At 40.8% G+C, this 288,358-nt stretch overlaps 14 protein-coding genes and 1 non-coding gene across 21 annotated transcripts; 10 read left to right on the top strand and 5 right to left on the bottom strand.

Annotated features, from left to right (window-relative positions):
* Positions 1-58,459: 58,459 nt before the first annotated feature.
* Positions 58,460-66,041, top strand: znf710b (zinc finger protein 710b). Its single transcript, XM_070903571.1, has 5 exons — positions 58,460-58,504; positions 60,183-61,754; positions 64,514-64,705; positions 65,093-65,264; positions 65,812-66,041. The coding sequence occupies exons 1-5, from the start codon at positions 58,460-58,462 to the stop codon at positions 65,991-65,993; spliced, it is 2,163 nt and encodes a 720-aa protein (XP_070759672.1). The 3' UTR covers positions 65,994-66,041.
* A 4,631-nt stretch (positions 66,042-70,672) lies between these two features.
* On the bottom strand, positions 70,673-75,511 carry LOC139286539 (isocitrate dehydrogenase [NADP], mitochondrial-like). Of its 2 annotated transcripts, XM_070907376.1 has the most exons (13): positions 75,409-75,498; positions 75,196-75,210; positions 74,532-74,541; positions 74,338-74,429; positions 74,036-74,201; positions 73,749-73,909; positions 73,502-73,645; positions 73,209-73,345; positions 72,832-72,983; positions 72,579-72,691; positions 71,468-71,565; positions 71,280-71,372; positions 70,673-71,141 (listed from the first exon to the last, which is right to left on the bottom strand). In XM_070907376.1, the coding sequence occupies exons 1-13, from the start codon at positions 75,496-75,498 to the stop codon at positions 71,057-71,059; spliced, it is 1,356 nt and encodes a 451-aa protein (XP_070763477.1). In that variant the 3' UTR covers positions 70,673-71,056. The 2 variants fall into 2 exon arrangements, with proteins under 2 accessions (XP_070763477.1, XP_070763469.1); XM_070907368.1 differs by lacking the exons at positions 74,532-74,541; positions 75,196-75,210 and having other exon boundaries at positions 75,378-75,511.
* Positions 75,512-76,370: 859 nt separating this feature from the next.
* On the bottom strand, positions 76,371-78,728 carry tmed3 (transmembrane p24 trafficking protein 3). Its single transcript, XM_070907403.1, has 3 exons — positions 78,571-78,728; positions 78,051-78,296; positions 76,371-77,348 (listed from the first exon to the last, which is right to left on the bottom strand). The coding sequence occupies exons 1-3, from the start codon at positions 78,712-78,714 to the stop codon at positions 77,115-77,117; spliced, it is 624 nt and encodes a 207-aa protein (XP_070763504.1). The 5' UTR covers positions 78,715-78,728; the 3' UTR covers positions 76,371-77,114.
* Positions 78,729-79,756: 1,028 nt separating this feature from the next.
* LOC139286552 (retinol dehydrogenase 13) lies at positions 79,757-82,649 on the top strand. The gene is made up of 7 exons (XM_070907389.1): positions 79,757-79,860; positions 80,410-80,550; positions 80,733-80,924; positions 81,222-81,383; positions 81,608-81,724; positions 81,962-82,166; positions 82,400-82,649. The coding sequence occupies exons 1-7, from the start codon at positions 79,785-79,787 to the stop codon at positions 82,494-82,496; spliced, it is 990 nt and encodes a 329-aa protein (XP_070763490.1). The 5' UTR covers positions 79,757-79,784; the 3' UTR covers positions 82,497-82,649.
* Positions 82,650-104,859: 22,210 nt separating this feature from the next.
* On the top strand, positions 104,860-131,456 carry LOC139285523 (ras-specific guanine nucleotide-releasing factor 1-like). Of its 2 annotated transcripts, none has more exons than XM_070906206.1 (27): positions 104,860-105,135; positions 110,756-110,862; positions 112,746-112,893; positions 113,719-113,811; positions 115,088-115,341; positions 115,468-115,547; positions 115,928-116,121; positions 117,347-117,456; positions 117,972-118,090; positions 118,852-119,012; positions 119,661-119,724; positions 120,290-120,432; positions 120,795-120,877; positions 121,731-121,979; positions 124,570-124,940; positions 125,417-125,533; positions 127,415-127,585; positions 128,015-128,121; positions 128,238-128,350; positions 128,792-128,852; positions 129,004-129,110; positions 129,198-129,282; positions 129,385-129,582; positions 130,132-130,211; positions 130,316-130,433; positions 130,608-130,676; positions 131,364-131,456. In XM_070906206.1, exons 1-27 carry the CDS (start codon positions 104,860-104,862, stop codon positions 131,454-131,456), a joined length of 3,771 nt encoding a protein of 1,256 aa, XP_070762307.1. The 2 variants fall into 2 exon arrangements, with proteins under 2 accessions (XP_070762307.1, XP_070762230.1); XM_070906129.1 differs by having other exon boundaries at positions 119,661-119,731; positions 120,267-120,432.
* Positions 131,457-133,421: 1,965 nt separating this feature from the next.
* On the top strand, positions 133,422-138,344 carry LOC139285674 (pro-cathepsin H-like). Its single transcript, XM_070906328.1, has 12 exons — positions 133,422-133,497; positions 134,244-134,275; positions 134,409-134,514; positions 134,601-134,671; positions 134,774-134,878; positions 135,649-135,735; positions 135,988-136,043; positions 136,191-136,272; positions 136,358-136,426; positions 136,695-136,801; positions 137,903-138,031; positions 138,119-138,344. Exons 1-12 carry the CDS (start codon positions 133,422-133,424, stop codon positions 138,192-138,194), a joined length of 996 nt encoding a protein of 331 aa, XP_070762429.1. The 3' UTR covers positions 138,195-138,344.
* A 1,556-nt stretch (positions 138,345-139,900) lies between these two features.
* wdr76 (WD repeat domain 76) lies at positions 139,901-144,696 on the top strand. The gene is made up of 15 exons (XM_070909625.1): positions 139,901-140,021; positions 140,254-140,373; positions 140,469-140,561; positions 140,673-140,765; positions 141,321-141,379; positions 141,585-141,702; positions 141,834-141,935; positions 142,225-142,265; positions 142,421-142,574; positions 142,865-143,023; positions 143,568-143,683; positions 143,818-143,916; positions 144,029-144,181; positions 144,269-144,322; positions 144,441-144,696. The coding sequence occupies exons 1-15, from the start codon at positions 139,971-139,973 to the stop codon at positions 144,694-144,696; spliced, it is 1,668 nt and encodes a 555-aa protein (XP_070765726.1). The 5' UTR covers positions 139,901-139,970.
* Positions 144,697-149,489: 4,793 nt separating this feature from the next.
* Positions 149,490-208,704, bottom strand: LOC139283542 (FERM domain-containing protein 5-like). The gene is made up of 14 exons (XM_070903545.1): positions 208,603-208,704; positions 165,794-165,898; positions 164,409-164,451; positions 164,156-164,234; positions 160,975-161,072; positions 158,699-158,822; positions 156,006-156,093; positions 155,696-155,784; positions 154,120-154,183; positions 153,673-153,764; positions 153,511-153,585; positions 153,277-153,345; positions 153,050-153,156; positions 149,490-150,079 (listed from the first exon to the last, which is right to left on the bottom strand). The coding sequence occupies exons 1-14, from the start codon at positions 208,702-208,704 to the stop codon at positions 149,490-149,492; spliced, it is 1,725 nt and encodes a 574-aa protein (XP_070759646.1).
* Positions 208,705-210,145: 1,441 nt separating this feature from the next.
* On the bottom strand, positions 210,146-210,217 carry trnah-gug (transfer RNA histidin (anticodon GUG)). The gene has a single exon. It is a non-coding gene; the product is annotated as a tRNA-His (tRNA).
* A 386-nt stretch (positions 210,218-210,603) lies between these two features.
* cry5 (cryptochrome circadian regulator 5) lies at positions 210,604-214,493 on the top strand. Its single transcript, XM_070905983.1, has 11 exons — positions 210,604-210,640; positions 211,027-211,245; positions 211,399-211,593; positions 211,688-211,806; positions 211,972-212,126; positions 212,375-212,521; positions 212,792-212,956; positions 213,124-213,264; positions 213,419-213,570; positions 213,662-213,882; positions 213,965-214,493. Exons 2-11 carry the CDS (start codon positions 211,031-211,033, stop codon positions 214,024-214,026), a joined length of 1,572 nt encoding a protein of 523 aa, XP_070762084.1. The 5' UTR covers positions 210,604-210,640; positions 211,027-211,030; the 3' UTR covers positions 214,027-214,493.
* Positions 214,494-219,443: 4,950 nt separating this feature from the next.
* Positions 219,444-231,201, top strand: alpk3b (alpha-kinase 3b). Its single transcript, XM_070908799.1, has 13 exons — positions 219,444-219,586; positions 221,535-221,656; positions 222,016-222,133; positions 222,521-223,790; positions 225,543-227,622; positions 228,484-228,631; positions 228,757-228,884; positions 228,966-229,001; positions 229,097-229,371; positions 229,593-229,681; positions 229,787-230,004; positions 230,357-230,405; positions 230,526-231,201. Exons 1-13 carry the CDS (start codon positions 219,459-219,461, stop codon positions 230,839-230,841), a joined length of 4,977 nt encoding a protein of 1,658 aa, XP_070764900.1. The 5' UTR covers positions 219,444-219,458; the 3' UTR covers positions 230,842-231,201.
* A 6,309-nt stretch (positions 231,202-237,510) lies between these two features.
* sec11a (SEC11 homolog A, signal peptidase complex subunit) lies at positions 237,511-241,851 on the top strand. Of its 3 annotated transcripts, XM_070901828.1 has the most exons (6): positions 237,511-237,654; positions 238,327-238,436; positions 239,748-239,897; positions 240,144-240,263; positions 241,235-241,292; positions 241,405-241,851. In XM_070901828.1, the coding sequence occupies exons 1-6, from the start codon at positions 237,604-237,606 to the stop codon at positions 241,453-241,455; spliced, it is 540 nt and encodes a 179-aa protein (XP_070757929.1). In that variant the 5' UTR covers positions 237,511-237,603; the 3' UTR covers positions 241,456-241,851. The 3 variants fall into 3 exon arrangements, with proteins under 3 accessions (XP_070757929.1, XP_070757934.1, XP_070757930.1); XM_070901833.1 differs by lacking the exon at positions 239,748-239,897; XM_070901829.1 differs by lacking the exon at positions 240,144-240,263.
* Positions 241,852-243,834: 1,983 nt separating this feature from the next.
* nmbb (neuromedin Bb) lies at positions 243,835-244,665 on the top strand. Its single transcript, XM_070910658.1, has 3 exons — positions 243,835-244,092; positions 244,331-244,518; positions 244,612-244,665. The coding sequence occupies exons 1-3, from the start codon at positions 243,927-243,929 to the stop codon at positions 244,663-244,665; spliced, it is 408 nt and encodes a 135-aa protein (XP_070766759.1). The 5' UTR covers positions 243,835-243,926.
* A 4,973-nt stretch (positions 244,666-249,638) lies between these two features.
* tspan3b (tetraspanin 3b) lies at positions 249,639-253,599 on the top strand. Of its 3 annotated transcripts, XM_070907866.1 has the most exons (7): positions 249,639-249,701; positions 250,624-250,815; positions 251,026-251,100; positions 251,564-251,665; positions 251,865-252,017; positions 252,185-252,268; positions 253,507-253,599. In XM_070907866.1, the coding sequence occupies exons 1-7, from the start codon at positions 249,639-249,641 to the stop codon at positions 253,597-253,599; spliced, it is 762 nt and encodes a 253-aa protein (XP_070763967.1). The 3 variants fall into 3 exon arrangements, with proteins under 3 accessions (XP_070763967.1, XP_070763983.1, XP_070763975.1); XM_070907882.1 differs by lacking the exon at positions 250,624-250,815; XM_070907874.1 differs by lacking the exon at positions 251,026-251,100.
* A 933-nt stretch (positions 253,600-254,532) lies between these two features.
* Positions 254,533-261,700, bottom strand: pstpip1b (proline-serine-threonine phosphatase interacting protein 1b). The gene is made up of 15 exons (XM_070904522.1): positions 261,606-261,700; positions 260,924-261,024; positions 260,277-260,351; positions 259,582-259,616; positions 259,366-259,472; positions 259,035-259,097; positions 258,805-258,897; positions 258,309-258,354; positions 258,069-258,148; positions 257,514-257,612; positions 256,646-256,742; positions 256,339-256,429; positions 255,986-256,068; positions 255,448-255,563; positions 254,533-255,211 (listed from the first exon to the last, which is right to left on the bottom strand). The coding sequence occupies exons 1-15, from the start codon at positions 261,636-261,638 to the stop codon at positions 255,080-255,082; spliced, it is 1,251 nt and encodes a 416-aa protein (XP_070760623.1). The 5' UTR covers positions 261,639-261,700; the 3' UTR covers positions 254,533-255,079.
* Between the last annotated feature and the right edge of the window lie 26,658 nt (positions 261,701-288,358).

Genomic DNA, 288,358 nt, shown 5'->3' with positions numbered 1-288,358 from the left:
GAGCTCGACATGAGGTTAGATTAGGCCGCCGTCCAATCCATTAACAGTATCATGAGTACATCTAAGTCCAAAGTGAAATAGAAGTATAGAAGCATTTGCATTTAATTGCCCAGCTGCAATCAAATTTGAAACTTCAGTGTCTTAGTTTTTGCCAGGTTTAAGGGTGACTTTGGGAGACCGCAACTGAAAATATATCAGCAACTGCTCCCAACAAATATATCTAAAAACAGGTTTAATTGTTTTTGTAGGGTCAAATATCTGTCCTTGTCTTGCATTAATATTAAACTGTATTTTTTTCCCCATGTCTGACCCTAAAAACAACATGGCCCCTTGGGTGCAGATTACTATTCAGGAAGATTTATGGAGCCATTATGTTGGGCAGAAAAGACCCCAGTAGGTGACTGACAAGGCAGGGGCTCCTCGCTGTGTCTGCCATTATAACTCTCACTTACAGCTGTCTGCTTAGCTGAGTGGGCAGTGCATGATTGGTTCAAATTCGACCAAGGGATGGTAGGGGGAAGGTAAAATCAATGATTGGCTTTTCAATGAGGTTTGTTAATTGCTAAGAAAGAGCTATGAAGCCATGATCTTTTATTTAAATGATCATTTAAATAACATTAGCTTGTTGAGCTCCCTGTCCATTTAGTCGTTCCAAAGTAAGAGCTCTTGTACTGATCTTGTATGGATTCAAAGTACATAATATATTAAACGCAGTGTTGGCCACAAAAATGTAATTAAAGGTAATTACATTACTTTACTAATTACTCAACAGCATAAATAGTTACTTGCTATATTACTCTTGTTAGGCAGCCCAGCTCTAAAACCTCCATAACAATGACACATATTCTATTTCCATGTTAAATACAGACTGAGAGACATTGTGGTTCAATACTCAGTCAACAGCTAGCTTAGCCCTGGTGGCTAAACAGCAAAGGATGTAATGTAAAAAGGCAGGTAGGTCCACCATGCTGCACTACACATATTACTGCATTTTCTTGCTTGATCTACTAGCAAACCCTTTTCACAACTAATCTTATAGACAATTTTGTCCATCTGATAAATAACTTTAGAACAAAAAACAGGTACTCTTACTTTGTTAACTAACTTTAAACTTTTTGAACCCTAAACCTTTTAAGTGGATTCCTCAGGGGTGGAAGGTAAAGTCCAGCACTATGTACAGTACTTAGTGTGAACATGGGGTACCACATTTCCTCTCACCCAGCCCACATGGGAGTGGGACGGGGGGGGGGACTAAAAGAGGAGGGTTTCAGCTGAGCAGACTGCTCCCAGCACCCAGAAAGCAGGCTCCTAAATAAATCACGACTGAGTTAAAAATAAACTTTAAAATCTTGAATACGTCCACACTGGTGCTAAAATCCATTGCTTTCTTAGGAATGTACAGCAGCTTGTGGGTAATAGGTCTATCAGAGACAAATCCCCGGGATATCCTCTCACAGAGGCCTTAGAGTAGTTTTTAATATGGACAAGCTCGTCATAACTCATAACAAACTGAACACAACACAGGCCTTACAAAAACATCTTTCCATCCAGATATTTTCTTTTTCCTTCTTAAAAAGGAAATTCCTATTGAGCAGGAAATGAAATGCTGATTAAATGTAAATATTTTAAAGAGAGATTTTAAAAAAAATGTCAACAGAAGTAATCAATAGGACGTCAACTATCAAAGTTGGACAAAAGCAGCATGCTCTCTGCTTTCACTTTTTATCCTAAGTTACAGTTTGGGGAAGAAAAAACAAACACACACACACACATATTATACCAACCACAGAGAGAAAAATGTTCTTATATCGTCTCTCCAATATCATTTCTACCCTGCAGGTAACATGATTTTCTGTTGGCTCAGAAACCAGCCGAGGCCTCTTGTGTCAGTACGCAACAGAAGAGACTTTAACCTGGGATAAAATAAAAACCTTTAAGCACGCTCCAACTTTTAGGTCTGTAATATGGAACAGCTGCACTCTGAAGATTTGGGATCCTGATGCCTGGAGGCAAACTTCCCCTGAAAGAGACAAATTTGTACAAATGCCACAAGAAAACAGATCTGACTGCTAATCAAGAGCCATTCATTTAACGTATCCCTCTCCATTTCCTCTATGCAAATATGGTTCTCTTAATGACAGCAAGCAGCTGATAATGTAAGTTGCAACACGGTACATCAATCTGGCACTTTTCCAATCCTTTACAAATGCTTTGAAAAGATGAAAATAGATGCAGAGTATAGAAATATTTACTACAAACTACTACATCCACTGTTTTCTGTCTTACTTTGTTCATATGTTTTACAGTCCTGTTTCTTCTCTCTTAGCTGGATATTTCAAAAAGACTTAACAGTTTCAGACTCACTGTGCATTTTGATGCAGATAAACTCCTGAATGTTTTCTAGCTGTAGTATGGTATCCAAAAAGGTTGAAATATTAAGAAAGAAAGAAAGAAAACAAAAACACCCATCCTGACTTTATCTGACAGTAACATGAATGCCTTGGAGAATTGAAACCAACAGCCTTTACTGAATTATTGATACGTGTGTCATCCCAGAGTGATAATATGAAGATACTGACTTTTCCTGCATGTATTATTAATTATTCATAGAATCATCTTTCTATTGTGGACTGGCTGTAATGCATCCTGCTGTGGTGTGTCCCTGGTGCATTCAAATACACATGATGCCTTTCAAACAACAAAATAATAGGAAAATACTGGATAACAAATTAGGATTTTACTCAAGAGACTTCAGATTTACTAGGAAACTAAAGGCAACTCTGGTCATAGCCCAGCCACTTCCCATGACCTCAAAATGACTCACTCACTGGTGGTTCAAACTGCCATTGGGCGAAAATAAACAAAGTTTTCTTTTAGTATAGATAGATAGTTAAGTAACAGACACAAAGTATACTTACTAAACTAGAAAGCACTCACATGCAGTCTATCCCTGAAATGTTCAGGAACATTTCCTGAATGGGGTCATGTGTGAATGGGAGCAGGGATCGATATTCAGAGAAATCTGCACGGCCTATTTCCAACCTCAAGATCTAGTAACATTTCGGGGAAAATGTCCATCCGGCTGCATTGTGAATGAAAGCAGTAGCATCGCAGGGACAAGCATGTAAAGGGTTACGTCTGTCTGACTAAAGACGCTTTCACATGGAGTGAGCGAACCAATCACAAGACTCCGCTGATGATGCATTTGAATCTGCAACTTGTTTACAGTTGCCTTGCCAATGCTTTGTTGGTGATTTGTTGACTATTATATAGATTAGAAGAACATTGGCACCAGACAAAAACAGCTCCTCGCCTGCCATGTTCTTGAAAATAGTAAGAGGCGTCTTTTGGCGCATACACGTACATCCAGCTTTGCCCCGTCTTCCTCTTCTTCTGTTGAGTTTTATAGCAGTTGGCATCCATAAGTGTTGTATTACCGACATTTACCGAGGCTATATATACAAATGTGCTATTTTAGTAACATAAAATGTGTAGAATTTCTTAACCTGCTTCTGGATCGAGATCTGCATCAAAACACAATCTGTCTACTGTTGAACTAAAGATACACTTTAATTTTAAAATCATATCACTCAGCACGTACACTGTAAGCAGACAATGCTAATATTACGATTTAGGAGTTGAAATGGTTCACTGGAACGTAACTTTCACCGTAACACTGTAGATTTAACATGATTTATTTAGTTTGACTGAGTCAATGTCGAGACAGATGCGAGGTCTAGGCTAATTGGAAATACAAAAAGTGCTGAACTTTGTTGAATTCACAGAGAACCTGAGTGAAAGCTCTAGTACTTGCAGCATAACATGAAAGTAAGATGAAAACACAAAAACAGTAGTTATGTTTTACTGGTTTGAGAGAATAATGAGTTAATCAAGGTACGTTTAGATACCAGTCTTAATGTGAGTAAAATAACCTGGTTTAGTGCTGTCATGACAATCTGCTCATAATCAGGTTATAATCAGGTACTAGGCTGGTCATTGAATATGCTATAATTGACTTTGCATGACCCAAAGCTACCAGACAGACCTGCGTTAACTGTTTGATTACAGTATGTGCACTGCTTCCATGATCCCACCATGTCCGTGTCTCTGAGTGAAAGGTATTCATTAAAATGCAGTGATGAACTCTTTACATCCCTCTGTGTTATCTTTAGGTTAGCAACGGGACTTGTCTTTCGGTGACATCCATCCCAACATGCTAAATACACACACAGCATAGAAATGAAGAGTGACGAGCGCGCTGCAACGCCACTTTGAGTGTGATCCTAACCTCGAATAGGCTCTGAGGAATATTCAAACTCCCTTTTACATTTGTGCACATACTGCTCTGCTTTGCCACGCAGGAAGGAGCAATTATCATTTCAAACGAGTGAGTGAAGCAGAACTGGCAGAGGAGATAAGTGCTTAAAGGAGAGTCGGGGTCACCTTATTCCCTCTGATACAGAGTTGCCCTTTCCTCAAATTATTCAAGCCTGACGGGGAACAGTGGGAGATCAGTTCTTGAAAAACTTGCAAAGCGTCAATAATGAGCTGTGCGCGTCAGTCAGAATGCAGTGTGATAGGAGGCATCATTTCCCAGAGTGCCACTTGATCACAGACCTGTTACAGAAACTATGGAAACCTTTGCACAAGCCACTTATAAAGGAAATCACTTTACTTCATTTAAAGATGATGGCTATTAGACTACAAACTTACTGGAAAACAGATTACACTAATCTCCTTTTGTTTATTATGTGCTTCTGGGTTGGAAAGCGCCCCACACTTAATAACCTGATGACCCATTTAGACTAATGAAGGGCGCTGACCAATCAGGAAATCCTCATCATTAGAACATAACAAAAAAAATGACTTTGAATTTCAGATTTCCACTTGCTCGAGGCTCTACAGCTTGACAGACTGCAATTTAATGATTGTCCAAAGACGTCAGCAGTAAGAGGGGAAAAAAGACAAAAAAAAGGCATTTCATTTATTTCCCCTGCCACTCTGGTCTCCTTGTGACTTTCTGGCTGAGATGTATAGGGAACACTGTCGCTATCAAAGCTGCAAATGGCCACAACACAGGACAACATCTCATCCATCCGCCGGGTTGATGATGATGATGTCAGTCAAGTCTGTGAACAAACTCTGTGGCGTGACAAAGGAGAGTGGAAGATTTACAGTCATGTAATCACACAATAGAGGCCTTTGTGAGGTCTGGACCACGCTGCGTTTAGCATCACAGTTCGTCTGCTAATTACGCCATCAAATCCAAAGACTTGGCTATCCATAGTAGGCTATTCATCTCATGACTTAAACATCGAGCTGGGGGGGCACGATTAATCCCTGCAGTTAAACCGGTGTGAGGACTCATTTCTTTACTCGATTTGACAAGCAGGGCAATAGGATTTAAAAGCGTATCAGATGACGATATTCTGTTTCTGGCCCCTGCTTCACCTTGTCAGACCCACACCGCAATCACTCCAGCATGTTCAGGTACAAACGGCGACAGATCGTTAACGACGGGCCTCGACCACAAAACTGTTCACATTACTCATCCCAAGTGGAAACACAACACAGTTTGTCTGGTTCGCCGCCTCAAGGCTGTTGGTTGTTTACGCTCGGCAAACATGTCGACTTCAAAAAAAAAAAAGGAACAGCTGAAGCACTTCTGCTTTGTTTACTGTCAGGAGCCCCGTCTTTGTCTTTGCGAGCAGTCACCACCAATAAAGGAAGTAATAAGTCAACAGTGTGGTCCCCCTGGACAACAAACCCCCCGACAATAGCTGATACATGAGACAGATAAGGAATGGTATCACCATGAAATAATTAGAAAGACTGACTGATGGTTAGGCTAATTGATTTCCAATGAAAATGCAATACAGGACCAAATCAGCCTATTATTATTATTATTATTATTATTATTATAGGTAAGGGACTGTACAAAATTGGGCGGGGAGGGGGCTGAATATTGTGTTTCACCCAGTGGTATTTATTTTACATCTATTTCATATTATTATTGAAAATTATTGAAAGCTGTAACATCTATAACTATGTACGATGTATAAGAACCTCCGCTGCTCTCTTTCCTGAGCCCACTTCCCCACCTAATCATTTTCGTACAGTCCCTAATATAAATTAGTTTTCTCTACTGAAGCATGCTTGAATCAACACATGCTTGTGCTTTATAAACACATCACATAAAATGACTTGATACCCAATAAGTGGGAAATCAAAGTGGAATCTGGACACATGGATGTAAGCACTACAGTATGTACTGATGTGGTTTGTTATGGATGTTTAAAAAGAAATAAAACTGCAGTATTTCCTTCAGTAAAGGGCTTGCTCATTTCTTCTAAGCAATACAGGACACTTTCTCTGTAGCTGTGAGTGCCTGGTAACTTTCCCCTCCTGCCACATGTAAGAATACAAGTTCATTGTTTTCATAGCAAAATAATATAGTTCTTTTTTGTAATTTCCCATGTAAATACTGAATCTCCAGATGATCTTGAGGTAAAATAAAAAACACAATGACTGTATCCGTATCACTCCAACTGAAATATTAGATATGATTATCAGCGGATTCACAGGGAAAAACATTCCAGGCTCACAGAAAGTCTGTTTCCCATTACAAAGTCACAGTTTATCTTTTTCTCTACATTTCTTTCAAAACAAGAGAAGGAACATGGGGAAGACATTAATTTCTCTCTGGAGAGAAACACGTTACATAATATATTTCCATTCAAAGACAGCCACCTCAGTTAAGGCCTCATCCGAGGCGATGCAGAGGGCACTTCTGACAAACACAAACACTTGTCAGACGGACACAGTGAAGTAACATAAGCCTGCCTTTGTAATAAACTCGAATGGCTCAACATGTCCCAACCAGCCTGGTTTTTCAGGATGCTCACAGTTAAACGTGGATCTGTCACTGCTCAGCTTTATTAGTGTGAACACCCTTTTCTACAACAACTGTAGAATTACAATAGGATTAGTATGAAATATTACAGCAAGAAACTTAGTTTATAATTGATATTCTGCTCCTCTCAAACTCAGATGTACTTTAAAGAGATCACACTGTAGAATATTGCATTAACCTTTCATGAGATAGAGCAGAAATGCTGCGAAGATACATGGATCTCCAGTGTAAGCAGACAACACATTTAATGAATGAAAGTATACTCTTTCTATATACACTACATTTGCTAAACAGCATCAAGCAAATATACAGTACGTCTGGTGTAGTTCTGTGGTTGTATGGACCTGCCGCTACAGACTCAGGTCATGTGGGAACAGTGATGACTGGGCACGACAGCAGTCTGACGTGAATGGGTCAAATGCAGGTGGAACACGTTTTTACTATCAAAACCAGATTTTCTTGAAAGTAATGCCAGAGTGGGCACACAGCAAGCAATACGAGAAGGCAGAAAAGTCAAATTAGGGAAATGAATTTCAGGTTCACCTGTATGGCCCCCAGAGGGACATCAGCTGCATTCAGAGCCCTTTGGACCAACATCTAAACCCCTGCAGGGCCTGGCCAGCCCTTCTACAGGACCTGCAGGTCACACTGAATATGAATGGCCTTGCAACTGGCAGACAAAGCTGTGTGCACACACAGCAGACAGCCAGCAAACGGGGCTGCAGCCAGGCTTTAGTGAATGCAAATGTAAACCATTAAACCTTATCGCCCATGTGTAAAGGCGAAGTGTGACTTTTCGCAGTTTAGGTTGCAATAACGCTACAAGAATTTATGCAGATTCCTCAAACGTTGTGCTCCTCCCCTGCAAAATGTTCTAGCTGCAGTCAAACCTCAGAGAAAGCAAAACCAGCATGGGATTTTAAACACATTGCTCTTTTTTATTTGGAATGGACAACAAAACCCTTTTTGAACTCATCTGCACTAACTAACTCAACTCAGCTGATGAAAAGGCTGGCTTCATGCCTGCTCCATCCTGGGCGCAATCTGGCTTCAGCCCAGTGAAATGACTGTTTTCCCACATCTCAGCACTGTATGGGAGGCTGCTGCACAGGGACCCTGAACACGCAAGTTCCCATCAGTTTGTACCGAGCACTTCCAGTCCCTCTGGACGCTGTGTGGGATATCACTAACTTTTTGGGGGTTACAGGCAGCAGAGTGTCTCCTCTCCCCGGTTTCCACTTCCCTTCCAACTCTTTACCACAACCTCTCCACATGCTGACCATTCCTCTGAAGTTGTTACAGTGGGTGGAGTGTTGGGTGGAGTCTGCATGTTTGTTTTGAGTGTTTGAATGTGTGGGTGGGGGTCTGTGTGTGCACATGTGTGTGTTTTTCAGAGAAAGACAGGGAGGATGGAGGGGGGTGAAGCACACAGATGCTTTTGCAAGTGCTTCCAGAGAAAATGTTTCTGGAGCTTTGTTTACAGTAAGAGAGCCAGGGACTATCAGTGTTATTAGTGTTACTGATACAGTAAAACACGCTGGTAAGAGGGGCAGGAGAACAGCAGAGGCCCAAAGGGGAAAGACTCTGCCCCACCGCTCATTTACAGTCCGGTTCCAACAAAGCACATGAGCACCATCTAAACACTGAACAAGGCTTCGGCTCCCACGCGCATCATAACCTCCGGATTTGCTCCATCAGTTCAGGATAAAGTTCACATTTTTACAAGCACTGTGGTTTGGGCTTCCCTTGTTGACATACAGAGAAAAATAAAAGGACGCGTTATCCGGGGTCAAACTATGTTTGTTTCATAGACATGCAGAGTGATATGGGAGGTATGTCAACACATACTACAAAATGTCAGCAGAGATAAGAGGAGGCGGTTGTTTGGAAGAGAATAACACAAAAAGGCAAGTGTAAAGTGTAAAGGCAATCTGCTTTGCCAATGTGTCTTTAAGTCTGGAGAAAATAAAGCAGAGCCGATGCAACAGAGCTGTTTCTTGTTTGTTGTTTCTTTGGGCTAAATGTGAATAGCAGTCTATACCCACATGGGCAGATAGAAAACAGAGGGCTGGGTCCACCGGGCTGTCCCACCCACCTACATATACTTATTTTACAACAAAGCTGCTGATCATTGCTAAATTAGTTTGAATCCAAACGCTTAAATGAGGATTTTGCTCAGGAGTAAGCACATCCCTGATGGAGATGACATGAAAGCGGCTCTGAGGTGAAACTACATGCAGGAATACATTCAAAGTATCATCACGCAGAACACCACCAATCGAAGCAATTTCTCTGAAAACCTTCATTTACGCTTTTTTAAGATCCCATTCTGCAATAAACTGCAGAATCGGCTGAATACTTAAAATGTACAATTATTCCAGACTTAAGAGCACCACAAAGTACCCCCCCCCCCCCCCGAAAACATAAATGTGCTAGATTTAGACGACTTTCCGCCTCCATGCGTCTCATCTGTCCCCGCTGTGAAGGTGTTGAACCTGAAAACCAAAGAACACCGAGCAAACGGAGACCTTACCATCCACGAGCTGCAGTGCAACAAAAAACAAACAAAGAAAAACTCGGCCACAGCTCAGGTCCTCGCAGTCGTTGGAAATACTGTCGAAAAATGGACAGAAACACCGTTTCGATCCGCAAAATGCGCTGAATCTTCCATTAGTGTGTCCCAGAAGTGAGGTCCATCCTCCGTCTGAAGACGAGCCTCCTCATCTACACACTGAGGGCTGCTCGCTCTGCAGCTTGTAAACTTTGGCTCCTCCCACAGCACACGCTGCCTGCTGCAGCCGCGGCCTGCATGCACGCAGCCCCCAGCACGCACCAAGAAGACATCACCTAGTGTTTAGCTGTCCCCTCTCTGTCCTAAAGTAGCCTGCACGTGTTTGTGGGCTATGCAAAAGCAGGTCGATATACATGAATATATTTTTCAATGACAGAAACATGTAAATAAACGCGTACACATAACTCCTGTTGGAAATGCCTGAATTATTAGTTTCAAAGAGCTTCAAGTGTTTATGCAAAGATTGTGAAGGCCCTTTTTTTTTGGACATTTTTCAGACTTGTGGGAACTTGGAATTAGTAGTATGTGGACATTCAAATTCTGTTTTGGTTTGTTTGTTTTAGTTCTTTGTTTGTTTGTGGCAGCACAATTGTTTTACACTATATAAAAGGGTGTGTAAACAGCCCAAATTGCTGTGGGGCACAGGGGGTTATATGTCCCCACTCCCCTCACATTAAAGCCTAAAACAAGTCTGCACAGATAAAAGTTATCAACATATTTTGAAGTATATATCAAATACCTTTTGCCATGTACGGCCTAAGAGAAGAGAAGAGACTCAAATCTTACTGCATCTTCGCTCAGATTCTGACAGCAACAAATTTCTCCGCTGAGAGAAAGTTTTCCTGCTGTGTTGTGTTGGGTATCAGAGTTCCTCTTTCTCTCTCTTCTCAGGGTTACCCTGCAGCCGTCAAACAATGAGTGACAACTGAGAGCGTCCACCACAAAGAGAATTACAGGGGATTATATACAAAGGCAAAGACCTGAACACAACCAGACTCAGCCATTCATGTAATCTCTTTTTTTGCTCCTAGAAAAGAGTAAAAAGAGCTGTGGACTCTTCTCATCTAGTTTTCCTGTAAAAGCTCAAGACAACAGACAGCAAGGCTGCACCTTCTGCTCTGCTCAGGACGTCTAATCAGAATTATCATGATCTTTTCGCGACGAGGAGGGACACAAATCGAGTTCTCATGCATAACACAAAAAACACTCTTTCCACCCGCAGGGGAGGAGATAACATTAATAATTAGTCTGCAGCTCCTTGCTCTCAGTGTGTGCCAAAGGCTCGGACTATGATGCTTTCCTACACAGTGACAATGTGAGAATTTGTCAGATATTTTGACTGTTAACACCAAGAAATGGGACGACAGTAACCAAGCCAGGCGCAGAAGGCTCGAGGCTGCATCCTGATAGCCTCGGTCTGACAGAAGCCTGACACTTCTGGAAATGTTGTCACTCTCTAGCTGGATTTGCGTGACTGCGCAACAGATAAAGCAAAGGCCAACAGCCCCCCGCACTGGAAAATTATGTGGCAGGTGGGGGTTAAATTTATGGCAAGTTCTCTCAATTTCTGTCCCTGTCGTTCTTTCTCTTTGACTATTTGCAGGTGTCTCTCCATTTTGTGTGCTCTGATAGACAGACGCCAAATCAAAGTTGCTTTCCTTTATCTGCCGGGGCCCTCAGTAATCCCTCACATTCAATCAAGGATTACTTCTGAGAAGATTAAAATCATCCAAGTTATGCAAAAGTCAGGCTTGTAACAACAGGGGGGTGGATGGACCACTCAGTGGTACGAATTCCTCTAAAAATGGGTAGAATTTCCTTCGTTACTTTTCTATTTGCTCTGCAGTGATATATGTGATGCAGTGATCATAATAAATGGATGCATTAAAGTATGAGTCACCCAAAAGTGTGATTGAGTTCTCCAAAAACAAATAGATTAACAAATTAGGAGTGCAAATTAGCCTCTAGCTCACACTGAGAAAAGGAGGAAAACGGAAAGTGCCAAGCAGTCCTCAGACGTTGGCACTCCCAAAGTGAAGATGCAACAACAAGATGCTGAGCAGCTCTGCAACTTTGGGTGAATCACTTTGATAAGAATTAAGTGGCCTCCTGGTAAAGAGCACACCGGGGTTTATTTGGAGCTATTTACACTTTGAAGAAATTATTCCAGACTTAGAAAATTCATCAATCAGGGCAGTTCTTAAGACCCTGAAGGTTGCATTTCACAAACACTCAGTAGTTGACTACATCACCCTTAATCTGCCGCTGCACTCACATAGAATCCCTTTGTTGTGGCACGCGAACGCACCGGGGAGCATACAGAAGCCATTCATATTAAGGTCACGGCCACCCGTGGAGCTTTTATTGGGGTTAAGTATATGACAGACTCTTTTCATAATACACAACACCAGATTTGGAGACTAAATGTTTTGTGAATTTACCCACCCAACACGCTCTTAAGTAGCAGCAGCTCATGAGATCAAATAACTTGGCTCAAATGCACTCTAAGTTTAGATGTTTGTCACCTTTTATTGTGTGTATGGCTAGTGGCACCTACAGAGGCAACAAGAATAAGAACTTGCAAAAGTAAAAATAGATTAAGAGGTTTTAAGAGGTGGCTCTGAGGATGGAAATGCAAAGTGCAATCATCTGATCAAAATTTCAGTTTGCCCAGTACTTTGGTTTATGACCAAATACCTGCAAAACTAATGACATTCCCATCACCCTCAGCTGTACGTTTTGTTTTGACGTCAGCACAGAGCTGGACACAGTGTAGAGTAGAGTCTTGGTCTCGTTCATTAATTATTTTTATTTTTATTTATTATTAATTTTATGCCTTTATACATAAAATGAAAAGCAGGCTATTGTACAAACATGTTACAAATATATTTTAAATTGTATGTAATGTGAGTAGTATCTGTTAGAGGGGATGAAGACAAGAGTTGTTGACATGCCAGTAAGGTGAAACTCTTGACTCCTTCAGTACAAGGTGTGCTCCCCCTGACCAGTGAGCTTCAGCCCTGCAGGCCCAGATGAAGTCAGCGCAACCCGGTGCAGGTGCCTCCTGCAGAGCTAACAGCACTATGACTCATCTCCGTGTCCTCACCTTGTCCCGCTCCGACAGACAGTCCCTGAAATGTCCCCACATCTCACTCACCCTCTCTCCCTCTACACAGGAGACCTCCTCACACTCACACTGATGATTCATGACTATTCAACTGATGCAGCACTCCAGTCTGAAAGTGTCCCATTTTCTTCCTCTATAAATGATCCTGAGTCGAGTTGTTTTGACAAGTTGGTCATACATCATGGATAGGAATGACTTGCTTGTTTTGATACCTTTAAATCAAAATGCTGGTGCTGTTGGCCAAGACCACATGTTTTCCACACATTTGGGTTACCGATGTAAACAAATGTTTCTTGGACCCGACAAGAATCGGAATAAATATGTTTGTTAGTAACTTTTATGTACATGTGAAACAATCATCATATGTATTTTCTGCATGGTTGCTGGACTCTCAAGGTAAAATTGTTGCTGTAAGTCGTCTACATAACTAAGTGGTCAAAATGCACTCCATAATCAAAATAGTTCACATTAAATGTAATAGTGTTTGCTAGATTCTTGTCAAATGGTGAGCCACCATAACTCGAGCAATGAATGACTTTGGACCCAGATACAGTTTTAAGAGTCAGCCCATTCAAATGACAAAGAATCACATTTTCTCACTTAACCCTGGTAGTGTCTAGTCATGCAGATAGTTGGGGGTGAAGGACACCAACAAAAGATGACATTTCATCAAGAAGACTCTACAGCCATGTTAGCAGCTCTGTGAGGCTGTTAGCTAAATGCTAAAGCAGGCATACTAACATGCTCACACTGACATGTTGATGTTAAGCAGGTGTAATGTTGTTCACCATAGCACAAAACACAAACTCTGTGTCCCACATCCATACTACATACTGATTCTAAGCAGGTTTTTAGTATGTACTGTGCTCATCACATTGATACTGAAAGAAGACAACATGCTGACTAAATACAGCCGAGTGTGCTGTTGATGCACACTGTTCTCCCACATTGCAATTCACAAGGGAATTGGAGGAGCAGCTTGCAGCTGAGAAAATTAAAATAAATTGTGGGTGGTGGTGAAACATCTCCAAAAAAATCTTGGAAAACAGAAACATAAGTATCAAATCTTAGGAAAGGCATTTTAATGTCTATTTGTGAAGTTTAAGTTGCAGTGACATTATTTGCAGTTTGACATCCAACGTCACACATACGCAATCATTTCCTCTTCTAAAATGTATGTTGTTATACAAACTACTAAAACAGTATACTATGATGATTAGTATGTAGCACGCACTGTATGAAATGAGTATGTCGTTTGGATTTAGGACACAGTTAAAGCACAGCTGAGGCTGAAGGAAATTTCATTCATTTTTCAGGAATTTGATCATAAACCAAAGTTTTGGACATATTGAAATTGGGTCAAAATTTCAATATGATGGAGGTGCTAGAGGAAAAAATCTAAAGATCACCAAAAAAATTAGGATTCATGCGCTGGGCACCACAAATGTCTGTACAAAATGTCATAACTATCCATCCAATAGTTGCTGAAATATTTCAGCCTGGACCAAAGTGCTGGTCTGGCTGACCAACAGACCGACATTATGATCCCTACAGCATAGCTCAAAAACCACAACAGAAACAATGACCCGGTTACTCTGGACAATCCACAGGTCTAAAGTTACATTGGAACTACTTTTTACCAAAGTAATAGTCCCTATAAAAAATGTCAACACAGATGCATCTGAGAAACTTTTCAATGCTGTGAGCACCACGAACAAAATTCCATTCATCTTCGTATTGTGGTCAAGACAGAAATCTCAGGGCCAAATATTCCAAATCCGAGCACATAAAACCAAAAGTATCTGCATGGCTGGATACCACCAGAGGTAAGTGAGAGTGTAAGAAAGCAAGGAATGCACTCATGTCCATGTAGGTTGTTGATGTCAGCCAGTGTGACCGAACAGCATCAGTGAGAGAGAGAAGAAATCACTCTGTCACCGCAGATGGCAGCTCATGCCCATATCAAAGACAAGAGAGGTGGCTTCCCCTGTTTTTATCACTTCCATCCCTCCCTGCGGCCTCACAGCCATCTCTCTCTCTCTCTCTGATGCACACACATGTCAGAAGTAGGCCTGTGTTTACAGTGACAGGGAAGATAATTAAACAGGAGATGCAAATCATGTCATCAACTTTAATTGGCTCTTACTTTCACTCCTGACATGTTCAATCATCGCAGAGTGAGTTTTTAAGGCTTTTCGGTTCCCCCCACATAATTAAAGCTTAAAGGTTTACCAGCTAACTTGTCAATACAGCTCATCATATAAAATGTTTACAGTTGAAGACTGGATGATTGAAACTACTAATGTAAAATTATTTTACCTTTGAGGTTCTGCAGTGTGTTATTTTTCATGTTGTGACCAATTTCTTTGATTTTTCTTGAGGGTTGCCTGCTTGGTGAAACTTCACAAAAGAAAAACTTGAAATAATCTGAAAGATTGAGGCGGGAAAGTAGGATGCAAGCGGCCTATCTTTTGGATTAGATTAATAGTGTTTCTGCTCCACGGGCCAGTAAGCAGTGCCCTTACAGAACAAATACGCACAAACAAAGAAAGACAAATAGAAAACCAGATAAAGAGAGTCTGACATGTGGCAAAGATTGTGAAATGGACTCTTGATGCCACGAGAACATGCGGGAGCTAGCTGAACTGTTTGGATGCCTCTTTATCTTCCATATTGAGTAAGAACCAATATCTGCTATCTGACAGCTTCTGTGCACACACCGGGGGAAGGGCTGACATGTGGCGTTAATATGAATTCAATAGGATGTTATGAGATTAATGCACGTAAATGTGCTCTGGTTTTCCCCTGAGAGCTTGAGGGAAGTGACGGCCAGTGCAGTTTAAATGAAGACGTCTCTCTCTGTGTGTTTGCTCAACACATGGATTTTCTTTGTCTGGCTCTTTCTTCGTGGTTCTGAAGCGTGGAGGCTGTGGATGCCGCAGTAGGAGGGCATAGGTGAAGGTCCTGCACAGCTGCACAGCGGGAGGGGGGGAGGGCTGTGGAAGAAAGCCTCCAGGCACTGGGAATGAATTAATGAGTTTCTGATTTTTATAATGAATTTTTCAGCTGCAACTTTGTAAATCTTGACGTAAAATATAGCACAGCGTGAAAGGGGAATATCATTAAATGTAAGAAATTGCTTTTGTGGTTCTTAGGTCCAATGGCAGGTTTATCTATTAAATGTTTTTGTGATCCTTTCTTGAAATGAAAGGGCGGAAAATCTAAACTTGGAGCTGCTGCACTGTCAGTGAAGCTCTGTAGGTTTCTGCAAAGTTATGAAAAACAGCTGAAAACAGAATGAAATTTCCATCAGCTGCTTGGACACCAATACATTTTTAACACATTTTTAAGCAAGTATTTAGGCGTTTTAGTGGTGATAATAGCTCGGAGAGACAAACTAGATTCTTCAACTGTTTGGATTATCTATATTTTTCTTTTCTCTCCACCTTCTGTTCTGTGTTTAGTCTCTGTTAAACCACTGTGCAGCATCAAGTATCCCTATGCTCTATGCTGTGTCCATTTACAGGCACTCAGCTCTTCACTTTGGAAGTTACAATTCAGACCAAATACATTTAGATGTTGGAAGTTAGTGGAAGTTTTTTCATGGAAAAGCCTTTTCCTGATAAGGTAGTGTATCCATGACATTTGGTGAACAGTTTGGGTGAAAGAGTACTTCAGTGTTTTCAGAATTTAAAAAGCAGAACAGCTGTCCTGAGTCTGGTTGGTTTTTCCATAAGCAAGACCCACGTCGTCACATGTTTTATTCTTAGGAATACTTGTGGTGTCTGTTTATAGCCAACGGGGAAAAAAACAACACACATCAAACACTCACAATCTTTGATAAAAAAAAAGAAAAGAAAAACCAGCTAAGTGCCCACAGTCGGTGCAATACAACAATGAGGGTGAATGGTTTGTGATTCCTTTTCTGTGCTGTATTCAGGGACCAAATTGGTTACGCAGTCGGTAGAGCCGATGAAATATTGATTGAATTGACTTTTTTACTTTCCTTTCACTATTCTACCTTGAGTGAGTTCAAATATTCATATTTCCTCCAGTTGATTGGTTTGGCGTCAGCACACCCAGCGAGGGGAAGATACAAAATTAACAGGTTCAGTCAGCGTGAAGATTTAGCACATCTCATATACCAACAGCACGAGTTCTGCATCCTCAACTTCACTTCACTGGAAGCTCCAAAGTCAAAGTTTGTGACAAAACAGATGAGAGAGGAGAATCCTCACAATCAGAGGACGATCTGATAACAGAGGAACCGCTTCAGGGAGAATATTAACATTTAGATTTTCTGCCAGGTTCACAAAGTGCAGTGTGTGGGTGCAATATTAGCTCCTGGTCTTACTTTGAAAGGTCTTTGGGGCAGCGGGGAGACACAACATCTGTTGTTGGTTGTGACGGGATTCAAACAGCAAGAAATCAATAAACTATCTCAGTATGACCACACACTAACCTTTTAAGGACCCAAATAATGCTTTAACAGCCAATGGGAACTGACTATGCACTGCACTTCCTCATTGCCTGTTGGTTTATTAGTTTGTTGTTGGACCACCATCCTAATTACTTTCCATTCATGCCTACAGAGAGTATGTCAGAGTTAAAGCGCCTCGAGGAAGAGCTGTTTCATGTGCTAATCATCGATTAAATAGTCCGCCAACATATTTGCACACACTGTTCCATTAGGGACAACGCAGCATTTGAACAAGGCCAGCTGACTTCCAAAATATCTTTGTGGGCTGCTTCCTTTCTATGTGGTTGTAGCTGCAATCATTGATAATAATGAGCGAGTTGAAGAGCATAGCAAAGCTAATTTGTTTGTTGGTTAATTGAAGAACGGCATACAGATTATTTAGCGTGGAAAATATATTGTTTGGTTTGGTGCCAGTGAGCTGGTGGCGTTTGATGGATTACACTTCCTTCCAGATTCACTAGATATGTATTTGAATTATGGATCCCACCAAATGCACTAACCATCTAAACAGGACGGGGGATGCTTAAAAAAATGAAACCAATTTCAGGCATTTATATTGAAATGGAAAAAGCTGTGAATCATGTCTGGCTTTTTGTAAGCTCCATGTGATGGGAAAAAAAAACATCTGGATGAATTAGTTATGAGAGTGTCCACATGTGGAGTAGACCAACCATTATAAAATATTAACATTTCAACACACTGGACGTAAAAGGTGAGGTTGCAGTGCGTTGCTACACAAAATGCAGTTTGGTCAACCTTGGCCCAGAAAGAAAAAATGCACCAGTGACTTCATTCCTCAGTTCCAGTATTATGTGTCACTTTGCAGTCAAAATAATGGAATCACTTTTCCTATTAGACTTAATGTCATTGAGCCTTACAGTGAAAGAGCAGATAATGGGGGAAGGAAGAGACAGAGAGAGCATTGCAAGTGTCCAAATGTCACAGGCGCACAAGTTCACACCACATGCACACACCCTGTTTTGTCAGTGACACAACAGGAACAATCTATATGCACATAATGAGACTGTCAGGGCTTTATTGTGGCCATACATCCTCCCTGTCCAGCGAGAAGGAGTCAGAGCAAACTAAACCATCACAGGAACTTAATGTAGTAGCAGCTTTGCTTTACATTCATGTGATTCAGCTTCCAACATTTTTTCTTTCCTTCCCTGCGTTATCCCAAAGCAAGGTGACAGACATTCTCAAAGAGGAAACCAGCTAACACACAACACCCTGGAGCACATTTAGGCTTCCTAATTCAGACTGCACATACACACATATGCATACAAACAGATTTCTCATCAAACACACACACACACACACGTGCACCTCACCTCAGCTTCCAGCACCTTACTAGGACACAGACACACACTGAGCCAAGACCCTGACTGAGTGTAATCTATTGCCATGGCACCCAGCGCCTAGATGACCGGTATCTGTAGTAACTGAGCAACCTCACACCACTTCATTACTCCAAAGCACAAACTCAGCTGCGACCTCTCCTCCCAGGCTGCAGTGGCAGCAATGCCACCCGGTGTTTGTCCGCCACACTCTGCAGGAAAAAAAACAACGTCCTTTTCATCCTTTTGTCTCACTGTGAACCACTATCGCCTGCTGTCATAAGAGAAAAGGAAGGACTCACCGCGCTTTCCCCCCGTCGGCGGAAGATAGGAGCCAGGTGGAGCGAGCAGAGGCTGCAGTGGCGGAGGAATCCCCCTGGTAGTGTATGTGTAAGAGTGTGCGAGAGGGAGGGTGGAAGTGTGTGTGCATGTGTGTGTGAGTGTGTGTGCATGCAAGTGTGTGTGAGTGTGGTGTGTGCAGGGAGTCAGAGCTGATCCAGCAGATGCAGGCGGGAGCCACCAATAGAATGAGGAGAAGGAGAGAGAGGAGTGTGTGAGAGACGGAGGGAGGGAGAGACGGCAGAGGAGGGGTCTGATAGCATTACATCATGGACAAGGGAACGGTAGGTTTGCAGCGGGTGGGCTACGGGTGGGGGAAGGTGTGTGTGTGTGTGTGTGTGTGTGTGTGTGTGTGTGTCCTTGTGTTTGTGTTTGTGTTTGTGTCTGCATCACCATCACTGTATATTCTCCCTCTGCAGCGGACCACATGATTAAAGATTGTGTCCATGCTGCATACAGAGCAGTGTCGTCATGGTGCCTGCACCTGTCTGTGTGTGTGTGTGTGTGTGTGTGTGTGTGTGTACATATGGGCAGAACATAAACAACAGCTATAATCAAGAAGGCATAATAATCACACCACATTTCATAGAACATGTACCCTAAACCTCCTGTTAACTATAAATAAGTATTCTCACAGCTTCCATGTGCAGATACACTCCAGATGCTGATTTTCTTTCCCATTTTTCTATTATATGGATGTCATACAGGCTAACAGTTTGCTGCAGATGGACCAACAAAAAAAAAAATCTCAATCCCACCCCTTTTCCATCACAGGAAACACACTCAGAGCTACTGGCTAATGGCTCCCTTGTCAGTTTAAAAAAGCACTGATGGACACCCTGTTAGGAAGTCGCTGACATTTCAGGTGAGTGATTCCAAACACTTTCTGCTGCCTTTGACATAGTACATCTCTAAAGGAAAAGGAGAAAACACACACACAAACACACATACTTTTTTTTAATCCTACAGCAGCAGCAATCACATGTCTTTGTGCAGTCTGCCATCCCTAAAAAGGAACAGAGAGGGAGAAGGAAGGAGAGAAAGAGGGAGTGAGAAGGAAGGGCGTTAGTGGGAAAACAATGACAGCTCAGGGTCATACCTTGCACCTCTGCTCCATCTGTACCAATCTGGCACCAGACAGGCAGAAAACGAGATAGGAGGGATGCAGGTGGCAGAAACACGTAGATAGAGAAGCCTTTCCCCCCAGCTCTCTTCATTAATTTCCATAACTTATGTCTATGTTTAGCCCCGAAGGCTTTGTGTGGCTTGCATGTTTTTATGTTGCACTCTCATTCAGGATGCAACTATATCCACCTCATGTCTCTTCTCACGTCTTGCTCGTCCACACGAAACAGGTGGGGCCGGAAGCTTGGGGATGTAGTGACTACTCGCAGGGCTGGTTGGTGCACTGCTGTAGCTGGCGAGCCAACTGTTAACTTGTTAGTTTCATTTTGTTTACCACCACGCACCATTTCCCTCAATTTAAAGTTGTTGAGGAGGTAAAATAAAGCTCTCCAAGCTAACAAACTTGCTAACAGTTCGCTGGTTAGCTCAGCTCGTTGGCCAACGGGACAATAAGGTCACACAGTTTATTCAAATGATGTATCATCTCCTGTAACTGCCTGTAAACCATTTATCTTTTGTGGACATAACATAACACAGCTAATAAGCTACAACAGCTTAATCTATTTTGAACTCTTCCGCTCTCTCTCTCTCACCTCAAAGGTCAGCACTGTCAAGATGGCGTGCTATTGGTCAACAGTGCAAATTTGCATATCAAAATTTGCAGAGATTAATCTAGCCTCCTGGAGCAGATCATCCTCCATTGGAATAAATTGATTTCACCACAACATTTCAGTGTGTGCAGGCCTTTCGAGATTCCTGACCAAAGATGAGCTCATTATGTGTGATAGTACAGGAGTGTCAGCAGGGCTTTGTTTGAAAGATAACAAGCGCAGTGATTCAGCAGTGACATGGGTTAATGCAACACTAACGCAGGTATTATACCTTAAAGTACAGGGGGAAATCTCAGTGGGGAAACAAACAAAAAAGCCTCTACTGAGTCGGAATGATTGATGATTGTTCTCTATTTACGATGTTTCTGGCACGTTTGCTGATATACCAGCTTTTAGAAGTGCTGCCATTCAAGCTTCTACTGCCAATATAATTTCATGAGATATTGGATATTTTCACACACACACACACACATTCACTTAATGATTCTCGCTGCTGTTTCAAGTTAAGGCAGATTTTGGCCACAATCAGTGACTGGCTAAAGAAAGGCCTCCTTTTATGTTTTTGTCCTCTCATCTCCCACATAGGAATTGCTGACTGGGAATGCTCCATCCATCTTGTGTGAGTTGGGCTGTCAAAGATCAGAAAAGTGCCTCATTTTAACTCATTTCAAGGCATTTGTTGGGTAATGCGATTGGAATGTTACTAAAAAATCTTCAGAGACAATGCTGCTGATTTTTCAATTCAGCTCAACTAAACTTCCTCACTTCTTCTTTTGCAACCTGTTCTAAATAGGTTTGACCTTTTATTTGTCACAAGCCATTAGAGATCCTCTTGACTCACTAAATGAAATGTGACAAAGGCTAATGGACCTGCGCCCACATGTGAGTGGATGTGAATCATTTAGGCAACATGTTGCTCTTAACGTGTATACTTCCTAGACTGGTGCCTGCTTATTGTAGGAGCCACTGTGAAAGACTGAAAGTGACATTAATATATTATACATTTGTTAAACCATCCATTCAATCCAGATAAGATTAGGGGTACAATGATGCAATGCAGTGTGAAATCTGTATTTATCAGAGTTATGGTGTCAGAATATTTGATCAAAAATGCAGGATTCATGACTATTTTATGATTGGTCTCCAAAAGTATGAAGCATTTCAGGTTCCAACCATTTAAATGTAATAAGATAAAACAGCACCCTGAAGCTGTTTACATTAATGGTCATAGCTTGCCCATTCTGGTCAGCTTGTTATGTGTATGTTCCAGCGAAGCTGTATCTTCCGAGTCTAACAAAAACAAAACCATGCCCTGTTGGGAAGGGGCCACATCTAAAGTCAACATGGTGGCAGGGTTCCCAGGCTCTGGAAATGAAGCACTAATTGAAACCGTTGACATGAGAATGGCAGGACAAACTGCCATGGATGGTCTATCAGCGTGGCATGTGCGCATACACATGCTTAACTTGTGATTGAATTAGCATTTATAGAAACAAATGTATGCTGAGGTAATTCTGTTAAACAATAGAACAGTTTATGTGAGAGGAGTTCATATCCTGCAGTTATGAGATTACTGTATGTGCACATAATTACTGCGCTGATGGGCCTTTTTCATAGCAGACATTGTCATATTAGGAAAAGCACAGGTGTTACTAACAACATTAACGATGGCTCTGCTCTATTCAAGAGTCCCACTAAGTCACGACAGTGTGACAGTGAGCCGGCATGCACAACACCAGGAACCTGAAACTGAAGCAGCTTAATGGAATTCAACCATCATTCATTTTATTATTTACACCTGTGCTTTTCCTACTGTGACATGTCACAAAAAAATGCCTACCCAATATATATTTGGCACAATGTAAGCTTGTGGATGGACACCGTAATATTATTACATACATTTGTATAATAAAATGTCTTTCCCGCACACAGTCGCCCTTCTCCAATAGGCTCATGGACATTTGGGTCCAGGAACAGATTATCTGCTCTGCCGGAGGTTCTGTGGTCTACAGCTGTGGACGTGTCTCTCAGTCAAGGTGAGTACCCATTACTTACTGAGAGTCTTACCTCAAACCAGGAAACAATGCTGCGTGGTTGGACATGAGGAAACACTTAACAATAAGGCACAGTTGGATCAATAAGAACAGTTGGGAAAAGCATTTCAACACCTTGTGAGGTGGGATATGGGGGAGAGTAAAGGGGAAGACATGCAACATCAGTACCTAGCTGGAACTGAACCAGGGATGTTGCAACTACATGGTACACATCTCATATCACTAGGCCGCAAGGACGACAGACATGCTCCAGTCTTAAACTGCCTGTACAGAACCTGCTGTTCACAAAATGTAACTACATTTTCAAAAATGGTTTGAAAGTACGATTTATGGTAGAAATCGCAATGCTCTTTGTCAGATAATGGTTGCTGGTGTCAGATCTACAGTTTGTAGTCAATGACATTAGATAACTTAACCACAAATTTCCAATACATCTTTATTTGTATCCCAAATTTCATGTAAATGTTTCTATATTTATTTCCTGGAAAAAGGCAGAACAACACTTCATCCTTACCGGGAACATACAGACACAACAGACTATCAGATAAATGTATCAGTTGGTTTTAGATAAATAAGATGATCGGTCAGGTCGTGGGAAAGAACCCATGTTAAGATTTGTATTTTAGTGTAAGCCTCAGTGTAACTTCATATAGGATATATTTTACTTTGATACGAATAACTGCTATAATTTTAAGTGTGTCCATTTTTAGTGCACTGGAGACCATGTATCTAATAAAGCAGACATGAGAAATACATCAAAGTACCCTTTTACCCTGGTCTGGATACCGTAAAATGCTCTGTGTCCGCCCGTGAGGTACATTCCCTGATATTGGGCTCTTCAATTTCAGACACTGCCTAACCAGCACTATTTATGGTTTAATTTAGTTTGGTTTTAAAAAAAAAAAGTCTCTTTTTTCCCCTCAAAAGGGAGTGTGGAGTATCTTAATGCACAAAGGTGTCCCCTGGTGTCTCCAGTTATCCCTATCAGCCCAGACCCCCTCTTCTTTCACCACCATGCCTGCACTGTTCCCTGTTGCCTTGGCAACCCTACGGCCAGGCCTCTCTCTCTCTCTCTCTCTCTCTGGATACACAGGGACTTCTGTTCTTGCCCCCAAGCAGCTGAAGGAGGACTCACTAAGGTTGTGCAGAGAAAAAGGTACATGCTTGTCCTTGTCTTCTCTCCCCAATGAGACACTTGCATGAACGCAAACAGGAAAATAGCCCCACTCAAACTGAATGAAGCCTTGACGTGGTGCTGAAAAACGGCACTGCATACATATTCTGAAAAACGGACCGTAAAGGTCAAATGCTGTTAAGGCCCAACACCCCTGAGTTTTAGGTCAAAAAGGTGCAATCCCCTGCAAGTGAAAGGGATTACAATACAATGACGTGCTGTGTCATTTTGAGAATAGATTAGTGTCCCTTAAGATGAAGAGTGAGCACAGACCTTGTGTCTCTGTTGCTTTCATCCACTCACTCTCATCCATTCAACTAAAGTTCATTGTACAGAGCAAAAAGGTCCAGCTCTAAATAGCTCAACATTTTGGGAAATAAGCTTATTTGCTTATTTTTCAGATGAGAAGATTGATATCGCTGTCATGTCTGTGCTTTAAATTATGCAGTTAGAGCCAAGAGGAAATAAGCCTAGCTTAGCATAAAGACTGGAAGCAGAAGGACAGATGGCAAAGCAAAGAAACTAGTTGAGATGCTGCACAGAGGTGCTGGGTGGATGGATAAGCTGTTGGTCATCAAATAGTTCCAACACAATTAAATTTGTGCTCGGTTAAACAAGCCGGAATAACTGTGTTAATAAGGAACCTTTAAAGGTGCTTCTTGGCATATTTTTTAACATTGGACAGCGCCATGCTAGCTGTTTCCCCCTGCTCCCAGTCTTTATGCTAGGCTAGGCTAATCACCTTCAGGCTACAGCTTCTTACTTCACACACAATTATGAGAGTGGTATCAATCTTCTCATCCGTTTCTCTGTAAGGAAGTATAGAAGTATAAAATCAAAATAATTCAGAGCTATTTTGTCTGACTAAATGAGACTCCATTAAGTTATAATCAATGCTCATTGTGGTGACACCACTGAACTGCTACATTATCAGCCTCCTTGTGTGAGCAGACAAACACTTAGTGATGTAATTTCCACCCACCCTCACTTTCACTTTAATTTTGACCTTTTTACTAATTTTGGTTCATGTTCAGTTACAGTCAGCTTTGACACAGGCGTCCTGTGCCTTGCTGCTCAGTCTCTAACAGACACAATGACTTTAATAACATCAGTCTGATGTCAATTGCTCTGCTCTGTGAGGGTAAGCCATCAAACAGATTTTCTAACAGAGCTGGGCTGTAGATTCTAGGAAATGCCAAAACTGTCCAGCTGGCAAAATTATTTCCTCCTTCAAAAGTGACATCAGAAAATGCCAACACAGATTGCTTTGTCTGACACAGTGTTACAGAAAGAAGAAGAAACAACACAGGTTTTGGAGCACTATAATACCAAAACACTTAATCTAGTCCAAAAGAGATATAAGGTTGACAAGTGGAGGACGGTCTCACGTCCCATTTCAACATAACATCAACACTATACAATGCAATATGTAGAGACCGAGGGGCCCTTTCCCATGCTCTGTTTCGATGATTTAATGAAGTGTCAAGAGAATGGTTATCACTTTGTCTCCTCAGCTGTAACTCATCAGCTTTAATTGCCTGGTTTTTGTCTTGAAGAAACTTTTACTTGATGGTGTGTGTGTGTGTGTATGTTTTGTCTCCCCTTTGGCGGAACAAATTGTTCTGTTCTTAACAAGATCTTCCAGTTTAATAGACTCTCTGGTCAAGGGCCTCTCAGGGCTTAGGGGAACAAAGAATGGGAGAGGCAGGTGCAGCCTGAAGTCCATCCTGTGCACTACCTTTTCAGGAACAATACACAAACACTGAAGGGTTGTTACTGGTATTAAACCTGTTCTTGAGTTGAGTTGGAGTATACAAATAGTTTGCAGAGTCGAAAGAGATTCTTCTTTTAGTGATTGAGTGTGTGCAAGAGAGTGAAAGAGATAGGATAGGAAACAGGATGTTTCTCTGCCTTAAACCATCGCTTAACCCTGTTTCATGAACATCTGAGGATAAGAAAAGGGACAAATATGGAGTTTTCTTGGAGAGATCCCTGACTGTGACTGCCCGGGGTGACAGACAGATAGATCTTCTGGAACAGCTTGTTTTGTTGACACTGGCACTGAGAGACACAAATCACTCGAGTAAACTAATGAGATAATTACTCAATCATAAATTCAAACAATGACTGAAGTAAAAGCTTTATGAGAACGAGATAATCTGTCCCCTCCTGACCTCTTTCATCTGCTTCCATCAGTTTGACAGATCTTTCACAACGACTGAGAACTCCCAAGCTTCGCTGAATGATAGTTCTATAAGCGAAATGTAACCCAAACCTTATATGGGATTCTGAGATCTGATCCTTGCATAATATTATCTAGTTGACTGCCTTTAGCCCAGAGACGCACTGATTGCTCCCTTTTATGGGTAGCACAATAGAAAATGTAATGTTATAGATTAAATTTAAAGATATTTCAGTTAGCTTTTAAGCACCCCTCATTCTAAAGCTCCTGAAAACTTGGTTTTAAATATTCAGTTTTTCTCCATAACATTAGGGTAAGGGTTAGGGTTAAGAACAATCAAATGTTTTGAAAAAAACATCCTTAGGAATAATTTATCAGCTAATTTACTTCATCAGGACTGTGTGGGTGTGGTTTGATCAGAGTTTAAACCCAAGCAAATAACCCCCAAACTGTCATCACATTTTGATTAATAAAGAAATGTTGATCTGTGCAGGAAAGTATGTGACATCACATTTTTCCAACTGAGCCTGACCCACTTCAAGCCAGTGAGAAGAGCACAAAAATGAAAATACAGAAATCTCTTATGTGAAAAAAATCAAAATTGTTCAAAGTTTGGCTGCAAATTGTGTGTTCATGTAGGTCCCCATTGCAAACAATACGCCTATTGGGAAAATATGTTTTCAGGGCCTATTTTTCTTATTGATAACAAATCTCATGAAAAGATAAAAATCAAAAATTACCAACAAATACAGTCTGTGTATCCAAAGCCTGAAGTCTTATTCCTGTTCCACAGACCTCCACTGTTGTCCGAAAACTGTTAACAACACATCAGTGAGACAAACTTTTGCACTGTGCAACATGTTCCTTCATTACCATGAAGTCAATCCCACATTCACCGTCCTGCTCCCAGAAATACTTACTGAAGCATCAAAAGTGTATTGAGCCGCTGCTAAAAATAGCCCCCAACAAATATATATTTTTGGAAATTATTTACCCTTTTATAAACATGACAGTATATATATCCATGACCCATTTTTAACATTATACTATGTTCAGTAGGAACCAATGGGTTTGGGGCTAAGAGCCACAGACAGCTGGGGAAGACGGAAAGTATTGGGACATGGTTGGTTTTGGTTTTTCCATGAGACATATTGAAAATAAGAAAAGTGTAGAATGACGCCAGCTTTATCCTTTATCCTAACTCACTTGGCGATGTATAAATCATAAGTGAAAGAAACTGATGAGAGAGTCAGACAGCAAACCAGCCAGTCGGTCACCTTGGCGGTCAGTCAGCAAAAGAGCCAAGTAATTGTACAGTTAGTCAATCATTCATTCTGTGTGTCTGCCAGTCAGTCACACAATCACAGTTTGATTGCAAAGCAGCCATCCAGCCAATTAATCAGCTCGGCAACCAGTCACCCACAAGACTGATGACATAGTGGGAACATAAGGGAAATGGGAAAAAGCTGACGAAAGGTTTTCCTTCAATGGGGACAAATATTGTCATAGATGTGAAGCACTTTACACAGTTCAGCAGCATTGCAGACAGGAAGAAATAGGCTGGCTGTAAATGACTGAGTGACTGAATGAGTGAATTAATGAATTAATGTGAAAATTAGTTCCTGTATGAATTAAGTTGCATGTTTGGTAACATTTGCTGGACAACCTGAAGTCGTACCCTATTGATACATGTTTTAAAGAGCTCCCCTTCTTACGACCACTAATGAGAGAGATCATATACAGTATATCTTCCAGCCAATTGGAAATGCACCATGAAAACTGCATTGTTCCCCCTCTGTGATTGGCTGTATATAATCTGTCAGGGTCATGTGCAAATGTCAGCTTGGCCACATTGAGCCTAGTTAAATGTTAAGGGCATTAAACTCCCTGAAACCAAGAAGACCTGTCAAGCAGTGGCAGACGTCCATTCACAGAACCGTAGGGGAAGGCCCAGCCAGTGATTGTCTTATTGTGACTAATGTGACGTTAAGGGAAGCCTAAGGCGGACTCCCCTGATGCGTCTCAATAGTGTTTTGTAAAAGGGCCAGTCCAGGAATGAATACACACACATACCCTGCCTCTGTCCCACTAAACAGGAGGCACACACACCAACAAGGGGGAGAGAGAGGAAACTGTGAGAGGTGACAGTGGGACTATTAGTGCTGTGGATTGGTTCCCCATGATGTCAGCCATCTGACAATTCTCATGTTGATGAGGTCAACTTCCTTCTGTCGGCTAAATGGGAACAGATTCTGGCCGCTCTTGGCTGCACATTTCTTTTCAAACAATCTTTTGACTTTATACCAAGGGTGGAGAGTAGTTTTACCCTGATATTGTGAGGTTAGTTTTGTGGCAGCTGTATATGTTGACATTTGGTGGAATGTTTTTCAAGCCTTAATACAATCACAACAATCCATATTCAATATAACAACATCAAAAGACAATTTCCAACCAGCAATTACTTTTTTCTGTTCAAAGAGATAACTTGGGCTGTATATGGCTAAAAAACGTGTATTACTTAACTAGTTTGTTAATGCTGGCAAGATGACTTCCTCAGCTATGATTTCAAATATCACCAATAATACATTTTTGACAACAGAACTGCGGTTTGATGCCGTAAATTAAATCCTCTGTCAACATCCATCAGGGTAAATTATTTTGGTTTGGCTCTTTGTCCCTTCTTCTGTCCGAACATGTGCGTGCATGAGCAGGGAATGTAATAAGAGTTATACTTGGAAGAGGAGGATGGATGCTTTAATAAGTACAGATACAGATACATTATTTTGAATTAGCTAAAAAAACTCACTGTAAAATTGTCAGAAATCGATATTAGGTGGGGCCGGAAGCTTGGCGATGATGCTTGGTAGTGACTACTCGCAGGTGAACTTGATGAACTGCGTCAGCTGGCGAGTTAACCATTAACTTGTTAGCGGAGCGGCTGGCTCGCGCTAATCAGTCACAATAGCTCCCTCAGCATCTCTCTATTTTCTCTCTACTGTTCTGTCATTTTCTTCGCCATTGCTCATCGTTTCAACTGTCAGTCAGTAGTGGAGAAATAAGTAATTTTGAATTATTGTTTGAATTACTTATTCATCCACCGTCCCTCCTCCATTTCCATTAAACATACAGAAGACTATGGGGATAGGATGAAGGAGGAACAATAATTTGGACAAACAGTACAATGACATGTGTAGTGGGAATGTGAAGCAGTGTTTTATTTATTTTTTTTATTTGGCTCCAGAGACTGAGCACAGCAGTCAGAGCACATTTCCTCCCAGCTGGACTAGAGGATTGTGTCAGTTTTCTAGGAAGCGATTGATTCAGGACCGGCCATGTAGAACAGTAATTCAATTCAGATGCATTGTTGATGTTTGTTTGTCTAGTTCCAGTAAAGCAATTCTGATTCGATTGTTGGTTTCGTGTTATTGTCAAGGAAACTTGATTCCGTCATAATTGTCTTGCCTTTCCAGTCTTTGAACCTTGAATTTCTCCAAACAGAGAAGGAGGCCATGTTGAAAAAGTTGGAATAAGCAACCAGGATACTGGTGTCCTCTTTCACATCAACTGTTGTGGAGGCGTGAGTCATCTAACATTGTTATTGTGCATAGCCATTGTGTAACAGCCAGGCATGTGTTTTGCGATTTTGGAACATCTGTTTGTTTACAGTAACAAGATAAATCACTATGTTTGGAGCTCTGTTTTTTAACAAATTGTTTTACTGCACTTTTATGAGTATACTCTTCTTTGTAACAATTTGGCATGTGTTTCGCCATTGTATTGTATATAATGAATACTGCTGTAGAGATTCAGACAAAGGGTATCCCATAGTAAATAAATGTAGTAAAATAAAGTGAAACATTAAAGTTCCCACAACTTAATCTGTTTGTCTCCAAATTTGGCAATCCTGGATCTTTGTGAAAAGAATACTCTCCGAATTTAGCATTACACTCCTATAACTTTGTTTGACTCAAAGTATCAAAATTGATGCAGCAGCACCAGAGATATCATCTTTTTTTTACTCAACCCATTCTTGTTCCTTGTCAAAACCCGGCACCTACGTTACCCATGCCAATGCAACGGTAACAAGGAAGAGTCAGTTTGTTGTGCTAGTGGTGGCTAATGTAGCCAATTTATTTACCTCTCTGCAACCAAAAGTGCTGCCCAAGACCTGTAAACAGACAACAACCAAAACATGTTACAAGCAGCTGCTTTGTGAAACAATCATTGAGCTCTGTGCATTGTATTAAGTAGAAATACAACATACTTGCCATCAATAGCCTTCACTTCTTTGAAAGACTTTGATATCCCTCCAAAAGCTCTGCAGACGTCCTTTCAAACACAGGCCAGTCTGTCAGTTCAAAGCCAGGATTTTGGTTTAAAACTTTCTGAAAGCATAATCTCTGCCCTAAACCAAAAACCAAGGCCAAACAAACAGAAAGTATACCGTGGCTAAGCCAGTGCTGACAGTGTATGACCTGTTCATCATATTTGCATGAATATGTTACTGTAGGCACTGTGGAGCGGAGCGTTAGCATAAAGCTTTGAGGTCCGTTGCCGAAGAGGATGAACATATTTATTCAGCCTTTCCTCACCTTTGCCTTCAAGAAAACGCTGATCCATGTGTAGGGAAAGGCAGTTTCGCTGGTTTGTGAAGCAGCATAATTGTGCCCGTCGAGGCGCCTGCCGCTCCCACACCATCAATAGACAATACAAGGCAAGAACAGATGCAGCTTCTGCAATACAATGGGCTCTGACAACATGGAATTACAGCCTCTGCAGCTGAAAAGTGGCTTTTTATTCCTGTGCTCCCGGGAATGGCAATAAAGGATGGGACATATATTGAATAATAGCATTGATTCTCATACAAAGAGGCAAGTGGCAAAAAGGAGGCAAAGCTAGCATCTGGACTGATCTGTCACTCCTGAATCTCCTCCCAATCTATAAAGAAGAAACAAACAAGCAGAGGAAGAAACTCAGCGGGGAAAGAAATACTGGATGTGAGGTGATTCATGTGGAGACAGAGTCATGTGATACATCAGCCTTTGGACTCTCCAAAAACCACATAGCCTCTGAGGAGCTTATATTATGGTGTGCAGAACTGTGTGTTCATGCATGTGGGCCTGTGCTGAGCTCACTGAACAGCTGTGAGGCAGGCTGCAGGTGAAAGATGAGTCAAGTCCTGTGGGGAGACATCAATCATTGATGGACTGACACATCTGAGAAGAAAGACAGAGGGAGACAGAAGGAGAGCCAGGAGAGAGCAGACAACAAACACACTCTTACACTGTTGAGTTCTGACCTTGTTGAGAAGTAGGAGAGTCATCGCTGTCCAGCCCAGCCCATCCCAGCTCATCTGAATGATGTCAGACAAGAGGGGGAAGAAGGGATATGATGCAATGTATGACGGGGTCTCTGACAGTAATTTATCAGAAACATGCGTCATATCCTGTTATTCTGCCAATCAATTTCTACTTATTACCAAAACTTAGATTTTTGTAGGTCCCTGGGTACCTTATGGAGTTTCAAATTAAGATTTCTGCTTTTTCAGTAATACTTAACAGTAATTTATTCTTCTTCCGTTTGTTTTTCAGTCTACTTCTGCATATTTTAAGCTACAGAAATGATTCAAATGTTAAAATTTGCTCTTTAAGGACATTTATGCCTCTATTCAACTTTTTCTACTGTTTATACTTTTTAAAATGTCTTTTTTCAACAATTAATTACAATAGAAGTGAAAACCATTGGCAATATTACAGTGTAGCTTCCAGCTTTTCTAGCAATGTATTTCAGCTCTTAGCTTCTTTAGGTAATGCAGTTCAGCTTCCACTTCTGGCAATTCATTTCACATTTCTGTCATTTTCAGCAATACTTTTAGGCTGACTAATACTTCTGCATACTTTCAGCTACAGAAACTATTCAAATGTAAAAATATTATTCTCTAGAAGGACATTTATGTTTCTATTCAACTTTTCAACTCCCAATTCCACCAGTTTTACATTTCAGCTTCCAGGTTTATGAGCAGTGTAGTCCAATACATTTGAGCTTTCAGATTTTTCAAGCAAATTCATTTCAGATTTCTGCAATTTCAGCAATAATTTGGGACAAGCATTTTCATTGTTTTACTGGGTAATCTTGCTGCTACATTGAAAGTCCCATTCAGTTTGCCCAAAAAGGGCATTTTTTAATTGAAAAAAAAAATATTACAGTTTAAAATGTGGGCGTCACTCTCTAGACACAGTAAACCATTAAAATCACATTTCAGCCAAAGGGGTATTTAAAGCATCTTAGACCTCACAAATTGAGGAAACTGAACATCACAGTGAAGTGGGAGACTCGAAGTGTCTTATTGCACCTTTGAAAGAGGAGAAGAATAATGGCCGTCACTGCCCACAATAAAGTCAAGGAGATGAGACCAACAAGACCACCGGGACATTTAGCTTTTCTTTAATGAATACAATTGGTCTTTCATCGTTGAAGTGAGTCACTGAGGATGTGCTGAAGCATCATCCCAGGCTCATCTTTTGACCTGCTAGATACTGGATAACCTTTGACTGGTGGGACTTAATTGATATATAAAAGCATGTGTGAAACTCTCACACAGGAATGTGTCTCAGTGGCATATGAGTCAGTGGCCAGGGTCGTGCTTTAATGACTTATAATGGATGTGCATTTTGCTGATGTGAACTGGCAAGGTTAAAGTCTTTCCTTTTGTATCCACTTTTAAATGCCATCTCTATGAAACCTTTATTTCACATCTACTGAAAAGCTAAAAATAGATTATTTTGCAGTCCGTTTAGAAATGCACCGACAGGTTGTACAAATTCCTTCAGACATTTGAGATCTCCCGAGTATGAAGTACAGACTGTATTCAGTTAGTCCAAAGCCCATCTCATATTAATAGCCATGTGGTAAATGTGGCCTCTGTGGCTCTTCACTTGCCTGCTGCAAGTTCTTACTCGCTTTTCTCTTCCTGCAACTCATGAAACAATAAAGAACTGGAAACAGACCAGCTCTAAACAATTGTTTATTTCACCTAAATGTAAAAAGGAAACTTTATTAAAGGTTCACCAAATTCCAATATATATATATATATATATATATATTCCAACTTACCCCTAATGCAGAGAGTTTTGGTTTTAGCAGCTAATATTTCTAGTTATCCACTGCATAGAGCTGCAACCCCAGCACAATGGGGATATAATAACTTTATTTGTGGTGGTCAAAGCATTGAAAAACTGCAATTGAAAAACAACTGAAATTGATTGCCACAAACACACTGTGCCACATCACAACATTATAATGTGAAAAAATCTAATCAAATTTGCCTTTTTATTTTATTATTTATTTTATTATTTATTATTCTTTTATTTCTGGAAATTGAAAGCTATTGTGAACAAAAGGCCACTGATAATTTATTTAATCCATCTGTTTCACAAAGACTGTAGAATTCTCCCTTTCCCTTTCAAAAGCAGTGTTTCTTTAATTCATTGAACAAGAGTATAACATTTCAAGCCCAGGTTGGCTCTTCATCAGGTAAACATGCCTCTATACCTGATGAAGAGCCAACCAGATTGTTTTGACTCAGCACCTGGACAAAAAAAAGATGTGTGTGTGTTTTACACACTGATTGCTGGACTGTTTATTTAATCAAACCAGAACAAACCAGGAGTCACAAGTAACATATGTATTTATAATGTGTCTCTTTATGCTGGAAATAGTCTGTAATTACAGATCATCTGTCAGTGGGGGCCATCTGTTTCCATTAGTTTGGTATCAAATGTACCTTTAGAATAAATGTGTTTAATATATGTGCTTTAAAAGGGTTGCTTTCCCCACTACAAGAGAATCAGTGGAAAAAAAGAGATGAATTGAAAAAAAACTTCCAATACCTTGAATGATATAAAGTATAACATGAACCATGAACTTCAACTAACCCTGAGTTCAGGCCACCTGTCGTAAAGAAACCCCCAGGTTAACATCTCATCTCAGTTTTAAATTTCAACAATCTTCATCTCTTCTGTTTTTGTACCAAAGACTCATCCTTCATGTCAAGCACTGTAAAACCCACATGAATTCAGAAAAAAGAAAGTTTTCAATAACTCAGATGGATACAGGTGGGTGGATTTCCCCCAGTCAGAGTGTCTGCATCAAACAGAGGCAGCACCTGTGCTAGCTGCTCACCTGAGGCTACAAAATACTCGCTTTTTCAAGGAACGAGGGAGAGACCCCTCACAGGTGCAGAGCTTACATCCTCCCATCCACCAAATCACAAGGTTTGTATCAAAGCTTTGTACTGGAGCCACATAGACACCAACAACCTTACTGAAATGTCTTTCCTCCCCGAGGATCAAGATTGCTTGCTCGCACATAAGCTGCTCTCTGCTACCAGGGAGGTGTGTGCATCCTCCAAGTGTTCAGCTGGACAAGGATCAATAAACATGAGAAATTGTTTGGTTTCTGCATTCAGAAAACTTTACTGTAATCCCAGTGGCTGTTTTCTCACTAGAGTCCTTAAAGGGGAAGTCCACCAATTTTACACATGAAAGTCTGTTTACAGGTCTTGGGCAGCACTACTGTATGTGTGGAAAAAGTTGGCGTAGGGTGTTGCATGGACTTTGATAAATTGCCTCAAGTGATGTCACTTGAGTCAGCGTTAGTTGGGTCTGAAGATTACAAGTCTGAAAATGAAACAAATCTGGGTTGTGGAGTTAGAAAGACGTGAGCTCACCAGACCTCCGTAACCCCCTCCTCCTCATCTCTGCTCGAATACAGCGCCTCAAGGCTACATTAGCCAGTACTAGCTTAACACACCTGAATCACTGACTGAAATGTTGGCGGTCGTGTTGCATTGTGGGTAATGTAGGCGCTAGGCTTTGACAGGGAACAAGAATATGTGGAATAAAAACAATGATATCTTTATAAACATCAGAATCGAGGAAAGCTCCTTAGTAGAAAGGTTCTGAGCCTAAAGACTCCTACATGGACGAGCAGAGAGTAAAACGCTCTCTGTTCTCTGTGACGGCACAAACAGTAACAGTTGGCTGTGTAGAGCAGCCTGCAGCCTCACTGTACTGAACCTGGGGACTTTTCTCTGTTCCTGCAGATTTTTTATTTATTGCCAATGGTTTCATTTTGGTTGGCTATGATCAACCACACTCACTTTATTCTGCTACTTGTGCCTTCATTCCCACATCTATGTGATACAACCCAGCACTGGGCAATATAGTGAATATTCACAATATATATGGAATAATTAAGAGGGCATTTATTATATTGTACTGGACCGAAGCTCGACATTGTAAACCGGTGATCAATTGAATTGTTACACCTGCATTCATTGTTTCATGATTTCAGTACGGGCAAGCACATGTTGCATCCTCTGTTTTATTCCATTGATAGAAATCTTTAGATATGAACATTTTCTAAGGTAATATGAGTACTTTAGTACTTATCTTCAGTTATGTTTTGTTTTTTATGAAAATGGCAAGCGTTAGAGAGAGGATAAAGAACATTCAATTTATCGTTCTGTTGTTCAGTGGGTTGCAGTAGCATTAGTTAATGTGTTTGTGTGTCTGAGGGAAAAGTTTGGGAGGACACAGGAAAACAACACCAACTTCATAAATGTGCTGATTGACAGCTTGATTAGGTGATTTCAAGTATTGGTCATTTACAACAATCTTTGACACACAACCAACCTGATTAATACTGTTCTGCCTTGTCCTGTACCTCAGTAGAAAATACACCGGTTGTTATGACTATTAAAATTAAAACTTTATTCAAAATTCTTAACAATGTTGGATAAAAGAAAGTGCAATTCTCATGCCATTTAGTAGAGCAGCCTTCCGTATTTTGGTGCCGCTATCTGATATTAGTAAGACAGGTACAAACTAGTCTACATATGAAATATGAAATACATAATAAAAGGTTTGAAAATATCTACGTTATCATTGTAGATGTCATGCTATGACAGATGTTGCAGTATTGAACTGAGAAGGAATGCCGTTTCGTACTTGTTTAAAACAAGTGGAAATGGCCTGTAAGCTCTGAAGGGAAGAACGTGGAATAAGAACAATGAAGGGTTCGGTGGTCTGGTTTCTATGATGATTGAGAGGGCAGTTTTCAAGGAAACTTGATGGGTCAGTGCCATTTCCAACACCATGTAATGAGGATATCCTTTACAGACATGAACACATTTCCAACATGTAAAAAGGAAAACGCTACATTGGCTAAGATAGCACACTGTTGGTCTGTCAAGAAGCAGATTACATCAACACACGCAATGTGAAATAATAATTACAGCTTAAAGTTATAATCCTTTTTTTTCATTTTCATGAAATCAGACTTCATGTTTGATACTATCATATTTTCTGCAATAGTCATTCCATACATTTACATTCAGTAATTACCTCCCTATACAGTTTTATTGTTAGTGGCAGACATGATTTAAGTTGCCTCCCTGTTTACTTTTTTACCGCCTTTGCACCGTCTCCGAGCTGTATTAAATTACTGCTAATACAAATGAAACATCCTACTGCCACTACAACTGTGAAAAGCAACAGGAAATGCAATGTATTTGCCACTGAGGTTAGCAGAAACCATGATCATTCATCAAAGTATTAAAATGCACTTACTGTTATCACAGTAACCACAGGTGTCGCCAAATCAACCAGGACTGAAATCCTAAGGATTATAACTTTGATTACGTTATTAATTAGTTATATTTATCAATTATTAGGTCTAAACTGAGATAACCTGTACGAAAAGGGATTATCACACTGAGAACTCACAGAAATAGTCTTGAGGATAGTGGGACCAATTAGTGATTGTTGCAGGTTCAATTTGTTCTATGTTCACAGAACAACGTGCTCCAGCAGCTAGAAGGTAGCTGGTGTCACATCAGCAGTGCTCTTTAACAAAACACTCAACCCTCAAAGGGGGATGCATAGCGGGAGACTTATAATGTTTTGTTACAAAAATGTGTCATGAAAGTGTGTGCACAAAGCCAAGCTTTTATGAAAATGGATGTTAAAGGACATGTATTGGAATATCAGCTGGTCTGCGTCGTGTGTGAGTTTGTGGTATTTCTGGTATTTCTGTACACTGTCCACTTCAAAACTCCAAACAGGTGGGCAATTTGTCTGGATTAAGAAGTTCAAATCAGGGGGAATGTGCCTGCCATATTGATTACTGCTTGTTGAAAACAAATCAATTTAAAGGGCTGGTATTTAAATCCTTTAAGCTTCTACCTTTTTCAGTGGACTCAAAAGCTCAGACATACAGTATTTTGCAATACATGAGGACCATTTAATTTATCTCATCTGGTGAATGTTGTAACCACATTTCCAGGTTGGCTGAAGAATCATAAATCAAGTACTTCATGCACTCAAGTAATCAAATCAAGTAGAGTATTCAAAAAAAGTGTTCAGATATATTTTTCCTCAAGTGTTATTCATCTTGAGTGGGAGTGCAGTCTGCAGCCATCAGAGAGGTCTCACTGTTTACTGCAAAGATGGTTGCATTGTTAAACCACTTCTCTGACTGTCTTTAGTTGTTCTTTATTCAAATGGTACGGATGTAGCAACCATGAGAGGAAAAGTGCAAGAAATACAGGAGAGCTGTATGATAGCAGACCTCCATGATGGCACCCGGTCTGCATGTGTTGGGGTTATTACCCAGTTGTCGATGAAGACGTCTCTTCCCCCTTTCTTGTCTGTCTGCGGACAGTCTGTCTGAACACTCTCATACATTCAACGCTGCACACTCCTGAACAAACCTAACTGGAGCTGTACATCCTGAAATAGGCACAAGTACTTGGTGCAGTGGGTGACCCTGTGTTAATTATTGGTCTCTCATCAGGGGGTGAGAACGACCTCGGCTATATTAAACCCAACATTGGAGTGGGATTCTTGAGACACTCTGACCCCACTGTGGCATTCACACTGCTGTCATAGTTCACATGCTTTTCCTACAGTCCTGTGGAATGTGTGTGCAACACCTTCTAGTCAATGCTGTACTGTATTTTAGCATTACATTACATTGAAAAGAAGCATACATACAGAAGAAATAAGCACACATAAAGATATTAATATACATAAACTGATACGTTTCTGCTATTTGTAGCATTTGTGGCACAAATCTGAGCCTACACTCACAGCTGTCCAGAAAACAGAGAGAATGCTCTCGGTTTTAAATTCCTCATGACAACACAGGATATTTCTTTGAAAGGCGGTCTTACGCAACCGCTTGTGCCTCTTCCAGGGATTTGGTTTGAATTTGAACATGTGAACTTCAGTTGCCCCAACACGCCCTGCATGTTCATCTCTGAAAAGCACTGAAAGCTTGGAGCGAGCTGTCAGAGGACGAATGAGGTAATACTGTTACACCCCAATAAAAACACGCTGTCAAGTGAATGGGAAAACAGAGTACTACACTGCCTTGAATGAATAGCAAACACATGGAAGCCCAAAGTTAAAATCCACTGGTGTAACAAATTGAGCTCGCTGGGCTCTTTCATTTTTAAGCCCTCTCAAATGTGTGTAATTAAATATGACGTGACATGAAGTGTTTGAAGAGGTTTTGTCGTCAAGTTGAGCTGGATCAAGTTTACTCATAAGAGTTGATACAAATTCACTTTTAAGCCTAAGTAATGGACAGGAATTACTAGATTTCTATTTCAATCATTATAGAACAAACAAAGTAAGAGTCTCGCTTGCAGCATGGCTCTAGACTCTGCAGACTCATGCAGCATGCAAGATTGTACTGTACTGAGCTAAATGCTAATGTTGGCATGCTAACATGCTCAAAATAACAATGCCAACAATTATCACAAAACCCAAAGTACAGCTGAAGCTGGGATTAGAATCACCAAAATTATTACAATTCATCCTGAGGGGGACATGTCAGTGCCTGAGAGATGAGCAACCTACAGGTGGCACTAGAAGAAACGTCAGTAGGATAAATCCTCTGGAGAACATGCATGTCTGTACAAAATGCCACAGCAATCCATCCAGTAGATGTTGAGATATTTCAGTCTGGACCGACCGACCAACAGATGGACATTTCCATTCCTTGAGCCGTGCTGCTAGCATGGCTGAAAACCAAAAGCATAAAGTCAGATAAATATTACTGAGCCTGGCCCCAAGCCTAGATGTAAATCAAAACTCTGAACTGTTATGTAATGAAGAGACAATGAAGCGGCCTGCTCTATTATCAGTAACTTCAAGTGGGTTTCTGTGCTCAAAATTGTAGTTTATAGCATTTTACAATCATGAAAATAAACTTCCTTTTATTATATTTCAGGTATGCTGCACAAACCTGCCTGTTATTCTCTGTCACAGACTCCGTCTTGCTTTCACAGCCAGTAACTTGTAATGCAATTGGCTTGCAGATGACATCATCATTGGCTCTTTTATGTGTAGTTTTAGAAAATTATACTTGATCACAAAACAGGTCTCAGCTACGTAGCTGAGACCATAACAAGTAGCACATGTCAAATTCTCTCTCTGGTGTATTTTCCCTTTAAGAGAATATCTGTTTCAGATTAATCATTGTGCAACGTGTTTCTCATCCTGAGAGACAAATGCCGTCTTAAACACACCACACTATTCTTGCATCAGTCTGGAGATACTGTACTTACAGGATGGACACCAGCTTCTAATCCTACAATTTACTGATACATGCACTTTGAATAAAAGGAAAATGGATTTATTGGCAAATACGTCTGACAAGAATCTGCTTTAGTATCTTATTTTCTTGTGTTTGTGTTTGTGAGAGAGAGAGAGAGAGAGAGAGAGAGAGAGCACAGTAAACAGTGGACGGTCCAAAGTGATGAAGCAGATGGTAATCACAGTCTAGACAGGCAGGGCAGAGAGGAGGTAGGCGAGGAGGAGATGGGCCTTGCTGTTAAATCAACCACCCACAGGAACAACATTTTTAAGCCGTTTTCAAAGACTCCACTGCGCAGATTTCTGCAATGCGAAAAGCAGGCAGTCAAATTATCATGGTAGCGCATCATGATGAACCAACAGTACTAGGCTTGAATATTAATAAGCTGGCATTTGGGGGGGGGGTATGTGTTAATGTAAGTCAAAGTGTTTGCTGCATATTACCTCACATATTATGTGAACAGCACTTTTTCTGCTGATGCATGAAAGAAAGACAGAGGCATATGCTTTGACAAAGCCTGTGAGAAAGCCTCAAATGGCCAGAAGTATGACTTATAACCCAGTGAGCTTCCCAAAACACCCCCACATTGTCTGCTGTGTGCTCCCGTGCTGTTCTCTACCTGTGGGGAAACAAGCAGATTTTCCCTCTGACAATGCGTGCAGTGGTCTTACCCTTGAATCTTCTATGTAGCAATCAATAAAAACTCACTTTGCTGACACAGTTTTAATCCAAGTTTTTAGATCACCAGCAAACATTTAAATTCACAGCACAGTTGTATTGACAGGCCTCTGAATACTGAAGGGCACAGCATCTTTATGTAAAAGAGCATATTCTGTCAATAACACTGGATAATCACAGGCTGCTGGGGGCTGCATGGCCTCCTGCGTAGACTGATAGCACAGTACAACAGCACTGAAGGGCACAGTTATGACACATTATTCTTTTCCTTCACAATTGTACAACACAAACCCTCAATCATTTTCTGATTACCAGCGACAAATTAACCGAATCAATAGAGCATCCTTTCCTTTCATGTTGTGAAAATGAGTGCTTCTAAAGGAGGAGAGCTATACCACTGAACGTGTATTGATTTCAGTAGAGGTCTAATGCTGTTACAGCCGACCTGCCTTGATCTTCTTTGACAGTTTATAGGAGGAACACCGATGTAGTTATTCCCACATTAACAGCAATGAATTAATCAAGGAATCTTAATCACATAACACATTAATCATTTGGACACTGAGAGGACGTTTAATGCGCGGTCGCACAAGTTTAGTGGAGTGCTTGTGCCCTCTAGTGTCAGGATTGTACTTTTTCCCTTATAGGATATTAATGGTTGCAGCACAGTTTCAAAACGTTTACTCTTAATTCATACTTCATGAATCTATTTAATCAAAAACACATCAGCGGCTCTCTTGAGGATACAGAAGACAGCTTTTAATGGAATAAATCAAATAATTGTGATTTGATTGAGGGGGCACAGAGCATTTTTGTATATCAAGACGCTAGTTTTTTCCCACCTCATGCACTTCCCCATCTATTGCAGTATCTTTAAATGACTTATTCTAAACACAAAAAAAACATATTGACACAGAAAAACACAGAAAAAAACTCTAGTTTTTCTGTGGAGATCTGGTATTCAGTGTTTAATCTTGTTATACTAAATCCAGTATGCTACTTACACAAATGTGATGTGGAAACTCGAAGCCTCTGGTTCACAGAGTCCATGAGAACGGACTTTTCAGTTGCATCCAGCAGAAAAATATTCACATATTCATATATTCTGGATTTTTCAATGAGGGAGAAGGAGTAGATGTGCTTTTAAGAATCTGTAAGTAGTTTATCAAACTTTTTTTTGTTGACTAACCATTATTATACAAATGATTATTATCCAAAGAAAAGTATTTTTATGTGTCTTAAAACATGTCTGGAGGGGATCTTAATGGAGCTTGGCCATCAAGCCACACTCAGCCCTGTTGTGAGGGTGCAGACATAGTGCCACCTGGTGGACTTTGGGATGACATACACATTTTGTGTTTTACAGTAAAAAATGACACCCAGGTTTTTTTTTGTTTTGCTCAATATTAAAATCAAAATGATACAATAATATAATTTCCATATGGGTTATCCCAAAACAAGGCATTTTTAAATGAGCAAACCACCACCTTGTGGCTCAGGTTTATTAGTCGGTATCATAGGTTGCAAAGCTTGTTTAACAAAGAAACAGTATTAATTGATGAAGACTACATAAGGAGGGTGTTTAATGGCTGGTGGTGAATTCCACTAAGTCAGCCACATTCCGCCTTTACTTGTGGCGTTGAGGAGGAGCTCAGTTGTTTATTCATTCACGTCAGCCCCTCTCGCCTTCCCTTCCCTCCTTCCTGCTACACACAACGGGGACCCACCGTTGTAACTGTTTTTCCCATATTAAAATTAACCACAATCACGTCGCCACCATAAACCGATTTTGGAATCAGGTGAGTTGTTGATTTCTCTGTTTCTCTTCCTTTGACGGTAATAGAGGAAATGTAACGTGCTGCTGGGAGCGTTGACTTGTCCGGCCCGGCGAGGCGGAGGAGTGTTTCAACCGTAACTTATTAAATTCCTCCTGACCAGGCTAGAAAATGTACGCGCGTTATGTATGGCGATTTTACTGCCCGTGCGCTTCGGACGGGGTGTCTTTCGGCGCGGTTTTTTACGCTGTGCTGCAAACAAATGCTCGATGTAGGTCAGTAACTACAGTCAAAATGTCGTCTTTTCTTTTTTTACTTCCACATTCTCTCATGCCACAAACAGATGGCGTCGAGAGGGGGGGATGGAGAGAATGGGGAAAGAGACGCAGAAAGGAGTAGGGGCTACGCCAGGCCACATTAGCCCGGGTCTGCCCCATCACTAATCTATACCCTGCACATAAACCCACCTCTTCGTGCCAGGACGCGGGAGGCCAAGATGTCTTGCGTAGGCCTGCCTTGAACAAAGTTTTTGCTGTTAAGTTGTCGGGCCTTTTCTTTTAAAGATACAGCGCAAGTTGTCTGGGGGAAATAATGGTTTATTTTGAGCAGGCAAAAGTGTCCACAAGCCCAATGTGAAGGTAACGCTCGCCCCGGTCAGCTCTGGTGTATAGAGCTTGCAGTCGAGACCACATTTTGGTCCCAACCCCAGTGCAGAGGGGTTTCTTTGGACACCGCAAAGCACCGGGAAGATGCACTGCAGCAGATAACCTGTAGCCCCGGCTGCTCGCTCCTGTGCGGGAGACAGGCCACCACCAGTTGGCTGACTCTTCACTGACAGTCAGAGATCATTGATAGGCCACAGGTATCCTCCACTGCACTAATGAGGGCAGTGCATCTCACACTGGCTGTCAAGGGATGTGAAGGTCCTGTGTGGCTGTCTGGGTTTGCACATATACTCATATTGTGGAGTGCTTCGGTAACGTGTCATGGATGCAAATGCAAAGCCAGAATGAGTAATAACACTGCTGAACCCTTGCATACCTGCCGTGCAGTGTCTGATCATGTAATGTGGATGGTGCACTGCATGCAGCAAGGCAGCTGCATTCTGTGCATACCAGTTGGCAGCCCGGGGCCTATAGATGTGCTGCGATGCAGTTCGGTGTCAGTGCACTTCAGTGGCTGGCAGTAATTAAAAAGACATCCTCCCCTTGTGGTCTATGGGTCATCTGATTGATGGTCATTTAGATGGAAATGTTCAAATGACTCAGCATCGTTCGTCAAGGTATCACTGCCATGTGGATCTTAATTCACGCTGCAGATCTTGCTGTTTGCATTTTTGAAAGTGACCCATTTCTGCTGTCAACTTGAGCAGACCTGCGTCCTGAAATGACACTTAACTGACTTAATCATCTCGGTGCTCAAGGGAGCGCAGGGCGTCAACCATCTCTGTCCAACTCTAGTGTTACTGCAGCCTTTTGCCTTTTGTCAGGAGCCTGTTTCATTTCAGCTCTTAGATTGAGCACCTCCAGTCATTTTTGGCCTTCCTTTCTTGCCTTATGAGTGTTGGTCAAGTGATGCTGGCTGGGTATTTTGTCACTGTAGAGTCCACCTCCACCTCTCTTTTTCTTTTGGCTCCTGTTGTGGTTTTTTGTCAAGCAGCTCTGGTGGATGACCAGTCATGGCCACATGGTTGACTGGAGTGCACTGCCTCCCTGAATGCAGTTTTGAGCCACTGTTTGATGATAACATCTCCAGTCTGTTTTAGCTTGAGGGCATCTCGCCAAATATTAATTTGCTTTGCAAACTTGCTGTCTCGCAGCTGGCTGTTATATTAGTTGTCTTCTGTGTTAACCTTGTGTTAATGGTTTGTCGTATCTGCTCTGCCTTGTGATTTTCATGTATTGTGCTCAGTAGTGAATAATGCAGGCATTGTGTTTTGGTATATGGAGCAGACTACTTTGTTTAGTGTTGAAAGATTGCTTGATGATGATAGAATAGTATTTGACATTATGTATGATGATCCTATCACTTGATTTAATAATAGCGTGCTGAAAATTTGTCTAGATCAACAAAAAGCACTGGGAAGTTCTCAACAATTCAGGCTCATACTTTGTCTGCAGAATTTATGCCTCCTAGTTTAAATGTACAGTTTTTTTTCTTGGCTAGGTTGACTTGTACGGTGATGAATGAATTTCCCCATGTTTGGATCGATAATGTGTTATTACATTGCTGCTGCTGCTACTACACAATCTGTATGCTACTCTGGGATCATAAGCCATTTGTCCATGAATCATCAGCGGCAGGGTGAATGAGGTCCAGCAGGGCCTAACAGGCAGCACATCAGGACATCCACAATATTACTAAAAAAAAAACGGAACCAATCATCTTGCCAGACTCTGAAAATTAGACTCATCTCTTGCAGATGAAGCTAAATGAAAATTAGGCCCTCTCTTTTTTTCTTCTTTATCAGGATGTGGGAATATAGCTGTGGTAAAAGGTTTAGAATAGCTGATGATGGTGTCAGCACATTGCAGCGCTCGGCTGTGCTGCAGGCAGGATTTTAAAAAAAGAGGCTGATGTTTCTCGAAGCACAAAGGCCTAATGTGTAGGGCCTGTTGGTTACAGCCAGCTGAACGACCTCCAGAGTGTAATGCTAGTTGGTTTGTATGCGCTGTGTGAATGTAATGTGTAGGCCTATTTGAACGCCACAATACTCAGGCCTTTCGGGGAAAAAAGGGCCTGCAACATTGAATTGTTCATAAATATCACCAAAATGTAGCTTTGTGTTGTTAAGTGGGCTAGCAGCTCACTCTATATGGCTTCATTAATAATAAATGCTGCCACTTGCTATTTTCCCATTTCATAACAGCTGAGTTGTTTGGTTGAAGCATTGGCATGTTTGAATGTTTTGTTAGTAACACAACTGTTAGCATATTACCTGACTGTTGGACTATGTGAGTAAATATGATTGTGATTCAAAGCAAAAATAGTCTTGCCAGCTGTTATTATGAATTGTAGGAACCTCTGTAGACAGTTTGTTCGTTAGTGAGAAATAGATAGAAAGATAAATGTTGTTTTTTTAGAGACGGTGGACAAAATATGATCTAGAGTTAACCTGGACTCATCTGTGTCACTTTTTGCTGCTGCTTTAACACCTTGCATTTTACCTAATATCTGTCGCTAAAGTCAAGGATCGTTTTATTTATTTATTTATTTATTTATTTATTTTTACATACTAGTGGTTTGGCTTTCAGGGTTGGTCCGTCTGTCCTATATCATGTCTCAACAACTATTGCATGGATAGCCATGACATTTGACATCCATGGTCCTCAGAGGATGCTGACTTTGATGATCCTGTGAATATTCCTCTAGTACCACCATAATGTTGACATTTTTACTTTTTAGTGAAATATACTGAAGGCTGTCAGACAGATTGCCATGAAATGTGGTACAGACATTTATGGTGCCCAGAGGATGGATCCTAATGACTTTGGTGATCCCCTGACTTTTCCTGTAGTGCCACCAGAAGGTCAAAGTTTTCACTTAGGCCTATTCTTTGAAATATCTCAACATCTACTGGATGGATTGACACAAACAGACATTCATTGTCCCTAGACGGTGAATCCTACTGACTTTTCCTCAAGAGCCATCATAACGTTGACAGTTATGGTTTGAGTCATATATATTTTTTTGAAGTATTGGATGGATTGCCATGACTTTTGGTACACATTTTCATTTCCCCCTCAGGGTGAATTATAATAACTTTGGTGATCCATAACGTTTCATCTAGCACCATCATCAGGTCAAATTTTGTCCAGTACTTTTTATGACCAAATACCTGTAGAAACTAATGACATCTCCATCAGCTTCGACTTTACTTTGTGTTTTGTGCTAACTAGCAAATGTTAGCATTCTAACATTCTAATGATAAGCATAGTTTATTATACCTGCTCAACATCAGCAAAGCACGCTGGGCTTAAGTGCAGCCTCACAGAGCTGCTAGCATGGCTGTAGACGTCCTGTTTTTCATGTCGTTGAAAATTAAGTTGTTTTCAGTTTCTGTTTGAATCCAGAGAACTGGCAAAATGATTGGTGCTGATAAATACGTGAAGAATTGAGCATAAAATGTTTTATAAACCTTAAGTCTGCTGTGTACGCAGAGGGAGTTTTTAATAGACAACACCAGTATGCAATGCTTATTAGGTGCCAGTCATGCCGGTCAGTGTTGGTCTGGCTGCTGGTCTGGCTAAACGCTGTCCTTGCCAGCTTTGGCTGTGTGAAGTTGTTACTAGTTGTCTGGTGAGTCAGTTTGTCAGTCCTCCCGAATCCTGCCAAATTCTCTGTGTGAAAAAGATTAGCTGTTGAACTTATTTTGCTGCAGTTTAACAGAAAGTGCTATCGTACAATCTGTTCATTATTTTATAGCTGAAATTATTTGTAGTTCAGAATTGGAATATTCTGTTCTCATGCATAATGACGACTGTTTGCTGCTTTTTTCTCTTTCAATCTGATTACATCCTGATTATTAGCTCCTGTGTTGAGTAGTGATCAGACCATAATCCATCTGGGTTGACAATAATGGTATTGTGTGTAGTGACGTAACAGTTCAGTCACATAGGTAACCACATTTAGTGTTAGTCTTCAGCCTTAAGGTCTCTGCAAGCTACCACTCTCCAGCATAGTGCAGAGCAGTGGCCTAGTTCATGCCCTCTTGAATGTAATTTTAGCTGTGTGTGTTTGTGTGCATGCATTGTGTGTAAGCGTACATGGACGCCTCTCTGTTTTGTCTCCTTCTCTTATCGTCTCTGTTTCCCGTTCTCTCATTCCCTCTCTGTCCTTTCACACTGTTCCTGTGTCTCTCTCGGTCAGTGATGAGGCTTTAGTCGTGACGCTGTGCAGTACTCTGGACACTGATGCCGGGGTAGTTACCTCAGTAGTTTTCCAGTTAGTGATGTATGCTTAGCTGTGCTACACCTCTGTGGATGGACGGTGTTATTCTCGAGGGAGTCGGAGACAGTACAGCCATTTTACAGTGTTGGTTTGATTGACACCTTGTGTTGTTCAGCCATTACTGCTGATATTGGGTTTTTACTGAGACTGTGATCGGGTGAAAAGCAGTTGCAATGGTTACAATGTAAAAGAAGAAATTCTAAGGGATCTATAAGATCAGATAAGATTGTTATATTAAAAACAATCCATCAGCCGACATCAAATCGTGAAATAAAAATAAGAAATAAACAAACCTATTCCCCCCCATAATGTCCTCACAACTTGCCTCAATGCATACAGACCTTGGACAGTGCTGCCGGGTTCGCTCAGTCACACTGACTGTGTGGAAGAAGCTGAGAACCAGCTGTACATGTGATGAAGGACCTCACAGCGCAACAATGCAATGCAAATGCATTCACATTAAACAGAGACATTTAATCCAAAAGATGCTGCAAGGTGTAGAATGGCCTTGAATCTAGGCTGATGGTAGATTAAATCTCACTATTATAGGTTAACATTCTCTGGGAGAGGGGCAAAATGTCCAGCTTAAGCTGCCAGTGTGCTTCACCGGAACCGCTTGTCGGATGGCGGAACAGCTCCGGAAACTAGTTGGAATTAGGGAGGCTGTGTCTGTAACTTTCTGAAACCGTCAATCCGACATTCAAACCCACTTTATGCCGCGATTGCCCCTCTATGCAGTGGTGAGAACAGAGCCAGGGTTTGAACTTTTCTCTTTTTTCATTCATTACACAATTCTATCACTTTTCGTGTGAACGACCAAGTGCAACACGATGAACGTCTTCCAGGAGAGACCCCGTATTTAAATGATATTGTGTCTCCCCCCTCTATATGACAGTCGGCTTTTCACCATGCCTTCCAGTGGCCGTTCGGACAACAACTTTGTACAAACCACTTCTTTTCTAGTATAACCCGACCCTCAGATTGAATGGCTTCATTTGGCAAATGAGCTTTTAAATCAACTTTAAAAGTGTGTAATGAGAATATTGTTAGCAGCTTTACTTCAGTGCGTCCAGTTTCGGGAGGATTGGGACAGTACAAACTGGATTAGCATCGTCTCAAAAGACTTGGCAAATGGACTGTAATGCATTTAATGCTTTGCATGCAGTGGTGAAACTGTTAGCTGTGTCACTTCAGATCGAATGGTTCTTTAAGATCTTTAAGCTTATTTCCTGAATTCTTCAATGCTGCATTAAGGGATTATTTGGCCTCATGTAAATAAGTAATGCTGATGTATCTAATATTTCTCATATATTTACACTCATGAACATATCTATGTCCTTTCTGTTATATTTTCTATTACAGACCCAATAGGTGCTTGTCTACTGTGTATTATGAGACCCCGTGACAGCAGTCTGTTCTGCCAGGTATCGCTGGTTGTACCTGAGAGCCTTAAACAGATAAGCTTGAACACATTAATATATTCCACAGTCTATAGGAGAAAAAGACGTCATGAGTACATGACGGCCCCATTCCATTTCCGTATCCAAGAACCCGCTGTAAGGTTAAGGAGACAAAATTGTGAGCACGGAAACCAAACTTCTGCCAGTAGGTTTAAATCCTTCTGAAGCGGCCTTGAGCAAGACACTAAATTTCAATCTCGTCACTGGGGGCGCTGTTGAGGAGCTGGTGAAGAACAAGTGAAAAGAGAATTTCCCAGGGATCAATATAGTACCAGAACACGAATCCTGTTGTTTAAATGTGCTTTTATAAAGTGCATTATTTTCCTTTTTATTGTCCCATTTTTTTGTATTTTCACGTGTCTAGAGGAGTCAGGCATCACCTGTTCACCATAGCACATGAGCATTAAACTAGATCTGTAAGAGGGAAATTGGTTGGGGAAAGAACAGACCAATGAAGGAGTGGTAGGGATGATACTGGAAGCGAACAGATAAGAAGGAAGTGATGAAAAGGGGGGAAAGGGAGAGAGAAAAAAGGGGAGGGGGATGTATCCATGGAAACGTGAGGAAAGAGTGATGGGAGAGAGGAGGAGAAAGGAGTGATGTAGTTTTGAAACTGTTAGTTGCAAAGCACTGGAACAAAATGGTAGGCCCTCAGCAGCATTTAACAGAGCAGCACAGCCAACGTTTATTGAGACTTTAAATTGTGTCTTTTCTCATAATTTCACTCAAAGTGATTCTGTTTGATAGCTTCATGTCTTGATATTTTATTATGAGATTGTAAGTGAATTTGTAACATGGTCGAAATAAAATGAAATCTGGGACAGATACTGTTTGGATTGATGACCTCGTAAACATTAAACAAAACCAGGCTCGTCTCACTGGTCATTCACATCTGCATGAAAAAAACGGAGAAACTGAACAGTGGGACAGTGTGTGTGTGAATGTGTAGATGTTACCAGGACGAGCTAACACACCACGTGTTTGGCAATTTGGGCCTTGATTCCCAAAGGACAGCTCTTCATAAATATATTATACTGTATACTTGCCTCAAGCGTTGCAAATAGGCTACCTTAAATCTGCCATTTACACCTGCTGCAAGCTTTGATGGCACATTCATAGGTGGCAGTTTAATGTGGTTTTCAGATCAAAACTTAAATTCAAGGGATATAAACCTATCAGCATTTTCCTTTTTCCTTTATTGGGCCCCATAACAAAATAATTAAATGTATGAAAGAATGGCACAAGTAAGCAAGCACTTTCTACTCTGCTCTGCAGCCGGATACTTGACTTCATATTTTTCTTAAATCCAGGGGAATTTCAAGAAAGCAGTGAGAGATGTATGGGTCACTGAACTACAGGTCAATACAGTTCGACCCATGATCAGTGGTGTTGGACCTCGGTGTGCACCGCTTCGATTCTACCGTTTTAAAATGGCTATTTCTGTGCCGGAGCTACTGTTGATGTTTGCTGCATGTGTGTATTTAAGTGGAGGGCTTCCTCCCTCCACAGTTCTGATTAGTGTGAGATCCAGCATGCTGTTGTTTTTATTGTCTGTGGGGTCAAATATTTTATAGTACCGTGTTTGACTTTCAAACAGTTAGTTAGTTAGTTAGTTGTTGTTTTAGGGCTTGAGGATCAAATGATAAACAGAAATGTACATCGAATGTCTTCGGACCAGTAGTCATTATTATCAAAGGAGTGCTGGGAGACGGGGAGCAACATTTGGGAGAGATATTAAAGGAAAAAAACAACATGAAGTGCCACCACGAGCTTTCAGAACAGCTTTAGTGCTACTGCTGGAGGGATGAACAGCATCCTTCCAAAAAGATATTTCCTCTCTTGGTGTTTTGGTGATGGTGGTGGAGAGTGCTCCTGAACACGTCGGACCAAAATCTCCCTCCCACCCTCTCAATTGGGTTGAAATCTGGTGACTGTGAAGGTTATGGCCTATGATTCACAACATTTTCATACTCATCAAGCCATTCAGTGACCCGTCGTGCCCTGTATGGAAGCGTTTGCATTTGTTATAGGCCTCCACTAATTTATACTGGTTTTTCCTTTAATTTGTCCCTTGTCTGTATAAACTTGGTGTTATAGTATCAGGGTTCAATTATTTATGAATTCTCATTTCAACCCAGTATAAAGTGTAGAACTTTGAATTGTCTCATGCCTCTTGACTATTAATGATATTGAGCACTAGAGTCCAATATTTAAAAGTATTTACTATTACTAATCATAGTGCATGAATATACTGTAGCTACATCTCTGTAGCAACTGCCCTTATTAACCTGCAATATTCTGACTGTAAACAATGCCACACCTGCTTAAGCAGAGTTTGCTTTACTAATATTTTACAAGTTGTTTTTTTCTGTGTGTATGTGAAAAGTGAACTGGTATGACCTTTCACATGTAACCACAAGGGCAAAAGGACAAGTTCAAACTATGTTCCTTTTAATTGGACAAAACATGAGATTACACCATAAAGTGCATCGTGGCTATTTTACTTTTGTTGGTCGATGCTTATGGAGAGCTGACACAAAATAGCCTGAAACTGGAGAAAAATTGGAAAAGTAGTAAACCTTATTCCACTGTGGCAAACTGAAAAACCAAAATAAATCTAAACTAAAGTGCACATAAAATGATTGCAGTTGTGTTTTAAAAGACAAGCACTCACATCCATCTTTGTATTAAATGGCATATGTGTAAGTTTGAGAAACGTTGAGTTCAGGTGTAACAAGGGTCTGTGCAAAGTTAATGGAAGCTGTACCAGAGCAAATCTGCCCGGACTGTCCAGACGTCGGTCCAGTTTATGGCCACACTCAACCCATGTAACATCTCTGAAGCCTGACCATAGCTGCCAACACCTGGACCACTGCATAGGAATAAGGAGAAGCGAATTTGCAGAGCCACTTGGAGCACTGCCCATTTCCACACTTGGTGCAGACCTGAACCATCACTGTAGAAACACACCAGTTAGGGGTTTTCCATGAACCCGGGTTGTTCCACTTTAGCTGCGTCATGCCAAGACCGGCTGTGATGGGGGTTGCCTCGCTGCCCCCACCCAACAGTGCCATGTCGTCACAGCTAATGGATTGGCTTAAGAATGTGATGTCATATATAAGCGACGAGAGAAAGCGTCACAACATCAGCCTTGGCACTTCGGCTTTCTTTTGTTGTTTGGATGCTTTAAAAAATAAAATCCACGATCAACTGGTCTAACGATGAGGTGCAGGCTGAACACTGTTATTGACACCAACGCCAAGGAGAAATGTGTCTCTCTGATTATGTCAGTGGCTTGTAAACCCCCACACACACACACACACGGTCAAGGTGAGCAAGGTAGCCAACGGCTTTTACCACTATCACATTGGAATGGAAAAACCAGTTGAGTTGTGCCCCCCAAGTTTTCTCCATTATCAACATAATCCAGTGATAGTTGTCTCTACATCCATGAATACATTGCAAACAGGAACTGCTAATAGCTAATTTGGCATACTTAAAATGATGCCAGTTTGCCAAAATGTAAACAAATATAGCTGACGTACTTAATGGAATCCATAGCAGCAGGGAAGAGATAAGGGGGGGTGTCAGACTTTTAAAACGTCTGCAATACCAATATATCTGTGATGAGATAAAACCGCCCATATACCCGTTGCACTTTACTATTGAGCGTCTTAGCAGCGGAGAAGAATAAAAGAAGAGGGCCTTTTGGCGAGGCCCAGCTCTCCATCTGTGAACACATCACAGTATACCTGAATGGAGCTGTTCTCACCCTACAGTGAATAACATGGGTGATTACAACTGATGCTGGTATATTAAAATGTTCCTGGTCCTGTGTGTCAGAGAGAGAGAGGACTTGTGAAAACCAACAATACCATTCTTCTTTTTCTTCTCCTCCTTTTGCTGCAGCCATGTTTGTGAAACCACAAAATAGAGCGAGATTTTGTGCTCTCTCTTTCTGCCTCGCTCGCTCCCTATTTTTTTTCTACCTCTTTCTGTTTTTCTCTCTCCAGCTCTCTTCCCCTCCCCCTCTCTCTCTGTTCCTCTTTCCTCCTCTCTCCCTCTTTCATTCTCTCTCTCCTTTTTTTCCTCTCTTGCTCTCGATTTCCATCACGCTTTACCCCTCCCTCTCCTCTCTCTCTTTGCCTCTCTCTCTCTTTCTTTCTCTCTTCCTCTCTCACGTTGCACACTGCCCCTCCCTCTCTCTCTGTCTCGCTCTCACGTTGCTCCCTGCCCCATCTCTCTCTCTCTCTCCCTTTTTTTGTATCTTTTTTCTGTCTCTCTCTTTCTCTTGCTCTCCCTCTACATCCTCCCCTCCCCCACTGCTGCCTCTCATTTTCTCTCTCTCTCCTTTCCTCTCTCACTCCACCATTTCACTCACTCACTCCCTCCCTCACTCGCTCACTCACTCCCCCTCCCGTCCTTGTTCTCTTTATCTCCTCCCCTCCCTCCCCCTTCAATCCCTCTTTCATTCCGTGCAATCATCTGTTCTCTCTCTCTCTCTCACTCTCTCTGCTTCCTCTATTACGCCCCCATTTTGTCCTCTGCCGTTTCCCTCTCTCCCTCTTTCCTCCATGTTCTCTCTATCCTGTTGTTTACCACACTCCCCCATGACATTTATTGTACAAACTTTATTAAAAAAAAACCCAGAAAAACCAAACACTTTAGGGAGAGAAACAGTTATAATTCTACAATAAAAGCTGTATTTTGACTAAAAGTTTCTCTCCCCATCATTACATATTTGTTTCTTATTTAACCTGTCCATCTATGGTGCTATTTACAGCCCTCTGTTATTCACATTAACCCCAAATATAACGACCTACCTCCTGTAACTATCTGCACCCAAAGCTAGCCGTTTACGCCAACATGGTGGTTGCTTCTGTTTGTCTATTCAACAAGTGGCTACCTTGCTGGGCTACAAAACAGCCACATGACAGACATCATCCTCACAGTAATGTAAACAAGATAAACCAGGTGACTGCCTCAACTCTCACGTTCACAGACGAGATGGCCTCATAAACTGAGATGCTCCGTCTGCACAGCTGGAAGCCGCAACCATTGATCATTTACTGCAAGTAAAATGCTGCAAGGGCTGGGTATGATCTGAATTCTTCTCTTATACTATGTAAGTGGAGCTATTTAGGGCGCCCCTTGTTTCAGAAGTGAAAGTCCCATTCATGTTTCCCAAAGACAATGTTACGTGTTATCTGGTTCTTACGTCGAAGGTACAAGCCTGTGTACATAAAAACACGAGGCTCCTACTACTAAGGTGAATTTCGGCAAGAATCATCCAATCACAGAGCTTAAAATTCTGTCATGTGCAGCGCTAACGGCAGGCGGAGGCTAACATTATACCTTTGGGAAAACTGATTTTATGATATAACATTTAGATAAGTTCAGTTTTTATTCCTGTCACTTTTGGGTGACAGTGAAGTGTTTTTAAAATCACTTCCACTGTAATTTGTTCCTCTGACTGGCTTCTTCTACATAGCAACGATGGCTGAGGCTCATGGGTATTGTAGTATTTTGATCTGTCTGACATGCCAAAATGACGCATGACATATGAATTTTCAGGTTGATAAAAGTTAATATAATTGAAACTGGTGACCATAACATAAATCTAGGGGCTCATTATACTATCTGGGTTTATACCAACGGCCCCTCCCACTTCACAACAGAATTTCATCACAATACCAAAATGATAATATTGAGTATTCATACCCAGCCCTAGTTGCTCCCCTTGCTGTTTGAGTGCTGCTGTTTACAAATTAGGGCTGCAACTAACAATTGTTTTCATTATCGATTGTTTGATTATTTTTGGGTTAATAATTTAGTCTTTAAAATGTAGGAAATAATAAAAAATGCCAGTCACACTTTTCTTTGAGCCCATGGTAGTGTCTTCTTGTATCTTGTTTTGTCCATCCAACAATTTAAAAGCCTAGAAATATGAAATGAGATAAAGCAGGGAAAAGCAGCAAATCCTCGCATTTGAGAAGCCGGAACCAGTGAATGCTTGCCATTTTTGCGCGATAAATAAACAATTGATTATCAAAATTGTTGGCTATTCATTTTCTGTTGATTGACTAATTGATTAATCAACTAAAGTTACTATAACTATAAAACACAGTTGACGTATGACTTTAAATCAGAAGTTATGAGACACAGCTACAGTTCAGGAATGTGAAGCTATCATGGCTGCCTTCAAAGTAGTTCTGTCCAAACTGTCTTTCAGTGGCTCTGTGATGGACACCGTAGGTCAAAGGCAGCCAGCTCTGTCCGGACCACGTCAGGCTTTCACCTCTGTGTCTTTTGTCCGGACATGTCCAGAACGAGATGAGACAGACAGCAGTTTACACCTGGCATCAGAATGTGTCTCGAGCAGCCACATTTGGTCAGGTTTCACTTCCTGCTCCCATTTGATTTTATCAGTAGGAAACTGTGAGTGCTGCTGAACAGAAGAAAAAAAATGCACGTATTGCTCTTGACCATACAGCTAGAAAAGAGGTTTGCAGTGGCTGGTGGGTGCCTTGCATCAGACTTTGTAACTGTGTTTTATTTGGAATGCGCAAATCTAAATGTGTTTGGGAAATTTGTTGTGCTGTACGCATGTACTGCAAAGTAATTGGATCCAAGGTGGTCCTTTATTTCTTTTGGGGATAAATCTTTTCAAAAGCTGTCTCCCCCTGATCAGATCACACATTTTAAATGTCATGAGATGTTGAGTTTGGGAACAGGACCCGAGAGAGCAGGAGTTCTTCTTGGGAAATGCAAGTCACACCCCTTGGCATGTTGTATAGCTGCATCGGAGAATGGTCAGTTTAGTTTCCTTTTAATGGAAAAATGTGTCTCTGTGATCACGGGCAACCATCAGTTTAAAGAAAATAAGAAGCCCTTTGCAACAGTAAAGCAAAAGTTAAAATTATTTCAGGCTATTTTGATTAAGAGTCTAAAGGTGAACTCTGGAAAGAAAGCAATTAAAAGAGCAGTATGAACGGAGTTTAATATCCAGGATTTCCTCACTAATGCTGTTGCTTTATCACGTTATGGGATGTGCATGTCTTAACCCAGACTATATATTCAGTGGATTCATCTTGTGTTGTTTTGTGCCTGACTGGGTTGTGATTGACAGGAGGTGGAGCGTTAACTATTTGTGGAAAGTTTTTCATTTTGTGGGTGAAACATGGAAATCAGTGAGGCTGAAAGTAAAGGCAAGACACCCCCACTCATCACGTCTCAGCTGTTGCCTTATTCCTGAATGTGCACTTCCATATGAAACAGTGAGAGATACCTCATTTAAAATGTATAGTTTTATAAATGTTATTAACCTGCAGCTTTGTAAGACAGGACTATCAGCCGGAAAAATAGGAGAAACTGTTATTTTGGTATAATTAATAAGAGATAATTATTAAAATATGCATAGATCTGGGGTCGAATAAAAATACTGATTTTATTAGACAGGCTTGGAATCAAATCCATGAATTACCCACCAACACTAGCACTGCAAAACAGCCACCTATTAGTTGCAAAGAAAAGTTTCCCCAAAATATTTATGATACAGAGGCATTGTGGTAAAAATCCTTTTACCAGTGCAGTCCACCCAAACAAATGGGAAAAGAAACAAAAACACTGGTGATGCTAGATCGTTTCTAAATTATTAATTTTCTCAAGTAATTGATTAAACATTCAGTTTGTAAAATGTCAAAAAATTACGAAAAATGTCTAGTAGTTTTCCAAAGTGATGTCTTGTTTTGTCCAAAACCCAAATATATTCAGTTCGCTGTAATAGAAGATTAAAAACCACATAAAATATTCACATTTGAGAAGCAGGAACTCCTGAAGTTTTGGCATTTTTGCTTCTGACAAAGAGGTAAATGATTAACTGATTATCAAAACTGTTGTAGATTAATCAGCAAATGGGTCTAATCAAGCAAACCTAATTCCTAGTTTTTTATTCACTGAATCAAACCTATAGCTTTTGCATCTTTTACTATTCAAGCAGTAATCATATATATGACATTCTCAGGATTTACTTTTTATACTAATTATGAATTAATGATTTCTACAATAGATGTTTCTCTCATCTGGTTTCCTCACCACCTCTTTCAGATTTTTTTGATAAGATCCTTTAGTTTCTCAAAGCAATCAGTTGTGTCTGTTCATTTGTTCACAAGAGGCGGTTCAACAAATGCAACACTCCTCCACCTAGAGTCAAAGTGTTTCACTGTGTTCATCTTTCATGGGAGCCATGTAAAACTACTCCAGCTTGAAAAGCAGCAATGCTAAAAAAAAAAGACGACTTGCCCGTAGTAAACACAGTGCTGTTTTTCACATTGCCATTAAAAATGGAGGTGAATGGAGATAGTCACTATATGGAAATTAATGTTGTAGAGAAAACACACCTTCACTGTACACGGCATACACTCTTTAATGCACATTAGCCTCTACAATTACCATCAACTGTTCATTCATTTGGCAGCTTCACATCGTCTGAGGAAATTCCAGCAAAACAAATTAGTTGCAAAATGAATAGAAGACATCTTGAATGTAAGTTTTGTGTGTGTTAAGTACTTTCATTAATCTCTTAGGAGGAAGTGTCAGTCATTTGATTCCCATTTTACCCCCGTAGTTTGCTGCTTGGTAATTTGCAGCTTTTGTATTGTCTCAGTTTCATCATTGGCAGGACGTGCATGACCTTTGTGGACTCTCAGGCCACCGTTTGGCACCGTCTCGCAGCTCCACGGCTATCTCATCTCTCCACGCATCCCTAATTTTTGCTGGCGGTACGCTGGTCACGAGACGATGTGGAAGGGAGATGAAAGTTCTTCACACTCGAACCTTGATATATCCTGAGGTGTCAATCAGCGGCCCAATTTGTGTGTGTGTGTGTGTGTGTGTGTGTGTGTGTGTGTGTGTGTGTGTGTGTGTGTGTGTGTGTGTGTGTGTGAGATTGAGGTAAGGAAGAGAGGGAGACACTGGCCTGTTTGATGCATCACTAAGAGTAGCACCTTTTTATTCTCTCCCTTAACTGTCATTTTATCTGTTTCTTCCCTCCATCCATCTTCCATTTCTTCTTCTTCTTTTACCGCATTCTGCTCCACTCTTCCCATCCCCCCTCTGTCTCTTCTCTCTCTCTCTCTCTCTCTCTCTCTCTCTCTCTCTCTCTCTCTCTCTCTCTCTCTCTCTCTCTCTCTCTCTCTTTCTTTCTGTCTCTCCCCTCCCCTCCACCCCTCCCCTCTCTTTTCCCTCAGTATTCTTTCCTTCCACCCCCCCCCTCCTCCTCCTCCTCTCTTTCTCCATCTTCTCTCTCTCTCTTCCATTCGCTCATCTCCTTGTCAGTCACCTTCCATCTCTCTCTCTCTCTCTCACACACATACTTGCATCCAAGTCTGTGCACGAAACAATCTTCCAACACTTTTCCGTACTCATAAACCTTACTTGATAAATGAGAGAGTGAAAGATACAAAGGCTCAGAGAGAGAGAGTGAGAGAGAGAACTCAGCAATAGATGGAGCTACAGGAATAAACAGATAAAGGAAGAGAGGCAGACAGGGATAGGCAGAAACAAAGACAAAGAATGACAGACGGAGATGGAAGAAAGGAGGGCGAGTGAGGCGGGAGGCAGCCTGGTGGATCCATAATTTCAGACTGATATGATGTTGATTTTATTTTTCTTGTTGGTGTGTGTGTGTGTCTTGTGACTTTGAGGTGACTTAGCCCATTTATCAGCAAACTATCAAGGACTCTTGTGCGTCAGTGATATATGAGCTTTTTTTTGTTTTGTTTTTAAACCTGCTGGCCACATGCTCGTTTTTCCAGAGGAATATTTGTTTGTTTGTTTGCGTCTGGTCTGTGTTTGTGCTGGTGTGACCAGAGTCACTACCGAAACTGTGCTGAAGAAGAACAAGAAGAAGAAGAGGAGTGGAGGCGGGCAGTGTTAGCCCCGCCTCCCCTCATCCCTCACGTATAAATAGGAGGCGAACAGAGCCTTTTCCTCACTCCACACTTGCACTGAAGAATGAGATCCTTAAAGCACCTGAAACCTCACAGCAGGAGGAGCGTGGTGAGTTTATTGGCTCTCACTCGTAGCATGTTAAGTGGCAGTTTGCTGAGGTGGTGGTGGGCAACATGGGCTGATCACATTCACAGCTGAGAGACAGGTCTGCCGTCAGAGATGCTTTGATTCTTTGTCGGTTTTCTTTGTTTTTAAAGTTGCTGTTTGTGGATTTCTCATTTCTCACAAATTAAGAATCGTCATCTGGCATTAACTCGTCATGGCCTTCTCTGCTCGCCCTCTTTTGAGCTTTTCCCCAACTCTTCTTCATTCCTCTTTTTTTCTCTCGCTCGCCTGTTTCACTTCACAATTTTTATCTTTCATTCTGTCTGGCTTTCATTTTGTCATTTTCTTTCTCCTTCTGTCTCCTGGTTGCTCACTGCCTCTCCCTCCCTCCCTCTGTCTCTACATATCTTTCTTTCTCTTTCTTCCTCTTGCTCTCTTTTGACTGCTGCCTCACACTCACCCTCTCACTCTTTCACTCAGCTCTCCCCTCCCTCCCCTCTCCAGTGTCTCTCTCTCTCTCTCTCTCTCTCTCTCTCAGCCTTCCTCCTTCCCTCCTGCCTCCCCTTCTCCTTATCTCTCCTTCACTCTCCCTCTACCTTTCATTTTCTCTTTTTTCTTTTTTTCCTCTCCCCCCTCCCCTCCGCTAGACTTGCCTGCTCTAAGCTCTCTCTCTCCTGCTTCTCTCCCTCCCTCTCTCTGTCTCTGCTTTTTCCTCTTTTCCCCCCTCTGTTCTCACTCTGCTCTCCTCTGTTTTTGTCTCCTCTCCTGCTTTTCCATTCTTTCTTTTTTTTCATTTCTTAATCTTCAGTTTTTTCTTCCTATGTTTTCCCTCTTGCACTTGAATGTGTGTGTTTGTGTGTAGATCAGTAGGCCATCTAATCCCCCACAACACACACACACACACACAAGCCATACATGGTTAGCACGCTGGATAAGGATGGTGTCTTTCATAGTTCCTGTGTCTCAGTCACTACATCTAAAGGTTTGCCTTTGGGCAGTCTTGATTCAGGTTGACTTCTTGTACTAGAACCATGGATTTGGGATGAGGCTAGTCTCTGTAGGAGGAAATATTCTCTGTTTATTGTGTATCATTCATAGTGATGCCAGAAAGGACTCTTTAAAATCAAAATCTCTGTTTCTCTCTGTCTCTTTCTCCTTCTGTCTATCTCAACAACTGTGACTGGATGATGAGTCTCGACACCTTTTGTCCTTATTGGATCACTTTTGATGAAGGACACATCCCCTTTGGGGGACAGTATGCTGTAGTTTGACTGTTGCCAAATCATTGCCATTACTTTTCTACCTTTGTAGCAGTTTAGATTGTAGACCATTTGGTTGCTGCCTAAGTGTCCTGTGTTGACGAATGTGGGCTGTTTTCAAGTTACCAAGAGCAAGCGATGTTGCATTCTCAATTGTTTCTTTTTAGCTTCTCCTGGTCAATTTCGTTCATAGGTTAGATTTGAGAAATTGGCTGAAACAACAAAGCCGACCTAAATAGGGACCTTTACGTACATTTACGATAATAACAGTGAAGAAATCCATTTATTTGTCCCCACAATACCATGTAGTCGAATGAGTCATAACAAACTCAATCTCTATGGTCAGATATATATTTGATAATTGCTTCCTTGCAGTGCTGATGTCTTGCCTCTCTGTGCATGTGTGTCTCTTTCTGTTCCAGGAGGAGGCGAGCCGGCGCCTGGGTAGATGTGAGCCCAAGGTAATGGCCAGGCTGGTGGACATAGGCACACAGACAGATCCAGTAGTTGTGCTGTCCTTGGCCCAGGCTGCCGTGCTAGGTCTCATCTCCCAGAATGAAGTGTTCGGAGCTACTATTGCACCTAACGGCTTCTACACCGGCGAACCCAAAGAGTCCCCCGCACCACCAGTAGACGGAGTCGACTACGAGTACGCAGACCAGCTTATCGGAGCCAACGGAGATTACCTAGGAGACAACTTGGGAGAAGACGGTCAGATGCAACCCAGCTGCAGTCAGAGGAGGTGGCAGCAGGGGCCCCCTCAACATCCGGACGGGAAAATGGTTGGCCCTGATCGTCACAGCCTTCAAGGCGGTGACGTGTCCTCGTCCCATGTGAAAGGGGAAGTGGTGAACTCTGGAATGTCCTCCTGTGTCCACATGCTTAACAATATGGCTTCCAGAGGTGGTTTAGTCCAAGTGGATCCAGCCACCCTCAGAGGCACCAACAAGAACTGTACAGAGTGTGAGCGGGAATCCAACCAGCAGCAACCCAACACACACGTTCACCCTCCTCCCCCCCAGGTGGGCCACAGAGGAGGGGAACCGGGCCACAGAGGACTGCAGGCCCAGCGCCCTATGGGGGGCCACGGTCGAGGCGGCAGAGAGGATGAAGAAGAGGTAGAACATCCGGGGAACAACATGATGAAGCCTACACAACAGGAGGAAGCCATCAGCAGCTACTTCCAGACCAGTGAAGTGGGCAGCTATGATTCGGCGGAAATGGCCATGGGGGGGGGTGAGTACGAAGATGGCAGCCAGAACATGATGTGGGCAGATGGGAGTGGAGGAGGGCAGCATCAGCAGCCTCCTCATCCCCAGCCTCCTCGTCGGCATGGCGGCCGCAGAGTAGACCGGCTGGATATCAACATCCAGATTGATGAATCCTACTGCGTAGATGTGGGAGATGGTCTGAAGCGCTGGAAGTGCCGCATGTGTGATAAATCGTACACCTCCAAGTACAACCTGGTCACACACATCCTAGGCCACAATGGCATCAAACCACACGCCTGTCCACATTGTGGGAAGCTCTTCAAGCAGCCCAGTCATCTTCAAACCCACCTGCTCACCCATCAGGGTACGCGACCCCACAAGTGCACCGTCTGCAAGAAGGGTTTCACCCAGACCAGCCACCTGAAGCGGCACATGCTCCAACACACTGACGTCAAGCCCTACAGCTGCCGCTTCTGCCGCCGAGGCTTCGCCTATCCCAGCGAGCTGCGAGCGCACGAGGTGAAGCACGAGCGTGGGCGTTGCCACGTCTGCTCACAATGTGGCATGGAGTTCCCCACCTACGCCCACCTTAAACGCCACCAGACCAGCCACCAGGGCCCTCACACCTTCCAGTGCACCGAGTGCAACAAGTCGTTTGCCTACCGTAGCCAGCTCCAGAACCACCTCCTGAAGCACCAGAGCCCGAGGCCTTATACCTGCTCCCAGTGCGGCCTGGAGTTTGTGCAGCTCCACCACCTACGTCAGCACTCGCTCACTCATAAGGTACTTGACACCGCCACCGGACACTTCCACTCCCACCTTGACTTTCTGACGACACACTGTAAATATTACCTGTATAGATCGTTAGACTGTTAAGGGTTTTTTCTTTTGTCATATAAAATAAGATGATAGTGGCGAGTGAAAGCAAAAAAAGATCACCAAAGAGAGGCTTTTCTGTCACACTGAGATCTGGGTGAAGTAGACAGGTAAGAGCACTTACCCTGGCAGGCATCCATACTCTACCATATTGTTCTTCCTTGGCATTTCTGAGGTCAGAATAGAAGGGAGTAGAAACTGCTAAATGTCCCATTCTAATATCCTCAGTCAGATGAAATAATAAGAGGCTACTTCATCAACAACATACTTAGGACAGGCTTTGCTACAAGATATCTTTCATCCATATAGGGCTTTTATCAGTGTAGTGCTAACAAGTCTGTGTCGGCATACAGTTAATCACTCATTCACTATTCAACAGAGCAAGCTCCAGGATGTGTGTCCTGGGGACATCATCAAGAGAATTGAGTTTCTAGCTTTGAAAGAGGGTTGTTCATGTTAACAAATCAGGCCTGATCTGACGCCAGATAATTATCCTGTAAGCTGTAAAAAAAAAAATCTTTACTTAAAAATATGTTTTAATCACCCGTTTCTTTTGCATAAGATGCAGTTTGCCCTGCACAGATGTTGTGACCCCGTGACTGGGAAAAGCTTCTCCACTTAATTTGCACTGTGCAAGTTTCATCTGCTTTTAGAGAAATGGAACCTAAAAAGCAGTCAAACAGCAAAGCAAAGAGAAGAAGAATAGATATGTCTGTTCAGTGCTGCCTTTTCACAAAGATTTGATTCTGTACATCCACAATGCTGCGCAATGTCTTCATGTGCTCCTCAATATAGTCCTTGTCTGAATTAAATGTCTGTAATTGCTCAGTGCCCCCTGCCTGTTCTGCACACATGCATGCAATTAGTCACACACAGGTGAGGAAGGGAGAGATGAGGATGCTGAGATAACACAATTCATTTAATATAACCACAGGACTATCTTTTCCTCGACTCCTTGATTATTAGTTGTCATTCTAAAATGCGCAACATATGACATCTAGACATTTCTCTGAAACCGCAGTCTTCATTTCACCTTTTGAATGAGGCAATTTCTAAAAAGTGCCTCATTCAAAAGGTGAAATGAAGGCTTTTACTTCATACAAATGGTTAGGGCAATGGCTGGATCAGATACTTTTGTCTAGTTTCTAATAGAAATGACACACAGAGACAAATGAAAATGTTGACTTCCTAAGGATTTACCTAAATTTGATTACTTTCAGGGGAACAAAAATCCTAAGCCACGCTCATCATTGAAATGAGCCAGCAGTCAGTATTCTCAGTGGAGAGAATGTTCTCTTTTGTGGCTTGTATTTCAGCCTGCTGTCTGCTCACTGCTCCCCCTGGTGGAGTACAGCAGCACAACCCATTTGTTGTGCAGACAGTGGGTGGACTGACAGTCTGCCAGATATGTCTGCTTATACAAACACTGTCTCTGGGCACACTAGTGACCTGTAGTACATATTTGTTCTCCTCAATAACCCAGAATCCAGTTGTTCAGACCCACTTTTTTGTCTGCTGATATTGACTGCAGAGTGTAGTGTATGGGGCTGCAGCACATGCATTTAGACAAGCCTCAAGGCCTGATGCTGTGAATTGTCTGCTCTTGTGACCTGCTTCTCAATGTTTATACATTTCCTGTCGCATGCGGTTGAGAATATTATGGGAACAGAATAATAATTTTTGCTGTACTATAGTAATCGTTTTGATACACCTACAGTGGCTTTGATATCAAACTAATGAGCAAAGTCTCACAGGGAGGATGTGAATATCATTAGTTTAAAATGTTCAACAAAACTGCCACTGACATCCCAGACAAACGATTGCTTTGCCATCATAGCACATTGATTCATTCGAACCTGCTCTTTGGCCTGCATGTTTGACAGGAAAGTTTTTCTTATACCTGTTGTTTTGTGGATGAAATAAGATATTAAGTTACAGCCACACAACAAAGTTTGATAATTTGCCCCTCTGCCCAGACAAAATTGAGACAATTGTGCCCCCCCACAACAACCCCAGGAAGTAAAACGTTGCCTTGGATTCAGTGAGTTACGCGGTGGGCTGCAACTGTTTTATAGCCTATGTTTGTTTACATTTTGGCAAATTGACACCATTAAAAGTTTGCTGAATTAGCTATTAGCAGTTACTGTTTGCAATGTATTCATGGATGTACAGAAAACTATCACTTCAATACTTTGCAAATGAAAAAAAATGGTTATGTCTAAGCTGATTTATGGACGTTTAATCGTGATGGACATTGGAGATAATAAACATTCTCATAAAGTTTAAGTCACACTGAATCAGAAAATATGTGTATCATGTCTGTGTGTTCAGATTCGACTGAGTGATTTTTGATACTAATTGCAGCAATTGGGTTTTGAAGTGTCTTAATTGCCTCTATGAGCTGTTGTTCAGGCTGTTTCAGTTGTTGACGAGCAGGACAAACTACAATAACTAACTTAACGTTTTTTAGAATCTTGCACAATATTTTGCCTCAGTCTCTCCCTAAGGTCCCCTCTTCAACTCTCTTGCCCCTCCCCCTCACAGTTTGAAAACCTGTGAATTTAGCAATAAGTCCACTTCTGTCTCACTTTTAGTAAACCGTGTGACAAGCCAAAAAAATGTTGTATTTGAATGATTAACCCTTTCCTTCTGTTTGGTCTCCGCAGGGGATGAAAGGCCACAAGTGTGACGTGTGTTCCCGGGAGTTCACCCTGTCGGCCAACCTGAAGAGGCATATGCTCATCCACAACAGTGTCAGACCCTTCCAGTGTCACGTCTGCTTCAAGAGCTTCATCCAGAAACAGACCCTCAAGACCCACATGATCGTCCACCTGCCTGTGAAGCCCTTCAAATGCAAGGTGAGTATTTGAACTTGATGAACTAAAAAAAAAAAAGAAAAAAGAAAAAGATAATATTCTGGGTCATAGTAGCAAGTGTAAGATTTTCTAATTAATTTTGGTGTGAAATGAGATATGATGGCACATTTTAAGATCAGTTCAATTTAATGTAACAGGATTATGTGAAGAGGATAAATGAGAAAATATGTTACTAGGAAGCAGTTCATAAGGGTTATATGCTTTGATATCTGTGGTTTTGCTCCAATTAAATTCACATTCTTAGAGGGTTGAGGCAACTGTCATCAAGCAGGTTCTCGTCATTAACTTCCATCTACAAGTAGCTACTTTGACGTATATCTTTTAAATGTTTATGTCTGTGTTCATCAATGTCAGTCTTTTTTTTTCCAGGTATGTGGCAAGTCTTTCAACAGAATGTACAACCTGCTGGGCCACATGCATCTCCATGCTGGCAGTAAGCCTTTCAAGTGTCCTTACTGCACCAGTAAGTTCAACCTGAAGGGAAACCTCAGCAGGCACATGAAGGTCAAGCACGGAATGGACGTCTCACCTGAAGGACAAGGTGAGGCCCATTGCAGACATTGTCACATAATTTCTGTAACTATTACTATATATTAGATATGAGTAATTAACATTGTTTGTAATACATGTTTAATTGTATTGAGTATTGCTGGAATGTCTTAAAGGCCCTGAAAACCTAATGGTGCCAGGCCACTGTCAATCAAATCTGACCAAATCTTACCCCCACACTTCTGCTGAAGCAGATTAGCTGAGTTTGTGAGTGTTAAACTCTTAATAAAAGCTACCTAAGGACATTTTTTTCCAACTTAAACTATGATTGATTTTTTGAATTTTTTGAAAATAAAACAAAACCATATATAAAAGAGGTTTTGTAGCACAATCATATGAAAAAGTAATACATTAAGTGCTATTAACTCAAGGCAAGAGCTCATATCTGTTAACATTAAAGCAATTTAAACAAAGTGAAACACTGTGCAACCTTTCTGGGTAATGTTGGCCCAGGAGTTTCTTCTGCATGGTGACACTCAGTGTAAGGAAGAAGGCAGCTTTGGAAATTAACTTTGTATTGCTTTTTTTGTATTTTTCAGAAGTCCTTCCAGAAATGGACAGCCAGGGGGAGTATGAAGGACAGAACTTCAGCTTTACATCACCAGACAATATGGACAATGGTGGCTCCCAAAACCTCACTAAACTCACTACAGCAAACATGGAGGACATGGAGGAGTATTACAATTTCGGGAAGGATACAAGCAGCTACGCTACACCTTGAGTAGTGATGGACCAGAGAACATGTTTTGGGTTTTCTTTTTTTTGAAGGCAGAAGGAAATTACAGAGTTGTTGTCAAGGCTTTGGGAGACTCTGGGGAAAGGGTTTTCATTTAGTTTTTGGCCTCCTTCCAGAAGAGCCAGAACTGACGGACTCTGATGGGAGGCCAGGAAGGAGACGCACTTCAAAGGAGACGTTTCAGCTCTGTTGCTGACAACAGAGACGCTGAAACTGTTTGTTGATGCTGGTCTGGAGCTCCTTTTTTTGGGATTACTGCGCTTACTGACTCAAAGACTCTCACTGGCGGACAGTCAAATCTGTATGTTGTGTGTATGTATCAGTTATTTGAAAAAAAAAAAAAGAACGAAAAAAGTTGCAGTTGCAGAGCCATCAGTTACATTTGATGTGATAGAAATTTGTTTACCATTTTGCCATTTTTTTGTCATTCACAACAACCAATGTGTATGCCCTTATATTTTTGACTGAAAGTGCCAGCTAGATACATTTGCAACTAAGCTTCCACCGTGTTAGCTATTTACTCACTGTATATCGAACTTTTGATACATAGTCACAACATATTCATAGATTTGAATGCTCTTACTAAACAGCTCCTAATTGTAGTAACCTGTTTCTACCCAGCCCTCAGTTAAAACAGGCCGCTCTTTCAATGCGTGTGTGCTTTTTTGCACAGGACACTGAAGCCTTTTTCTCGACAGGGCACTTAATACCAAAGTTGCTCCTGTCCCATGTCGGCTGATACCAGAAAACAATGGTACTGACGTGTCACAGCCCAGGCTCAGTGAGACTAGACAAAGAGGGAGACCACACAAGATTTAAAGTAATTTAAACAATATTTTAATTGAAACTAAGACAAAGGCAAAAGTAATAAATTAATCTGTAGTCTGCAAGTCAGTGGTGGATGCAATGCTGAATATATGTGTGGTGTTGTAAAGGCAAAACCAAGGGGTAAACCAAACCAAATGGCTAGATGATGATGGTAAGAGAGAGACAGAACGAGGAGCCAGCCTAAATAACCTAGAACCACGCTGGATGGCTCCGCCCATCTCTACCTGCAGACAACCTGAAAGGGAAAAACGCAAAACAACAGGAGGAGCACTGACTGAGTCAGAGGCCGTCACACATGTAAAGCCCTCTCACTGTACAAATGATTCTTCAACATGCAGTGTGTTTACCCACCGTTTCCGTTTCACATGGTTAGGTTTACATTAATAATCTATCCCGTGTAGTGAATATTCTGCTCCAGTTTTTGAATTACTGAGTAAACAATACAAAGCACTTTTTCATTGAGACCTGTCATTTTTCTGTGAAGGCTGTCTTCAGTAAGAGTGAACTCATTTGCCTCGAGGAGAACAGCTGGGGGGAAATAAGATCGTAGAATCTTCCAAACCCCCAAAACGGCAATATTATTAAACACAAACAGATATGCTTTCTCTGTAGGTTTTTTTGTAAACTGCAGTATTCCTTGATATGGATATTTCACAGTTGTCAGTTCAAATGCAAATTGAAGAATGAGCAGTTTACGGAGAATCAGCAGTTTGGGTTTTTTGTTGTTTGTTGTTTCAGCACTCCTAAATCCAGGGCTCTTTTCACTTCACTTTCAACTCAATTAATTCAGAAAAATATTCCCCCTCTCAACAGAAAAAAAAACACCCTGTAAATGGATATCAAGTCCATTCTGTAGATTTAAAAGAAGAAAAGATATTATTCGGAGGTCCTGGTTACATTTTGAATGGTTGATTTGAAAGTGGACTGACGCTAGTCCTGCTATTCATAATTCTGTTTTGGGGAAGACAGTCAGCTCCCCCTGTCCTGCCATGCAGGTCAGCCTTGATATGCACACTAAACCAGAGGAATTGTCTACTAGTTCTTTTTTGAAATGAGGAATATCAAACTGAGACCTCATGGAAATTGACCATGAATTATTTAATAAAGGCTCTCTAGTTTAAATGATGGAGACTGGTGTTTTAATCTGTCACTGTTTGGGGGGGTGGGGTAATCCTCAGAGTCTGGTATTTTTAGCCATGCTAGCGGCTCTAGGGATGGCAATGTCAGTCTGTCAGTTGGTCAGAATGAATTGTAATAACTTCCTCAACTTTTCAGCCATCTTTTGGTCAAAGTTGCAATGTGTCCAGCACTTTGGTTTATGACCAAATACTTCCAGATCTACATTACAGACATGCCCATCTGCCTCAGCTGTACTGTGTGTTCAGTGATATTAGTTATTGGCTATTAGCAAATGTTAGTATGCTAAGATGCTAAACTAAGATGGTGACCATGCTGAACATACCTCGTTGTGAGCATGTTAGCATGATTAGCACTTAGCTCAAATCCCCACAGAGCTGCTAGCATGGCTGTGGCGATGGCTGTGTTTGTGTTTGATGGTCGGCCCACCACTCCGGACCAAAATCTCAGCAACTGTCAGCTGGATTGCCATAAAATTTGGTATGCACTCATGTTCCCCTCAGGATGAAACTTTGGTGATCCCCTGACTTTTCATCTAGAGCCATCACTAGGACAAAATGTCTTTTTTTTTGTACTTTGGTTTATGACTGAAGACTTGTACATGGAGTACCTGCAGCTGGAACCACAGCTCCCTTTCGTTTTATTATTAGCGCTGTTTCGACCAGCTTTGGGTCTTCCTCAGGCAAGAACGCACAGGAAGAGGTTTAGGGATAGATACTGTATGGCAAAATGTTTGTATCCAGCACCTATCCCACTTAGCAGGAAAACATGCTAAACTAAGATGGTGAACATGGTAAACATTATGCTTAACATCTGCAACAGTAAAGGAAGCAACTTCCTTTATTGTTAATTGGTAATGCCATCTCTTCAACATGTTTGTGGTAATAATTTCATGCAGTCAGTTGTAAGTGTCTTGTCTAAGAACTCACTGCCTGTTGTGGGAACTGAATCATAACTTTTGGGATATGTCTGTGGTCTTTTCTGAAGTCTGCTCCTGTACAGACCCTCCCACTGTGAAATGTGCACTCATGGATTGGTCCTACTCTGTTTCACGGATGCTTTGCATTGTGCACGGATTATGCTTCCGTAGAAAATCATTTCCCAGGATGTGATTGATCAATTTGCTCAGAGATATGGCTCTTTCATGGCTGCCGATCATATTAAGTGGGAGGTTCTTTAGCACTTAACAGTTGCATGGGAATGTTCCTCCAGGATGGAATTAAAAAAAAAGAGAGAGACGGGGGGGGGGGGGGGGGGGGGGGGTAATCTAAATGCTAATTTCTGGTAATTTTGTGATAGAGGCACCTTGTTAATTTTCTTTGACTTTTTAGTGACTGGGAGAGAGAGACTAGCATATTCGCCGGTGAGTGGTTCAGTTATAAAGTTAACCTCTGTCAGGACTTTTGAGTACTAACTGCTTTAGATTGAGAATGAACAGCAAGAATAATACAATATCAAACTAACCACTGTATGTCTGCATACTCAGGTCACCTTCAGTTAGATCATCAGCCAGGCATGATGTTGTTCACATGTACTGCCTAATGGCATGTTTTTGCTTCAATCTACTTTCGTTACTTATTGGTTGTTATACAGGATAACACAATGGAAACCAGGTAATCTAGATGAACTAAAATATTAGTAGAAGATCAATTCAGGTAACCTGTGATTGGCAATTTACCTGACGCAATCTGAATTGTCCTGCTGCAGCAAGCCTCCGTTATTCGACAGTACAAGCAGCAATAATGACCTGAGAGTGAGAGCAGTGTAAAGCTAAAACCAGGGCATCTCTTAGAGTGGTGGTACACTGAAGGATATGCTTTCATACACAATACAGTGCAAAGCTGACTGACAGTGACCATGTCGACATCTGCTGGTGATATACTGTAGTTGTTAGCACAGCTAAGAGCTTGGGACTTGACGAGCTTTGCCAAAACTCCCATCAGGTCTGGCCCTCTGCTGGTGCAAACACGACCCACTGTCATGCACTGGAGGGTGCATATGACAGCTATTAAATGAGCACACAGCACTGCATGAACGCCATCACCGGACAGAGGCTCATATGTGCAAGTGCATGAAATTAAAATGTGTAAGGAAACTGCATGCAGATGGCATTTATCATTAATGATTCTGAATTCATCTGGATTTGGCATTTGGCTGAAGCCTCTGTGAGGTGACCTCTACAGCGCCCTCTGGAGGAGTCATGGATATAACAGGAGAGGTTATGTCACTGAGGTTGAAGTTGACTACGACTTCTCATTCCTTCCTGATGTCTAATTGAATCATTCTTGAAGCTCCTCTAAAAAGGCTCAGTGTACCCACTGCTACACTGATCAGATCAATATTTCCAAGTGCTATTCAGACATCTCAAACACTTGGTAAATACATTCTTCTTGCCAGATTTTGATAAACTGAAACAAAAATGCTTCTCTGTCCCTTTACTTTTAATTAAAACACCTCCATCTGCCTAACTAATGAAATTGGTGAGTATCATTATAGCACAGATGTGTTTTAAAGGTAATCTAACAACCCCTATAATTATTCTGTACAGCCTGTGCTGATAAGTCTGTTTTCTGCCCCAATGTTCAGGATAACAGCACTGAGTAAAAGGACAAAATGACAACCCAGCAGGAAAAGGAAACTCCATACACTTTTTGTTATTGAGTTATAAGCAATCACTATTTATTTTAATATTCATGCTGATAGTGCAAATCATGGCATTATTGCCCTTGTTTGTACATACTGTATTCTGAAGATACTTTCTGATTGAATGTGAAAGACTGAAACTTCTTTGAAATGGCCATTATAAGTTAATGTTAGCATTAATATTAACTGTTACAGTGTAATCACTTAATTGTGCAATACAATAGCAGACAGTTGGCAACAGGAAAGGCAGAAGAACACGAGTACAGAAATGTGTAAGTGAGCTATACAAATACAAAAAAAGGCACAGAAATTAGCAAACTTGGTTCCTTCAAAGTTGGATACAAAGGTTCATACAAACGGAGGGTAAAAACGAGCTAAAAGTCTATAGTACAGACAGGGTTCGTCTCTCTACGTTGGCAAGTGTGTCTTCTGATTGTTCTTCATTTGCCCAGAGATTTGTCAAGGTTGGTCTTGATAGCATCCAGGAAGTCTGATGTGTTGACGTAATGTTCATTCAGCTTGCAGCTGCAAGATCACAGTGCAGGGGTTACATTTGTAATATATGGTCAAATCTATCCATCAGAAAAAGCTTCCTAAAATCAGACCACAGACGTACAACACACAGACTGAGCATGACTGAGGGATCTGAACGTGTAAACTCACTTGGCCAAGCCGTGAATGCAGCCTGCGAGGTCCTTGGTCATCACACCATTTTCCACCGTTTCCACACAGACCTTTTCTAACGTCTGGGAGAACCTGGAGAGCGACAACGCAGAGTGACAATTTAATATGAGATAAAATTACATAAACATACTGTATGTCACATGACACTAAATAATCAGATAGCATACTTTATCAAATCAGGATTTCCGTCCAGTTTGCCTCTGTGCTCCAATCCTCTGGTCCAAGCAAAGATGCTAGCAATGGGGTTGGTGCTGGTTGGGCGTCCCTACAAATCAAAGCACACAGTGAAGGTCAGTTACTGAAACTTCAACATGTTTTGTGGTTGCTTTGCATTCAGGTCTATTGATGCTACTGTGGATGGAGACATGAGCATCAAGGCCTCTTCTACCATGAGATTTAACGGATACGTTTCCTGAGTGACTTGCAGCATTTATATAAGATTTACTATTACTGACATGGATCACTGAAAAAGAAGTTCTGATTTCAAACTCCATTGTAGCTCTGCTGAAAATATCCCAAAATGCCATAATGCTGGATACATTTAGCCAGTTAAAAATGCTAAACTCACATTCAAAACATTTAACAGGTTCTACATTGAAACGCCAGTAAAATGCAATTCAGTATTAGTAGTAGTATCTGAAATTCAATAATAGTCATATTGACAAACTTTTTGCACAATTTTATTTACAAACAACAAACAAAATGTAAAACTAAACACACTCCGACATGTTAATTTTTACACTAATCCCTTTTTCTACTCTTAAACCCACTTTCATGCTCTTTTCCAAATTGTGCATTAGGCACAATGCAATTACTCACACTTGCAATGACTCACAATATTTTTTTAAGCCTTGGTTTAGTATTTCAGTGTTTCCACGTTTGCACTGGCTTCATACACTTACTTACTGTTTGTAAAATAAGTGGAGAATCTCTGAATTTTTGGAAATAGCTTGAAAAAGCTGATTTCAGTGAGATTTCTCACTCCACATAGTATTTGGCACATGTGTGTTGACAGCTCCTAACCCTTAACCATCACAACTTCCACTAAAACCCTTTGTAAAACAAAATCTAACCTCAAACCTAACACGAAGTCCCAGCTATGACTGAGTCCACTGAAAATTTGGATCCCGCCAAAATGTCCATCATTTCCTCACACTCAAGGTCAAAAAAATCAAATTAGTTTCAACAAAGGTAGAAGTGCAGGAACACAAACACACAGTATTCTTAGCTCCCCCAACAATAAAAACACTCGCAGCAGTGTGACCTAGGCGCTCTTACCCTCTGGTGTTCACGATAGTGCCTGGTGACGGTGCCGTGGGCTGCCTCGGCCTCAATAGTCTTGCCATCAGGACATACTAGTACTGATGTCATGAGACCTAGAGAACCAAAACCTGGACACAACACGCAAACAAACCTGAATTCACTAGGCAATCCCATCACAAAAATAAGCTCACGCACAAACCATGAGATATAGCTCAGATGTAAATAATGAGACAACTGCCTAACCATCATAAAATTTAACTGCACTTACCCTGAGCCAGAATGTCTGACTGCACATCTCCATCGTAGTTCTTGCAGGCCCACACAAATCCTCCAGAAGACTTCAGGACCTGAGCCACCATGTCATCAATGAGGCGGTGCTCATACCAGATTTTCAGCTTGTCAAACTCTGGCTTGTACTTCCTGAAAAATACAAAATAAGGAAAGGTTTGTGTCTCTTTAACAGTGGCTGTTAAATTCAGTGGCCTAACCACTGAGCAATAAAAATGACAGAGATAGTACACTGCTTGTTCATCTGGTTTTACCACATAAAACTGCGATGAGTCTGCCAACAAGTTTATTCCATGAGCAGTGTAATAAAACAATCAAGTGCATCAAGTCTGAATCCTCATCTGTTCAGTGTCTTACTCCTCAAATATGTCCTGAAAGATGTCTTTGAAGCGCCCGTCGTAGGCCTTGAGGATGGTGTTCTTGGTGCTCATGTACAGAGGCCACTTCTTCTGGATGGCATACTGGAAGCAGCTGTGAGCAAACCCACTGATGGACTGTTCAAAGGAAATATAATAATAAGGTCCAGACTTTAAACATAAATCAAATTACATCACAGAACATTACATCCACAAAACTATTACATAATAAAAGCAAACATTATTTTGTATCTCATTTCATGTAAATAAATATATAAACAAACTAATTCTTACGTCATCAGTGTTGTACATTCCCATCCCGCAGCCCCCGGCTTGAAAGTCATACACCTCCCACTCCTTCTGCTGGCTCCCATCAGCTGGGGAGAACACCATCTTGAACTTGCCAGGCTGGTTGACAACGAAGTCTGTGGCCCTGTACTGTGAGATCAAACATCAAACCTGGTATGTGAGATTGTGCTTCTTTCAGTTTGGACTTTGGATCTTTGGAGAGAGAGAAAAACACACAATTTGCATTTGTTACCTGATCGCCAAAAGCATGTCTGCCGATTGTCATGGCTTGTGTCCAGCCAGGAACAAGACGAGGGATGTTTTTACAAAGGATTGGCTCGCGGAAAACTGTGCCACCCAAGATGTTCCTGATGGTTCCGTTAGGACTCTTCCACATCTTCTTTAGCTTAAACTCTGAAAATAAATAAGTAATGCTAAACATTTTAAAAGGCTAGACTCGGTCCAATTTGCTGTATAATTTCAACTCAAAGTTAGAAGAGCATAGATAGGATATAATTAATCACAATGAGTCAAACTTACCTTCAACTCGGGCCTCATCGGGGGTGATGGTGGCACACTTGACGGCCACATTATATTTCATAGTTGCCAGAGCAGAGTCAATGGTGACCTGGTCATCTGTCTGGTCACGATAGGGCAGACCCAGGTCGAAGTACTTCAGCTCAACATCAACATTGTTCAGGATGAGCTGCACATGTACGAGATGTTTGATGTGTTATTTGTATCGAGGACAACACTGCACAGCAAACACACACACATGCAGTGTTGCTGATGAGTATAAACTATCTACAGTTTCTTTAGACTACTACCATTGTTCCATTTACCTTCTCTTTGATGAACTCCCATATGATGCGAGTCATCTCATCTCCGTCCATCTCCACCACCGGCTGGTCCACCTTGATGCGCTTTGTGGCATCTGAAAAATGTACAGTTATATTAGCTATCACGCAGTTGATTACAGTTGCAGAGGGGTGATGATACTGAAAAGGTTACGGAGAAAAAAAAACAAATTTTTCACACAGTTGACGCTGCCACTCTGCAGTTCATCTACTTCATTATTCATTTAGTTGAATAAAAAGCTCATCAACAAGTCAAGAATATCTCTAAAATGAATGTACTGAGATCACCTGTGACACCTGTCTGATCCACCAGGGAACTAACTGATGGCACACAAATGAAAGGCAGGCGTGTTGCCTTTCATTTTATATCCCTTTCACTACGGAGTTACGCTGAGTTTGTTCTTACTGAGACAGTGAAAGTCTGCCAGACATTGTGACCTTGGGATTATATGACGGCTCTGATAACAGTTATTACGTGTTGAGCCGTTTTTGTACCTGACAGCACGTGGACTCACCTGCCAGGACAGGCTGGCACCAGCAGTTATATATATATATATATATATATATATATATATGTTATTCGTATCTACTGTGGGCTAAATTCATCACTCTCCTGTGAGATTAATAAAACAAATCATTCATTTTTCATGTGATTCATGTTTCTTACACCCTCAGGCTTTTCTATTATGTTGTTTTAACTTTGTCTTCTGCCTTGAGTTTTTTTATTTAAGTGTTAATGAAAACTGTTTTGGAGTAATGAGTGGACTGTCTTTACTATTCTCAGGCTCTTGTATGTATGATTCAGTGATGGCCAGTCGCCAATCAGCCACATCGACTTCCTACCGGTTTCACTGCCCACTAACGTTACTCTTTAGAAGCCACTCATTAATACAACTCTCTCTCTCTGTCTATGCTGTATGTTACACAGCCACATGACCACATTAATGTTGTGAAACTCGCTGAAAAGGCGCACTGCAGCACATTTTGAGTCATTTTGTTGTGGTTTCAGTCGACGGCTGACTTACAGTTCCTCTGTTGCAGTCTGTGGTGGCAGACGGCGGCCGGTGAGAGCGCTGCGGGATTTTGCGACAGCGCAGCAGCTGCACTTCTCGACACAGTCGTCAGAGCCTTTAGGTAACCCGCCATGTTCACTAGGGGCTGTAGTCACAGACACTGGCGGTACGTACCCTCTTTTCTTATGAATGAACGACGAGCCGGTAGAGCCCGGTTAACGTGTTATTACGCCGGTCCTAAGCGCCAATGAAAACCACCCACGTCAGCCAGGACCGAGCACTCTGATTGGCTGTATGCTCGTTGAGTTTAGTGGAGGTTCAAGTTCACTTCCTCTTTCCTATCCCTCACACAGCAGTCTGTCCCGGTGGCAGTCTAGTTTTATTTTCCACACTGTTATATATGAGGAACATGAATGTATTTGAAGTGTAAAGACATTCATATATAGAGACAAAAAAACTTCTCACGTATTATAGCGCTCAAACTTTAACCTGACTTTTTATCCTATTGAGAAACCTGATGAAGACCCACTAGGGTTAAAATATTGTCTGTTATGATACAAGTGTGGTAGCTTTTATCCTGTGTGAATACTTTCTGCTTTTTTCTGAAGCTGTTTACCTACACTTGGCCTAAATATGGGATTATATTTGCACACAACATGCAACCTGTATCTTTTCTGTTCTTGAAATGGTAAAAGATGCCTGTGTCTGCCAGACATAGCTTTTATCATCTCCTGTAATGTGTGGCTCAACAATGAGAGAGTTGATGTCTGCCATGGGTGCACAATTATCTAAGTTTCTTTTTTGAATTGGTGTCATAGTGCCAAAAAATACCAGAAAATGCTCAAAATGAAAATCATAATCTGGCAATGTTAAGAAATTGGATTTGTATCTTTCCACCTAATTTTACTGAGAATCTGTTGTCAGTTGCTGTTACAGATAATAAACAGACAGATAAACAAAAAGGACTTAACCAGAGGACTAGAAAACGTAATAATGTCCATTAAACGTATCTCTTTATGAAATAACAAACTTGTAATCACACCCAAATGTAAAACATAATCTGGAAAACTGAGAATATAATGAATCAGTAACGACAGGATGGCACGTAACAGACAAATTTAAACAGTAAACCTTCAACTTGGTGGGAAATCACATCAACAAAAAAAAAAGATTTCTTAAGGCACTTTGTATGAGACACACAAGGACATGAGGGAGACAGAGCTCTTACAACTCATAACAACATTTTTTGCACATAAATTAAGGTAATAACAAACATAATACACACACTATAAAAACAAATAAGACTAACATTCAGAAACGACACGTCTTTGGTTTCTATCAGTGTGCCACTATATACCTGCTGGATACCCAGATGAAAACTCATGACGGTCCTATAAGGTAAGACAATCCGGTTCATTAACAGAAAGATCAAACTAAACCTGCTTTATATTCTACTCCTATAAAAACATAATAAATAATCTGTGCAAGGTTGAAAGGTGTCAATCTCATTTTACGAGTGGGGTTTCTTTTCAGTACAGCTTGTTAAGAAGAAAACACATGAAAAAAGGCATTCACAAGTCTATCTGACACTGGGTAAGCAGGAAAAATAAGACCACTTCCCGAACTATCCCTCCAACAAAGGGTTGGCTGAAAACACTACAAGATGCGTACTGCTCTCCAGATGCACTTATGTGTTCACATTGATGAGGTTCCACCTGTCTTTCTGAGGGAACATCAAGACCATGGGTACTAAGTGGTGGCTGCCACAGAGCCTTTCTTCTCAGCGAAGAAGCTCCTGAGCAACACAACCTGACCAATGCCGATGACGAATAGCAGGACGGTTTCACCGATGGACCAGAAAGTCACACGCTCGAGGAGATGCTCTGCTTTTGTGCGGTCATGCGCCTCTCTCAGCCTGTACCACGTCTGCGAGTCAGCCACCACCTTCAGGATCTCGTGAATGGAGACGCAAGACGACTCCAACTGAAAGTAGAAAGATCAACACAAATGAATCAAGAGCAGAGCAACGGCCTGGGGCCAAACATACAGCAGAAGGTGGGTCAAATATATACAAATGTTGAATTATTAACACATCTGATATTGTGTGGTAAGGAGGGCACCTTAAGAAGACTTCAGACCATGATTTACACAATATTTCACAGGAACATGGTGAGACTTAAGTCAGAACAACTCTGGCTCCACCTGGTGGCTAACAATAAGGTCACAGCAACAGTTTTGCTGTACTTCACTCACCTCAGCAGCTCATTAGTTAGCCTAAATTACTAAACTCAACACTATTAGCAAATAATGTTTTTGACTCTTTAATCTGGTTCTTGAATGTGAAATATGTACTGTGGTTTTTCTTTTTGTCTCTTTGTATGTTTTCTGCTTGCCTGTCCACCAGGATGTATTTACAAATGTTTAAAAAATGAGAAATTAGACAAAACTGAATGTTCAGCAAGACAGCAGCATAAATACTAAATCCCTATCCCTTACATAAAGGACTTCTGAACACTTTTAACAAGCACATTTGATCTTTTTTTAACAGGGCCTGCCTCAATTCACTTATATCCACTCACACATTGGAGCAGCCAAGTGACAGCGACAGTCTGGCCCTTTAAAAGGCTTTCCACTCCAGCCGACATATTTTAAGACATAGTTGAAAAGCCAGTTCCTGAGACTTACCTGAGTCAGTGCAGTAGTACTTGTCATGCTCTGCAGGAGAGGTTCCTCATCTCCATGGCGGAAATCCAGGTACACTGTTTTGTGTGTAAAAGTGGAGAACTCGTTGCTAAAGCAGACCTTGTAGACGCCCTTCATGGCTGTGGTGTGAGAGAAGCTGTCATACTGCTTCTTCTTCTCATTATACAAGACATTGTCTTGAGGATCTGTGACAAAGCAGTCTACGTCATAGTTGCCTCCTGAAATGACCTAAAAGAAGAGAAAACACATGTCAAAGACTCATGTGGATGGTAGGACATATGCATGCAAGATATATGTAACATTGTAACATATGAACAGTGCCATGTTGAACTGACTCAAACTGGCTGTGCACTAAAGACAGATGCATGAACTATGTATGTTCTTCCTTTTCAAAAACAAGAGGCAGAAACCCTTTGCTTGTTGCTAGATAAAGAATAACTTTGGCAGAATCTTTTAAAAACACACACAGAGTGAAGGGGACGAAGCTTTCAGGGTAACTTACTTGAAAGTCTATGTCAAACTTCACGTCTTTCTCTAGTTCCTCGTAGAAACACTGCTTATCGTTGTCCGGGAGCTCAAATGTGAGCTCAGTCCCAAACACCACAAAGACATGCAGCAGCAAACAGCTCAGTCCCAGGCACAGCATGGTGAAAGCACAAGAAGGAGCTGCTGGAAGCTGCACAGACAGTGGAGCCCTGATGATATCTGTGTTCTAGCTCTGACGTGGCGCGAGCACGAAGTACTTCCGGGGCAGCTTTGTTTATTTTTTGGTAAAAAATTAGCCCACGGTTATGAAACGTAAATTGTTGTCAAACAAGACCAAGTATAACCTCTAAATGTAAGGAAACTGTTTTTTTAAACAAGTTAAAGTCACGAAGCGACAACTTACTGCGACACATCTGCACCGCGATCCGCCATGAAGCCATGGTTTCAAAATAAGTGCATAATATTTATATAAGCAAGAAATGTATTTATTTATCGCAACAACAAAAACACTTTTCAGTACAAAAAATTTAAACATTAAAAAAAAAACATAACACACATGTAAGTCTATTTAAGAGTTATGTGTTTTGCAATGGTGGTATTCAGTATTCAGATCATTTAAAGTAGCAATACGCTTACCACATAACCACACAAATCCTGATATCTATGTAAGTAAAAGTACAGAAGTTTACGAAAGTAAAACAATTCAATTTGATTTATATAGTGCCAAATCACAACAAAAATTATCTCATGGCACTTTACATATAGAGCAGGTCTAGACTGTACTCTTCACAATACTATGCAGTATGGCCCCAGTCTCTGTTTTGTTATTATATTAGGCTATTTGACTTGTTATTGATGCATAAATATTAATGTTGCAGATGGTCCAGGTGGAGCTCAAGAAGACATGACACGACACCAAATTTAATTGCCATTGTAGACAGAAACCAAACACAAGCAGAGCATACATTAGTTGCTATGACAACACAGGATACATACTAAAAACAGGAGTCTTATTCTGAAAATCCCAGTCGGTGAACACCACTTCCCCGTTTCAGAGAATGCTGTAAATACGGAATAACTTCTTTCAGGTTTTGGCAGTAGTCGGCGTTTTTTCAGAGGGATAACGTAGAGTTATTACGTTACGGACAGATTTTTAATTTCTATTGTGTTATAATCTTTCAGTTCAAGCTTGTAGTTGTTTAAGTCGGTTAATAATTAACGGCCTACAAGATGCAGAACTACGCAGACGTGATGAGGGACTTTGTAGAGAAGCATGCCATCGGTCTCACAGTTGCTGTTGTTGCAGGTAAAACATTTATTATCATAAGGATATTGTGTAAGCTATGTTTTGTACCTTTCCGACATTGCCTTAAATGTCAATGCAAGGGAAGTTAACTCTTAGCCTACTGCTGGGAGTGCAGTAATGGCACATAGGTACTTTCTTACTCGTCATTCCGGCAGAAAACAGTTAATTATCATATTGTTCATCCTGACAGAGGCATGCATTGTGGCTGCTGTTCAGTTTGTGGGTATCTAGAAATGTCAGTGGAAAAAGCTTCTTGAATCAGCATAATGCAGTGTTCCACCAATACAAATATAAAGAGAATTTTAGTACTTAAATTGTTCACAATTTTAAATAAGCCTAATCTCTTTAGAGCTCAAGCCATATCCTAAATAGGGTTCAATTCCATATCTTATTCTCCTGTAAGGGAATTAGTTTCCCCGTCACATTAACAAGGACCAAGTAATCACACAACAGCATAAAAAACAAATAGGGAAAATAAAATCAATAACCACAACTAGGCACATTAGACTACATTTGATAGTGTAGTGTTAACATTTTCTTCTCTGGCAGGGACAGGCGTACTGGCCTTGCGTAGATGGCTGGCTGGGGGAGTGTGTCGGAGCAAGGTCATGCTGGATGGGAAAACAGTCCTGATCACAGGAGCCAACACTGGCATTGGGAAGGAGACGGCCCTGGATATGGCCCAGCGAGGTGAGACCCTCATACCTGTTTATACCCTTTCTATTAAGTGTTGTTCCTTTCGTTTTTGTGTAGCAGTTTGTTATCAACTATAGAGTGGCTTTGGATTTACCTAAATTGAGTGCTACCGTGACACTACTTCCACTATTTCTGCATACATCTGGGTGACATTGACGTTCCTTCTCTTTGTCAAGGGGCCAGAGTGATCCTAGCCTGCAGAGACATGACCAGAGCCCGCATTGCAGCTGACGAGATCCGGCAGAAGAGTGGAAACGGCAACGTGGTGGTGAAGAAACTGGACCTCGCCTCGCTGCAGTCTGTCAGGGACCTGGCCAAAGACGTCCAGGAGACTGAGGAACGTTTGGACATCCTCATCAACAATGCAGGTATTTTGCAGTGGTTCCCCTTCACTCGGTCAGCAGCAGTGAGATGTGTTTGTCATTGCAGGGACATAATTTCTAGGGCAGACTTCATGACATACAGGCACATTGAGAACTTGGTCATCCTTTATGTTTCATATGGGCAGCCGATGTGTGGCTGAAATTTAACCGGTTGTATTTATTATCTTCTCCCAACTTTTATAGGCCAAAAAATGTTCTCAATTTGGGGTCAACTGATGGTTGAACCAAGAAGTTATTTCCTAGTTAGTTTTATTCCAAATAAGTGTTTTTGTTGATTACTAGGTATCATGATGTGTCCTAAGTGGAAGACCAATGATGGCTTTGAAATGCAGTTTGGTGTCAACCACCTGGGACACTTTCTCCTCACCAACTTACTCCTTGACCTGCTGAGGAAGTCAGCTCCAAGTCGCATCATCATTGTCTCCAGCCTGGCACACGAGAAAGGTGAAGGGAATCTTTAGAAGTACCTTCCATCGACACACCTCTGATTGTCAAACGGTGGCTTTTTACGCTCCTTTTCAGTTTCTGATCAGATATTTCAGAGTTAAAATTGTATCTCTGGTGTTCACTTAAAGTGATATTTCACTTTGGCTGCGTTTTATGACATGATGAAAAAACTTACATGATTGTTGCTGGATTTCAAAAATGTAATTCTTTTTTTCTCACAGGTCGTATACACTTTGACGACATCAACCTTGATAAAGATTATCAACGTGAGAAGAGCTACCGTCAAAGCAAGCTGGCCAATGTGCTTTTCTGCAGAGAACTGGCTACAAGACTGGAAGGTAGTGTCCAATGCACACTACATCCCCTTAATACTTGATACTGCATCAAAAATGTGTTTATTATTAATCAGATACATGGAATAATCACCTCACATTGTCCCAGTTTCTGAATTTCTTAAATGAACAACCTCTAATGTAGTACAAATGTCTTGTCTTTTACTGTCTCCCTGTGTGAATAGTTTTCTGATGTTTCATGCATTGTAGCTAACATTTGATTTGATCGATCCCTCTCATTAGGCACCAGTGTGACAGTGTACAGTCTTCACCCTGGGGTCATCCGCACTGAGTTAGGTCGCCACTTGTTCCCTACTTTGTCCCTGTGGAAGAGGATTATAGCCATGCCATTTTTAATGCTGATCAAAAGTCCCTGGGAAGGAGCCCAGACCACCATCTACTGCGCCGTGGACGAGAGCCTGGCAGACGTCAGCGGCCTCTACTACAGGTAAGCACATCTGAGCAGATGAACTTCATTGTCAAAAGTTGCAGTTGTTTGGAATTCAGTCCACTTTGCTTGGTTTTTACTCTGTCCATTGTACAATGTGGCTTAGTAAATGGTTTATCATACAAGTTTCTGCGGACCCATTAGCAATTGTACTACATCCGATTATATCATGACCACACTGTATTGGACTTTTGGTGATCTTTTTCCCCCATTTTGTCTCTTCCATCATACAGTGACTGTGCCCCCAAAACGGCGGCTCCGCAGGCCCTCGATGATACTGTGGCCAAGAAGCTGTGGGACCTCAGTTCTTCCATGGTTGGTCTGGCTTAAACACAATAGCCTGCCCTGCTTTTTTCACCCATTCCTCCTGTTGGAGTCGATGTACTTGTTCAACCTGGGTGAATAAGGCAATTCGTTTTATTATTTACCATATAAAGGATGATTTTACCTATTCAGATCTTTTAGACCTAAAAGATTTGTGAATTTGCACTGTTTAAAAATGGTTGCTTCATCTTTATACTATGCATATCCTGCATTATATTTTGTGCTTTATTGTATATCTATGGTATGCTGCTATATCCTTAGCAAAATAAGGTAACAAGGTTGATTGTTTGCATTTTAATAAGTAATTGCTCTCACACATTTACCTTTGGTTTTTGGTTTGGAATACTAAAATGTTTAAGTGCTAAACAGGCTCTAATTTTTTCATCATATGATCCGTGCTGCAAATTCCAAGAGATGTTTAAGACTTCAAACAGCCGCTTTTTATTCATGGCATCCAACAACAATTGCTAGCATACAGTAAAATAATTGTATATTTTGTGTAAGCAGTTCTGTATCAACCTCATTGCAGAAACACAGCCATGTAAAGCAATACTACATGTCAGTAATAAATACAAGGGAAGGAGGGTGAGAGCCTTTTTGTATGCAGGTTGAAGAGGTAGACTGTGTTGAAGTAGCACTGAAGTTTTGCTCAAAGGCTGGGAGGTGACCTTATGTGCCGGCAGGCAGTGGGGAGAGGATTGTTGCACTTGAGAGGAGAGAGGATCCTCCACCGGGTGTAGAGAGGGAGTGGACGCCTAGGGGGCAGAGAAGCAGCCAGTTGATCCAGAAGACTCATCAGCTTACTGAGGGCCCTCCTGTGTGTGTGTGTGTGTGTGTGTGTGTGTGTGTGTGTGTGTGTGTGTGTGTGTGTGTGTGTGTGTGTTTCTTTACATAGAGGAGGCTGTTTGTTGCATCATGACAAGGTCATTTTGGTGTTTTGTTGCTTTCATTCTGAAAGGTGAGAAATGCACTGTGTGCCTTCTGTTAACTGAACTTACTCAAACTGAACAGTTCAGAAGTGTACAATGGGGACAATGTAATACTTTTGGCAATAAATGTCTTATTGAAAGGGATTTTTTTCTGTCTCTTATTAAATTAAAGGTGCAATAACTAAAACTCTTAGGTATGTATTTACGGAAGATTGATGGCTGTAAATGAGAAATCCACAATAATTGAAACGTACTTGCAGAAACAAATGGAGAATCCAGGCTTTTGTGATCAGGATAATGGCACATTTTAAGAGGGTGAATACGGCCCCATCTTGTGTTTGAGAAAAGTTTATGCATCTTAAGTTATAGGGAAAACTAAGGATTCCAGCCCGAGCTCCTTATTGGAAACAATGTTATTTAAAAGAGTTTTCCCCAAGATCTTTTAAATGAATCCAGATTAAAATATAAAACAAACAAAAGGGATTTAGTTGAATTAGCTCAGGCATTTGAAAGAATAAAGCATCCCTCAGCTGTTACACATACCACTTTTTAAAATGAAGTCATGAGGTTTTCCCTATGAATCAACAGCTGTGCGTGGATGTTATTTTATCTTTTGTATCAGGATTTTCATATCACTTTGTAAGAATCTTCATGCTCCTGTTTTCCAGCTTTTTCAGTCGCCATTATCTCTCAGTTTGATGCTGATCCTTCGTTTTATATCAACACACTTATTCCTGTACATTACGTTAAGTATAAGATATGTTCTTATGTTTGAAACTCTCCACTCAGTGAGTTGTAATTAGAAGTATAAATGCCAAGGTGTTTTTGGGTGTGAGAATCATGTCAGTATTTTGGCATGCATCATATTGATTACTCACCAAATTTTTATATTCCACTTCACCAGTTGCATCATCCTCAGTGTAATTAAAGTTTCAATGGATTATGTCAGTCATGTTGTATCATGCCAGGAAGTTCACCGAGACCCCTCTGGTTTCTAAATTTGACGTCAGGGAAACCAATTCTTTGAACGCTAAAGTGTTTTATGCAGCTTACTGCTAAGCGCTGCCCATTTTTATGGATCATACTGGTGTCCCAAACCAGATTGTGGTCTTGCCTATGCACAGCTCGTTTTAGAGAAGTACATCATCTTGCCTGAAGTCTCACCTGACAAAGAGAGCTATGTTGTTTTGTTTTTTGTCATATTTCTGGGAAATGTGACTTAAAACCAGGTGTGCTCAGAGCTGCCTGAAGGTAATCTATGTTTCAGTTAATATTCCACTGTCTCTCATTTTACACGACAGAAGTGCAAAGACAAACCTTTCAACTTTTCAGTCCTTGGATGTAAAGCATGACGTATCCAGCACTAAATCATCAAAAAAAAAAGACTTAGGATAATTTAATTATAGACAAATCACAAGATAGATTATAATGCATACTTGCATAAACCCTTCACTTACCTCTTAGCCACTTACAAAGTTCAAACGTATGACTTAAAGCTCTTATTTTCTTAAAAACTCGTAAATCTTCAAAAAGCAATAAATTAAAGTCATCTTGTCATCCAACTAAGCAAACAACAAAAGCACAAAACCTAATAACAGTCTTCAACATGATCACCAATTATGAATTGAATGACTTAATTACCGCAAAGGCTCTCTGAGTCAGATGTCTCCAGTACATGTAGGTAATGTCATGCACATGCCCTTATCAGTTCTCCGTCCAACGGATACAGAATCTATAGCTGGGCTGGAAAAGTGATAAGGAGATGTGAGCGACCACAGTACAGTAACAGCTGTTAAATCTCTATCACACTGTGATGAAGGAGCTATTGTTAAGAGTCCTGAGAGGTTTGAAAAGTCCCCAACCGTGGACTGCCTGAAGCAGCCATCCCTTCCCTCGATGTCCTGGCCCTGAAAAGAGGAGTTCTCGAGGTCGGAGCAGATGAGATGTGTTGTTTCACCTCCATCCCTCAGCCACAGAAGAGATAAACCTGTCATGGAAATAAAAAGTCCCTCTCTGTCTTTTTCTACCATCTCTGCTAGCTGAAAGCCGCTCAGGTCGTCACACAGCGAGGAACTAGTTAAGCTTCAACCGGTCAAAGTGGGTCCCTGCAGCAGTAGCCCTTCACCGTTTGACTGCTGACAAACATTTGAGACACACCCCATTGATGAGTTTTATTTCACTGCAGCCCCGCCTGGCTCGGAGGGATTTCTCGGCTGCCATTGGTTCACGCTCAGAACTCGCCATACCTGCCCCCTGGCTCTTGTGGACTGGAGCCAAATAGTTCTTCCACTTGTCAATCACGGGGAGATCAGCCAGTGGGATGAGAGAGGCCAGGCTTGGCGGGTGTGTTCCCCACAGGTGTGGCTGAGAAGCACATTCCAATATGTACATACCTGTCAGCTCCTCTGGTATTCAGCTGCTCCTAGAAAGACCTCTGTTGACCACTCGCTCTCCCCTTTCCTCCTCCTGGGGCCCACGCAGAGGGAGCAGGAAATAGCTCCTGTTTCAGTCGCACAAATAAGCAATTTTCTGCCCATGCTGCGTGTATATCTTCAATTCTTATTTAAAGTATGCCTCTTCCTTTAAAGTTATGATGTCCCATTTAGGAGCAAAACATTGGGATTACAGAGAAAGCATGTATGTCACCAATGATACAGTCAACGCGTAGGACAGAAAAGACTTCCTTTGTGCCTCCAAGGCTGTTTGGAGTGTAAACACATCACTATAAGCAACTATGCGAGCACAATATAGTGAATAATGGCAGCACTGTGTTTTTACATATTGCAGAGGATTCCAGGAGACACAGACTACCATAGTTGTATCTCATTATAAACCCTGATATGTGGAGTCAGTTGGCGTACAGGTGCAGGCAGTGGCATGTGCTTTTACCCCCCCAGCAACGAACATCAGATCATCTGCGCCTGTTTTCTCCCTGTGGAGATCATAAAGCCTTAACGAGAATGTGTGTAAAGTGGAGGATTGTGTTGTCTGGCCCTCTGGTATGCAGGCTTTTCTTTTTCTCTTTTTGAGCCATTTTCCATATGTCTGTCTCTCTCTCTCTCGCTCTCTCTCTCTCTCTAGTCTTCTTTGTGGCTCTTCATCTTGCAGTGGATCCCTCTGTCTGTCTCTCCCTCTCTCTCTCTCTCTCAATTTGTCTCCCTCCGAGTACAGAAGCGAACACTGTGTGCCTCGGGCAGGTGCGGGAATGCAGGTTTGCAGCATTCACCGGCCTAAAGCAGAGCAGAGCAGCCAATGCCGTGATTACCTTTGGACGAGTCTGTGCATGTGTTGAGCTGAATCAGAGCAGCCACAGTGACTAAGCTCCTCTGTGTCGCCAGTCACTCACACATAGTATAGCTCAGAAACAGGCCTGTAACCCAGTTTGTGTCCTCACACAGACAATATGAATCAATAAAGTGTTTTGAAATATGGAAATAGAAGCATCAAACTATTAAAAATGCTGCTACGACATCGAGAATAAAGATAATAATCATGTCACAATATTTACTTCTGATAATTGTCATGCAGTCCAAGTGATGCAGGAGTTTGAAATACTCTAATATATACTGACATGTCCCATGCTGGCTTTCATCATTCTCTGTGACACTATGAACCAGGGGATGGTTGTGTGGTTGGTACACTGAATTTGTTTTCAGTGTGGCGTAAGGAAAAGTTGATTAAATAGGAAAAAGAAAAGAGATAACCAACAGCAGAGGTTCAGCATAGTGAAATAAAGTAATATAGCAAAGTAAGTATAAATACAATTGATGTTACACATTTAAAGCTTACAATATACATTTTCAGTTGAGACTGTATCAGTAACGTGTTCAGTCAACTCCACTGTAATGTTTAAGGTCCTTGTTCAGGGTGCTGTTGTGTTGGATTACATTTTTTTTCATTACACTCTATATTTCTTTTAACCCTAATCTGGGGCCTCTTTAACAGGCCAAAATATGTACTCATCATGGTTATATGTCATGACTTTTTCCAAGTTTTCAAAAAGCTAAAATTATTGAAAATTGCTCATAAACACGATTTTGAAATGATGACATTTCAGCAGTTCGCTATAGAAAATAATAGATTAGGTTTGTTTTGGTTCTCAGACACCCCTTCTGTAAAACATTAAATACAATGGATTTCCATGTGCTCTGTGGTTGGTGCTGGCAGATCTTCTTTGACAGCACTACCTTCCCAAATCTCAAATGAGTCTATTAGGATTTCTGTTATTAGAGTTTTATAACAGCTTGTTCTTACTGGAACATAACTATGTAGGATAACATACTGTGCATTTCTTTGTCTGTGAATGACTGTTTGTGTCAAGCAAAAGGAACATATATGTGTTCGTGCACAGCCCGTATAACTAAATACTATACTATAATAACTAAAACTTTTTTTGATGTACTAAGGATGCTATGTAATATTTGTGTTTTGCCTCCTTTATCCAGGTTGTGGCAAAGAGAAGAGTTACCAGTTTAACACTATTTTTACAAATTGTGTTTTGAAAAGGTCAGAAGAAGAGAAAAGATATATTTGAGGGGGGGGAAATGTTGATTTTTCACTCATTATTATTATTATTGTTGTTTTTTGTTTTTTTCACGTAAACAGCAGTGGAGTCAACGATGAAGAAGAGTCTGCATAAAGTCAGTGTACTGACTTCAGTATTAGTTACCAGTGCGACACAACAGGTGTGGACACGATTACACTGTGTAATCATCACTTTTGTAATACTTTTCTTCTCACAGACCTACTGTACATGAATAAAACAACCCTATGATATGGTACGATATGGTAGTTTGACACCCCAACCTCCTCTCTCATGATTCTGCTTGTGTTTGTGGGAAGAGGCCGAGGGGGCGGAACTGGATCAGGATCAGGGGTGTCTGCAAGAATTCCAGGGCCCGGGCTGGGAGGAGGATTTTCAGATGGTTGTGAGGGGTTTTCGGGCCCTGAGGCTGCATTCTGTCACCCGGGATAAGGACATTGTCGAGCGAGCACATAGACAACAGGGGAGGTGCTGAGTCAGCTGTCCGCCTGGCTTAGCGCATGGTGCGCTGCTCCGGACTCCTCACCGCACGGTTCCCATCAGATCCTCAAGTCACAACTCCCATGTTTCCATTCAGAGAGTCAAATTCAAATAGTCTGACTGCTTTATTGAAACACTGACAAGGCCCAATCCTTCATCAGACTCATTTAAAAGTAATCCAAACTGTAAGATGGGAGATATTTTAACCTTCATACAGAGACCGTTGCATGATGGCAACTAAAGACAGATTCTGGTAGTTTGATGACATGTATTTTGAAATAAAAACGTATATTGACAAACTTCCTTTACACTCATTTTGTACACATAGTTTAAATTATATATGATTCATGCTAATGATTAGACTTTTAGGTTTTTAATACATTTTACTTCTAAATGCTGTTCAAAGTAACACAAATTAGGCTTTCAAATAGTTGTGTTGGTTTAAAATGAGTGACGCTCCATGAAGGTATGGTGTGATTAAGAAAGGTAACTGCTTTGTGTTGGAACATAGTGTGAGGAGCTTAATCCTCTCATATTTCAAGATTGGGTTGTTAGTTCATGACTCTGTTTTTGGTGCCCAAAGCAGAAACAAATGACATTTTGATTAAATCATGAGTTAAATCTTTACTTTTTACTTACAGTATTCTTCCATTTGTTACCATGCGGCTTTAATGGGCAGCCCTCTTCCGCATGGTTTGACATACTGCTCTTGATATTTTGTGATGTCTTAGCATACCATCGGGAGAGGAAGGGCTGTAGCCGTCTCTGCTGGCATTGTTGTCGATTATTTAGTTGAGTTCCTCCCGTCAGTGTGAAAGTCTGGTGCTAACCAAACAGGCGTCGGCCTCTCTTTATCCAGTTCCGGAGTTTGTGGAAACACCAGACACCAGGGCCACTCATGTGGACCAGAGGAGATCTGCTAAAACATCTTCTGTCCCTCACTGGGATTAGAGCGGACACATTCCTGGCCCCTCTGCTCTGCGGCTCCCACCACACTGCTCACATCCAAAGTTTATGCACAACCTTCTCAAAATGATAAAGACAAAATCACTCGCTAATCTGTGCAAACCTCTTACGTAACAAGTCAAACACGCATTCTTCATCTAAATGAAACGTTGTGAAACACAGACTACATATTTTACCTGTTACACACTAATAATACGTTCAGATTAAAACACGTTCCTGTAATAAACCATATCACTGTGCTTAAAAGCAAACTTCTTTATGCTTTGAAACACAAGCATGACAATCACAAAAAGTCGACACTCAGATTTCAGAAGTTTTATTTCATGACTGCACAGTACACCAAACTGATGGTGTAAATGAGAGAACACACCAATCAAAAGCAGGTCCTCAGCTTCACGGCTCTGGCTACATGAGGCCATAAAATGCCATCCACACATCACACGCGATGTCAGCCCTGGCCAGGCAGTGGGGGAAGTACCCCCCGGCCTGTCGAATCCTCCCCTGGATAGACTCCAGTGGAATGTCCCCACATGCTTCCTACAGCATTGCAGACGGTTTTCCCACTCATAAGGCGTGGTACACCTTCAACCACCAGGACCACTTATTGATCCTGAATTACTAGTTGCTTTGTAATTGTTGCTGTTTAGTGTTTAGACCTGGAGAAGGGAGTGTTAATTGAGTTCATATGTGATGGCTAATTGTCCTGAATGGTCGTGCTCGTTGTGCAGCCTGCAACATGTATGAAACAGGGAATCAGAGGTCATATGTTTGGGAAATGACCATTCTTATGGTAGCTGAAATGCCTCTACGCCTCTCGTTTGGTTGCTGTATTTTCACCTCGTCACATTTTCTTTCTTGACTTTATAGACCTTTTCAAGGCAGACATTTTGACTTGTCATAGCAGGAAGTGCACAGGCGTAGCTAATAACGATGTTAATGATGATTTAATTCCAATTGAGCATCAATGACAGCCTTTTTTACCCTTGCCTGTGAGAAAATGTAGGTACATGCTTCTGGGGTGATAATTACCCAAAGTTAATTTTGGCCTCCCTGACTCAATGGCAACCTTCAAGGATCTGCGTCACAAATGGTGGAGTTTCTACGTCACAGTTATATCATGACAGGATGCTTGTAGCTACTACTGTATGTGAAGCAATTCATCAACCAAGTTTCCTTCAACAAATCCTAGACTTTAACACACCAGTGCAGTTATTTAAGGTGACAGCAAACATGAGGTGCAACCACAAAGCCTGACAAAATATACAAAAACAAAATAACGTGCACACTCTCATATATGGAATAAGAATAATTTATCAATGACAATGGCTGTTCTAAGAATGCACCCAAATATCCCAACGCTCAACAGTGGCCTCTATTGTGAGACTTTTCCAACAAACTAAGAAGAATATCTGACTGTACTTGATATTACAGTAGTAAACTTTGTCTCAAGAGCCAGATGTGTGCGTGCGTTTTTTAATTTCTACTTATTTTTGATATGTTAGATCTGGATGTTTTTGTTAACTTGGAAATTGCTGTTGTCCTGATAAAGCCTCATGTCAGGATGAAGCAGATGTACACTTCTCTCAAAATCTCATATCATTGAGTTTATTTTTGGGCCACCCTTGAAATCTGGCTTCCCCTTATCTTAAACTTTGATTATCTGCCACAGTATTGTGTTGTGATTGGTCAGTCTATTTATCTTTTAAATAAAAAGTATAAGTCAAAGTAGATATAAGTAGTGGAGATAGAAATGGTAAATAAATGTTATTCCAACGTGTGTGTGTGTGTGTGTGTGTGTGTGTGTGTGTGTCTGGACATGCCACTGTTACAATGCCTTCTAGTGGCCTAAAGTGCAAACTGACACAGCATAATAAATGGTTTTAAATGAACAAAAAGGTCACTGTTCACCATTCACCAAATCACTATTGATAATCATTGTTGGCAAAAAATGCCCACCCACACCACCAAAAATGTGTCATAGTCTCTAAGGCAATCATACCCAGGACATTATTTTGGCAGCATCTAATGGCCAGTAATGGCCGCTAAAGTGTTTAAGCCTTGAAAGATTCTCCAAGTCCCCCTTTGTGCCTGTTACTGAGAGCTGGCTTTTACACTGCAAGTAATTTGGCTGATGGGTTGTTCTGCTCTGACAGATTGAGAGCGGCGCAAGTGGCTGTGAAGGCTTTGACAGAGGACATTTTGGGACTTTAGAGACACCTGGAACACATTCAGTGCAAACCCTGCTGTAAAGCCTGCATCTTATCCATGTGCAGTACAGTAAGGTAAAAAAAATCTTTTGCCAATGTGGATCACTAATTGTGAAATATTGAAAGGCAGTTGATGAACGAGACACATTGGGACTTCTGTCTTATTTCTCTTTCTCTGCTGCATCTTCATATTCATTCCTGAGCCTGATGAGACCCAACTGGACCTGATGAAAGTTGGACGGGTTGAGTTAAATTTCTCACCTCAGATGAATCAGGCGTGAGTTGAAAGAGCTGATATTTCGCTAGTAAACACTGCTTCCAAACAGCCACAGATTAAAGTACACAAACACATACTGTATACTCGTATATGATCCTTGAGTTTCTCATCATTTTCCAGACCATCCTCAGTCCATTTTGATGGGGCCAAACAGCACTCAGTTGCCATGGACACATCATCATGTGGGGTTTGAGATAATGTGTCCTTGACAACAAACTACAATTATCTGTTTGTCTGTGTGTGCTTACCTGTGCACTGAAAAAAATAACTCTGATTCTATAATAATTAAATAAACCTTGGTAGCAAGATAGCTGGGTAATTCCTGGGTAACAGCATTATGTTACTGTGGGAGAAACAACACATAACAAGCTCCAGTTTATGGAGAAAGTAATCTGTAACTGACAGACTTTGAAAGCGAGCTTGTCAACCTGGCTGGGACCTGAACAGATGAGAAGCAACACGGTGGAGCTTCCAGAGCTGCTGCTGTTGTTGTGCTGTGCTGCACCCCTGCTGTTCACTGAAGGGTGAAATGTGATCATGGAGGGCTGCCAGCACACATCAGGAGCTGGCAGTTGAAATGGCAAGCCCAGCAAGCTGAGATCTAACGCGTCTCTGCTGTCGCTGTCAGCCTCTGAACACTAGAGGGCAAGCGCTGCACTTACTCTGATACAGTCAGTGTCTTGGTGACAGAATGGACACAGTCTGCCCTATGATACAGTGAAAGCACTCACATGATAGATAAAACATTTAGAAAATTGGAATTTAGAAATCAACTGGTAATTTTCAGTTGTCAAAGCCCAGCTTTTTAGTGATTAGGCGTTCTGGCAGGACAAAAGCCTCCAAAGTCTACAAGAGTCAACAAGAAGGGACAGACTGGTTGCCCAGCAGGAGAGACACTCATCATGTTGTGTGTGTGAATCTGGCCCATTGTCTTTGTTCAATATATCCCCCATCTCCTCCTAAAAACCCTAAAAGTGCATTTTATATAATGCAATAAAAGGATCAGGGATTCATCCACTGTTATTTAAAAATAGATTTGCATAATGACTGACACAGTCCCGTGGAGCAACACAGAGGTGGGAGTGGGTGAACTCTGAAACCTGACTCGAGTCACAGCCATATATCTTGGAATTAACTGTAGGTTTTAAGAGATGTATTTAGACTTGGATAACTTAGCAAACACCAAACATGTACAAAAGGGAAATCTCTCTCAACACTCAGATGGAGTGATTATTGAAGAACATAGAGAAGAAAAACATTTTCTGTAAAATGACTGCATATTCTGGCTGTTATATGACCATATGGCCTCCAGAGTCAGTGACTTACAATGACATGGTTTCCCATTACTGTGAAATTTAAAATGCCTAAATGAAAGTAAATCAAACAAGGAAAAAACAGTGGAATACAATACACATTTGTATTTCCTTTTTAACATTTTCAGCATTTACTGTGCCATAATTAGATGAAAAACATGTTAAAAGGACGAATTATTTAGCTTTTTTAAATAATTAAACATCAAATTCTTTTTTTGAGCCAATTCAGAGAAAAGAATTGTGTGATTCCATAAGCTTTGGGTTTTTGAGTATGTGTAATATGGCTGGCTAACCAGCAGCCATCAGTCACCCTGCGGTGAAAGTGTATAACTTTAATTCCACCTGGATTGTGTTGATTTGCAACATGTTTGCCCGTGTGTGTCATATATTCTCCATAGATGTCACAGCAGGTCATTCTAACTATAAGAGAGGGGATTTTCTGACACCTGGTGGACAGATGGCATCTTTGCAGTTTCTGTAATCACTTATCCTGTGTGTGTTTGTTTGTCTGCAGTTAAACACTGTGCCCGTGATCCACTCCCCAGATCCCACATCCTGCTGGATATCTGTAAGTAAGCTATTCAGTCTACACAGTAGGCAGGACTGAATCAGTCACTGTTTGTATGTCCACACAGACTCCTGTTCTCTCTTTATTTGTGAAAGAATGGAGATATTTTTTATGACTCTCATGACAAGAAGCTGCTCAACGCCTTTATGCTTCGCATGTGGGCGCAAAGGCTAAACATTGTTGCAGGGTACAAAGGGTTAAAGGTCAGACAATAAGACGATAAAACATGATGAAAACTAGATGATGCATCTCGAGGTATGGTGGCTCTGAGAGCTTAACACTTTGCAGTTTAAGAAGACACATGCAAATAGCCAAAACACAAGCAAATTAAGAAATCACAACCAAATACAGAAACACATATTATTGTGTTATACACATATTTTTTAGATATCTGTCTCTGAGATTTCTGACTCCACCCTAAGACATGGGTGTTACCAGAAAAGTCAACCCAGAAACAACACACCCATTGCTCTTGATAATCCAAGCACTTTCTGTAAACAGTTTTCAATGGAAGAAGAAATAGTCCCTATGAAAATTGTTGACAGTGTGTCCCGTGGTTAATCCAGGAAGTAACAGGGATGCTGTATGGGGATTTATTGTTTTCAAGCAGCAGCACCTATATTTTTCCCACAGTCCTTGAATCTCGTGTTTTCTGCTTCATCCTCTCTCAGCACCTTGTGTCACTTCTTCTCTTTGTGTGAATGGCGTCCTTGAGTTCTGCCTCTTGTGTGTGTGTGAAGTCCGTCCTCTCTCCAGGTCTCCATGGCACAGAGGAGGAGGAAGCTCTTGCTCAACATCTTCTCTCTGATCCACAGTCTTTACTTCAAACCTGTTGACTAATTCATCATTTACTTAATAACATACATTGTTTACTTAATGTACTTAAAATTGTAATTCTACTACTGCGACTTCTGTCCACTCTACACACAGGACATCTACTGCATGTCCATCCGTCCTGGAAGATATATACCTTTGTATCATATATGTATATAAGTAACTGTGCATATTGTTTTTATTCTATTCTAATTTTGTATATTTGTATGTGTGCCCTGTGTGTGTAGTGTGAAGGGGGCTACAACATTAATTTGATTGTGCAGACCTGTGTTGTAGAATGACTAATAAATGTGCCTTGAACATGTAAGCTTGAAGAGGGATCTCTCCTCCATTGCACTTCCTGTTTCCTGTCCGGTTTCTTCATTTTTTCCTTGTTTACGGGATTTTGGGAAGGTTTTTTTCCTTATCTGAGTTGAGGGACTAAGGATAGAGGGTGTTCTATCTAAAGCAGACTCTAAAGCTGGAAAACAAATGTGATGTGTTATAAATAAAAGTAACTTGATTTGACGTGCTGTCACTTTTGTCTTTTTTTGTAAAACTTGGTAGTTTCATATATTTACTGAGGTCTGACATGCTGTTTGTGTTGTGCAAATGTGCAAAGTGTAGCCAGGTTGACTAACGCCAAATGCTTGAACCTTCAGGGTCTATTGGAAAAACATATGATGATACAGGAGGATGAACGAACAACCAGTTACACTGCTGCACTGTCTTCAAACATGATGTTCCTCTTTCTCTCTCTTGGTTCACCTCGCTCACTGATGACACTATAATCACTGCTGCTGATAACTAATGGCATTACTGCTATGATTCAGCTCAGGCTGCTTATGCACTATTTCTCTGGTCACTGTCAATACTGATACAGAAAAACTACAAAAACAAAAAACAACAAACCAAAAGGCAACAGACTCTGCCAGTATTTTATAATCATTTTAAAAACATACACACAACTATTAGTTATAAGTAGACCCTTCCTCCCAGATTCAGCATTGTTTTGTTCCCCTGCAACACCAATGATGTACATTACATTAATAGTAAGTACTCCTATTATTCAAAAACCTTTACATTGTATTTTCTCAAAGTATTAAAATATCATACATAACTAATTGTTACCCTGTAACAATATTCCTGTACCACAGCCCTCTCTGCTCAGCTGATGGTGGGGCATCAGCTGATTTGTGAATTGTGAATTTGTCTCCTCAGATTGTGACAGTCTCTCTCTCTCTTGCTCTAAGAGTGACTATGTGACTACTATATCTTAAATATAGGTGACACCTACATAACACTGCACATGATAAACAATATCAAAAATCATTAATATTAATATGATCTGTGCAGTTAACTCCATCCAACTGTGTGCTTGACAGGTGCAACCTGAACCTTGTAAACAGGGACCTCTAGTGGCAGTAAAATTATTTCCACAAGACACATCAGACAACTTCAGGACAAACCACAGCTGCATATTAAACTGCAGCTTCAGGACACAGCACTACGTTTATACGGCTGTGTGACTTGTTCCAGACAACACAGGTTATAACTCGTCTTAGGCTCTAAACTGCCAAGTTGATGACAGAGCAACAGTCTCCTCACGTTTTGAGTTATTTTCCAGACCAAGTTGTGCCACCACTGGCCGGTACAAAGTACTTCATGCTCTCCACCGGCCTGTTCCAACTGCTTGCTGATCTGCTGGGACTAGACGCTGATCTGTGATATGTACAGGTTATCCTTCTTTTCTGAAAAAATATGTGAAATGTCTGCAACTAACTGTCTTGATTTGTGTTGTAACTAGTTTGACGTGGATGCATCTCGGCCAAGACAATACGTCATGTCAAAAGGAGTTCAAAGGTTATTCTCTGCCAGTAAATGCTGAATTATGTTCTTCCTCAGCATGATGAAGAAAAGGGATTATTATACATGCAGTGCTCTATATAGCATCCCCCTGAAGGAGGAGAGTGATATGAAAGATTCATTTCAGAGTGCTCCCAGATAATAATCTAATTATAGATCCAAATTAGTTACCTCATGCATTGTTAAAAAATACTGTAACTACTACTCTTAAGACAATTATTTATTATATAGGGGGAACAGGAGATGACCATGTTTTCTTATAGCAATGTTTTTATTCAGGGATCACCATTTGCATAAAAAGGAATACAATGTCTGTCTGGGGTGGTCTTATAGATTATATTTTCTATCAAGGTGGCAAATAAAGTTTATGACAAAAAGTAAGTTTAACACTCGTGGTGCTTAATATCTCTTAGGTCTCTTCAAGAAACAAACACAGAGCTGATGGTGTTCAACCCAAGACTGTGACACAGCAAGAAGGAGGGATTTGAACAAAACTGAACAGGTCGGACTATCTATTCCTCCAGTTATGTCGACCCTCAGTTTATCAGCGTGTTCATGCACTGTTGTGCACTGCAGGCGGTGAGCGCCAGTTCTGCTGCAGTTTTGAAACTAAGCGAGGCATACTCTGAGAGGTTTATTAGTCCCTCTCTCTCTCGCTCTCTCTCTCTCTCCTCGGGGCATGGCAAAGGCAACTGTGGAGAGACACTGCCACAAATAGACTCCCTAAATATGGAGGGCTTCAGTCAAGAGAAAATGCATGATCGAATTTTGGGCCTCTCCACCAAACAGCTTCTATAAAAGGAACAAGACAGGAGAGAGGGGCTGAATGGTTGATGACACTTTCTGCTGGAATATGTGTGTTTTGAGTGTTTGGAGCTGTGTGTTATTGCGGGTATGTGCCCACTTGCACCTGTGTTTGTATCTACAGTAAATGTGCAATCATCTGTGCTTGTGAGGCTACAGCTTTTTTGTCTTTGTAAGTTTGCTCCAGTGATGTTTTTTTTGTTTGCCCACATGTTTAGCTTTGATGCTCTGCTGCATTAGTGTTAGATCTGACAACAAATAACTCACTGGCTTTAAAGGTAATATAAAATACAAGCAGCACTCACTTTTTGACACACTTATGTTGAAGAGCATTTGCAAAACAATAATGTTAGTGATTTAATAAATTGTTTGTCGAACCGATAGGAGCAGCTCAGCTTTTCAGTGATTGGAAAGTAAGAAACTTGATCTGAAGGAATCTGATGCAGATCTCAGATAAATGTTGTGTGATAATAATCATAATTTCTCAGACAGATCCAGAATTTACAAGCTGTGAGATGTGTGAACCCATGTCAGCGTCTACCATCAGGGGCCCCAGCGTGCCAGTGGGCCCTTGCATGTTCAAAGACAAAATAAATATTAAATGGGAAAACCACTTTACTAATTTATCTGGTTACAAACTGGAAACCAGCAACATCAGCCAATTTTCATTTAATACAATGTAAAGAGCTGTGATTGGTTTATTGATCAGCAGACCTATGCAGAGCAGATGTCAGATGGGGTTATTTTATATTGATCCGAGGTCAGTAAGTTGCTTTCTAACATCAGTGTTACCTGCATAGATTTTTTTAGGTTGTGGAAAACATCTTGATGGGAAATGGAAAATGAACAATTTCGTCAGTAATTGGTGAGAATGAGCCAAATCAGGTCAACTGGGAAAACATCACTTTGAATGTAGCTTTATTTTCCACTGGAGTACTACCAGACTCTATAGCCACAAGCCGTCAACACATCACTGATATATAATAAATATAAGTTGATATGAAGATGTTAGAAAAACAGTTGCCCATTAACACATTCAGCTGATACGGAGCAACTTCAGCATTCATCTGGAGTCGTGTTTCTGTCCACCTGATGAATGGAAGTCCAATATTCACTTTTGTTTTAGCTCTGTTTTTGGTCTCCACCAACTCCTGAGGGAAATATTTGGCTCTTTAGCTGCTAAATGCTCCTCAGTGTTCACCAGCTAGTCGCTAACTTTATCTGTATCTATAAGTTGGTTTTTAGAACAGCTGCCTGCTGCAGCTGTGACCCAAAACCAAAACAATAAGCTGAAAGACGCTATAAAGCTCTGTAGAACTGAAGAGACTCCTTTCATATACAAATAGTCATGGGATGTATTGTTGATATAAGATTACTAGCTGCTTTAAAGCTCCCCATTTAGCCACAGTCTCACACCAGTATACATACATTTCAGTAGGTGTTTTGAGCATGTGAGTGTTACAAATGTCAAGCAGTCGGAAGGAGTTTCACCATACATAACCCCTGGAGCAGAACAGGTTCAACGAGTCACTGACATTTCCACTGCACTGAAATGGGTGAAGACCCTCTTCCTGTAGGATTCTTGCATGCTGTAGTGCTGCAATGCGCCATGATGCCCTGCAGTTGACCCCGTGCTCTGACTTTGTGTTTCACACACTGTGGGCACTGAGCATGTATGTGGAACAAGCTCAAATTCCAGTCAAGTCTTGTAAACTGGTGCATTCATGACACTGCAAACCAGACTTCACATCAAGAAGCAGACTCTTTAAAAATCTACCACTCAGTCACATATTTCATCTGATCCAAAATATGACCAGCTGAAGATGCTTCCACGCTGACTATATTATAATAATGAACACATGCCTTCATGAGTCAGCCTCCTTCATCCCACAGCCAGGACTGTGTGTGTGTGTGATGGTGGACGGTGTCTGCAAGTGCAAATGCATGAATGTGTGCATGTTCGTGAGCATGTGTGTCCGTGCAGCCACGTGTCCCAGCAGATGTTGCCTAAAGCCTCCGCAGTGTCTCCAGTGATGTGCTGTCCGCTGACCTTCAGTAATATTTGAAGATGCGACGGCTGGCTTGTCAAGGACAGCGAACTTCTCCGGCTGATTATGATGCTTTTGCCTTTCATTAATATGCCTCACCTCCAGATCTGCTATATGGCATTTGCATGGCATTAGCATATATCTTTTGACCAGCCGCTTGATGCCGCAGTGTGTGGAGCTTGTGGGAATGACACCTGTTAGACAGAGAGGCAGATGCTACTCTGGCAGGTCACACAGTGGAGGTTTGGATGAAGAAGGTGGTTAAGGGTGGGAGACAGGGGGAGACAGTTCTTGGGGCATATGTTAACATGTTTTAAGGCTGGTGGCAGTTGAAGATACTCCTTAAAAAAGCAAAATCTATTTGTTACCACTGGTGTGTGTACAACATTTCATGTAAAACTAAAGCAAATAAAACCTACAAGTGAATGATTCCAAATAACCACAAAACTACAGAATGCCACAAGGTTTTAGCTAGTTGTAGCTTGCAGGTGTGCTGGTAGTGTTTCTTCCAACAGGCTGCTGAACTACACAGCATTTTCAGTGATTTCCCTGCAGGTGAGGAAGCACGTTTTTTCTGCAAATTTCAAATGAGGCCTGGCTGATAAAATAAGACATCAGCACCAGAACACTCTGACACACTCTCAAAGATAACATAAATCTTTGTCCCATTGTTTTGAGGCCCTCTCTCAGTACTGTCATACAGCATGACGTCTGGAATAATGACTCATTATATAAACAGAGGGACAACAAAGAAAGGGCATCGAGGGCTTAGCAAACTTTCTTATTCTGTCCAAGAATTTTAATATCTAACAAAAATCAATTTGTTAGATTAATTGCTGAACCTCAAACTACACAGGATCGGATAAATCAGATAGATCAGTGTATCTAAAAACTGACATATTTCCTGGTCAGTAATGTTGCGTTTCAGGGTCTGAGTCATCATTTAACCACTTTACTCCTCCTGTTTGGTTTGTGTTTGTTGGGACAGCGTAGGTATTATGTGGGTTGAGATCTGTGGTTGTGTTCAGGCTTTTGGTCAGTTCTGATGCTGCTTTTGCCTGACGACGCTGCAGCCAGGTGGTGACCCTGCATGCAGTACCTGGCACACAGCGGAGAGTGCGGAGCTGCAGCCAAATCCCTGAGTCTGAGAGCTGCCCACACCGGCCAATCTGCCACCGGAGAGACTGAGCCGTGGACACTGATACAAATACTCAGGCAGGAACATAAAAAGCTGATTTTCAATGTATCATAAGGAGGGACCACAGCTAAAAGAGTCAACGTTGTATCATACTTTATTATCTGAGTATAGAAACAAATTATACAGTAACACAGTATACTATCAAAGCAGTTTGTTATTGTTACATTTTCTATTAGAATTTCCCTGTTGTGCCATCACTTACTGTTCAGGGTGGCTTTAAAGACACATGATCTCATCACATTTAAAAATCTAAGTTTGACAACGTTCTTTTCAATTGTTTTCTTAAGCCTATTTATTTAATCCAATAACAACCCCTCTTATTAGGCTACTGCCTACCCACTGACCTAGTGTGCTAGAAGGTGTCATTTTCCTTTGTGGTATTTTGTGTGAAAGGATTTGAATTGTGATGTTTTGGGAAGAAACTTTGTTGCGCACGGTGGAGACTTCAGTCAGACAAAGAGAGATAACTAAGAAGGCCTACTACCTTCCATTTGATGAATCCCATCTTTGTCTTTCATTCTTTCATTCAGTAATTTAACATAACTGAAACCGAACAGAAGTGACTTTTTTTCAAGATGTCACACCAGAGTAGAAATATGTATGAAATTTGCTGGTCTAAACATGCACACACTGTAAATTGCCATTTCATTGACAAATGTTAATAGAGTGTCAAGGCTGCTCTGCTAATCCAACAAGTCTTTGCATTACTTCAATGTCCCCTGAAGACTGTCGCCGTCCCTAATGGGATGTGACTTCAGACAGTCACTGTGGTTGAATTGATGCAGGCATGAGAGGATTCATGGCCTTCAGTCTCCAAACTGGCTCTCAAGTGTGGTTTTAGACATATTAGGAAACATTGACAAAATCTATGGCTGGTCAGTTTACATTCAAAAAAGTGACCTGAATAAACATCTAAAGAGCCATATTCAGGGCAATTTCTGAAAAACTGCAACCCTGGAATCTTGATAATAATCAGCCATCACAGATGATGAATGAAAGATTTCAATATTTCTGATACCAGTATTCTAATTAATTCCAGAAACTAAAGCTGTAGTATGTGAACATCATCACAATCAACTTTGCAGCTGAAATAGCCCATACACAAAAGAAATCTAATATGAAACAGATGTACAGAATCAGTAAAAACCTGTGAGGTACTATCCAACCAACAGATACAAAGCATAGCGACTAGCTGGTGAGGAAAGTTTAGCATCATGCAGCTCATATCCAGACTCTGAGGTTGGCAGAGACCAAAACAGAGTACATTTTGGACTTATATTTGTCAGGTGGCCAAAAACACTACTCCAAATGAATCATAATTTTGCGCTGCGGTTGCTGATAGTGTATTGCAACTGTTTTCCAACACGGCATAACAACTTTATAAGGCGATAATATGTCAGAGCTGTGAGATTGTCAGCTTGTAATGGAGTTTTTCTGCACCCATGTGGCCAAGAAATAAATCAGTTTAGTAGTAATTTAACACCAGCATGATGGTCAGAAGTGTGCTTTGTTGCACCTGTAACCACACCCAATAGTGATGTCACAGGGTCCTGGAGTATACATGTAGGTCACTGCAGCACGGTGAGAAGTTAAACCACTGGAGGTCAGCAAAAGCAAGATTTTCAAGGGGTGTTAAGTAAGTCAGTAACATTCAATTTGATTATCTCAGCCTTCCATTAACCCCCTTTCATCCCAGCTTTGTTGATGAATGGGTTTATGGACAGCAACGTTAGCTACGCAGCAACCCAGAAAGAACGCCTCAAAATCCTGTTGCACAATATGTCTAAAAATCACCTCCAGCTGTGGGCTCCGCCCTCTAAAAGCGGCTTTCTGATTGGCCACGGTTTCATGGGTTTGAATCCCCTTCATGACCTTTGTCAAATGTCATCACTGCTCTGTCTCTCCGATCCTCTGCGTCACTTTCTATTTTATGCCATCTATAATAGGAAGCCATAAAAATAATCTTTACTATCAGTGCCAGTCAGAGTGGAGAATCCACCTCATTACCACCCCTGTCTGAGGGGCTGATTATGGGATGGAAGGAGCTCGGCAACAGAGCTGAGCCCGGGGCGTCCTGGTGGCTCAGGCTGCTAATGGCTGCATGGGCTTGAACTGCAGCTCATTCCACACTGTTGCATCTCTCTCCCTTCACTTCCCTGCCACTCTTCACTGTACCTGTCACCAAAAAAGAAATGAAATACTTATAAAGGTGAATTGTCCTCTCTCCTTTTCAATAAAAAAAGACCAAAAAGCCGGTTGAATCTAGCGAACAAGAGCAGTCCTATCTCACTCAATTATGCCCTGTTACCTCCCTGGATCCTTTTAATGATCCCACACAGACAAAGCACTGTGATCCCACTGTGAAACACCCTGTGATGAAATAGACCATTGTGTGTGTCCTAGCCCCAATATGCTAATCCAGGATTAATTATGGGCCAACCCTAATGAGTATCTCTCTCGCCCTCTTAGATATGTAAATGTTGGCAAACAGTCAGATGCTTTTGCAGTTTTAAGAGGGGTCATTATGGATGCATTTCAACAATATCCAGCCTGTCATTGTCTGGAGCTGACGTAGGGCCAGTTAAATAATACATATAAAGTTATTAAAACTAAGGATTACTGAAAGTCAAACACATTATCCCAAAGCTAGAGGAAGTAAAACTTCTCAGCAGTGGTGGAACAAGAAGTAAAAGCACCAATACAACAATGTAAACATACTCCATTATGAGTAAATGTTCTGCATTCAAAATGTATTTGAGTAAAAGTGCGTAAGTATAAGCAGCAAAATGTACTTAAGGTATCAAAAGTAATAACTATAACTGATATATATTACATTTTTAGATTAGTAGTAATGATGCATCAATGCGTGAGCCGTATTTTAGTGTTGCAGCTGGTCGAGGTGGAGCTAGTTTTAACTACTTTCACACAGTTAGAAATTTTGATCCAGAGGTTCCCAATTTTGGGGCAGGGGCCCCTCAAAAAGGGTCACAAGTTAAATCTAGGGGGTCATGAGATGTTTAATGGGGAAGGGAAGAAGAAGAAGAAGAAGAAAAATATTCAGCTACACAACTTTGTATTCATATTTTAGACCTTAATCTAATTTTAAGATTTTTTTTTTTTTTTTATCTCTTTTGAACCTCAAACAGTTCAACTAGATGCTGCTTTTCGTAAGGGCTCACAAGTCAAAAGGTTTGGGAACCACTTTCATCTTTTCAAAATACATTGAATTTTATAAGATTATCATATCATTTTTATTTAAACTATTGATCTGAAAATAACTACAGCTTACTCATCAGTTGGAGTAAAAACAGTAGGCAGGCAGGTACTCACTTACAACTCAGGCACCTTCAGTTTCACACATGTAATTCTTAGTAGTCGTATTATTTTTATCGCGCTCTGTCTGTGTATGGCTTTCTTCTGCTTGTATGGTATGATGTCATGTATGCCGTCACTGGTACTAGTTGTCTGTCATGTGTGGTCTATGTATGTGATATATAATGTATTATGCATGTTGTTGTTTTTGTTGCCCACACAGCAAATCAATTCCCTTTGGGATAATCAAAGGATGGACACATTAATAGGAACACCTGTACAATATAATGAAGAGGTAGAAAACAGGTAAAGAACTATTTTAAATGAATGAAAAAACTTAATAAGAAAATAAGCTAGGACATTCAAAACCTATTACAAGAGGCCATATACATGATGGACGTTGCTTCAATTGATTCCTAATCCCTGAATCAGTTTCAAATGTTTAAAATTGTGAGAAAGAAAACACTCCCTTCATAAGGGGAGTTGTGGTGGTGTTTGAGTGTGTGTGTGTGTGTGTGTGTGTGTTGTGGAGGGGGGTCTTTCTCCTCATGAAGAAGCTGCGTCTCTCTTCCTCTGTTGTTCTTCAGAGTTTCTGTCCAAGGTGCTGAAATCTGCTGCTCCGGGGACAGGTCACGTGACTGCGCTACCTCCCTCATTGAGAGCAGGATGCTGTGTGAGCGCGCGCGCGTTTGTGTGCGCGTGTGTAGGCTATGCACGGGGACACCTCAGTCCTCATCATGAGCGGTTCGGGCTCACGAGGAAGGCTTTTCTGAGACGGAGTCTGTGTTGCTGTAGTATGCTCGCGGCGTGGAATTTGTGCAGTTGAATGCGTAACTTTGACTCTTTACGTGCATCCTCTTCTTCTTCTTCTTCTTCTTCTTCTTCTTCTTCTTTCGCCCTTACAGACATTAGTGTGGCAACTGTGGATGGGCACACTGGAGTGGGCTGCTGCCCACCAAGTCTGACTGTGTTTCGGAGGTGCTGAGGAGAAGAACATGTAAGAATCCGCAGGCATCGCCGCAGATCCTTCGGATTCACAGCCAAAATGCAGAAAGGGATGAGGCTCAATGATGGCCATATCACCTATCTGGCTCTTTTGGCGAAGAAGGACGGGACGAGGCGAGGCTGCCTGAGTAAGAAAAGCTCAGACAACACAAAATGGCATTCAAAGTGGTTCGCTTTGTTGCAGAATATGCTGTTTTATTTCGAAAACGACTCCAGCTCACGCCCCTCCGGATTGTACCTGTTGGAGGGATGTGTTTGTGACAGGGCGCCGTCACCGAAACCATCTCTCTCAGCGAAGGAATGCTTAGAGAAGCAGGTAAGATATCGATCACACGGGGGGCTCCCATAAGTCTGACTGCCTGACAGTGTCATGGTAATCCGTCTCACCGAGCGGACGCACTCATTAATGCTGCTGCTGCTGCTGCTGCTGCTTGTTGTGTCCCTCCTGACGGCAGAAACTTGCTTTTACCTATTTGGCTCTCGCTTAAAGCGACATTAATGAGAGGAGGTATATTGTACACGCAGCAAAAATCCCGTACAAACGACACAGTTGCTGTTTTTATCCAAATTTATCACGGAATCAATGTCCCAGAGATGTTCACTTGACGTTGAGTGTTACGTAATGGCGTCATTCTAACTGATTGATTGTCTCGATTCTGCACTAAAATAGCCTCGCAGCCTGCCTCAAAGGTAACTCATCAAGTGCACCAAATACAAAGACACAGCGGTGTGAAGTGAACAAGATAAACGCAATTCTCTGTGCAAACTTTGCAAACACAGGAACTACTTTACTTCCCTCCACTTCTTTCCTTGTTATCGTCATAATATTTGTTGCAGCACCTTTATTCTTACATGAAAGACTGTATTTCTGGACGCCTCAAACGTTGAGGGATTGCAGCTCATATGCAGGGAGTAAACTTAAACAGCATCCAAACTTTGCAGGTTGCCATCTTGCGGAGGAGAGCTGCCCCCTTCCCTGTCGTTTTGACGTATTGATTTAATTCCTTGTCTTGATATTAATAGCATCCTACCTTGGCAACTGCGTCTCCCCGGTTCATAGCGGCTTGGTTCATTTGATAGCTCTCTCATTATCGCGTGGTTGTTAACGACAGCCATGAATGAAAAGCAAACGATGTCCCAGGCATGCTTTTGTTTCTCAGTACATCCCCCCATTTTAAATCCTCTGGCATTTAGTGCCACGGATTAACATGTGTGAGGGCTACACAATTTCCACTGTTTATGGGGGTTTTTTTTATGCCAGTGTGGCACAGTCAGAAATAATCTCTTGGTTGCCTCCAGCTAAACAGTTTGGAGGGGTTATGAAAGGCTGCTGCTGGAAGAAATAAACCTTGTGGCATAAAAGCATTTAAGAGCCAGAGAAGTGGTCAAGCTGCTGTAAGCTATGACTGCAGTCACCTTCTGAAATCTGCTCTGCCAGCTGCAGTCTCTTCTGCCTTCCCTGCAGCAGAGCTGATGGAGAACTGAAGTCAAAAGTCAGAGACCCGTCATTTTATCTGCTCAGTCATCATAAGCTTTGTGTATGAGGCAAACAGGTGGTGTTTTTTACACTACCGCCATGGACATGTTAAATTTGCAATTTTATTTTATAATCCTTCACTCCTTTTGAGTGTATGTACAAAGGTTTTCACTATAAATGTTGGAAAACCTGGACTTTAGACCCTGCAGACATGTTACTTTTACTACATACTAATAAAACTAATTCAACAAATACAAGTTTCATTTTGCATACTAGCATACACCATGTTTATGTCCTGACATTTGAGTGTTTTGTCTTCCTTTAAATATATTTTTGGACATTTTATGCATGCAACAAATGTCTCTGGCTATACTAGTATCAGGGATGTAATATGGGTACCCACATTATTTTTTGTTCCAAAAGCTGTTTAAAATAACTCCAATGTGAGATTAAAGTACAACTTCAACTACAATTCTGTACTCTCGTAGAAGGAAATGTCGATGTCCTGAGTCATACAAAAAATCATCAACTTCTACCTGGATACACCTTTACAAATACTGAGCATGTCATATCTATCCCATCTTCTATGTTGATTAATTATGCAACCTGCGTTCACAGTTATTATTTAATAGAAATAGCTAAAATATCTGCCTATCCAATACATTGATCAACCCATTGTGGAAATGTTTGATGATGTTTGCACATATTAGGATGTTACACTGTCAGACTCAAATATAATTTTACCCTCTATGAAAATCTGTTGAATTATTCAGCTTCTCAGTGATGGGACTTTACTTACTTTAGGTTTTCTGGTAATGAGTTGGTTTGGCATCACAATAATGTTCTTATTTTGAATTGTCTATAGACAAATAAAGGACAGATGCTGGGTAAATTCATTATGAGTGGCTACTGTACTGTGGCTCCTGCATTTCCTGTATGTGGCTGTTTCCATCAGCTGCACCTGGTGTCGCTGTCCGTGGTGCTGAACTCTGCTGTCGCGTCATGTTCTTCAAACTCTTGCCCTCTGCTCTTTGTTGGCAGAGCTGTCAGGATTAGTATCAGTGTCACCAAGAGGGCGCCTTACAGATGTGCCAGCAGAATTTTGACAATTCAGAACAAGTAAATGCATGTTTATTTTACCCTAGAGAAGTTTTTCCTCGTAATGGAGTTGTCAAATTTAGGTTTTGGGGGTTGCAGCCCTCAGGGGAAAAAATGGCACTGGTTGTTTTTTAAAACACATTTTCCTGACGGGCGATATCTTACAGTCATGTGAACTTTGACTGTCCTCTCACACAAGTAGCAAACTAAAAAAACTAAAAGTAGCAGATGAGAAAAAGCTCATATTCATCATATGGGTTTCCCCCCAGGGATCAATAAAGTATTTCTGATTCTGATGGGTTGTTTTGGACGGCACCGACAAGGATGATGACTTGTTGGTCATAAAGTATAAAACTTTGCACACCGTCAAGCCTATTCTCTTAAAACCATGTCAGGACAAGAGGCATGCCCTGTTCTGGGGATGAAATGTGGACTGAGCGACATCCACAATGACAGCTGTTCATGCAGGCTGCTCCGGTGAATTTATTTCAACAGTGAATTAAATGAATTTGAAAGCCTTCAATTAGCATAACACAGTCTTCTGTTCAGCACGTGTCCCTTTACATAATATGTGTCAGGAATAAATTCTCCCAGTTTTGTGTTATTTGTGTGGGGGTGTGAAGTTTTGTGCATACGTATACAAAATTTGGGATGTGTACTTGCACAAATGCATGCTTTTCATGTGCGAGACAGACTTGTGGGACTCTGCATGGCTTTATTTGCCTCCCTGTGTCCTCCTGCATACAGCAATGTCGATCTATAAAAGGTGAAATGAGGACAGAAAGCGTAATCAATGCTGCAGGTGTCTTAGAGCATACAGATTTCCTTTTTCACTTCCCCCACTTTGGAAAAACAAAGAATGACACTCGAGTCAATGAGCAGACTGCGGAGGTCATCTGAGGCAATGCTACTGTAGGTTTTTCTGACCTGTTACATATGCAGATTACAACAGATTCCACATTTCTGCTGTTAGTGGTGTGCGTGCATGTACTGTATGTCTGTGTGTGTGTGTCAGAGCTACAGGAGGAGTGCTGGATCTTATCTGTGTGTGTGACAGGGAGAGGGACAATGCAGCGAATAGATGCCAAGCCAACTGCCACCTTGCAGGGCTACAGCGCTTTTTATAGCCCTCACTCCTCAAAAAGGCAAAAGATCTTTCTCTCCCTCCCTCTCCGTCTGTCTCTCGCTCCGTTCTCATTGTATTCTTTGGAGTGTTCTACTTTTTAAATTTTCTTATTCCCCATTTAGAAGGCGAGCTACGTTTAAGCCCACAGTTGCTATGGCAACCCCTATTTGCATCTGAAAAAGTGCATTTGAAGGGGCCAACGAAATGTGCAACAACATGCCTCGGCATTGTGCTTCACTTAGCAAGTACAGCAAATATGGACATATGAGAAATGTGAGGTGGGTCATCTTAGGTGGTGGTGTTGGAGGTGAAGTGGAAATGCTTGATATGTTTACGTTTTCTTTTTTGTTTTACTGTTTACAAATTAAGAAAAAAAGACTAAAGATAAAAGGATCATAATTTTAGGAACTCCATTTTCTCTAAATCTACAGTTCCTGAATTCATTGTATAATCTAGAAGTGTAGGTTATACAGTAAACAGTCTTTACATAAACAGCATGACTGTGGCCGGTTTAAAATAATCACTATCGTATATATATATCTATGATATAATATCTACATCCAAAAAAAAAGAGACACCAAAGGTATTGTCCAAGTGGGTCAATGCCTTGTATTGACTGAACGAATGTATGCGTCAATAGTGGTCTATTATATGTTTGGCACCACAGAGAATCAATATTCCAAATATGTTTAAAGAATTGTTTTGAAATGTGTAGACTGTCTGTTAATGCTCTAAGTTTACTGCAGGTGGTTCAAATTATGCATTCAACAAACATTACCGTTATGTACTTTTCTCTTGTGTTATGTTGACATTAGTTATGGGTCCCACCACGGTATGTGTAACAATATTATTACATAATAATTCTTTTCTTTTCATATTTTCTTTCTTTTTGTCTGACCTTATATGGAGACAATTATTGCAGTGGAAGCAATTCCTTTTTCTATATAAAGGATATAAAATCCATTGTCTTTAACTGTGTTTTACAACTGGGGTCTAAACTGAAGTAAGGCGTCATTTTCTGTAGCAGACTCATGTCATTAGTTCAAAATCATGTTTATAAGCAATTCTCTTAAAATTAGAGAAAGTCATGAAGTACCATGGTGATGAAACAATGTGAGACGTTTAAGAGGGCCCAGGGTCTCCTCTCCCGCCAAACAAAACATTAGGGTAGCTGTAAATAGCTGTTCATAAGGAGTATGTATAAATGAATGTATAATAGCAAAAGAGAGATAAAAATGCTCTGACGTTAAGTGATTGGAAGCCACCTTTAACATCAGCATTACATAAGTAAACGTGTTCAATCTTTTCTCTTTTTCTCTACTCCAGATGAAATTCAATAGTTTTTGTTCATAGATTTTAATTAAGGATTTACTACGGGCTACATTGTCTCACTTACCGAGAGATAATGTCTCTGTAGCAAAAAATGTAGTGACGTGGAGCTAAATATAGCTGCCTAAAAGGCTTGACACACCAGCTCACAGGAAGCGGGAGATGGGAAGCACATTATTGACAAAGGCCCATTCTGCTGCTCATCAGGAAATATGGAACATTACTCCCCTTCACAAATGATTTGCTCTTGGCATTTGGGAGGGATAAAAAATCCAATATATTGGATTTGTGGGGGTCTATTTACAATGCATCAGTGTTATATAATTTGATGCGTTTCTACCACAAATAGGCTTGTCTGTACTATCATGACAATGACCACCACTTTGTTGATTTGAGGATTTTATCTGATAAGCCTATTAGAAAACAATTCCACATTCATTTTCCTTAATTGTCATAACTGAACCTTTAAGGCTGCAGGGTCATTGGAGATAATTGGTGTGGGAGTAAAAAGGGGTGAGGACGCGGAGGTGTTTATGCAAAGCAAAACAAAACTAAACAAAACATGGCGTCAATCGAGAGGCTTCCACCAATTCAGAGGTGAGTTGCCAGGTTACAGACAGAACCCTCAGAGGCTTTATAATGAATCTCTCAAGACTTTTCCCCGAAGATCTCTCTCTCCCACTCATCCACACACATGGGAATGCATGCACATGAGGGACTGTATACGTACAACTTCAATTTCAACGAAATGTAGGTTTAAGAAAAAGCCGGTCATTGATGAGGTTTTCCTCCAGCTCGTCAAGGACACATTCTACATCTTCCACTTTGGAACGCTTTAATATATTCTCATTGTCTCATTATATTCAGAGCAAATGTTTGACTCTTTTCTATGATGTCGTTTTCCAGTATTACTTCACTGTCACGTTCAATCATGACAACCAGAAAGCTTTGGAGCTGCGCACAGAGGACGTCAAGGACTGTGATGAGTGGGTGGCTGCTATCACACAGGCCAGGTACTCCTCACACACGACCTCTCACCTACATACACACCGTCCGCTGAGGAGGTTCTGAGGCGGAAGATTTTGTTGAGAATATTTGTGTGTGTTTACCCTGTGATGTATCATCAGTCAATTTAATCAATCAGTGAAAGATATAAGTATAACCCTATAAGGAATAAGAATATAAAGAATTTAAAAAATCTAATAATATCATCATGTAAAAACCTTCCTCACAGCTTATCAGGGTGAAAACCCTCAGAAGAGCATGTCATTCTTCAACTTAGATACAAGGTTTCCCCTTCCTTGACAGCATCAAATTAGTCAATTACAATAGTATTAACATGAACACACGTCTCGTCCTGCACCTTAGCTTGTTGAACGAGCCCCCAAACAAACATTCACTGGGGAAAAGTGCTTTGCTGATGTCGGTTTGCGGGCTAGAGAGCTAATTAGCTGCTCACGATTAACAATACGTTTAAAAAACACGTTAACATTATTTCTGACTACAAAAAGGGATAACTAAGTGTGATTTCAGTTGAACTTTGAAATTAAACACATGAATTGTATCCTAACAAGAATTGAATGTCAGGTTGTACTTAGGCACAGCGGTTCTTTGAGCTTAACGCCAACATAAGTATGCTAAATGCTGTTTACCAGGGTCACCATTTTAGTTTAGCATATTAGCATGCTAAAATTTACTAAGAGGCATAAAACAAAAAGTACAGTGGAGGTATTTGATCATAAAGTACAAATACTTTGACCTAATCTGAAAAGACAGAGGATGACCAAAGTCATTAGAGCCAAGGCTAAAAAAACATTCGTGTTAGCTTTAATAATCTGGCGTCCCTGTCCTGTCCGATAAATTCTGCCAGGGTTCAGATTTTAAGGATCGGAGAATGTAGTTACAGTAGTTCAGAGATGCACTAAATTAACGTTTCCACCTTTCTTCTCTGCTGTAGAATGATCTCTGTCATAAGTTTCACTTTTCATCAATACCAGAATCCCATCGGATGCACATTGTGGCGGTCAGCGTATTTGGGGTCAAGGTTCAATTTAATTAAACTTTAGCCACACAACCTAATGATAAATCAACGTGTTGTGAGCCGCTATGGCTTGCTCAGCTTCCTGAGAGAGTGCAGACGCTCTCTCCATTGTAAATAATGGCCTTGCTGTCTTTAATGTCGAACTTGCCCTTTTGGTGTGAAAGCCCTGTAAGACGGAGAACTGACTCTTTTAAGATTCCCTGCCCTGGATTATTATAGAACTATTAGATAAATAAATGAAATAAAACGTCTGATTATTTGACGTATGGAGTCTTGAGATGTTTAATGAGCAAAATGAAGAGACAAAAGAGGGTCATGAAAGCCAAGCAATACAATCACTCTAAATGTCAGCAGTGTGCATTTGTATGGCAAAAGGTCAATTGATTGGACTCATTGAAGATTACATTGATTAGTGCTCAGTCAAGGCAGCAGCACTTACTGTACAGGACTAAGTTGGCCTGTAAGCATGTAATACACAGCAGGGCAATGAAGATCTGTATTTTCATATCATCATGTTGCTTTTTTAGAGGTTTCTATGTCACATTATAATACTTATTAATTTCAGCACATTTCCAGTTTAACAAGCTGTTGAATCAAATTAAACTAAAACCCCTTGTTGAACTGGGTACAGAATTATTGCTCATGCAGAAGCAGCCTTTACACATGGTTTGCAAAGCCAGCAAGTATTTGAAGAATCGGTTGCATAAGTGCCTGCATTCTGTGCAGACATAAGGTCTGCGGTTCAAACATATGCTGATCAGAGGTCTGCTTTTGCTTTGATAAATCTATGGAGAGCCCATGAAACACGCGTTAATGAGGTCCTTACAATGTCTGTGTGCGTGTGTGTTTGTATAGTTACAGGAACCTGGCTACAGAGCATGAGACCCTCATGCAGAAGTATCTCCATCTACTCCAAATAGTGGAGACGGAGAAAACGGTTGCCAAGCAACTTCGACAACAGATAGAGGATGGGGAAATCGAGATAGAGCGGCTAAAATCAGAGGTAACTTTGCCTTGTAATTTCATGCTAGTAATGCCCGTGTATGTGAGAGTGTGTGTTTTGTCTTACTGTATGGCCCACAGTGGAGACAGAGAGAGAAAAGACGGACATGAGAGTAGTCAGGCTTAGAGTATAAAGACAGAAAGGGGGCACCGGACAAAGGTCACAACCCAGATTCCAGAACCACAGTGTTGTGAGTTCATGGCGAGCGTCGTAGCTTGCAGCGCCCCTGGGATGTCCTTGTTAGAGACTCTGCAGTACTGTTGAGTGTTTTGTATCCTAATTATTCCGTCTAAACTAGATCAAATGCACCTCTCTTTAATGTGCTAATGGCTAGCTCCAATTGAATTGAATGTTTTCAATATGCATGAATCAGCTTCTATTATAGTGGATACTGCAGTCTGCACCAGAAAATGATAATCAACTGTCTCACTTTTCATGGCTGAAACGTGTCGTAGTAATGGATTTGGGGTTGTTTTGTTTAAAAGATGTTTTTCTTGAGTCTATTCTTATTCATACACTGTGACATTCTAATGGCAGTAAATGAAACAGGTCTGACTAAGATAGAATAGAAAACATGTTGATGTAGCTGGTACAATTTGTTTGCTATATAAAATCTTTGAAACCAGCTAATGGACGGTAACAAAGATGAACAAAAACCAAATGAAAAAACATTGAATAAAACATTCATAATCATAACAAAAGCACAGCGTGGAGTGAGAGAATATGGCATGACCAAGATAACGAGCAGGACTTTTAGCTGCATGCAGTATGAGGTACTCATCTTAGCCCACTCAGCCAATGCAACATTTGATTTGTGAATTTCAGATCGCCGGACTTCTCAAGGACAATGAGAAGATCCAGTCCAATCCAGAGGTACCACCCAATGACGATGACACAGAGATCAAGAAGATCAAAAAGGTGAGATCTGACTGCTTTGGCGCTATGCAGTTTTAAAGGAGGAAAAACTGAAGAACTGAAGTCCAAGGGAGAAAGGGGAATGGAGGGAGGGTTTAGGTAAACTTTGATCTGTTCCAGCAGGGATACGTATGGTTTCTGAGACAGGTTTTTAAATGCTACATCATCTTTGGGCACTTGCAGGTTTTATTTTTAACTTTCATTTATTCAGGGAAGCTCACACATGCATTTACAGCAAGGAGCTCCTCATCCACTACAACCACCAGCTTGTTCTGTCTTCAGCCCACAACTTTACTGCTTTGGTTTACTCTCAACGCTTTCATCAATAGGTATCTGTGTTCACACACCCAGTAACAAACGGCAGACAAGGTTAGCAACTAGCTGGTGAACATTTAGCAACTAAAGAGGAAGATCATTTGTTCTCTGGAGTTGGTGAAGACCAAAACAGAGCTTAAAAGAGAGTGAATATCAGACTTACATTTGTCAGGTCAGCAAAAACATGACTCCAAATAAATTCTAATGTCTGCAGGATGTGTAAACAGGCAACTGTTTGCTCGCACGTAATGATATGTCAGTGTTTACAGCTTATTGTGCTGCCCCAAATGAAATGAATGAAAGAATGCAGGTTTAAGGATACAAGTAAACAGTAGGATTCTCCAGCTGCTAACACTGTGACGTCCCAAACCAGAGCTAGCTCTAGCTTGTCTTGTCTTGACATTAGCTACAAGATACCAATCTGAGTCTGACACGGCTAAAGGTGCATTCATGCATTCTTCTTCACCTTGTAAAGTACTAAATCTTAATGTTTACTGCCAGGAAGGATTATCTACATCTCACGGTGGCCTTTTCATTATTTCACACATTATTGACATTTTACAGGTGAAGATTGACAATGACAGGTTGTTGCTATCTACCAATGCTCCACGAAAACCATGATAATTGTCTTAAATAGTTAACGAAATACTGAAAAGTTATGTAACTCTATTGGAATCCATTCTTGTAGACCTCATTTTAGATTAAATAATGTCACACGATAACGTCAGTATAATAATAATTAATATCATGGGTTTCCAGTGAAAATTATCTTGAAATTCTGTCCAAAAGTTATAGGATAAGCTGAAGGACTAAATACTCCTTTTTGTAATGTGTGTAGAAAATTAGCCTACTTCTTAGGCTAGTAAAACCCTTACAAAATCCACTGGATTACCTCAGAAATGTTTAGTCACAAATGCACACACACAGGTAACTTACTTTTGTGTGGTCACCTTTTTCATCACAGGTCCAGAGTTTCCTGCGAGGTTGGATTTGCCGCAGGAAGTGGAAAACCATCATCCAGGACTACATCCGTTCACCCCACGCTGAAAGCATGAGGAAGAGGAACCAGGTGGTGTTTAGCATGCTGGAGGCCGAGGCCGAATACGTCCAGCAACTCCACATCCTGGTCAACAACTTCCTGCGGCCGCTCCGCATGGCCGCCAGCTCCAAGAAGCCGCCCATCACTCACGATGATGTCAGCAGCATCTTCCTTAACAGGTGGCTGGTGGTGAGACTGGTTGTGATAGTGGTGTGACTCGGTACAGTGGGAACTGCCAACACTTGTGAACAAGAGAGTGAGAAACAATAGCTCATGACCGCCATTTTGCTTATTTGTTTTATCAGTGAGACCATCATGTTCCTCCATCAGATCTTCTACCAGGGCCTGAAGGCCAGGATAGCTAGCTGGCCAACACTGGTGCTGGGTAAGAGAGACCGAAACGACCCATCAGTCATCCACACAGTTCAACAGTAGGCTGTTTTTTTGTTGCCAACCACACACACACACACACACACACACACGCACACACACACACACACACACACACACACACACGCACACACACACACACACACACACACACACACACACAAAAGACAGCATACTGGTAGAGCAACTGACTCTTTTTCCATTGAGAATGATTTTAAGAAAATAGCCTGTGTTTTTTGCACTCATTGCTCTTGCTCATTGGTTTATGTCTTTATGAATTATCTTTGCTAGATAGAATATGATTAATTCACATGAAATATATACTGTTTGAATGAATTAAGCAATATTGATGAAGATGTTTGCTTCTCGTTACAGCTGACCTGTTTGACATCTTGCTGCCCATGCTGAACATCTACCAGGAGTTTGTGAGGAACCACCAATACAGCCTGCAGATCCTGGCCCACTGCAAACAGAACCGAGACTTTGACAAGCTGCTGAAGCAGTACGAGGCCAAACCCGACTGCGAGGAGAGGACACTCGAGACCTTCCTCACTTACCCCATGTTTCAGGTAAGATAACAGGGTTACAGGGTTATATACAGTATTATCACAGAGTCCACACACAGCATAAAATATTCTGTGGCGCTTGTGAATCCTGAGAAAAGTACATGTTTTACCCATAAAATACCTTCTTTCCTTCCATTTCTTTACTCCAAAGTATGTATTTGATTTTGAAAGAACTCCAGGTCTTAGTGCTCTAACAGCACTGTGTTAAAATATATTCAGATGCAGTGGTGTAAGAACTTTGCTGAAGTACTGACTTGAATTAATTTACCTTGGTTCACCTGTAGGTAAACAGCAAGATTCATGTTAGTATTGTAAAGCAATCCAGAGCCTTTCTACAACTCTGATGCAACAACTGTAGCTTTTCACATTTCTGACTCACAGTTAAAATAACAAGTGTAATGTTTTTGTATATTGCACAGTGCCAAAATGCCTCACACCTCTATGTTTTGTCAAAATCACAGTGTTGTCTGACATATGATTTATGACTTTATTATAGCTCCTCATAAAGCCAATTAAATTCATTTGTATGGATAGTTGTATTTGTTTATTGTTGGTGAAATTTATGCAGCTGGATTTAGGGCCTTTTAAAATTAGACACATGACGTCGGACAATATTTGTCATTCTGGTTTGGAACAGTGAAAAAAGTATAAAAGTGTTTACTTTTAATTGTGGCTTTATTAGTTTTTTAGAATTGGACCATTATGAGATGTCACCTTAGAAATGATATGTTAGAATGAACAAATTGTCTTGTCTTTCTTAAACTTCAGTGATGAGATGACGTTCCGACAATATGTGTTGAAATTGGGACTGAGGTTTTCAAAGCTACTTTAACAGCAGAACAATGATGCTGAGACTCATAGAAGGGATAAAAGTGGATGTTATTGTGATACATATAGTGTTTCATGGAATATTTATTGAAAATGTTTTATGTTTCAAGTGAAACCAGTGTTACCAGTGTTGTGAATCAAAGTCATAGTTAAAGCGACACATTATTTTGCGAACACAGCAAAATAATAAGAAACTAAGACAATACAGGCAGAGGGAGATAGCTATTTCTGCAGAGACATACACTGCCACACACTTCTAGCAGGTCACAAATGATGATTGAGAGGGATTATTGTTGAGTCTATACATTGTTTTCTTAGGAAAGTCCTGTATAGTATGCCTTTAAATATACTAATTTCAATAAGTGGTTCAAACTTCTCTCTTTCTCTCTTACTCTCTCAGATCCCTCGTTACATCCTGACGTTGCATGAGTTGCTGGCTCACACACCCCATGAGCATGTGGAGAGAAACAGTTTGGACTATGCCAAGTCAAAACTGGAGGAACTTTCCAGGTAGATCAGTCAGTCAGTCAAGCAATTGAACATGTATTGTACATCGCACTACAGTGTATGTTACAACCCAAAGAAACTCAGTGTGCTTAATTGGATCTAGAGCTTTGAAGGAGTGAAAGAGGAATTAGACTTTAAACTAAGATTTTGCCTTGTTTTTAATCATTACATCATCGTTGTATCTGTCTGAATGGTGGAGGGTGCTGACACTAAACATGTGGTTAGAGATACTTTCAATATGCTGTTAATGAGAAATGCTAATGGGGTGCACCTGTCCTGGTTTACAGCTACAAGCTAACTCCTTAGGTCAGAAAATTGTATATTTGTGTTGTGTAACTAAATCATCTGCAATTAGAAATAAAAAATGTTTATCACTTCTTTAAACAAGTCTGAGAGTACAGTGTTTAACAAAAGCATTAGCATGTACGAATCTTAGAGATGCAGGGATATCTATCAGATTCATACAGTGATTTTGTGGAGGGATAGTCTGCATTCACGAGTATTTGTTGTCCTTTCAGAATCATGCATGATGAGGTGAGTGAGACGGAGAACATCAGGAAGAACCTGGCTATTGAACGGATGATTGTGGAGGGTTGTGAAGTGCTGCTGGACACCAGTCAGACATTTGTTAGGCAAGGTAAGTTTGTTTCATCGTCACATTAAAACACTGGCTTTTGTGTGCCACATCTGAAAACAAAATACCTAAAGAAAGGTTATGCAACCAACATTGGGCAATTACAAAATTGTAATCAATTACCCATTACACATGACACAAGCAAAAGTAATGCATTACATTACTCATCATTTTACTTTTGTACTCAGTGTCAAAGATACTTTTAAAAAATTAGCTAGTTAGCATGCAACATAACTTGCAAACTGCAAAGCTGTTTTTGAAGGGAAATATGTGATATTATCACATTTAATCAACATTTTCTTTTGGAAGTCATTAAAAACATTTGGAGTCCTTATGACAGTGTCTTCATGTAAACTGTTTCATGAGTGAGTTTATACGATAACTTGCAAAGTCAGAACACAAATAAACAAATGCGCACTCTGATATATAAAACTGTTGAGCGATAAGCACGACCACGTGTGATGGATTTTATCATCCTACAGTCATAAATGTGCAAAACAACAACCTAGGAGCAGTCGTCATACTGACAAAATATGAATATTTAAACACACACGTTTTACTCTCAAAATGTACAGATACAGTAGAAGTACACAGTTTGTGCATTTGTTTTTTAAGTGTCCACACCTGATAACACAAGGGTGTGGACCTGGAGGAGTGTCATCTAAATATTCCCATTAAAGGCTTTCGAAGGTGAGATGCCATTTGTAAGATCATGGTCATGTGTTTTCTCATGTGTGTGTGTGCATCATACTGACACTCCGCAGGTTCTCTGATCCAAGTGCCGATGAGTGAGAAAGGGAAGATCACGAGAGGCCGACTTGGCTCTCTGTCTCTGAAGAAAGAAGGCGAGAGACAGTGTTTCCTCTTCTCCAAACATCTCATCATCTGTACCCGCGGCTCCGGGGGAAAACTTCACATCACCAAGGTACAGTGGGATTGTAATCAAGAGGACCTGATACTGAAAAACCCAATAAATTGAGCTTAAATAAGTTTGGAATTGCAATCTCCTCAAGGGTGGGGTGAGATCTCAAATGTCAAAAGTTTGACAAAGCCTTACATTTGGCCCAACTGTTACGTAGTATCAACCTTTTACATATTTAATCCCAAAAGGGTTTTTAAAAATGTGTCAGTTATTTGTGTAGGTGTTAAATGTTTATGTACTTTATCATTCATACAGTAAAATATCCAGTAAAAACAGGAAATGCATCTTTTTTAATAAAAGTACATAAACGAGACATACACAATTAAAGTAGTAATTCAGTTAAGACTGAATTAAACTGTATTATTGATCTCCAAAGATTTATAATTTGAAATTTATTTTTAATGCAGGTAGTTTAAGCGTTTTAATCACATCTTCAAACTGTATGACATTGATTGCATGATGTATTTAGCAAATGCAAATCATAACATTGACCCAGAGTTTTCATACACCTGGTTGAGACATTTACAAAGTCTGTACTGTTTTCAACAGCATTTGTTAGATTTCTTAAAACCATGCAGAAGCCTCCGCTGTCTATTAGCTGGTAGGACGCTGTATATGACCTTTTGACCCTTTTTTTTTACCCTGTCACAGAATGGAGTTGTCTCTCTCATAGACTGCACACTGATGGAAGAGCCAGAGGGGACAGACGATGAGTGTAAGTTGTGTATGTAGTAGTTGAAAAATAAAGTTAATATAGCTCATTTGAACATATTGGACCTGGCATCACCTTCTTCAACAGTCAGTGATCAAAACTGCACATGCAGTGTTTTACCCCAACATACTGATTGTGTCATTTATAAACAAATTGTACTATTTTGTACAGAGTATTAGTCCCTAATGTTATCCTCCCTGTCACTCCCTCAATAACGCCACACTGTTGTATTCGTGACTCATGGCCGTCAAAGTTAACCAAAACTTTCATACTGTGTAAAGGCATTTTTTTTGTAACAGATACTGCTAAGAATCAGTCATCTTTAACTCAGTATGATTTAAATATGATTTAAAATCTGCTCCTCTCAGAGCTTTAAACTACACTCAGTCATGAATAGGAACAAATAACTGAACTAACTAACTTAAGTGCTAAAGTGTACAATTTTTATTTTATTTTGTCATTTCTGTTTACTTGTCTGTTCCTCTTTCTTCTTATAGTGTTTATTGTCAGTGTTTTATATTTTTTCCTGTTTCAGTAAGATGAAGGTTGTTGAATTTGTGCCTTGCAGCCAAAGGGGAGCGTAGTGGCCAGGACACAGAGCACCTGGACTTTAAAGTGATAGTGGAGCCCAAAGAGGGTCAGCCCTACACCGTCATCCTGGTGGCTTCATCCCGACAGGAGAAATCAGCGTGGACTAGTGACATCAGCCAGGTACGTGTCCTCACCTGCAGGATTAAAGAGTGAATATGTTCCCCCCAAAAAAGAAACCCACTGCAGGATATTGTGAAGTGCTGTTTTGACATGCATGTCGTTGAAGAAGCAGTCATTAGCTGAGTTTCCACAACAGAATTGGAGCTAAGACTTCCTCTATATCATGGGAAAAAAGTGTACAGTAAACATTCTTGTGAGCTGACTTTTGACCTCAGCTTGTTACCATGGCTCCACATGTGATGAGATATATTTCTGGACGTAACGTAACAGAAAAAAACACTGTGGCTTATGGCCATTAGGGGTAGAAAATTGTATCAGATTTGTGAACTCACTCACCCTCTTGCCTTTTCTGTCTGTCACAGTGCATTGACAACATCCGCTGCAATGGTCTGATGATGAATGCCTTCGAGGAAAACAGTAAAGTTTCAGTGCCGCAGATGATTAAGTGAGAGTCGGACACCACACAGAAATGCACATACATTATAAACAGCTTTACATAAATACGTGACAAATGCTTGAAAAATACATGATCATGTGTTCCCAAACTCACACACGTTTTTACTTACATACTTAATTAATGGCATAACATTTTCCCTAGGCTCTAGCCTTAACCATCTCAAATACATGCCTGACACCAACCTAAACCTTTTTGACATTTCGCCCTCAAGTCAAGACATCAAGTCTTAAACAGCCCTTGGAAAAGTGAAAACCGAACAATATGTTGTTACTTTTTAAAAATATCCTCACTTTTAAGATCTTTAAGTGGCCCCCATAAAGATTACAAGAGCACACAGAAACACACACACACTCAAACATTCGTGTTATAGTTGAAGAAATTACCTCTCCTACTGTGTGTATGTATCCACAGCTACCGCTAGAAAATCTGGGTCCCCTGAATGCAACTCAAGAGTCACTCTGACACAGTACATAACATACATACAATTCCTTGATATATTTGCGGTCAGTGGGATGGCTCACCAGAGAGTCTGCATCAGTTTTAGTAAGACTATATAGGCTGAAGCCGCATGTGAGGCTTAAAATACAGTATTTTGCAGAACATTATTTGACATTTCACATATTCATTCTGATGGTTAAAATTTCAAAATTAGACTTCTCTGGTAACCGTAGAGATTTTTTTTTTCTGGTGGGGAAACTACCCTACCCATAGCAATGTTAATGCTCTACCCACTGATCCACACGTGACCAGAAAAGTGTACTAACTGGAGATGCACTCCTTAAGTACTGGGAGCTAAATCCCTGTGAGTAACATTCCTAACCTCACTTAAATTCCAATGCAGGTCGGATACCAGCTTGTACTGCGATGATGTCGACATCCGCTTCAGCAAGATGATGAACTCCTGCAAGGTGCTGCAGATCCGCTACGCCAGCGTGGAACGTTTGTTGGAGAGGCTGACCGACCTGCGCTTCCTCTCCATCGACTTCCTGAACACCTTCCTCCACTCCTACCGCGTCTTCACCAGCGCTGATGTAGTGCTGGACAAGCTCATCACCATCTACAAGAAGCCCATCAGTGCCATCCCTGCACGGTGAGTGATCCCAAGTGAGGTATGAAATTGTCCACACAAACCTTTTTTTAGTTGCAGGCTAACAGAGGAAGCTTGAAGATCCTTGCTCTTGTGAACCCAATGTTTTGTGTCTTGTTCTGCATACTCTGTGAGTGTGTGAGTGTACACATTATTTTATTAGTTTATTAGTCATTACAACAAGTAAGTAGATGCAATTTCTTCACCTCATAGTTACAGTATTTGTTTTTGATTCCCCATCTGTGGTTGCTGGGAAAGTCTCCAGCTCTAGTTCAAAAACTTTAACTTTGATGTAACAGTTGCTCTGCCACAAAGATATGATATATGACTTGTTTAGCCATGCTAGAAGCTTGGTTGGTTGGTCCACCACTTCGATCCAGAATGAAATAGCTTTTATCTACGTAACTATTGAATGGATTGCCATGACATTTTGTACAGAGGATGAATCCTACTAACTTTGATGGTCCCCTGACTTTTCATTCAGCACCATCATTGGGTTAAAATTTTAAACTAACTTGGGTTTATGGCCAAATACTTGCTAAACGAATGACATTCCCACCAGCCTCAGCTGTAGTTTGTGTTTAATGCTAATTAGTTAGCGTGCTAACAGACTAAACTAAGATGATGAACATGGTAAACCTGCCAGACATCAGCATGTTAGTATTGTCACTGTGACCATGTTAGCATGTTAGCTCAAAGCACCACTAAGTACCTAAGTACAGCCTCACAGAGCCGCTAGCATGTCTTGTTACAGTAAACCAACATGGGACCAAATGATCAAACTCCAGGTGCATCAGTCAAAAAACTGCATAATTATTTGATACGTGAAGTCAGTCTGCTGCACATGTAAAGGAGAACTGCATCAGCCAATCATAAGAAAAGTGTGTTAACCAGCAGAAACAGCAGAACTCATGCTGAAACAGAGGACCTATGCATGGCCCACCTCTGTAGCAGTACTGTTGTCCTTCTTCATGAAGTGTTTCTATAATTTTATCTACCCCTGCATATTCTCTGTTGAAGTTTAAGAGGACACCTTTAAACAGCAGAGCTAAAATGGTTTGGTTACATTAAACCCCTCCGAGCCCCTCCCTGCGAGGCCAATCCCTGAAGCTTGTGACAACTGAAAGGGAGCAAAGTTTGAAATTTCCACATATTTTCTCCTGAGGATGCAGCAACAGTCCTGTAATGGTGCAGTGAAAAGGTGGGACTTCCCCGGTGTCTGGATTTGTCTTTGCTCTCACGTGGACTAGTCAGTAAGCAGCCCATCATGCTATCACAGCCCTTCCAGGTGAGAGGGCACTAGAGGAGAAGCCGTGGGAGGTCACACCAACACATCCACTCCTCTGTCTTCTGTCCACCATCACGGTTAATTGGGTCCTGCGTCCACTCACCTCTCCCCAACCCCTCCTCTTCTTTCTCATTCCTCTCTTTACCCTTTTCCATTCTCTCACTTTTATTTTTCTTTCCACAAGTCTGACCATTCCTCTCTCCGCTGCGCTGTCACCATGGCAACCCTCCACTCTGCTGCAGGACCCCACCCTCTCCCTCTCTCCTCGTCTTCTCTCTCCCTCCCTCTCTCTCTCCCTCCCTCTCTCCCTCCCTTTCTCTCCCTTTCTCCCATCATCTGCAGCGGCTCTATGGTATTAAATATTGATGGTGGTGTTTTGCACCCAGACCCTGCTCTCCTCTCCTCTTCTCTCTCTTTTTGTCTTACTCCTCTCTCTTCTCCTGCTTAATTATCTCCTCTTGTCTTTCCTCTCCCCTATTTCACTTCTGTCCTCTCTTGACTCTCCACTTTTGCTTTTTGTGCTTTGTCTTTCTCGTTTTCTTTTTGACCCCCCCCTTCTCTCCTTTCCTCTATCCTCCCCGCCACCACCCTTCCCTGCCCCATTCCAATCTTTGCTCCTCTCATGTCCTTTCTTTTACTGTTTTGCAAATTTAGGCGAGCAGACACAACATGGCTGCAACTAACAACATACAGGGCTGGAGGCTTCCCATTCGCCCACTCCCAGCCAGCAGCCTTTGCTGTGGTGGAATCCATATCCACTATGTTGCTCCTCTCTCGCCCCCTCCCTCTCTGTCGTCCCTGCTTTTTTTTTTTTTGCACTGCACCTCTGTCTCTTTCTCCCACTTTCCCTCTCTGTCTCTATCTGGCTCCCCTTTTCTCTGTGTTTCTCTCTCCCCATGTCTCTGTGGGCCTCCCCTGGGCTGGTTGCTGTTGGCAGCACCCGTGCCTCCCACACTGTCACTTGACATGCTATTTATAGGCCTTCAGAGGGGGTGGCTCTCAGTGCAAGGAGGATGCTGTCTTAAACAATGTAGTTTAAATAAAAGAGGCAGGAGCTCCCGAAGAGCCCTGTGGTTAATGTGTTCCCTCTCTGCTTCTGTGTACAGACACCAAGTGCACCATGCACCCCCATTATCACCATTTCTCCCCTTTCCACTCTTTCTTATTCAGGTCACTGGGAATAATTACCCATAATCCAAAAAGTGTTTTTAGTGTCTTTTAGTGGTGAAAGATGCTCTTCTTAATGTTCATCCTTTCACCCATTCCTCCCTTTTCTCATCTCTTTCATTCTCTCCTTACCTGCAGTTCTTTGGAGCTTTTTTTTGCCAGCAGCCAGAACAACAAACTCCTCTACGGCGAGCCACCCACGTCGCCGCGTGCCAGCCGCAAGTTCTCCTCCCCTCCTCCTCTCTCCATCACCAAGACGTCCTCGCCCAACCGCCGTCGCAAGCTTTCGCTCAACATCCCCATCATCACAGGGGGCAAAGCCTTGGACCTGGCTGCACTCAGCTGTTCTCCCAATGGCTATGCAATGCACTCCACCATGTCACCCTTCAGTAAGACCACCCTCGACATCAACAAGCTCTATGTGTCCAGCACCATGGCCAGCAAAATCTCCGACGACGGAGAGGCCAAAGCCGAAAGCAAGGCTGAGGAGTCTGTCCTCAACAAGCAAGGTCAGAATCACTGTCCGAGGGATTTTGCTCAGTTTTAATGAGGTTCACGTATAATGTGGTCCACTGTCATGCTCATATCTTGTATATCTCTTTTACTGTTTATCCCATTAAGGTTGTAAAGTGGTACTGATGTGCATATATAAGCGGTCTAAAGGGAATCAGCTCCTTTAAACAGTATCCTTTGAGAATGAAAAGCAAAGGAGCAATACATCCACTTGGCCATGTGTTTTTTTATTTATTAATTTTTTTTACAATGTTGTAAAATTAAACTGACCATGATTATCAACCATGGAAATTAGAAAATGTGTGGTTCTTTCAGACTTGATTGGCCCTGGAGTTTCCTCAATTTATGTCTAGACCTTTTGCTGTCTTATCTGCCCCAATTTTGCCATTTTCCCAGTTACCCCCAAGCCCAGCAGTTATGTCCTCTTCTTCTTGTTTTATTTTCTTGATTGTGAAACACTTTTTCTGTCCAGATCTGTCTGTGAGAGAGGAATGTGCTGAGGACCCAAGTCAGAGTGACGAAACAGAAGCAGAAATGTCTCCTCCCAAGTCACCATCAACACCCAAGAACGTCAAGTCAAAAAACTCTGGTACAGTATGACTCTGTTTCTTCGCCATTGTGTTGCGACCCAGTGTTGTTCTGTTTAAGCTGTTATATGTCCTTTTAGAACGTCTTGTGATCTGCTTTTCCCAACCCAGTTAAAAAACAAATGAGTTGGCAAGAATGTTAAGTAACTTGGCAACAATGTAAGCGCTGGCAAACTACTGTAGCTTAGCGCTTAGTGGTAGTGACATACAGTACTTGCCAGCGGAGTGTCTTGGCGAATTAGAATATGACAAAATAAAATCAATAATAATACATCATGTCAATAACAAAAACCATTGGTAACGTGAAGCACATTTAACAGGCTTGCTATTCTTGTGTTACACTGTCTATGGGCACTTGAATGAATAGTTCCAACTGGCAAATTTCATGACTTAACCAGAAAACCAGATAACATGAATTGAGCAGGTAAAGTGAAATTAAATCAAATTTAGTTAGACAGAGTGTATCAAGAGTGATACCACTCTTGTGCCAGTAAATAAATGTAAATAAGAATCTACCGCCACCTGCCAGTTAGAAAACAGGGGGAAACAGCTAGCCTTGCTCTGTTCAAACGTACAGCTACCAGCACCTCTAAAGCTCTCTAATCAACAGTTACACCTCGTAAAAAAAAAACATATTGCAGTTTTATGGGGGTTATATGCCGGACAGGTTGCCAAGCCACCAGTGGTGACTCCAGGAGGGTACTGCCCCCAGCCAAGAAATAATCTGGCATATGACTTCCTATAAAAGCACATTGTTTTCCCCTTAATGCTAAGCTAAGCTAAGTAGCTGCTGGCAATAGCTTGATATTTACTATACAGCCATGAGAGCTGTATCGATCCTATCTATTTCTCTGCAAGACAGGGAATAAGCGTATTTCACAGAATGTGGAACTATTGCTTTAATACATTTGAAACATTCAACTTTGCACATTTCTCTGAGTCACACAGACACTTGTTGCCTTTGAAGAGTAAACTATTCAAATACTGAGAACATTTTCTTTCAGCTGTCATTAGTACTTGATGTGTACGAAGCGCCTTCAATAGTTTGACTTAAGTAGAGAAAGGTGGATTTTAGGTCCAAATAATGTTTTCAGTGGAAATCAATATTATCAAAGGCAACATAAGGTGTCAGTGTGATTTTTACCTTCAGATCCATTTTTACCATCCAGCAGAGTCAGACTGTGCGTGTGAGAAGTGTAACAAGGTTGAGATGAGAAGCGTAATTCATAGTGTTAAATAAACCCTGCTACAGTAAACTATATAGCAAACTTTTTTCAGAAATTGACTAACGTAACCATAGCCAAACAAGGTCTTGATAAAAACCACCCACAGCCTCCTGGCCCTCCCCGTACCGCATAGAGAGGGAGCATCCACCCCGTAGGTAGTCAGGCACAATTCATCCCCAGTGTGTTCTCTTCCCACGGTGCTGGATACAAGGGAAGCCAGTGCCTTGTGTGTGTAGGTGGAAGGAAACCTTGTACCTTAGCAACGATGTGCATGTTCTTCTATACCGCCCCCGGCTGAACGGAGGAAGGCAGGGAGGAAGGGAGGGAGTGAAGGAGGGAGGCAGAGAGGCAGACACAGTGGAGTGTACACCGTCACTGGCACGAGCTGCAGGACACACTGTGCTGGGTCTGTTTTAGCTCTCTGTTGCCCTCCACTGGTCAACAACTTGGTTTGATTATGCACATATAGTCCATTCACAGCACTTCACAGAGGGAATCAAATCACCTTTAGTCACCTAACCGATGAGCCACCGGCAATTTCCCTTCAGGGTAGACTCGGAAAGGGTTTGTCAGAAAATATGAAATGTTCTCAATTTCGTGGAGAGTAATTCAGGATTTGAATCCTTAAATGTCTATGTTTTGTTTCCCTCCCTATAGAATTTTCCCTGTTTTCCTTTAACAATGGCATGGTGGTGTCATCCTGCCGGGAGCTAGACAATAACCGCAGTGCCCTTTCTGCCGCCTCGGCCTTCGCCATCGCCACAGCCGGTGCCAATGAAGGCACGCCAACCAAGGAGAAATACCGCCGTATGTCGCTCGCCAGCACAGGTCGGTCACATGAGAGGACGGCACTTCTTTTGACCAATAGAGAGGCTTGTTGAGGACTATCTGGAAGTTGCTAGTGTCGCTATTGATAGATATCATGGAGTTAAAAGTAACCTACTGTAATCTAGTGTGAACACCATAAAAAAACTACTTGATCAGATAACCGATGACTTTGTAGTTCAGTTCATTTCTGGCTGGATTATGTAGCCACACTTCTGGGAAAACAACCAAATTAGAAATGTGAAGCTCAGTTATGAACACCACTTAATAGTCTTTAAATATTCAAATAAACAGCTTTTTCTGTACGTAGAAGCATAAAAACAAAACTTAAAAGAACAAATATGCAGGTAAAGTTAATAGTGTTATATCACACAGCTGATTGCTCTGTGGTGGAATTCAGTTTGACTATAACTTTGTTAAACCTGGTTCCAGGTTTCCCTACAGACCAGAGGAATGGGGACAAAGAGTTTGTTATCAGGAGAGCTGCCACAAACAGAGTCCTGAATGTGCTGCGTCACTGGGTCTCCAAACACGCGCAGGTACAGTTCACCTTTCCTTCTTTTTTTCACTGTTTCTTTCTATCTTTCTATACCTTTGCAGAAGAAAAACAACACTTCTGTAATGACTCTGCTGTTGTTCCTGTGTTGGTCCTCAGGACTTTGAGCTGAACACAGAGCTAAAGATGCGGGTAATTGGCTTCCTGGAGGAGGTGATGCATGACCCAGAGCTCCTGACACAGGAAAGAAAGGCAGCTGCCAACATTATCAGGTTGGTTTTCCGTTATCATCGCTTGATCGCACATGCAGTCACATATGACACATCTGGTCATCACAGCCCCGTAGAAAAAAGTTTAGTATTTCTGATGCCAACAATCAGTCGTGATAATAAAAACAGGAACTGAAGATACAGTATATCAACCCAGGTCCTGGCCTAAATCTAAGCCCTACACAAAATGTACCTGGACGCTGGCAGCAAACTTTTCACCCTTTCACCTGAGCTGTAGTTTCTGAATATCTCTGAAGTATTTTCTGTTCCATAGCAAAAGCCAAAAGTGCCCGTAACCCAAACTGAACAAAAAGAGAAATGAATACCCAATGTGCTGGGTCAAGTTGGGCACTTTTGGACAAGTGGAATCCATTATGTCTATTAAGTCATGGCAATTGTGGACAAAACTGTCAAACAAAGGCACTTTTCTCTCCTTGCATGTAGGACTCTCACTCAGGAGGACCCTGGAGACAACCAGGTCACCCTGGAAGAGATCACACAGATGGTGAGAGAAAGATTACAAAAGCCTTTTCAGAATAAACCTCTTACTTCTTGAAATGACTGGGTGCCTTGTAGAAAGGATTTGTGCTTTAGTTGTGATAATGCTTTTCACTGTGTGTGTGTGTGTGTGTGTGTGTGTGTGTATGGTGTGTCAGGCCATGGAGGACAGTAAGACTGAGCCATTTGACAGCCACTCTGCCCTGGAGATAGCCGAGCAACTCACACTGCTGGACCACCTGGTCTTCAAGGTCATCCCATACGAGTGAGTGCACACACATACATGTGTACAAACACAATCACTGAATGTTGGTGTGTTTTTGATTATTTGAAAAACATATTTTTTCTGCAGGGAGTTTTTTGGTCAAGGCTGGATGAAGAACGACAAGAATGAGAGAACTCCGTACATCATGAAAACAACCAAGCATTTCAACGATGTATGTGTTTACTCTGGTATTGTGAAAATAGATAGATAGATAGATAGATAGATAGATAGATAGTCATTATTATGACCATGTATTTTTCTCCTTCTTTGTCAGATCAGCAATAGGATCGCCACAGAGATCCTGCAATGGGACGACGTCAACATGCGAGTGGGGGTGATTGAGAAATGGGTGGCAGTGGCGGACATCTGCCGGTGCCTCCACAACTACAACGCCATGCTGGAGATCACATCCTCTCTCAACCGCAGCTCCATCTTCCGCCTCAAGAAGACCTGGCTCAAAGTGTCCAAACAGGTATCAGTCATATCGGACATGTTCTTCCAGGGGTGTAAGATTTTCGAGTTTTAACTTATTTTTTCCAAATAATCTCTAAAGTTCAGCTGGCCCGCACAACTTAACATCACATAAAGGAGTAGTTTTCTATTTTGGGAAATTGTTATTTGCTCTCTTGTCGAGTGTTAGATGAGAAGATTGATGCCACTCTCATGTTTTCTACATTAAATATAACGGGCACAGTGACTTCCTGGACATGTCGTCACTGTCTTTTCACAGTTTTTATGCTAAGCTAATTGCATCCGGGCTCTAGCTTCATATTGAGCCTACAGATAAGGAAGTGGTATCAAACTTCTTCTAATTCTTGGCAAGAAAGTGAATAAGCATATTTCCCCCTCCCTCATAGTTCCTCCTTTTTTTCCTAGTGAGCATTTCAAACTTTCATTTATTTTTTTTATAAGTTGTATCAAAACCGAAACAGGACATTTTGCAAGTGAAACTAAGTGAAAGGGAGACAACATGCTCTTAGAGATAAAAATAAATAAAACGTACCTTTGATCCATTTTCTAGACAAAGACTGTGATCGACAAGTTACAGAAGCTTGTGTCATCAGAGGGAAGATTCAAAAACCTGAGAGAAGCTCTGAAGAAGTAAGCATCAACAGTTTTTCACACATTGTGGTGGAGGAGTTTCATATATTCCCCTTTATATTTGTGTACTATATCTCTATATCTGACCCACCTTTTGTCCTCAGCTGCGACCCTCCCTGTGTTCCCTACCTGGGAATGTACCTGACTGACCTGGCCTTCATTGAGGAGGGAACACCCAACTACACAGAGGACAGCCTGGTCAACTTCTCCAAGATGAGGATGGTAAAGAACACCAATGTGTTGATATACATACAGCACTTTAAACCTTATATTGTTTCTGGTTTGAGTTGAGTTTGTCAATTCTGTTACATGTCAGCAATCTGTCCACCAGGTATTGTTGACAAAACTAACCTGCAGGCTTGAAATTTATATAATTTTCTTTTCATTTGCCTCCAGATATCTCACATTATCAGAGAGATACGGCAGTTTCAGCAAACAGCTTACAAGATTGATTATCAACCAAAGGTGAGGTCTTTTGTCTGTATTGTTTTATTGTGTATTTTATACTTTTTCAGGATCTCCATATTTTAATTACTTGGATTTATTACTTGACTAGTATTGCAATATCATTTTAGTTTTTCTAATGGTATAAGTCTGTATTATTTTATAAAAGATTTTTCCATTATCAGCCCTTTCAAGTTTAAATAAGCTAATTAATTTGATCTTTTTCTATTTAACCTGAATAAAGTGGCTGCAAGTAGCAGGCAAAATTAAAATGTTCTAGCCACAAGCTACTAGTAGTAATGTATATCTTTGATTACTAGTCAGTCATTGCTTATGGAGAACAATATAATCATATGTTTGCCCAGTGGGCGTTATTTTCATTACATGAATCATTTATTAACAGTACACAGTTTACATTTGTTCCAGATATGTTTGTCATTTTGGGACACTCATTTGAAGTTTTTTGGCTTGTCACATTACACAAAAGCAGAATACACTCAAGCAAAAGTACTGCATACAATGTGTAAATAAGAAAGACTTAATAAAGGCTGGTTTCCTGCCAAAGTGGCCAACAGAACTGACAGAACTGACCATTAGAGAAATGTTTTATATGTTCACTAATAGCAGGTATTCACACTGTAAGTCAACATCTATTCTAAATATAGAGCCTTGAACGAACTGCTTTGTCTGTGTTCATTATTGCTTTAGGTTGCCAAGTACTTGCTGGACAGCAGTACAGCGCTGGATGAGGAGAGTCTGTATGAAGCGTCTCTGAGAATCGAGCCCAAAACTTCATCATGAAGAGGATCTCTCCCACCCTCAACCCTCATATGGAGTGTACAGGAACAATATATCATAATGTACATATACTATTATTTGTATTAGACACAGTAGGCTTTGCCCTTCTAGTATGTGCTCCCCAATGGACTCGTTGTGTATAATCGTTATTAGAGACTGAGTAGAAGCCCAGAGAGGTTTTATTTATATAGTTACAGAGTATTTATATGTTACTTATCGTCTTAAATACCATTTTATGATAAAGTTATTTTCAACCACAGAATAAACAGATGAGAGAGTATACAGACATGATATTTAGATATCCTGATGGGAATGTGCAGTATAAAAAGGCTCTCATTCATGAGAGATGGTGGTCACATTTGACACATGATGATCAACTCCCACTTTTCTGCTCAGATGTGAAATTCAAAGAGAGAACTGCACATAACTGCAGTTGTCTTTAACCCCCCCATACAAACACACAGCCATTTCAGCCTGTTTGTCCTCAAGTGTAGATCTTAAAAGTTAAAAGTAATACAAATATCTGCTAATCCACTTGCTGCATGATCATTCATTTAAAGTTGTAATCATTAAGATTTCATTCCTGGTTGATTTGATTCCAGGGTGGGAATGGCGTTCTCTGCCACTAACGTTGAAAACTACTAATTGCTTAATGTAAATACATTGAATGGCTATTGCAGAAAAAAAAAGGCCAACCATAAATTGTATCAAAAATGGGTTTTGATTTCATGAAAACGTTAAGGATTCAAACTTTTCAAATTGTTTCCTCTCAGAGGAATAAAGGAGGGGAAAAGTGGGACTGCCTTGGTGGCTAAAGTTGAATCATGTGCTCTGATATTTTATGTAGCCACTGAATGACAAAGATTCGAGATTGGGAAGAGTTGCAGTCCAACGGATACAAGATTACCTGCTGACTTCTGATTGAGCTGGGGCACATGTTTTCAGTTTGGAGAGATGGATTTTTATGCTTTTGCTTATTATCACCTTACTCCCCTGGTGGGCAACATGATGTATATATAGTATAAGCACCAGGCAGTGTATGTAGCAGATGTAACCAATTATTGAGCCACTTCAGGAAGTTAAATTCCCAGCTTCTACACTCAGACACTAAGAGCATAGTTTTTATGGTTAATCCTCTTTGGCCAGTGCATTATGGTTTTGCCTTAATCATGAAATGGATTATATACCACAAAAGTATGTAAACTATTTTGTTCTACGATTTGCCAATGAAGCAGAAATATTTGCTGTGTACAATATTGTGTACAGGCAGTCTGATGCATTTCCTAACGTGCAATGTGTTAAAAACATATCCCTCGAAATGTGTTATCCTTATGATCGTTCAACTCTGTAATAACTTTTCTGTGTATGATACTTTAAAACAAATGTTGAAAACAACTTATAAGTGTAACACATTCTGTATCCTGTCTATTCCAATGTGTTAGCAGGAACTATACAGTAGTAATATTGTGCTTATTCTTGGAATATTTATAGGTATTTTTTACAGGCTTTGTATAGAAAAACACCTAAAGCTTAAGTGGCAGGCATGTACCACTTTCACGTGTTCAAATCAAATCTATATCTAGAACAGTATGTGTACTGTATTTAAACCCCACCCTTGCACATGAATCTTTACCCTCTAACAGGCACATCAAATGTTTGCAGTGGTATGAGAATTATCTTTCAGTCTATTTCAACAGCTTGAGTAGTATTTCCAGTTTTGTATAAAAGTGTATTCTTTCCTGATTACCTCTTGTTAATAAATCTATTCTTTCTCAGGGGGAGAAGTGTCTTCAAGGCTGTCACGTTTGTTTTACACTGTAAACTGAGCTGGCTGTATTAGCCCATAAACTTTGTGGTGGTCGCTTTGCTGGGGGAAGATCAAAGGGGTGACAGAGGAGGAGGGGGGGTACGTAGTTACTATAAAAGGAGCCGCGTCATGTGACCTCGCAAAGCTTATCGGAGTCTAGCATGGCGCTGGTTGTCGTCTGGTTCATCACCACCGTATTTACTTTGGTTCATTTAACACCGTTCATTTTACTCGAAGGTGAGTAAACACTAGAAGCTAAACTGTTGTATTTTATTCGTTTATTTTTGTCAGCTGCAAAATGTTAGTCGCTGTTGTCTCAGCTCGTTGAAACGAATACAGCAACAGGTGTTGTTGACGTCGTTTGCAGCTCCAACACAAAAAGTAACGTTAGCCAGAATATTAATGGCTGTAATAAGATGTGTTTTTCTATAATGAGCGACGGTGGAAGAAGTATTCAAAACAGCAATACTGCAATATAAAAACACCCCATTACAAGTAAATGTCCTGTATTAAAAATGTCACGTAGGCCTACTTAAGTAAGGTAACGCATTAGTATCAGCAAAATGTACCCAAAGTATCAAAAGTAAAAGTAGCCTACTCATAATGGAGAAAATGGCTCCTGTCAGTGTTTTATTATTATATAATATAGGACTAGTATTACTGTTACCTTAATGTGTAAGTATCGTCTTACATAGTGTCGAGTAGTTTAATGTACAACGATGCATCATAGTTTATAAACTCATCAAATGTTTTATATGTAAAATCTCAATCTGTGGAGTAACTGTCAGCTACAGCTGTCAGATAAATGCAGGGGAGTGAAATTACAATTTCCCTCTGGATTGTAGCGGAGTAGAAGTGGCATGAAATGGAAATACAAGTAGCTCAAATTAATAAAGTAAAGAGTAAATGTACATAGTTACCTTAAATTAGATTGAAATGTTGATTATTAGGCTGCTTTATTAATTCATTCTGTGTCTCATCAGAGGAATATCAATTCAAACAGTGGATGTCACAGGTATGTACATAATAACAGTTACTGAAAATGTATACCTCACAGTCTTATGAATTGCTTTATTTTGAATGCTTCGATAACACGTTTGTTGAACCTCAATTCTTTCCTTTGTTACATTTCTCTATTTGATGTGCAGCACAACAGAGTTTATGACACAGAGGAGTATTACCACCGCCTCCATGCATTCACTGAGAATAAGAGGATAATTGATCACCATAATGCTGGGAATCACTCCTTTACAAGTACAGTACAGTCAGTACTCTCTTTAAAAAGAAAAGGTTATGAAAAGCATGCATGTTCTCATAAAGTGTTTCAATTTCAAATCTAGTGGGCCTGAATCAGTTCTCAGACATGACATTTGAGGAATTCAGGAAATCATTTCTTTTGACAGAGCCTCAGGTATGACACATCTTATGATACAACACACTTTATGCAGCTGGTGCTTTTATACTGTACATATGCTTTTTTTTATTACAATCTTTTGATTCTGGTCTCTTGTAGAACTGCTCAGCCACTAAAGGCGGTCATGTCAGCAGGACTGGTCCTAACCCCGAGTTTGTAGACTGGAGGATGAAAGGCAACTTTGTGACTCCTGTGAAGAATCAGGTATCCTAACAGGGTGCTGAACAGCCAAAAAAGTACCACCACAAATCTAGAGGGAGGATCAAGGTGACAAGGACATTAATCCAAGGATTTGAGTTAACTTCCCTGCTAATTGAAAGTGGAAAATGTTGCGGAACTTATTCTTGAAGGCCTGTATGTCACTTTGGACAAAACTGTCTGCCAAATGAATAAATGTAAATGAATCAGTTAATTACATTATTCTTTGTTTGACATGTAGGTAAGCAACAAGCTGACCTGAACGTCGTATGTGTGCCCTATTATCAGTAGAGTTAGCTGTTTCTCAGCTGCCAAAGAGATTAAAAGCTTTTATCAATATCCGTCGTAATGGCTGTATTATCCAGAACACTCACTGTTTCCTGTTTAAACTACTGTTTTAAATGTACTGAAGCACTGAAAAAGTAAATGCAAGTAATGTTTTATTTACAAGTAGTTACATGAATCAAACTTATAGTTACATTATACATTATACATACATTAAACAGCAGAATTATCAACAGCCAGTATTGTTCCTTATTTTTATTCTTACAGGACATTCTGCAATAGAGGTGTGATTGTTAGTTTAGTAGTCAGCAGTTACTGAGTACCATACTAGTAGCACTAGTGGTGAAATATCAAAATTGATGTTGCAGAGTCCGAGATATACATATATATATATATATAGAGAGAGAGAGAGAGTGGAGTGCCCCTTTAACATAAGTGAATTATCAGCTGTTTGAGTTATTGTGTTTGTGTTATTGTGTTTGTGTCTTCAGGGTCACTGTGGCAGCTGCTGGACCTTCTCCACCACTGGCTGTTTGGAGTCAGTGAATGCTATCGCTACCGGGAAGCTCATACCTCTGGTGAGATCTGTCTGGCTATTATTTAGTAACTCATTCATCTAATAGTTCTGACATGTGGCACTTCAGGATACATCTGGGCTGAGAATTTTGAAGGGAACCTCTTTCTCACAAGGATAATTTAGAAGATGTACTTACAGAAGAAATCTCTGTTTTACTGTCTGGGTCTTTGAATGATTACAATTAGTTGTATTAACTGTAGTAGAGTGTTATTGCTGTGTATAAAAGCATGATGCAGTTTGTTTTCTGTATCAGTCCGAGCAGCAGCTGATAGACTGTGCCAAAGCCTTCAACAATCATGGATGCTTGGGGTAAGTAACATGAATTTGTTGGTATAAGTTGTTGTTATAGTTACAGCTATAACATGTGGTGAGACATTATAAGTTATACTAATTATAAGAATATTTATTAAGGCAATTAAGGCGTCAACCAGTTTAACACTACCTGGTTTGTTTCAGTGGGCTCCCTAGCCAGGCATTTGAGTACATCAAATACAACAATGGTCTAATGACAGAGGAGGACTATCCCTACAAAGGCCACGTATGACTTTTTTGGAGTGATATCTCATTTTAATTTTTTTATGTAAAAGAATTTCTGTGTATGAATTTTGGCCTTCCTGTCTTAGGATGACTCCTGCCATTTTGAGCCTGCACTTGCAGCTGCTTTCGTCCTGGATGTTGTCAACATAACAAGTGTGAGTGAACAAGTGAATACATGTGAAGCAAGAAGCTATTTTGGTTTAGGCAAATGAGTTTTGTACAATAAGTGACTATTGTGAATACTTATAGTCGCAGCCTGATATACTGGATTGCTAATGTTTTACTCACAGTATAATAACTTTGCCTCTTTTTTTGTTATTAACTTTGTATTATTAAGTTTTCTTTTAAAGCACGCAGATAAACCAAAGTACATATGTGTTATAATTTTTGTATTAAAATGTTGGTACATTTGTGCATCCCCAGTATGATGAGAAGGCTATGGTTGATGCTGTGGCTTGGCTCAACCCTGTGTCCTTCGCCTTTGAGGTTACGGCTGAATTTATGCACTACAAAGAAGGTGTTTACACCAGGTGAGCTAAGCTATTCATGTCATATATGACCTGTTTTCAGTTTATGAAAAAGTTATCTCTCGACTATACAACACAACACTAGCTCAGCTCTTTGTCCACGATACAAGGGAGCAAAAGAAACCATTCAACTGTTTACTTACCAATTTGACGCTCTCTCTTTCAAATAATCCAGCCATGTAACTATCCATCTCTTTACCTTGGGAATATGCACAAACATTAATCTTGGCCAATTTAATTTCAAATCAGCCTCTAAAAATTCACTATCGGTCGACCTCTAATGGAAATATTTATTTTAATGTGATTTTGTTTCTTGTAATCCACCAGCACAGAAGTTATTTAGTCATGAAAGAGGATTATGGAACTAACAAGGCTACCAGAGAAATCTTCAGTGACCAAAATCTTAGTTGACAGCTGTAGGATGTGACAGAAATCTGCTTGCACCCACATCAGAGCATTACACATATTTCAGACTTTTGTCAAAAAATAAAGGGGCTTTATTGGCATGGGAAACAGACGTTTACATTGCCAAAGCAAGTGTGAAATAACAGCGGAATTTGATTTTCATTCCTTTTTGTTGGATTTAGTATTGTTGTACCACTTTACGTACCTGTTTGCTTCAATACCAGCATAGTGACCAGAACTAAAGTCCTCTGCTACCAAGCCTTTCATCACACAGCGTACTGCCTGCCAGCTTGGAACATATCCATCTCTAATAAGGAGCTATTCATAGGTTGAACACTGTGACGGTCTGATGGCTCATTTGTTATGGTGCTTACAGTTATGAGTGCTTGTGGTTCACTTCACTCAACTTTCTATCGTAAGTGATAATATTAACTGAGACGACTACAACATTTTAGCCATACAATGTTTTGAACCAGAGACAAATTAGCCAGTTTTTAAATGTTTAAATCTTGTGTTCAGCCTGTGTTTCTTTGTTTCATGGCTCTGTATTGAATAGATGCAAAAATATCTACAGAAACAACTACACAACACGTCTTTGCGTAGGCAGGATGTAATATGTTATTGAAGGAGGATAGCAGCCCACTCACCCTACAAAAGACGTACTATATTGATCTAAAAGCCTCAGTGTCGTCTGTTTAGCACCCAATGTAAGAACACAGCAGACATGGTGAATCATGCGGTCCTGGCTGTGGGTTACGGCACTGAAGAGAACGGCACGCCATATTGGATTGTGAAGAACTCTTGGGGCACAGCCTGGGGAATGGACGGGTAAATATATTCTGTGTGTGTCTTTCAGTGTGATCACTTGTTAAAGTTTTCAGGTCTCATGGACATGTTTCTTTTTTATTCCATCAGATATTTTTTGATTGAGCGAGGAAGAAACATGTGCGGACTGGCTGCATGCTCTTCCTACCCTCTACCTTTAGTCTGAGGAGTAACGTGGCCACAAAATGTCACCCAGGGGCAACACAAACGGAGTGAACGTGATGGGAAGTTGGTGCTTTCATGTTCCCTGAAGTGTTTTATGTGGAAGTTTGATTTCTCAACAATATGTACAGTATCATCCTGTATTGTGAATAAATGCTATGGACACAAACACATGTAACTATTTTATATAAGAAACAACAATGTATTTTATACCTGTTTTTAGTTTTTTTTTATGTTTCACAAGTACACGTCACTAGCTCAGAGCGACTCAGTAACCACATCCTTGTACATTTAGCTATGGTGCAGCTCCACTGGGTGTGGGCTAAACAGGCCAGCTGTTACGGTTTCAATCAGTTTGTGTTTCCTGAGTAGTTAAGTGTATTCCAGCACACTTGTTCTATTCAGTTTGTCTTTTAATGATAAATAAGATCGTCACAGTGCAGCTACAGTCTTTGTTGTCTAGTAAAAAGATTCACTGAAGCAAATCAGACTCATTAGATCACTCAAGTGCATCTGTATGGTACTTCAGGTTGGAATTTGGAAAGTGTGGTGCTCAACCATTTTTCCATGAGGTTTCAGATTTCCCTAAAGCTTAAAACATGGAATACAGTGATAATGGTAACAAGTTGCACCAGATCTGCATCTGATTTGTCCTTGTGTGTTCTGTATACAAAGAAACCCATTAAATCTTTGTGTGTCACACTCTAAACATTACTGTGTACATTTGTTTATCTATTGAGGTAACTATGGGTGCTTGTCCTTGTTATAAGGTTGGAAGTTGATTTCATTTATCATTTTACCCCTCTTTCAAAATGTAGGGTTGTTAAGCTCATTGACATAATTTCTAGTTATTAAGTTAATAATGTCTACACAAAGAAATTGTGTTAAATTGTATAAAGTATGTCTGTACAGAAGCTTGGACCATCCAGTATGTTTTTTAAGCAACAGCATTGGAAAAAAACAGAAGAAGCAACCACCTTACCAACACTGTTATCTGACATGCGTGGTGTTACACTGAGCAATAGACATCCCTGCAGACCGATGAGATCATGTCATGGGTTGTCTTAATTGTTCATGAGTGGCCTCTTCATGGATGAGAGGCTGCTTCTCTAACCTCCACAGTCCTCTTGCTCAGATTCAACAAACTTTGGAGATGGCCAAGCACAAAAGGCCCATTAAGGAGTCATCTCAGATGTAACGCAATTGTTTGTTTGCAATTTTATATGTTTTGTTAATTTCCCCTTGTGCTTTTGGGCCTTTCATTATACTATTATCTCTGCTAGTGATGACACCATCCTCTCTGAGGAGACTGACCAGCACAGAGAAATGTTAGCAGTGTGTGTCAGTCACTTGTTTCATGTTCAAATGCTGTGGGCCTGTTTTTCATGCACAAATAACCCAGAATTATCTTATTAGCTAAGTTACTTAAGCTTCTATCAGTGCTATTGCCCACATCTGCCAAAAGGTGGCGACATTGTCACTGACTGTGGAAGCTCAAGCCGGAAGCAAGAGATGAGACGTCAGTCAAATTGTAAGGCGTTCATTGGCTGCTGGCAGCAGGGAGCAGCCCATTATTCTGAAAAGACTAACCAATGAGCTGCTAGGATTCTGTTTCACAACACAGAGGGGAGGGGATAGTTACAAAACATTTCTAGCATGTGGCGCCAATTTACCTCCTCATAGTTATCATCACAGTTACCGACCGGGAAATGAGTGTTTGTCACCTTCTCGCAGTCCTCCAGAAGAAATAGCTCCTGCGTATCGTTATAAGTGCACTAACATGGCGACAAGACGAACAAAACGCGAGGCTGTTCTGAAACTAGAGATATTGGTAAATTGTAAAGAGCTTTTTTTATCTGGTTTAATCTGGTTTAAACTTTAGCTGCTAAATAACGTTAACATTAACGTTAGCTAGTTCTTGGAGCTAAGCTAACTATTGAGTTACATCAGCACGCATTATTTAAGGCGATGTGTGTGTTGTGAGTTTCTTACTTATGCTTCTGTGGAAAAGCTGAATGACGGATGCTTTTCTCTAGCTGTTGTTAATAATGCACACCTTGCAGGAAATGACCCCTGTGGACCCCGAGGGACCAGTCCGGCGGTCATCACGAAACGCCCTGGCACCTAAACGCCTCCAGTACTCTCCTGAAGGCAGCACGGATAAAACACTCAAGAAGAAAAGGGTAAGAGACACTTCAGGAACGCATAGAAACAATAATATTACTCAAGAGGTAGCTTTGTTTTGTTTCTGTTAATATGCCCATATTTTTGTTGATAGAAAACAAACACGCTCGATGACAAAAAGGACTTTAAGGAGGAGGAGGAGGAGGAGGAGGAGGATGTTGAAAATGGTGATGTGGACCGCACATCTGTAAGTATGAAAACCTTGCACAATGTGTCATGAACATCACTAGTCCTCCTGCATGGCTTCTATAGTAAAGTGACTGCAGAGTGTCAGTGCTGTATGTTTTGTGTTACACAGGGTGGACATGGAGGACTTTCGGCATATGAACTGGAACGCCTGGAGAACATCAGACAGAACCAAGCGTTCCTGTCTTCTATCAAGTTACTCCAGGTATGTAGATGGGAGGGGTAGTCCAAGCTGCATGGGTTCACCTTTCTCCCATTCATCCAGGGACAGGGGGCCAGATGATATTTACTCTCATGACCTTAATTTATTCTCGTCCCGGTTTCCGATGAATATTGTCTGAATCCCATTTGATTAAACTGAGAATAGCTACACCTACCAGTGACATCTAACAAGACAATACACTGTAATTAATTGAAACAAATATTCAACCATTTAACAGCACAAGAAAGGAAATGTTATGCAAATTTAAAATCCTATTGCCAAACTCTACTTGGTTATGCTGTTAGAAGGGGAGCCTTGGATCAGCCTCCATTATCAATAGTACTGATGTAAATAGTGTAGGCTATTCATTTCTCATGGAAGTGGAGTCAGTACTACCTCTTTTACGTGCATAAAATGAAATTGCAGATCAGAATTGTTCGTGTGTATTTTAAACAAATATGGATGCACTCAGTTCACCACGGCCATCTCGTGATTCCTTCCTCTAGCTGTCTCTGAACATAAAGGATGGGTATTAATTGTTGTTTTTCTTGTCAATAGGCAACTGAGGAGTTGAAGCAGTTGACACGGCCAAAGCCTTCACAGAGGGGTCTCATGAGGTACAGTCGGCAGATAAACTGTTAAACTACCGAGCTCTTAATTCAGCGTATTTTTTTTATTTCTGATAAAAATGATTGGGTGGGGGTATATGCATCATTTTGCTGTTTGTTTTGCAAGTTTCAACTCTTAAGAATGAGCTTTTAAAGGTCAGGCAGGCTGGTGTCTTCTTGATGTCCCTGTAATGCTAAATTTCTGTGGTGGCAGGTCACAAGCTGCTGTAAAAGAAGTGCTGCCAGCTCGCAAATCCCTGCGTCTCCAAAACAAAGAGGCAGAGCTCTTGACACTTCCCCCTGAACCCAGGGGGGTGCTGAACTATGACCGGGTAGCTACATACAAATAACCTAATAATATGTATCATGCCTGACATCATGCTACTCCACTGAGGAACTGTCTCTTTAGCATTTCTTTTTCTTGCTTTGGTTACTCACTTTAGTTATTTTACTTGCTTTAAAGTCTTCGCCATCCAAGAAGCCCCCCGGCCCTCTGCTCATGGATCCAATCAACATGGAAGAGGGAAGCAAGCTGCCGTCACAACTTCTTGAGCTCTGCTCCGAGGTAGGAGTCGCCTTCCTTGGTTGTTACAATGTTTCAAGTTCTCATTACATCGTAGTTAGTTTTTCTTTATTTAATTAGATTTTCCCTCAAAACTTTAAATAAATGCAGTGCTGTTTGACTGTTGACTGTTGTGCCACCTGCCTAAGAACTCTTACCTAATATTTAAAGCTAAAAATACTTTGGGGAGTTGAAATATGTAGCCTTGCATCTTTGCAGGGTGATTGTTGTTGTTTATCTAAGCTGCTTTTGAATCAATTAGTAAATGCCAGAATTGCTTTTATTTTCATAGGATTCAAAAGAAGAAAGGAAGATGGAGCTTGATCTGAAAGAGTAAGATTTGTCGCTCAGCTTCTAAAGACGTGCCTGCTCCACCTCTAAGGGCATATTAGTTGCCTTTTGACTGTTGCATTCATGGTCACATTTTTGCAAACGGTTAAAAATGTTCACACAGGTGGGCTAAAATCTACACTGGTGTCTTAACACAGGTACCGCTCAACCCTTAAGAACTTGAGGATAACTGAGGACAGAGTGGCCAAAGTGGTCAAGGACCGCATCTTCTCTGCTGCCTTCCACCCCTGCACCAGCAGCCTGTTGGTGGCCGCAGGAGACAAATGGGGGAAAGTTGGACTTTGGAATCTGGTGTGTTTTCTTTGCTCTGGTCTTATGATGATGTTATAAATTGGTATGTGACCACTAGAGGGCAGGAAGTGGGCTCTAAAACAAGCTCATTGGAACAGGTCTTGAGGGACTACATCCACTGGGAAGATGCTACTGTTAACACCCTGCTAACCCTAACATAAGACCTACAGGGAAATAAGCTACATAAATGCCCTTTAAAAGTCACATGTGGCCTATAAAATATGAAATCTACATTAAGAAACCACACTCAGTTTTTAGTTTTGTTTTCTTGCATGTTTATTTTCCTTCAGGGCGGTGATTGGGACTGTGATGGTGTGCTGCTCTTTGAGCCCCACACTCGTCCAGTGGCCTGCATGGCGTTCTCCACGGCCCATCCCACCCAGCTGCTGAGCCTCAGCTATGACGGATCTCTACGCTGCATGGATGTAGAGAAGGCTGTCTTTGATGATGTGAGATAACTTTTGCTCCATTAAATGTACTTTTTTAAAGGTCGCATATCATGCTCATTTCAGCTCTATATTTTTCTTCTGGGATTCCACTAGAGTAGCTTTGCATGATTCACAGTTATCTGTGAAAAGTCCTTATTTATCTTCTACTGGCCCCTCAGCTGTTTTAGACAAACTGAACAACCTCCAACTTTGACAGACTGAGCGGGTGGATAAATGAGTCCCTGTACTTAAAGGGTATCCTGTGCCTGGAGTAGATGACCTGCTGGGGGTGTGGCTGAGTGCTGTGGCTGTATAGTTGTGACATCACAACCTTACGGAAGTCATGACGGCTCATTTAAAGGCACAGTGTCTGAATATGGGCTGTGCGCATTTCTCTGGACTGAGTGTTTTGGTACTTTCACAGTGTTTAGATGGCACCTGGACCTGCTTTATGATCTAAAAAGACACAGAAATCTCACTTTGTACAACATGGGACCTTTAAAATCATATTGTAAATCACCTTAAGTTTGATGTAAGCACATTCACTGTTTGTACATTGTTATAGGTGTATGACGTTGAGGATGGCCTGAAAACGTTTGACTTCCTGTCACATGACTGTTCGACACTAGTGGTTGGGGCCTGGTATGGAGAAGTTGCCATCGTGGATAGGCGCACCCCAGGGTATTATTGTTGATGATTAGTAGAAGTGTTTAGTCTGGTTCCATTATGTTGAAGAATAACAGTATGGTTGGACTGTCAATTAATGATGAATATTTTTATAAACAATGCTACACTGGTATTTAATTTCTCTGCAGAAACTCCTACGAGTCCCTCCACTCATTGGACCCCAAGTCTCTGCGTTGTGTTAGCGTGCACCCTTTACAGAAGCAGTACTTTGCTGTGGCAGAAAGCAAGTATGTCTGATTATTGATTTTATTTCATTTTTCTTTTTTTTTTCCTTTTTGATCTCTCTATGCTGTGTTAGTTTTGTTTTTTTGATTTGTGTGTTTTGGATCTTGTCTGCAGGGTAGTGAGTATTTATGACAGCAGATGCCTAAAGAAGACCAAAAGCCAGGCGGTCTCCCAGCTGCACGGCCACTCTTTAAGCATATCCAGCGCTTATTTCTCCCCTTGCACAGGCAACCGAGTTCTCACCTCCTGTATGGATGACCAAATAAGGTAAAGCCGGCACTGCACTTTGAATAATTATGTCATACTGTTAATTTTCAATCCCAGCTCAATGTCTATCCTGAACTCTTTTGACAGGATATATGACACATCTGCACTGACCACTAAATCTCCCTTGCTGACATCCATCAGGTACATCCACACTTGTTTCACTGGCTTTGTGTTTTCCTGTTCCCTTGTCTCTTCATTGCTTTGAGACTTGTGTAACCGGAACTTACTCACAACCGGTCTTATCAATCTTTATTTTCAGACATGACATGCACACAGGCCGCTGGCTGACCAAACTATCAGCGGTGTGGGACCCCAAACGGGAAGACTGCTTTGTGGTGGGAAGCATGTCGAGACCTCGGAGGGTGCAGGTGTTCCACGAAAAAGGCCAGCCGCAGCACACCTTCGTAGATGAGGAGAACCTTAACACAGTGCTGTCCGTCATTGCTTTCCACCCCACAAGGAACGCCTTACTGGGCGGCAATGCGTCGGGGCGCGTGCATGTCTTCTCTGACTGAGATGAAGACCAAGACCCCTGGTCGTTTAGTAAGGAAATAGTTTTGTACAAGTTGTACAGTGTAGATGGATATCTCACTGCTGGAAACTAGTCAGTTGTCTCTTGCTTGGTCTCCCTTATGGATCTCTGTAGAGCTTTAATACAATATTGTCATAATTCTCACACTATAGCTCAGTAACACACGTGAAATGTAATGAAAGTCACTGGTCATGTTCATTATAAACATTTATACACTATGAGGTAACACAGTATCATTAGCAAATTATCAGAATTTTCTTCCTCACTATTCACAACAAAAAACACATCTATTGCTACATCAGGTAGTTAGTATCAAATGTAGACCGGACAGCTGTGGTGCCTTCTGCTCTTGTAGTGAAATGTCAATACAAAAAAAAGTATCCGTTGGACCTTTTCATGTTTTCTTACAATACAATAGCATCACAGTGTGTTCAGGATTTTTTTGTTTTATGTTTTATGCTTAATGTGTTGAGTTGCTGCCACATGATTAGTTGATTAGATATCTGCATAAATGAGCAGGTGTACCTTAAGTGGCCACTGAATGTAAATTAAGTACTAATGTACTGTAATACACGTGTTCACCCCCTTCAGCTTTGAGTCTAGTGCATGTGGATAGGGCTGTATCAGCTTTACACATTAGGACACTGCACTCTTCTCCAAACTCTGTTAAGTTGCGTGGGGACTGTTGTGAGCGGCAGCGTTCGTCACAAATTCTGGACTGAATTGAGGTCTGGACTCCAGGATGATACCGTGTTGTTTTGAGGCCACTCTTGTGTAGATTTGGCCTCATGCTTGGATTTGTTGTCTTGCTGGAAAATAAGTCTTAAGTCGCAGTTCTCTTGAGAACGGCAGCAGGCTTTGCTCAGGGATTTATGTGCATTTTGCTGCATGTATTTTCCCCTCTCCCTCTACGAGCTGTCAGGCCTCGCTGAAGAGCAGCGTCCCCACAGCATGATGCTGCCACTTATGTGTGCTTGGCTTACACCAAACGCAGCATTTAGCATGATGGCCATAAAGCTCAGTTTTGCTCCAAACTGGCTGGCTTTTGGCAACTGTGTCATATTCTTTCCTCTTATTAATTATCAGCCTTTCTGCACTCTAGGGTACATTCAGTGCCTGGGAAATGATCTTGACTTCCCCTGGTTGGAACTTTCAATAACCTTGTCTTAATCCTTGATTTGTTTTTGCCAGGATGTTTACTAACCAGTTGTTGGACCTTGTGATTACACACAAGTGATCTCTCATTCAACTTATGTGAAAAAGTTGAATAAGAGAAAAAAACAGTTTTACATTTAATTCAGGTCAGTGTGTGGAGACTTGTCCACTTTAAGATAATAATGTGTCTTACAGAACCCAAGCAAAAAATGGGTTATGTCGGTTTTGCTGTATCAAATTCCCTGTACCACTAGCAAATGCCTGTTGTAAAATTGATTGTGTTCATTCCATGTTTTTTTTTATATGTTCCTGCTGAAACAAACAGAATAAATATAGATACATCTTGAGTGTGAATGCTATTCATTTCAGCAGCGACAGTACCATTGTCACCCTAAGATGGCAGCATTGTGACTATAGTGTGTTCTAGCATTGACAGCAGTTTATTGTTTTCAAGCAGGGACACCTGAAAAGCTTCAGAAGTGGCTGATCTGGGTTACACTGTTTGTTTCTTCTGTGATTGAAGATTGAACTTGTAGCCACACTAGCTGCCAGATGTCAAGAATAGATTATATTTATTCATAAATAGATTACACCAGTCCTCAGTCAGTGATTGGAAAGAAGCAGTCTTGTTTGGAGGTAATAAATGCAGAACACATGCTTACAGAGACATTTCCATGTGCAGGGCCATGGTACAGGAAGGAAGCTTACAGTAAACTTTCTGTTTACATGATGCAGTAAAATGAGTACAAGAGTTGTCTGTCAGTGGAACTGTCACCTCTCTTTATCACTGTGCCAGTTCAAGTCATCTGAAACAGATTTTAGCAATACAAAAAGGTATATATATATATATGTTGAACTGCATTGCAAAAAAGAAAGATTCAGGTAGTTGAATATGCTACTTATGCTGTTAAAATTAGCTAAAAATACAAACTGCTCCACTTTAATTGTGGTTAAAAACCTGTTCAGACTCGAGTGAAAATGGATCAGCTGTTGGATGTGTTCAGTTCATTTACACGTACTTTCACAAGAAAACTTGCATCTACTCTTGTTTCTATAAACACAGAAGAGCAGCTGAGGATTAGGCATCTGCCAAACAGGATTTACATGAAAATGTTTTTTTTTTGACAACAGATGTTTTGGAGATCTATATAAGTATCTTTGACACTGGGCACCACTCCCTCCACACATGCATCTGCAGGCTGTTTTACCTTCTGACGGGATTCAAAAGACATTCTGCATGTCTAGCAGACGAAGACAAACAGTTTGTTTATGGTTATTAATATTCATTACATTATCTGTAATATTTATTGCTCAAATTATGTTGTTTTTCATACACATGAACATAAAATGAGACTTTAAAAGTACAAATAATAGGAAATAAAAAGTTAATTTTCTGCCTTTTTTTCATACATGATCACCTTTCACCTAACACATCAAAACCCACCGAGCACCATCTGAATTAAAACAAATACATCAATAATTTGTCAAGTCCGAAAACAAATATGAGGGGGTCTGAATTGGAAAATATCAATACTGTACAAAAATAAAATCAACATTTAAAGGTATTTAATACTACAGGGATTCTCAAAGTACTGTTTTTGTGTTGACTTTCAACCTGTGGATTCTTTTAGGAGAAATTTGAATATGAATTAATACAGTAACTTTCCAAACACATCCTAAACCCTTCAGCCAATCACTTTACTAAACCATCTCTCTTGTTGCATAAATAATACATCCATTTTTTTTTAGGTATAATGTCGTATACCTGCTGATCAGCCTGTAATTACCACCGACACACAGCATATACACGTCCAAATCAACTGCTTGTAGGCTTGTTAAGAGGACCAATAGTTAACAGACTGACTGGCTCTGGGCTGTAACGACGCGCTGCAGGCTAACCTGTGAAATAACATGTACGTATTAAGGCTCAAGAAGGACAGCAGACTATCAAGAGTTTCCATCTGTTGACAAACTGACAAATATCAGACAACAGAGGTTTCTTTGGTAGGTGTGATGATGACGATTAGCAGTAGGACGTAAACATGACTTATTTTAGGCTCTCTTGTAAGCAGGGCTGGAAACTATATATCCACTGTAAAAAATAACGCTTCAGGTCCATTAAAAGTCACTGTGAGGAAATCTCCATGTGTTAACGAGACATCAGCTTGTACAAAAATGGAAACATGATGTTCAGCCTTTAAAAGATAAATGCAGAAATCTGAACACAGCAGGGCTAAACCAAGTCATGTGACCTTCACTCAACATGGGTCTTGAACTAAAAACAGAGTCTTAACTGTATATTGTGGGGAGAATAGCACTAATTTCTGCACTTTACAAAAGGTAAAACCAGGTCAAATTTCCCTTAATGGAAAGGATCTTGGGTTTTATTTTTTTTATATATATTAACAGTATTGCACATCAAGATAAACTCCTTCTACAGAGTGTGGGAGTCAAAGAGCTAACGAAACACTTCACTATCACTACAGCGCTAGCTCAAAATAGTCCCATCACCTTTACAACTACTGTAAAAGTAACTACGGCAAAGTGACGACTGTTCCTTACACACAGGAGCTGATTGTAGCTATTAGCGTTATTTGGCTGCTATGTTATAAAATCAGTAAACCTCCCACCTCCATTATTTACTTATATCCTTACAATTTATCCTTAATCTATAGTCACTGGATGACAAAACCTGTCTTGGTGGTCTAGTGGCTGGACAAAAATGGTAACACTGTTGACGGACGGACGTCCACACTTATTACAAAAATAATCATTCAGGCCATCTGACAGGGCAGCACCGACATCACTCCTGGGTCAAATTCATTCTTAATAAACTAATTCTTAGCATTTGAATTCAATATACCAGATGTTTGGTTGTAAAACACATCAGGGCAATTCAGGAAAGTCAGGGAAGTGGTCAGTCACTTAAAAGTGTGCTATATTACTTTCCTGTGTTTAAACACTCACTTGTATCACTCTACCTGGCAAATTCCACATATGCTTAAACATTTTATAAAACAAATAATATTTGCGAATATTGGTTTTCCATTTCACACTTTCTCCAACCCCCAGATACTGGTACAACACTTTTCAGTCTCATCGCAGCAGACCATAATAACATTTTATCACAATGAATGTTGTTGTTTGAAATATGAATAATTAGATGAGCTACAATGCCCCCCCCCCCCATCTTCTCTCAAAACATTACTCTTCACACAACACACCCCCCAGCACATCAAGTCAATCTGCCTTACCATGATGTTGCAACATATAAATTAATATAAAAATAAAGGCAACTATTATCTGTGGTTGAATAAGTGAAGTCTGTCAGACTTACTTGTCCCTTTCAGTGTTAAAATTAAACGCTGTTGCTGTGACTTTGTGTAAAAATAAAATGCCTTGAAATGACCTGAATTTCCGAAGTAAAATGTGATTTCCTTCCCTCTGGTGGTCGAACATAAACAAGGCTCTTCAGGGGACAGTCCGTGGCTTGTGACGGGAGAAGCTGAGTTGATATTGGGAATAGGGCCTCCATCCTTTTCTCTCCTCCCGCCCTCTGTTGTGTGTGTCCCGTCTCCATCAGTGGAGGCCTGCGTTGTGTCCTTCAGTCTCCGCATCTTTTCACTTGCTGATGAGGAAACCTCCCATCCACCGTAACTTACAGGCGAACCAGCGCCGCAGAGGGCAGAAGTATTCAAAGTGAAACTGCTGGAATTCAGGCGTCTTGCGGATGTCTCTCAGGAAGGCAATGTCCAGGTCTGACTCTGTCAGCATGATGAGGAGCAGCAGCAGGACGAACAGCAGTCCGATGGTAACCAGGAACAGGCGTAACACGCTCAGGATGAACTTGTTCAGCTCCTCCACATCGCTGGGTGGTGACGGCCTGCTCCTGACCATACGCGGTGCTCTCCTGCCGGAAGAGAAATCCGCCGCCTGCCCCTCCTTCGACGCTCCCGCCTCTGACTCCTTCTCCTCATCGATGCTGCAGGGAGCACCGTTGAGGTGACGAGCCAAAGGCATCTCCATCCCGTGTTCGGCCACGGGTGTAGGCAGCACGCTGTCCGAGGGGCTGTAGGCCTCGTCGGAGATCACCGCTGACGTGCTCGCCTCGCTGCCGTCCACCATGTGGCCCCGAGCAGACATGAAGGAGTCGCCGTAGGAGACGGAGCGCACAGGCGTGGAGTGGGCGCTGTCTCGGAGGGACTCCAGACCTGGACACACAGCAGAGGAAGGCAGCTCATAAGGGAGATGTATTTAATAACTAGGAGGTATGGTTGCAAGACACATTCTGACGTGACTTCCTGAAACCTTAGACTTTACGAGAAATGCAGGATCCAAGAAAGTTACATTTCGTCTCAAAAGGGTTAGGGTTAGACTTGTAAAAACTGGACTACAAAAGAAATCTGGTAATGTATGAGAAAACCAGTACTTAATGAAAACACTACAATTTACAAACTTAACATCAACTCATCCTTTTTTGTGGCCAAACTTGGAATAAATGAGTTCAAACATAATCTCTCCACCCTCACACGTGGTACCAGACAATACTGTATCTATAGCATCGTACTATTTGTGTGTTATCACAGTGACAAAAATCTGAAGTAATATTTGATGAAGAGACCTCCAAAAACACAAAACATAGTTAATGTCAAAAAACAAAACAAACAAACAAAAACCACAACAGGAAATAGAATGAGAAGATTGTACTTGTTTCCATGCATGTGTGTGTGTTAGTGTTTATTGCTACTTGCTTTTAGGTTATTGAAAATACAGAGCAGCTCCACTTTGAAATGATCCAGACTGACTATGTGACACTGTGGATCACAGTCACACCATTCAAATCAAAATAGACATTATTCTAAAGCACAGTCAAAGTGGTACATTTTTATGAATTAAAAAAAATCTGATCTGTTATTGATGTAGATATGGAAATACTCCAGATAAGTACAATCTGACAGATAGTTCTTGGAACATCATCTAATTAAAATGTCACAGATGAAAACCATCACTTAAGCCTCTCTGTAGTAGACTCTTTCTGTGCACACCAAACTTCAGTTACAGCTTTAGTATTTTCTGTTCTGTAAACTCATGAGAAGTGAAGAAAAAGAGCTTGTTATCATGTCTACAAGTCACTGATGCAAACATGTGACTACATAAAACCACCTGTCCCTGTTCTTTAAGCACTCAAAAAAAGGGAAATTATGTTTAGCCTTTTTGACTTTGAGCCTGGCTTGCCGGGCTGCCAGAGTATTCAAGTACACGGTGCTCTGTTGAACACTGTGCCAACATTAATTATTCTGATGTGGCCAGAAGGGACGCACAAGTTGTTTTTAATGGTCAGCTTGTCATGACTGATGCTCAAGAAATGGATCATGTCCCCCCTTCATGTAATCTAAATGAACCAGCAACTCTAACCTTAAAGTAAACATGAAACATAAGAACAGTGTCCTCTAACAACTGTCACTCAGCTCTCCCTGGATCCTCTTGTTGCCTGGGAGCTCGATTATGACTTATAAACTTTTAAACTTTGATGTCCACTGTATTAACCTTCAACAACATATTAGGTAATTCCATAATTTAATTATAATTAGAAACATACAGCATTGCCCTGAAATGTTTGCCTTCAAGAGAAAGTCGTCCAACTTTAAAGTTTTCAGAGCTGCTCTATTCAAATCCGGCTGTAAGCATTCAAGAACCACAAAAAGGAAGCACTTCATAATCCTGCATGGCAAAACCAGTTTTTACCTGTACAGTTGGCTGGTGGGCTGCAGCCATGGAGTTGGGGTGGGACAGCTAGCCTAGAAGGGGTCCTGGAGCTCTGTCCTGACCCAGGACCAGAGCCTGAGGTGGAAGAACCCTCAGGGAGGGCGGGGAAGAGCGGTAGCACCCCTAGAGCCTTGCCCAAGAGCCTGGGTCCCAGAGACAGCACCCGCACCTTCACGTCTCGATAGCAATGGTTAACCATGCGCAGGTGAACGTTCACCTTGGTCTTGATGCAGATCAGACACTTCACCATGGTTCCAAGAGAGCAAGAAAACCACCTGTCTAACCCTAACTGTGTTCCAACACGTTTGCTGCTCTCTTCTTCTTTATCTCTGTCTTTCTTGAAACAGCCTCTCGCTTCTCTGTCTTCCTACTGTGTGTCTTTGTCTCCGACTGCGGCTGGCGAGCTGAGCAGCCCTCCCTTCTCCACAGCGAGCTCCCACATGCTGGCAGGCAGGCAGGCAGGCTGACAGCGGTAGATAAATAGTGAGACAGACACAGAGTGAAAGACAAGGCCCAGGAATGTGGTCCACTAGGGCCACAGTTCACCTCGTCCCTCCCTGCCGTCAGCTGTGACACGCACGGCATGGCCCCTGACAGCAGGAGCTATTTTCAGGCTGAGATATTATTACCAGTGGAAATACCAGCGCAGAGCAACAGGACAAAACACAGGGGGTTTGTTTCAGTGTTGCAACAGTGGGGTGCAATGTCAGAGCCAGCTCTCTATGTCAATGACAAGAGGGGGGGTTAGGTTGACCTTTTTTGTTGGGAACAGACTACGTTATAAGTTTATTTCGTTTTAGCCAGGCTGATCAACTGAGAGTAAAATTACTCACAGTGGCAGCATTGGCAAAAGGTTAACAGCCTATTGGAGGAAAGAGGGGACAGTAAGTGCCCTTTGTAAACTGGTGATGTCAAAATAATGCCTGAGGCTACCAGCTGATGGGGGCTCCTTGAGTGTGTGTTTCAGAAAAAGCACAGTCAAGAAAGAAAGAGTGAGATATCCCACAAAGATCCCACAAAGTGAAGTGAGAACGATGAGTGTTTAAAATTGTGTGAGAGTGTTAAAAAGGTCTAAATAATAAAAGTAATGGATATAATGTTAATGTCAATTTAGTGTCAATGCATACTTGACCAAACCAAACATTTACAATTAAAATGTATACAGTTAACAGTGTTGTATAATATTCAGTTTAAACAACATTTAAATGAACACATTTCTAATATGATGGGTGGTGTTGAATAAAGGGGTACTTTATGTATGAAAAAAATAAAGTTTTGGAACCACTGGACAAGAGACATATGCAGGTGGCCTCGTGCTCACTCGCCCGGCCCAGAGAGCCTGAGGACTCAGACCTGTGGCCTTTGACCTTTGTTGTTACAGTATTTCTCTATTTTTTTCAGTGTGTGTGTTTTACCCTCCATGATGGAGATGTGCACGGCTCTCCGTCGGGTCCTGGGCACGCTGGTCAAACGAGGGCCGTGGGTGATGGATGGACAGCTCCTACTTGGCACCATGCCAGCCCTGGACAAAGACACACACACCCATATTCACACATGACATATATATACATACATAACATGCAAAAATCCTTGTTAACCCACATTTCAGATCATTTTAGGGCTGCAGGAAATATTTTCTGACCTGTGTATCTCAGGCGGGTCTCTCTTAATTTTGGCACTTTGTTCCATTACCTCTTTTGCAACCTTTCCACTAAGAAAACAAAACAAAAACATATGTTAATATGTGATTTATACAAAACTGGAACACTAAAACTGCACTGCAACACCCTGGGACATATGTATACATATGTGACAGCTGTTTTCAATATGCAAATGTGTACTTAATATTCATTAATTGTTTGTGGCCATTCAATACCTGTATCTAAAGCGACTACCCTTGAAAAAGAGATTACTACTGGACACAGTGCGGACTTGACTCGACTTCTCCAACCTGTGAGTAAATAGACAGAGAAAATATCATAAACATGATGGAATGATGTCCTTTCCGCAGTTTTGTGCTTCAGGTCTTGTGACTCACTTGTAGAAGGCCTGATTCTCGACTCCACACTTCCACAGATGCTTACAGGCCTCAGGTGTAGGTGCAAAGTATGTCAGTATGATCTTCTTATCCTGTAAAGTCCAGTACAGTAATTCATGCATACATTATATATGACAATCATACTTCAACCAGACACCTTAGGGTGATTTCCAAGACATTATCATGTGAAGAGAAAATGTCTGCACAGTCCTGTAGAACATACAGCATATTAACCAATTCCCAAACAGTGCCTTTACTTTGCTCTTTTGTCTCATGGCTAACACACATTTCTGTCCAATCCTTTCCTGTTTACTTCACTATTAAAGATAGATTACATCGTCTCCGCAGTGGCAGTGTCTCCATGCATAAACCAACATCACACTCATTTAACTTCCTGAGCTCCACAGGCTAGAAAAGGCAACGTTTTAATAATGCACACACACATACCTCCTTCTGATTTGCATATATATGGAATGTCTTTGCTTCAAACTTGAGTTTGGTCACCTCCTCCCTGAGTTTGAGATACAGAGACAGGAACACAGGAAAATGATAAACAGACAAACATCAACAGAAGAAGCAAGAGGGCAAAATATAGAGAAATAAAAAAGAACAAATAATAGAGCAAAGAGAGAGATGGATGGAGAAATACAGAGACAGAAATGGATAAAGGTGGTAAAATATTAATTGTGGCTGGAGGCAAATTAATAATGCCAACAGTGTTGAAAAGTCTAGACACATTGATTCTAGTCATGCAAGAGATTTAAAAAACTACAACAACATAACTCCAAACAAGTTCTGAGAGTGCAGCTTCACAGCTGGTTGACTCAGCTGTCTTGATAAGGTTCCTAATATCCTCTTGTATGGATCACTGGTCACTTCTTGTTTCTTTTGGACTCCTTTGCCTCAGATTTCACTAAATTTGCAGATGAATGAACACGTTGTTCCCACTGCATCACATACCATGGATGTTTTAAACAATGGTGGTGTCTAAAAATGGCAGGTCATCATTTCACACGAAAGCTGCTCACCAGGCGATTACAACTCTTAGTGGCTTTTACACTAAATATACAAATGATCATAATTCATAGAGTGGTGAATGTATGTGGTTGTCTGGAGATTTTCTTAATACATTTAAAGCTTCTTTTGTAACGTGAATGGTGAATGGTGAATGGTCTGAAGGCATCATATGACCTTCTATCATGACACTGCACATAATGACAAATGACACCAAACACACACGGCGCTGTTTCTGAAGGATTGGTGTGAGTTTAATTAGGAGCCAAAAGCTTCATATTTTTGTTTGGATTTTTGGCTCTTGAACCATATGGCTCAGAATCAGAAGTGTTAAAATTAAATTTATTCTCTCAAGACAAATTCATTGCACTCTGTTTCAACTCTGTCGTGATCATTTGAAAACTGTATGCAAACACCAAATCTCTGATTATTTTCCCACAAAGTTGCACGTAAGATATTTGGAACTACTTTAATAGCCAATAGGGTGTATTGCATTATTATATTTGATCCCTGTAGGATTGGGAATTTAAATCTAGACACAAATATGAGATGTTTGGAACAACAATGTAATAGTTTGGATTCAGAGGACTTGGATTATTTATTTATTTATTATTTCTTCTTCTTTTGCTAGCACCTTAGACAACATGCTCTGAAGCATTTGTTATGTTATTTAGAAGAAGAGTGTAGCTTAGTTGTACTAGATCACTTGCTGTGTGTTTTATTGACATAAAAACTTGGAAAATTTGGACTTAACAACGTTAAGCAGCTTGTTGAGTTAGCTGGCACTTTACTTTGTACAAGCTGTTAATTAAGGGAGGATGTATGTTCATGAAAGTCTTTTCCATCTCATTTCTTGTTAAAATATTTCTGCCTGCTTTTGGAATTTACTTTTTCTATCCACAAATGGCTACAAAGTCTTCTCACATTAGTGAGCACACACGTACACAAATGCTGTGACCTTTAATCTAAATATAGTTATTATCTAGCATCAGGTCCAGTCTATACTCACCATTTGAGGAAATGGACCCTCCTGTTCCCTTGCAGCACAGTGAATCCAAAAGGAGTAAAAGCCAGAAAAGCTGGGTTGCCGGATACATCCTACAGGCACACAAAGCCATGTTTTTCATGTTATCGTAGAATCAGTCTTTTAAATGACAGTGAGATTGCATTTTCTTGTAAATTTCACACTTCAAGACATTACAAATTCATTCTGTGATTCACTCTATAGTTCATCTCACATTTACTCAAAAAGCATACAGAATGAGCCATTGCATCAAATTGCACATTAAGCATAAGCTGATGTGTTTTGTAAAGACCACCTTGCATGGATGAGGATCCACTCCGTACGTCTCCAGCATCTGAGCCTTCTGCAGGAAGTTGAGCTCTGACGTTTCAGGACTCTGACCTCTGGGAGAAAAGAAAACTGCAAGTCAGCTGACTGGTTTCTGTCACAAGCATCTGTCAACTGAGAGGACACCATTTGATTAAAGGTTTGTGCTCTTTCTTGATAAATAAACTCAAACCGAAGAGATTGTAGAAGGACATCATAATTTTGGACCTGAACCCTTGACCTCACAAGCATAAAACCTATGGCTTGCTGATTAGAGTGTCCAGAGGATTTACTGTGTCCTTTGCAAATACAGCCCATTTGTCATGTTTTGTCAATAAGATGCACAGTGGCCCACAGAGATGATGCAGGGATAACTGGGTGAAATGAATGATGTTTAGACCCTGAAATACAAAGAAGTTTGTATGTGCTACATACAAAAAATGTCTTGCCTAAGAAGCTGGGGACCACCGGCTCTTCATCAGCAATCATTTAGTGAACCTAAAAAGCACTCATGATGTATTATTATTATTATTATTATAGCGCATCACTTTTGAATTACTATCTTCATCCAGTGCTCCAGCAGAGAATGTTTATCTGCCAGGAAAAATCTGAGCAGCAATCTATCTTCTGATAATTAAATATGATCATTGTGTCGAAAGAATGACGCTAAAGCTGACAAAGACACCCGGCTGATGCTATTTGTCCCAAGCCAAAGACCAAAGCAGTAACTAATCATCTTACAGCTGTTGTATTCAGAGCATGGGTAATGACCAAAAGAAATAAAGGATTCAAAATCGGTCTGCTGTTTTATGAATGTGATTGTTCAAAACTGTCAAACAAGAAGGCGGAAATGAGCGATAGAGGGCAGTGTAGGATCAAATCTCTAACCAGTGCCTGTGTCCACATGAGTTGTATATACTGTGTGTGTATGTTTCGCCTGGTGTGTGTGTGTGTGTGTGTGTGTGTGTGTGTGTGTGTGAGACCCGAGGAAAATACGAAGGTTCTACTAACAAACAGGGTTGATTCAAGTTAATTATCTGCTAATGAATCAAACAAAGGTTACACATTATAACCTAAGATCTATGAGCACAGGTAGAGCTCACCTCTGCACACTGGAATTTACAAGTAATGGTTCGGCCAATTAAAACAGTCCTGCCAACCTCCTACAGTACATTGGCTGTTGTACCCTAACCCATCAACCATGAAGTCATCCACTGTAGGAGTAGCATGATAACAAGGTTAGAACTGTTTGTACAGGGTGTGCTCACCGTACAAGGGTTACTGTGTGTAACCTTATTCTATTTCACACCAGCTTCGCCTTTGAAAAGGCTCTACAGGCTAAAGGGGGCAAATAGCCAGAGGCTTCCACTACCTGCTGTGACACATGGCTGTGACCTTGGCCCGCACTCTCTGTGCCCTTCTACTTTAAGGCCCAAAAGGCAAATTAACGTCAGCTTAACATGATTACCACAAATTCATATCAGTCCCTGGGCATAATACAGACGTTGCACCTAGGGGAGCATAAAATAACTACCATCCTGGAGACACATAATCCAAAGGTAGTCTAACTTAGCAAGCAGGAAGTGCAAAAACATGGACCAGGGAAGGGGGAAAGTGTCTCACACTATGTGGAAGATTGAATGGGTACTGTGACATCCCAACCTCAGACCTGTCCAACACACTGGTCATCACCGGCTGTATATGGGAGAGAGAATAACATCCAACTCCCCCACCATTGCAACTGACCTTTTACTGCAAAAAGATGCAGCATCCCAGCAGCCCAAGTTCTCTCGAAGTGGTCAAAAGAGAGCACAAACTTGGACAAAGGTCCAGAAACATCCCACAAGAAAAAGTGTAAAAAAGTTGTGTGAACTGTGCCCAGTCTCTTTGAACTGTCAGCACCACTACAGGGAACAGCCTCAAGTTCACCAAACCATTGTGGCTGCCAGGGCACCGGCTTCTGGCCACTGTTTGCCTGAGGCAGGGCTAAAAAACTGGCGATTGTAGGGAGCACCCTGCCGGCCAAATACTGGAGGATGCTGCAGACTGGTGGGTTCAACAGCCAGGCCAATATTCAATGTGTAGTAGTCAGAGTCTGTACTGAACCTGTGCATGAACATCTTTTTTTTTGCAGAGGTGGGTAGGCAAGTCTTTAGAGCTTTTTAAACAACACAATATCAAAAAGAAACCAACACACACACACACACACACACACACACACACACACACACACACACACACACACAAACCAAATCAACAGAAGTGAAAACTCAGCACATTAAGCAGCTATGAAACTTCAAACCTATAGCTCTGCATATCTTATCAGATTACTGGCAGATGTGTTCTGAATGTGAGATGTCTTGAAATGACTTTTGGTTGGACTGAGTCAAAAACTTAATTTTACTTCCATCTCAATATACAGTATGCTATGCTACTCTTCATCACTGCTTTTGATTCAGAACTTCCTCCATCCCACTATAATACAAACATTAGGAATACACTACAACTCAAACCAACTGCATCAGTGTTGCACCCATGAACAGACCTATGAACTGAAGATGCACTATACGAGTTCTGTGTGCAGGACCGACAGTTAGGTGTGCCTCTGTGATGCCTGCTGTGGCTGCTATGGAAGTGAGGGAGTACACAGGTACACAGGGACATGGACGAGTGTCACCTTACATCAACTCAGTCTTGTGGATCTCAGCAATCCGCCGCTCCAACTTCTCTGAGTGTTTGGGGAAGAACTGGAACTTGGAGCTGTAGCCCTCTGGGTGTTTCCCAGGGTCGTAGTCACCAATTTCAGCTGGAAAATGGGAGAAAAAAAGACACAGCAAGGGAAAGGAAAGGTTTGTTTGATGATGGCTTTTTAATCCACTTACATCATTTCAAATGGAATTACCTTTCCAAACCTCATAGCTGTCATTGGCTGCAAGTACTAGAAGTATGCAACAACACCTGAACATTTAAATGATATGTGATGCATACCTAACAAGTGTTCAATGAGCAAATGATTCATAGCATAGATTCACGCATTGCATAAAATCTGAAATTGATATGAAAAACAATTTCTCTCTTTTCTTATTATCAAATGTATTAAATTTCATCTTTGCAATGAATTACTGCATCAAGGGCACTTTGCCACTTTAGTATGTGGTTGTCCTGAAAACGGAGTCAGTACTGTAGTCAAAGACAATGCCTCAGAATAAAGACACAAAAAGAAAAAAAGCCCACAGTACAAATCTGCAGAGCACACAAGGCAAAGACCAAGAGGTCAAGGTTTTGAATGTACCTGTGCACAAAAAAGGCTCACACAAAAGCATCAATGAATGTTCATACAGAAAAGTCCAGGGCTGATCAGCAGGAGCTCCAACACTCAACCTCGAACTGACAAAGATCCACATAACTTAAAAGACTTGCATACCAGCTGACGCTGAGTCCAGCAAGGACTGTTTTAGTTAATAAAGGTGAAACCTCTATAAACAGCAGTCCTACATCTTATACTTGCCATTTACCAGATCTTTTAAGAACATACATGAGTACATCATAAATGTCTATGGGCCAATAACTTCTCCACTTTATCTTAAAAAGAACTCTTTGCCCATTTGTAACCTTGTCACCATGCATCAGTTATTTGTGTGGCACATCTGTATGTACCATCACAAATACCCAACAGTGTTTTCTGCATTCAGCTTCAGCAGCCTGGTTTACTAACCACTCACATCAGATTGCAGACGGTGGAGGAACAACATGGAGAGTTTGGCTACTTGCCTGCTTCCTGGGGAGCACTGTACTGCTCAGGCAGCCACTGTGGTTGGAAACAGAATCTTAGACTCCAGTTTATGCGGGGAACAGACATTATGGATTCACATTTTCTGACATGTTGTCAGTGACGAAGAGTGCTTATTATAAGCCAGAGAAAGGGACGGCTCAGGCAGCCACTGATTTGGCAAGGAAAAATGACAAAGACTTAAGATTGAACTAAACTGGTATTGCCACTCTTCACCACTCTCTACACTACCTGTAAACAGACAGATATAACCCTGCAAAGATAGGTATTACAAGCAAGCCAATATCGGCCAATTTCTTCCAATATATTGACGCTTGCAGTGTTTCGGGCCACGAGGAGACACCCGCGAACATTTAGATTCAGGGATGTACTGAGAGAAAGGCTGGCAGGATAGCTGGTTGGCATGCTGTGTGGCAGGGAAACTGTTCCTTCATGCATCTCACCTCTCTGTGTGTTGATGAGCCTGACACCCAAAGGAGCCTGTCAAATGGAAACCTGATATCTTCCAAAACTATCAACTTTTTACAAACCTGTCAGATAGTTTCAAAGGGAATTTTTAAGTAACAATTGTGTCTAAATTGCTTTCTATGGTGCTTACAGCTATTCAAATTTGAATTTTCCATTTAAGATAAAAACAACAAATTCAAATTTTCAAGGTCCCCATCAAACAAGAATGAGAGCAGTGTGAGCATTCAACCTCTGAGCACTCGGCTTGCACATTTGCACACACCCACACAGTAAAGCACATATAGGGCAGAACGTGAGTGCACAAACACACACAACCACACACACGGAACACAGCTGACAAGTGCTTATTAACAAGCCAGGGTCATATGGAAATCATAAAGACTATGATGTCTACGCACACTCACAAACATTATGAATATCAAATACATTCGGTCGGTCATTTATTTACAGTTGTAGTTTGGAGTGATGAAATTAAATCACGTAATTTCCGATCGAAACAACGTGTGAGATATAACATTGAATTGGCTAAAATGCACCAGTCAGAGGACACCATGACACTGCTTGGCTTTCTGGTCAAGGTTGCAATGTCTGCCTAGTGTGAGGTCATTTGTGCTTGTTTGAGAGTTTGATTTAATAAAATAAAACGGTGCACTAGTCTTGTTGAAGGCTTTGCAGCGTTTTCTATGTGACTTTTTCATACCTTGTAATATGTAGGCAGCCAGCAAAGCGGCATCTGATGTCTTGCACAGGAGGCGACCGTGGTAGAGATCCCTCTTGACCTGCAGGAAGACGAGATATCTGTGGAGCGGAACACAAAGAAACTGATTTGGGTCATTATTTAAATAGGATCAATATTGACGTTCCTTTTCTTGGGAGCACACATGGCTGAGTGTTTAGAACTTAAAAGTAAGGTGTCCCTTGAGGCTGCAGGTGTGGCTCGAGGGACACCTTATTCGTGAAAGTCAGGGAATCACCAAAGCTCTATCCATTAGATCTTAACTTTGATCTGCTGGGGGCGCTAGAGGAAAAGTCAAAAGGAAAAGGGGATAATTAAAGTCAGTAGTAATCCATCCTGTAGTCGAGATATTTCAGCATGGACCAAAGTGGTGGACCGACCAGCTGATCTAAAAAATATGATAAAAAAATCACGAGCATATATACGTAAATGGGTTACTGAGCAAGATGCTGTTCTTAGAAACAAAAAATAAATATATAATGATAGCTTATGAGGCAGGTGCCCTGTGATTACTTGTGGTTATTACAGATAAGCTACAGTGAAATGTAGCAAGCAACTCCATTACTCTAGTGCCCTTTCACAACCCTTTTATAATGAATCTGCAATTGCAATTTAGAAAAAATTAAATGAACGTATGATTGGCAAGGTTTCCATTGAAACATTAGACGCGGGACGTGCAGCCAACCTAGAGGCAGAACTCGAACTAAAGCATAATCAAAATTCATGATGATTTTAAATATGGCTGCTGGTTTGCGCTGATTTCCAGTGGGAGCAACTCAGTCGCCTGGTCTCGTCCACAACATCCAGAGATCACTCTTGTGTCAATTTTCCCGCCCAGCATTCATTCATTCATTCGGCTTCTCTCCAAGCAGCAAAGCAATAAATAGTATAGCAGCACGAAGCGTTGCTATGAAAAATGTCAGAGCAGAGTCAGGGTGCATATTAAGCCATTTTTTACATTACGGAATGCTGAAGTGATCATCTGATGTCTGTCATTTAAGTTGTATGTAAGTTACACACTGGGTTAATTTACATGTAATCATAGATGCAGTGTTAAGCTTCATTTATTCCCTACAATGTGTTTATGTTCAGTTAAACAGTCTCACCCTGCAGCTGGTAGCAACTCTTGGAGCTGCACAAGGGCACTTCAGCAGAGGACATAGGGATCCTTCTGGACCCTGCCACCACCTTGTTGATAAAGAAAATTAAAAGCTAAAAGCAACATAAAGAATCTACGCACAATGTTGTTACCTTTCATGTTTTTGCTCATCTACTATGCATTTGTGTGTCTGTGAGAGCCAGTCAGAACAGATGGTGGAGGATGGAGAGGCTCCCCTTGCCGATGCTCTGCTCTATTGAGAAGAGCTGGATTGCGAAATAAGAGATTTCACTGCGTGGCAACCAGTCGAGGGATGTGATTTACAGGGATCCGTGCGCTCAGTAGCTCTCTGGCTCACTCCTCACAGCAGTTTGTTCAGCTGTCAAGGATGCCACACACAGTACAGTGGTAGTGAGGAGCCTCATGACACTGCAGCTTATGCAAAAAAGGGAATACTCAAATCCTCCTGCACACGAACTCACTGCTGAGCTCTGGATGCTGTTATGCAATTAAACTTGTGTTTTTTCCTTTTGCACCTGCATCAATACATGCCTTTTCAATACTTAAGATACTGTACTTCAGATTACTTATAAATGGTCATTTTCACTTGATAATAAAGAAGGCAAGCTGAAGATATATTTCCACCTTTGAAAATCTATCTAATTTAACTATTTCATTTCCCCAGTTTTTTACTCAGTAAAGTAAGGATTGCTTCAGACCTGAGACGTATGTACTGAAAGGATTCTCATTCATACAAAAGCCAATATTATTCTTTAAAACGTCTATTAAGCTGCAGTGCTCTTCTTCATTTTTCAATTATCTAAAAGTCAGTTGCAGAGGCATAAAATAATAATAGTAAAACATGAGACTTCTTTTGATCTGATTTTATGAGACAAGGAAGTTAATAGAAAGGCAGAAGATGGAGACATCCCCTTTGGTTCAATAAACTCTCCAGAGATTTTATTTTATATCTGCCATTTAGCTTTGCGCTGTCAGCGTTTTTATATGGAGGTTATGACTTCCCAAAAAGTAGTGATGTATGATGTAATCGTCCCTAGCTGAGCGTAGGAAGTTTATTCATAGGAAATCTATGAATTTCTGGTTTTGATAATGTAATAATGTTTGACATTTTAACATCAAGCCTCACTACTTCACTAAAAACAAAATGGACTTCATGGCTGAACACAGAGCATTGTGCGCTCTCTTGTGTGTTTTGGTTGGCTCCAAATGAAAATGCTAGAGTGTAATTTTCTTTTCACGTTGCCTGGTTGTGATCCATTTTTTCTCGTTTCCTCTCTGTCCTATGACTCTTGTAATTGCTAATCCCATCTCAGTGTAATCACACATCATGACCTCTCGCTGAAATAGCTGTGGTATATAAAACACGTGTCAAGTGATTGCTCCCAATTCCCGTCCACTCCAGAGCATCACTTTTTTCCACATGACCTTTTTATACCAGCAGTGAGTAGTCAAACAAACCGACAGGAAGCTGCAATGAATAACCAGAGGAACACCAGAGGAAAAAAAATATCGGAAGGATGTCTGAAGCTGTTCTGGCTGTATGTGGAAAGGTTTGTGATCATATGTTTGATTCAGAAAACTGTGTGCTTACTCAGCCCCTTAGAAAACACTGGTGCCTGTTTCACCATATTTGCATCACGCAAGCCATGATTTGCAACGTGAGATCATTTCCTCTTCTGTTCATTTTGACACGTTTCACTAATTAAAAAAAAGGCATACTTGTGGCCCATGCATGAGATTAGAGAGCACTTTAGGACTTGCAAATGTATCTGAATTTGCAAGCGACAGTTATTTGTGAAACGTGACGCTGCCACGAATTGCGATCTTGCTAAATCAGTGAAGTAGTCTTTTAAAACATTGCTCAACCCTGGTGTCATTTGTACAATTCACTTGTAAACATGTTACAACTCTCACTCTTAAAACTTCATCAGTGGGAGAGAAAGAGAGTCATGAGAGGCAAAGACTGTCAGAGTGTCAACTCCACCCTCCCCACCTGCAGCCCACCCAGCTATCTTGAAATCTTACCTGGTGATTTCCTCTTTCAGGGCAGCAGGGTCGGGGGGGTAAAACTTGACACGCAGACACATGGTGAACGGAGGCTGGGCTGGGGAGGAAAGACATTTCACCACCATGACATATTCAACATTTAAAATCTATTGTCATCTATTTTTGTCATTTTTACATGATGTGTTTAGCTGATCTTTTCTTGAAGGTTTATTATTCTGGTCAAATTTGGACATTTGGATTTAACCATCAGCATGTTAAACGAAATACTTACATTTCATCTGTTTGGCAATTGACTTTGTAAACTCCAACCAATGCTGAAAGGGAGAGAGAGACAAGTAAAGACCTGCACTTTGGACACTGAATCTTTAGCTGCTAGACTGTCAGTCTGAGCTCTGATTGCTCAGCAGCTGAGCATGATGACTTGTAATCTATAGCTGGAAGGCACAGTAGAATTACTCCCATCTCCTTCCCTTCTGTTTATTTAGACCCCCTCCAACACAGTCACCATGCAGAGAGGAGATGAAAGAAAGCTGTTTGGAAGACAATCAGGAGAGCGCTGTTTTCTGTCGGTGCTAAACAATCACTAGGCGAAACTGGCTCTAATCAGTGAGATGATGACACGCTGACAATAATGGGCAATACACTAACTGTAAAACACAATGATGCTACAGTACGTCAGCTTTTAATTACTAACATTTTTTTTAGCAACACCTGCATTTACATTTTCTTAAAGTGTTTCTTAGCTGGCTGATGTCAACTACTAAAATGCAGCGAGAATTTGAAAAGTGGATAACTTTGTAATCTCATTCACAGTTCAAAAGTGCACGATTAACAAATACTCAGTTCAAGCCCTGCAAATTCACCAAGGACTGTGTTAATTTGTGTGATTGATATTCATATCATTCAAAGGTTGGACTTTTGCCAGCTTGCATACTTGACCTACAGGCCTACCTACCGGTCCTGAATATTCATGTAGAGGGAAAAAAAGACTAATTAGACCAGTGCAACCTGGCTCTAAGAGCCAGTGTTAATGGTACAGACTTACTGGGACAATGTACAGACCAGCTACAGAGCGCCACAGATTGCATCAGTTTCACAGGGTTTCCTTGGACCTATTAAGATTTACATTTAAATAGTGTTATTGTCCTCAGTTGAGCTCAGCCTGTTAAACGCTGTATTACCTTTGACAACATAAAATGTATTTTATAAGAGATTTGCTTTGTGAACGTGGGGGCACAAATGATTAGGTAATTCAAAGAAGCAAATGATGTAGTTTGTGTGAACTAGTTTTTAATCCAAGGGGACAAATGACTAATATGTACTCACAATTGATCAAAAAAGTAAATTGAGTATACTGTAAGAGGAAAAACTTTAAAAAATGCCGTTGCTGTCACAGTATGTAACTCCCCCATAAAATGTGAGGTAGTTGTAAAATGTTTAATGGTGAAGTTTTCCCCTTTTGAACATAGTTTCACTGTTAAAATCATTTCAGATACTTCAGATGAAAGAGACAAATGAGAAGGGAGGAAATTAGGGGGAGAGAAGGAGAAGAGACCAAATTATGGGTCATAGAGTAGCACAGCAAAACCACTGGATTTAACTGACTTATATCAAACTGAAATTTAATTGGGTTTATTATTAAAAATTAATACTCACCCTCTGCTTGTCTGGGTCAACATATCTAATGCCAAAGTAGTCCTTCTCCAGCAGGTTGAGATGGTGGCAGATGAGGTCAAACAGGTACTGTCCCTTGGCATCCCGCTGAAAGAGAAAAATAATATAATGTACTTGGTATTGAGGGACATTAAAGAGAGGAGGAAAGAGAAAAAATAGAAAACAGCAACATTATTTCACAGGACTCCACAGCCCCCATCCCAATATTTGCATATTCACAGACAGAGTTAATGAACCCCCCAGCAGATCAATGGTGCACATATGTGAACACTCAGATCCAAAGTCTACACTCTGGCCAGGTAGAGCAGCAAACATCACACGTTATAAAACGAGAAGACATTTAAAAAACATATTGACAGTGTCACATCAAAAAAAAATTTTTTTTTCCTCTTCTCATCAGGAAGTCCATTTTTTGGAGCATCTGAGAAGTCATAACGACCACCAGAAAGTGTTTTAATATTTCACTACCCTCAAGGGAGATATATGAGGGCTATCAAATATTCATATTGAGGCGGCAGCCATCTGTGAAAGCTTTGAGAAATTTCTGCTGCAGAAAAAGACCTGAAAATGCAGTGAGACAAGGTGTGGGCAAAAGGCAGGCTGGAGAGGAGAGGAAGCTCTTGTCATGCAATGCAGTGCAAAAATCTGACTCTTCCAAATATGTGAACACTTTTTGTGTCATTAAAGAACTTGGAAATACAATGTTTACATTCCTAGTTAGGTTGTTAAAATAATAAGAAAATAAGCTAAGTTGTTCAGCTAACTAAATTCAAATGTAGCCTACAGTGTTGATCAGGTGTGACAGCGAGTAGGTAGAGTAGATAGTTCAGCATTTTAACATATTCATTCCTTGCTGAGAGTTTAGATGAGAAGATCGATACCTCTCATGTCTGTGCAGTAAATATGAAACTACAGCCAGTAGCAGGATAGCTTAGCTAAGCAAAAAGACTGGAAACAGGGAAACAGCTAGCCTGGCTACGTCAAAAGGTAAAATCCATTTACCAGGACAGCTAAAGCTCATTAATTAACACGTTACATTTTGTTTGTTTAATCTGTACACTTCTTGGACTATTTCTAGGAGAGGCTTGCTGTTTCCCCATTTCCATCCTACATTAATGATAACTATAGGTTTCTTTTAGGGTGCATCACCAAGGAGATCTGTGCATGCCTGTGAGCGCATGTATATCCAATGTGAGTTTAACAGATTTCTCCAACTGTAACATGTAAACTATACATATAGCTTTTCTTCCTTAAGTGGCAAATGACACTATAAAATATCCTCCAGTGCCCTTTAGAAAAGACACTGCATTCACATAAGTGACACAAAACTGCATAGTCAGAGAAAGTCAAAGGCAGATATATGAGAACGGAAGGTGGAAAAGAGAAGAGAAAGACAAAACCAAATAAAGAGAGGGAGAAAACAGAGGGAGGGGAGAGGGAGAACAAGCAAGGCCAGTTGACACTGATTAATCTGTCCCAACACAGCATGGCACAGCACAGCAATTAAAAAGAGAGGACAGGAGAAGAGTCGCACTGAAGGACTGGTCCATTGTTGAACCATTTTCAGATACAATCCCCATTGAGACGCATCATATAAGACAATGTGAGAATCTCTATGATGAAGCCTGTTCACACTTTTGTTTCACTCAATATCGGATCAAATGGCAGACGAAACACCCCTCAGGTAGCATGTGGTTTAACATCATCAGGGCACCCTGAGATTAGAGTTATTGCCCCTCTTTGGATTGGGTTACACCTGTACAATTGTCAAAGTCACACTGTACCATGAGCCACGTGAAGGGTTGCTTATTTCAAAATTAACTAATTGAAAACGGATGTTAAATATTCACTCTTTGCATTCTTCTCTCTAAAATGTGCGTCGTGTTGTGTCTGAACTGTTTCAGTCCTGTTGACAACATCACATACTCAAAATGTCCAATCTGTAATGATGAACCTGCCAAAGGATCTGAAGAGTAATTGAAGAGGGTATATTACATTAAAGTACACCACTGAAGCATCAAGGAGGTATATGCATGACATGAAGTCAGGGGGTGCATCAGTTTCTAGTTTCTAGTGTTTTTCATTAAAATCCTTTAGCCAGAGTTTAACCCACAACAAAGCACAACCCAACCTATCAGGTCCACTTGTGTCAAGCTATGCACTTCCAAGACCTTTCCCAGGATGCACCGGGCTGACCCTCCATCTCCTCTGTCAGTGTGTCTGTGTGTCACTGTCACGACATACACCCTGACTCACCAAGACAGGCCTGCTGACTGGCCCAGCAGCAAAAATAGATTTGCACACATCCATGTGCAGTCTCACACACGCACACAAGGAGCCTCAATCCTTCTTGCTCTATTATAAATGTCTTTGGTACACCTGTGAAACCTCTAGATCTGCAACATTTTCAGGGCCTGTACCTCCCACTCCCTCCATCTGCTGTGCACTGTAGTGTAAACTATAGCGATGCCCAAAAAAAGCCTTCCCAATTAATCATGTTGTTACTGCCTGTTTCCTTCTATGCGTGTGTTTATGCCATGCCTAAGTGTGTGTGTGTGTGTGTGTGTATGCCTGTATTTCCATGTGTGTGTGTGTGAGAAGTTACTGATGATCCATGTCCAAGTTAGTAGTTATGAAACAACAACAGAGAGGCAGGGCGATTTATCTCAGTACAACACTTTAGCAGATAAATGAGAAGAAATTAAACTTATTATTAGAAGCCATTCATGAAGAATTCCTGAACTTCTAAGCAAAAACGTCCTCACTCACAAAAACCAGCTGGAGTGCTTTTCATCATCAGCTTTCTACAATGGATTTATCAGATGTTACAACAGATTTTAAATGGTACGACTTAATAAAGAGCATCTGGTCTCCAGTCTTCTATTGTGCATCACAATGAGTGCAGGTAATCCTATTGTTTCTGGTAATTTACCTGACTCTGCACTCTGATGCAGTTTGTAACGATGAGATCGAAGCACACTCACACACTTTTTTTCCGCGCTCATTGTCTGGCTTGACTAAACAGCCAGAGAATAAAGCATCAGAGGCTCTCTTGCCCATAGGCAGCTGACCAAACACTTGTAATGTATATATGGTGTTGTGTTGCATACTGATGAGACACTCTGAACTTCAAGCGAGCTGACTGGGGCTCCACTGGGACACAAAGGCAGGCTCTGAGGCAGAAACATTATCGATCTGAAGTTAAGTGTTCTTCAACATCCTTATGAGATTTAAACCCAGAGCCAAGACGCAATACACTGGTGGCCACGGAGAGGAAATACTATATGTTGCCAGTTAAAGCACTGTTTTATTGTTTTTGAGTAGATAAACTACACATCTTTTATGTGGTTTGTGGGCATGTGACTTCAGTATGGGAATTGCTTGTTTTCTCTCCCTTTATTGTTGTGGGGGAAATAATTAGATCCATGCTTTTCTAGGATTAAAACCCCTTTATTGCCAAAACATCAGGGAATCAGGAAATAAAATAGCCTGCCATTGAGATAAATGGCTATACAGTTTAGAACTTATACAATAGGCTTTGCAGTGGGAATGATTTTCTTTTATACTCAACATAAGGCAGAATGCATTGTGAACAAATTCTTTAGGATGCCACCCCTTTGTGCAAAGCACTCAAGGTTTGCAAATCTGTAACCTGTAACCGCTCATGAATGTAAATATCCGTCATGCAGTACTGTAGGTGTCACTTACATTAACCTTGACGTTTCACGTGGCAAAGTGTTACATTTTGGTTATAAACTTTAACAAGAGGAAGGAAAGAGTCAAGGTTTTCATGTGAAAACTGAAATGAAATGAGGCAGTAATAATTGGGCTTTAAAAACAGAGTTATTGAGTTGAGTTTTAATCAGTTATGTTACATCATATTTTAAAGTAAACAAAGCGTGGCTTAAACATTGCCTACTGTCATCTCATCACATCACGTTTCAGAGAACTGGAACTATTAATGAGCTTAATGTCAGTCTGTTTTCCTATGGGTTCATCTGGAATGACTCTGTACTGACATATAGTCGCGAACAGACTGAATATCAGTTTATTTCCCACATATAATCAACCAACTAGACGGTTTTCTGCCTCTCTACAAGATCTAGATGTAAATCTCTCTTAATCTGCTGAAGTCACTAAATGACTGTAGGGTTTTCATGATGTCCTTATTGAACTGCATGTCTGAAATGTTTTGTTTTTCCACTATAGGCCAGTTGATGCCACTCGTGTAAGATTAGTTAGGGTCAGATCTGTGAAATTGTCCCACAGCATATTTATAGTAGTTTTGAAAAATGGTGTTTCCCCTAATCACCCTTAGTCGCCCCCAAACCAAAGTCCCAGAGTAATTAAACCCCATTCATCACCTCCGATCCAAACTCAGTGTGAGAACAGCTTCTTCAGCTGTACAGTGTGTAAAGAGGATCACACTTTTCCAATGTGGTCATATTACTAAATGAAAATATTAAATGCTACTGAGGTTGATCTGTTGTTATCACTCAGGAGCCAAATACCAATAATAGTATAATAATATAGTAATAGTCCTACTTTAAGCAACATAGTTATCGTAACGAACAAACAGCAATTAGTACGAGTGTATGCGATCAGGCTGGCTTGGACGTGTTTATAGATTTACAGCAGATGACAGACCAAGGTAGCTGAGAAGTTTTTAAACCATTTTGCACTTCTGGATGCTCAACTGAGGGAACAAGACCAAATAATCGAATTTAATTTGTTGGTAACTTAATAACAATCACAAATGTTGACACAGAGGTGAGTCAAGCTGAAGAGGGTTAGGGGGATTCAAGAATCAGCAGGCTGGAAGTGCTGCAGCTTTTGAGGTCATGGAAGCAAAAGCTCGGCTGTGGAAGATGTTTGAGGAGATCACAAAGAAGGACTTTCAGTTGGCCTCAAAGACGGCAAATGATCCTTCTTGAAACGATTAATTTAGAGGAAGCAGGGCTTTGATCAGACTGTCCTGGCAGATGGGGCTTGTGGTGGTGGGAATGAGACGCTGAACATCAAACCTCAAATCCAGGAGGAACAATGCAGATTTCATCCTTTACGGAACAGTGGATGAGTTCTTTACTCTAGCAAGGACACAGGAGGGGTCATATGACTTTGCTCACCCAGTCTTGGTAAAGGCTTATGATAGTATTGTTTGGGGTGTCTGGTTGAGGAGTAGCATTCGGGGGCTTGTAACCAGAGAAAATGTGTCCACATTATTGGCAATAAGTCAAATGCATTCTCAATGGTTGTTGTACTCTGAGAAGGTTATATCTTGTCACTAAATGTGTTTGTGAGGGACAGAATCTCAAGGTGCAACTGAGTGTCCGGGTTTGTGACCGCGACAGATTTGGAAGCAAACAGAATGAAGATAAGCGCCTCAAAGTCAAGAGGCCGTGATAGTCCCCCAGATAATGGTAAATTGTATCTCAGTATTTCAGGGTCCTGTTCATGAGTGAGGGTTAGATGAAGTGTGAGACAAATGAGCAGATTGCTACAGTTATGTGTGCCAAGCTGGATACAAGCAGCCAAAATGACTTTCCTTTGTAGAATGTCTTGAGCTCATCCTCAAGGACAGGGTGAGGAGCCAGTTGAGGTGGTTCGGGCATCTGATCAGGATGCCTCCTGGATACATCCCTGTGAAGGTATTCAGGGTAAGTCCAACAAGATAGAGACCCAGGGCAAACACAGAAGACACTAGAAATATTATATATTCCGTTTGTTTTATTAATGCCTCCAACGGAGGAGTTTAAGTAGGTGGCAGAGGAGAAGGACGTCTACCACTGCAACTCAGACTAAGTTCAGCAGTAGAAAATGGATGGCTGCATCAATTGTCTTGTCAAGTTGGGGAAAGTTGGATAGCAGTACACACTGAAATAGTTGTTGTGGCAGTAGCAGTAGTAGTGGTAGTGAAGGTAACTGCTAGTAGTAACAGCAGTCGTTAGGCTTGTGCTGGTAGTGGTAGCGGTAACAGTAGAAATTTGCACCTGCATGTGCCCATGTTCATATATGTAATATGTTTCTTCTGAGAAATGTGATATGTCAGTGATAAGAGTAGTAACAGTATGGGGGTGTGTGCAGCCGTGATTAGTCACAGTGACTCATGGGTAAATGAGATTAGTGCGGACCTGTCAGTAAGAGATGAATGTATTAAACAAGCAGAGGCCCGTAAGTGCTTTATGGAAGCACGCGCAGCGTTTCATCACAGCTATAATAAAAGTGATAAACGGAGAGATGGAAATAACCCAGACTCGGGCCAAATGATCACTGTGGTCCTCAGTGGAGCATCAGCAGCAGCACGCCGCTCTCTCGGCCTGGCCAGCCCTTGCGTCAGATTAATTATTGAGAGGGGTTCCATATCAGCTTGGGAAACACCACATCAATAAATGATAGTGTCACTTAAAGCTAGAGGATGGAAATTGCAACAACTGAGCGAATGGTCCAGAAAGGTTACTGCTTCTAGGGTAGCGCCTGGTAACGCTGGCGCTCGACAGTTTTTTGTTCTAGTTTTGTATTAACATACAGCTCTGGGCTCCTGGATAGCAGGTGATTAAGTCGAGGAAGGGTTTATGGCGGTCTTAAACAACGCCCGCTTCTTTGGGGCTCAACCGCAGTGTTGATAGTTAGCATATCTCAGTGCCCCACTGCATGATCTTTATGCTGATTTTCGCTGTTCTTAAAGTTGCTGCCTCGAAGGCTGAGAGCGGCAAAGCCTATAAATGGCTTACTGGAATCTTATGATATGGTAATGCGTATTTTCCATACTCTGGAGAGCAGGCACAGAAGTGAAAGCCGGTAGTGGATGCTCCTGTCAGTCCTGGCAGCCGAATGGTATTAGAAAATTTACACTCAACATGCCTTCCCTGACAATCTAATGGAAGCAATAAATCGGTTATATTACAATGCCATCTGCAGATAGCTAGAGTAGTTACTCAGATATGTTGTGTACACATTTTGACTTACTTCGAAGTAATATATAGCACATACCAACAACTTGGTGATGTAATTGTGGTACCATTAATGTAAATAACACTTTAGACTGAACACGGTTTCATTGGGTCTCTCTCAGTATGAGATTGATACCGCACTCTAGTGTATGTTAAATACAAAGCTACAGCTAGCAGCCGGTTAGCTTAGCTTAGGATAAAGACTTGCAATAATTAGCCTGGCTCTATCCAAAGGTAACAAATACGCTTAGCAGCACCTCTAAAACTGACTAATTACCACATTATATCTTGTATGTTTAATCCGTATAAACTAAAAGGATTGCTATGAATGCATCTCATTGTGCCTTGAACCCAAAGTTAAGACCCCAAACAATGAGTAGGAGAGTTTTTTTTCAGCATCCTGATCAGCATTGAAGAAGCTGTTACTCCAGGAGTTACACCAGTTCAGTACAACTCATTTAAAATCATAAGGCCACACACCGGTACCAGATGCTGACTGTGGCAAAAAAAAAACTGTGAATAAAACCCTACACACTGGTAATCCTATGGGTATGACTCATACCATTACTTATAGATCGGACTCCTCTCCATGTAATTCCCAAAACGGTATGAGATTTGATCTTTATTTGGCTGCACAGACTTTACATTTGGCTGCATGCTGGTGATTCATTCTTTCTGCACAGCACCGTGGCACTTATTTAAATTGCTTAGGCTAAATTTTTCATCCCCAGATTTAACCTCAACATAACTCAAGAAATAACACTGTGAAATAATGCTGTGAAAATGTCTGGCCTTCCACAGAGTATTAACATTGTATTTTCCTTCCAAGTGAAGTATTTTGACTTTTCTTGAGCAGAACTTGCATAAACATTTTAATAAAACATTTTCTTTATACTTTAGATGGTAACACTTGAAGTCAGCAAACGTTTGTTTTTTTTAACACAATTTTACTTCTTCAAAGACAGAATCTCCTTCAGAAAAATAATTCTTCAAACAAAAGAGCTTCTTAATGTACAATGCATTACCAACCTGTGAGACAACAACACGCTTTCATCAGGTATGACATTACTTGACTAAACATCCAGCATAATGCACCTCTATCATAGCCTTATGTTCATTTACATGCTCATAAAAACCCCTAAGCAGCAAGATAGAAAGACAGCGATCCTCTTAAAAAGACGTTCACTGTCAGCAGGCTGCCATCTTATTGCCATTGGACTCAGAGATGTTGGGACTGCGTTCACAATCAGTGCTCAGTCGAGTAAATCCTTTCTCATCTAGATCGAGGCTCAGGCTGCCAGGGGCTCCTTTACACAGACGCCACGGTGTAGAAGTGGCCCTGAGAGCAGGAAACCCATAAGAGTAGGAGGAGCCGTACTCTGAGTGCAGAACACTGCTTAAACACACTGGTAACTAATGTTTTTGGAGAGGAGAGAGGGGCACTGGACAGACAAGAAGACAATACAAGGGTGTGTGGAAAAGGAAGGTGAGTGAGGTTGATCGAAGGAAAGTGGAAGAGGAAAATGATGAAGGAAAGGTGGTCAAACACATGGTCATAACCATGCATTCTTGGTGGGGCAGTAGAAGATATGTTAAATATGTCTATTTTATGAACCCTGTCAACAAAAGAATATACTCTGTGTGTGTGTGTGTGTGTGCGTGTGTGTGCGTGTGTGAGAGAAAGAGTGTGTTTGTGAGGCGAGAAAAAAAGTTTGTAGAACTTGTCTAGCAGTCAACCTCCATATTGCTCGCTGTTGTCCTGAGGTCTCTTTCTCTCTTTGGATTACTTGCTTCCCTAAAACATTGGTGATCCTGGATAACTGGTATCATGAAGCTGGTTATCACCTGTCTCTGTTAACACTCTGCCATGTGAGTGAAATGAAGTGAAATGTGAACAATAATCACATAACTGGAACATAAGAAGATGCTTTAAAAGAGCTAGAACAGGCACAGGCTCCCAGATGAGCAACATTGACAATTCCACTTATACCTCCCCCAACCTTGAAGATTTGCCCTTGGACAAATAACAAAGTAGAAGAGAAATCAAGTGTACAAAGAAAGACAACAGTCACAAAATGTCTTGTTGCCCCAGTTGAGCAGTCTCTCAGGCTTTTCTCCAGGAAAAGGGCAGTGATGTGCATAACATAAAAAGAAGCCAAACCACCAAGCTCCTGTTCTCTCTGTCCTTCCTTTAACCCTCCATCTCGAGGGACTGAGCAGCTGGCCAATTCTTAAAGCTTTAGGTATAACTCAATTTTCAATCTGGATCCTATTTTCTACATTTTCCAACCTGGATTTTTGAATCTAGTTTTTCATCTTCATCGGAGGTCTTGGGAAAGATCCAAAATGTAGAAATATCAGCGTTGTGGTTGATTTCTGGAGCACCTATTGGCCCTATAGCCATGTGTTGGCAAGCAAAAAACATGAGTACTTCTACTTTCAACACAAACAATTGCCAGACATATCCAACTGGCAAAGGTCATTGGGCAGAAAGCAACATTGTCAAAGTCATAGTCATGTTTACTGCCGACATACACTGTAGCCTGGAAGAGTTCAACGATGCTGTATGTAAAAAACTTGGTGGATGTTTCACATGTATTCTTTGCATTAGATGATTTACAAATATATCCTATATGATGTGAGGTTGCAGCTTCTGGACTCATAGTAGTAGACACATCAACGTCATTATGTGAACAGACTTTAAGTTGCTCTGACTGTATTGGCATGGCTCAAGTAACTGTTGACAGTACATCGAAACCCTCTGACAACACGGCAATAAAGATCCAGGGCTCACTATCAAGGTATGATAGCAAAAAGTTTCCCTCTGTGTTGTTAAGAGTTTATGATGTGTACACATCTTGAGCAAACAGCTACAAACAAACAATCAGAAGGGAGCAAGTTTCTTTCACTTCCATGTCAATGGATCGCGGCCATGAAATATAAAACAAACTGGCAAGTGATAAAAAAGAAAATTTGAGTCCAGGGAAATGTTTCAAAGTCAAGTGGGAGTGCAGCTGAATGCTTTCTCTCTGAAGAAAAGAAAGGCAATAGCTGGTGCTGTGTCTGGCATTTAAAGGAGCTCTGCAGCAACGTATGCCCAGTCAACATTTTCATTGTCTAACCATAGTTATTCGAAAAAGGCAAGGCAAGTTTATTTGTATAGCACCTTTCAACAACAAGGCCATTCAAAGTGCTACATAAGACACAAAAGGCATTAAAAAAAGAAACGCAAGGTAATATAAAAAAGACAATATAAAAAGACAAAATAGGATCTGAAAGAGAAAAATAAAATAGAACAAAATAGATAAAATATGGTTGTTAGAGGGTAGCGCAAGATGTGAATAAATAGTCCCAAATACAGGGAAGAAATACTATAAGGGTCTCGTTCTGGGGAAACAAATGTATAATTTCATGTATATTACAGAACAACAGTGATGTAATTTTCTGTTCCAAGTCGACTCTGGCCTCAAGATATTACTGGTGTCGTTTTTCTCACATTAAACTATTACTGTCATTCTGAACGGAGCCTTTTAAGAAATGAGGGGACACTAAATTGGATCCACTAAACTGTGCCAAAAATCTGGAACATTGCTCCTGATCACAAGAGACTCTCTGCAAATAGAAATGTAATGTTCTCCACACTTTCATTTATTAGTCTGAGGTTTTCTGCTTGAGACCTTGGAGCTTATTTAGACACATAACTGCAATTACAAATCTAATTCACCAATTACAAATGGATCCAAGACATGCATAGACACGTCTGACCAAACTTAATTCACAGTATGGTTGGATAAATGTTCAGATGCAATTTAAGCATCGCTGCAAACACACTCCTTCCTACCTGTACCATCTGGTGTCTGTCAGGCTGTAAAACAGCGGTAGTAAACTTGCAGACGTCTCTTTGACTGGCTCCAACAGAAAGCTCATTACAGCAGAGCATGGGCTAAGGGCTCACAGTCAAATAAAAACGAGGGAAAACAAAAAATAATCCATCACTCATCTTCAGTTCAATTACGTTGACAGTATAATATTGTCTCGCATGCATAATGATGGTAAACTGGTTCTTCTAGGCGCCTCTGTGGTGGTGACAAATGTGAGACTGGAAGACTAGAGGTGTTCACAGCTCAACAAACTGATGTGAACTGTGAAGCCGTAGCTTCGGGTACATGCCTGTATGATTTGTTGTAGCCGTTGTATCATCCTCATACCTGTGTTTATTATACTCATCATTGGTGGAGGCATACATGCAGAGTTGATATGCTCAGAAGGAGCCAGAGGAAGTTGCTGAGTAAAAGGGGGCGTCTCTGCTTGCCTGTTTCCTACCGCTTCCCCGTCCTTTACAGTACATGCTTTCAAACAACGCCACATTGAATAATATCAGCCACAGTGTTTTTCTCTAAAATATTAAAATTGTAGTTACAGGGAATCCAGAAAAATCTGTGGCGTGCTTTCTCAGATGTCAGAAGTGTTGAGGTTGTCTGTATTCAAACATCTACTTGACTTGCATTTAGTGCAAACCTTCTGACTTGTTATGTAATGGTGGTGTAAAACCTTGTTTCTTCTAAAGAATTTATGTAATATAACCTGGTGACTTAATCACTGTGTTATGTTTGTGGGGCGGAAACAAATTCAAGCACATCCTACAGTACAGACCAATACAGGAAAATAAATGAAACACCAAATCCCTTCCCTCACTTTTCAATTCTAAAGCAGTTTGAATGAGACTCTATTGAGGTGATGACTTGTTTTTTTCGTTCATGCAAATTGGCAGAAATAAGTGGCTTGAGAGGCTAACTGCAGTAAATGCCCAGAGGTCACTTTACCCAACAACTACTCAGCAGCCTAGGCCTTATAATGGCAGTCCATTTAAGAGATTAACTCAAGGAGCACTGCTAATACATAGATGTTATTACTTGGCTGAGCAGCCATTTGGCTCACCGTGAAAAGGTAAGCGATAAGATTTGCTGCATGAAAGTGTGGTTGAATCAGTGGGTGAACAACCCAGTAAAAACAAGATTTGCAAAGAAAAGTTTTTCCACAAATCAAAGAATATGCTAGGTTTAATGTGACCACAAAACACAGCTTCATATTTTATTAAAAAAAAACAACACACTTCTCTGGTAAGACCTTGGCTGCACGCTGTAAGCATTGCCATAGGGCAGGACTGTAACAAAAGGCTGAGCGCTCTGACACCGCAGACAGTGGTTGCTTCTGTAAAGAGTGCAAACAGCCGATACTGTTGCCCTGACCGAGCACACAGCAGGTCAAACGTGTTACTGATCACGGCCCATGATAGAAGGAGGCGCCCTGCATCTGCTGCGCTTGCATCCAGACAAGGATTCAGAAGGACACTGTGGTGTTTCAGAGCTCACACACACACACACCAGGAACTTACACACACACGCACATGTATACATGCAGACACACACACACACACACACACACACACACACACACACTTACACACACACGCACATGTATACATACAGACACACACACACACAAACATGCACAAGGTTTATCATTATCTTATTTCATCAAAGTAGCAGATGGTGTGCACACACAGACAGACATGCTCTCTCAGACATTATACTGTAGAGGCAATGTATCCTCTGCACAAAAGGTTTTTCATTATCTGCCCAGAATGCACCATGAGCACACTTGGATGAATTGGTTTATTTCCTTTGGGGACAATGTGAGCGTCAGTGTGTTGTCATAACAGTCAGGATGCTGCCAGAATGGTTTTGTGAATGGAAAACTGAGCCAGAGCAGCAGTGAAACAGCCTCCCTCTTGTGTCGATCTGTTGATAAAGGGAGCTGGACATACCGCTGGATCCAGAAGGGAAATCTGAGAAAAAACGAAAGTAGTTGTTCCTCTTTTAGAGCAAGGGAAGAAAGGAGCATGTCAGTAACACACAGCTGATCTTAACATCCAGGGTCTTATACCTGTTATAGAGGACAATAAGCTTACACATAAAGAGGACACTTCACACCAGCTGAACTCACGCTGAACCCTCCGAGCCAACCCTCAATGCCAACCAAGAGAATGGTGCATTATGTTGAGAAAAGTCTTGAACCCATCCTTCTTACAACAAAAAGACAAACTGTGTGAGTCACCTCGACTGCTAAGATGAAAGTGTTGTGTTGGCCGTACGCCTCAAAAGCATGTGTGCACCTCACGGAGGCTCTGACCTCCGCACACATTTGCTCAGGGATCATGTGATGCCAAAAAGAAAACAATTTCAAACAAGCCTTGATTTCCAAGCACTGGGTTCTGAACAGTTTATTTTCCGTCTTGTTCACTTCGTCCAAATGAATTTAAGAGAGAGGATTTGTGATCCTCTCTTGTTAGAATTAAACTTCAGAGGAAAGTAAAGAATAACTTTAAATGCCAACTATTGCCATTTACATATTTGCATAAACTGTCCACTGTGGAGCAAAATAAATTGATGTTTACTCTGCAGAATGTCAACCTCCTTGGACACTCATTTCCACGGAGCGATGGGGATTATTTCTATTGTTCATAAACAGATTTTTAAAACAATCGAATTGCTTGCTGAGAGTAATTTTCTTAGTGACACAATTGCCCATACACTTACAATCTTAGCATTTACCCACAGAGAAAACAGCCTCCTTGCAGGCAAACCATCTTTGTTGGAACACCTTTGTTTACATTAGAAATGCAGAAAGTGACAATGTTACAGGTTAGAGGATCGTCTTTGTCCAGAACCTTACACTATACATTGGTATATAGACGCATTATTATTACCAAAGAATCATTCATATCATCACCTTCGTTTTGAAAATCTGGTGCTTCCTTTTATAAGCCTGCTCTACACACAATACTACACTACTGTGTTTTCCAGTGTTCTAACCTGCGGGCATGCACGGCCCTCTGCTGTATTCATCCATGTAACCTCGGCACATGCAGCAGTGATTAACCACCCACACAGGACCTTTAACATTGCATACGCAAAGATGTGAAAACACAGCTTGGAAGTGTATCGTTCAATATGAAACTCTGACCCTCATGGAGCTGCTGAAATAAGAAACTCAGCGGTCCACAGTAGAGAATAACAGTAACTCATCCAAGAAACCTCTGCTCCGATAGCCAATATCATACACAATAAACAACTTGTGATCATTTTATTTTAGCCATTTATTTTGAAGATTATATGCAAGATGTTGCTGCCACTGGTTAGATAAAAGACTGGAGGGCATTATTGGAGAAATAGGAAGGCCCAGAGCAAAGGTCATGTGCACAAGGACAATGAGGGTGTATCCAAGCACATTTGGTATTTTCATTCAAGCACTCACAGCTCCGTAAGCACAGAGGGGTTTGTTTAAATCAGTGTGTGTGATGACTAATCCTATCGCCTCAGCCACAGTGGCTCATGACAAAAATGGCTCACCCAATGGAAAGACAGATGCAGAGGCTGTAAGACACTTAACACCACCACAGATATGGTGTCCATTTGGAAGTTTAAATGTTTTTATGGAGTTATTGAAAGCCTGGTTACCATATTTACCACATGTAATTATGTGTAATTCAATATGTTGTTGTTTTATTTAGAACACCAACATAATGCTGAGGGAAATCATCAAATTATCAACTGTGCAGAAATCAGGCCTGGTCCCTTAACATTATCTCTCAATGCAATGCCAAAGACCCCATTTTCAGCAACATCTCACCTTGTGCCAACTTGTTTGCAACTCGTTGCACTCGTGCGTTTCATGGTCACCAAAATGTGTTGCAGCTTTGAAGGAGTTATCTGTATGAGGCACATATACAGTAGTGCTGAACAGCATGATTATCAGCTCTGATACTGTGTAGAGAGATCTGGTTGTTTCAACGTGAACAACAGAAATGGTGAAATGACAGCTGACAGTGAGGAAGTTGTTTTCCTGTACAACCAGAGAGTGTGTATAAAGAAAGTAGTCTTCCTGATTGAACTTTGGACATTAGCCCTTAACTGTTCACATTACCACTGAGTTGGAAAAAGGAAGAATTTTTTGGACACTTTGTCTCAAAGTTGAAACCTGGTAGAAACAAAAGGACATGGAGTCTTGAACATGAAAGCTCCCCTGTCAAAGCAGGTGCCTGCAGGATAAAGAAGCACTATCAAAGGCACTCCTTCCTCCCGTTGAGCTGTTATCCACAACCTCTAGCCTGTAAATCGGCTCCGTCTGCTGGAGGGCAGCAGTCTGAAAGTATACCTCTTCAACTAGGCTATTAGAGTTTGTCAAATGATCTATTTTAAGACGAAACATGCACTTTCTTCTTGTAAAGTACTGGATTCATTCCCATAATTGTTTATTTGAGCAACACTCAAAAATACACAGTCATTCCCAGGTCTTGGTAAGAAGTTGTGTCTCAGGATCAAAGTGATGGCAGGCCGGGGCATGAACATAGACAGAAGGGTCAGTGCATAAAGAGCCCTGGAAGATGGAAGAGTATATTGCTTCTGCCTAACATGTTCTGAACTGACAACTGGAGAAAAAATGCCTTTATTTACTTATTGTATGAGGAAACTGATGCTTAATTTTTATGCTTTTCCTACTAAATCAAATCACTCTAACAGGGACACAGCCAGCTGTCTTTTATCCAACACCTCACGGTACTATATCCTCCAGTGCAGAGGTACATGGAACCTATCACATTAAATAGTACAACATCAACATTCACTGGCTTGAGTTGAGTGCAAAGCACTTTCATTTCCCAGATTTGCACCAGTGCCCTGAGATGAGTTCAGTACACTTTCATTGCCTTTCTTTGCCGCTCTGGTCGTCCTCCAGCTCTGTCACATTACATCTCCGGCGTCAGAATCAAATATCTGTGATGACAAGAGTTACAGCAAACCAACTCATACAACTAGATGAAAGTCTAGTCACATCATGTCAATACATTCAGCCTGCTGGATTCCATTAGTGGGAGAGCTTTAGAGGAGCACTCACCACGTCTGCCTTCCAAAAGTAGAAAATTAGCACAAATTTAGAAATTCACGAAACTTTTAAACCAAAGAAGTACGTTTGCAGATCTGTGAGCCCACAATGAGTTAAATCTGAAAGAGAGAGAAATGAGATGCTGAAACAAAAAAATATAATGATGTACTGTAATTCAAAAATTACATTTCAAAAAAGTTGCATCTATTTATGTAGAGAGAAAGAATGGAAATGTACACGCAAAGTACAAATTTTTTTTTAAACGCATGCAAAATTACATCAATACACATCAACACATGGTAAGGGAATTTGGCTACTAATTTGAGATATGTATGTATAATGTGCAGCTCCAGAGACAATAAACGAGGTCAAATCTACTGAAAAGATCACAAGCAGCAGAACAAATAACGTTGTATTAAATGTTAGAAGTATGCAAAGTCTGACTCATATTTATAGCGATATTGACAATGTACATCGCACACTGGATGGTAAAAATTCCAATGTGTCGTCCCTCTTCCTTCATCAAAACTACTAACTAATTTGACTAAATCATAGCAGCTGCCTGTATACTGTCATGGACACTGGGAAACACACCGCTGGAGTCAAAGTAAATAACAGCTTCGAAGACAGTGTTTGCTGGCGGTATACACAAGCACAATGGCCTGCAAATACCAAGAGGGATGCACAGGATGCCAGAAAATGGGTTTTTGCTGAGTCATTAAAATGCAACTCAGTTGCAACACAGCAAGTGTGCCAGACAGCAAAAATATATACACATATATATTCAGTGGTGTTCAGCTGACTCACAACAATGCACAGACAAATTAAGAAAAACCAGCACGTAACACCTGTCAGTCACACCAAGCACTGACTGCATGTCAGCTTCACACTGAAGGATCTGCTAATTGATGGTGAGTTTAAGCCCAAATGAAATGAAATTGCATTGTTTTTGTCTGCTAAAGGAAACATATCTGCTCTGATCATACACTTGAAATTCTGTGCCGTGCACCGCTAATGGCGGGTGAAAGCTAAAGAATATTGTGTTGAGAAAACGCACTTAAAAAACTCTTTTAAAAAATGTGATTTCCGTTGGACTTGAAATCAAAAGTGAGAGTGATTGATTAAAAGATGCACTGATGTTTTTCCACCACATTGTTTTGCAGAATATCTGCATAAAGAATGCAATCATTTCAGCTGACAAGCAGGGCTGATTGCTTGTCTGTTGAAGTGAACTGACAAAACGTCTGCACAGTCACAAATTTAACATGAGTTAGATCCAGTTTGCAATAATAACTAGGTATGGTGGGAATTGTTTTGAAATATTGAGTCTCCTGGCTTTTTCTCCCCTTATATCGTCATTTAAAAAAGGTAAAAGTTTACCATTGTGGGCTGAAAAGAACCAAACTAGGCTGACAAGAGGTCTGTAACACATTTATTTTAGCCCAATCACCATGCTACTCTCTGGGGCTGGTCAATTCCAGGGTGCAAGGATAATAAGGATACAACTGCCCTCATTTAATGACAGTGGAGCTGGAGGGCCTTCTGGGACACACACACAAAAACACACACACACTCAGAGAGAGAAAGAGAATAAAGATTGACTGCATGTATCCATTGACAAAAAGACAAACACAAGCACAAAGGTAGATGATGCAAATGAGCACACACCTAAAGCACACTTACCAGAAAGTCCTGGGTTTAAAGGAAGATAATAAGTAAGCCCTCTGATCCCTGACAGGATTTCTGAAAGTTATTGGGGAGGTTACCAGTCGATTCTTAAAAGTAACAATTTTTATTTCATTACCTGCTGTGCAAATCTTCACAGGTGAGGCAGCACCTTCTCAATGAATATCAGAAGCAAGCAGCAGCCTGTGACGGGAGCAACGTTGCTGCAGCATTCAGAATGCAGACACACAGCGGAGGAGACAATTAGCTGCAGAGCTGCAGAGATTCTGAGCCCCTGAGAGGACAACCAGGAGTCGTTCTTATTCCTGTCACACCGCCCTCAGCTCAGCAGCACACTCCTCATACATAAACCACACTGGCGGAAAAGGAAGAAAGCTTGAGCCGTGATTCCGATTGTTTATGTTTGGGGCCGGCATAATGTCCGACAAGACAGACAGGTCAAGGAGGGGATGCCTTCACAGAGCAACAGCAGCAGCACTAAGAGGTTTTCTGTCTGTTTGATGATTTATGTTGTTTCTTGTCATCCTGCTGTTAAAGTTTAGCCCCTAACCTTGTACATTTTTGCTTTTCAGCTAACATTGACTGACTAACACTTTACAAGACTGCTAGAGTAAATCTGAAAGAGAAGCTCGATGCAGGAGGTCAGTCGAACAAGAGCGGCAGGTCAGACAGAGCTGGATATTTCATTTGGGGCAGCAACACGGGGCCAAGCTGGCTCTTTTCACAGGGCACTGCCCGCTGCCCCAGTATGGGTTAAGCCCCCTCTAAGGGCACATGCCCGGCTAAACCCAGCAGCCATGCCAGCTTCCTTTTGTAGGGCATTGTAAGCAGTGCTAACATGGCAAACAGCACAGGCAACCTCAGCCAACACAATGTCCAACTCAACAGAGGAGTGAGCAGACCATTCGTCCCTACTGAGCAGAGGAAACGTACAGTTTGAAGTGGATTTAAGAGAGAGAGAGGTGTTGGATGGGATTTACTTCTGTATTACAAATGTACTTGAATGTGCTTCTGGAGGCAGTGTGGCTTTGACCGTGACCACACACCAGCTTTACTGCAATGGTTCACAATCTTTTCAGACTTTGGACCTTTAAAATGAAGCAAAGAGTCTTTTTTTCTTCTCTGGTTGTTTCATTTGAGGGGCCTGTGAGAGTATGCAGTTTAGTTGAATTAACAACTAAGTATGAAATGATACACATTGGTCATGAGATCCAACTTCTGAATTCACAGCCACCTCCTTTGCTGGGGGCCCTGATGCTGCTTGTTGCTATGGATACCTTTCAACTCTGTAACCACCATATCTTACATCAGCTGATTATATATTCAGTTCAGCTCAGTGCATCTCTATGGTATTTCTAAGCTATTATAATCAATGGATGAAATGACTACAGGTATGTGAAGGTGGTCGTTGTAGGGATAAACCAACAGATAATTATCACCCAACTTCACAGTTTCCTCTCAGCTCTGCAGCGCTTTTTAGCATCTTTCAGCACATTGTATCGGTTTTTTAAATTTTCATTGGTGTCGTTTTCAGCTGCAGCTGCAGGCAGCTGTGTTCAGCAAAAAAAACTCTTAAAACCCACTGTACCCTGCCTGCTCAGCACCAAACGGTAGACAGACAAAGTTAGCGACTACCTTGTGAGCATAGTGGAGCATTTAGCAGCTAAAGAGCCAGATATTTCCCTCAAGAGAAAAACCAGAGTAAAAAGACAGTGAATGTTAGCCCGCGAAGTATCTTATTTAGTGTTTCAACAGAAGGTGCAGGCACCTGCCTCATGAGCACATTATTCAACACTGAACAAAGGCATCACAGGGGTGGGTGGGTTACTTCGTCTTTTATATGCCATAAGAGCACTGCAGTGAAGGGAAATGAGCTTGCTGAATATACACGCATTGTCATGGTTGTCTTCCATGACTTATCTCTTATGGCAATGTGAAAAGTAAACATCTACAGAGATAAGTTTTCCCTCCTGCTGCGTGTTTAATGAAAAAAACTTGAAGCTTAAACTGATCCCCATCCCTGTGTTGTACTCTGGAAGTGAAGGGAAGAGTTGCAGCTGAGCTCATGTACCTGGCTAAAGAGGAAGTGTGAAAATCCCATTGAGACAACACATCATTTAGGACAGATACTTCCAGTACAAGTGCTTCAATTAAAAGCTCCTGTACCTCTGACAATTGCGTCAGTCTCACTGTGGACTAAGGAGGAGAGGAAGGGAGCCGTAAATGGCAGCTGTTGAGCTCCATATGATCACGTGTTGCCTCATTTCTCTGCATGCACTGCATTAGGGAGGATGACTGACACACAATGAAGCCCTGATTAATCCAGATGTCCATAGTACCAATGTCTGCATGAGCATTAATGTTTCATCTGAAGAACAGTTAATGTATGCAGGATGGGGCCGTTCAGCACATGCATCCTGTAAACTGAGTGACCTCAAATATCCTGTGAGGTCCTTATGGCAGAGCTGCAGTGTTTCTTAGTAATAGTCAGGCTTTCTAAACATTCATCATTGTTCCACAGCTACAATATTGAACAAATGTCAAAAAAACAAATGATGTGATATTTGGAGTGAAATAGCCCAACAGACTGGGAGCAAGTCTATTAAAAAAAAAAAAAACATAGATTAATTATGAGAAAATTGGGTTTTGAGGTCGCTGTATCATTATTTGACTCTATTCTCTGTAAAGAGTAATTATTGATCCTTTGAGTTAGTAATTGACTTTTAGACGCTTTCTAAATGCCTTTAGCCTGGCTACCCAGGGAGGAGAGAGGTAGCATGCCTGACATACAGATTGTCCTAATACACAGGAAACATATTAACTAGTGCCTTTATAATGCATAAATCCATTGAATGAAAAATACTGGATCTTTGCCATCAGCATTTACACAAGAGAAGTATCAAACCAGCCTTACTGCTTGGTGGGAAAGTGGATTAACGCTAGTCTCCAAAGTAAATACCAAACTGTCAAAGAATTCTGAGCAACCTTTTTTTCCTTTTTGTCCAGACTGAAATATCGCAACAACTATTGGATGGATTGCCATGGATACTTACTGTAATGATGTCGTATCTGTCTATCTTTACTAAAGCATGCACTATTCTCTACTGCCTTATCTTTGATATTCAATCCTCATGGTTTTTGGGTAGAATATTTTAATAACACTTTGTCAACTGCAAATCCAAACATGGATTACATTATTTTTTCCCAGAAAATATGCAGATTAAATTGCATTTCTTCAGCCCTGAGTACTGTCTGCAGGTCAACTTCTCCAGCTGCATAGAGCCCCAAGAACCTCCACCATTATGTTCATGTGGCAGACACTTTCCAATCAGAGATCCGAAACACAGGACGAAAAAGCTTTCTCTGCTGCATATAATGCTTACAGTATTGCTGTGAACACATTGTCATAACTGAGGCAACCCAGATAAGTGTATAAACATTTTTATCAACACAGAGCTTCTCTTATCTATATTCCGGCGGCTGGACAGTAAGAGAACACTGTTCAGACAGATTTAAAGTTTAAAGAGTAAATCAAACTGAAACTGTAAAAGTGGAGGGACAAAATTAGCATTTTTGTCCCCAAAGGAGATTACTGGCCTTGGATGAGAATATTGTCGCTGATTAATCACATACAGAACAACCCAACAGTCTTCTCCCAACATGATACAGAATTAACGATAAGCACTTGCATGCTGGTTTATCCCCATAAGAGCAAATTAACGATCCATCCAAGTATCCAGGTAGGACTGTAGGAAAACTGGGGTCAGGGATTTCTGCAAAGTCAGAACTCGCTGACTAATTAATGACTGACAACAGCTGAGCCATATCTACACAGTACAGAGGAGAGTTCAGGGAAGATGTAAATGATGTACAAGGCAAGGGCTTTAGTGCGATAGATTTTGTCAAGTCATCAGATAGAGATGCATTTTTTGAGACAACAAACTAATTTAGCCACATCACCTGCACGCATCAGGTCCAGTTTCACCAGGGAGCTTAATGGGAAATGCTAATTCCACCAAAACATACAAAGTCTGGATTAATTATTGCAATTTGAAGTGCTTTTTGTTCATTGCCATGTCACCCATTCAGACTGGAGAGCCAGTCTTATTACTGAAGTGAACAGGAAAGATGTTTTTAGGTGTCAAAGAAGAAAATGTACCTCCAGTAAGCCTCTGGCATACTGAAGCACACAGGCATTTCCATCAAAATACACTCTTCTGTTAACGATATCATCCAGTCAAATGTCATGCTGGCAGTTGAAATTACACAGCAAACACTGAAATCTTTATAATTATAAGCAGAAGATTGATCACAGCTTTAAATACTTTTTCCATTTCCTTTGCCCTCTATTTCATATGCTTTTGCAGTGGCTCTCTTATCTTCCCTGACCTACCCAAAATAGGCACTCCCGTGTAAATATGAATTAATACAATGCATATTAATTCAAGAATATTAACTTTGGGGATGTGCTCATTTATGGAGTCATTCTGAATTCTGACAACACTGCTCATTTATCCATTTCAAGATGAATGTCTTTGTAAATTGATGTCAAATGGGTGACATTTCATTAACTGAATGGTAGCCACCTTATTCCATATTTAACACCCCTCTTATATCCCTTCCAGCGGTGGGGAGGTGTGAACAGTTTGCTCATTTTTCAGGATGAAACTAATGCCACTCGCATGAAAAGTGGATGTGCGATGACTGAATGTCAAAGCCACACATTTTTCCTTAGTATATAATAAGTTAGTATATAATAATGTCAACCATTTACAATCATGGCTTCATTACTCTGAAGGAACATGATACAGTAAAGCTGATGTTTTCCTTTAGGACATAACAGTTTTTATACATTTTTATAAAGTGCCTTTAATTTCATAGAATTTGATCAATGGCCAAATTTCACTCCAGAGTTAATGTTTGCTGATTGTAACTGTCCTTTTAGTTAGTATGTCTCTGCAATACAGTGGTTGAATCCCATTTCCAATGATGGTTGCTTGAATTTTCAGTGGGAACCACATTACAGTGGCACTCAAGACATAGCTGAAGCTGAGAAACATGCTCAGAGTGCTTTTCACTTACAGAGATCTACAGCAGGCGAGCAGTGCTACTCTGGGTTAACTGAGTACTCTACCATGGCTGGAGGACTAGTACGGTGGCCCCTTAGGACAAAAGACATAAAACACAAACATCGGAGAAATTGGAGCACCACACAACTCTTAACATATTTGATTGCCTGTATGTATGTGAACTTCCTACTAGTCTGAGTGGTTTCGCCCAGTCCTGCATGTGATTCTTCTTTGTATGTGGAGCCTTCCTCCCCACTTGGATCCTCAGTTGGGCCAGAATAAGAAGTCTCCCTCTGCTGTGCTTAAATAGAACCAAGGTGCTCTCCAACATCCTCTGGTCATTTTTCAATGTTGAAGATCTTGTCTGACATGACCTGACTCCTGGCTCCAACTTGTTCAGGATAACTGAGAGCCATGCTAGTGTGTCCATATACTGCCTCGAAACAAATGATATAGCACCATTCAACCAACGTCAATTAATGATTTGAAAGGTTGAGTATTTTATCTGATAAAAGTGATGATGTTCAATATAACATATAGGGGTTGGAACGTAATCCCCAAACTTCCAAGGCTTCTCTCTAGTAGCCCATACTGTATTGGATTAAATCCAAGCAGAAGTGTAAGTTATTTGGCCCACACGACTGTGATCCTACTGTCGAACGCTGACATTAAAGAGGTGAGCCACAATTTCCTCTTTAAGGCTAGGTAAAAGTAAAGGGCAAGAAATTCTGCTCAACAAGGAACTTACCTGCCAGTTTTTACACCAAATGGTACAATTATTTCATCCTTCCTCTCCCTTCTCGCCTTTTACTCTTTCCCCTCTCTGTCCCCTCTGTTTCTCTCAACCCCACGCATATCTGCCTGGACGTCACCTCTGATTCTGCTGCATTATCCTCCACCTTCTGACAATCTATGAATTTTTAATCCCCACCACCTATGACTGTTCTGCAGATATATGTGCTGACATCATAATTCTTATTTTAGATTTGCTCTAAAATGTACCTGAATTACACGAGAACTGGACGAGCAAGGGCATGAGGACAATGTGTAACATCCAGGAACCAAATGAAAGGATAGCATAGTATATATATATGACTATCTTAACTTATTGTAAACATGATTCTGTGTCTTTATACCCAGTAAAATTACAGTCCTGACTGCATCACAGCCAGCCAGGTGGCTCTCACCTGGAGCTTTCTATCGCCTCTCTTTTCGCATCCATCCTCAACTCTGCTCTTAGTGAGACCCCAGGGCCTACAGCATGCAGCACACACAAATGTTCAGTCAGGCAGCAAGGTCACTCTGACCTCTGCTGAAGTAGGAAGTACACAAAGCCTTCTGGGATACACTGTCCCGTCTGCAGCAGTAATGGCAACGTGATGAATGATGTAGCTGAGGGACACGTGGATTTTTCAACCTTCTTGCACTTGAAACAACCTGGCTGGCAGAGACAGGCGTTAAGAAAAGGGAGCCAGCTGTGTTGAAGCTATGCAAATGACAGGCCTGATGCTGTTGGACCTTTTTGTACCAACAACCTCATCCTCTACATGTGCACATCTACAGCCAACTGTAGGTAAGGAGCTTTCATGTGGCCATCCGTCACAGGCATCCACAGGGACCCAGCCTACTGAAAATTGGGCTAACAGAGACTGTTAACCCCATTTAAACAGTGCCAAACGTTTTAAGAACTAACCTTCCCCAAGGCGAAAACCAAACTGGGGTAACAGAGGCTACCAGTGGAGAAGATAGCTACAGAGACACAGAGCAGACCATCTCAATTTATCTTCTTCTTCTGGTATTCTATGTATCACTTATGGTTCCCTTAACATAGTTTAGTTAACATGTAAAAATGTTTTTCATGCACTTTTTAAATTGCTATTATCCTGTTCTTTCCCTTTCTTTATTATATGGTTTCAAGTAGGGCTGCAACTAACGATAATTTTCATGATCAAATAATCCTCAGTTAATAAAATCTTTTTGATGAAATCACAATGTCTTGGAGCCCAAGGTGACGTCTTCAAATTGGCATTTTTGTCAGACCAACAGCCCAAAATCCAAATGTTCACTTCACTATAATGTAAGACAAAGAAAAGCAGCAAAGTGTCAGATTTGAGAAGCTGGATCTATCAAATGTTTTGCATTTTTTCTCTGATTAACACTGTTAAAAATGTATGAATCTCTTTTAAAATCTTACTGCAGTGTAAAAACACACAAGGCCACAGGGCGCTCTGCCTTTAAACACACATTGTCTTTACATGAAAAGAATTCATTTTAACTATTGATTCTATGCATGCCAATAAGCAGCCCCTATCAAAATCTTAATGAATGAACATATGGTCATGCTCCTCTAGTTTTTCAGAGTAAGGGTTTTGGCATGCGCAGCAGTGTGTGTGTGTGTGTGTGTGTGTGTGTGTGTGTGTGTGCGTGCGTGTGTGTGTGTGCATGTGTGTGCCTGTGTGTGTGTGTGTGTGTGTGTGTCTGTGTGCGTGTGTGTGTGTGTGTGTGTGTTTGATGAGTGTGTGGAGTCACTGTTGGGCTGCCGCAGAGCTTGGCCAAACACCAGCTTGACGACAGCAGCTGGAGTGTAGTGATGTAATAATCTTGTTGCCATGGAGACCCGTGGTTCCCCAGCATCTCCAAAAATCCAAGGGCGGTGGAAAGTCACTGGGCTGGCTGGCTGGGACATAGTACTGCTGTGACAAGATGACACACAGCCAATAGTACAAGGGGCATCTGAACTGACTTCACTCACTTCTCACCGAGCTAATCTGTGCAGGATAAAGTTAATGCTAGCTCGTTTAGCTGTTCCACAAAACCTGCTTTTTAAAAAATAATAATAGAAGTATGATAGAATGCACATTGTCAAGACATTCTTACATATTGGGAGGACCAACACACTAAAAAACAGACCCTTTGCTTCACGAGACAGGCACAAGAACGAGGATTTTCATGTAAGGAAGTTAGCCCTTGGCTAAATCACCATGACCTTGTCAGCTTTGTTGGGATTGCCCAAATCCTCAGCCAGACTACTCAGGAAGTAAATCTTCCAATCAAACAGCTGCTTGGAGTTCGGTTAGGGGAGAGCGGTCGGGAAAATAGCAAAACCTGCATTTCAAACACTGCTGTATTCCATCACATTCGTCATGTAGAGAAAATTTAAATGGTGGAAATTTTACAGCAGCCTGTCTATTATGTGCTCCTCTGGGTCAGTATTCACCGCTAATTGAGGCAGAGAACCTCTTCATTCTTTTGATATAGATGATTTGAGATCCAGATGAGTCTCTGGAAAGACACAGAGACACTAAGTATTGGAAAATTGGCTGAGACAGTGAGAGAAAGAAAGCAACAGGAAACAAAGAAAAGGGGGAGAAAAAAAAGCTTAGAGATTGTTTCAAAACATGGAAATGAAGCGGTGCCCTTGCCTTGATGTCTGAGGCCCAGAAACCAAGCTCAGGATTCTAATTAGATGTCTGTTTGTATTAGAAATAAGTACACAAAATCACTTCAGATGACAAAAAAATGCTTTGGGGTAAATGTGAAATAAATTACAAAACAAAACTGTATATATACTATACAGAAGACTGCAGGTTTAATAGTAATGCTTACACATATTCATTCACATCCACACAACATCACAGCAGTGTCCTAACAAAAATAGGAAGCACTGTGGAGCAGCAAGTCAACAGGTCAGCAAAGCATATTGAATATATAATATACAGCACCAAGTGAAGTTGAACTGCTGTCCTGGATTCAGGTGCCTTTTGGGTGTTATTTCACTCGAGTCCTCACCTGAAGAGCCAACCTCTCCAGCTATAAATTGCTGGGGTTAATATTTTAATGTGGGACATAGAGGTCTGGGTGTTTTTCTCCCTCAACAATAAGGTTCTCCACATCCACTCGCATCACTTAAAAAGAAGACGTGAACATGCAATATTAAAGTTGCAATAAAATTAAAACTTATTTTTACTAAGAAAGAAATGTATTGTATATATCTTCATGCTCTTGGTGTTTCGACTTTCTTTGAAAAAGAAGAGGTAAGAACACAGCACAGAGTGTGAAGGAGCTGCCAATGACTCAGCACGTGTTGCACGAAAAAATAAAGTCCACTGAGAATCAAGGCTGTTCGTATTCAAAATGTACAGTCTATATGTGTTTAAGTTTGAAGTAGTTTTCCTTCTGGTCCAGCAGAGGGCGTTCTTAAAATTCACCTTGACCTATTGCATGACCTATTGACCTATCAGTAACCTAAGCTAAAAAATAAATGGAGGAGGACACTAGTGAGCAAAGCTAAGCTGATCTGATGACGAGGATATCGAAGCGTCATAGAAGCAGGGTGCGGAAGTATTTTGGGTACTTCACCGTAGATGATCAGCCAACAAAGATACGGTTGTTTGCTGACTTTGTAAAAAGCAGTTGGCCCTACCTTGCACCATTCATTATTTAGCAACATTTGAATAAATATGTGATGGCAGGGGTGGTTTGCTCATGTTTCCAATACTGACAAATGTCAAAACACTGTCAAATGTGTTCAGACATAACCCACACAGTCCTGAGCTTTGGAGTGTTAAAATAATCTAAAACTTTAACTTCAATTGTTGCTTATTTAGTCATAAATATTGATATAATAGAGAAACCGTTTTTAAGGGTGAGACAAAGGGATACAGGAAAACCCAAATGCAGCTGACTGATTGAACTGACTGACTGAAGAATTTTGAGTTAGATGTAATAATTTCTCCATGAAAGATCCTCTGAGTCAGTTTAAAACCCTTAAAAGCCTGTAAATGGAGCTAAGGTAGCTGTTTAATAGAAAGTGGACTCTTGAACATTAGATACACCCTTTGGCTATCTCTTTCTTGATGAACACCTTAAAAGTCTTACAAAAGGCTCAGAGATCTCATCAGGGCTGAGTGCCAATCTAACCAATTAGATTTCCTGTCGACGTCCAAATCCATATTTCATACTGTGACCATCGGAGCTGCAGTGATTGATGAAAAATGTGTCTGCAATAGATTTATTGCCCGCCAGGGTGCTAATGACAGAAGACATGAGCCCGACTGTGTGTTATGGTTGTGTATGTGTGTTTCTATTTCTCAGTGAATGTGTATGCCCTCACACATATGTGAATGTCTTTTTGTATTCCTTAGCAAGACACAAGAAAAAGTCTATGGCTGCATTCAGACTGCAGGCAAATGTGGTCCAGATCTGATTTTTTTTGTTCATATGTGACTCAGATCTGTTTGTTTTTTTTCATAACAGTGTGAACAGCACAAATCACATGGAATCTGATCTTTTCAATTCTGATTTGGGCCACTTTCACATGTTGTCCTAAATCAGAGTTCAGTACTGTGACCAGTTCACCTTGGAATCTGATATTGGCCACGTTTACAGAATGACATGAACAGCCAAACAAAAAAACAGATCAGAGCAATAAATCCAAACTCTAGTCCAAAAAAGAGTTCTGAGGCTTGCAGTGTGAACAGATCAGTTTGTTTGGCTTTGATGTGGGCAGGAAATGTCATATAATCATATCAATATTAAATACTGATTCTACTTGACATAAAATATAAGTCTATGTAAGCTGAAGTGGTACTTGGCATGTCCACATTAGCAAATTCTAAATTAAATGCACGATCATTTTTCTGACCAAGAAGACTCACTGTCTGCCAGCATGACCTGCACACCTCATCTGTTCTGTCTAATTCAAGAGCTCCTGAATTAAATTAACAGTATCACTCAAACCTCTAAGTCTTGATGCACAAACACAACCCTTGGCATTTCAAAAGAACAGCTTGGTCCATAAACATCCAAAATAGCCATTTCATTTTAACACAGAACAGCATGTTACACAACATGTCAGCAGTTATATGTATATATGTAAATGCAGATATCTAAGAGTATATCAGGACCGGGAGACCAGTCCCTCTCAGTGAGTCATTCTCATGCTGTCCACCTCTCTGAGAGCCATGAAGAAAGACTGAGAGAAGAAGAGAGAGCTCCTCGAGGTCAGGCATACCTGTGCTGCCTCTTCCTTCTTCTAGTTTTAAGAAACACCATACACACACACTCGGTGAACGGCAGTGCTCATCAGCCCTGCGTGTCAGAACAGCAGCTCTCTCTGAGACATCATGAGATTACAAAGTAGTCTGTTAGCTGATCCCACTGCTTACCATGCCAGAAGAGGTTGAAGAAACTAAGCTTGGCAAAGAGACAAAGAGAATATTAGAGATGATGAAAGAGAGAAAAAGAACGGTACTGTATAAGGGAAAAGACAGCAGACTGATTGTGTGTTTGTGTGTGCATGGAAGAGTGCGCAAGGAACGCAAGAGAGCCAGGAAGAAAAAGCGAGGGCTTTTTGGCTGGCATTTGACTGAAGTGTGCACTGTTCGGCGTATGGAAGCGAGCCGATGATGACTACAGTTAACCACAGTTAGAGAGGGGAAGAGCGAGAGCGAGTAAGAGGAGGAGTGCTTAATATTCCACGCACATACAGTTGCTCCGCTATAGCAAGAGTTTAAAAATAGACAGCAGCAGACTCGTGGACCGAGGAGCTGAGCTAAAAGGAGTGTGCAGTCGCGTACAATGAGGAGGATCCAGACTGGTCTGGATGATGTGACAGGGAGGAAGATGGATGGCTTTGCCCTTGGTAATGATAATTATTGAGTTAATATTAGACTGGCATGAGGAGGTTGTCTTATTTAAATAAAAGGTCCAACATTATACGATGAGAAGATCAATACACTCTCATGTCTGTGCAGTAAATATGAAGCTACAGCCACCAGCTGGTTAGCTTAGCTTAGTACCAAGACTGGAGACGGGGGGAAAGTTAGCCTGGCTCTGTCAAATGGTAACATAATCTGTCTACCAAAACCTCTAAAGCAAACGTATTAGTCATCATAAGCCTCCATAAAACCACAACTTGTTTACACTTTAGTTTTTCGACAGATTAAGCTGGAGACACTGTGCATTTTTACTGATCTAGTACATTGTGTGAACTCACTCTACACGTTTTTCGGCACAGCAAGAACTTGCAACTTTTATGCTCACACTGTACGGATCAATTGAACTTCACTATTCCAATAAAGTTTGAATGAATAAAGTTTATTCAAACAAGATGACAAATGAAGCAAGCAAGTATATTTCCCAAACTGTCAAACTATTCCTTTAACAGTATATTCCTGCTGTAAACAGATCTGAATTCATATTTGACACTTTGCACAGACGCACATCAACTGAGCAGAGCACACTGGCACAGACTGTGCCACATCTAGGCCAGTGTCAGAAGTTTGATTACTTTCATCAAGTTTCTGAAGATTTATACAGAGGCATGATGCGCAAAGAGGAAAATATTTCAAGCAGTACAAGAGCACATAAAGCATATTCTATCACAAAGAGTTGAGACCATCTCATCAACATAAAGTGAATTTGAGGGCAAAGGTACTACTTAAGTCACCCTAGTAGCCCTACAAATCTACATACAAACAACAATAAAATAAAGGTGAAATATTTGGGCACTTGCTAAATGCAGTTGCTCCTTCACTTGCCTAATTATTCGTGGGGAATAGTGAGCAGTCCAGATTTGTGTCTCTACGGTAGGAGAAACACAGCACCATCTCTAGTTCTCATCTTGTTTGTGTCTTTCAAAATAAACTGAAGTAAATTATGTGGAAATTGACCTAAATTCATACGAGAGAATAAGTCAAAATAAATATCAGCAGTTTAGCTGGAATGAAAACAGAGAGAGAATAACTGCTGAATATGAGTTTAGAAACATAGAAACAGTGTGTGTGTGTGTGTGTGTGTGTGTGTGTGTGTGTGTGCGCGTGTGTGTGTGTGTGTGAGCTTTGGACTTGCTGACTATTGCACAGCACAGTGACTTATGAGTGTGGGGAGGAGGGGAGGTATCACCAGTTCTTAATGTTTTGCTTACTGTAACCGCTATGATTTGATACAATAAACTGGGTTTTTTGTGTTTTTATTTGGCTGCAGTAAGAAGCAGAAACAGTAACATTTTGGGCATATGAAAATTTATTATAGAACATCCTCTGGAAGGGAATCATTATCAAATTCAAATGTTTTTAACTGTAAATCAGGACAACAGAGCTACAATTGAAGATTTAGAAGTGCACTAATCTGCTGATCTACACCTTTTGTGTTTCTTACCTTGAAGCTCTCGATCATTAATTACACTGTCAAAGTGACTCTCAGTGTGATTGAACAATGAATGTGATCTTACACTTATAAGGTAACACAAGGTCTCAAAACAGCACAAACATGAAGGAATACCTCATGACATCTGTGTCTGTCTATCCTGCTGTGTATGATGCAACACACACTCAGTTGCCACTTTATTAGGTGCATGTAGCTCAAATCAGTGCAGTCTAATACAACAGTCCCGCAATAAATCCCACCTTCATAAAAGGTTGTAATGTTCAGTTTTTGTTAAAGCCGTTAGTTTGTTATTATGTAGTCTACCCTTATTGATATAAAAGAGGTGGACAAAATGTTGGAAACACTTGTCAGGATGATTGACAATTCAACAAATTACAGCCTCCAAAATGCCTATAAAGTTGAATCAAAACTAAAACAGGAAAAAAAAAAGATTTAGATTAATTTAGGTGTGGACAAATCACATTCCAAGCAGCAGCTGTATGTTTACATTAAAAAGTAAAAGGCAAACGTATCACATTGGACGTCTAGCATGTTCACTCTTGCACTTCAAGTGAAACGAAACATGTGCTGACAGCATTATATTACTAGCATAATATGACTTCTTTCGCGATAGAACAATTCGGCTTCTGATTCTGAATAAAAACACTGATACTATTCTACGGGGGCAACATGAAACTGAATTATCGTACCAGGCTGTGTGGCCTCCACCTCTACTCTTAAAATGGCTCTGTGGATCCAGCAGGAAGAACGCAGCCTCATCCCACGTTACAGCGCACGTTCCCAAGAGACGGCAAACAAGACAACTACAACACAAACACACACACACACACACACCACAGACCGCAACACACGGCCTAGACTGACCACACAGACAGAGGCACTCTACATTAGTATATGGTAAACCTACTGTATGACCTACACACGCATATACGCTATCTACAAGAACACATAAAAGGCCACATGACAAAACAGCAAACTCATTGGTGGAGCTGTCTCAGACATCACTGCACATGCCCAGACATATGGCTCTGTGTTTACACTGCTCACATTACAAAAGACATAGAAAATCACAACATTGCAGAATCACAATATTATTGAATTGACATCTTTAAAATCGTATTGCATTGGGTCTCTGCTGATTCTCATCTCAAACATTAATGCGTTTGCATTTTGCTGCTCTGCTGCAGAGTCATTAGCAGACCCTTGTGAGAGTCCTGGAGTCATTACAGTCATCTTTATGCTGCAATGTCTCCATTTCCATTTCCTGTTGCCCAATGTAAACCTCCCTTCCTAAAGCACCTGCAGGCACACACACACACACACACACACACACACACACACACACACACACGCACACACACTCAGAGGATACTGTTGTCTGCAATGTGCCGAGCCAGCAGGCAGCCCTACAGGACGTCAGCATCCGTGTGTAATTAAAGCTTTTTGCCTTTTCTTTACAAAGCACCCAACTCATACCCCAGTGGACACTTGACACCAGCAACACTTTTTGGTGCCATCTTTTTATTTATGCATGAATTCACACGAATATTATACAGAAGAAAATCAGATATGCAAGGGAACTCTTTCTTTAACACTGAAACACACAAATACTGCTACACACAAGTAAAGACAAGACATAAAACGCACTAACAATTAAGAGCACCTCGGAGAAAACATCATTAGTATGGTGATTAAATATCAACCGTCGGAGCCAGAAGGAAGTGGATCATGAATAACACATGAGGCCCATGTCTGAGCAAAAATCACAACAGAATGATTTTCAAGTTCAGTGCGGCCGACATCAGTCGACACTGAATCACCGCTGTGCCTGAACTCTTCTTCTCCAGTGACGTCCTCAACTCAACAGCAAGCCTCTGCCTTTCCCAAATAAGCCTCCTCTCCCCTTTCAAGTTTTGGCAAAAAAAGAAGAAGAGAGAGAGAAGAGGAAGAGGAGCAGCAGAGAAGACTCTAGTGAGAACAAGAAACCGCTCTCTTATTTCTGTAAAGCCTCTACGATTTCCCTGCTGTAAAAGCCTGTAGCTTGGGTGAGACGGATTTCTCTGCCGGCCTGATATCAACCAGTGTTGAGAGGCTAATACACATTCATTCTGCTAATCTTCAGCTCACTGCAGCTCTCTGAAAGCATGGTGTACCTCTAACACCTCACTTGCAGCTGGGCCAAATGTTGTGGATGGAGAGGTGACAGAATGTACTAATTGAGAGATGTGTGAAAATATGTTAGAAAGAGAGAATTACAAAATGAAGGAATATCCATCTCCAGACCTTTTTCCCCCAGTCCCTTGGTAGTCGTTCTACATAATCCCGAGCTGTAACTGCTCTCATACATGCAGTGAGGTGATTTAGTTTGGCTGGTTACAGTCTGGCTGCTGCTCAGTTCCCCACATTAAACCACAAACCTCCTTGATGCCTTCAAAATATGACAGCAAATTTACTTAATTATGTTTCAGCTACAAAATGAAGACCAGACATACAGGGGACTTAAATATTCACACTACGCAGTGCAGAAAATCTGAAACTCTGATCGTCACCATTTTAATTAAACGGATGATGCTCAGCTTGACTCGATGTGCTCTTGACCTACTCTTCTGCAATCACTTCTTCATTTCCTTATGAGTTTGTTTGGACTTGAGCACCCTGCTGTGTCAGCAGGCTGCAGACAGACTCGTCTTCACTGCTTTCCAACACTGAACAGTTTTCTACACTAATGTTTTCTCCCATTTTTATTTCTAAAAACATCAAAAGGCAACTGCAAAGACGCACCGCCTCCCTGAGAGATATCATTCATCACTGTAAAAAAGAGGCACAGAATGAATATATTGTACATTACTTGTTGACTTCTATTTATTTCCTTACTATGAAATTTTGGTTTGGAGTTCTGATTAATTGCCCAGTGTGATGTCACTTGAGTCAGTGTCAATTGGGGCTGAAGACTACAAGTCTGAAAATGAAAAAAATCTGGGGGTGTGGATTTAGAAAGTGAGCTCACCAGACTTCTGTAGCCCGCTCCTCGTCTCTGCTTGAGGCTTGCTGCCAGAGACTACATTAGCCACTAACAGCACCTGAATCTTTGACCGAACTGTCAGCAATCGAGTTGCATCGTGGGTAATGCAGCGTGGTTTGAAAAAGGTGATATCTCCGGTTCTGCTACATCAATTTTGATTTCAAAATCTCCACTGTGAGTCCAACAATGTTGTAGGAGTGCAATGGTTGATGCAGTACTCTTTTAGGCACAATGGGGCTTTGAGCTAAATGCTAACATCAGCATGCTAACTCGGCACCACACTAACATGCTGATGTTTAGCAGGAACAATGTTCACCATCTTATGTGTGTTAACATGCTAACGTTTGCTAATTAGCTAAACACAAAGTGGAACCAAGGCTGATGGGAATGTCATTAGTTTAGCAGATATTTGGTAATAAACCATAGTATTTAAGACATGAAATCTTGACCTGATGATGGGGCTAGATCAAAGTTGAAGGGATAACCAAAGTCATTCTAAATTTCTTGAAGGAGACGTCCCAAGTTTTATGGCAATCCATCCGATAGCCTTTGACACATTTCCCTCAAAACCACAAATATGAACCTCATGGTGGCTCTAGAGGAAAAGTCAGGGGATCACCAAAGTCATTAGGATACATCCTCTAGGGACCACGAATCTCTGTACAACCGACCAGCATTTGCCTCCACTAGCATGGCTAAAAACCAAGAAATCACTGTATATGCAATTGCAAAGTATTGGCTCAGTTAAATACTTAAACCCTTTAAGTGGCTAACAATGGCTGTAATGCCTATAGCCTTCAGTGAAACTCCTCCAGCATCCTTATTGCTGTGTCACGTATAGCATGTCTTTGCTGTGTCGTCTACCGGTGTCAGGTTCAGTCAGGGCAGGCTCATTAATCTGCTCAGCTGCAGCGCTACCGACTGAGAGATGAGAGAGAGAGACAGGGAGAGGAAGAGGAGAAATGAAAGTGAAGAGGAACAAAGGGGGGATTTTGTGGAACTGAACGACCAGACGGGAGAAAAAGCACAAAAACGAGAAGAAGCATACAAGGGACATTGCACAGGAGAGAAAGAGAGAGACAGACAAAGACAGAGAAGTACAAAATAAAAGGAAGTAAGAGTATGCAGCATAAGCTTTGCTTCACTATAAACTGTGACTCCTTCAGACGCTTCTATACAGCAAATCCAGTGACATCACTATGAAGCAGCCAAATGCTCCAAATGTACTGGCTTCTCTTATCACTGCTGCTTCTGCACCACTACAGGCTGACCTCATCAAACACCTCCAGAAACATGTGCATCACAGATAAACAGCATTAAATATTCACTCCTGTCACACACATACACACACACATTTGGTATTTGGTAAGCCAACAACCCAGCAACCTCAATCTTCAGTACACAACTTCAGTCGTCCTCACGCATGATTTCAGAATGAAAGCCATGGACAGTAAATGGAGGCTCAAGTGCCTCTAAGGCTAAATAAACCTCATTAACACCTGACTGTAAATCCCACTGCAGATGAAGATGAATGAAGATTAAGAATCCATATGGAAATGAATGCAAGTCATACTATATATATGTGTGTGTGTACATATATATATATATATATGGGACTTTTTCTGTCAGTACAGACAAATTAAGCCCACTGTGTGTAATAGTCAGTAGTAGTAGTTAAAAGTCTACTGATTATATTGGAAATGATAAAGCTGCACTAATTTACCATTAATTGGAATTGGTATCAACGGAAAGTAATCCTTTCTGATTGCTCATTACCACGAAGCAGCCAATACACTGTAATATCTTGGTTTTCTATGAACCTATTACATGAACTTTGAGAGCAAAGTATTTGGGTTCGGATTTAATCAGTTGGTCTAAATCTCATAACAATTATTCTGTACAGTACTATAGTGGTAGCACATGTGCTGATTAAAACAATCAGTCAGCGTGGTGAGCAGAGTCGAGGCCATGACATCACTAGAGTCGTAGATATTACTGCCATGGCCAACAGCTGAATGTCCTAATCTGAAAGCACACCAAAGCCTTGAGGGCTTTTCTCACCATTTCTCCACATTATGGATTAACATGTTATTTAGCAGGGCGCCTTCACATCAGTAAGACATGTCTCTCGCAGATTCCTGCAGGGCGGCACTTAGCTGGCAGCAAGGCTGATAAGCAGGAGTTCCGACTAAAGCACATCCCACTTTTATTCTATATTAAGCTTTTACAGGTTAGAAAAAAAATCTACTTAGGGACCAGCATTCCCAGTCTGTGGATTATTATGGGCAGAAAGCTCTCCAATCCCATGCTTGTGGGCCAAAAGCTGAATGTTTGGACGTTCAGATTGATCTATAAGTACGTGCTAAATCCTGCATGCTAACCTTTATCAGGGAAGGCTGTCTGAGCATGCATGCTGTTTTTTAAGAACCACTGTTCATACAGTTCAAGGTGCTACATGTGGTTTAGCTGTGGTGTGAGAGAGAGGCTATCAACAGTCTCAATAATGGACTTATTATTTGGATGTCTAAAAATACAGACAGAACACTGTATAATATTTCCCATTTAGCTCCTTTAGCCTACGACTGGGAGCTTCCCAATCCATGCAGATGTCTGTTATCAGCGACTGAGCAGATCCACAGGAGCTGAGACTGAGAGCGCTGATCAAAGACATTTTGACAGCAGTTTCTGAATGAAGTGAGAGGCATTCATGCATGTCCAAGCGTATTCAAGCGAGATTCGAACATGTGCGCAGAATGCACAGCCCAAATCACAGGTTGGTTGTCCATTGACTGCATCAGGTCTCAAAATTTTGGCTGTCAGCTTCCCAAAGCTGTCATATTGAGTAACCTGTTGATTATTTCTTTGTTTGACTGATTACACGTTTACTGTAGTCAGTAAAATGCCATAAATTATTGACAAATATTGACAAATGCCCATCAGAAGTTACCAGAGCCCAAAGTACTGACTTCATTACTTTGGGCTTACTTTACTTGACCAACAACTGCGAACCCAAAAGCATCTTTATTAGCCACAGGTGTGGTACTTTGGATGGCAATGTCACATGTAATCAATTAATCAACTAATAATTTTAACACAACAACATAAAACACTAATTTGGACTACAGGTGATGTGGCATAAAGGATACAAGCATGAATGTTCTCAACGTCCTATCAAAACCATCTCAGCAACCGAAATCCTCTCTGACAGGTGAAGTGCATTGTAATATATCAAGGATTGCTGTAGTTCTCTGTATTAGAACCATGTAAATACTTACTAGCTACAGGAAAAAAACAACACTTTAGTGTTTTAACACTTTGCTATGTTACTCTAAATGGTCCAGCACTCTCTGGGTTTTTCCTCTGTACTAAAAAAAGTTAAATAAGAGGAATTTGCACATTAGTATTTGGCGGAAGTCTGGTTTAGACGCAATTAAATGATGAAACCTATGGTCTAATTTAGAGGTAAGATGCAGCAAAATGAAGCCATTATCTTTATTTTGATGAGGTGAAGGCAACATAAGCAGAAGAGCAGACCTTCGCATGTATGAAAACAAAATATGCTACAACCTCTATTCCAATTTTAGCAGTACACAGTAAGAAGAAAACAATGTGAGTGCAGAGAGACCACTTAGGAGACAAGTGCAACCTATTTCAATAATGCATTCACATAGCAAAACAAGAGGAGCTCCTCCCGAGTTCTGCATTTGGCTTCAAAAGAACGCCCCTAATTTCATTAGTGAACTACACAGGACCTGACTTGGTGCCAGGTGACTGAACCACTTACTCACAGTGATGAGGTACGTCTCCCTGGATCAATGCTACTCTATCATTCATCTTGCTTTCAATCTCTGATATCCATCTTTTGGTTCACGGTAGGAATATTAATTTGGAGAAAATGGCCCACAGTATCTGCCTCGAAAAAAAGGACTCCCAGACTGGTTGGTGTGCTACTTCCTCAGATGATAAGCTGTATGCAGTATGTTGTAATACTTTTTTTCCACATTATGTTTATTCCATAAAAATGTTAGATTGAGTGTGTGATCTACATCTTATACTTGAGGTTATGACTGATGATTTGAATCATATAGCTTTCACATTCCTAATGAACTCATTAAATGTAACTATATGGAGTGTGGGACGATGGAGTATTTATACTCTTATGTGTTATCTAATGAGATACCGCTGATTAACAGTGCTAGACTGCAGCTGTTTAACCACACTCCATGACCACATAATTCAAAGCCGTCCAAATGCCAAACAAAACGTAGATCTAAATCCCTATGTCTCTTGAATTACAGTGATATTCATTTGAAAATAAGAGGTATTCTGCACAGGTACTCAATATAACCTAATCATGACTCTATGTTGAAAGGGCTAAAGCTGAACTGGGGACACACTTAAAATAGTTTCTAGGACAAAAATGATAAAATGAACAGTAAATTACTTGTACTTTTGACAAGTATAGCAGGATACACATGCAGTAAACCCCCTAAAACTATACATTAATAATCCTAAAACTCTGTTAAACACTCTGTAGCCTGTAGTTCAAATGCACTCTGCAGTAGCTTCAGCACCAGGATGGTGTCTATGGGATTGGCTCTATACAGTTCCCTTATCCGCCCCAATGAAGGAACATGTCACCCTGTCTGAAAGTGTGGCTCATTAAAGTGTTTTTAAAAGTTTTTGAACAACAATTGGCGCTACAACAACTCTATGGCACAGGGGAGTAGGATACAGCAAGCTTTGGCTACACAGGCAATACTTGTTAACAGGATCAATTAATAGTTGGTTTTGGCTTTTTATGGGATTTGATGACAAAGCAGACAGAAAACATTTCATCACACTTATCCTTTAACTGTGCTGACCCATCATGGATCGAGGAGTGGGCAAAATGGATGAAATACTCTATGACGTATCACAATATTTATATGTTGTTGCATAGTACATTTTCTCAAAATTCAATCAAGGACCTGTTTATTCTGCTTGTTGACCGAGCAGGTGCCAATCCCTGGCTCCTTCTGTCCATATGTCAAAGGGTCCTTGAGCAAGACTCTGAACCTCATTTTGCTCCCTCTGGCTATAAGACTATGCAAATCTCTAACCCTTGCCTAAACCTACATAGACCCTGCAGACACTTCTGAGCTCTGCTTAGATCAGCCCAGTAGTATGGAGGAAATCAGGTCCCACTCCAGTTGGAAGATCCACACTTTTACTTGGATGCCACTTGGAGACTTGCCAGGCCATTTCTAGTGAGGCAGCACTCTCCATTGCACTGTGGCTGGTATCTTCAGAATCCTGGCTTAAAAGTTTCCTTCTATGATTGGTGGCCATCTTTGCTGATGATCATCACTAACATCACATGGCTAAACATAGTACCACTCCTGGTCCTGTCTCTCCTGAGCCAGTTTTAACTTGCTGCCTGGGGCCTCCAAGTGCTTATCTAGGCCTTCCCAAAGCATCTATGGTGCCACACCTTCCCCCGTTTTTCACACAGCAGACCACCATCTCACAGCACAGTCACATGCTAGCCCTCTGTCTGCTTCCCCATCAATTAAGCCTCTGCCAAAATCCCCTGCCGGAAGAAACAGCATCAATCCTGGATTGAGGCTTTAAGAGATTGTATTGTGATCTGTGGCTGCGAGACGCCTGTGAATATCCTGGAGGGCTGAATGGTGTTGAAAGAAAAGGAGAAATCAATGAACATGAGTCTCCCTGTGCTTCCAGGGTCACGATGTAATCAGCAACAATGCAATCAGCATGAGAGGGGGACAGGTACACAGCATGGGTGAGGTAAATGGGTGGTGGTAGTGGAATCTAATGGGGCTGATAGGTAGGAGACCCCGTGTCCATGTTGAATGACATGACTTGTTTGCTTCACCTTTGTCTGGCTGCCTTCCTATTCCACTCCACACCGCCTTCGCACGAAGATTTCTTTCCATTTATGAAGGTCACATCTGTGATTTCAGTATCACAGCAGCAGTTCAAGGTGAAGGCTAATTGAGCTAAATGGAGAGCGTGACCGTTGTTGAACCCCACGAGGGCCCTTTATTCTGGGCCACATCTCCAAGGTGTGCAGGAAAGGACAGCAGCCATCCGCTCCCGTTTTCAGTAAGCCAACAATGTTGTCATGCTCCAGTAAGGTCACCGTAATGTCCTTTATGCAGATGAAAAATGACATGGTCACCAGTGCTTATTTAGCTTTACAGACACTTTGTGTAAAACACAATTAATATAGCTCCCTAAATGTCGTGTTCACACATTCTGATGCCAGCAAATAAATGGTGATGTTGTTGTTAACAATAGACAATTGATTAAGCCAATGATCCTATTTATGTTTCCATTTAGGCCAGTTGTGCTTCATCAAGAGCCCCATGGTGTGAAATAATGGCATATTTCATTATTTCCCATGGTGGAAATAAGATAATCCCTCTCAATAGAAGCTCCACAAGAAATTAAGCATTCTGTCCCTGCTGTGTGCCTTCAGTTGCTAAAAGGGTGGGATCAGCATATCTTGACAGCCAAACACTTTGAATCATGACTGGGTGAGGGAACTGCTCAGAAGTCAAGGGGGAATAAGTGTGGGCTGTACTTTGGTAAACATGACTCCTCAAAAAACACTAGGCGCACAATGTCTCTCCCTAAACAGCCAGTAGCCAAACTCTTACATAGTGTTCTGCTTGTAAAACATTAACATTAAAACTGAAAGTTAAGTTGGGGAAAAAAGTTCCATCAACAACAAAAGTATTTCTTTGTCTCTCAGAGTGGAATTGATAGAAAGCTAAACTCAGGGTCTGAAAGTCATTATTGGTGGTCATGAAATCTCATGAAAAACAATCATGGCCCTCCCACTTGTTGGCGATATTAATTATTCAGCAACAGACAGGATGAAGACAAGCAGGAAAAAGCCCGAAGACTGACGCAAAAATCACCATTTCATCTGTCCCCCAAGCACTGCCACTTTAAGTTGTTAGACGTTGAGAGCCTTGCTTTGCCTTCGCCGTCAGATCCTTGAAGTGAACAGGTGGTGACGGTCTTTGTGTGCTGTCATCTCTAATTCAGCAGCAATGGAATCCCTTCCAGTAACAAGCATCAAACGCAGCTCCAGCAAATCGGACGACCCGGTTAGAAGATGCACACAACAGACTCAATGATGCAGCCGCACTAAAGGCATTACTGAGACACACACACACACAATTTACAAAAGAGGTAATAGGCATTAATCACTTGCTCTGACTCCTCCGCTTTCTCGCTTATAAACACACAGTCTGTTTACTGACTCTAGTCATGTCTCGCCTTCATTCATGTCAATATAACAATTGATTTTTGAGACAACACAAGAAATGCTTCAAACTCAAAGTCTGCAAGGGACTCGCTAAGTGAGTGAGTGACCGACTGACTGAATAATCCAATGAATGAATCCATTCTACCAGAGTTCATGGAAGACCCATCAGTTAACCTGTCAAAAAGGAACAAAGGACACCGATCTACGCAAAGTAACCAGAAAACTAGAAACACCTGCAATAAGATAGACAGGCAATACATTCTACCCTCCATCTTATACAACAGCACTACAAACTACAGCCTCACAAGTGACCATAAAACAGAATCAATGCTTCTCTGAATCAACAACAAATAAAAACCAATGATGGACTCACACTATAGCTGAAACAAAAAACCACAACCACAAAATGAGAATGAGGGAAGTAAGACTCGGAGGAGCCGCAGCATTAGACCAAATGCACTTCAACTACTTGAAAGGCTACTTTGTTTTAAAGGTAAACATTCAGCTTTGATAAATGTATTCTAGAGTAGGAGAAAAAAAAGATTATTTGGTTTCCTCTTACAGCACTACTTCAAGTCGAGTCAAGTTAATCTTATTTATATGGCCCAATATCACAAATTTGCCTCAAGGGGCTTTACAATCTGTCCAGCATACGACACCCTCGATCCTTAGACCCTACTTCATCTGTCTTATGTGGTGGTGGTGGAGGAGAGGTAAGCTAATGCACGCTGTGTTATGGCAACTAATTTCTACCAAATTGATAATAAACAAGATAAACAGGGTAGAGGAAACCCCTGATCGCCCCATATATTGTCACGCTGCTTCAAATCTTAATGATATCAAGAGACTTTGGCTCAGTTAGGTCTAGCTGCGAGCAGGTTGCATCTTCATAAAATGCTATTTTTTGGTACTATGTTGCACTAATTTACTTAATCACCAAAACTGGAAATAAGAGGTTTTATCACAGATAATGTATCCCATTAAAACAGAGGCTATACATCCTGGGGGCCAAAAAGCACAGCAGAGTGAATGGCCAAAGGCAGGGTCAGTCTGAAGGGCAAACTGAGGGTATGACACCTGCTTTGTTAAAACAAATGAAGATATGCCCACCCGCCGTTTAGACTAATTAGATTTAAACAACATTAAACCTCCCCTGGTTATGGCCTAAACCTCTCATGCAGACAGAGGATCCAGAAATCCTCTCAGAGCCCTCCACTGAAATCGTTCAAGATCAGATTATCCAGATTTGTGTCATAATGCATTCAAATCAATGCAGGCATGAAGCCGCTGAACTGACTACAGTTTATACAGAGATTTTTATTTCGTTTTATTTTGTTGTTTCGCAGCTTCTGTTGGAATTTCTAAATAGTGCTTATTGATAATCCCTGGATTTGGTACGCAGTGTCCACACAGGTGACGTCTCTGATGAAAGCAGCATCTGCAGCCCATTGATGACAGACGTCTGGTCAGAAACACACAGCCACATTCAAATATTTTGGAGATTGAATGACACCTCCTTTCATGAGAACCTTTTCTGTAAGCAGCAGATAGATAGAGAGAGATGTGCTGGGGAAAAGTCTTTTTACCTGATCACCTCCCCGTTACATGTCAATAGCACGTCCTCCACCACAAGGTGATCTGAGAAACAGGAAATGTTGGTCCCCACTGACCTGAATCGTGCAGGTGTACTCCGAGTCGTCCAGCAGCCTCACAGTGCAGTTGCATTCCCTGTCCAGACTCCTGATGCTGCTGCTCATCAGTCGGCTCAGCATCTTCTCGATCGTCTGCGTGCGGGACCAGGGAGAAGGGCGCGCAGCACATGCATACAAGTTTGATCTTCTGTCACGTTAACGACGTCCCTGCTCTTTGGCCCAACACCTGGTCAGCGGCAGCGTCTGTGCAGAGCGGCGGCGGTGGTGCATCGTCTTGTCAGCGTGTAAGCGGCTGACTGGCCGAGGTGCCGCACGGTGCGGGTCTTCAGTCAGTGGGTGAGGAGTGGAAATGCTGCTGCTGCTGCTGCTCTCTCTCTGGTCCGGTTAGACTGTCACCCCTCACCACACCTTCTCCCACCCCCCGTCTCCTCGCCGTTGCCATGCCGCTCTAAATGCTGCTGGGCGGGCTAAGCCTGGTGAATGGCGAGTGTGTCAGCCAACGGAGCAATGACTGAGAGGCTGCCTTCACGGAGTTAACGACAGGAGACATTCCGATAGGCTGCTGTTCGTCGTGACTGTAGGCACATGGTTAGGAATAATAACACAGTGGGGGGGGGCAAACAATAGGATGGCGCTTATGCTGCTGCAGAAGTTGATGGACGAATTGATAATTAGCATTCAACGAATCTCAACTGTTTCAAAATTACTCTTAACTGTTAACACATAACATTTATTGTCATATAAATAACTATAATCACAAAAGGCACCACTTTAATATTCTTGAAACAGGTTAAAGCGCTCAATTACTTAAACGTCACATCTCAGCAGCAAAGCATAAGCCAGTTTTTCCCATATACCATTTTGCTGGCTCGCGCTCTTTGTTTAATCGCGATATTTCCGACAGAACGTGAAGGCAGCAACACATTTGACCATTCTGTCGTCTACAGGTTGATTTCCTGTCCGTCTCATGTAGGCCAGCACGACTATGGTGTAACATGTAGCCATGTAAAACTAAGATTTAGTTTTATGTAACTTTGTAGCCGGAGTTAGTTCGGTAGAAGAGCCAAAAGCTCGAAAAGTTTGTAGAGTTGTACTTTTCCTTAATTTAATATGCTTTTTTTCTGAGAGCATCTACTGTCCCAAGTACCTTTAACATAATTGATCACTGCAGAGAGAGCGGGCTCTGTTTGAGCCAACCTGTTAACTGTGTAACCCTCCGGTGTCCTTGACGATGTCTCGCTCTGGTGGTGTTTTATGGTAAGGACAATGAAGTGGTCCCAATGCAATGCTTCCGTTGTATTTGGACTGTATTCGGATTGGACTGACATGCTGAATTTCCAAATCTAGCTTCCAACGTGAGGCTACGTGTCACCATAATATGAGTCTTTTAAACGTTAAAAAAAAGCTCTCCATGTAGGAAGAACGGGGATATTGTCTAAAACAATACAGCCCACACCCTTGTAGTGTTTTTTTTCCACATTATTACAGTGAATAACTGACAGCAATAATAGTTATAGGTTTAATCAAAAAGCAGCTCATCTGCCGTGACATTGTCCCACAATGCCGTGACCCGGATTCGAACCGGGGTTGCTGCGGCCACAACGCAGAGTACTAACCACTATACGATCACGGCGAGCTACGATGAGCTGACGGGTTGCGAAGAGTGAGAACGTGGTGTCTTTGATGAACAACATCCCAGCGTGCCTGTTGGACTGAGAGTGGTTGGTCTGCAGAGAGAGTACTCCCTCTGTACTGCCCGTGGCAGAAGAGTGAAGCAACGCTCTCTCAGACAACATTTGTCAGAAACACAAAGGTTATTGTTTCAATGTTTTGAGCATTAACCTCCAGTATTGCTTGCACTACGGGGACATCTGCTGGACAAACGGACAAACTGCCGGGGCTACATGTGCTCTCCTCTGGTTGGCTGATTTTGCTGCAGACGTAGCACAGCTTCCCGTTTTGTAACACAGTAAAAACGTGCTGGTTACCAAACACAAGTTTCTGTGAACACAATATTGAGTCAGCGGAGTTGTATCCGTGTTAAGGCACAATTAAGGTAAAGTTTCGCTTCACAACTGTGCATCATTTGGGTTTAGCTTGGGCGTGTAACTCATTGACGCTGAGACATTTTGTTAACATATTGTTGGTTCGCTGTATTGGCAAAGCTATGCATTGTTTCCTCAACTGTGAGATAGGGACGTGAATTTGAGTCGATTCCAAGAACTTCCAAACGTATGATTTCATGCAATTTTGTAAAATGTAAATGTTAAGATTTAAGATCATATTATTAAATTTGAACATGCAGATAATGCTGCACTTTGTGAGACCTAATTGAAAATCTGCTAGCTTTCCACCCAGTTGCCTTTTTGCATAGGCTATAATGTCTGTGTAACTTCTTTAGGGATCAAAAGTCCAAAGAAATGTCTGCGATTGTGTTCACAGGCTTATGGCTCATACATGTATTCACTGGTTCCGCAAGGGACTCAGGCTGCATGACAACCCAGCACTGGTGGCTGCTCTGAGGGACTGTAAGCAGCTCTACCCTGTGTTCATCCTGGACCCTCACCTCCACAACAACACCTGTGTGGGTATCAACCGCTGGAGGTTTCTCATCGGAGCCCTCAAAGACCTGGACTGCACCCTCAGGAAACTCAACTCCAGGTAGAGACTGGGACAGCATACTGAATATTTAGAAACTTGACTGTTGAAAATAACCGTCAGTGCTATTATAACTGTAAGATTTAAGTCAAACTGGTTGTGCAGCTGTTATCACATGCATATCGGTACATTGTCATATTATGGTGTGTTTGACAGGCTGTTTGTTGTGAGAGGGAAGCCCGAGGATGTGTTCCCCAAGCTGTTCAGCGAGTGGAAAGTAACAAAGTTGACCTATGAGTACGACACAGAGCCTTACAGTCTTAGCCGGGACAAAACGGTGACCGCACTGGCCAAAGAACATGGAGTCGAAGTCGTCTACAAAATCTCACACACTCTTTATGATGTAGACAGGTATTACTCATGCTGAACATGTATCACACCATTAATAGTTCATTTCAGGGTTTTTTAAGACTGCTGCATTTTACTGTTTGTCATGTCTTCACAGGATAATTGAGGAAAACAATGGGAAGGCTCCTCTTACTTACAACCGTATGCAGGCGTTAGTGAAGACTCTTGGCCCCCCCAAGAAACCGATCCCTGCTCCGACCATGGAGGATATGAAAGGTATGACGAACAACACTAGATAATGCCAGTGAATTATCATAATGTCTTCTCAGAAACAAAGACTAAAACAATTTAGTTTCAATGTTAAAACTTTCTTTAAATCTAACACACATGGAGAGAATAAAAAGGCAGTGATTGATTGAAATGTAACTCTTCTGTCAAAAGACGTGAAGACCCCTTGTTCAGACAACCATGAGAAGAAACATGGGATCCCTTCACTGGAGGAGATCGACCAGGACACTGCAGCTCTTGGAGAGGAGCTGTTTCCGGGAGGAGAGCAGGAGGCTCTGAGGAGACTAGATGAACATATGAAAAGAACGGTACTTCAGTTTCATGGACATGTATCCTTTCTCTCTCTGAACCACCAACAAGGCTTTCAGACACTGAAAGTCGCTGCTGAGGCATATAGACAGAAGATTATTCTAAACATCATCTTAGAAAATCTAGTTGAGTGAAGAAGCTAACATCCAAACCGGAAATAAAGAAGGCTTCATTGAACCTCGTGTTATGACAGAGATGCATATATGCTCTGTGTGATTGACTTGCTCCATGTGTTTTCTTACTTCAGGGCTGGGTCTGTAGCTTTGAGAAGCCGCAGACGTCTCCAAACTCTTTGAGCCCCAGCACCACTGTACTCAGTCCATATGTCACTTTTGGCTGCTTGTCTGCACGCACCTTCTGGTGGAGGCTGACAGACGTCTATCAGGGGGTGAGTGTCACCATCACACTACAGTATTTGTAGGTAGCGTGCTACACTCTGAATAATGCTGCACAATTGTTGTTCTTTAATCGTGCTGTAACTTACATTTTCTCAATGTTTGATACATTTCAACAGTAAAAAGATAAACAAGACATTGATTTAAACTGTAGAAACTTTAAAAAAATGTGTTCCACATGTTTAGCTATTAATGCATGGTCCTCACTTTGAACTTCCGTTAAAGCTTAACTTAGTCTGACTGTCTTGTATGTGTGGCATTTGCAGAAGAAGCACTCAGATCCTCCAGTTTCCCTGCATGGCCAGCTACTGTGGAGAGAGTTCTTCTACACAGCTAGTGTGGGTATCCCAAACTTCAACAAGATGGAGGGAAACCCTGTATGTACGCAGGTGGACTGGGACACGAACCCTGAATATCTGGCTGCATGGAGAGAGGTACGGAGTCCTTATTTGAAATGGAAATGAATGAAAAGAAGAGAAATAATGCTGTTGGAAGAAGAGTTTGATGATATTTCTGTTGCATCTCTGTTTATTAGAGATCATCTAATTGCCTGTATCATAAATATGTCCTATCATCCTGGATGTTCTGTATTTCCCGTAAGGCTCGGACTGGTTTCCCCTTCATTGATGCCATCATGACTCAGCTGAGGCAGGAGGGCTGGATCCACCACCTGGCCAGACATGCTGTCGCTTGTTTTCTCACTAGGGGAGACCTATGGATCAACTGGGAAGAAGGGCAGAAGGTGTGTGAACTTCAGATCAACTCAAGCATGATGTTGCCTTTTTGCAAAGAACAAGCACAAAACCCATCCAGGCCCACAGCGCGCGTCTGCACCTGCAGTTTACAGTATGTGGTAGGCAACACCTCTTTTAACATTTTGTCCGCTGCTCCTGAAGGTGTTTGAGGAGCTTTTACTGGATGGCGACTGGGCTCTGAATGCTGGTAACTGGCAGTGGCTCTCAGCAAGTACCTTCTTCCACCAGTTCTTCAGGGTCTACTCCCCTGTCGCATTTGGCAAGAAGACAGACAAAAACGGAGACTACATCAAGTAAGATCATAACTCTAACAACTCAAGTTATCACAAAAAATATATATATTTATATTATTTGAAATTATTTTGCTTCTACTCTACTTTAAAGGAAGTACCTTCCACTTCTAAAGAAGTTCCCAGCCGCGTATATCTATGAGCCTTGGAAAGCTCCACGCAGTATCCAGCAGGCAGCAGGGTGCATTGTGGGTAAAGACTACCCGCATCCTATTGTACAGCATGAAGTGATCAGCAAGAAGAACATCCAGAGAATGAAGTTAGCTTATGCCAAGAGATCCGCAAACCCTGCTGACTCACCCAGCAAAAAGCAAGGTATTCCAAAAAACATATGCTTTGATGAGAGGTTTCCCTCCTTTGATGTTGATTTTCAATATTTCTTTTGTTTTCCTCCTAGCTGTAAAGCGCAAGGCACCATCTGTCGTTGACATGCTGAAGAAGAAAGAGAGAAAAAAGTAATGTTTGCACAACTAATGCAAAGTAATTGAGTTTTTGTGTAATCTATGACTGTTTATTACAGCATAGATTAACTGAATGTACGGGTGTTTAGTGTCTTCCCAATACTGAAGCTCTGTCTGGACTCTAAGCTAAAGTGGTCACATGTGTGCAGGCAGTCTATCAAACATTTTATATTTGAAGTACTGTTTTTATCTTTACTTTTTATATTGTGTATATTTCAGTGTTTAAAAGTGAGTGTAAATGAGGTCAGAAGTATACTTGAAGAACGTTTCTTGGAGATTAGGTTAAAGTTTATAAAGATTGATGGTCTCATCTTGTCTGAAGGCTTCAGCTTCTATTGAGACAGGTTGTGTCTGCTTCACAAGTTGGCCTTTTTATTGTGTTTCTTGTAACTGACATGATATGCTGTACTGTTACACCCTAGAGATTTAATGTTTACTCTTTACATTGTACGGCTACTCAAGTGTTTATATCCACTTCAATTAAAATTCATACAAAAAGTGAGGTGATGTTTTCAATGCATTTCATCAGCTAAATGTCTGTGGCGTGACCTGATGTCCATTTTCAGTAGTGTTTTATAGTGAAACATCAAAGTGAAAATGTTTTGTTTTTTTTTGCAACTTAGAGCAGCAAATGGCCAAATTCAAGTTCAGTGGTGATATTTTAGAGCTGTGCCTTTTACCACTAGAGGTCACTGCAATTCTACCTGCAGAAAAAGCTATCACTTTGTTCTTCAGTTATACTGTATTTCATGAATTGGTCAAGTTAAAGGGGCTTTAATCTGACGTGTTTAGTTTTAGAATATTTCCGAACACACTGAGTACACCTATCAGTAGAACAAAAAGACAGGTTATACTTGAACTGTGTGCAGTAAAGGAACAAATATGTATATTACAAGCCTGTAGTGTAATTAAACCAAAAGTGCTATTATTTTGCAATGATAATAAATACATTCATTATCTTAATTCTGACATCCCTCTCAAAAAGTTCATATTCCATTTTAACTCTAGTGTGCAGTAATTCCAACTGAAATATTATTCTGCTTTTTGTGAGAAATTTCTTTTTCAGTGTCTTCATTCCTTAAATGTAGAATTAAAAACAGAAACAGACCCAATTTATCCCATTCATCATAATGGCCATCAGCTCCTGTCTAATCAGGAGTATGCTGCCATATTAACTAAGGCCCATTACTCAATATGGGACAACATACTGTATGTTCACAGTCTGCATGTGATTTGCTAAAGGCAGAGTGAGCAGTGCAGTGCTATGTAAAGTCATGATGTGTGTGTGGGGGGGGACACAGCTGTCCTTGGAGGTCAAGTCTTCTCCTGTTTCTGCTTCCTTGGAGCTGACACTGGTGTGAATATCCTGAAGATGATGTCACAACCTTGACAGCGGGCCAGACGGCTGTACAAAGCCAAGCTCAGTTTCCACAGAGACCTGTCAAACATCACAACAATCTGCTGTCCAACTGCATGCATGCGTGCGGGTGTCTGGGGGTGCACTTGGCATTGGACCACCCTGCTAGCAAACTCTCACGGCAGAGCCACGCAGGTGTGGCTGAACTGAAATCACTTCAATTGACCACAGATTTGATATTTTCGAAAATAAACTATGAGATAATGGTCTAATAATCCAGTATATATTCTGCAATATTGGTCCTATAAACATTTTAAATTGGCCCCAGAAAGATTGATCAGTCTGTGGTCAAAATCCCACTTCTTACTGCCTCCACTGCTGTTTGTCCACTGGTGTGCCCCTCTCCCCGTCTGCCCATGTTGACACCTCACCACCCAAACCATCTTGGATCCTGGTGCTGTAATATCCCAGTTGGATTAGAACAGCGTGTTCCCGTGCAGCTGGCATTTCATGTAGCTTTGATAGTAGTGATTTATCTCAGGAGTTTATTTGCCACACGGGCAGCAACATCAAACCGTCAATTCCCACTTTAGCCTTTGTTTTTTTATAAATCTCTGGCCATAATAATATGACAAGGGATCTTAAAAGATCATTAGGGGCATCATTTGGACAAAAGGTTTTTCATCAACTGACATTACAAAATAACATGAATGCACTCAAACGCTTGATTAGGCATTCACTCATTTGTAGCACGAGCTGGCTTCATTGACATAAAGTGGCTCACACACATATCACCTCATGAACGTGCCCACATTACCCATACACAACTCCAAGCTTCAGTGTAAGCCGATAAAAATAATAGAGATTCCAAGAGGTCCGCCATTCAACACAAAGGTACCTGTTGTGAGGCTACTGTACCTGGTGATGAATTACAGACAGCACCTGTTCATCACAAAAATGTTTCAACTGTTTAATTGCACAGAAAAAATGAAACTACATTCATTCAGTCAAGGGCGTAATGGTTTGCTGGGGGCTGAAGGCAGGTGTTCTCTCCGGTGGCCACTAAAACTAACAAAAATGGAGGAAGGACTTCACAATTTTCTCTTTTGGTTGTACTGATGACATTATAAGTGGTGAAAGAGCAAGGAAGTCGTGAGTGAAAGGTTCACGGCCACACGCTGAAAGGTCACTATTTATTGGACGTCTATGGAGCTGGTAAATAAATGCCACGCTGAAACTGAAGAGCTGACAGTTGTCCAACCTGCTTCATACCTTTTGGTCTATCCCTATCTCTGCTGGCACACATGCACAGACACACACACCTCTGCACACATCCTGATCAACAACAGTCCTCTCGACCTGGGCTTGTCCATTACTACTCTGGTTCTAATGACTGATTATAACAATTTACATTTGCACCGCGGCAACCTCCATCTATTTCTGATAGTGCACAATTATGTTTGCAAAAGACAGATAATGGTATCAACAAAGCCAGAGGTAGTGATCTCAGTGAGCATTATCTGTAGCCCCTCCATAAATCTGCCAGACTAAGCCACAACAGGATTTTGAGAAGTGCTATACATAGCAAAGCATGAGGCAATGGGCATGCAATGTTGAAATCATGCCCCCAACAGACCCCCTCTGAATTCAGATATGGAGAGGGAATATTGTTGAAACATTGACGTGATTGTTTGTTTTGGGGAAATGGGGCATAATATGACGTGGATGGCAAAAAATACATGGAAACAAATAAAAAATGCAAAAACTACATTTTGATTTGGAATAGTGACATCTGGAGTCTTTTATTTCCATTGGTCCTATTTTTACGAGCAGAGATGCAGGTCTCTTCCAGGTCCAACATTACTGCACATTTTTCTGCATCTTCATATACTGTATGTGGTTCAGCCTTAGGAAAGCCCTCTCCAACCTTCAGCGGTTTTCCCACATGCCTAAGGGGGATACGCTGTCAAACAGAGTATCGCGGCCACTGTAGTGTTTCCACACCCTGCTGTGCTTTGATCTCTGCACACACCCCGTCCATAATACCCAGGCCATGCTGAGGCAACTGTGTTTTCCAGCCCCTTCACAGAGGACTGGCAACCAGTCACACACACGTCTATCACTGCAGTGTGCATATGTGTGTGTAGGGTGTGTCATGTGTAATGCTGTGTGTCCATTTTTGGTGGGTTAAAGCTCCCTCATTGTTAAGTCTGTCATTTCTTTCATATCATTTACATGTTGTGAGTTTGTCTGAATTTTTCTCTTCTTTTGAAATTAAATTCTTCAGTTAATCTTGGTCATTAGGTTGAGTCAGTACATTACCTCCCTGGCAAGAAAAGTGGAAAGTGTGGGAGTTACAGAAGACCATGATGGATGATGAAAAAAGTGAAAATAGCTGAACAGAAGCCACATAGGCATGTGTAATATGACAAGCGTATGTGGTAACATGAGTGAGAATTTCGGATTGATATCTTTGAACTTGATTTACGGAGATCACACTCAGGAAGCTGTAATTCATAATAGTACTGGTGCCAGTTACTATCAGTTCAAAGAAGATTCGGAGGGTTTGCAGTTTGTTTACCAGGCAAAGAAAGAAGTTCAAGGTGAAATTAAACATTTCATTAAACATCTTAAAAGTGGTTTTGATAGTTTTTACAGGTTAATACAATTTTTACTTAATTATAATTTGTTTGATGAGAAACAAAAAAGTCAACAGGGTACCTATTTTCTGAGTCAAATCTGAGTGAATCATGTTAAACACAATCAACACATCACGTAAAGTACAAAAGCACTAATTACAGTGCTAATCTGTGATTTGTGTGTGTGAGGAAGTCTGTGCGGACCTGCATGCTTGTGTAAAGATAAGCGCTCATAGCTTGTTGGCAGTCTGTGGGATCTGCCCATATAAGGCTGTTCTATTCCTACTGCTTTTCCTCTGGGGATCCAGTGCAATTGTCACTCACTGGACAATGCATGCCAGAGAGCTTGGTAGGCTTCACCACCTTTTGTTACATAATATTATAAACGTTTACTTTTATCTTTTTAAAAATAATAAAAGACAAGAGGTGTCAAATGGTGCTGTTTTTGTTAGGTTCTGCTTATACTCAGTGTCAACAAGCCTTGCTTTGGTAAACAGAGGTTATTGTAACTCCACAGTTTTATGTTTGGAAAGTATCTTCAGAAAGAACGTACTGCTTACATTGATGGACTTAAAAGTGAAGGCGTCATTCTCCTGATTGACAGGCTCATATGATTCTTTACTGCAGTCTGTACACAGAGCTAAAAAGTTAGAGGAGAAGAACAGCCGACTACTGCCACAGAGCCACTACCACAGAGGCGGTCCCTCTCCCCTCAGAGCGCCTGTAATCCATTGGTAACAGACTAGAAAAAAAAACATCGCCCTGCTCTTTAAAATTCTCTCCTCCCATTCAGGGAACTACCAAACCTGCGATGACCTTGGGTTTGACATGGAATTATTGTGGATTTTTCCTCTTCAAAAGGATTTATCTTGTTTCTGTACAGACCTTTTACTTACATTGCATTTAATTTGTCAGTGCTGGCATGTTATTTTTTATAAAATGGTCCAAAGGCAAGTTTAGGAAGTGTGATGTGCTCTTGTGCCTATTTGCAGGCCAACTATAAATAGTCCAGCAGCCTACGCATGCTCATGTTTGATTGGAAATTGCAGTGCCTTAAGTCAGTGCTGTGGGGTATCTGTCAAAGGAGGGAGAGAAACCTGTGAATGGTGAGTTAACTGTATAAAACAGACTGAATAGATTGCTTAGTGTTGTTTATATAAATAATGAATAGGATGGCATGTAAAATAGGTATATTTTTTACAGAGCATCCCTCGCTGATGTTTGTGTTTTAAATGTTAAACAACAGAAAAACACAAATTAAGCTTTATTATTTAATTAACTTTCTGTTGCTCAGTGTGTGGTCAAGTTGTCATGTTTTCTTTGTTCTCTTTTGTCTCTTATTAATCCCTCTGGAAAACCAAAAAAATAAGTAAAAACAAACTTTTTTTCTCCTGGAGAACTTTTGTTTTCCCTGAGTATTTTCTCTGGTGGAAAATGGGTTCAAGGAGGACAACGACACGCTCCTCTTTTGGCAACGGAAGATCCAGCAATGGGGATGATATGAGTGGGAGTAGCCGGCCTGGTGGCTGCAGCTACCTCTCTAACGTGAGGCCAGAAAACAGGTACAGATTCAACACGAACCCAGAGTGCTGTGCTACCTGTTGAAAACCACAATAGGAACCATGTTAGTCAAGTGTGCCCTGTAATACATTAGTACTTCAAGATTCTCCCTGCAAGACGAGAGTGTGGCGTGTTATTTCTTTGTTTGTTGCCATGGTCACCAGAGTCTAAATAAACTACTGATTAAGAACAGCATCTCAGTTATGCAGCATGGGCCCCATTTCACATCGAGCAATACACTAACGACAGCTTCTGCATGGAAAGATTTGTTCATGGAACAAGAGGTGATGACCTTCATATTCAACTCTTAAATGATATCTCAGTTTATAGGCTATAACAAATCCCAATTTTTCACTTCTAGTCAGTGGCACAGGGCAGCCTTCCAGGCAACATTACTAAAGTAACTGTGGATGACACATGAATAGATTAATACTGCCCTGATGTCCAGTTTTTTTTCTTTGTTTTTTTTTCAGGATACTGTACCCCTCAAGTCATTAAAAAAAGGATTATATGCAGCAACTACACTTTTGATTCTTTGTCTCCCTTTGCTGGCCCTTAACAAGACAATCGCTGTGTAATTCACGTGTGTATCAGCAAAATGATATGTAGAGTTCATTTTGTGGCTGTGGACATGGGTACTGTTTCCAGCAGGAGTTGGGACAAGCACTACAAGGAAAAACTATATTAAAATTATGTATACTGTATATATTTTCTGAAACAATGAACAGCTGTTAGACCAAATTTCCTGCAAAACTGAAACATTTTTATCTTAAATATTCACTTGTCATAGATAACTGTAGTGTTTTTATTATATTTAATAGGTCAACACTGAATTGAACAAGATGAGCTGCAGTACATGGTGCATGCTGCCAGCCATATAGTGTGCACAGTATATTATTCAAGTGTGACTGTCTTTTGTATCAGTGTCTCGTTTTGTTAGCTTAATCATGAGTAACATGCAGTGAAGTGTAACAGTATCCTTTAACTGTGCATGGGACCAACACTGAAGTGGATGTCAACACCAGACATGGATCAACATGTAATAAATACAAGAATCACGATAATGCCCTTGCAACATGCATGCAAACTCACATCAATTTATACTATTATATGTGTGGGTGATGTTTCTTACGCATTTCCACATCCTTGGTTCAATATTCTTGATCCATTATATTTATGGTGATGTGTTTCATTTTTATAATTAATGTCATATGGACAAATTAGACCTCTCTAAGGACATGCCAACTAACTGTTCACACTGAACTGTAGAAGTCAAAGATCACGAGAGAAACACTTTTTGTTGCCTCCAGTGAGAGCTGCTCAACACTTAATAAGGACAAATCTTGGTCCAGTCTTAGTTTGTGTTATGGATGTGATTAAAGGCATAAATTTAAATTTGGCTTTGAAGACCAAATCAGCACACATTTAGAGAAATAAAACTAACAGCACGTTGGTGATTGAATTACCCTGAATATATAATATAATGAGCTCTATCAGCAGTTCGCCCAAATTTGGATTGTCTTCTTCCAGCAACAGCCAAACTGGTGGTGAGCTGGCTCAAAACATTTGTTTCCATCCTTTTTATGAAACCATGGGTGACATTACTGCATTTGTGTTTTTCTACAGTGGAGGTTACAGAAATTTAATCAAAGATTGTCTCTGAGCTGCATTAGCTTCCATCATCAGCATTTTAATGTGAAGAATGTCATCTAGATTTCAGATTTTTAATATGGACTGCATTAGAATTCAGTTTGAAAATTGGCTTAAAACTATTTGTTTAAAAGTAAATTGGACATACTTTCACAAACTTCAGCTATTAAAGGCAGCCATTTTTAATTCAGACAACCTTATAAACCATTCCAGTCTACACAAAACAATAATCCAGTATAAATGCAATAATGTTAAACTTACAAAAACAACTTGACTGACCATCTCCCTTTCCTTGCACAGGAGCACACTTTGCAGCATGATGGCACAGTTAACCGAGGAAACGCAGCCATCCTTTGAAACAACCCTCAAGTCGAAAGCTGTGTGCGAGAAGTGCAATGTGAAGTTCTCTTGTGTGGTTACAGGTAAACACAGCTTCACAGGTTACATTGTGTGGTAACACTTTGCAAGGCCTTACACAAGAGGTTTGTAACCTAAGGAACATACAATAATACAGTGTACTTGGTGAAAATCTGTTTAAGTAGCATGCTTAAAAGAATGTAACCACTTGAAGGAGGTGAATGCACACAAATAATGTCCTACCTCTGAAAAAAGGCTCAACATACGCCTGGTTTCATGCATTTTGAGCATCTTAAATATATTCAGAATGCACCCAGTTTTCTCCAGCTACACTGCAGTGGAGCAATTGTAAACTAAACTGCTGCCTTTTTTAGTTGATACAGAATTTATTTGCCCTGATATTGTTCTTTGTTTTTTTTTTCAGGACACCCTGCTCCTCAAGTTATTTGGTATAAGGATGACATGCAGTTAGACAGATATTGTGGGCTGCCTAAATATGAAATATTCCGCAATGGACAAAACCATTCCCTGCACATTTACAAGTATGTATATTTGGAAACACCGATATGACATCTGATTGCACTTCTACCAAGATACCACCAAAATCAACATTGTATTAGCTTGTGCAAACTTTCTATAAAGAAAGTGAAGTTACTACACAGCAAAAGGCACTCTGATGGAGGCCATCAGACCACAGTGTATTATTGTTGTCTTTCTGTATTGAAGTAGTCCAAAATACTAAGAGAGTGCCTCGACATTCTTGCCCACATTAAGTAAACCTATTAATAAAGAATTTATCCCTTGAACAGAGTTTGGCCAACTCAGCTTTTTTTCCCGTGTCAGCAATGTTTACTTTTGTTTTTGTCTAGAATGAACTTGCTTTATGCAATTTTAATTAAGACTTAACTTGAATTGGCTTTTCTTTGCAGTTGCACTGTGGAAGATGCAGCTATATACCAGGCCTCAGCCAGCAACAGTAAAGGTATTGTGTCATGCTCTGGGGTTCTGGAGGTGGGTGACATGAACGAGTTCAAGATCCACCAGCGCTACTTTGCCAAGCTCAAACAAAAGGCTGAGACCAGACGTAGGGAAGCGGAAGGTAAAGAAAACCAGGAGCCGCTACGAACCATCAGTCCAGACCGCACACAGAGGAAACGCCGCTCCACGATGGAGGCCTTTCTCAGCACGCCAAGCTCCATGGAGGATGAGAGCAACGAGGAGAGCCATCAGGCTGTAGCTGTAGAGACTGATGCTAGGCTGCAGGAGGCAACTGTGGAAGAGGTGGAGGAAAAGCCAGTCCCCATCACTAATGGAGCAGTGTCTGCCGCAACTAATGGACAGGCCATCAGTGAAAATGGTAACAAGAGCGGGACATATATATATGACTCTGCCCAGAAGATTTTCACCGCACACCAACCCAAAACTCCCTTTGTCAAAAAGAAGATTAAGATTTCCAACAGTGCAAAAGTTGCAAAATCAGAAACATCAGGAGAGCGAGCATCTGAGGAGAGAAGGGCAAAAGATGAGACCTCCATCTCTGCTGCTCTAGCCTGCACAGAGTCAGGACAGTCTGAGGGGAACTCAGAAGAGGTTATGGAAGTAGAGAACATTGTTAGTTCATTAGTTGTGGATTCAGTCCGCAGAAACGTGATGGAACAACATCAGAAATCAGAAACAGAGGAAGTGTTGCTTGTTGAAAGGCCTTCAAAGGATGAGAACGAACTTGTTGAGGTAACTGTGCCCTCACAGAAAGAACAGCTCACTGCGTCAGTACCCCCTGCTGCTCGTACAGCTACAAGTCACACTGTATTAGGAACTGAAGGTAAACAAGCTGCAAAGCATGAGAAGGAAGCTGGACGCAAAGATACAGAAGAAAAATTGGAAATACAGAGCCAAAGTCCTCCAATTACGTCAACACAACTACACTCAAGTGCTGCAGCAGCACCTCAACAACTCCTACGCATAGTTAAGGAGGGCATTTCCAAAACAGAACATATTGCAGTCATGGATGTCGACGAGAAGTCAAAAACTTCCACTGGTGCATCTTTAGCACACAGAGACGTTGGGTCAGTGAACGCGCCGTGTGAAAGCAGGACTGCTTTACCTCAGCGTGCATACGAACAGGTTGGAGATCAGCTGTCTGAGAAGGAAACAAGCCCCTGCCAAAGAAATGTGTCGCGGCCAACGCTGCTGAGTGAGGTGAGTGAGCCTTTTCACATGAGCTCATGAGTGCTTTGTGCTGCCAACACAAGACTCATCAGTAACACAAGCATCCTGGAGCTATTTATAGCTTTTACAAGTATGCCCCACTGTGTGACAAGAATTAAATGACGCACATGTTGACAGATGCAAAAGGTATATTAATGCAGTGCATCTGATAATGTAAGTTCAAAGGTCTGAGAGTTGGCCATTGCAGAAATTTGGAATTATACTTAGAGTTTGGCACTTTTGTAGTAATAGTACATGGATAAAGCAGATTTCCTCTAAAGCAATAGTTCGATATTTTGGGAAATACGCTCATTGGACAGAGGCCAACTAGCTGTGTTGCTCATGTTTCAAGTCTAGCCCAAGCTCCTGGCTTTAGCCTTAGGGCAGATATTTATGCTGTCGCAGACAAAAAAATGTTGATGTTATTTTTACTTCAACAGACAAACATGAGAGCAGTATCAATCTTCTCATCTAAATCTCAGCCAGAAAGTGAATAAGCATATTTCCTAACTAATTCATTTTAAAGGGAAAGTGAATGGGGGGTGTTGTGATGCTGACCTGATTGATAATGTTATATAAGTAAGTTCATTAAACTACCTTAAAGACATTATATTCTTTAGCAAAATAAAGAAATTATAAGCTTGTTTTCAAATAAGAGCCTTGTATGATGCAATGTTCTCATGGAGGGCCTTTTAGCAAGGTCCTAAATTAGCACCTGTTTTGCTATTTGAATTGTGAATCTTTATTGTCCACTGCTGATGCAATTGACCTGACTCCAACGACATGGCTGGATGCTGACGGCACTGAGAGAGGAGACAAAACACTGCCCTGCTGAAGCACCTCTTAAAATTATTCACATTCCTTTCTGGCCACACATAAATATAAAATAGCCACCTTACATGTGAATAGGCTACACAATGTCAGACTTAGATTAAAGGAAAGAAAGGAAAACAAGAGGAAATTAGAAAAGATGCAGAATGTTTTATGTATTTTATAACGACCTTGACTGTATACTGTATGATTTTAATAGTTAAGTATTTTGAGGTCAGTTTTGCAGTTGCTTTTTGAAGGAACATAGAAGCAGAATATAAGCAAAGAGGATGACCCTTGAGCTATATTATGGCTTATCTCATCCTTGATGGAATGACATAGGGCACAGGGAACCTCTCGTGCTAATTTAAAAAGGGATTCAGCTCAATAACAGACTTTACGGGGGCTTGATGCTCAACAGACATGCTTGTATGGCGCAGACCTATGGAGCAGAGCAGTGTACCATGTACATGTCTCACTATATGATATATCACACTAAGCTAGTGTTAATTAAAGTGCTAGACTTGGATTCTTGGTGAAGATGAATTGATATGTCAACACAGATTTTAGAAATGTTTTCTAAAAAAACAAAAACAATTAAGAAATGTCCTAAAATTTGTTTACAAGCCTTCCTCTAATCTACTAACATGAATGAACACGAAACACTAATGGCAGGTATTCAAGCTGAACCCTTTCCATGTGAACATTGGCAATACAACAGGTGAAGGACAGCTCTCTTCTTACCATCACTAACTTTATCTTTTCTCTGGTTCTTTTTGCTCTAAGGTCTTTCCATTCTGTTCTCTCTTGTTTGTTGCTGGTTACGATGTTGCTGTTTTTAAAACTACATGTGTTTATCCATGTCCAGCATAGCCGGGGATAAGGGAATAAGTATTTACAGCATGGAAACCTTTGCTTGTATTATATCCCAAGGTTACACAGGCCCAAACAAAGATGAAAAGGAATGATGCACCTGTCAACCTCGAGCTTCCACTCAACCAGTGTACAAACGACATACATCCACCACAAAAGACTCCATTAAAGAGAGAGACCACGTCAGTTGACATCCAGACCCCTTCTTTGCACTGTGGTCTTCATGTAGCCATTGACAAAATGACACAGGACGCACGGAATCATTCCTGGGGATCAAATGAAAGCCATACGGTCCTTTTTACAGACCTACAGAAGTCACCCCTCCAAAGCCCTGGTAGTGGCGAGAACACCAGAGGGTGTAACGTTTCCCCCAGCGCCCAGCAAAGCCAAGTTGATACTGCTATAAAAACTGTTGATGGGACAGAAATACAAGTTGATGAGAAGGTGGAAGGTAATGAGGTAGGTAAGTTATTAGTGCAGTCTGACAGTGTGTCCCCAAATGAGAAGATAGTTGAGATGGAGACTGAAACTGACACTGAAACAGACCAAAAGACCAAAGATGCACAAGATAAAGACACAAATGTTATCATTGTGGATGCTTCTAATGAAGAAACTTGGAAGAATAAGCTTATAGTGAAAATAGCGGAGGAAACTACTTCAGAATTACAGAATCTGAAGTCAAGTATACTTGAGCCTGCCATCTCACGCCTAACAAAACCAGAAAACACACAAAACTTACCTGAACACCAAATTAAAGAAATTCCAAAACCTGTAACAAGAGTCATATCTATAGCTGAACTTTTGAGATCACAAATAAGGGCTCTTGACTCCACACTAGCAAATCCAGTGGCCACCACACCACTCCATGCTGACTTTGTTCAAGATCCAACTGCAACTGCTACAGAAACATGTGAGGAGTTAGAAAATGATGACAGCAAATGTAAACCAGAAGCGAAGAAGTCAGCGCCTGACAGGAAAATTGAAACAAAAAGTATTGATAATTCTCCTCCCAGAAACATAAAGGAAACCCTTATGGAGATTTATCATCAACTAAATAAAACTGATCAGGAACAAATTCCCACTCAATGTGCATTTTCACCACCTGCTCAGGGTTTACAAAAACCTCTTGTAATCCCCCCTATCTCTGTCATACACACTGGCACCACTATAGAGACTGCAAGACTTCATGGCAATGCCAAAAAATATAATGTAGGTGTTATGGACATTTGCCAGGAAACTGGAGCATCAACTCTGGTTCCTCCGAATTATTACCCTGTTGGTTCCCTTTCTGGGAGTGAAGACGAACTGACCAATCGACTACCATCAATTTCAAACCTATCTGGAACTGCCATTCGAGAACCTGGGACTCCACTTACAGTGACACCTATAAAGGCCAGAGGTCAAGAGTCAAATATTACTGTTTTGGAGCATGCCAAAGATGAACCTGTTCAAGGCAAAAATGAGGGATTTATACAAAAGTTAACTCCAGAAGTTAAACGTAACAGCAAAATTGAAATGGGGAATACTGAAATTAATTCCAAGACACTTTTAGATCAATACAAAGTGGAAGAAAACAACACAAAAAGCAGATCTTTGCAGAGTGTACAAAAGTTTCCCACTAACTGTGAACTTGGCACACAGGAGAATAATCTTATTCAGCAGGACAACTCTATTACGGAGGAATTATCAAGAACTGACTCATTAGCCAGTCCAACTCCTGAGGCCAGTCCATTGTTAAAGAAAAGAAATTGTGCTTCTCCCATTCCTTCTGCTACTCCACGAGAGCTGGCCTCCGGGGCCCGACGCAAAATCCTAATACCTAAGGCCAAACCTGAGGAGGCCTCAGAGGCCACATCACCGGTTGATAACCAAACTCAGAAAAGGGAAGTTTCTACACAGAGCAACAAGCTTTCCCCAAGTCCTGTGACCCTGTCTACGTCTCCAAGCCTGTCACGACGGTCACCTCTACTTCAGCCCCCTGGTGAGCAAACCTCTCCTGCAGAAAGGCGTTCTCCGCTCTTGACCAGGAAGAAGATGGCGTCTGAGACTCAAACACAGAGCCAGCAGCCCACTGAGGAGTTCCACACCCCCAGGACTGAGGGGAAACCTGCAGAGAAGGACAAGCATGACCCATTCAAAGGTAAAATAGCCTTCATGTCAGAACAGTAAAATGTTGCTTGAAGCTTAGAAATTGTTACTCCATGTAGCTTATGAAAATTTGGCACCCCCAGTGGTAGTGTCAAAAAAGACACTGTGGCAGACTGCAATGCATGCAGTATGAGAGACATGGTTCACAAGCTCCTTAGAATATTTAACCAAAACCAGACAAAAACAAAAAAGTAAAAGTTCTGTAGTAAAAGACAGACACACAAGTCTTTAAGTTTTTGCTGTTTGTAAAGCCAGAAGTGTGTATTTTGCAAGCAAAACAGCAGTCCATAGCGCAATGAATACTGGATTTTTGAAGCTGATACTGATTTCAACATATTACACTAGTTTGTGTATAATTGTATGTTTACTTGTTGTTTGAGATGCACACTTGACCATGTCTCAGAAGCCCCTTCATTAAGTTTCCCACCATATGTAGTTTATTAATACTGGAAAATGCAAATCTAGGTACATTACATGCTATTATTATATACTAATAGTAAATATACTATTTATACTATCCCAGTGTACTGCGCAATATTGCTTCTTGTATTCTTGCTGTCAGTATTAGTGCATGTGTATATTGTATTGTGTTTATTTCATATCATCAATATGAAATTGAGACACAGACATGGGGTTGCAGTGAATATAGTGACAATTGCTTACAGTGATATATTATGTATTTGCTATATATAGGCTACATTATATAGCCAAGAAACCTTTGATATGTAGCCTATATACGCTATAGCGGATACAGTACATATCAGACTGGATACATCAAGGTTGCTTGATAGTTGGAACATAGAAAAGTGTGTATCTTCACCATGTTGTCTGTGTTGGATCTCTTTCCCTCCAGCTCCTCAAGTTATTCGTAAGATCAGGGGCGAAACCTTCGCAGACGCCTCAGGACACTTGAAACTGTGGTGCCAGTTCTTTAACGTTCTCAGTGACTCTACAATCAAATGGTACAGAAATGAAGAGGGTATTTCTCAGATTAAAAGAAAGTAAGTTTCCAGAGTAACTCTAAAGTGAATCTGCAAGAAATTCACAAGAAAATGAATATTTGGAAAGACGTTTAAAAATGTATTACTTCCTAAAAAAATGTTTTTGTTGTTTGTTTGTTTCTCAGTGCAGGGGACGAAACTCAGGTCAATCTAGCCATTGTTCAGGCATCATGCAAAGATTCTGGTGTGTATGGATGCACGATCACAAATGAATATGGGACAGACTCAACAGACTTTCTTCTTAGTGCAGAGAGTATGTACTCCTTACATTTTGCATAAAATAAACTGTTACTGAGTCACAACCAGTCTCATCGTCTCTCTCACTGTGTTGCAGTCTTGGCTGGAATGTCCCTACGTGAGGACCTGGGAGGTAAGATGAGATTTTACATGTTCAGATCACTATTTTTCGTGCGTCAGAGCCCAAATGCTTTCCTGACCGCCACTCTTACATTCTTTTGTGTGCAGTTGGAGAAGAAATCGAAATGACACCCATGATATTCAGCAAGGGTGTGGCTGATTCTGGGGGCTGGGGCAACAAATTTTTTGGCCGTATAATGATGCAGGAATCTCATATTGGTGATGGCTGTTCTCATAAAGTCTGGCGGGCAAAAGTTATCTATGGTCTGGAGCCTGTGTTCGAGTCTGGAAACACGTGTGTCATTAAAGCATGCAACCCCATCGCCTATGGAGGCAAAGCAGAAAGTTGCCTCATAGACAGGAACCTGGACATTGTCAAGCAGGTATGTCAGAAAGGTTTGATTTAGTAGTTTATTCGTGTCTAGTTAAATTCAAATATGTCATTCAGTAAACTAACAAATCCAGCTCTCAGATGAATATGTCAGGTATCATTCCTGCCACCCACGTAGGATTACTGAGGCACTAATAAAATGAAGATTGAATAAATATGCTGGTGTAGGTTGAGCTTATCTTTACTGGCTATTCTCCAATGTTCTGCGTACAGGAGTGTAAAATTCAGAACTTGGCTCGTGAATACTGCAAAATCTTCTCGGCAGAGGCAAGAGTGATTGAAAACTTTGGCGCCACTCTTGAGTGAGTACGACCAGTCAAAGCATCTTCTTGAGTATTATTTCCAGTACGTGCACCATTGATCCTTTTTTGAAGGTCACTCACCTCGTGACAATCTCTCTTACACAGGGTGATTCCAGTCTACTTGATGTATCGACCTGCAAACACTGTCCCTTATGCTACAGTGGAGGCTGACCTGACAGGAGTCTATAAGAAATACTCTGTCCTGGATCAAACAGACAGAATAGATATGAGGACTGGCTCTGAGGTGGAGCAGAAGTGCTGTGCCCTGCAGCACTGGATCTTTCAGTGGACCAATGGCAATCTGCTACTCACTCGGCTAGAAGGTAGGCTGACACTTGAAATCAAGTATGGGAAAAGTATGTTTTACCTTTACCAAGTTTGTGTTAAAATTCAGTGGCATATTGAAGAATATTGGTGGACAGATTATACACCTTACCATAACGAATGAAGTCAAATATTGCTTGCAATAAGGAAGTGTGAGAGCAAACAGCAGCATTATATTTTTGATAAAATATTAAGTAAGCTATGTTGTGTTCTGAGAACTCAACTTGTATTTTTTTTTTCTACCTCTTAGTGTTTTAGTGCTGGAGTTAATGTGGTGACAATGTCTGTCACATTTGAATATATTACCTGAACAACAGAAAAATAAAGTAATTGCGTGGTGTTATTTTGCAGGTGTTGACACCAAGATCACCAATGTTGGAATTTCAGTCAAATCGACAGGGTCAGTATTTTTGTATTGTTTTGTTTCTGTAAATTATACTGTGAAAACCTCATTTTACAGGTAATTTACATTTATACTGATCATGACTGTAACATTTGGTTTTGTTGTGTGTTGCTGCAGGCATCAAGGTCTATCTATTGAAGGGAATCCCAAAGTTTTTGAGCAGTTTGTCTCCCAGCACCAGTGCAACTACTTCTGTGGGCTGCTCAGTCTGAGGTCACTAAAGGTCATGGACTCTTTATTGACGCCAACAAAGGCCAAGGGCTCCAGGAGCCCGTTACTTCAACGCAAAATGGTTGCCGGCTCCTCCAGCCCTCAGACTGGCCGAAAAGCTGCTGGCAGCCCCAGGCTGCCCAGGAAGACTGAGCAAGAGGGCAGAAAGACCCCCACTAAACAAAAAGATGCTGATGCTCCCAAAGTTGTTAAGATGGAATAGTTAAATAGCAATTATCATTCAGTAAGACGGGAAAGAACACAGATTTTTTCAGTGGAACAGTATCTTCATCAAATGCCATTGATTTTCTCTATGATGGAGTCCTAAACCAGAAGTGGTTCACTGTGTATCAGCAAAACAGCCAAGGAGGAACTGGAAGACAGAAAGATGGCTGAGGACACCTCTATTGTTAAGAGAGGTATAAGACCAGGACAGAGATTCATAAATAATATGACTTAACTATTTGATAAAACAGCCACCATTCCTTGCCATTATCACTTATTGTGGATTGATGCCCTCACATGGTGATTATCTATTGTATCCTACATTCAGCAGATTTTACGGTTGGAACAACAGTGTAGTCGTGAGTAGTAGCTTTCCTGGGTTTGTATTCTATCAATCCATGTACCGTTGTAGGTCACAGATTGTGAATCCTAATCTCAGGTCAGTGTATTTGTACTAAATGAATGTGCAAGATAGAACATTTTGAACTGAAGTGGCATTAAATGTAGTCTATGTGTGATTTTGTATCTTTTGTAGTCACCCTTGTGAGAGTTTTTATGTCAATTGGAGAAATATGGATACACAGAGAGCCTCATAGTCATGCAGCATGTTTTAAAGGCTGGGAGTAAACAACCTTTGTTTTCTTTTTTTTCAGGAATGTATCAAGCCAAATGTAGCTTCACATGACACTGTTGTACAGTGGCTAATGGTGCTGTGCTTTTATATTGTAACCTGTCATGTTTACTTGCTATTCTACATTGCACTGCCTTTTTAGAAACTGCACCTTTGAATGCAACTGGCTGTAAAATAAACGATGGACGTCTAGAGACGCTGTGAAAGTACATGACATGTGCTTTTTAAATTCTGAATGTCAATCTTAATAGAAATTAGCATGTTATGGAGAGGGCTGAATCACTCTAATGAAAGCCATCCCACTCAGTCTATCTGACATCAGCAGTCACTCATTATCATATATATCATCTAGAAAGATAAGTAACCCAGTGTTATCACAGTGACGCCTGAGAGGACTGTCACATTTCTTTTTTGTCATCACACTGACATGCGCCTATTATTTATAGCATGAGTTTCAGTGAAAAGGCTTGCCATATTTGGTATGATTCTTTTAGACTATTTTAGTAAAGCAACACTTTATTTTTACCTATATTTTTTCCAGCTACATCAGAATTTTACAAACAACGTAAAGCTGTTATATAATCTCTAATATCCTATAGTATCCTATACTGTATCTTTCCAGTCTGAGTGGAGCATGAATGTACAGCACAGCTGACAGGACAGCTAACAAGGATTAGGCCAACTAAAAAACTACAGGCTTTAGGACTTGTTGGCAAGACAAAAGTGCACAAATACGTTAAAGGGGAGAGTAAAGATTAAAACAAGACAAAGAGTCCACAGCCATGTTAGCTGCTCTGTGAGACTGTACTGTATAGGTACAACAATAGCTAAAATGTTAACATGCTATGCTTGTAGAAGGAGAGAAGGAGTTTCCTCCACAACGTCCTCTACTTCCAAGGTGCAATAGTCTGAAGAGGTCAAAACTCCAGCGACACTTGTAGGAGATAGAACAACTTTACTGTTAGACCAACGTGTTTCAGCTTGTGGCCTTCATCAGCCATCATAAAAACACATTACAAGGAACATTTAAATAGGGTAGGTATGAAGCAGGAAAATAGTTTTAAAAAATAGATATAAAACAAAACCAATCATATAAATCCACACAGATATCAGGCAATGACTGGCAGAGAGGCAAAGAGAGTGCCCAATAAAAGACATAGGTGACGCCATATTTGGAGCATAAACAGTAGAACTCTGTGTGGATGTATATTATTGGTTGTGTTTTATGTACTATATATATTTTCTTACCTTTTTCCTACTTCATACCTACCCTATTTAAATGTAATGTGTATGTAATGATGACCCTGATGCTGACAGATTTGTTTTCAGGACAACATATACATTTGGAATATATGCACTACAGGATTAAATCCCTTTATAACGCAGTATGTTATGAATATCTAACACGAGAAAAGACAGTGTTAAAAAACTCCTTCTTTAAGCCATTGCATGCTTAATAGCATACCACTCAGGGGCAAATCAGACATCCTTTGCAGAAATTAGAGACTGAAGTGTTGCTCGCAACCAGCGTGTGTTTACAGGGTGAAAGGCTAACTTCATCATGATAATCATTTGTGATTCCCAGTCATTAGTGAGTCATCGTTTACGTAAGCGGTGGCCTCACGCACAAGTGTGAACAGTGCCGGGAAGCTGAATGTACGCTACACAAAAAAAGTTCACTGAGTGTCACTTCTGATGTTGTCCAGTAGCATGAGAGGGTCAGACGCTGTCAACAGAAGGAATAGATGACAGACTTTAATGTGAAGTACAGTAGCTGATGCTTCCCTTATATAGTCCGTAATTCTAACACTCTACTGTTTTGTCATAATCTGTGACACATCACACACAGCAGGACAAAAATATAGCTGCCCAGTTAGTGCACCTCTACAGTGAACTAAAGACACAAGTGAAAATAGCAATAGCAATAAAAAAGGCCTGTGCATGATATTTACTTGAAAGGTGAGTGGTAACGCCTGCAAACTACAGCATCATCAGGGATTATGGATAATGGCATTCACAGACTTTGTAATGTGTTTCATGTTTTGGGCAAAGGAAGCAATCTTCTGTAACAATGAGAACAAACCTTTAATTAACGGTAAATAGAGCTGAATGACATCTGGCCCACGAGTCTCATTAATTAATTGATTCCCCCCACGTGTCCACATGATGCTGAACTCCATTCATCACTCCATTCAGAAGACGTGGGTGTTTGTTTGAACCAGCCACACGGTGTAGATGTTGACTCGCAGAGGTAACAGACTGGATGTGGTGTAACTGTCGTGTGACAACAACATGGAGAAGACTGGGCCTATCATGAAACAAAACACTCCTGCCACCTACTGATTGATGAAAATAAGACAAGTAAAATGACAACTTATTTGTACTATCAAATGATGTCTGTTTTTATTTGACCAAACTCTCTATATGGAAACACTGAGATGAATGTTTCTGGGAAAGTGGCTTCTCACTGTCTATGCCACATCTGTCAATGCTAAATACTACTGCTGTTACCGTTGTCATGCTACTTCAGAGGGTTCCATGAACCAAATATTTAGCTACTGATAGCAGTTTTTAAATTGGCAATGATAAACAAGCACAGTAATATACAAAGTGGGGGATATAGTAGAACAAGCCTTGCTATTTTATTCCAAAATGTGACATACGCATCACAAGATATACACAAAAAGTATTAATAGTATTATATAATAGTAGTATTATAAAAGTAATATTATAATATTTTAAAAGTAAAGGGTTATCCACAATGCTATCGCTGAGTGACAAATGTATGTAAAATCAATATTATTTTGGAAATTAACTAAAATCATCTCATACCTCACTGCGTTCACTTTGTAAGATCTCTTCACATCGTCAGTATCTTTGTCTATTTGAAAAAAAAAATCACATTTGTCTGAGAGGAATAATGTCAGACAATGAGACATAGCTTAATCCGAATGAGTTTCCTGCAAGGCATGGCAGAAGAAATTATGAGCGAAACGCGGAAATTACAGAGAAAAGATTCATTGGCACAGCTCTTCATGAGTAGCACCGAGTAGCTCTGACGGAATGCTGCAGATCACTCACAGTAATCTCAGCATTAATACCCAGGATAAGACATAGCAAATGAGAGAATTGTTAGTCCCCAGTTGTAGAATGTACATTTAGGCCTAAGTAATTGCCATTTCATTTAACAGGACATAATGTTGAATTAATGTGAAGATCTGGCACTCAGAGCTCAGGACTTTAGCACATTAAACACATCTGCAGTGTTCAGTCTCAAAATTGGGCTCATTATGTGGCAACATGTAAAAATATGCTCCACACAAAAAAATCTTATTTACATTTCATTTGGATAGTTTTGACAGATAACAGCAGCAACAGAAAGCAGAAAATGTGGACTGCAAAAGCTGAACAGGGTTAAGCCAGTATATAGAACAACATTCAGCCAGACATTATTTGTACAACATGAGACGCACAATGAGAATGTACAGTCAGTAAGATCTCAATAAATCAAATTGAAAAACAAGGAATAACAGAAACAGCAACTGGCAATCTAAGAGTCAACCTCTCACAAGGCTGACTGTGATTCTGACCTCACATTGTTGTGCCTGACTGACCTCAATTACCATTGGCGGGCCAGGGTAGTGGTGACCATGTAGGAAGATTATATGAAAAGGATCACACATCCCTAAATGCCACAGACTAGGTGGCATTTGAAAAAAGTTTTATCTCCAGTCCACCAAAAGTCGCAGGCTGCCACTGGTCTCGGTGCCATCGCTAAGTTGACTGTCAGTGCTGTGTTAATCTGCCATATCAAAGCAAGCTTTTGCTGACTATGAAATAATGGCATTCTGATGCATATCTCAAATTATTTCCTCGCATGGGGGAACTTAAAGGCTAAATCTGAATAAAATCAGTGCTGTCTAAATGCTCTATATGCATGGATGTGCACAATAGGGCTGTGGAATCTCCTTTTCAAATACTGCAGAGGAAGAGGAGGTGAGGAAACCAGATGAAACCGTCCCTGGTTGATTGGTTTGACAGATTGGATCATCTGCATTTTACAAATCAAACTCAGTGAATATATCACTTTTCAGGATACTTTTGCCACTGTCAATTAATAATCTTGCGGTCCACGCCAACAATTATTAACATACCATATATGTTTTTCTTCGGCAGAGAAATGTAAAACTTAAGTTGACAATTCATTAAAAGGTAAATCTCCAAAACACCATGACACAGGCTCTGTCACTGCTGATGTATACGTGTGTCCCCAGGAAAACCAAACAGTGTTGCTGAAACACACTGCATCAGAGGAAAACAAAACGCAACTCAGAAAAACAAACAGCCTCAGAACATATTGCAAAATTTAAATCAACTTTTAAACACTGGGGGAAAAAACACAATTAATAATGAGTCATAAATGCCAACAACATGAATGCCAACATAAAACCTGACTTTTTAATGATGGCTCAAACACATGTGTCACATGGGTCACTAATAATGCACACAGGTTGAGTCAACAACCAAAAATGGCCGGTGGCTTTCGGGTGTGTGGTCACTAATTATCTTATCACTTACTCAGTCAGACTCACTTCCTCTAGGAAATTAGATGTGGGCCATGACAAAAGAAAGCAGTTAATAATTAGTGCTGATGAAAGCTTCCCACTGAGATTTTTCTTTTTTGTGTGTTAGATTATTACAAATTTGATTAAGACAGTAAAGATAAAGTCAGTCCATGTGTTATGGTTGTACAGAAAAGTAAACTCACCTACATTCACTTCATGAAATGATTTATTTGCATAATAGAGTTTACCCACCTTTAAAGGCGGCTATTAATATGTCATAAATTATTTGTTCAGAGTGATTGTTTTCATTGGTGGTTGATTAGTTTTGATACCCGCTGAGTCACAATAACCATATCACTGATGGTAAGCCTAACTTAATTTGACTAACAATTAGAAATAGAAAGGCTAGTCTGTATTGTGAATGGTTTTTTAAAGCTGCACGGATCAATATTTTTATCAAAACAATGGCTCAAATGACTATGTGAAATCTGAAAGTGGTCGTAAAGAAAGTAGAGCATTTAGCTAAAGATAAACCAGACATCTTTCTTGGGACTTGATTGGAGACAAAAACAGACATTAAAGGAAAGTGAATATCGGACGTCCAAATTAATTTGGATTGTTGCTCTGTGTTTCCTGGAAATGGGTAGCAGTTGCACAAATTGTATTGAAAATATGTTTTGGAACAAGTATCACTCAAGAACAACATCAACTGACATGAGACTGGCTTTAAGGTGGGTCCTGTTTTATTTCCTAATCCCGAGGCCTTGTCTTGAAGGGGGTCACTGTCAAAATCTTGTTTCAAGAATTTCATCATCTCACTTTAGTGCTTACGTGTTGCATATTCCTAAATGAATTACCATGAGCGCCACACACGCGTTTTTATAAAAACAGTGACTCAAACGACTTACAAACAAACCCACAGAGAATTATCCCTCAGCTCTGCGGACTGTTTGAGTGCCTTTCAGCTCGTTATTTACACTAAAAACTAAGCTTTAAGTGTGCAGATGAGTTAACATGAAGGGTAGCTGATGAATATAGCCACCTAGGCATTGACTAGTTTGGGTGTCAGAAGCTTTGATGGGCATGGTTTCAATCAACAAAAACATATTTACAACATAGATAACAACATCTACAAGAAATCTAAATTTGATCTATAAAATTAATAATAATTAGTTTAGGCTACTAAAATAATAAGTGGTCTCCTGCTGTTTAAAAGCAAAGTATCCCGATTATCACATTATTGTCCTTATCTTGATGTAACCCTCTCATGAATCACATCGCCTCTTGGCTGTTATTAAACCACTGAATAACGCTGCTGAACAAACACAGAGCCAGCAACACGTTTCACTTCAGTCCTGTGGTTTTGGAAACCCCCCTCTGCCCGCTCTCGTATCCTGAACTGACACCTCAACCGAGCGCTCTCTTAAGGGCGGGACTTCCGGTTGAGCGCACCCGGAACATTCGGATGCAAGTTTCACTGTGCGACCGTGCATCCATATGCTCGTTACTCTAAACGTTTTAATGTGATTTAGGTGCTTTTTTCTACCCAGTAGTATTTGCAACAATGTTATCTTTAGACTTTCTTGACGATGTTCGTCGCATGAATAAGCGGCAGGTAGGTACCCGAACATTACTTTACCCCGATGTTACGACAGCCTCTTTGTATTGTAAGAGACCTCAAAGCTAACGTTTACTAGCCGTCGACCGCTTTTTAACGTTGCACCCTGTGTGTGACTTGTTAGCAACCTATAAAGTGAACAGTCTTGTGCACTGTGGTCTCATTTACACTACTACATAAAATACACCTGGAAACCTTGTTTAAACAGTAGTCCTGACTTCAGTGTAGCTAGCTATTTTCCTCATTTTACCACACTGTTGTCAAGGCACCATTAGCTATAAAGTCTAACGCCAGATTTGCTTACTAATGAATCACCAATGAATTTAATGTTATCTCAAGCATATGGTGGAAAACAGTCAACTACTAGGTTGGTCTTGAGCTAGTTCATGCCTGAAATTGTCTTAGTCTAGTTATATAGGCACACCTATGTTTTGAAGTATGTGTATTTTATTGTATTTCCATATGGTCCTGAAAGCTGTGTATTTAAATTACACTGTACATGTAAAAGCCCTACTAGGGATAAGAGTTGAAAATTAGCAATAGCTATAAACTGTTTGTGCAGCACATCAGTTTCGTGCTCTGTATTGGAACTATGTTAAATTGCATTGTAATAATAATAAAAGGGTTGTTATTACAAATGCAATTTTAAAACTCCTTTTTTGTTTGCAGCTCTATTACCAGGTGTTGAACTTTGGTATGATTGTTTCCTCTGCGCTGATGATCTGGAAGGGACTGATGGTTGTCACTGGCAGTGAGAGTCCAATTGTTGTTGTTCTCAGGTAAGTTAGTCACATGTGTTGGGATTTTGAGTCTTGTTCTGCCTTAACTTTGGAATTTCTATCTCTGCTGATGACAGTTAGCATAGAATTTAACTTCCCCTAAATAGTAGTAAATAACATACATATATATAAAATAACTGCATGGAAATCTACATACAATTTGTCACCAAATAATACAGTGGGTTATTTATTTATAGTAGGCAAGCCACTGTTGGCTTCATGCTGGATACCTCAACAGTGGGTACGATTATATTTTTTGGGGTTAACGTTTTTCTTCAGGCAGCTGTAAATTATTATTGGAGAGGTTGAGGGCTTTGGTAGCACAATTGTGAAAGTTTAAACTACATTGTACCAAAACCCATATCTATTAGGAGAAGTAGCTCAGTCACTGAACCTCTTGGATTTTCTCATTTATGACTTCATATCTTCAATCTATTCATCTAGGTGGTAGTTTTACTCTATACTTTAAAGTATCTCTATCTACTGTAAATTTTTATTTAAACGGTCATGGGGGCAGCAGCACCCACACCCTCAGTCTAAATTAAACTGAGTTAAAATGGCAAACAACCTTGAAGAATTGTGTATGTCTCTAGTACAGCACCGAATTTGATTTAGATGGCATTCTCTCTTTGAAATATCACACAAACATCACTGTTTGGGAAGTTAAATTTGAGAGTCCATTTGTTTAGCTCCATTTTGACCTAGCCATGAATTTTAGTCCATACAGCTGTAAGCAAACCAACACAAAGAATACCTTAAGGACCATCTTAGCTGTTGATCCACTGTTGACCTATTGATCATACGGTCAGGATGAGTAAGATTAGACTGCTTTTTAAATAATGTTATGGCTCGTAATTCCCTGTAATGAATGTTTATTCTACCAGATGATCTTTCAGTGAAGTCATTCTTTTGACTAAAATATGTACTTATTTTTGTCATGTCATATTAGCTTTAGTTTTAAGTAATGCAAGCAATACAATCCCACTTTTACAGCTGGTAGGTAGGGATGTCCATGGAATTCCTGATGCAGTTAGTTTTTTGGTCCTAATCCAAGTCATGTAATGTTGAGCAGTCATGTTGAAAGTTGTTGTTAAAACCTCTTTGTGGCTTTACAAACATTACAATTTGCAATTGGGCTGAGTTTGTTTCCTCACTGCAAATATTTAGCTGTTTTTCAACTCTTAAAACACTCACTGCCACACGTCTTGGATATTGTCTGTTAAACAAAGGTTGAGATTGTCATGGCATATTAATTTAGAGAGCAAATGTTTTATTTAAATGATCTAAATGGTACTCTCCCATTAATTTCAGTGGGAGTATGGAACCAGCTTTCCACAGAGGAGACCTGCTGTTTCTGACCAACCGGGTAGAGGATCCCATCAGAGTCGGAGAGATTGTTGTCTTCAGGATAGAAGGCAGAGAGATCCCGATAGTACACAGAGTACTAAAGATCCATGAAAAGTATGAATATTATGAATGTTATTGGTGTTGTCCATGATTAAGTTGTACTTTCTGTATCACTGAGTCCCATGCCTGCGTATCAAACCTGAGAATGACAGTCATAGTATTGAAAAGACTCAAAAATGCTCAGAGAGGTCGCTGTGATATGTCACACTTATCATGTATCCTCATCCAGACTCGTATGTATTGAAAAAGATGACTTGGAGTACATTGTGGTCTAAAATCACACTGATACTTTGTCCACAGGGAAAACGGAGACATTAAGTTCTTGACCAAAGGAGACAACAATGCAGTGGATGACAGAGGACTGTACAAGCAGGGCCAACACTGGCTGGAGAAAAAAGATGTGGTGGGACGAGCAAGGGGGTGAGTACATTGTTTGGAAAAATCTTTATTAGTACAGATACAGTATATCTTAATGACATAATAGGACAGATAACTTCACCTATTCTGAACTACAGTAGAGATCAACTATAAAACTATATGTGTTGCCAAGGCCTTTCTGCAGGGTGTGGACATAATAATAGCAACACTTGTGCAGTCTGATGGGATTGAGTGTGATAGCTTTGTTTGGAGACAAACTGACAAGGTCATATGCAAAAAGCAGCAATTTCACCTCTTTGCTGTTTAAGATTTGGGGGTTTTATGATCTTTGCTAGATAATTTATGTTGAACAAGGTAGGACTTGGGCAATTCATCCTCGTCATCAGTGCTTGTCCAGATGTATGAGAGGGATAGTGTAGGGAGGTCTGTCCGACACGCCACGTTCACGCCATGTCCAAACAAAGAGCACGACTCCGTAACTGCATTCTGGTTGTTTATGAGACAAAAAACACCTTTACCTTACAAGATGCTCCTCATGATGCGATGCTGCATCAAAAGTGGACAAAAGATAGTGGTCAACAGAAGAATAAGGGCTTCCTACTCACCCCCCCTCTTTCACTTACAAAACAGATAATATGCAGGTGCTTAGGTGATATTAATTACCCACTACTGCTACGAATCAGTGACACACACTCACAAGTACCATCAGTGACTGAGTGACAAGCATGCAACTCAAATACATCTCTTGCTCCTACAGATAGGAAGGGCATTGTACACTAAACACGTTTTAAGTTGGAGCAGATGTTCATCCCAGAAAGATTTTTTTTTAAATTTTATTTTAATTTCATGAGGAGTGTGCGTGTCTAGTTACATCCCTTATGCTAAAGCCATGAAAGTTTTTAATTCTGTGACTTATGTTGTAGACCTTCTGTGTACTGTAGGAAGTGTTATCAGTTACAAACTGACATACATTATAGGCATTTCTTGACTGTAAGCATTTTTATCATCTCCAGGTTTGTGCCATACATTGGAATTGTCACCATTCTCATGAACGATTACCCCAAGTTCAAAGTAAGTTGGTTGAACCCATCACAGCAGTCCCAGTTGGCACGCTTTGCTTTTGAGCTTCACAATTTTCAGCATGACCGTCTAATTTGTTAAATCTCCTGCTTTCATTCTGCAGTATGCTGTTCTCTTCATGCTGGGTCTCTTTGTGTTGGTCCATCGGGAGTGAGGTACCCAAACTTCAGGACTCAAGAAGGATAAACTACGTCCAGGAAACCTCAGTCATGCCTTTCAAAACAGAATTAAGTTAGACTTTGTCAAACCCAACTGGCTCTTTTGTACCATTTGTTTGAACATTTTGTAGAAATGTGGATAGGGTGTTTACATTTGAAAAATCCAAGCTTTAAAATATTTTTGTGAGGGAACTAGGCTAGATTTAGTTTGAAATTGATCTTTATTTGTAATCCTCAGAATGTGAAACAGCATTCGTCAAGATAAATTAAGTCTTGTTTCTTTCCTGTTGAATCATTGTCTTTGAAAAAGATATGTGAAGTATTTTATGACAACTGAATATGAATGATATTAAATATGAAATCTGGTTACCATCCACAATGGATTATTTCAACTCTGTCTCTTTTTCTTTTGGCCAGTATTCCACACTAACAGCCACAGCAGAGGTCGTCTACCCTGCAGTGGTGGAATCAGATAGATAGACACGAGTCACAAGTGGACTGATGATTATGGCTACAACTGTTTTTATTGATATACAAAATCAAATTAATTCACATAAAGTAGGTATGTCTTCTGTCAATATTTGTTTATTGATAAACCACCATCCCAATGTTCTATGAAACCAGTACCAACCTCTCTCAAATTAGGATGAATTTGCGGAGCCTGAAGCCTGAAATAGTATGTGGCTCACGTGTTTTTTGATGAAATGAAATTGTGTAATGGCTTGTTGGACAACTTGCTTATGTAAAGGTCACTGGAGTGGGGCCCAGGCTCTGCCTCTTTTTTAGTACGCTGAGCTTTTCATTAGTGCAGACTGTCTTTGAGCATTAACCTTGTTGCTGTTCTCGTCGTTTATATGATGTGAGCGCACTTAAGTGGTCTTGCAATCAAGGTGAATTCAGCTGAGGCTATCCAACACCGGCGTGTAATCATACAGTGGTATGGATCATCATGTAAACTTAATATGGATCCACTTGAAACTCTATCGAGCTACTTGAACTTCGACTTAAATTGAATGCATGCTGTCGTCTTCATTAGACCTCAGAGACCTTGACCAGGTTGCCAGTTAGGTGGGGCTTTTTGCCATTGCTATTTTCTGCAGTTCTCACAAAAACAATGTGCCTCAGTGGTCATGATTAGACATGAGAAATCACACATGGATTAGGAAATTAAACTATCTGAGCAGTGTCCTCTAAAATTTGACTGTTTTTTAGATCAACTTTGTGCAATGCTGTAGTTGGTACAGTGTCAGTTGTGGAATGAGCACGAGTTTCTACACTGTCAATCTTCCATTATGGTGAGGCCCTGAGGGAACAAAGCAACACCAAGTATTGTGGTATAATTGTGGCCCTTGATCGATGAATCACTTGTTTTGAGCCTGAGATGCAAATATCACGTCTTTTAAGGAAAATGCAGTGTTGCATGAAACTAGGCCGTGTCAGTTCATCTATTCTCTGAACTTAGTGAGAGTGATGCCGTGATGGTCAGACAGTCTTCTAATGAGACTGACATTCAGCGGTGCAGAATGTCTGAAATCACAAGTATGTGTGTGTGAATGCCAAAGGTTATGAAAAGAGCAAGATACTAGCTGCAGCCCTACGACTAAACTTGCAACTTTAGCACCCCGAAGTGACAGAGAGGCCGTCTGTCTTATCAGCTCTAAATTAGCAGAGAGAATCAGCAGGTTCTCCTGTCCTCAGAGGACTGATGGTGATCACAGCAGCATGCTGCAACTGGCCAAATGTCATGTTGCTCATTGTAAGGGGCCAGGCCTGGCCCTGAGAGTAGGAGGGGGGTAGGAGGACCTGGGCAGGAAATTACTATATGTGTTACTCTAGAGGGAAACATTAGATATCACCTCTGCCATTTTCTGTATCTGGACACACAATTTACACCAAACAACCTCTAAGAAATGATTTCAGTGTTCATGGAGCTTGTATTACTGGTTGCAATGTTCTTTATGTTGTGGTATATCATTTTTGATTGGTTTAATATGAACTGTGAGAGCATGCTGAATGTTCCTCAAACAAATATAAATAAACTGCTGTTTACATGGTACCTCCATCCATAACAGCACCCACCCCAAACAATCATTTTAGCCTTTAACAGAAAATAAAATCAAACGTTAATTAATAAACCCCCACTGAACGCTTGCTAACTGGTATATTGCTACTCATTTAGTTTGGTGCCGGAGAAGGCAAACATTCACATCTGCCCTGGGTTAAAGATGAATCGTGTGGTGCGTAAAAGACGCACAGCCAGAGGCGCGGTCCAGCCAAACCTTGACAATGAGTCGACTGAATACATTTTGATTCATGCAGCTGGCTGAATAAAAAGTACACGCAACATAAACAGAGCCCACCCCCTCAGGAGAGCCTATAAAAGCAGGATGTGTCTGTTCAATCCACAACCAACAGGAGACATTTGGAGATTTGCGCCCTGCAGGACAGCTCGCCACTCCGCGTTGAGATGAGAGGGTTTACACTGAATAATGTTTGCCAGTGTGGCTTATTTACTTATCTTGTCCTATTTTCGTTCATGTCTTTTACCGCCGCAGTCAGTTTCGACCTAACTGAGCTTAGGAATAAAGTTGCAAAAATTAAAGTGAATCCAAGAGGCAATCTTTGGGCAACAGGTAAGAACCATCTTCATCTAACAGCTATGGTGTAATCAGTCATGTTTGCTTTGGATGGAATCTGCCCAATCTAATTTGACAAATGTTCCTCATATAATGCATTTCTTTCTCTACTTGATCAAATGCATTATCTGCCTCTAACGATGGTGATTTTGTCATGTCCCTAAAAGGTTTTTCTCTCCTTCAGGTCTCACTTAATTTAAGTCTATATTAACGAGCGTTTTCTCTGATTCGGCAGGACATTTCATGGGCAAGAAGAGCGTGATGGATACCCCCCTGCTGCCTTCAGCTGAGGGGCAGGGCGTTGATGCGCTGGAAGTCACCCTGCCTGCGGAGCAGGGCGCTCTCGGGGAGCTTTTCCAGGAGTTCCTGCGGGTGGCGTTGCAAGCGCAGGTGGATACACAAGAGAGCCGCACGAAAAATCAGGTGAGAATAATGTCCAAACGTTTTTTTTTCATTTAAAATGACTGAAATGGTAATTTTGTCATTTAATTAGACGTTATGGACTCTCTGTTTCAGGAGGCGGACATGTTGATGAAGATTTTAGAAAGCTACATCCAAAGCAGAAAGTGATACAGAGGATGAAAGTCTGGCACGCATGAACGAGGATCCGAGGACTCCTGGCCTCATGGGTTCAAATAAATAAATTAGACACAGTCTACAGTCTCCTGCTCATCATGATTGTAATTTACTGTAACTGTCATTCTAGCTACTCATGTGCCATTTGCAATACTCGTAAAGGTTTTTCCCGATTTGTTTTAACGATGATATTTCACATTGTCTTGTCGTTTAAAGTTATTTATATTAAATAAAATAATTATTTGCACTGCTGTGACTTTGGCAGATAAATGACGACATTCTGATAGATCACGTTTTGATCTTCTTCTGTAAGAAACCTCGATCACTTCATTGTGGCTACACCTCTGGGTTTCTTCTATATGTTTCTGAAATACCTGTACAAAATGAAATGTACAAAAAAGATTTTATTGAAAATGATAAATGTCTAGACGCCCCTTTAGTGAGAAAAGCATGACTCATTGTTCGCTTGTTTCTGTAATTACAGCTGGATGTTGGTCTACGCTTATCAGTATGAAAACTTTAATAATGAATTTTCCCCCTTCTGTTTTCTTACTGGGGTCAAGTACATATGACCTTCACAGCCTTACTCACCTTATTTATAGGCCCAACTCTAACAGCTGATTTTTCAGCATGAGTAAGCTCCTTTTCGCTTTTGTGCAAAAGGCCTTTCCAAAATAACACTTATATAAATACAAATGTAGGCAGCTTATATAAATCACACTTTCTAGTTTTCTGAATATTTCGACATGAAATCAATATTGTCTTTTGTACTTTTTCCTGTCCTTTGCATAAAGGGATGATCTGTTCTCTCGATCAATAGCTGTGAAGTGAGATGGCCCATGCAGCTTCTCTGCCTTGGGCTAATCCACTGTAGGTAACGGACAGGCTATTTCAGTATCTCTCCCACAATGCACTGTCTGCTGCTTTATGTCACTTTCAAGGTGCTGTATGTGCTCTGTGTCCAAAGTAGTGAGGAGGAGGGAGGAAACATACATCATCATGCACTACTCAGGTGAGAGTTGTACAGTCTAGATGTGAACTCCACAATTTTGGCCCAATAAGTGACTCAGAATAAAAAACTCTCAGTTTCCAGCTTATTAGGTACAACAAGCTAAAACTAATGCAGTCCAATGCAACAGCCCCACAATAAACCCTCCCTTCATGAAGGTTATAATGTGTTGTCTTTGCTGAAACTATTTTAAAGTTTTCAGTTGTTTTCAACTTTATGCTTGTTTTGGAAGCTGCAGCTTGTGGTGCTGTCGAATTGCATTGCGTTATACTGAGAAGTATTTCTAATAATTTTTCTACTCATTGTTATAAATGGGATCATCACAGTCACGCAAAATGACCATTAAGTCGACAACTCCATACTGTTGTATTAGACTGCATTAATTCTAGCTAGGTATACCTATAAACTGCCTTTTTAGTGTACCCTCTCAATAAATTTGCAACACACAAAATGTCTAATCAGGTCTTTGTTCAGAGTTTTTCAATACAGACCCAAGACTGGGTCAGTTTGTGGACAATAAATAGTTTTTCTTTTCTCCATAAATACACATTATAAGCTATCATTATTTTGCCAAACAACAGCCTTGAGATCCTGGAACTTCCAGGTGCAGAACATTGTACACAAGAAAATTGGGTACAATTTGATGAATAAGCCTGCCCCATAGGTTACAGAAAAAAGTAAGTCCCTGAAGAAAAGCATTCAAACGTGCATTCAAAACGCAGACGAGGAGAGTGGGTAACTTAAAAACATATTCTGCAATACAAGTGTTCCTTTTGGTTAAAATGTTCTTTTTTGGTTAAAAGTACAAAATGTTCCTCGTGCTTTGCAATGAAAACACTTTATAAGAGCTAAAATTCGGGACGTTGTATTGTATAGTAATGAGTCAGCCATAGCTTATTATTTTTACTGATAGCTCAGATACACGGCGGTCTATGTTCGAATGTTGAGAGAAATTTCATCTTCAAACAGAAACGCAGTGTCTTTTGTTAATTAATTTGAAATGTCAGGCAACTGCATGTTAATCTGTTGCACAGTGCAGCTCAATGTGTTGATACAACAATTATTAATTTCTGTGTATGTGTGTGTGTGTGTGTGTGAATGAGTGTATATAACTGTCCTCTCATGAATTAAAATTGCAGATCCAAACATGTTGCAGAGTGTTAACTGTTGAGGAAGGTGGTGTCTCCACACAATTTGACCGCGCTCAGATCTCCCATGACGTATTCTTCCTCACTCTTGGGGGAAGAAGAGATTCCATTTAGCATCTCCATGCTCTCTGTTTACTTTGAGTGTTTGCTCATACAAATGCTTCGTTCCTTTATATGCTCAGATTTATCTAGTAATCCCTTATTCTGTCGACCCACACAAATGAACAGCTCTGTGTTTCTGAATTCACAGGAGAGGCGATGCTTGCCAAAGAGAAGACCATTTCAAATTTAAATTCCAGGAAAATAAAATGTTATTCCTGCGCAGACAACATTTTATTCATTTCTTTCATTTTTTTGTTGGAGTGAATCCAGGCAAAAGTCGTTATAATTTATCCCCTCAAAATATATCTCTGTCAATTAGACAGCAGAGGAGGAATCTAAGATGAGTTAGAGAAAGACTTTGGGCAACTGAGGTGTGGATTGTACTAAAGTTAATAACAAAAAGATGCCCCTAATATTTTGCATGTTCACTATACATTCAAATGTATCCAACAATCACCCAAGCTTTGTAATGGATAGAAATGGTATTCATAGATGGTCATTTAAGAGAACACAAATCTGCTGTGATTGAAAATAATTCACATGAAAAGTTAATGTGGCTTAAAGACAATTTCTAAAGAATTCCAATCAGCATGAAACAACAACAGAAGACCATAAGAACTACATACTCGGCTCGGTTATGGGGAATCAGTTGCACCAAATGCTGGGGCTAAAAGAAGGCAATCAGCAGCCACCACAGACACTGGTCAGCTTGAATAGGCTATAATAGGGGATGTTTTGTACTGATATATGTTTTTTTCTCATATCAGGGAGACTAATATTGGCCATCTGACTTGTTTTAGCTACAATGACATCCAAATCATGGCCTGTTATCCTAAAATGCTGCTGTGTGACATATTTACTTCAGTGAGGGATCAGTATATCATGTGTTTCTATGAGGGTGCTTCTTGGACAGTTTTGTCTTTCCCTAATTAAAGCTTGGTTGTAAATGGGTTTCACATGTTATGTGAGGGGATTTTAATTTGAACAAGCATAACAGACAGAAGGACACTGCTCTGTACAAACACGTCCTGTCACGGCAACCCAATTTGCATTGGTGCAAGAGTGATTTATGATCATTTAACATTTTTTGTCACAACATTAAACTGAATATTTGAACTCACCAGAATGAAAATAAACGTCATGTTTTCATCTGACATGTAAAGAAAAGAGCAAAAACTCAAGCCCTTTAGCTTTTTCAGTAAGTGAAGCCATACTCTAGACTTAACCAAGGTAATTCACCACAACATTAACCACCACTGTTCATAGTGTATGGTGCTACGTACAAACATTTTCAGTGGAAGATAATGAGTTATAAGCATATGATCCAAAGTCACAGGCATATGCTAACGTATTTGAAACTTTTGGTATCCTGTCTTCGTCGTCCTGCATGTTTGTTTTTTTTGTTTTATATCGTTCTCTTTTAATAATGACTCAATTTGTAGCCACCAGGTAATGTTGATGCATAATTCACAATGTGGATGTATGTTGTGTCAACAGTAGTAGCCTTGCCTTCTACTTGGATTTGTAAGTGCTCACTTTGAACACCAAAAGCTGACAGAGACAAATGTGGCAAGCTTTAACTCAATAAAAAAAAGGCTTTGGGCAACCGTCCAAGTCATTATTGACTGAGTGCCCCAAAGGCACCAACTTTCAATTGAGTAATCAATCTTGTCCCCATAGGAGATAAAGTAGTCTCATAGGTTTAAATAAAGAATGTAGTGGCATATCACGTTTATCTTACTTTCATTCATTTTTGCCAAGGGACTGTGTGGGTGTGGGTGCAGAGTGTATAGTATTATTTAATTCAGGCCTGAGACTGAACATCTGAAAAATGTATGTAGTCAGCATTAAGCTTACCATATGGTTGTAGGGTGTTCTCACCAACTGCTTACACTTGATACATCTTCCTCTTGCAAAGTGTAAAACTAGCAATGCGACACTGCCACCCTCTGGCATAAAAACCCATACTACATACACATGAACACATCAATGCCATATCCTCAGAAACCACAAATCATTTAACCAGCATCAGCACAAGGCTGTGCACTTGTACTCAAGAGATCATAGCTGGGCTATTGTAAGCCTACTGCCTAAAGTCATGTCCTGCCATGGAGAAATCAGCACCAAATGGATACAGTTCATGTTTTTCCAGAGGCAGACAGACAGATTGACAGACTCAGTGATGGTAACAGGGCTAGCACATTCTTTGTTTCTTCTCATTGCATATGACACATTACATCCCACTGTATTCATTCAAACTCATTCTGTAGTGTACAAGTAAAACCAAATAACTCTTAAGGTGGTATATTAAAATGTTTTGTACATGATAATTATATGATGGGCTGTGTCATAAACCCAGTGATTCACTGTTATAAATAATAGCACAACCTTCAAACAAGTCACATACAAATTAACATAAAACACACAGGAGAGTCGACGCTGCGCTGTTTATATAGACTGCAATGTATAATATGATACATTGTTGCAGGGCTCAACGTTCGAATATCCTCCATCAGTTTGTTTTGACTGGCGATGTCATTGGAGCACGTGACCGTCATTGCGACGATTTCATTGGTCGAGCCCAGAGGAATCTGCACAGTGGGGGCAGGACCACCGAAGCCATTTTATTATTATAACAGCAAAGGTGCAGGTGCATCAATATATATATTTTTTATAGTTACAGTTTTAATTTCAGAGCTCACGATACCATGGGGCAGTGTGGGATTACGTCATCCAAAACCGTCTTGGTTTTCCTCAATCTCATATTTTGGGTAAGAAAACGATAGATGTTGGAACAATCTGCAGCATCCCAGCTAGTGAGGCCAGGGATGGAGAGCATTAGCAAGCTAGCAAACTGCGCCAGAGATGCGCTGCAGTCTTGCAGGTCGGCGATAGACGAGCTGCTCTTTGTGAGCCGCGATATTTCCGGACACAGCGTCACTTTTGCTTTCACTGTGAGGGGCAGTAATTGAAGAAACAATGAAGTGTCGGTGGCTGGTTACAGTGTGTCGGTATCTGCCGCCCACAAGTTGTAGCTATGACGTTATGCAGCAGCTGCCTGGTCTCTGTGGCGGCTGCTGAGTTAACTGCAGTGCTATCTGAGCTAGACTGTATCATGATATTAACAGACAAGCAGAGTTGGATTAAGTGATACATAAATATGGAAAACGGAAAGGATGAACAGAACTATAAATGGTTTAGCTTAAAAAATACAATCTGTCCCCAGGATGTCTGAATAATGCCGAGATAACGTTGCCCAGTTCAAGTTGCACCAGCCTGTAAAATCTGTTGGATCTGTCTTTGCTTCTGCTGGAGCTAAATAGTTTGTAATGTATGAAATTGGGCATAGTTTTCTGAGAACATTTTTTTTACCTTCAACCTTAAATTCGTTATCTCTTAAATGTTTTGGCATGACCATAGTTAAACACAGTATTGCCAAAGCAGTTTGATTTACAATGCAAGTATAATAATAATAATAATTTTTAATGTGAGGGGAAAAAACTGCTTTACAAAATGCTACACTATACAATACTACAGTATATACAGTACTGTACTCTTTATGCGCAAATGGAATGTAATTGTCATGTGAGATCCATAGAAGAAAACAGATATAGAATAACAAAATGAAAAGAGGAGGCGGATCCTTAGAGACCGCTTTCTCTCTCTGACTCCTGTTTCTGTTTCTCTCTGCAGGCTGCAGCTGGAATTTTATGCTACATTGGAGCCTATGTGTTTATCACATATGACGACTACGACCACTTCTTTGAGGATGTGTATACTTTGATTCCTGCTATCATAATAATAGCTGTCGGCACTCTTCTCTTCATCATTGGCTTGATTGGCTGCTGTGCAACAATACGTGAAAGCTCCTGTGGCCTTGCAACTGTGAGTGTGGACTACTTTGATTTGCACCCTGAAAATCAACTGAATGCAGAGGAAGAGCACACAGCGTTTCTGTTACGTACTGTAGGGATTTGAGAAAAAATGCTGATTCAGTTGCACTTAAAAAATTATTAGCAATGTCAAGTAATCATTTTATTTCTAACTCCCCTTACTAATGAGTCTCTGAACAATTTGTCTTTGTTGTCATCTCAGTTTGCGGCCATTCTCCTGCTGGTGTTTGTAACAGAGTGTGTGGTGGTGGTGCTTGGCTACATATACAGGGCAAAGGTAAGCATTGTGACATTGGAATACATGAGTGATCTTTTTCACAAGTAAAGTTAAATGAAAATAGGTCTAAGTTTGCAGAATTTGGGTCCCAGATTGAAAAAAAAATCCCTTGTATCTTGTACAATGTCGGAGATTTATAGTCAAATTTTGCATTGTATTTTGTGTGTCTACTTTTCTTTGTTTTTTCCAGGTTGGATGGATATAGTTCATAGTAAATGGAGTTGACATTTTGGCAAAACATAATAATCTGTTGCATGATGGTAGTGTTTCAAAGCTTCCTTTGCTGTGATTAATTAATGTTGATTTGTTTAGCTGCTCTCATGTATTACAGATCCCTTTGGGAAAGAGTGTTGCCTGTAAATTAGTTTTATGATAATGTGAAAAAGTGTTCCTTAGAGATAACATATATAAAAAAAGTTGCAGTCACTGAACAGGGACAGTAACAGCTGCTGTGTTGTTTCAGGTGGAAGATGAAGTGAATCACTCCATCCAGAAGGTTTACAATGAGTACAACGGCACCAACACTGATGCTCCCAGCCGCGCTATTGACTATGTGCAGAGGCAGGTGAGAAGAATAGTCTGTTTTGACATTTGAGTTTGAATAAATTGACATTTTTATGCCTTTTCATGTATATATTATATTGATGTATGCATATTTTAGATTGTGGAACAAATTTGAAATTGTATTCTTAACTCCAGACCCTGAAGATTTCCCCTCACCGTTTTTCTCTATTTTCTTTTATTGTATTGTTGTATTTATTTAGCTTCACTGCTGTGGCATTCACAACTACTCTGACTGGAGGAACACGCGCTGGTTTAAAGAATCCAAGAACAACAGTGTCCCAGTCAGCTGCTGCCAGCCCACCATCACTAACTGCACCGGCACTCTCACTCGACCAGCAGATCTCTACCAGGAGGTACAAACAAGATGCTCAAGTGTTGGGGAATACTAGCTTAAGATATGGATGAAAATACATAAATATTTATATTAATGTTCTCTGACATTATTGCCTGTGCATTTGTTTTATAAGAAATGTTGTTATGCCTGTGCAAATCTTTTAATGTCATTTATTCTCTGTCTTAGGGTTGTGAAGCTCTTGTTGTGAAGAAGTTAAAGGAGATCATGATGTATGTCATATGGGCTGCACTCACTTTTGCATCTATACAGGTAAGGACGACAAGGTTAAGGCAAGCTGTTTTAACATTTAATAGCTAGACTGGATATATATTGCAGATATCTGTAATTCAGGTCTTCCTAGTCAAAAAGAACATTTCAGATATCCACAGCGTCTTTCTTCCCAGGACAAATGACGTCACTTTTGCCATTCATGTGTATTGAGCTTTCAGTTTCAGACATCCACAATTGCATTTTTGGTATTGAGAAAGAACATTCTGGATATCTACAATAGAATTCTTTCTAGGAAAAACTCCCATTTCAGATATCTACAATCCAATTCTTACTAGTCATAATTTTTATTTCAGATATCCAGTAAAAATGGTAGTAAAAAAAAAAAAAAGTATTACGGATATCCACAATTGGCATTATGACTAGTCAGAATGCATTCGCAGATATCCACATATGTATTGTGGATATCTATTGACGAGTAGATAGGACGCCGTTTAAACATAAAAAGGGTTCATTGACTATCTACAATTATACTTTAGATATCCATAATAGCATTTCTCCTAGTCAGAATTATATTCTTAATCAGTCAGAATGGCAATTGGAGACATCTTACGAGTAGAAATTGTATTTCAAGATATCTACAACTTTGATTGTACTAGACAAAACTAAATTTAAGATATCTTTAAATCCTTAAAAATTATGAGTGGCTGTTAGCTATTAAATGCTAAAATGGCCATTTATACTTTTTAAGGATTTAAAGATATCTTAAACTTAGTTTTGACTAGTACGTACAAAGACTTCTTAGTATATGACTATAGTTAAATCAAGTCAGAAGCTTGTTTATTGGGAGCATAATAAAGCTGCAGTAATCTCTGTCTGCACAAAATGATCTGACAGCAGCTCTGACCTAATTGTGTCAAAGGATTTTTACTGTATTTAACAGCTCAGCATGGTCACTGCTGACCAGGAAACCCCTGCTCCCAAAGCAGTGACAAAGACAGCATGGCCAATCACTTAATTTTACACTCAAACATACTCATTGTAATATGCCATGGATCGTGTGTCTCAAGATCATTTGCTTATACAGACAGATTTCCTATAGCAGCATAGTGACAAAAAGAAATCAATCCACGAGATCAGGATGCTTGATTCGAATTAGAAAATAACTGATTAGTTCTTGCTTTTCGAATACACGCATGTTATTTCCCTGCCAAGTTTACTGAAGGGTATTAGGACTCTAATAACAGCTTTTCTTTCGTTCCCTTGCTGTCTGCCTGCAGATGCTGGGCATGCTCTGTGCCTGCGTGGTGCTGTGCAGGAGGAGTCATGACCCGGCGTATGAGCTGCTGGTTACAACCAACAGCTATGCATGAAGGACGCAGTTGGCCAACGAAGCACTCAAAAATCAAAAGGAGCGTCACCAGACATGTCCACACAGTAGATTTCAGCTGTAGTTAAATAAGCTCAAGCACACCTTGCACAATTCATGATAAAGTAGCGAACACTGATGATGTGGTTCGGGTGGGCGGGGACTTCAAGGGGAAACCAGTTATTTATTGACATGCTTTGTAAGTTACTGTTACTTTAAATGTTCTTTTTTTTCTAACAAATATTGAAATATTTACAGAAGCCAAAGTTGTGTATGGCTAATTGACATTATTGATGTTTATGCAGATTTCTTTTTTCTTTTTGTGGCTTCATCCCCAGTGAGGATGATGAGAAGTAATTTGGAGCATATGTGTGACGTTGTGGTTGGGAGTTTTGTATGGAATGTATTTCCTTGTGTGCTAGTTTGCACTATGGCTGGAGCTCTGGAGATATTTCATGGCTGTTTAAATGGAAAATCTATGCTAAAAAGAACATGTACACTATTCTCAAGAACTTGGTTTGACCAGATTTTGTGAAAATGGAAAAATACCTTTTATCATAGAAAGAACAGATTCAGTCTGCCATTTTTCTTTGTGGAGCAGCAATGTGTTTTGTCTCTTAAAGCCATGTTTGGTAGAAAGACTTCTTCATATTCACAAATATTCAAGTTGTGAATAATGTACATTCTGTTTTGGTGCGGATGTTCTCTGAATCAGGCTTCAATAGTGAGGCATTGCCAATATATAAATTGCAAATGAATCTTTTAGTCTCCAGTGCTATTAGTAGGAGTATTATCAGTGTTACCTGAAGACCTGTGTATGTGTAGATTCACTTTGTTACAGTCAGAGGATTCCTTCTGTTTAGTTTGTTAGTTATAAACCTGCTATAAAGAATCATGACACATTATTTTATACGTTTTTGTGAAATTGTGCACTGTTTTAATATTTTTGAGCTGTTAAGTTGACCCTTAGATATTTAGGTAGTGCCATAGAAAAAAATACAAGAAACAAAAATTGTGTATAGACCGGAGAACAGGCAGGAGACAAATAAACTCATACATTTCAACTAGACTGTGTTGTTGCCATTTCATCCACATGGTTGTATATGAAAGTAAACATGTTATCAGTTAAACCATATAGAAGTAACGATTTGATATTTCATCAGTCACATTTTTGCATCTTCATTAGCTGCTACTACCTGTGATGGTCTACCCAGGGGTCACACAGAATACAGAATGGCCAGCAGACATAATTACATACATACATACATGCATACATACATCGGGATTTTTGAACCAGGATTGTAAAGAGCATTCATTTAGGAAGCCTGGCAGAGAGTGTGTGTGTGTGTGTGTGTGTGTGAAGTGGCGTGTATTTATCTATGTGTCTTTGCAAGTTTGACACATGATGCATACTTGTCTGTATTTTTAAGCATGCATGTGTTTTGGTGTGTGTTGTCATTTGTCTGTATTTTCTTGTTTGTGTGTCAGATTTTGCCCAGATAGTTTCCTGGCACCAGTCCAATCAGCCCGCTCCTCTCCGCTGTCCACCAGCCATCTTCTCCACGTTCCAACACGCGGACCATGTCTCCTCTACTGACAGACAATTCATCCCCTTCCTGACCAGTCAATATGCACAAAGATGACAAGTGTTAGTTACAGATAGGTGACACTAACAAACTTTTTTTCACTGAAACCTCTTACATAAGTAGCTGCTTTATCTTTTTAACATACTGTACAATCGGAGTAATGGTATTCTGCTATTGATAAACTTGGTTTAATGTCCAGTAACATCTTAGTATTGTAAATAATTATAAGACTAATTAAGACTAAGTAATGCATTCATAGTGATCACCTGCGCAGCATATTCATAAAGTGCAATGTAGCTGTCTTCATCAGCTGAATATGTGACCAAAGGAGCGGCATGCTGAAGGCCTGGTAAGGGTGCATATCCTCCATCTGACATCTCAACTGAAACCAGAGTGATAGCAGGAAAAATCAAATGCAAAATGTGAACTTCTTTGAGGACTTTAGAAATTAAAGATTACGATACATTGGATACAGTACATTGATATTTCATTCAATTAAAATGAGCAATTATAAGATGTTTCTTAATTCACACATTTATTTATTGAATCCCATTGAAGGTATGGTGTTTTACAAGCATACAAAATAGGTTGAATACCACCAAGGAAAGAAAAATGTAACCCTCATTTTGTGTACTTTTTAAGTTTATATAATTCATCTTTATAACTGATTCATACAGCCTATGTGAACTGTATAAAAATGACGCACTACTGTATCATGATTTTATTTCAACACATCCTGAGCACTTCCTTTTCAAAGTTGTACTAAAGTGCAAGAGATTAAATGAATGCAGTACTTACACTCACCAATAGATGTCAGTGATGATTGAGAGTTTTGAAGACTGTCGGCACTGATGTTTCCAGAACTTGCAAAAAGGGGATCAGAGCACCTGAGTGATCCAGGTAAGGAGAGATATTTAGGATTTACACAGCGGCTTCCAGAAATGTTCTGCTCAACAGACAAATAGGTCTAAATAACAGCTGCATGTGATTCTTTCAGATAATTATTTGTCGTGACCAAAACAAAAGAAGCTACTGCAGAAAGATGAACCAGGAGGAGAGAGAATTTCATTACCACTACAACAATCTGGCAGTATTCATGAGTACAGTAACAATGCTGTCTCCTCCTGATTCCTCCTCCAAGGTGAATTGTGTCAGACCTCATCATGTCTTGTCCTCCTGGGAAATGAGCTTGGCCATTGCTGTCCCTGGATGTCTCTGTCTGGTAGTAGCTCTCAAACAAAATGGGCTCTGTGAGAGGAAAACGGAAGCAGCTCATTTGAGAAGTGAGGTCAAGTGTTGCTTTCTGCCTGCGTGTCCATTGAAAGAGAAACAAGTTGAGTAGCACTCTAAATCCAGTGTAATGGCACCTCTTTTTCTCACTTCTCTCTTCACGTTTGTAGTTTTCTCTGAAGGGGAAAGGACAATCTAAATGTTGAGTAGTCTCTAAATCTTTCACATGCTCACCTGGAGGCCTTGATCCCGTGCTCTTCATCCCTATGAAGTCGTTGTTGTTTTCCGTGATGTCACACTGTTCCAGCAGCTTCCTCACCTCTTCGTAAAACTGATTTTAAAACAGGAGGCCATTCCTTTGAAATCAGATTTGTACACTGTTCCTGTATAACTCAATAGATCAACTATATCATAACATATCTGTGGTTAAAGACTTTGATTTAGCAGCTATCCATGCTAGAAAAAGAAAATTAGCACGTCTGGCTAAATCATCCACCAAATGCGTGACAACATGTGCTTATTGAGTCTACATATATAAAGCCATGCTAGCGTTGGGGCTGTACTTAGCTACAGCGGTGATTTGAGGTATATGCTAACATCAGCATGCTAACATGCTCACAATGACAATGCTAACATGTTGATGTTTAGTAGGTATGATGTTTACCATGTTCACCATCTTAGTTTAGCATGTTAGCATGCTAACATTTGCTAATTAGCACCTCCTCTCGGGACCATGAAGGTTTGTATAAAATTTCATGGCAATTCAAAGTTGTTGTGGTTGTTGAGAAATTTCAGTCAGGACCAAAGTGGTGGAGCGACCGACCACTACATGGTTAATGAAAATTAAACAACTTCATTCAGATTTGAACATTTAAGCTCATTGTACTAAAGTGTGGCCTGAACTGAATCAATATAAACCAAAATAGTGCCCTAACAGAACAGAATTTCGCAAATTTCTGAAGAAAAATTGCTACTAAAGTTACATTTGTGCATAAGCTTTGAACCTGCACTTGAATTAAAGTCAAGTGTTCAAGTGAGACATTGGGGTTAAGTTGGGTTTTATCCATTTAAAACTATATAGGTAAAGAGAAAGTGAGCTCACCTCATCATCTTTGACACACTGCATGGAGAAATGATTGCAGTGGTCCCAGAGAGAATACCTGAGCATGCTGATGCGATCTCCCTCCAGCTGCTGGAACACCTGAGAAACACATACACACCACTGGTTTCTACTGTACCAGTCCCAAGTTAATATCAGTAATATAATATGTAGAGATCTGATTCTTGTCTCTTGCTTTGTTTTCCCTCATCCCACACCTTGTTATGCTGCATTATTACACAGTGGCAGTATCATCTGAATGTATTAGGAATAGCTGTCAATTCGAATGTACCTTTTAAAAAACCTTATAACAGAACTTGACTTGTATGATGAAGTATTACTGCGTGATTGTGGGTTTGTTCTATTTTTAGTATGCTCAATGCAAGACTAAGTGTTTCCTCACCAGTCAGCAGTAGGAAGGTGCTGTGAGAGGAATCATACTTTGTACTGATAAAGGGGATGTGGTGTGAGGTTTCACCTGTGTGGTTAGAAGCCCTTGGTCTGGGTTGTGATCATGTTAGAGACCAGTGCAGGTTATAGGAATATAGGTGACAGTACCTCACAGGTGCCTCTGTGTGTTTCTTCCCAGTCCTGGCGAACACTTTCTAGCTGAACAATGTTGGTAAAGTACAGCTTCTCTGTGAGAGATTAGATATATTATTAATAAATCAACTTTTTCCATTTGCTTTCAAGATTTGCACACAGACAATCAGTAGCAACTGTATTCAGAAATGTCACAAATACAGTAAACACAGATGTATGCAGGTTGAAAATAGAAATGATAGAGACGAAACGTACCTGCTTCATTGGCCGTCTGTCTGCATTGCTTGGCCCTTTGACGTACCTGAGAAACAAATATTACACAGGAAGTGGGAAGGGGTGTGACAAGTTCTGACCAAGAACAAGGGAGACTTTATCAAATGAAAACATCATTATTATAACATCAAATTCAATTAGACATTGGTTAACTTGGTTTAAATATAATCAGGGTCATTTGGGGAATTGCCTGAGATTGAATGTACCTCAAAGGAGAGGACAGATGAAACAGTAGCACATGAACATAATTCAGTTCCTCTTTGCTAGATTCTGCTTCATTGCATTACTGTGCACAATTGCAGAAAAGTCACACCACTAATGTTGCCCTGCTATCAACTGGAAACTTGTAGTTCATGAACAGAACCGAAGGGATGGTCATTTTTGTGCTTTAAATGACCAATTTGTATTTATATCCCTTTAAACCACAAACTGGTCTGACATTACTTTTATAGTGGCGTCACTTGTTTAGTTATTGTACCTTGTCTGAGTTTTTGGATGCAACAGTTGTCTTCTCAGCCCCCTGTTCTGCGTCATCCGCCTCCCTGCATCTCTGCTCATAGTTCTTCTTAGACTGGGCGAAACAGAAACAGAAACCACTGAAACTACAGAGGTCCACCAAAGACAGGAAGAGTTGTGTAGTGTTTGCTCTTTATACCAATGATGGCCATATGCAGCGTGCCTTCAAATGAGCTGTGGCTATTTTCCTACCTCCATGGTCTTCTTGTGCAAAGAAACCTTTTTCTTCTGGACCTTTTCCATGATGCTTTCAAACTATAAGGAGAGAGAGAAGAGTTGCATGTTATCATTGCAGGAATCTTAGTGGTCCATGCATTACTTGGCCATTACTTAGCTTTGTAAATACGTATTTCCGGCAAAGGGATTTGAATTAGGGTTGAATCAACACTTCTGTAATTCATTGTCAACAAAAAGTGAACATTTACAAATATATCAAACCACACATTATGTCAGGACAATCCAACCCCACCTCTATATTTGTGTACCATAAGTCAGTTGTTAAGCAACACAAATTGCCCAGTACCTTCTTCCTCTGCTCTTTCTGCCGTTCTCTGAATGTCTCAATCTTTTTCACCTCCTCTTTCAATATATCACATAGTTGGATGTGAAAGTTCCCGATGTTCTCGATTTCTGCAGCCAAAAACAGCAATGCAACAAAACGAATCACTCTACACTTCACACAAATAAGAACAATAGCAGCAGTATATACTAGTTTGGTTGAATGACTGGATGAACTTACGTGTTTTTAGTTGATCAAAGGACGCTCTCAAGGTGCTGGGAAAACAATGCACATTTAAGATGAGAGATAGTTCAGTGACGTGATAAATCAAAGAGGCAGATGATCTTTGGAAACTTAAAAACAAACATTTATCACCCAACATTATTTTAATTCATTTAGGGCTGTTGCTCAGCATCATGTGTTTCTTCTTGTTCCTTTCTAAGAACACACTGTCACAAAGAGGCTCAACTTAACTGCTGGTGACTGAGCAGCTACAACAGAGTACTGTCAAGGTCACCTCAATAGCATTTGTTGAAAGTGGGTAAAAGTTGGCTCAATGTTTTGCCAGAGAACAGGAAACTGGCGACAGATAACTGACTGACCGACTGTATACTGAGAAACGGGCTGCTGCTTGGTGATACACACTCATGCTTTTTTTTCTGTCTGGCATACACAGAAATGTGTGTTTCCTCTAAAAAGAATATGACTCACAGGGGACTGATGTTTTATATTTAATGTTGCAGGTCAATTTCAATCAGTTTAAAACAGTATTTAAAACTCATCACATTGTCTTTCAAAAAATGAATAGGTGACCCTTTTCCAAACTAGAGTTTATTCGTTTTTTTAACAATATGTCATACTTGTGTGTATGTGTATACAGTACATAATATTGACCTCATAGCCGCCAGACTCTGAATGCCAAGCGATGTATTTACCTGATCTCTGTGTGTCCTCCCGCTTTGCGAGCAATAGTCACCAGTTCCTTCCCATACTTCTCCTCTGCTAGTGCCCTGTGCAGTACGAACAGACACGTGTCACTCTGCTGCCCAGAATTTGTGTTTCAGTATTTAGTTGTAAATCCTGACAGAAGGAACACATCATGCATCACTGTATTTAGTCATTTGCACCTTTCAGTCTGTTGCCATGGAAGCTCTGGAGGGTTTGCTCTTTCACATGAATTAACACTGACTTTGGTTTTTAAGCCAGAACATCACCAAGAACCATTTTACAGTTGAATGTTTTATTTAATCACAGATTAATTAGACAGTAACAATATAACAAAGATATTGCTCCTGCTGATGAACTCATTATCTTCATCTTCATTTTTTTCAGAAAGTTCAGTTAATGATGTTATCATCCAAGCCTCATATTGTTGAGGGGTGCAATGTAAACTTGACAACAGAGATTTTGTCATTCTGTGGTCATTCTGGTTATTGTTGGAAATATTTACTTTTACATTCATCCTATTTGATGTTGATTACACAACAATTGCAAAAATGAAGAATGTGTGGTTTTACAAATATCCCAAATCCCCAAGTGTAATGGTTGTGGTTTCAGCTATTGAAACACAGACTGATGCTACCTCATCTTTAGAAGTTCCTCCACGTCTTTGCACATTTGCCTTCCATCTCGTAACCTTTGGATCACAGCGTCGTAGCCAGCATGACAAGTGAATTCAGACCCCTGTATTGAGAAGAAATAAAAACCTTAGAGAAATACTGCAATGAGCCGCATTGCTCAACAACTATTGCAACATGTCCTTGAGTCAATCCCGGACTCACTATGTGGTAAAATGCAGAACTAGCACATAGCAAAAAAAAACTCTGCGTGGCATGGTAACATACTCTGTACTTCATCAAACTGCCCCTTCCCCGGGCGAATGCAAAGAGTTATAATAACTTTAACACTGAGGGAAGATTTGCAACAGAGAGTAGAAACAGTTATTTATAGTTTACATTGTGTGACATCAATGTGGTGCAAACCTGGGCTAATTTAGGACCACAGATGACATGGTATAGGTTAAAATATAGTTTTGTATAGACCAGTGACAGGAATGACCATGACAATGTAAGTGTTTTGTTTTATTATCTGTGCTAGACATGCTATTTGTATAATGAATAACTTACATTGTAGTTTACTTACCATGTGAATTCAATATAAAAAAACTTTAAGATTATTAATTATTGCATGACTCTGAAGATACCAGTGAACTTTCAATTCAACGACAGTTTCAGCAAAGCATGAGACCACGAAAATAGACTTACCCAGAAAGCATCTTTAAACATCAAAGGTGCCATCTCAGTTGTTGTTGCAGTTGCTTTCCTCAGTTTGAACCTCTCTTACAGGACTTTGAATAAAGTTGTTGAAGGTCATGGGATATTTAGCCAAGTAAACTGTGTTTAAAGCCGTGAGTCATTTTGAATGAGGAAGAGCTTCTGTCCCATGATGTCACTGACCACAGACAGTTCAGCCCATGTGCGAGACAGCATCTCTTTCACTATCATTTGGTGGCTAAAACTGAACGTCTTGAGCAGGTCAATGTTGTATTGGTGAAGAAATTGGTTGGTTTAGTCATTTACTAATTAACTCACACAGGCAGTATGGTTTCAATCACAGCTGTTGTGAGTAATACTGTGACTGATGGCTTTACCAGCTAGCACCCAGAATGCACCTAGATTATTAGCTTATATCATTCAAATTAATATAACACATTACCAATATGTTTACACATGAATATAACACACTATTAATGTATATGTTATATATAACACTCTATTTTAATCGAATCAGTACAGATCTCAGGAAAACATGTATTGTATTGTAACTGTGGCGTTTACGGTTTGCTTGTTTGATCGTTTCGCTTGTTCCTTCTTTTTATTTATTCTTTTATTTTTACTGGACCCCAAAGTTACATAAAGCAAATTAACATTTCACACACTCTCTCCAAAAGCTTTTTCATTGTCATCCAACTGTTGTTTTGTACATTCCCATCAAGACCACAAGGGGGAGACACAGACCTTTCTCAAAACATCTCAAATAAACCCAGTATTTAAGTATTACAAACCCTCCCATGGCACTGAGTCAGTAGTTCATCAATCACCACGGGGGTCGGACATCAAATCCAAAATCCCTCAATCCAGTCGAGATGAATACCAATCTGTGCCTCGGGCATCTCTCCGGGAAGACATGGAGACACGTGAATGAGCACATAGACGCTTATTATTGATTTTCAAAGTGAGTAGAAGGACACACTGTGGTGTCTCTCACCAGTCGCTCAATGGGATGTGTGAAAATCTTTGGCTCTCTCACAAAGCTGGGGGATCATCCTGTCACACACCTAACGACATGTTAAAGGGACAGTACAAATCAATACAGCCAACTGAGAATAATGGAGCTCGGTTTTTCACTATTTTTATATGTTTTATAATTTTGTGCTTTTTTTAATTATGGAGCTCTTTGGGCTACAATTCTGAATATAATGCACAGGCCAGACAAATGTTTGAGCTACAGTCCGTGGCTACCCTGTGAAAACCATTTATCTCCAAAACAGGTCTGTTTTCAGCTTTGTGACAATATATTTTTCAGATAACCCAATGCTTTTTTTTTCTTAAGAACTATGATCATTTTCTCAACCCATGAAGGACGATTTAATCAGTCTTCAGTCTTCAGTTTATCACCACCAAATGTTTGTGTTGTGTGGTATGCACCGATTTAACGGGTTCAAAAAGAAATATTTCAAATAAATCAACAATCTTGAATAGCTGTATTGACATATAGATGAAACTACCACACAAGTTCATACTGTAGTTTATACATCTCCTCAGTATTTACAAAAAATATATTTTACTATATACAGCCTGTTCTTTTAACCTATGTGTAGTCTGCTCCCTATTTAAACAGGTAAAAATGTAATTAGGCTACAGATCTTCATTGGTCATTCTGCTGCTTGATCAAAAGCCTTCGATTTCAGCCAGCCATCCTCCTGGAGTGGCCATCTTTGGGTTCAAGACGTGTAACAATTCAGTTTTCCAACGAAACATCTACCAGTTAGAAGGAAGGTAATCCTCCCAGGCCAAGGCTTACAAGTTTTCACGTTGAGATGACTGAGTCTGTGGTGCTTGGCCTTCGCTGTGACCCCGTTTGAGGCCTCTAATGGAGGGACAAGCCCTGGGAATCAGCTGCGCTGCCAGGGTCTGTGCACACTGTCACATACCAGGGTTGCAGCACACACACACATACACTTAAGTTTCCTACTCCTCTCTCACTCGTTTTTTCTCTCTACCTCACACTCCCTGGAGTGGCAGTTATTGAACTGTGACAAACGAGCCGTGTCAGACCAGCCCCCCTACCTGGGGGATTGGCTAAATGACCTTTCCATTACCCAACCACTGCTGTATTCCCCCTCCACAGATAGAGTTACACACGCAGCCACAAAGCCCATTTGCTAGGACCAGTGTCACCGTTGCTGCCACTAGATCTTTCTGACACAAATCTCTGTGTATTTGATTTTATTTTTTATTCTAAGCCTGCAGAACACTTTAGCTGCGACACATACAGTATTTATATTTATTTTGTGTGCACTGGTGGTGGTCTGGACCATGTGTGTGTGCTGAGTGATAAACATATGATTCCAGAGGAAGCTTGTGTCTGGTTGCTTGGGTTTGTGCACATGTGTGGGTTATCTGTGCTTGTGTGTGTGTCTGTGTGTCTGTGTGTGTGTGTGAGAGAGAGAGAGAGAGAGAGCCTCTGGCGTGTGTGACTTAACTGGTTTTCACACATTCTCCAACCTCCAGTCTTGCTAATCCCCTGTTGACCATTGGCACCAGCCCTGAATCTCGCCAGATACTTTAGGGAACAAGTCTGAGGAGAAGGATGAAGAGGGGGATGAGAGGAGTGGAGTGGAAATGTTAAAAGTGGATGAGGAGGTGTGTGTGTGTGTGTGTGGGGGGGGGGGGGGGGGGGGGGGGGGGCGAGAATGGGAAGAAGTGAAGGAGGAAAAAGTCAAGGAAAAGAGAGACTCTGAAGTGAACAGGACGGAGCGTAGCTCTTAGTTGACTGCTGCTGCCTGTTGGATAGGAATGCAATGAAGTGAGTCCTTGGCCACATTAGTGGGAACCTGTTAGGAAGCTGACAGATGGAGAGCTAATGATGTGTAGGCACAAGGGCAGGGCCTGTAGTTGCTAGTGAGACGATCTGTAGTGGCTGTCATAATACAGCTGAAAACCAACAGCTGAGGGAGGTGGAGGAGAGGAAGGAGGAGGAGGAGGTGGAGGAGCAGAGGGAAGAGCAGAATCACACTAACCCCACAGAGTGAGCCGGGGGCCTTTCTCATGTTTGATCTACGTCTGGCTTTGAATGAAACATTTATTAGCTGTCTTAATCCTCAGCATTACTGCTAAGAACTCCGGTCTTAATCAATTTGATCCTCATGTGTCCGTTATTCCCCGATGTGATTCCCTGGACACAAGGATGAAGGCAGTATGGGCACACACAAACACACACACAAACACACATACACACACACACACACACACACACACACACACACACTGGTCGAGTGTGCATGTTTGTGTGGATTTTCCTTTGTATAAATATTTAATTAGCACTGATGTCACATGTTTCTGCTTATTTGATGATTTTTAAATGGACATGGATGCACGTATGTTAGTTTGTATGATGGTATAAATATGTAGGGAAAGGATTGTGTGTGAGGGCTTGCATGCATGTAAGTGTGTGTCTGTACATTTCAGTGGATGTGTACTGGTGGTGACCCCTGTAAAAGGGATGCGTGCCACAGGCAAATCCGTCCTGCTCCTCTCTCCTTCCCCCGCATGGTCCCTTCAACAGACTGGATTTTGGTGTTAGGCTAATTTGCCCAGCGGCCATTCTCTCCACAGGGACACACCCTGCCCTCCTCGCCTGCCCCTCATGTCCTCCCCTTCTTCCTTACACCCCTGACCATCTTCTTCTCCTCTCAGTTTTTCCACCTCCATACTTCATGTCATCCTCTCTCCTCTCACCTCCCACATGCTTTCCTCTTCTTTCGCACTCCCCCTTTTCCTCTCACTCTGTCTCTCTCCAGCCTCTACATGTTTTTGGTCCTGCTGGTCTCTCATGACCTGGCCTTTTACCACCCTGTGCCGCTTGTGCACGTATACCTCTCTGTGTGCTTTTACAGTATGTGTTTGCATTGTGAGTCCACGTGTGTGTTGTAAAGCCAGAAAGGGAAGACTGCTAATTTGCTAAGTGGTTTCATCCATCTGACAGAGGACAGAGATTCTGCTTGGCTTCACTCCTCTGATCCAGGCCACAAGGGGAGTCAAAGTCTGCCCAGATGCCAGCGCACGCGGCCACTCCGTCTGGACCAGCTCCTGTCTTTGCTTTGTTGTTCCTGTTCAAAGAGTACAAATGGATTTTTTTAGAGTGTGTCTATGTGTGTGGGCATGCATGCAGCTTTAGTTTATGTTTGCTCATTGGAAGATAATGAATTGTGTGTGTGTACGCGCTTGCACATACTAACTTTTGTGTGTGTTTTTTTGTTAAGTATAAAGGTCTATGAAGTGGAAAGTGGCCAGCGATTTGACATAAAAGGTATCAGGTTTATTTTGTTTTATTTTATTTGGATTGCGTATACGTTCCACCTTAAGGTGTCAGAGTGCTATCTCACTCTCTCATGTACAAGTTTGAACTCGCTCTGCGAGACGATTTAGGATTTTTTAAATAAAGTAAATTGTGACTCAGGTTTGACATTACTGTCCAAACCTTTTTCTGAATGAAACCACATCAGAAATAATCATCTTTGACTGAATTGTTTGTTTAAACTGACAATGTTTTTTTTTAAATAAAGCAGTATCTATTCTTCAGTTATTTGGAAAATAAATATTCATGATAATTTTACACTTGTTCACTGTACTGTAATTCTGTATTCAAAAGTCAGTGGCAGCTCCAACACCAGCAAAAACAGATTTATAAAATTTTACATTTAAAATTGGATTGGTCTGTCACCAAGTTGTATCTTAGAACCCAATGTGAGCCATTTGCAGATATTTAGTCTCTAGTATGAGTAAAAAAACTCTGGATCCTACTTTTCCTATAATGCAACTTGACAGTGTCTTTCATTAGACCCTCCCTGCCTCTTAAATGCCCTCTTCTTTCATATCCCACATCTCCAGTTTGTAATGAGGGCTTTCTGTTCAAGCCCAAGCTGAGATATTTCATCAAACTGTGGAAAGCTCCCTCCAGAGCCACAGAAAACAGAAGAATACATCTGTGTTCAGTGATTGAACAATTCTCCTTGTGATGATTAAGCTTAACTTCATGTGTTCTTTTTCTGCTTTGAACACTTGGCACAGTCCTGTCAGAATTTTTATTATCACTCTTTATAGCCACCCTCTGAGTGACTCTAGGCACGAATAAACTTGAACCCTGAGGACAATGCACACATGAAACAGCAGGTGGGGCTGTTGAGTTTCTAATTTCACGCATCCCTCCGTCCACATTCCTTTTGTTTTCTGTTCAGTCTCACAGCGAACGGCGAGGCCTTCAGAGAGAATTATCAACAACCGCTCCGCTGCTCGTCCACCACATGACCGAGGATGACCGATAACCCAGAGTCCAAACTACTCACAGACAGAGTAGTCAAAAATGCAGTTTTTCTAACCTTTGTTTGGGATTGTAACTCTTAAATTCTTTTCTACACTGCTGTCAACAACGTCTTGCAAAAACTGGAGAAAATTGTCTGCGTACCACATTAGGAAATCACACACTACCTGGTGAATAGCAGTCTTTTATACGTCTTTTCATCTAGACATTACATACTAAATCCTATATGAATTAATATTTTGGACACCCCCAAAGGTTTGACTTTGTTTGATAAACGCATTTCTGTCCGTTTTTCAGCATACATTTGGTGAGAGAATGTCCCAAAGAGCACACTTCCGCAGAGGTGTGCAATGGTCACAAGTACCTGTATATGACAAGCAAGTACATGTACTTCATCAAGGTCTTTACAGTACATAAACAGCTGATTATTTCATGCATCAGCTGATGTCTGAAAAACAGAGAACTAAACTGAAGTTCAGTTCACAAACTTCATACTAGGAATGACCTGATGGTGCAGCAGTCACTTGGTGGTGCATACAGATGTAGGACTTCTGTAAGGGCTGCATCAGCAGCTTTATGTGACAGTTTGTCTTTGATGTTGTGTTGCTGTGTGCAGTGCAAGGTTGGTTGTTGGTGATCCATCAGACATTTTATTGCCATGGTAAAACTGAGGACAGCACAGGTTACATTTTACAGTATTACAGCAGGGAAAGATGAAGGCAGTCCCCTTAGAGTTACTTAGCGGTTCTTTTCTTTACCTCCGTCACGGGCTTGATGCCGTCCTTTACCCAGTTTGTCAAGCTAGCAAAATATGTGATAGCTAATGAATAATGAATGCTGTGTGTATGACTACAGTGATATGGGTAATAGGCTATACTTGGTATAGTATATATAGTAGTGATATAGGGAATTAGAGCGATCTGGAGAGTCACTCAGAGTCAATATCAACTAAAGAATGATTATGCTGACTATCCATATCTTAACTTAATATACACTTATTTAACATTACATTTCAAAAGAACTGGACTGGAACAGAATTGGTTTGTTGGATTGTGCATCTCAGTGTATCTTTAATGGTTATGGTGTGTCCAGTGCCTCCATCAAAGAGTGTATTTCTGGGTGTTCACAACCAAAACTATGGTCTTTTCCATCACCAACATTCATCATGTTCTATGCTAAATGAGGAGGAAAGAGCAAATACTATCATAAATTATTGTTATATAAATTTCTATACTGTTGATTTTGTGCTGTACTAAATACTTCAAATTCAAACAAATGAATTGCAGGTCACACATGTGGCTGAGGAGGCCTTTCTTACCACAAAGTCATATAGCATGTGAGAGATCAAACAGAAGGTCAAAAGGTTCTTGTCTTGCCTTTCTTTTTGTTTCCCGACAAACTCTGTCTGTGGGTTTGTCTTCAAACTACTTTACTCTCACATGTGCAACACGTACTCTTAGAACAGTAAGAAGAAATCAAATATTCAATAAGAATATTTTCATTTCCACACGATGAATTACTGTTAGGCTCCATCTAGGCGTGTTTGTTTATGCAGGCAGGCAGGTCCAGGTATTGCAGTTACTGTGGTGTTGTGCTATGCGGTGGTGTGCATGATTATCGACCAGCGTGTCATGCAGGATAAGGCCCAGTGTGCCTCTGTTGACTGCTTTGCGGTCAGCACTGCAGGGAGCAGGATTGTGGTTAGCCTACAGACAGCCAAGGCTGTGTAAGAAGATCAGCTATGTGTGTGTGTGTGTGTGTGTGTGTGTGTGTGAGCAGGGTTCATCTTCTTCTACCTCTCTGCCCTTTCTGTGTTGTCTCCATGCTTTGTATCTCTGTCTGCACATTATTTCAATCTGTCTTATCACTTCTCTGCCTTCTGCCTTTATTTTTCTTTCTTCTCATTCTTCTGCTATTGTTCTCTCCCCCACTATTTACACACACACACACACACACACACACACACACACACACACACACACACACACACACACACTTTTACAGTCGAGCATTTGGGAAGTGCCTCAGGCTTCAAACAAGCCACCAGTACTAATGGCCGTACTGCATGAGTGTGTATACGTCTGCCACAGTGCATACTTTAATATGCAACAAAATGTTTTCAACCAATCACCACACTGCTTGACAGACTGAGTCTTCACAGGCATGAAATATAATATATGATACATCATCCTGTTCTCCCTTGTATCTCCTCCTCCACTGCCTTTTCCTTCTTGTTTGTCTTACTTATTTGTTTTCCCTAATCTCTCTTTCTTCCCTCCTGTCATGCACACACTCACACACACACACACACACACACACACACACACTCACCCTCTCACCACAGTGACCGTGGATGCGTGCAGGAGTTGGGCCCCGTGGCTGGAGCTAATGGATGGCTCTCATAGATGGTGAGAGCTTTTCACGGAGGAGGCAGAGACGCAGTTTCTTTGCCATGCTCTGATTCTTCCTGCCCTGATGATAGCACCATTCCAGAGAGCTTCATCAATTCTTCATGGGGCCCAGCGCTAAACACAAACAATATCTGACGGAGGTTTGCCACAGGCATGCTCCGAGCACCCTAAACCCCCGCTTTCTCTGTCCTCTCTCAGTATGTTTTGCAAGCTTGAGCAGTTTCGATACAGTCGTGGTGGAATGAGGACATCTCATTCAACATCAGGTCGATTGTCTGACGCAATGTATTTAACCTTGACTGTGCCGGATTCTTGTCATGACACACTGGAACTATTGATTGTGGTTTTGTTAGCGTTATTACACTTTTGCAGGATTTTTTTTTCGATATGAATGAAACTAGAGGCTCAGCCGTTGTGTGACATCAAGATGAATGCAGGCTACAGCTGTGTGCACTCACCTGTGGGTGATTGAGTGTTTCACTGGAATACAGATGGTAGTATGAACTTAATCTTAGCTTGATTAACATAAAACCATGCCAATTGACTGAGAAAACAAGTTTACATGAAACTATGCATGCATATATTCGATTGGACAAACATTAATGTCCACAGAGAATCCAAGAGCGAGGGATCGCAGTCCAAAACTGATGCCATGTAGCGGTATAGTCTGCATGTCTGTAGATAAAAGCTGTAGCAACACGGTTTTCAAAGCATGAGCTGGTCCATCCACTATTCTGAATAAATCATAAGAATCTAAATGGTGGCATTAAGGGCATTTCTTTTGCTGGTGACAAATTGATAATTAGCTTCAAGTCTTGACTGTCTGTGTTTTAGTAACATCAGCAAAAATGTCAACATGAGCTCAGTTATGCTTCTCTGCTTCCTCTGTGTGTCTTCCACTGACGTTCACATCATGATTAATGAATTTGTTTGAATAACACTGAGACCCCTTTAACCGAGAGCATGAATAGCTAATTAATTTGATCAAACACTGTCTCCTACCTTGTCTTTATTTATGTCACTTCATACATTATAGGACACAAGGCACTTCTCGCTGTCTTGCTAATGAACGCTATTTGCGTAATTTGTTGCCAAACACTTTGGGGCCTGGATGGAACGAAACTCGATATTCCCGCTCAGATAAGGAGAACTTGTCTGCTTCTCTGCTCTTATAGGGTAGTTAGGTTTATGAAGGGCATAGTTCTTACTCATCCTAACAACAAACAGCGTCATGCCAGCAGCTGTCTCATGGTGAAAGATGGTAACAATATCGATTTTAACTCTCCTGTGGTGATTTCACTCATCCGTCTCTGCTGTTGATGGCTGATGATGAGGAGTGCGGTGAGATCAGATGTGTTGCTCATTAATTTTCTCGGATGAAGAGGCCATTTCTTTACCCGGCTGACTTGAGGGCTCTTCGTCACTCAGGCAGCACTGTGTATTATTAGCCTTCTATGGGACGTTATTATTGAAATGTGACTTGTTTTCCCAGTGGACAGTGTAGGAGCCTGTATTTAAACAGCAGCAGAGATCAGAAGTATTGCTTTTCATAACAATTTTTATGTTCTGAACTAAAACCTGTTCGTCAGTCAACATTGTCAAACTATTTTTGGCAGCTTCCTCTAATGTACTGGCCAGGTGACCATTAAGGACGTTTGCCTGAACAGGAAATCAAATATTATCCCTTCATCTGCTCTGTAGCTGCCATGGCCCCCATCCTTTCTCAGCGCAGCTCCTCATTCATTACCTGATGAGTGCTCACCGGCACGGCCCTCTTCCCACTGTTAACCAGCATCCATAATATGGAGCGGTGGTGGCGCAGACATCTTTCACTAGTCGACTTGTCATTAACTAAAAGCATTGTGGAGCTTTACTCCCAATTACCACTCCTCTCACTGCTCACATAAATCACACATTGTCGTCTTTCATGAGCTGCACTCTTGTCTGATTCTCTCTCTCTCTCTCTCTCTCCAGCCCACCGTTGCCCACTCACCCACTGCAGTTTCTCTCTTTACCACACAGGGGATTTTTTTTTAGCAGCATGCTGCTGTAGACGTCGGTGTAGTGCCATTATCAGAAGAAGTAACTTTACCTCCCAACCTGTCCCCCTTTCCTATTGAGTGCAAACGGTGGTTTGATTGCAGGAGGTTTAGGCCGGAGCAACAATAGAGACCTCATCGTTTAAGATGTTATGATCTTTTAATGGTCTTCCATTACTGTATCGTTATCCTAAAAGCCAGCAGTCACTGCTGCAGGCTCTCTCTTTGATATCACTTTCATTAAAAGCAGGCCAGGATCATTTGTAGTGGCATTTAAGTCATTTGTTGAGGGTGTGTGACTATGTTTGTGAATGTGTGTGTGTGTCTGTGTGTTTATAAAGGAGACTTAGCTGAGGTGCAGTGTATTTTTATCTGGATCATCGATCTGTTTCAACCTCCCCTCCTCTGCTCCTGGGTGTAGAAGCCTTGACCTTCAGTGTGGGAGGTATCAATGAGCGATGTGACCTCCGCTCTGGGCCACTGCTGCTACACCATTCTCTCACACTTACTAATACACACACACAGAGTCATGCACACCTGCTTGCACATGCAAAAATGTACTGAGTGTATCATAGGTAACAATAATAGAAAAAAATGCAGGAAAGTCTAAATTAAAGGTGTAAAGTTCCCGTCTCCACTCAGACCTCACTGTCTGGATTCCAATTGCTGCACATGCAGAGGAGCCTCTGTCTTTTCACACAAACACACACCCTCCCACACACACATATATACACACAAGGAGGGGATCGGGGTCTCGAAACACAAGATTTCTGTTGTCTTTGTTTGTCGTCAGCACCTTCTCAGGCGGTTGAGGTTTCGCCTTCTCCGGAATCAGCCGAGCGCTGCAAGGGGGTCCGTCTGTGTGTGTTTGCGTATCAGAGTGTGAGTGTGTGTAAGGTATTGTGTGTCTAAGTGTGTGTGAGCAGGCTGTCTCTGTGTTTTCTGTGTGTGTGTTGAGGAGGAGGTGGAGGGCTCAGTAGCTGCAGGGCCCTGTATTGATGTCCGCTGCCTCCCCCCCGAGGCCCAGCTCTGTGGGATAGTGTGTCAGTAGGACAAAGGCATGGCGCCATCCGTCCTGCTCTACGGGCCAGTAACTAGAATTAATTACAAACCAATCGAATCCGCTGCAGCCAATTGGTAAACTAATTGGTAATTTCAGCTGCCCATCTAGTCATGGATGGGCATCTAACTGTGGCATTGGTGGGAGCCCCTCAGACGGACTTTTGTTCACTGTAGCTGTGCCCAAACAAAGTAGACCTTTTGGCTTTAGGTGAGCAAAGCCCGGGGCTGTGTTTTTACAGGGTTACTGGAGTTGCTGAAGAAGCCAGTGGTTCCCTGTCTTTCATGACTTCAATGTGCTTACAGTAGCAGGCAACCAAAATGACTTTGGTGTTGTGTTTTCCCAAATATTTCATTTAAAAATTGTGACACTGAGTATAAAGTTACAAAGTTTTCTATGTCGTAGTATCAGCCCATGTAGATTGTTTGGGTTTCATTTTCCCAGGTTTTGAGATATCCATGTGGGGAAACCTTTGCTCCAACCAACCACAATGGAGGTAAATTGAATTTAGTTGGTGGTGATCACAGTGTTCAACAAGACTACGAATCTGTAGTCATTATCATTGTAGGCGCAGCAGTGCATTGAACTAAATTCTAACGTCAGCATAGTAGCTTGCTTGCAATGACAATGTTAACAGCAGGTACTGTTTACCATGTTCACCACTTGTTAGCATGCTAATATCTGATAATTAGCACCAAACACAAAGTGATGGGAATGTCATTAGTTTAGGAGGTGTTTGGTCATAAGCCAAAGTGTTGTTGAATGTTGATGAATAAAAGTTTTAACCTGATGATGGCGCTAAAGGAAAAGTCAGGGGTATCACCAGTTATTATAATAATATAAAGTTATTATAATTCGTCCTGAGTGAAGGTGTGTACCAAAAGTGTACACACCGCTAGTATGCCAAACAAAATGGCATTTAAGAAATTCAATGACAACATCTCCCTTCAAAAATAGTGTCCTCATTACTCTAAATGACACAATGTCAACCATTTTTTAAGAGACTACTTCTTTGGGAGAACATACAGTTCTGTACACAGCTAGATTGGTGAATTATCCAAAGTAACCGGGACATTGTGTCTGTTGCTGTTGAATTTTGTACCTGTAATTTTTCAAAAAAATGGATTCAGCTTCATTGTGTTGTTGTGGTAGCAGAAATTTCAGTGATTGACATATAAAAGCCTGGGGCAAAAAAGTCCTCTGTCTGCAGAACTACAGACCACAAAGACTAAACTTTGGGGTTCACAACAAAAACAAACTAGTTTGTGCGATGTGTGATGTGTCGGACAATCTTTCCGTTCATGGTGTTGCACTTGTTCGTACAAACAAAACATGACAGAAGTGGTTGCGTAAAGAATGAAAAAACAGAGCTTCATGAGAAGTTCAAACCCTGCTTTCTTTCTCACCTCTGCATACCCGGCTAATCGTTGCATGAAGTGGGTGTACATTTCAGATGGTCAGTTTGGAAAAAGTTACAGAAATGATCAGAAGTAATTCCGATTGGCCAACAAGAACTTCAGTTGAAACATATTTGGACATACCCCTCGGAGTCACATCTTCTTCAAATAGAGAACACTGGTCAAGACATGCTCCACTGGTCCTTGTCTGCCCCAGCTGCTTGTTACTTGTGTTGTAGAAGTGGTGGATGTGAGGTTCAGGTTACGGCCCACTCCGACGTGGCCTGGTGATAGGGGACACGATAGAGCCACTGCCCCCACTATTCCCCACCAGACATTCCCCACAAATAGCCCCATTAGCCGGGACCGATGCCCCTATTCTTCCAGCCCATTCAAGGATACTCTCTTCCTTTCAGCATTTCAATAGCCTCAGTAATAGGTAAGTCCGGCACTATGAATCGTGGGAGATAAATGTGGTTAGCACAAGTAGTCATTTCTTGAGAGACCTTCTGACCGCTTGTGTTTTTTTCCCCCTAATGATGGTGTTTATCACTCCAGTGTCATCCCTGCCTCCGATTGGCTGAGAAAAATCCTCAAAAAGGACAGTTGACTGTGTTTCAGCAAGCCGTCAACATGTCTGGCTCTCGCCGTTTGGGAGGAAGTGCATGAGGGAGGATGAAAGGCATGTCAAGGTGCCAGGTTTCTGGAGGAACATCAATCTCCCAATTAGGCCTGAAATAACCTGGCCTGACCTGACACTTCCTGTCTGAGCACAGGAGAGAGAAAGAGAGAGGAGTGGGAGGACAGGAAGGCAGAGAGAAAGTGTGAGAGACTGAAAATGAAACCGAATGAGCAAAATGGGACAAGTGACAGTGTGTCATGAGGCGGTGCATTTGTATGCAGCAGGTTCAGTTCACCATGCAGATTTCACCGGATGTCTCAGGTTTTACTGTCATTTACTGTCACAGTGAAATTGTTAACCTTAGTTCTAACATACATACAGGTTTTTAAAAAATCCCCAGGTAAACCAAACCGATCTGGACAAGAAAATGATGGTGAAGGTTATATTTGATCACCCAAACTGTCTGTTATAAACATTATCACATTTTGCAAACCATCTTGGTCCTGGTTTAACTTTGACCTACTGTATCTACTGTAGTTGTGTGTGTGCAGTGTTTTCCTGTGCAAAGAAGGTTTATTACTGACATTTCGGGTGTGCTCACTTTCATTTTTACCTTGAAATAATGTGGTTTGGATTATCTTGCTAAAATGTTAGTTTTATACGTCACACTAAACCAGAATTGCTCTTTAAACCCCATGAAAACTATTTCTCTATGACATTAAATATTCATGTCTAAATAAGCAACAATCAGTGAAAAAACACATCTTTAAGTATTATTTATTATGCGTTTAAAGCTACTCAAAACTTCGTTTTAAAAATCTCCATATTGACTATTACAGTCAATCTCTACAGAAGCAACAATCAAAGATAAAGTTTTGAAAAAAAAAACTCTGAAGTGAAAATGCTGATCTGCTTCATCACGACTGTGTGGGTGTGATTTTATGAGATTTGACAGTGGCTACCAACATAAAAAAACAACTGCACAACTGTCAATACATTTTGATTTAAATACTGCTAAATCCTGATTTGGTGCATATAAGTACATGACATCATGTTTTTCCAACCAAGTCTGGTCCACAAACTAGTGAGTTGAGACAAAGATAAAAGTCATAAATACAGAAATTTCTCATATTGTATAAAATAATCCAAACTGTTTTAACGGTGGCAGAAAATTCTACGTTTATGCAAAATAGGTTTTCAGGGACTCAAAACACTACAAATTCAGTTAATCTGCTTTTCATCCAGACTGTGTGAGTGTGAGGGTGGTTTGATCCGATGTGACTGACAATAACCAAACAAACCACTAAGTCATCAGATTCAAATATTATTAAATCCTGATTGGTGCACAGAAGTATGTGACATCATCTTTTTCCAAGGTGCAAATCTCCCCTCAACCTTTTATCTGCACATCTTGTCACATCTTTCCTGACACATCAGAGTATCATGTGTCCAATAGGATGGTATGAATTCTTGTGTTTCAGGGTAACTCCCATGGTCTAATATAGGTACCCATGTTAAGCCTAAATCTAAACAGGAAAACACATTCACACATATGTACACACACACACACTTGCATCATAAACATAGCTGGTCAATGGACTGAGCAATATTTCAAGGTAATCCACCTGTTTATTGGCTTAAACAGAATGACCAGTACACCCATAAATTGATTAAGGCATTAAAGTGCAGGCTTTTAAGTAGGTACCTCCTTCCCCGATTTGTGCTTTTAGCACAGACTGTACATTGATTGGCTTACGAGTGCTTTGCATGGGTTGTGGCCTTTTTGTTTCCCATAAGGGTAATAATTCAGTTTACTGATGTAGAAATGCATTTTACATGAGCTGGTTTTTAGCATTACAAAGATTCCCAGTGGGGAGAAGTAGTAACGGGGAGGTGCACCCACCACCACAGTAACTAGCGCTGCCTCTCGGGAAAGCCTTCTATTGATGAAAAGTAATTTCTAACTTTCCTTCAAAGGGAAAATCCACCTTTGAACAAAATATATGTTTTTCATTTCTTTGATCTTGGGTGTCAATCTCGATCTCAACTCTTTCCCATAGTTGGAAACAAGATAGTCAAAATCAGCCAGATCATGAACCCCTTCTTGATTTACAGTGCTCAGCAATGCAAAACAGTGACCTGACCTACAGTAAATTTCATAAAATTAGTGTCCATAGAAATGTCAGGGAGATAAGCTGGTTTCACTGAGATCACAGGTTACAGTTTCTGGTTTCTAGAGAGCTGTGTTCGCAAATCAAAAGCTTCTGTGCCCAGCACAACACATGAATTTTGTTTTAGGGTGGATTTTCTCCAGCTCAGAGTAGCAGTGAGATCAAGAGTTTCCACCTATTAAGTTAACACTGCTGATCTGTGCAGGATAAACAGGAATTGCAAACCAGATTAGAGACACATTCCCTTCTCAGATGCCCAGTCTGCACTGTTAGGATCTCCCAGTTAGGCCAGTGGAGCAAGATGGATGATCAATGGCTCCTCTGAAAATCATTTGTTTAATCTGATTTGTAGGGATTTTCTCTCCTTCAGCAACGGAAACGGTGGACGGCTGGGAGAGAAAAACTGTGGTGGGAGTCTGCTGAAACATTGGTTCAATATGGACATTATTCTGAAACCTGACACCACAGGAAATAGATATTGATCATGATGACCATTTACTCACTCTGTGGCTGCGTGGGGTGCAAAGCAAGACCTACCAAGAAGATTCTTAGTCGAATAAAGATGGCAGCCTTTTAGGCTTGTTTTTCTTTAAATATAAGTCAGATGATATTTAAATTATTTCAAATTTTCAACAAATCCCAAAAAAAGACCAAAACCAGCAATTAATTGTTCCTACTAACAAGTATTGTCTGTGTATCCAAAGTCTGATTTATTCCTCTGTGCCATAGACCTCCATTGTTGTCCAAAAACAATTAAAAACACATAAATGAGCCACACTGTTACACTGGGGGATACAGTCCTTCATTACGAACATGGGCCCACATACACAGTCCTAATTCCATAAATACTCACTACAGCACCAAACCTGTAGCTGGAAATAGTCTCCAACAAATGCACTATTTATTGCTGGTCAACTAAGGCCAAGAACTACAGTGCCCAGCTGTTTTTGGAAATTATGGAGCCTTTTTTAATAATGAAAGTATATGTATCGGTGACCTAATTTTAAAGACATACGCCCAAGTAGGAATGAATGGGCTTGGGGTTGAGAACCACAGGCATGCTGGGGACCTTGAAAAGTATTGAAAGATGGACTAACACACTGCTGGTTTTGGTATTTTTTAGGTAATTTGTTGAGGATAACAGAAATATATTATCCAGGGCCTTATCCTTTAAAATTATTTTATGATTTATGTGAAAGTAAACAGTGGAGAAAATGACAGACATGTAGCAAATATAATGGGCCAACTCATAATGTTGAGACAAGAACCTTTGTGCCATGGCCCATCTACCAGGACAGCACATACAATTTCTACTACATGCCACCAGTAAGACATGTAGCCACATCCTCTTCTTCTCTTAGCTTTTTACGTATCTCCACTCTTCTGGTTTTTACATTATTCATATCCCAGAAATCTGGTTGCCCGGACACTAAAGCCTGGGCTTTCAGCCTCTGTTAGTGTCTGCATTTTATTTCTTTATCAGGCTCCTGAACCTACCTGTGATGTTGAAAAATTCATTGGAAGGACCAAATGCACCAACTAGTCATGCATGTAAAAAGGGCAGGCCAATGCCCTTTCAGAATAGTCCAGTTAGCAATGATAACAGCCACACCGGCTTCTTGAGTAATATTTCATCATGCTCTCATCTGCCCTCATACATCTACCTCCATGAATCTATCACATTCTCACTCTGTATCCGTCTATTGTAGCTGCGGTGTGGTTTACCTCCAATTCCTGCAGATTCTTCGCACCACTGTCTGGATAATCAATTTTATGAACATAAAAAACTTTCAAAACTCAAGTTCAATCAACAAGCTGGTGCTCTTTTATTTAGGCAGCACCTACAGGTGAGCTGAGCATACGTGCATGTTTTAGTGAGCCAAGACCCATATGATTGGTTACAGATCCTGAGTGAAAAATAACACATAATCAAGGCCACAAGATTATAATCCAAAGATTGAATTGTCATTATATGACACAAAAACACTGAGGCTGTGGTCAATCCCCCCTCCCTCCAATACAAACACAGACAATCACACACACTGATGTCATTCTGCAGTCAATGTATTATTCATGGGAAAATGTATCTATATATATTTTCTTTTTCTTTTCTTCAACCAGTCTCATCCAGGGAATTCCATCAGCATTGATCCGGACAGCAGACGAACAGGATGTACAGTATGAGGATATGAAGAAGAAGGCAGGGAATTCAAGAGGATTTGTCTCAGTTAATGCTGTTAAACTTTTAGATATGTAGACTTGATGGGGGTGATGTGTGAGGAGGGACAGACCATAAGAGAGTGCATGTGTGTGCGTGAGAGATGATATCAACAGAATAAATCAATACAGTATGAGAAAGGAGAAAAAGTGTGTTTGTCCTGTTTGGGTTGTTCATTAGGCTCATGTCTCCGCATGAAAGCTGAGAGTATCACACAGTGTGTGTTGTGCAGAATGTGTGGTCTGAAAGATGGTATGGGACACAAGAACAAATCTGGACAGGGGTTTCCCAGGACATTTAAATGTAGAAATGATCTTTAGCTCCATTGTAGACTAATGCAAAAAATGTACAGTGCTAAACAAATTTATTAGACCACCTGTCATAAAAACGAGAAAACACAAATATTTTAGAAATCTGTCAAAAACTTGTTTCAAACTAAAAATTGTATTGTTATTTATTAGGCAAACAACAAACTGGAACAACTAAATAGTCCTTATTCACATATATTAACCAAAAATCTTAATATTTTGTATGACCTCCTTCGGCCCTGATAACAGCTTGCATTCTTGCTGGCATTGTGTTTATTTTGTTATTGAGATCCAAATAGTTTCTAGCTGTTCCCAGAGACTTGCTTTGGATGAAACTTTTGTGCGATCTATTTTTGAATTCAATAAATCCCAGATCTGTTCAATAGGATTCAAGTCTGGACTTTGACTTGGCCAGTCCATCAGTTCCAGTACTCCAGATTCCTTTTTCTTGGTCAAGTAGTCTCTGCACAGCTTTGCAGTATGTTTGGAGTCATTGTCTTCTTGGTATATGAACCCACGACCAATCAGGTTCAATCCAGAAGGGATTCCATGATGCACCAAGATGTTGTGGTAGACCTTCTTGTTCATGATACCATCGATTTTAACTAATTTGCTCATGTCGTTTCCACATATGGAACCCCGTACCATAATGGAATCTCCACCGTGTTTCACTGTGGGTGCAATGCATCTAGCATCAAAACGTTCTCCAGCTTTTCTGCGGACATAAACACTACGATGCTGACCGAAGAGTTCAAACTTGGACTCGTCCGTCCAGAGTACCTTCTTCCAGTCATCTACAGTCCAGTGTTTGTGCTCCCTGGCAAATTTTAGGCATTTTTGGACGTTTGAAGGCCTCAATAATGGCTTCTTAGCAGCTATTCTTCCCTTTGAGCCTTGTTCCTTCAGTCACCTGCTTATGGTCACTCTGGAGACTTTCTCAGATTCTGATCTAGAAGCATTAATCTCTGCCTGAAGATCAGCAGTGGTCTTCCTTCTGTCTCTAGTACTTAAAATCTTTAAGTGCCTGACATCTGTCAGTTAGCTTTTGTTTTCGGCCTCTTCCTTGACGCATTTTGTAAGTACCAGTCTCTGCAATCGAGTCCAAGGCATACTTGACCACACTGTGAGAACACTTTATGTCTTGCCCTATTTGTCTCAAAGACCATCCAGCATCATGAAATGCTTTAATTCGGACTCTTTCTTTCTCAGTGAGTTCCCTATGCTTCACCATTTTGAACAGGAGTGAGGAATTTCAAATTGAATTCACATTTTTATACCCAAATTTGAGCCAGCACACTGGAATTCTCTGAGTCAGAAATTAATCAAGAATAACATACAACCACTAAAACATTTTTTTCTGTTCAGGAATGCAAGTAAATAACTGTAATTTGGCATCTCAATCAAAAAATAATAATGTGCTTTACTATTTTTTTCTGCTTTTTTGTAAAACAGTAAATTTGAAAATTCATGGATAACAACAATAATTATATTTTAGCATTAAAGATATCATTTTGATTAAAGAGCTTGCACATACTGGTGGATTAACCATTACAGAAACATAAAAAAAAAATTTGGTAATCAGCAATACTGTTAATTTAGGGCAGCGGTGGCAAACACCTTACACTGGGTGGTGGTCTAATAAATTTGTTAAGCACTGTATATCAGTGCTGAAACTGAAATGAGACTAAGAGTCTACAGCCATGCTAGCACCTCTGTGAGGCTGTACTTGAGCTTATCACAATGATAATGCTAGCATGTTGATGTTTAGCATGTATAAGGTTGATGATGTTTACCATCTTAGTTTTATGGAAGCCCTGAGAGGAAAGTGAGAAAAATAAATCTGGTGATCCAAGTCTGATCTAAATTGTTTTCTCTCCTGTGTTTATGATTTAACAGAGAAAAGTAAATTGCCAGGAAAATCTTTCCAAGTTTCTTAAAAAACAGGTGGAAAAGTTTTGCCAGGAGTCACCTGTTTTTCATTTGTGAAAACACATAAAAAAGATTTGGCAGGCGAAAAAATGTTTTCATTCAGGATAATTCAGGATCACTGCATATTCTTTTCTAGATAAAAGAAACACACAACAGTAATGTTACATACCTTGCTATGTACCTTGTGTTTAGAGTGCATGGAGAAATTATAACTCACCTGGAAGAAAACATGAATGCTTTTTGGGGGTAGTGGAGCACTTCAGCCTCTCATGGCCAGAATTAGTATTACAACAACAAACCTGGAAAAACCCTTTGTCCCACCTGTTTCACAGATGAAAAAAATCTGAGACAGATCATCCTGGAAAAACTTTTTCCCCCCACCTGTTCTTAAGTCATAAACACAGGAGAGAAAACTATTTAGATCAGACTTGGATGAATGAATGGATTACCTCTTAGGGCTTCCATAAAGTCTAGAGTGTTAGCATGCTAACATTTGCTAGTTAACACTAACCACAAAGGCTGGTGGATTGGCATTCCTTTTGCAGGTATTTAGTCATAAACAAAAATACTGGACAAAATTTTTTTTTTACCTGATGATGGCGCTGGATGAAAGGTCAGGGGGTCAGTTAAGTTATTACAGTTCATCCTCTGGGGACCATGAATGTGTGGACCAAATTTAACAGCAATCCATCAAAAAGTTGTTGGTGGTGTTGGTGATATACTAATAAAAAACAAATAAACAAATAAAAAACAAAAATGTCAAGGTGGTGCTGAAGGAAAAGTCAGGGAATCACCAAAGTCACAATGTTTCATTGCTAAAATAATAATATTTATAAAACATTATTTTAAATTTCAGTCAAATTATTTCACAGGCTGCAAATCTTATAGACTCTGTCTTCTGTTATTAAAGATAATTTAAATGTATCTCAATTACTGTGTCTACTTGTATTACTTGTGCCGTTTTTGTGGGAGCTTTTACTGGTGCAGATTAAACCCAAACTCCACTGTGGAAAAAAGCACCACCAAGCACTTTAACAGTGTCATGTTTTGATGAGGCTGAATTTAAATTTCCTTAACCTGTTTGTATAATTACTTTCAAAACAGTCACTATTTCCAGACTCAGCAGTGAAACTGAATACACTCCATAATGGCACTGCTTTACTGTTTGCTGTGGCTAATTACAGATCGTAAATGATAACGTCTCTTAAAGTGTATAGTAAATAGAGTCTTACAGTGTCATGAAACATATATAAGCAAACACCCAAGCTGCTACACAACAGACCCTTTAACACTGGCCTGCTGAGATATTTTAGACTGAGCGGGGTGAGAGATGAGGGTTGAGGTAGTGGAGTGTGGGGGTTGAGCTGACTCCCACAGGAGACGGTGACGCCTAAACAAATTCGATAACCTAACCTTGTTACCCCCGAGTCGCATGGCACTGGGCTCCATAACCCCCCCCCCCACCACCTCCATTCAAAACAATAGCTTAAGCAGACAGGCAAGACAGGTTGTGTATAATATACACACTGATGTGCACGCATGTTCACACACTGAAAGCCGCAAGTGCACACACACATGCACAGGGAGTATAATGAATGAGCGGTTGTGAATGGACGGCTGTATGCACTTAGCGCCGGGTGCAGCTAGCCTCGGCCATAGAATGATGAATTGACAGCAGCTTGTAGTAGAGGCTGACAGGCCCTGGATCACAGGAGAGGAGAGGAGAGGAGAGGAGATGGTTGTGGGGAACGATTTAGAAGAGAGGAGAGAGGGAGGACTCCATGGGGAAGGTGATGAAGCATGCAGCTCAGGTTTCCTGTCTCTGATGTAAGGCCAGCCTGGATCGATGACTCCGCTGGGGCTCAGCCAGCACACTCCAACCTGCCTGCTCTCTACAACTCTCGCTCTCACCCTCCCTTTGTCTCTATCCTTATCTCTTTTTCTTTTTCTCTCGCTGTCATGTGTCATTCTCTCCACTACTCTCTCTGTCTGTCTCTCACTCTCTCTGGTCTCAGTCACAACAAAGGCCACAAAGCCCAGTGGCAACCGCTCTGTCGTGTTAGTGATGAACTTCCTTTTCACCCTCCCTTCAACACAGTCTTCTTCACTAACATCTAGAGCAGGACATTGAGGTCACCTGCTCACTGTCGCTGAGTAACGGACGAGGTGGAATTGAAATGTAAAAGGCTAATATGGATGATTGAGTATAGTACTACTGTATGTTTATGAAGTTCTTCACCTCATTGTTGTTGATATGGCTAGCTCTGTTTTATTGATGCGGTGGAAATTATCTCTTACATCATTGTATGAATTAACAACTGAACAAACAGCAGAAGTGGTTGTTAGCACCTCTAGGATAAGTGAGCTGAGAACACCCACCCTTTTTTTATTTGGAGACTCTGGTGTAATACAAGCAGCATTACGGCAGACAGAGGAGAAACTGCAGGGTTAAAATAAAACAAGCAACACTTGGGCTGCGTATGACTGGCTGCCATTTGTATTGAGACAAATGGCTTTTTAATAGCCTACAGGGATTGATACTAATCTAAGGAGGCTGGTCTGGCTCTTTCTCTCAGTGTGGGCTAAGACACCAGATTGGGTGGCAACCAGGGCAGGCAGCCCACCAATGTAGGTCTTCAAAAATGCCATCCAAACATAGTCATAGCAATAAGTAAAAAATATTTTCTCTCCAATTCATATTCATAGTATTGTAAAATCATTCGGTAGGTTTAAAAAAAACAAAAGGCCCTTTAAAACAGGCAAACACAAAAAGTGTGTACATGATACAAAAACGGAAAAACTACATACACCTAATATATTTTTGTTTAGTTTTTTCTTTATTATCCACGTTTTCATTGGAGTTGTCACACTACTGACTATATATGTCCCTGCTGGGAACACATACCCTATTTAAATGTTATACAGTATTTAAATGCTGTAAATGTAATTAGGGCAGAGGCTTGTGCATGTCTACAACTGGAGGTTCAACTACTGAAACACATAACATAAGTTTCCATCTTAGTGTAGCTTTTCTCTTTGTAGCTCCAACAGGCATGGTGCTGAAGGAGCCCTGTCTCTCCTTGCCCTCATTAAGTCTTGTTGTAGCCCGTTAGCCGACATGAGGCTGGGAGAGCTATTGTTAGGTGGCCTGAGTCTGGGGTTGTCATGGAAAAACTCTAGTCTCATCTGTCAACACGAGGATAAGTATTTCAAAACTAAACACATGCTGCTCAGACAGCTAGCCTCCATAACACGTCTAACATATATAAGCTTGTCTACAATATTGTTTAAAAGGTGGCAAGTTGAAGTCTGTAAACGATGAGACACAAATGCACTTGAACCCTTAATATTAGCATGTTGTAAATGGGTATTATCTCATTGAGTTTTTTTACAGGTAAACAAATGAGAAATTTCAACAACAAGCTATTTGCTGTAAAGTCTCCTCACTTAGCTTTATTGATTGCTCTTTACTGTGTCTTTAATTTGAGGTTAGTGATACATTTCAGGCTAATGAGCTGTAACAATGGTAAATTAGTGGCCTGTAAATGGATATGATGCTGGAAAATGCATTGCCAGAGTGAAGGGCTGCAGGGGCCGTAGCCAGAAAGTGTCTGGACAGAGGAGTGAGCATAGTGGTTTAAGCTGAAGATAAGGCCTAAACAATGTACATCATGCAGATAAGGTAAAAATCAATTGTCGAAATTATGGTTTTACTTTAATTGTAAAGGTCTAAAAATGTGATATTGAATGGATCACATAGATATTAAACATATATATCATACAGATTATATTGTTTTGTGTTGGTTTTAGAAATTAAGATGTAACATTAATTAGAAGTCAATGTATAGTGGATATTGGATTATAGGATTAATTAAAACCTTTTGCAACAATATTACATAAATGTTCTCTCAAGTGTGTGTTGGCCATGTGTTTAATAACTAAAGTCATTGTTGCCCTTATAGAACATTCATGTCCAATATTTGCATCAGTCTAACAAATAGCGTCCCTAGATATCACTTACAGTTCATATGAGTGATATAAAAATTACATTAAATAACGTGTCATTTAATTATACTAATAACTGTGTATTTTCAGCATGCACTCTCCACTCCGTGCTGAGTATTTTTCAACAGAGTGAATAGGGCTGAGGCATTGGTTCAAAACACTTTCTATTGTTATGGTATTTCTTAAATTCAAAGCAGTTTGTGAGAAAGTCAAAACTCTCTAATCTACTTGGAACCTTGCTTTTGGAGATATGAGGTTTCATCCAGCAGCAGAGACGATATGAGTCTTGGCAGACTGCAGCACAGTGAGACGGCCTATCTCTTACCATTTGAGTGCATGGAGGGCTTCTCGTAATGGCCTGATCTAAACCTATCCGACATCTAACATAACCATAGCCGACGTGTCAGTGCTGATAGCACATGAGAGAGCAGTCAGAACTCATCTAGCAGAGAGATCCACTCCCTTGTGTTTGTGGTCTGCCTTAATTTCCTCATAAACACACAACAGCAGCACAGTGAGGTGCCCGTCTGCGCTGGCTAGAACTGGTCTCCATAAATATTTCACCTCAAAAAACTGCGATGCCAAGAAGCCTTGGATGAGACTCCAGCAAATAATTCATACCATCTGCTGTCAAACACGTCCTGGAGTACAGCGCGGTTTGGTATCTGCAGGAGAGGCACTGGAAGGACACGAATAGAGGGTTATATTGTGTGTATGCTGCCTGACGCTCTTACATGCGGTTATGCTGTAGATACAAACCCAAGGCTGGAGGCGATTTACCAAAGCCAAGGAGCTGTGTGACTTACTGAAATAGACAAAAAGACGAGTGTGTAGACTGTTCACCATAGGCAACAGGTTCCTTGGCAATCTGTTGACAGACCTGTGGCAGCACAGGCCACAGAGAGAGAGACCATGCCATAAATTTAACAGTGTAGGGATCTATGGAGTGGACGCAGTTGATGGGAGGAGAGAGAAGGGTGACGACTGTATTGGCACCAGCAGCAGCTGAGCAAGGGCCACGGTTAGAGGCGTGAAAATGGTTAAATGAAGGCCATCCAGAAGCCACTGACTGGCGTAAAATTGGCTGCAGAAGCTAACACAGCGCTCATTCACAGGGAGTTGGCTTAGGTGGCTAGGACACATGGTGACCCTTAACTGACTTTCTATCACCTTCCTTTTCATCCTTCCCTTCCTTTCATCCCTTCCACTTTTTCTACAGCTTCCTGTTTTGTCTTTCCCTCTCACGTTCAATCTCTTTCTTACTGTCCCTCCCAAGCCCCTTTCCCACACTCACTAAATCAATTTTCAGGAACGAGTGAGATTTCCAGAAATCTCCAGTGAGGAGTGTTAAGACAGAGCAGCAACACCCCCTTGGTAAAGCACACACAAAGTTACAATGTTCTTATGTATGATAACATAACATCTGACAATGAATGTCTGAACACTTATGTTGTCAAAAAAATCACACCATGAGGACAAAATGTCCGAGGAGCTAGAAGGAAGAGCATGGCTTGTGATAAACTGCTGTGTTGGCATGGGAGTCTGTCATCTTTTCCAAAAGGTTGAAGTAAAAAAAATATTTCATGCAAAAGGCAGTAAACTATTTGAGAGGAGATTTAAGACAGTGGAACACAGTAGTGTTTCACTTGTAGTTTTTCATTCCTACTGTTAAAGATTTATTGCCTTGCATTTCCACATACATAACGTCTCAAAGAAAGCACAAAATATCACAAAGAAAATTGTTCAGCCTGAGCTACGATTTTGGTGAAGGGGCTATGACAGCAAGATAGATCTAAAAACATGCCGAGAGCTCAGTTTATGAAGTCTGATATTACAAGTCATCTGTCAATGAAAATGAATGACAAATTCAACTGTAACGCTGCAGAAACATAAGAAACATTAAACATTACTGTCAGAGTTTATTTGCTAAGTAAAACATGTGACCCCTGTGCAACTGGCATGAAAACAAAAAGCAACAATGGACTTTTATTTACATTTTGGAATGAAATGCACAATAAAAATGTTGATTTTCCCATTGCCTCCAAAACATTTACAATATAAACTCATTACATTAACTGTTTGAATTGGCATCTGAGTGATGAAACATTTGTAGGTTACATTTAAAAAGTGCAAGATGTGAAATTTAGCACAAAGAATTTTGGCACATGTAGTTCAACATTGGAGGTTGCAACATAAACCAAGCTTAGACTCTTAGGATCACGCAGCCTTCATCATATTTTCAGAAGGATATTCATGTTTAGTGAGCTTGGGTTGAGATATTCACACTTGTGGTGGCTTCAGTGAAGCATGCAGGTGTGTTAAAGGCTGTTTGTACAGTAGTGCTGCAGTGTCTGGGTGCGAGCCTCTGGTGGGCCAGCAGGGAGCTCCAGCAGGTCTCAGCCCATTAAGACTGACTGATCTCTGTCTCATCTCACTGCCTCACTGACTGAAAGGACATTGGTGCGGTTGCTGTGTCCACAGGGGGCCTTCTCACAGGAATTGCACGCATGCATACATAAACATGTTTGTAGTACCGACGTGTGAGGACCCTTCAGTTGACATCATAAATCGTAATAACATGCATAACTTCAGTGGTGACCTAAATGCATCTCCTTACCCACAAATGAAATAACCTTACTTTGTAAAAAGTCTGACAAATGTCTTCACTCTGCCATGTAACATATTCTCCCTCCACACAGCAGAAATGAAGCGGTGTTGAGCAAGGCAGAAATATGCAGGTTGTTAATGTGTTCCAGCCAGCCAGTGCAACCATTTATACACACACACATAAGTCTTAGTGAGGCTTAGGGTGGTGGCTCTGCCAGGCAGAAACATCCCGGTCGCTAATGTGTTCCAGCCAGCCAACCAGCCAGGAGACAGTGGCCAGTGGAGCAGATAATCACATCATCTGAGTGAGACCTGCACAGCCCTGTGAAGCCTCTAATGCTGCGGCTGCTGCTGATGATGATGAAGATGAAGATAATACTGATGCTGCTTTCCAGCCTATGACCGGCAAAAGACAGTGTATGTGTGTGTATGATGTTCCTGTGTGTGTATTATATGAGTTATAAGCTTCAGTATATATATATATATATATATATATTTGTAAGTGCCTGTTGAATATTGAATGTGATTGTGTGTGTGTGTGTGTGTGTGTGTGTGTGTGTGTGTGTCCCTCAGCTTTAAGGGTTTGTATCATATGTGTTCATTTGTCTAACTGCCTCTCTGTTTACTGGTTTGTGTATTTAATGCAAA

Source organism: Enoplosus armatus, chromosome 1, assembly GCF_043641665.1.
Source record: "Enoplosus armatus isolate fEnoArm2 chromosome 1, fEnoArm2.hap1, whole genome shotgun sequence".
NCBI classification, from domain to species: domain Eukaryota; kingdom Metazoa; phylum Chordata; class Actinopteri; order Centrarchiformes; family Enoplosidae; genus Enoplosus; species Enoplosus armatus.
This window is presented reverse-complemented; position numbering and strand designations above follow the sequence as displayed.

Coding starts and splice junctions, on each gene's coding strand:
- tspan3b (XM_070907866.1), top strand. CDS start 249,639: ATGGGGCAGTGTGGGATTACGTCATCCAAAACCGTCTTGGTTTTCCTC. Junction 251,101..251,563: donor GCTACATATACAGGGCAAAG/GTAAGCATTGTG, acceptor GTGTTGTTTCAG/GTGGAAGATGAAGTGAATCA. Junction 252,018..252,184: donor CAGCAGATCTCTACCAGGAG/GTACAAACAAGA, acceptor TCTCTGTCTTAG/GGTTGTGAAGCTCTTGTTGT.
- LOC139286539 (XM_070907368.1), bottom strand. CDS start 75,498: ATGGCGGGTTACCTAAAGGCTCTGACGACTGTGTCGAGAAGTGCAGCT. Junction 74,430..75,377: donor CAGACTGCAACAGAGGAACT/GTAAGTCAGCCG, acceptor TACATTTTTCAG/ATGCCACAAAGCGCATCAAG. Junction 71,142..71,279: donor TGCATTCACGGCTTGGCCAA/GTGAGTTTACAC, acceptor GTGATCTTGCAG/CTGCAAGCTGAATGAACATT.
- cry5 (XM_070905983.1), top strand. CDS start 211,031: ATGGCTCATACATGTATTCACTGGTTCCGCAAGGGACTCAGGCTGCAT. Junction 213,265..213,418: donor ACTGGGAAGAAGGGCAGAAG/GTGTGTGAACTT, acceptor CTGCTCCTGAAG/GTGTTTGAGGAGCTTTTACT. Junction 213,571..213,661: donor AAAAACGGAGACTACATCAA/GTAAGATCATAA, acceptor TCTACTTTAAAG/GAAGTACCTTCCACTTCTAA.
- wdr76 (XM_070909625.1), top strand. CDS start 139,971: ATGGCGACAAGACGAACAAAACGCGAGGCTGTTCTGAAACTAGAGATA. Junction 141,936..142,224: donor TTCTTGAGCTCTGCTCCGAG/GTAGGAGTCGCC, acceptor TTATTTTCATAG/GATTCAAAAGAAGAAAGGAA. Junction 142,266..142,420: donor ATGGAGCTTGATCTGAAAGA/GTAAGATTTGTC, acceptor GTCTTAACACAG/GTACCGCTCAACCCTTAAGA.
- znf710b (XM_070903571.1), top strand. CDS start 58,460: ATGAGATCCTTAAAGCACCTGAAACCTCACAGCAGGAGGAGCGTG. Junction 64,706..65,092: donor TGAAGCCCTTCAAATGCAAG/GTGAGTATTTGA, acceptor TTTTTTTTCCAG/GTATGTGGCAAGTCTTTCAA. Junction 65,265..65,811: donor CGTCTCACCTGAAGGACAAG/GTGAGGCCCATT, acceptor TGTATTTTTCAG/AAGTCCTTCCAGAAATGGAC.
- tmed3 (XM_070907403.1), bottom strand. CDS start 78,714: ATGCTGTGCCTGGGACTGAGCTGTTTGCTGCTGCATGTCTTTGTGGTG. Junction 78,297..78,570: donor AGTTTGACATAGACTTTCAA/GTAAGTTACCCT, acceptor CTCTTCTTTTAG/GTCATTTCAGGAGGCAACTA. Junction 77,349..78,050: donor GTACTACTGCACTGACTCAG/GTAAGTCTCAGG, acceptor TTCTACTTTCAG/TTGGAGTCGTCTTGCGTCTC.
- LOC139286552 (XM_070907389.1), top strand. CDS start 79,785: ATGCAGAACTACGCAGACGTGATGAGGGACTTTGTAGAGAAGCATGCC. Junction 79,861..80,409: donor CACAGTTGCTGTTGTTGCAG/GTAAAACATTTA, acceptor CTTCTCTGGCAG/GGACAGGCGTACTGGCCTTG. Junction 82,167..82,399: donor GTCAGCGGCCTCTACTACAG/GTAAGCACATCT, acceptor TCCATCATACAG/TGACTGTGCCCCCAAAACGG.
- sec11a (XM_070901828.1), top strand. CDS start 237,604: ATGTTATCTTTAGACTTTCTTGACGATGTTCGTCGCATGAATAAGCGG. Junction 237,655..238,326: donor GTCGCATGAATAAGCGGCAG/GTAGGTACCCGA, acceptor TTTTGTTTGCAG/CTCTATTACCAGGTGTTGAA. Junction 239,898..240,143: donor GTACTAAAGATCCATGAAAA/GTATGAATATTA, acceptor CTTTGTCCACAG/GGAAAACGGAGACATTAAGT.
- LOC139283542 (XM_070903545.1), bottom strand. CDS start 208,704: ATGCTGAGCCGACTGATGAGCAGCAGCATCAGGAGTCTGGACAGGGAA. Junction 164,235..164,408: donor AATTGCCAAACAGATGAAAT/GTAAGTATTTCG, acceptor TTTCCTCCCCAG/CCCAGCCTCCGTTCACCATG. Junction 153,586..153,672: donor GAGAATCAGGCCTTCTACAA/GTGAGTCACAAG, acceptor ATTTACTCACAG/GTTGGAGAAGTCGAGTCAAG.
- LOC139285523 (XM_070906129.1), top strand. CDS start 104,860: ATGCAGAAAGGGATGAGGCTCAATGATGGCCATATCACCTATCTGGCT. Junction 112,894..113,718: donor TAGAGCGGCTAAAATCAGAG/GTAACTTTGCCT, acceptor TGTGAATTTCAG/ATCGCCGGACTTCTCAAGGA. Junction 130,434..130,607: donor ACTTCTCCAAGATGAGGATG/GTAAAGAACACC, acceptor ATTTGCCTCCAG/ATATCTCACATTATCAGAGA.
- alpk3b (XM_070908799.1), top strand. CDS start 219,459: ATGGGTTCAAGGAGGACAACGACACGCTCCTCTTTTGGCAACGGAAGA. Junction 228,632..228,756: donor ATTTCTCAGATTAAAAGAAA/GTAAGTTTCCAG, acceptor TTTGTTTCTCAG/TGCAGGGGACGAAACTCAGG. Junction 229,002..229,096: donor CCTACGTGAGGACCTGGGAG/GTAAGATGAGAT, acceptor TTTTGTGTGCAG/TTGGAGAAGAAATCGAAATG.
- nmbb (XM_070910658.1), top strand. CDS start 243,927: ATGAGAGGGTTTACACTGAATAATGTTTGCCAGTGTGGCTTATTTACT. Junction 244,093..244,330: donor AGGCAATCTTTGGGCAACAG/GTAAGAACCATC, acceptor CTGATTCGGCAG/GACATTTCATGGGCAAGAAG. Junction 244,519..244,611: donor AGAGCCGCACGAAAAATCAG/GTGAGAATAATG, acceptor TCTCTGTTTCAG/GAGGCGGACATGTTGATGAA.
- pstpip1b (XM_070904522.1), bottom strand. CDS start 261,638: ATGGCACCTTTGATGTTTAAAGATGCTTTCTGG. Junction 258,149..258,308: donor ACAGACGGCCAATGAAGCAG/GTACGTTTCGTC, acceptor AATCTCTCACAG/AGAAGCTGTACTTTACCAAC. Junction 256,743..257,513: donor AGTGTGTCAAAGATGATGAG/GTGAGCTCACTT, acceptor TTTTAAAATCAG/TTTTACGAAGAGGTGAGGAA.
- LOC139285674 (XM_070906328.1), top strand. CDS start 133,422: ATGGCGCTGGTTGTCGTCTGGTTCATCACCACCGTATTTACTTTGGTT. Junction 134,276..134,408: donor TCAAACAGTGGATGTCACAG/GTATGTACATAA, acceptor TTTGATGTGCAG/CACAACAGAGTTTATGACAC. Junction 136,427..136,694: donor ATGTTGTCAACATAACAAGT/GTGAGTGAACAA, acceptor GTGCATCCCCAG/TATGATGAGAAGGCTATGGT.